The sequence below is a fragment of the Cupressus sempervirens genome, chromosome 9, assembly GCF_028749045.1.
Source record: "Cupressus sempervirens isolate cs-2001-9-10 chromosome 9, ASM2874904v1, whole genome shotgun sequence".
NCBI classification, from domain to species: Eukaryota; Viridiplantae; Streptophyta; class Pinopsida; order Cupressales; family Cupressaceae; genus Cupressus; species Cupressus sempervirens.
In genome coordinates this window covers 77196149-77400877 of record NC_143126.1, presented here as the reverse complement: position 1 = coordinate 77400877, position 204729 = coordinate 77196149, and the positions used below count along the sequence as shown (strand labels likewise).

The 204729-nt window shown below is 36.7% G+C and overlaps 1 protein-coding gene, 1 long non-coding RNA gene, 1 other non-coding gene and 2 pseudogenes across 6 annotated transcripts; 3 read left to right on the top strand and 2 right to left on the bottom strand.

Annotated features, from left to right (window-relative positions):
• Positions 1-74691: 74691 nt before the first annotated feature.
• Positions 74692-160180, bottom strand: LOC149537697 (uncharacterized). Of its 3 annotated transcripts, XM_089799057.1 has the most exons (5): positions 159960-160180; positions 159759-159848; positions 75341-75419; positions 75093-75138; positions 74692-74960 (listed from the first exon to the last, which is right to left on the bottom strand). In XM_089799057.1, the coding sequence occupies exons 1-5, from the start codon at positions 159999-160001 to the stop codon at positions 74951-74953; spliced, it is 267 nt and encodes an 88-aa protein (XP_089655183.1). In that variant the 5' UTR covers positions 160002-160180; the 3' UTR covers positions 74692-74950. The 3 variants fall into 3 exon arrangements, with proteins under 3 accessions (XP_089655183.1, XP_089655185.1, XP_089655184.1); XM_089799059.1 differs by lacking the exon at positions 75093-75138 and having other exon boundaries at positions 159960-160172; XM_089799058.1 differs by lacking the exon at positions 74692-74960 and having other exon boundaries at positions 75089-75138; positions 159960-160178.
• A 5037-nt stretch (positions 160181-165217) lies between these two features.
• On the bottom strand, positions 165218-168436 carry LOC149537696 (putative galacturonosyltransferase-like 4 pseudogene; annotated as a pseudogene).
• Positions 168437-170595: 2159 nt separating this feature from the next.
• Positions 170596-196116, top strand: LOC149537694 (putative fructokinase-6, chloroplastic; annotated as a pseudogene).
• Positions 173379-173450, top strand: TRNAI-UAU (transfer RNA isoleucine (anticodon UAU)). Its single transcript has one exon. It is a non-coding gene; the product is annotated as a tRNA-Ile (tRNA).
• A 5956-nt stretch (positions 196117-202072) lies between the features above and the next one.
• Positions 202073-203551, top strand: LOC149537693 (uncharacterized). Of its 2 annotated transcripts, none has more exons than XR_016356402.1 (2): positions 202073-202601; positions 202710-203551. It is a non-coding gene; the product is annotated as an uncharacterized LOC149537693 (long non-coding RNA). The 2 variants fall into 2 exon arrangements; XR_016356403.1 differs by having other exon boundaries at positions 202079-202616.
• Positions 203552-204729: the final 1178 nt, after the last annotated feature.

The window sequence follows — 204729 nt, the reverse complement described above, 5'->3', positions numbered from 1 at the left end:
GCATTCTTCTTTTGGGGGGGGGAGCCTCTTCTATCTCTCTTCCTTCACTCATTCTCTTATGTATGTACTGGATGTATGTCGTAATGGGGGGGTCTTGATTACTCCATCCATCGATGCATCCTCTTCTATCTCTCTTTTTGGGGGAGGGTTTTTCCCATGAGTTTTTCCCTCTTTCCCCGCTTTATGGGAGATTGCATTAACATTATGTACATGGGTACCTAACATGGCCTAGTAGTCGGGACCCATTATGCATCTTCATCCTAGTTCGTAAGCTTAAGGGCATTTCCCTAAGTTGCACTTAAGGGGGGGTGTTGGTGTAAATAAGTACTTTACTATTTACACTTACTTGAGTTTACTTAAGTTAATGCATTATTTTATTATTTTTATTTGTGAGACACTTAAGAGTTTGCACACCTTGTGATTTGTCATGTAGACAACATAGGAGTATGCAACTTTATTTGAGCACATGGTGTCTACAAAACTATTTTGCGTGTCCCACCCTTGTAGGCTTATCCTCACATCACCGCACTTACTTCCGTGCTTAATGGAAGATAATCCATATTTGGTGGACATGTGCTTGGTTGTCTGACACTTCATGGTGCTAACTTCTATGCATTCTAGAAGCTCTCTTGTAGCCTTTATAATCAGGCACTCCTAGTGTGCTCTTGCATACGTTATTGAATACATTGTTATTCTGATCATACTCTCTCCATTTTTGGTCTATAGTTGTGCTTGTATTTGAGTTCTTAGTTCTTGGGAAAATTCTGCTCTAATGTAGATTCTTACAATTACTCTTCAACATTGCCTACCATTGTAGCTCTAGTCATCAAGCCACCTACTGTAGTTGTTGGGGATATATTAGAGGACATACATCTCCTCTAAGATGACAGATTCAACGCACCTGTTATCTCACCTCCATTGGACATTTCATTAAGGGATTCTCATGCATTCTCTTTTGAGCATTAGCTAGGACCTCCAGCTTTACCTGCATTCAAGGGTTTCACTCTCCTTGTCCACTACCTTTGTTTCTTTCATTTTGGGGCCACATTGGTATGTTTATCGACACATGAAATCTGCCATTCTAGGGGGGCTATGGAGTCTTAAACCTCTATCATGGGGGGTTTCATTGTACTTATGGTCTTAAGAGAGTCTCTTGAGACGTATCATTTGTACTTTTTTCTTTGCTATATTCTTTTTGGAGTAGGGTTTTTCCCCTATGATTTTTCCTATTTCTCCATTTCATAGATATTTGGTTGTGATTGGGTACCTCATAAGACCTTGTTGCCGAGAACCAAGTTTGCTTCAAACATTGTAGTTTCCTTGCTTTTTCTTGCATTGTTTGTAGTTGGATTATTGCTCATCTTAAGGGGGTGTTAGAGTAAAAGGTCAATTTCATTTCATTTATTAAATTACCTTTACTCCCTTTTAAGATTTCCCTTTATGCACTTGCATTTCCATTTAATAATTAATTAGTAATTATTAAATGTCATTTACCTCTTAGGGTTTCTATTTTAGGTTTTACAATCTCCTTCTATAAGGATTGGTCAATTGTAAATTTTATTTATCTTTTTTTAGTCTGATAATATAATTTGCATATTCTCATAGCCAAACCCTTGTCTCTTCTTTGTCTTTTCTTCTCTATGGCGGGTTCTTGAATGCAAGTGTTCTTCGAGTTTTGTGGATTTGTATTGTTGGTATCAATGCCTGACTTGTTGTAGCTTGTTCTTATTTGGAGAAAAAAGAGGAACGAGGGTTTAACAGAATAGATTTGGCTTTTTTTAGTATAATTTGTGGAAATATAAAAAACCTCACAAATGGATTCAAAAGACATCAAAGCCTTTATTTTCGTATAAAAATTGTTGATTTTGGACAACGTTGGCTAGTGAGGAAAATCAAAATTGCATACTAGGGTCAGATGACCTCTGACATGCATATCAAGGCACACGTGCATAATTTTTTTAATAAAAAGTTTAAAATGGTGATAAACACCGCTATGGTTATCTAACTGCAACGGCTACTGCTGGCGGTTGGCTTCATCGCATGTGATCACTGTAACTGCACAATGCCTCCACCAATTCTCATCATCGCGCCACCCACCGCTTCTCCTCTGCTTGTGCACCACCACTGGGTTGCCTCTGCCTCCTTTGCCCAGTCCGTAGTCATATGGAGGGGTTGGGGGCTTAATTTTTAGCCCTTTTTTCAAATTTTTAGGGGGTTTAAAAATTTCTTTGCTATGGAGTCCCTGTTGGTTTTTTTGCTCTAACTTGAGTATACAAATGTGTTTTTTGGATCTCAAAGAAGCATTGAAAAGCTGATTTAGAGACAAACATGATGGTGTAGGTAATTTTTGAATTTTTTTCCAATTTAGTACCTATTTTTCACTCGAAGTCAGATGATGTTTTTTATCTTTCGGGGGCATAACTTGTTTGTTTTAGCTTCATTTACTGATCGGAAAGAAGAACCCGAAATATCTTCTGAAGCCCTATTTAAATTCTCTTTTATTTTCATTAGTATTTTTCAAAGGTACATGTAATTCTCAAACTAAATCTTTTTTTCTCTTCTTGCTTATGCATTGCTTCTAGTAGTTGGGGTTCGATTTTTTGCATTATGGGAGTGTTTTGTATTATTATTTTTGTTATTTACATCAGTAAACCAAAATATTTTTAAAAAATAATCCAACACCTTCTAAAACAATGACTGGGACCTCTTCTTGTCTAGAACTTTTGACCCCTCATAACTATCACACATGGAAGTCCTTGATGACATGGCTTCTCCGGTCAAAAGTTTTGTTATCATTTTTAGACGCAGTGCAACTAGTTTTACAAAGGCCTTTTGAGGTCATGCAACACAGGAACAAGATGGATGAGGCAATGGGGTTGATTACTTTACAGGTATCTGATAATCTACATTTTCATCTTGCTGGTTGCAATACACCTCTTGCTATGTGGACCAAGTTTGACAGCTTGTTTGGTATAGTGAATGAGTTTAGGGCACTTTAGATTGAAGCAAAGATTACCTCTCTTGTACCAAATTTTTTTCCTTCCATTGAGGACTTCTTGATGAAGTTCAAACAACAAAGATCTTTATTGCAGGGTTGTGGGAAAACCAAGACTGACACTAAGTGCATTTACTTGATTCTTTCTAAGCTTCATGAAAACTTTTAGATTTTTGTTTATACCTTCTATTCCACCAAGGATGCTTTAGGTACTAGATTTAACATGCCATCCTTTTAGGTTTTTTGTAACCGTTTGACTCAAGATCAAGCTAAGTTCTCTTAGTTGGATTCTCTCACAGGCTCACAGACTTATGCATTGGTAGCTCTGCCTTCTTTTGGGATAAAGGAGAAGAAACAAAAGTCACATCCTACAAAGTCTCAGATTGATTATGGCCCTCGCATCACATCAGGCCCACCTCCTCCTAGGGAGATACATGATCGAAGTGTGCTTAGGGATTAAAGGTAATTTAATTTAAATTAACCCTTTACTCTATCAGTCTCCATACAAAATAAGATTGAAGTACTTGACAATGTCATTCTCCAACCATTGGCCTATTATGGTATCAAGTTTCTAGCACATATGGGATCTTAACTCCTACTCATCCTCAAGTAGTGAAATTTCGTAAAAGTTTATCAACCAATAGAGAGTGACTAATATCCGGTCTCTATAAGATATTTCTCATCTTCTATATCATGATGACCATGAACTAGAGGATCCTACAGATGGCTTTACACTATATCAATTAGATCATCATCATCATCAAGATTTCCAATCTCTTTGGTGGTGCCTTCATGCCAATCTTCACTTAATTGATCATTTTCATCTAAAGGATCAATTATGGAAACTCCTAAGTTGTCTATGGTGACCCCATAAAAGATATTGATGGTGGTTGTGGAGGAGTGATTAATGGTGGCTACACAAGAGCTACTGATGGTCATTGTGGGATTCTCATAAATATTCTCCATCTTGAGAGAAGTTTCATGTGTGATACCAAGTGGGGAACTATCAAACACTATTATTGAATCCTTTAGTTGATCAAGTCCCTCAACTAAGAGCTCCAAAGATGAGGAAAAAAATGAAGCATCCACTAGGATCTCAAGATGTTGCATCCTTTTCTCAGTTTGATTCTCCTCCTCTATCATATTAGTGTCTCTAGGTACTCTAATATCCTTAGGAAAGGGGCTTGCAATGGACAATAGTGTGGTTGGTTGTGTCATTGGTGTGGTTGATAGTACTAGTAATGTGACAGATGATAATGGTAAGAAAGGTGCTTAACACTATCATTGTAGTTGGCAATATTGATAGTAGTTGGATTGCCTACTCAATCTCAATCTCATAAAAAATATCAAGCTTTGGCAGCTAGTCACACCTCCTATGATGACTTCATGGTCAATAAAGATGATTCAAAAATTATATCAACTCATAATCTTTTATACTATCTCTGTTGTCACTAAACTCATCCTTATGTTTTGAAATCTTTATCTACAGTTTTTTTGTGTCAGCTCTAGTACTTACATATCCAATTTTGTCTATTAGAATATTGTTGATCATAAAGGGTCAAGCTAGGGCATTGGCCAAGAGTTTTGCCACTTTTTGGTCGATACCTTTCTATGAAGGAAAGTCCAATAATAAGGAAATGGTGTCTTATGTCTACGTTTATACATTATCATATTATTTCTGACAATAAACATCTTTGTTTATACAATTTACTAATTAATGTTAGAAAATTTCAAGAATCTATAGCATCATTGTTATTATGTTTCTAGAATTTATCATTGTGGGTCGGGTTTTTTAACCATCAATATTGTGGATCATACTCCATGATCCATCAGCAAGAAGTGAGAATTCAAGGATGATAATGATGGCAAGATGCAAACCAAGACCTAATAAAATGGGAGAGAAAGGAAAGGACATTGAAGCATGCAGATGACAGACACAAACACACACAAAAGACATAGAAGGAAACAAACTAAAGAAAAAGTACATTAAAAAATGAATAAATGTAAGAAAAATGAAAGACTAAGAAAACATGAATACGTAGGTACAAAACACAAGAAAATATCATAAAAATAAAAAAATAAAGAAAATTAATAGATAATAAAAATTAATAAATAGAAATAAAATTATGAAAATTAACCTAAAAATAAAAAATGGGAAATGAAACAAAAAAGGTGATGAATGAGTAATAAAAATAATAATAAATAAAACAAAGAACAAGAGAAAACTGTCTTAAAAAATTTTAAAATTAAAATAGAGAGAAGAAATTAAAAAGATGAAAGAAACCCAAAAAATTAACAAAAATAAATAAAGTGAAAACAACCCTCCACACACACATGTGTGTGTGTGTGTGTGTCTGTGTGTGTGTGTGTGTACATTTGTACTTACATATATATCATGTATACATAAATATGCACATACATATATATAGATACATGCATATATCTATATGCATGTGTGTGTTTGTTTGGCTTGTTAATGGGAAAAGATGGGTTAACTAGCAACAACAAAAAAAATAGTAAAGAAATTGTATATATGGTTTTGTTGTTAGGGATTGTTTAGAAGTGTTCTTTCTTTGAGGGAAAGAGGATTATAGAGGGGACTAGTAATCTAGTTGAGCTGATTGTGGATCTGCATGTTATTAGACTTGGTAGAAGGTTAGGAATTTTGAGATTTCACTTGGAAGGTGGCTCTCTCATTATTAATGGTAGTGCACATGCTTGGTACCTACAAAACCCAATCTTTGCAATCCAAAAGGTATTATCCTCTTTTGAGGAGTTTTAAGTTAAGAAAATGTATAGATGTCTAGGAATGAGGTGGTTGAAGTCTTCTCAAAAGGGGTGCTAAATATTCATTGATGGAAGGGAAGTATGGCAGGAGGATTTTTTAATTTTCCCTTTAATGAGTGACATAACTCATCTCTTGTTAACTAAGAGGGTTATTAATGATTGTTGTAGGGAATGTGTTGATGTGATGGGTTTGGGTGTGGCCTTTAAAAGAGGGTAGGTCTCCTTTTTTCTTCATTATGTGAATTAAGGTGTACGTTGGTTGAGTAACCATGATGGAAATTCATTTAACTCTACTTACTACTTGACAAAAAGCTACCTTTTTGGGGTTGGTCATGGCTAACTATCTAAAGTGTATGTTCAATTGTCACAAGGTAGATTTGGTTAATGCATTATTTGAGGTTCTTGGTGATGACTTGATTGATATGAAGCATCACTACCACACAAATATGAGCATCTTGTCTCTATGTTTGGCTTGAGACTTGGAATTGGTAGAGGATGAGATATAAATTTGATGGGTGTTGGAGTCTCTAGCAGAAGGAAAATTTTACTTTTTGGTATGAAGTTTTTGATGGATTGGGTTATTTCAAGGTGTGGCTCTAATGTGAAAGAAGGCATTGCTAACTCGAGGGGGGCAAAGACTTTTGACTTGATCCCTTTCATTTGTTGCCCTTCGAGTGCAAACAACAATAAAAGAAGATTTTGAGCATTATCAAGGTGGAAATCCATGAAACTCACTCTATGACAATGTGAATACATGGAAATTCATGCCTTGGCTGTGGTGAATGCAATGGAGAACATGAGAAAAAAGAGACAGTCAAGGACCGAGAAGTGAGAACACCCCAATGCTTATCCAATAAGGATTGGTGGGAATAGGGCATGATAGTTCCTTTTGAAAGAGGTTTGGGTGTCCCACCCATTATTGGTGCCTTTGTTTTGTAACACTTTTTGGCAATTTTGTTTTCATTTCGTGTTCGTTTCACTTTTTTCGGTCATGTTTAGGTTAGGGTAAGTTTTATTTGAAATGATATGTTCTATTGAGATTATGATAGCTAAAGACCTGGTTGTGGCCTCTATTTTTTGTTGTTTTTTTTACGAGTGTGTTACTAATTAAATGGGTAATGATAGGGTTTTTATTGTTTTTGCTAGGTTTTTTTAGTTGGGGTGATTTGGTGGTTATCAAAGGGTGGGTGAAGTTTCTTTGGTAAGTGATGATTGGGTGGTCGAACAATGGTATATTGAATTTGATGTAATTTTTATAATATATTAATTTTTTATTGATAAATAGCTATTATTACCAATCATATATATATATATATATATTTAAGTGCATATACGTATAGATAGGTGTGATATATACATGATGTTTGTGTACATATATAAGTAGTTGCAATATTCACACACACAAACATACATACTTATGAATATATGTATGTTGTGTATGTCTGTTTGAATGTGTACATATATAATTGTGTGTGTGTGTGTATGTGTGTGTGTGTGTGTATAGTTATATTTATATATACATTCATGCATGTGCATGTGTATTTGTGTGTGTGTGTGTGTGTGCATGTGCATGTGTATATACATATATTTTCTTATCTTTTATATTTCTTCTCTTAGTTTTTTTTATTTTAAATATTATTTTTGTTCTTTGCTTTATTCATTATATTTGTTTATTTCTCTTTTATCACTTTTTTTTTTTTTCTTTCATGTCTCAATTTTTTTAGGTTAGTTTTTATTCTTTAGTTCCTTATTATTAGTTTTTAATATCTAGTATTTTTATTTTTATTGTATTTTGTGCATGTGTTAGTGTTTTCTTAGTCTTTTCATTTCTTAAGTTTTTCATTTTTTATTTTATTTTATCAGTAAACAGCCAAAGCCCTATATTATATTAGATGATAATAATAAATGATTACAAGTTTCTCCATTCTGATGAGCACTAATAGGAAAGAATGGAGTAAGAAAACTTCTAGTCTAGCCTAGGACCTATGTCCTTTATTATACATGAAATAAATGGGGCATACTCTAGTGAGAAAGTAGATCAAAGAATCCTTGTTATGTTTTACATAAAAGTTATGCAACAAATAATATTTTAGAAAATAATCCAAGAGCACCCAAAGAAACGCTACCTTTGGTTAAAAGGAGGAGACTTGCTAAAAAGTGGAAGAACAACAGCACAGGCTAACCACCAAACAGAGTTAAGTGTTAATCATATAAAAGGATATAAGAAAAGTCCATGTTAGAGTAATCTTTAATGGGAAGATGCTACCTAAATACTTAGTCTAATAAGTGAGATGATCCAAAATCTATAGGTTAGAGCAAAAACAAAATGAAGAGATAGTAATCCTTTCACATAAATAAGTTTTATTTTGTTTATAGTTTTTATTGAAAGTAATTGAAGTTAATGTGACAATTATATTTTATAAGGGTTTTGAGTAGCATTCTTAATAGTGATTATACTGCTAATGCAATTTTGTTATAATGTTAATAGAGATTCCATCATCGCCTTTGAAATCGTTAGATATTATAAAATGATTCTATATGACCATACCAAATTCATTCTTGTTAAATGCAGATTTAGGATTCTAAGAGTTTGAATTACCATTGATTTATTGGTAAAAGATAAGGAAAGGGCACAAAATAATCTATAGGTAATACAGATTTAAAGACCAAGAATAGGCAGAAAAGACAAAACCAACTGAGAACCAATTCTAGGCCAATTGAATTTTGAAACAAGATTTTCTAAATAAGGATAGTATATTAATATGAACAGAATATACATATGAAAGCTTTTCATTATATGACAAGTACTAAGAGGGCCCTGGACTATATATATTCTTTTGGTTACCTTAGTAAAATGTAGCAAGTCAACACCTACCATAATCCTTAACTTTATAGATTCTATAAGTTGCCTAGGGAAAATGCAGCTGAGCCAAACCTAAAAAACCTTTAACTAAAAATATTAATACCAGCCCACAACGATAAAGCGAACGTGAGAAAAACCAGAGCAAAATGAGGGATTATCTTGAGATCCTGATTATGCTTCTTGATTCTGCTTCTTGAAGACCATAATGATCTCTAAGGCTTCTTGGAAATTTTTAGCCCTAGAACCAGGTAGGAATTTGTAGGTGTTCCTTGTTCTGCTTGATTTGTTATAGTTGGGTAGGCAAAACTCAACCGCTTCTAGGTTAGAGTGGTCCACATCCGAGTGAACATATGATTCGAAAGCCTGTAGGTAATTCATGAGCCATTCTCTTGTTGGGTCCTCTTTAATACCTCTCCATCACAACAAAAATTTCACGCTAGCTTCCATCTTTGGCCATTCTCTTGCGAAGAGAATTTTGTCTTTGATTACCAAGCTAGGGCGTTTAGGGCTTTTAGTGAGTTCAAGGTTGCCTAATTGATGCTCCATGTAAGCTTCAAGCAACGAGATTTTAAGTTTTTTGTCAATGTTGAAAACTACTTCTTCCAAACCTATCAACCAGCTCAAGTCAAAAATATTATAGCTCAGTCTAATAATGTCCCATTTTTCTACTCCGGTCCTAGCTAGGCATCCAATCCATATCCCCAAGATGTCGTTAGTGCGCCATGAGTAGTCATAGTTAAAAACCCCTTCCCCCAAAACCCTACTAGTTGCAACTCTACTCATGTCATCTATAGGTCAAAATAATCGGTTCCATCTTTCAAGTTTAACAGAACCACAGAAGGTTATGGTTCTATTTTCATAGGCATGATACAAGTAGATGTTGGTAACCATATTTGGTGGAAACACAGAGCCAATTTAGTAAAAAGGGGATAAATATGAGAAAATCAAAAATTAGCCTGTATTAATATAATAGCAGAAGGGAAGGGTCTAGAACAATGGATGGTGATGCCATCTTCATGCTTTTGAATGATTATCATCCTCTTGAGATCATAATTAAAGTGATACTTTAATTCATGATATCCCTGTGAAGCAGATTTTAAGTATTCACAGATACGTGAGCCAAGATTTGTGCCAATATGGAAAATCATGACTCCAAGTGTCGAAGGGGATGACAATAGTGGATATAAACTAAGTATAATAATATTGAACTAGCTATGATTAAATGTTGATATGTTTTCTCCATCTGTATTTTTGTTTGTTAAACTATCTGCTTCAGTATTGCCTTCTCTAAATATATGAGAATATCTAACTACTTCAAATCCTTCCAATAGTTTTAATGTCACTTCTAGTCAGGAATTTAATATCTAGTTTGGAGTTTTCCCTTTCTTGAGTGCATTTAGGACTATTTGTGAGTCTCCTTTGATTATAATTTTTTTAATTCTTAGATCAATACAAATTTTTAGTCCTTCTTCTACTGCTTCTAGTTCTTCCATGTTATTTGAAGTTACTCCTAGAGGCTTTGCTGTTTTTGCTAGCCAATTCCATGTTTCTTCCCTGACTATGCACCCTATTCCTACCTTCCCAAGATTGCCTCTAGAGGCCCCCGTCGAAATTTAGTTTCTTCTAGCTTTTCGGTGGTGGTTCCCATTTGTATTCTTTTTTGGCTACACTATTGTTCCTTTTATATGTTAGGGGTGAATTAATTACATGTTTTCAGTATTTTTTGATTTCAGCATCCCACTCTGTGAATGATCCTTCTTCTTTCAATTTTTCCCTTAGGTCACTGTTTATTACCTCTACAATGTTAGCCTTGATTTTGTTGCAGAGAGATAGTGTATTAAGCTCTTTGTCTTGAAAAATTTGTCTATTTATCTCTTTCCATATCTCCCAAGCTAGGATTGTTGAAGTAATATTCCAGAGTTTTCCATAAACTTTCTTGTCTACTTTTTTTGGCCATCCTATCAAGTGATCTTGCCATTTTTTCGGTAGAGGGGTTGTCCAATTTAGCTTTGATTTGAGCCACATCCAACATTCCTTTGCAAATCTACATTGATATAGAAGATTCTCTACGGTTTCTAATTCTTCTTTATAGAGAGTACATCTTGATGGGCCTTCAAATTCCATTTTTCTAATTCTGTCCGCTATTAGAATTCTTTTTTGGGTGGCTGCCCATAGGAAGATACTTGCTTTGGGAAGCCCTGCTAGATCCCAATATAGGTTCATTGGGATGTTTAATGCTTCCCATCCTGATGAATTAATGATTTGTTTATATCATTCTTTTACTTTATAACTTATGTCTTTAGATGCTGCCCAGATAAGTCTATCCTCCTTATTATTCACTTTGATTGGATGATCTTTAAGTATATTTTCTAAGATTTCCTGATTTGCCTGATTAAGACCACAATTGACTACGGATTTCCATCCCCAGGAAGTTTCTTCATTGGTTTCGATTACTTGAATATAATCTTTACCTTTAGAGCCCTAGATAGTCTATAAGTGTATTTTGGCATTATGGGTTACTTATGAGTGTTCAAGGAGGGATACCCATTCCAAGAATCTTCCCAGAATAATGCTTTATCACCTTTTCTGATATCCCATGTCGTATATTTGGTTATGAGGTGACGATGCTTCATTAAGAAATTCCATGTTGCCGAACCTCTGGGAGGATTCCTAATTATAAATAGTGAAGTGTTGTCAGATGCATTAAGATATTTATTATATAGAATTCTGGCCCATTTCCTAGCTCTTTCTTGATACACTCTCCATACTTGTTTTGCTCCTAACACTTCATTCTGCCAGTCTAGGTTTTTAATTCCTAGTCCTCCTACTTCTTTAGGCCTACATATTTTTTCCTGTCTAATCAATGTTGACTTCTTTTTATCTTCTAGACCATTCCAAAAGAAATCTCTTAATTTCTTTTCAATTTTTTAATTTATGTTCTTAGGTAGTTGTAAACACAAGAGTTGATAAATAGGTATAGTTGATAACACAACTTTGATTTTTGTTGCTCTCCCGGCCTTAGTCAATCATTTTCCTTTCCAAGCTTCTGTCTGGTTGTCTATTTTTTCCAATGTTTGTTCCAATCCTTGACTATTTTTATTTCCTTTTTGCAAATATATTCCTAGATATTTAAATGGAAAGGTGCCCTTTTTAAATCCTAGTTTGTTGCATATATAGTCTTCTCTATCTGATGTGGTGTTTAAGAAAAAGATTTTAGATTTTTCTGCGTTGATTTTTTGACCAGAGGCTTTTGTATAATTGTTCAAAATTGTTTCAAAGTGGTCTGTCTCTTTCTTAGTACTTGCACCAGCTAAAATTGTATCATCAGCAAATTGTTGGTGTGTGGTGTTTTTCACATTTTTTGTGACCTTTAATCCTTTAATTTTATTTTTAAGTTGTGTCATTTTAATTACTCTTCCAAAGGATACTACCATGATGATGAAAAGGAAAGGGGAAATTGGATCACCTTGTCTAAGCCCCCTAGATATACTAAAGAACCCTTCTAGGGTTCCATTGATGAGGAGTGAGATTTTTGGGCTGAAAATGCATTGAAAAATGATGTTTATCCATTGTTTCATAAAATCGAAAGCTTCAAGTGTTTTACATAGAAATCTCAATCTAATTTATCATAAGTTTTTTGTATATTAATTTTAATAACATGCATGCTTCGTTATTTTTGTTTGTTGAATGAATCATTTCTTGGATGATAGAAATGCCATCTAGGATAGATCTCCTATGTACAAATCCTGTTTGTTCTTCTGATATTAATTTAAGGATTTTTTTGAGATGTTAGTTAAAGCTTTTGAAAGAACTTTGTAGATAGTGTTGCATAGTGCAATAGGTCTGAAGTCTCCTGGTTCTTCACACTTGTTTTTCTTGGTATTAGAGTTAAGAAGGTATGATTGATTTCTGCTAAAAGGGTTCCTCCATTCCTAGATGCTTCCAATGCTTGAAATTCATCAGGTCCCAACATTTTTGGAAGAGAAATGCTTGAAATTCATTAAGTCCTAGTGATTTGTCTAGGTTAATATTAAAGAGAGTCAGTTTGATTTCTTGCAATGTGAATGGTTTATTGAGGACTTTATTATCATCAGATGAAATCACCTTAGTTATAGTTTTCAGTATTTCTTCTTGTTCTATTATATTAGAAGTATCGTAATTATTAAGGATATCTTTAAAGTACTCCACAATTTTTTTTACTATTTTATCTGGATTTTCTGTTGATTTACCTTCTGTATTTTTAATTTTGGATGTATTATTACGAGCTCTATGATGTAGGGTGCTACTGTGAAAGAATTATGTGTTGTGACCTCCTTCTTCCAGTCATTTCTCTCTGGATTTTTGCTTCCAATATACCTCTTCTTTAGCTAAGATTTCTTCTTGTTTTAGTAGATATTCTTTTTCTAGTTGGTAGGTTTCATTATTCATTCCTTTTTTGATAACTTTTTTGTTTAATTTTTCAAGTTTCTCTTCTATGTCTAACTTTTCTTTAAATATGTTTTTGAATTGTGCTTTATTCCATTTTAGTATCTTTTCTTTTATGCTTTTTTAGTTTGGATACAAAGAAGAACATTTTAGATCCCTGAAATTGTTCTTCTTGCCACTAATTTTTTATATTATTCATAAAGTTTTTGTCCATAAGCCACATCTTTTCACATTTGAATGGGTTTCTACTAGGCTTAGCTTGCTCCTTGTTTTCAATTTTAACCGAAAAGTGATATGATCCTGCCATTGGTAGAATTTATGCATTGATTTCTCTGTCCAGGTTACTTAACTCTCCTTTAAAGAAAAATCAATCCAATATTTTTACTATGTAGCTAAAATATTTTCTTTTATTATTCCATGTATACACTCCATTTTTTGTCGGAATGTCTATGAGGGAATTCCTTTCTGTCCATTCTCTAAAATTGTTTGTAGCTCTACATATTGTCCTTATCCCACCATATTTTTCATCTCTATATAATATTGCATTAAAGTCTCCCCCAATAATAATGTTCTTGTTCTATAAAGTGTTGAGGAAAGTGTTGATCTTGCTCCAAAATGCTAATTTGTCTATTGTTTGTGTGGGCCCATAGACATTTATTACTATCATCTGGAGATTAGTTTTTGTGCTGGAAACTCTTCTTCCCATTTAATTTGAATAGGAGGTTATGCCTTCTATATTGACTTTCTTGTTATTCCAAATAATTCCCAATCCTCCTGAGGCTCCTTGTGATGGTTTAAATTTTGATTTCAAGTTCCTAATTTTTGTCCTAACTTTAAGCCTTCTTCTTTGCTTAATTTTTTTTCTTGAATTAATAGAATCTCTGTGTCAAAAAGTGTTAGATTACGCTTCAATAAGCATTTCTTGCTAGGGGCATTTAGACCCCTAGCATTCCATGTAGTGATTTTCATTGTTCCTTGGGAATATTCTTCCCTTTCCCGCCTTGTAGAAATTTTATAATTTTAGTTTGTTCCTTTGCCTGTCCTGCTGCCTCCCTTAATTCTTTTAATGATTTTTGTCCTCGTTTGTGTTTTAGTTTTCCACATATGGGTGTCTTTAACCTTTCCTGATTCATGGATATACCCAAATTTTTCAAATTTATTTGATCGTTTACTCTTTCTGCAATTTTTTATTCTTCTATTATTTGATTGTCCTCTGCTAAAATTTCTTTAATTAGTTGGTTATTCATTCGGTAATCTTCTACTTCTAGATCTTTCCCTTCTTCCTCTAGTATTTTTTCCTCTGTTCCATCCTCCCAATTGGGGCTTTCCACCATAGTTCCATAATATTCCCATATTAAATGTTCTTCTCTCTGATTTTCATGTTCTTCTTCTTGCATGCTTATTTTCTTACCAATCTGTTCTATTTCTGAGGATATTTTTCTTGTATCTGTCTCCCTTCTTATTTCTTCTCTATCCTAGTCAAACATATCCTTTCCATTACTTGGTGTCTTCCAGAATTTATAACTCTTCTTTTTTTCTTTTTTCTTGATGGTGACATTACTTCATTGGGTTGATTCTGTTTGCGGGATGTTAAGACTCTGTTCATTCTTCTCTGATGTTTGATCTTGTTGTTGATTCACTTCTTTCTTTGATTCTATTTCTCTATAAATCCCTATTTCTGTGTGATTAGTGCAATTCTTCCCTTCTTGTTCTACTATTATCTCTTCTTTTCTTGATTTCAATTGTGTATTGCCTTTGTTTTCTGATTCCTCCTCTGAGTCTAGCTTCAAGATCTCCTTGCCTTTATGTTATATATGATTGACTTCTACTATGATACATTGGTCTTCCAGATCATTTTGTAGTAGCAGTATCTCATGGGAGAGCATCTTTAATTTTTTAACGTTAGTCTGCATCTCTTTTATTGTGTCCTTCTCTGTTCTGTAATCTTTACAGTTTCTATATTTTTCTAAAGAATGTTGATAATTTGTGTTTGTCATCCATCCATATTTTGCCTCTTCTTCTCTTTCTGAATTATCCACTTGAGTCTCTTGGACTATCTCTATTTTCTCCATGTCTTGATTTCTTTTCTTCTCTGATGTTCTTTTTGCCCTATTTTCCTCTACTTTTTATCCTTTTTCCTACTTTCCCTTTGTATTTTCTTAAGGTTGTTCTTGATTTTAATGTTGTTAAAGTTTGTTCCTATAATTTTATTTATTTCTCCTATATATTTAGTAAAAATTAATTTGTATATTAATCTGATTGATATAATTTTCCTGTTTATGGTTTTGCTTTGTTTTGTTTTTACTAAGAATCGCATCTTGCTTGTTTTAGATTTACTAACTTCAAATCCTATTAGAGTTCCTAGAGATTGACCTATTCTTTTAATAATGTGGATATCATTTAATTCAGATGGTATCTTTGCACATTCCATCCATTTGATTACCTATTTTTGTTTATTATAGATTTCATTGAAGTTAGGCTGCCATGCTATGAAATTTATATGATGCCCTTTGTAAATTTTTTTTGATAATTATAATAGATCATTTCTAGATTCTATATCCTGACATTGTAGAAACCAATATTGATTTGCATGAGGAGTTATGTTACCTTTGCTTCACAGATTTTAGCTAGATTTCGTTCTAGATTATTTTTGAATTTTGTTGGATCGTTCCAATATGCATAAAAGCCTTTCTCAACACATTCCTGCCATTTTTCTTCACTGTATATGTTGCTAATTATTATAGTGTCGATGTTGTCTATTTCAGCTGAATTGCTTAGATTAGGGTATATTCCTTCGCTTGGTTTTCTTAATACATATTGCTTCTTCCGATGTGGAGGGATGTATGCCAATGATGATGATGTCTTAGCTCCCTTCTGAATTAGCTTTTCTGGATGGTTTTTCAGTATAGAAACATATGTTTCATGTTTTTCTATTGGAGCCCATGTTCAAGATAGGGAAGGGCCTAAGAGTATGTTGTTGGGTTCGGAGATCAGGATGGGCTGGTATATTTTCTTTTTGTGTTTACTTTGCCTTGACAAAGGCTTTTGATCTTCTCTGCTGATGTATTTGGTTTTATTAAAGAAGACCTCTTGATTCTTCAATCATTGGTCCATACCTTCGTTCCTATTATATGGTTTTGTGATATGTATTTTGCCTTCTTATCTATACTTCTTTCTATTTTTGAATGATCTTCCATCCATTTTCATTTTTGTTGTTCTGATTCTTATGAATGACTACATTTCATTTTGCATGAAGCCAGATTAGGGTTTTGAAGCCTTTTGACTTTTTTGATGATTTGCAGATATGTTGTTTATCCTGGATTGTGGCAAGTAATTCAAATTGATTTTTAACTTGGAGAGTTTTGCCCCTCGTTGTTTGATGATGATTCGCATAGTGGTTTGGGGGAGGCCTATTTTTAGACATGATCATTTTTCCTACTTTCCTAGAGAAATTTGTCATATTCATTATTTTCACAAAGCAGAGCTTACATTAATTCAATCACTGATTTTCTATTTTTTCATTTATAAATTCTTAAGTTTGTCATTTAATTTGAGTTAATTATTTTATTATTTCTTTCCTACACATATATACACATTTGTGTATATGCATATACATATACATATGCATATGTATGTATGTATGTATATAAGCATACAAAACAAGAGAGAATATATTTATTTTTTCTCTCGTAGTTTGCGTGTTTCCTTCTCTCTCCCTTTGTCTTGCTTTTTATTGGGTTTCATTTTGCATCTTGTCATCAATTGCATCCTTGAATTCTGATAATTCGATGATAGATTATGGAGTATGTTTAGAAATGTTGATAGTTAAAAAAAACTGCACACAATCATATACTAAAAATATTATAATAACTCTACACCAAGGCTTAACCTAATCATGAATTAAATCCTTAAGATAGTTATGATGAAGTGAGTTTGTATTTAATTACATCAATCATCCATTGTCATTTTATAGCATCTAGAAATATTTTCCTAAACCCCTTTGTTGCTTGTACTCCATATAATGTCTTGTTCCTATTGTATAAATTCTAACCTATAAATTCTTCAAATATATGCATCTTTATGTGGGAATTAATTTTCTTGGTTGGATAATATACCAACACTCCTATGGAAGGTATTTTGAATACCCACATAAGTTATATTGGCCAAAACTAGACTATAACCAAAATCTATTTTAATTAACTACAAACTTGTGACCTTTTATATTGTAATTATCTACCATTGCTTTGAAGGAAATATCATGGAAGGAAATTGCACTATAAAATATTCAACCAACAAAGGGAGGATCCTTTGTAAGGAGAAACAAATGAAATATAGGGACATTTTCCTCCAAGTGGGGAAACAAGGTAAATAACTACCATGTTTCTCATAATGCACATTATGCAAAGAAAAGGGACCCCAACGATGTAAGATACTCAATTTACACAATAGAAAGAAACTTAATATGAAAAAGAGATGCTAATGGATGTCTTTGATGTCAATAAAAAGTATAAGACCTATTGTTAGAGAAAGAAGATATATAGTTACCAAATCTTGGGAAAATTACTAAACTTCAATATAATAATAAAAAGAGTGTTTATTCCTATGATGAAAAAGATATATAAGTTCACCATTGATAATTCATTGAATCTTTGGAATGTGTCTTTATGGAAAATGAATTTTATGATCATGTTTAATTCTCCAAAAGATTCTTGTAGCTAAAACCAATTGATCATCAAAAGGAGGTGTCCAACAAATAGTGTAGGTAAAAGAAACTCTAGAGGAGGTTTTTGTTGTGTTGAAAAAGTATTGTCCAAGAAGGTAAAGTGGAATCTTCAGGTATAAGAATAAGACCACACCTAGAAAGTTGTATAGGAGGGTCTATAGGAACATCAATACTTTTCTCATTAATACCAAGTCCTAGTCCATTGTAACATTGTTGAGTAGTAATGTCATGTCCCACATTGTAATTGGCTTTTAATACAGAAAGTGAAAGAGAATCATCTTGAAATTTATTGAAATGTGTGTTATAAAGAGTAATAGGAAGAGAAATATTCTCATTAGGGATATTCATAACACTATTCTTATCTTATTTAAGTAGTGAAGAAGAAGAATGTTAAACAAGATCTTCTTGTTAACTCTATGTTATTCTTGGAGAGAATCATCAAGAAGGTGTCAAACATCAAGATTATCAATAATTATTTTATAAAAGGAAGATTGTTTAAGGCCATCTAAAGAATTGCATAAACTAGCTTTCCTAAGACTATCCATTAAGGTGGGTTGAGGAAAAAAATATCCAGGTCTCACTAAAATGGGATCATTAGGAGATAGAATCATAATGATGAATAGGCACCACATGATTAGGATTACGAAGATTCATATTAATTTTATCTTTAGTTTCATCAACAAAATTTTATGTTATCAAAATATTTCATGCATTTTTTAACAAATTAAATGATAAAACCACATGAAATATTGATAAAAGTCTTTAAATATATTTTATAAGGAAGAATATTTGGAAGTCTCTTAATGTCATATGCAATAATACCATGAAGGAATGCAAATAGTCACTCAACGTGATTGATAAAGAGGAGGAGAAATGTAACAACATTTGTTATTGCACACCAATCTCATTTAGTAAACTTTGTGAATGCTAATGAGATTTGACACTGACATAAGAGATTCAACACCAATGTTAAAATGGAAATGTTATAAGTTAGGTTCACCAAAATGTACAATAGGAAAAGGGAAGCAATCCATAGAGGTAGATCACTTCTCCTTTTCAAAGTTGCACATTCATAAGGAAGATGTCCCAATGGGCTAGAATAATCCCAAGCACTGAATGGGTCAATGATCCTTCATTTAATATGTAAAATTAAAATTTGAATTGATGATGAGATGAGAAATACAAATTAGGGGAGATCTAATGCACGTAGAATTGAAATAGGAGATAAGTTACTTCATATCTAAATATCGGACACATAGAATCTCAAATATACCTATGACTATTTAACATTGTCTACAAACCAATTTTTAGTCATTTTTGGGAGGTATAGAATGTTTTAAATACTACGTACCCAAGAATATAATGTTTGAAATGTTTTGTACCTAGGAAAAAAACATTTCAAATATTTTTGTACCTAGGAAAAGGATGTCTAAAATTTTATGTACCTAGGAACAGAATGTTTGAAACATTGTGTTCCTTTGGTTCTTGCCTCAAATTTCCATGCATGCTCCAACAACTCCTAACCTATGTAGAAAAGCTTTGGTAGCTCCAAAACCTATTCCTTTGCACAGAAAATGGAAAGAAGGTTGGATAAAAGAGTTTTCCTTAATTAAAACTTTATTTAAGAATTGACCTTGAAGTAAATGAAATAAAGAAAAGTTTGTTTTTATGTAGTAGAAGTTGGATTTAAGAAATGGAGTATGTCATAAGTTTGTATGTGCTTTGTACCTCAGGTCAGCACCCTCTTGATTATTCTTTTATCAAAAACACATATGCTTATTTGAATGTGATAAAAAAGGTTGATGTAGTACATTTGACTTAGCACAAATGCCCAAAAGTAAATAATAAAACACAAAACCTCATGGAATGGATGTTGTAATTCATCACAATTCTTGATTGAAGGAAACAAAAAAAGACTTGAAGAAGTAGGTGTATCTCCTTTTTCTTGGCCTCCAATGGTAAAGAAGTTAGATATATGGAAACAAACACCTGAATTTATTGAGAGGAATGCTAGATCTTGAATTATTGGACTTGGTTACTTGTTAACTCTTGAGTGTGATTTTCTTCCTTGCACTTGATAGCTTGATTGTAAAAGCTTGATCTCAAATGTTGAATGCTTGATTGTGATCATGGATTGATAATAATATATTGCCAAAATGAGAAGATATAGGGTGTCTATATACCTTTCACAATATTTCAAGGGTTAAAACTCAAGAAGTCCAACCACATGACCTAACTTCCCACTAAAATATAAACATAAAGCTTCAAGCCAAAAAGTGCAAGAACAAAACATTTCAAACATTTTATTCCTAGATACAAAACATTTTAAGCATCATGTACCTAGAAAAATAACTCAAATTTGAACTAGGTGTCGGGAAGATAGGATAGATACGAGATAATTAGTTTAACTAATTATGAAGTTAGGACATAGCACAAAGGTCACAACTAATGATATAGGGCCTAGGTGATGAAATGAGTTATGAGATTGGAGGAAAAGTAGAGGAGCACACTTAGAAATAAGAGTTAATGTTGATTTTGAATAAGATTGAAATGAGAGAGGACCTATATCTAAATTTAGGTGTCCATTAAGTTTCATGTGAGGTCTTTCTATTGAAAACACACTAAAGTGAGTGCAAAGTCATCCTTAAATTGTATACTAATTAGGTGCTTACAATTTAGGATAGTACAACTTTTGCAAGTTTTTTAAATTAAAAATAATAGTAAAGCAAGGGTGATTTCCCTTAGACAACCACACTTCATGATCATCAATAGAGATTGACAATGCACTAATAGAAACGATGTTGGCTATATATACAATAAGGTCAACAATAGATAATCAACAACACACTACAAGAACAAGTACTAACCTACATCAAGAGTGGATAGACAAGTCAGCCACAATGTGGGGAGGAGAATGAGAAACTAAAGAATGATATTTCCTACATTTTCAAACCTCCATCTAAGCCATACTATCACTAAGACCATAAAGAGTGGCAAGTGAGGAAATCTTCTTTATAAGACTTTCAACACAATGGATAGATTGTTGACAAAGCTACACATCATTGACCAAAGGTTGATGCAAAATAGGAGAAACAAAAAGAGATGGGTCTACGCAATCAGAGTGGACCATATGAGGAATGGGAGGTGGGTAGTATCCATAGGATATGAGGAGGCCAAGTCAATATCAAGATAATCATCTTAAGGGGATTCATCATCATCCTATGAAGAGTCACTAAAGGAAGAGTCTAAAATTGTAACAATCAAATGCTCATCAATAGATTCCTTTTAGCAAGTGGTAGTGCCTTTATGGTACAAGAGAAGACAATCAATAATCAGGCACCAATAGAAAAGTACAAGCAACATTGAAAGGGGAGACCCTCATAATCCAATGGTTAAGTTGATAGCCTATCCCGAACCATAAGGACCAAATATCTAGGAAGATGTGTGGAGATGTCATGTCCATCAAAATTTGTGCAAAGATAGAGAAACCAATTGAGGTTGAGGTTCTTCCACCTTCAAGAAACAACATAGTTGTCAATGGCCTAAAAACAAGGACTCTCCTAAACATATAGAGGAGGATTAGGGAAATGAACCCCCACTACATGCACACTAAGTGTTGTAGTAAGAGGGTTGGAGGAGGTTGTTCAAGATTTGATTGGAAGGAAAGGAGTCCACCAAACCCATAACTTGATCATCACCACCTTTTGTTCCTTAGGAGAAAAAAAAAATAGTAATTAAATACCCCTTAGCACAAGGGAACTCTTACAAACTTTTTTTTAATACTATCTGTGCTAATTATATTAGCATGGACAAATTCAATAGTAAGTAATTTAGAATCTTATATGATTTGTTTTCACTATTTATTTTTTAGTATCTTTATCATATTTGTATTGAGTTTGGATCTTATCCCTTAGTGATGGATTTATTTATTTCTTTCTTCTTGCTTTCTTTCTTTGTATCGAGAAAGGATATCTAGTCCTTATCTCATCTGTTAATTCTTGTTTCCTCTCTTTGTTTTGTTTTATTTTTTATTTTTTTTTAGTTTTATTGCTCATTCTTTTTTGGACATCGTTTCGTTCTCCCGTTGGGTTTCTTTTTTGCTTTGTTGTATCTTCCAGCCCCTTAGACCCTTCATTAGTCTTTTGTCGGACGTTAATATCATTATCTTATCTTATCTAATATGATCCAAAAAAATCCTGGCAAGAATGAACTATTCTTAGTGATAATTTTAAGGTAACCTTTTTAAATGTATGAAATAATTGGAGGTTTTTATAGAATATAGTAATAATAAGTGATACCTAAGTAAAAATAAATTTACTTAAGTATTTACATTTAAAAAAAAAAAAACATTTTATTGAATTATTTCTACATTTATTTTGTAAGATGCCAAATGATAATTGTTTAAAATAAAGAGCAATAAAAGACAATATCATAGATAATGTGCTTGAAATCATGAGACATTGAAAATGACAATTTCACAAAGGCAAAAAGAAAGAAATCATCAAAACCAAAATGATAGAGAAAGACATCAAACTTAGGAAAAATATCACAATGGAAGAGATTTAGTGAAAATTAGATGGTATGCAAATGAGATGATAATACATCAATCACAAATATGAAATGATGACCAACATATATTGAGAAGAAAAATGCAAAGAGTTGTGCATTTAAATCAATTGAATGGGATAGAAAGACAACAAATACAAGTTGTAAACATGAATCAATTTGAAGACAATGTCAATCTCATTAGAATAATCAAAATAAAATTAAAAAAGACTGAGATCATATCAAGACGACCATTATAGACACATTATGGATGTAATAGAAATAAACATGTTTGATAGAAGCAATATTTATTTTTGGTAAAAAGTGAGGTAGCCCTTATATAATATATCAATAATAAAACTAGTTCAAGAGGCTCCTCAGAGAAAGAACTAGCAAGAAAACTTTGATTCATCGGTCAATTACATAATGATCAGTCTTAAACCACATGTGTCAAATAATAAACATGCTATGAAACAAAAGTGTGGGAATAATGAAGCATTCCTACACAAACCCATGAAGAAACCCAATAACCATGAAACCAAAGCAGGGGCAATAATGAAAATGGAAGAAAAAGCTCAAGTACCAATATATCTTATGATTGTGTGCTCATCCAGCTCAGCTTGCATAAAAAATCTATAATTTCTGGGAAAATGGTCAAGCTGACACCTTGAGTAATGAGGAAATTTTTCATCTCATCATTCATCCATTATGTCCTTTTCCTTCCCATGTGAGCCCATATTTGAAGTTTCAATCATGTTGACACTTATCAATGTGAGTCTTTCAAAATGCATGCATGTAAATTTGGAAGGTCTTCACTAGTGATATTCATTTATGTAGAATCCAAGTTTAGCCCACTAGATCCCCAATTAGCTAATATATTTGCTATCGTGTTTCCTTCTTTATATACATCGAAGATATGGTGTGAATCAAATCAATCTATAAGTTGTCGTATCTTATTCAGGTTGTACTTTATACTCTAGTTAGAAATGTTTTTACTAATAACAACATTGATTATTATAGCAAAACCACCCTCAATGTTAAGTTTGGGAATTTTGCATTTCCTAGCTAATTCAAGCCCATAGAGGAGTAAATATGCTTCTTCCAAATTATTCAATCCTAAAGGCTAGGAAGCACATTTGGAGGTTAACACTACCTCATTGCGATCTCTGAGACAAATCCCACAACCTAACTTCCCTAGATTGCCCCAAGATGATCTGTCAGAATTTAATTTTATAAAATCTAAAGTTGGGGGCTTCCACTTAATCTAAGATTTGTCTATTTTAATAGTTAAAGTGTTTGGAAGCATGAAGGAGGGAATTTGAATAGCTTTCCATGATTTTACAATTTTGCTATCCCATTCAGAACTTTTTTTCTTACTTGCCTTGTCTTTAACAAATGCATTCACTACCTTTGATATAGATTTTCCAAGGCCTTTAATGACCACTTAAAGAGGAGAGGGCTTACTTCTAAAAATTCTCTTATCCTACTCCCACCATATGCCCCAAACCACCATTACAGGAGAACTTCACCAAGTACCCAAAAAGAAAAAAGTATAGTAAAGAGTAGGCCATGACTGAAATAGATCCCACAAGGAATTGGGCAATGACATTGATATATACAATCTCTTTATGACAAGCTACCAACGCACTCCATGAATTACAAAATATCAAGGAGAGGAATACAGGAGTAAAGCAAGGTCAACACTATAAAAGAGAATGGATTATCAATACATAATGATATAATGTAAAATATATCATATGAAACTTTGGGTGCTAAGAAAAAAACTCTTTATATTATTATGACAAATTACAAGAAAAATGAAAATGTCATGCCACTATGTATGATAATTCAAGGAACGGGTAAATCATTCTAATTTGTGGAATTTTTCCAGCTCTTTATATTGCATCACCAGCACAACGCTCTTGCCTATTATAATTAGTACAGACTACAGTTGTAGATTTTAAGATTGGTGCATTGGCAATTCATTGAACTCCAAGAAAATTTTGTTGAATTAGAAGGCACAACACTAATGAGTTTCCAAGAAGAAATTTAACATATTAAGTACATATTGATTGATGAAAATAGTTCTATTGGTCAAAATTTGTTACAAAATATTCATTCAAGACTACGTCAAACTTTTCCCTAAAAAAATTAATTTGATTTTTGGAGGAAGATCAATTATTCGGTTAGGAGGTTTGGGACAACTACCTCGCGTTAGTAACGGAACACTTCTGTACATGCAAATTTATTGTGGGAAGAGTTTAAAATATTTATTATTTATTTAAATCATCTAGTTAGTAAGGAGAACGTGAATACCAACAAAAAATATCTTAATCGCTCCCTAAAAGTAGAGATGCACATCCAACTATAGATGGTTGGAAATTGTTGATGACAAAAATAAATGTTTCATCACATTCAATAGCTAAGGAGCATTTAGCTAACAATATTCATCTGTTTATGACAAATGATAATGTACATAAACATAGCAAAATAATAAAATTACATTCATTAGGACCCATAGCCCATAGCATTGCAAGTGAAGACGGTAGTACTTATATAAGAAGAGGTCAACATGATGAATTAGATGGTGAATTATTAATTTGTTAACGATGCAAGGATGATGTTAACATGTAATTTGTGAATATAAGTAGGTGTTGTGAATGGAGTTTTAGGATACATTAAAAATATCATATACAAACCTAAAACTCTATATTCAAATCTGCCAACTTATGTTATGGTTGAATTTGATAAGTACTCTCGAAGACGGATATCTAAATTTAATTCCAATTTTGTCAATACAAGGGTGACATGCACATTAATAATCCTTATGAAATAAATGCACAAATAATTCAGCTTGGGCATTTGACAATCCAAAACTCATAAGGACTATCTCTTTCCAAGACACCATTTCATATTGGACAAAGAGAAAGGACATGATTAGCATTTGTTGCTATATTATGTGTTAATTCCTTGGTTAGACTTAAATTTCACCACCATTTTCATATGATTGTTATGAAAAGATGAAGATGGTGTAGCAACATGCAAAAACAAAAACAAGTGAAGAAATACCTAAATATTTAGAAACATAATAATTGTAGTTATTGTACACAATATTGAGGATAAATTTTCTATAATATTTTTGTGTTTAGAAGATTAAATGTCTCATTCATTATGAATTCATATTTGTACATTTAAATGAATATGAAAAACTCCATGATTTACAGAGCATAGTAATATTTTATTCAATTTTTTGAAACTCGGAGATAAATTTGTGCTTTAGATGTATTTTTTCAAAAAAATACATCTACGGTACAAAGAGAGATATCTAAGGCCATTATATTCTCAGTAACAATTTAAATTTAATCATTAATTTAAAAATATATTTATTCTAATTCAAATAGACAAATAACCCATGTATTAGCTTATTAGTCCCTGCCTTAGGAGACTAAAGTTTTCATGGCACTCAATTGAATTAAATTGTTTCTTGGAAATTACACATCTTTCTTTTATCATATGGTTTACATGAATTTCTCTATTAAAATGAAATTAGTATTTTTTATTTCTATTTTTCTATTGGCTATCCTATATTTTCTTGGTGGCATTTATCTTTTCTTTCTTGAAAATTATGCCCCAAACCTAAACTGGTGTCAAGTAGCTTTTTTTTAAACAATTCACATGGCTAGTGTGTTTATAGATAATGCATGCGGTGGCCTTTCCAAAATAGTATGTGTCTCATTTATAATTTTGAATTTTGCAAACATGCATGGAGAATTGATCTATCCATTTTTACTTCCTAGAGATGTCATACGACTGTGCATATTTCTTATGGCAGGTAACTAGTTGGTGCAAAAATCAATCCCAAATGCAATGATTCATTTCTATGAAATGAAGGAACAATCACAACTGAATACCTTGTTACTAAAGAGATTGTGTGATTTTATTTAGAAATTTCAATTTACAAGAAGGTACGTTAGGTATAGGGTTATACCAAAATTGATATTGTCGACTCCCACTTCAATTCATTATTCCCTACAAAATCAAATTTGTAAAGACTCAATTCAATTTTAAATTTGTGCATTGCTTTACATTCATTTTATATGATGAATTGTTTCTATTTGTGGTTCAAAATCCTTTATTTTAGCTTAGAATATAATAACATGAAGCATTTCTTCAGATGGCTCTATTTTAGATCAATATATGATGAAATATATCTCTTCAAATTTGGCTATTTTTTAATTTTTTGGGGCCAGATCAGTAAACCTTAATCAAAATCACACACCAAGAAATAACATGCATAATAGAACTTCTACAGTCATGCTACTTTGAAATCTAGTTGCATTAAAAATAATAATGATAAAGATAAAGGAAATTGACTCTCAGTAGTGATGAAGATGAAGTTTTGAAAAGTATAAAATTAGAAACCACTAAAATCATAACCTTTGTCGAATGACACATTATCTGTTTGGAGTAGGAGTATTAAATAGCATTTTAATCAACTATTTTCCAACATAGAAACAAGTGATAGTGAGATTTGCACTATCTTAACCAACGAATTTTGGATATTTCAAATTTAACCTCTTTGGACACTCTACAATTTGTGCATGTATTCTTTGTTTTTTCCCTCCCTCATTTTCAATACAATTATCGCTCATAGGGATTTTGAGATTTAGGTTTGTCTGTCAATCGTGGCATATGTCAAAGTTATGGCATTCTTATGGTGACTTTTTACAAGTTAAATTTCATTAACACCAAAATAAGAGAGTCGTAGAGAGGGCTATAGAAGAAGTTTGCCACAATACTGCCATGGATAGTTGTCTCAATAGTGAGACTACACAATGATGTAATCTAGATTGGGTTTGGAATACACAACTTTCATGGTTGCCTTCAATACTTACCATAGGTGATTATTTTAATCTTCTTCTTTTCTCATAGATCTAGTTATGAATTTAGCACTTGTACAGATGAAATAGGAATTCAAGGCAAAGTGTTTTGTAAGTTATATCAAAGTTTATGATCAACATGGTTAAGTCAAAGTTTATCTACTTGATTTTATCTTACGCTTATATGTGTGTTTGGTTTTGCATCATATTCTCCTAGTTTATTAATAGAATAAAGGGATCTACTTCATTGAATAATTGACCTAGATGGCTATTTCCATTATAGGCCAAGTCTTCTCAACAAACTGATTTAAGTTGTATAATTTAGTCTTTTCAACTATCTTGATTTAACTTGTATACTTTAGTCTTTTCAACTATCCTATTTAAGTTGTATGCTTTGCAAGCAGTCTTATTTTATTAATAAAAGAATTTTTTTTGCTAGTTTAATAAACGTATCTCGCATGAGAATAAATAAAACACTTGGCACTCACTCATTAGATCATTGGATATAGGTGATCCTCACAGAGGTGAGTGCTAAGTGTTCCATTTATTCTCATGAGAATCACTACTCATGAAACATGGGTCAATGAGTCAAAGAATTTGACTCAAAAACTAGATGGTAAAACTACACAGTTGAATCTTGATCGCAATATCACAATTTGACTTGTAGAAATGATCTCCTACCCATCAATTAATTTTGTGGTAGACAATATCATAAGAGTGAAGAGGGAATTACCGTTGAATCTACGACCATCCTCTCGGTGGTTTATACAGATAAGTAGAGCACATGTGGTGCTAGAGAGACAATTTTATTGAAGGGAAGCAGTGCTAGAGAGATCATTTTATTGAAGGGCCACCTTGGATCCATAGCCCTATTATGGAACAATGTAGGATGCCTTTTGCCACTTACTCTCCTACTCTAGCTAAAAAGTGTATTATTTAGATTTATACCTAAATTTATATACCCACTATGTCAATATGGTGTTTTGATCAGTGAGATAAGACATTCTCATCTGTGATATTCTCAAATGTCTTATATTTTAATGCTAACATAATGCAAAACAAAACAAAAATCATGCCCATCATTGCTTGATTAATATTAGAAAATACATTATTTAATATTGCAATGCTAAGAAAATGCAAAACAAAAATAGCCTCTACAAATCATCGCTTGATTAATATTAGAAAATGCATTATTTTATTCCACACGATACTAATCATTGCTTGATTAATACTAGAAAACACATTGTTGTATTCCACACAACCCGGATATTAACTTTATGATACATTATATGTTTTCTTTTATATTTTAATTCAACTTCTTAATTTGCAAAGATAACATATGCTTGCAGTATGAATTCACTGTTCTTGTTTATGACTTCGTTTATGCACTATATTTTATTTGTAGTTATCTACAATAAATTTTGAAGCCAACTTGAATTCATTCTATTATTTTAGACTACTTTTGAGCAAGACATTCACCTGTACAATAATACCTCCATAGAAAGTTTTCTAATTTTCTTTTCGTGCAATTCTAGTTTCAATTTTGTGCAATGGTTAACCAAGTTCAGTAAGGTTTTGTCATTTACAACTAGGAGTGTTTTGAAAGCTGAAATAGATTGTGTGACTTTCCACTTTATACTCTAATTGAGGATTTACTTTACGGTGGTGAGATTTGGACCTATCCAACACTCTGAGATCTGGACCTGAACGTTGTATGAAAAAGAATTCAGCAATCCATGACATGAGCATCTTCTTTCTATTTTTAACATGTATTAAAATAGAGAATTTTAAGCTTCAAGACACTCTTTTGATTGTATTTAAATTGAAACAAGTAAATTACAACTTCACTTTTTAGACAAGTTTGAACGATCAAAATTTTAATCAGTGTGTAGATAGAAGACTGTATCTTTGTTTTCAGTTTTATGTTAATAATATCACTATTTAATTTTGATATTCAAGGTGATTATTGTTCCATGTTGTCCTGCTCTACTCGATGGTAGAATTGATCCCCTTAATGTCTCTTTGGATGCTTTTGTGGTGGTCATAGCTTCCCCTTAACATCTCTTTGGATAGTTTTGTGGTGGTCATAGCTTCTAATGAAGTAGATCTTATTTATTTGTAACTTATACCTTAGTGCTTTTGTTCCTCCATAATCACTGATCACCTATCAATGCCTACATACCCCTCCAATTGTTCTCCTTGTCAAACTTTATGTTACACCTTACACCATGACAACATCATTGATTCTCTTTTTAATTAATTGCAACTACACCATTGTCTTCTTCCCTTAACTTCCTTCTTCCTCTACTCCCCTACTTAAGGCAGGGATTCTAACTAGGGACTCTAACTACGTGCAGCTCTTGTTAAATTATACAAATCATTCAAACAATTCACATTGACAATTTAACATTCAAATATCGTAACTAATGATAAACATTGAGTCATAACTAAATTGTTAATTTGTTATTTCAATTTTTAAAACAAATTTAAACATTTACTACATTTCAAAGTTGTGTAAGTACAAAATGGTGCAAATTCTGATATTCATTTCTAAACATTCACATATAACCATGTACATACATTTTTTACGCATTCCATTTACTCCACCTATTCTTAACAGATTTTTCTATGCATATTATATTAATTATATCTTTCATTTTAATAATAAATTTTATACTTTGTTGAGACATATCATTTGTGTCTATAAATATCGAACCCTTTAACTTGTAAATTCAAACTCAAAGTTCAGTTGAGTTGTGTTGGAGCTTGTACTTGAAAGATATCATGTATTTTGCTAATTATTCGATGAACGTCTGCAAATCGTATGCATAGGAAAGACAAAATCATCTATTTTAGGAATATTTCTATTGGAGAACTAAAATAAACCGAAAACAAATCATTTTTAGATCATGTGGAATTGTTGTCCCCAATTATTTTTACAATTATTGAAAAATCCCCCTTTTAGTGAATTGACCTAGAAAATCGCATTCCTAGTGGGCCAACAAGTTTCCTGAGACATTTTTCACGATTGCTGGTCTTAAACAGAGAAGAATTCTGATTATAGAACTCAATAGGCTGAAAAAAATTAAATTAAATGGATTTGATGTATATGGCATGCTGATTACAGTTGATTTTACATGCATAAATACAATTTGCAGTCTAAAGCACTAATTTATCTCTACAACAAAAAACAAATTTTATAACTAATAGGAGTACTAATTACAGTATAAAACACTAATTTATCTAGATTCTGAAATCCAAGTTTGCTGTTTTACAGTTGTATTTTAAAACTGTGATTTATAAATACAATAAAAAAAATTGATCAACAATATTAGATCAAAATTATTGATCTATATTGTTTTTAGATGTTAGATTTTGTTGTCATTTATTTATATTATTTTTTCTTTCAATTTTATTTGCTGATTTATCTTAAATCTGTATATATAAGAAAAATACAAAATATGATGCATATAACTATGCTGTCTTCTATTCAACTTCGATTATACCGAGTCTATTAAGGGGGTGTATCATGAAACAAAGCCATCTAACTACATAATTAGATGATGAAGTCATATGTCTTTGCTTGTTTATTTTTGTGTCTTCTCATGCCTGCTACATCAATTTCTTGTCTAAGTGCTTCCTACTCCTGTGACCCTTACTATGGGCTTTGCACATCTCCATTATGGGGGAAATTGAACACTTCTAAACAATAGATACAACCACATTTATGAAAGCGAGCCAATGTTGTGTCGATATTATTGTAGCTATGGTCCCAACATGGATAACAAAACATGGATCACAAAAATAGTTGTGATAGTATAATTATCATTGATAATATAGTTATATTGTGATATGGATATACTATATAATAAGTATATTATCATATAATTATATTATATTATTATAATAACCATGTTATATAAAATTTGAGTCTTCCTCTCTAAGATATCCAATAAAAAATAAAATTAAAATATATACAGATCAATAGGAAAAAAAGCATGGTATCAGAGCAGGTACATTATTCCTCAGTCTGTGACTCCAACTAATTCAAATCTTGTATAAGCATATGCCATTAACATCGAATTCTTTTGTCCCCTGTAAGTTCGCCTTGAAAAGAAGATCCCTTCAGAGCGATTTCTTGGTGCTTTGCATTTTGGAAAGGGCAATAGTGGGATTAGTTATGAGATCTCAAGAGTAGCAGCAGAGCCATAAGTTCGAAGTATCGTCATGTAACAAAGAGAGTGAAATTCTCATACATTGCATATCAGATCAAACTTGAAATTCATCTTGGAAATCAGATAATTCTGATCATTTAGGATCAGATATTGGAGCATTGGCAAATTATATAGAGGACAGTGATTCTTCGAACATCACATTGAATTTTCTTCATCATGATTGCAGACCATATGCACAGGACCAAACATAAGGTGGAATATTATCACAAAAGTACATATATTGTTATAGGGCTCAAGGGATCTGCATCAATTCGATGTTTAGTGTTGTTCAAACTGCACATTGTACTGAGTGTGATTTATTTTTATTTTAGTGCCACATTTGCGGTATCTTAAGAGAGGAAGAATGGCTTTCGGCAGAGCATGGTCTACATAGTTACTGTATAGGAAGCAGAGCAGGGGTGAAGAAGAAAAGCGTACACATGAGGACATAGTTGTTGCTCTTCATCTATGCAGGTGCAGTCATGCTATGATACTTGGCCGAGAGTGAGCTATTGTCATCAATTTCAAGCATATTATGAAATATCCCAAATGGATATCAACCTGATTTTTATCTCAAGATAGTTCTCAGAATATAAACTATGACGATGCATTATAAACCAACAATATAACCCAGTAGAGCCTCATAAAATACCTTAAAATATGTTATTGCATTATACAACAGCAATACAATAACTAGCATTCAAAAGTCCAATCTTAAACACAGTTTACAGTCAGATTAGGATGCTAAGAAAGGACCCTATAAGCACACGTGAGACACCTGATGTGACGTCTCCATGGACAATGGATTTGCGTCCACTGTCTAACAACACGAGGGTTCACGTCTGTTGATGTGAGTTTTGTATCAGTTACATAACATATTAGGATTTGAATATTCAATATGGGATATCAAACATGCAACTCCTCTCTTGAAAAGTTATTACTCATGAAGACATAAGCAATAGCTCCAATGTTCCTTACACCGTTGGATACTCGCTCAGTTTTATCGATGTGATTTGCTGGTAATCACGTAGGTGGCCTTACACTATTCATTCGAAGATGACTTGGACTTTGGTGGAATGATGGAGATGATGACTCGGTTTGTGAAATGTGCGGAGGCAGATAATGTTGATGGTGGTGGTGATGGAGGATGTGTCTGCCAGTGATGATGTTGATGGGAAAGCGATGGTTGTGGAAGGTGAATGGATGTGTTCTAATACTTAACTTACTCCTCTAACTTGCTTCTCTAAGCTTTGACTACCCAGCTACTTACTATTCTACTCCTACTCCGATGAATGGAAGGTTAGCAAATGGACGGGGATCGAACCTAATGAGAGCTGACCAGCGGCCTCACTTCCACAGGTGCAATGATTCAAAGGAATAATAAACTAGCTTACCACACAAAGCTTCCCAACCAACCGCTAGGATGCTAGTGGTGTAGTATTGATCCCTATCAAACATTTACCAATGCTACCATACAACTATCCATCTATTTCACTCCTACTTAGCAACTTGAAATGAAACCAACTTTAACAACTTGAAAGGAAATCTAACTAAGTGGGAGTAGAAAACATGCAATAATACCCAATGTCCTTAATCAACATGCAAATCGCAACAATGAAAAAGAGAGCAATTTTGGTATTATCTTCGCAACAATTTCTCCAACCCCCTTTACAAATGAGAGCAAATGGCCTTTTATAGGGGCCAAAAATACAATGGACAGTGGAGATCAAAACAAGATCAACGATCCAGATTGGAACCTCAAAAACCTAATTAGGGTTGCCACCCCATCGGCCAATGAGAAGATGCCACCTCATCAATGGACCAATGAAAAAAGTGCAAAAAGTGGCAACCAATGAGAAGGCACCAAAATGGTGGCCAATCAGAAATAGACACTTGTCCTATTCTAGAAGAAAGGGAAATTGCCACTTGGGCTTACATCAAATGATCTTCTAATATAAATCTTCCCTTTTCTTTCATTTTCTTAGCTAAGGCAATGAACTTAGCTAGCTTTTTATTAACTTCTTCCATAGGAGGACAAGGTGTGGGCTTCACCCTGAGTTCCATTGACTTCGCCACGCTGCTTGCTGCTTGTAGTATCTTTTCATGATCCTTCTCATATTCTTTCTCAACTCTAATAAAAGCATTGAGAGAGGAAAGGGTGCCCAAATGCTTCTTCTTGATAGCAACCTTCCCCAACTCATCCATCCTTGATCCAAAATCTGTTTCATTGACATCCTCTTCTTTGATATCCTCAAAATCAAGTGCCACTTCAACGTTGCTCATCATGGTTGAAATGGAAGTGTCGACGCTTGGGTTGTGATGTGCAACTGCCTTTTGTATATCCTTTTATTGTACCACCATTGGTATCGATTATTTGCCTCATTTTCAAGAAGAAGGGAGTTTTGGGCATCATATCCTCTTTGTCTTTCTTGGTGTTTGCCTGCTTGGGATTCTTTCTTGCACTACCATCCTCCATGCTCGTCGCCCTATTACGGGATGGTAGAGTGGTGGACCAGAAGGCAAGAAGAACAAAGAGGAGCAATCCTTAGACTAGAATGAAAGATGGATGTCAACTTAAGGACCCCTTGTAACTCTAGATGATGAAAATTCACCTTAACCAATAATCTTACAGCGACTTTTTGGAACCTAGTATATGACTTCAAGAATTTCAAATCCCTTGCAAATCAGAAATTTATCATGCAATTCACCTCCAAATAAAATTACCCAACCTAGGGCAAAAATCGCAGCCTCTTGAAAATGTAATGGGCACCCCTGGATGTCCCAAAAAACTAAACCAAATTGCTGAAAGGAATTATGTCAAACAGTTTGCATTCAACTTCTTATTTCTCCGTTTAATGTTTTAAACCCCTTATAATTCCGGAAATCAAACATTTATTGTTTGTTGTGTTTCGTGCATGGAATTGGTATCATACAACATAAACAAGAAAGCAACTACAATGATATGCAAAGTGGAAATGAACTGCTGCTAATAAAATGTTATTTTCAGAATTCATAAAATCAAATACATAGCAGATTTATCAACTCACTAATTACTTCAGCAATATTGTCATAATACTCCAGCCCATGCTTACGAACTTGCTGCTACAATACTTTGTCCTCCAATCAGTCCACTACCTTCATAATACCATTCCCTCCAAGCGGCATAAGCGTCGGACAAGTAGTGAAGAAGATATGAGCAAAATATCAAATCTGCCTGTAGCCGGAAATGCAACTAAACTGCCTGATAATGAAGCCAATAAGAAAGAATTCCAAAGGCCAAACCCCAAGGGAATGACGTCTAGAATGTTACAAGAGAGGATAGACATCCTCAAATGCCGAAAACAAAGCTGCAACTCACACACCAATTTCTTCTCATATTCAACCTGTCTAATGAAGCCACAAATGCTTCCTTTTATTCTATTCCCACGGGTCCCCTCAACTCATATGGGCAATGTGGGATAAAAGATGTGTAATATAAAACATATATTAAAATACCCCTTATGTCTCCCTTGGGTACACATCACCATAAAATATATATTAAATTAAATTAGACGTTACTTTAATAAAACTTCATGCATTAAAATGTATTAGCAATCGGACTCCGAATAATGCGAGTGATAGCTCATCGGAAAGCTCTCACCGAGGAGTATCGAGTCCAATCACCAAAATTGACCTGCACTGTGTCCTGCCGACTTACTAAAAATAGTAAGTATGCCTGAAACTAAGTAAATCAACTTCATTTTGGCCCAAACTGGAAATGACTAGGCCAAAACACTCCAAGATCCCATTAAACCCTTCGTTAGCCCTCGGGACCATGTAGAACAAGGCTAACGCGCACACACTTGGTCAACTGCTAAAATGGGGACATTACAGTCCGCCCCCCTTGAAATTGCTTGTCCTCAAGCAACCTCAGTCCAGCCTGCTGAATAACCTGCTCACTCTCCCATGTAGAATCTTCCTCCGGCAGGTCTTTCCATTTGACCAAATACTCCTTCACTATCCTGTTTCTAAGCTTCCTCTCTCTGGTATCCACAATAGCCTCAGGTACTAACACAAGCTTCCCCTCCTCATCCAAAGGGGGTAAATCTGCAGAAGGCACTACACTCTGACCAATGGCTTTCTTAAGCCTAGACACATGAAACACATTGTGCACTCGATTGCCCTCTGGAAGCTCAAGCTCATAGGCGACTTTGCCCACTTTGCGAATCACCCTGTAGGGACCATAAAATCTAGGTTTCAACTTTTCAGCTCCGCTCTTCTTGAGCGATGACTGTCTATATGGTTGTAGCCTCAAGTAAACCATATCCCCTACCTCGAAGCTACGCTCTATTCGGTGCTGATCAACATACAATTTCTGTTGATTCTGGGCCTGTTGTATATTCTCTTTGAGCACTTTCAGGATGTCCTGACTATCCTGCAATAAGTTTTTGGCTTTGGGCACTTTACTGTCCCCCAAAACTAAATCCATGAAGCTAGGTGCTTCATAACCATAGAGTTCCATGAAAGGAGTCATCTTGATGGACATATGATAAGTGGTGTTATAACAATACTCTCCCATATGCAACCATCTGATCCAAGCCTTTTGTTGTGTAGTTACATAGTTCCTCAAATATCCTTCTGCCCATTTATTCACAATCTCTGTTTGCCCATCTGTTTGCGGATGATAACTAGTGCTAGGTGTAAGATCTGTACCACACAACCTAAACAACTCTTGCCAAAAAACACTCATAAACTTACTATCCCGGTCGCTGACAATGAATCTGGGCAGCCCATGTAACCTGAATATCTCTTTAAAGAAAAGATCTGCCACCTGTGCTGCTGTGTAAGTGGACGGAATAGCAAAGAAGTGAGCAAACTTCGTCAAGCGGTCCACCACCACATAGATGCAATCCCTTCCCTGCACTCGTGGTAAACCAGTGATGAAGTCCATCGAAATACTTTCCCATTTCCTATCAGGAATGGGCAAGGGCTGTAATAAACCTGCAGGAAATGTGTGTTCTCCCTTATTCTGTTGACAAACCATACACTCCCTGACATACCTCTGAACATCATCCTTGAGCCCTTTCCATGAAAACCGCTCTCGGATCTGCCTGTAGGTCTTGAAGACCCCCGGATGTCCTGCTGTGGGTGCATCATGAAATGCCTTCAATATCGCCTCTCTCAAATGTGATGACGGAATCAAATAAACCCTGTCTTGAACTCTGATCAATCCATCTATCACCTCATAGCGATCATCCTGTATGGTACCTGAAATCAATCCAGAAGCCCAAGCATCTCCGACATACTCTGCTATAATCCGATCTCTCCAATCTCCTGAAATCTCTGCCAGAGCACATAAGTGAGGTCTCCGAGATAAGGCATCAGCCACCACATTTTTCTTACCTTTGACAAACTCTATGTCAAAGTCATAAGCCTGCAATTTAGTCACCCATTTTTGTTGCCGGTCATTAAGATCACGCTGGCTCATGAAGTATTTAATACTGTTGTGATCAGTCTTGATCACAAAACGTCCACCTACCAAATATGATCGAAATTTGGCCAATGCATGCATTATGGCCAACATCTCCCGGTCATAGACAGAATAACTTTTCTCAACTCCTCGGAGCTTCCTACTCTCGAATGCAATGGGATGCTTCTCCTGCATCAATACTGCTCCAATCCCATCACCTAATGCATCACAATGAAGCTCAAAAGGCTTTGTGAAATCCGGTAGAGCTAGAACTGGACATGAAGACATTACCTGCTTGAAATGCTCAAAACACCTCTGTGCTGCCCCTGTCCACACGAAGGCTCCTTTCCTGGTAAGATCTGTCAAGGGTGTAGCAATCTGTGAGAATCCCTTAACAAACCTTCTATAAAAACCACATAAACCAAAGAATCCCTTAAGCTATGTAAGGTTTGTGGGAGTAGGCCACTCTACAATAGCTCTAATCTTTTCGGGATCAACCCGAACGCCATCTGCACTAATGATATGCCCCAGGTAAAGGAGCTCAGTCATGCCAAACTCACATTTAGATTCCTTGGCATACAATGACTCTCTCTCCAGAATAGATAACACCTCCTCCAGATGATGTAAGTGCTCCTCCCAGGTCTTACTGAAGACCAAGATGTCATCAAAGAAGATCAAGACAAATCTCCTCAGTTGCTTCCTGAATACCTGGTTCATACAACTTTGAAATGTAGCAGGTGCATTGGTTAGACCAAATGGCATAACCATGAACTCAAAGTGGCCATAGTGACATCGGAAGGCTGTTTTCTCAATGTCCTTTGCTCTCATCCTGATCTGATGGTATCCGGATCGCAAATCAATTTTGGTGAAGAAGCATGCCCCATGCAACTCATCAATCAGCTCATCAATCCTAGGAATGGGATACCTGTTTTTAATTGTTTTCTTATTCAGTGCCCTGTAATCGATGCACATGCGCATTGTCCCATCCTTCTTCTTTACCAATACTACTGCTGAAGCAAAAGGGCTCTTACTGGGCCTGATATGCCCCATCTCCAACAAATCCTTAATCGCCTTCTCTATCTCATCCTTGTGTTTCTTAGGATGACGATAGGGAGTAATCATAACTGGTTTGGCTCCCTCCTCGAGCTCAATAACATGTTCCATCCCTCTGTCAGGAGGAACCCCATGAGGAATATCGCTAAATACTTTAGCGTGTCTATCAAGTATCTTCTGGACATCTAGTGGATGACTCTTTTCTTGTGGCTCTGGTGAAGTTGGCATAATGTGGCACTCTGCTGCCCACTCTATGTCATCATGACGAAAAAGTCTCTGCATTCTCCTCAAGGACACTATTCTGCAACCTCCATCTGAAAGCCCTCTAAGTACCACAGTTCTCCCCTCATGCTGGAATCTCATCTCCAATTTCGCTAGATTGAGTGTGAACTCAACTAGTGAAGCCATCCATGTCATGCCGAGGATGACATCATAATCTCCCATGTCCACAACATAGAACTCATCTTCCAACTCGTAGCCATCTCCAAACCTGATGCGAAGATTAGATATCTTCCGAGTGCATAATAGCTTATCACCGTTAGCCACCATGACTCTAAACCCATCATGCTCCTCTGTCTGTAACCCTCTCCTGGCTACCAACTGTGCATCTATGAAGTTATGTGTAGCCCCAGTGTCAATAAGAGATATCACTTTCTGCCCCTGGATAGTACCCCTGACCTTAAATGTGATTGCCTTTTGGGCCCCTGTCAAGCATGCCAACGATCTATCATCCTTAGGAATGTTGCTCTCCTCTATAGTGTTACCCTCATCTGAATCGGAGTGCTGATCCTCCCCTTCTGACTCTGACTCTTCTGCTGAAAAATACTCCATTTGATTTGCCTTAGCCTTGAGAGAACATTTATAAGATAAGTCCCAAGGCTCTCTACAATGGAAGCACAGCTTCTTCTTTCGAAGTTCATTCAAGGTTTCATTGTCTAGTCCTTTTGATCCTTCTTTGGGTTTGCTATACTCTTTCTGAAATGATTTTTTGTCTTTGTCCTTACGGTAGGAAGAATCCGTTGAATGGTTTTTTCCTTTGTATACCGAAGGGGCTAAATCTCGTGCCTTTTTAGTTGCTTCAGCTAACGTGAGTGGATCATGTCCCTTCACCCAACCTCGTAATGGATCAGCAAGACCATCACAAAATAACACCACCAATCTCCTAGGAGAGATATCAGTAACAAGTACAGACAAGCGCTGAAACTCGGCAATGTAAGCATCCACAGAACCTGACTGTTTTAACTGTGCTAGCTCCTTGAAATGTAACTCGGGATCCTTAGTGTCAAATCTCCCAATCAATGTTTCGGTGAATTCCTCATAAGATGTAATCTGATTATGCCCCAAAGTCACCATGCCATGATGCCACCATTCATGTGCAACGCCATCCAAGTGCATAGCCGCATACTTGATAGCCTCCTCCTCAGGCATAGGATTAAGCTGCAAGTATGTATCTACCTTCTGCACCCAAGCTCGTGCAGTCATCTTCCCTGAAGCATCATAATAAGGTAAAGAAAGTTTTCCAACTTTCTTCCTCAGCTCAAAGTTTTGATTCCTCCCTCCTGCTTTAGGCATGTGTCTCATCCTCAAGTCCATATAATCTCTAAGAGAAATATCCGCCTGAAACTCTGGTCCACTAGCCTCCCAGTCCCTCCTAAACTGATCCTGTAACTCGATAATCTGCGGTTCGTTTACTAGATGAACCGGATCTCTGGGTGGAAAAGTGGGTAGAAGAGGTCTCGAGCTCACAGTCCGTGCTGGGCGTGCAACGTGTCTAAAGTTATCAGCCTCATTCCCATTGTTGCCGTGTCCATTATTACCATTAATGTTATTCTCAGGACCATTGTTGTTGCCTTGGCCTTCATGGTTATTGTTTCCCCCGTTGTTATTGTTTCCCTCGTTGTTATTGTTTCTATTGTTGGCATCACCTGGATTAATATTGACACCCATCTGTCTAGCCATGAGCTGCAACATCATGTCCATTCGCCTATTCTGCTCCTGCTGCATACGCTGCCCCTGCTCTAATGTATCCAGTAACTGTCGGAACAGTACCTCCCCTTGATCTGGACCAGCATTTCTGCCTCCGCCTAATCCTGTATTCCTGTCATCTCGATCACCCATATTATTGTCCTGATCACAGAATATCTCCTCTGTGTCTGTATGGTTGAATTCAATGTCCCCCTGCACGGATGTACTAGACTGTTTGCTTTGCAAGTCTGAAATCCTATTTTGTCTTGCTCTGGTATCGCGGAAATTATAAGACCCCTGTCGCATGCTCAAACATAAATGCTTAGCCTGTGTTTTTTTTACTTACTTTTTCCCTCTATCCGGCTGTTCCAAATTCCCTATAAGACCTCCACAGGATGGCAGGACTTATAGCTCTGATACCACTGTAATGGGCACCCCTGGATGTCCCAAAAAACTAAACCAAATTGCTGAAAGGAATTATGTCAAACAGTTTGCATTCAACTTCTTATTTCTCCGTTTAATGTTTTAAACCCCTTATAATTCCGGAAATCAAACATTTATTGTTTGTTGTGTTTCATGCATGGAATTGGTATCATACAACATAAACAAGAAAGCAACTACAATGATATGCAAAGTGGAAATGAACTGCCGCTAATAAAATGTTATTTTCAGAATTCATAAAATCAAATACATAGCAGATTTATCAACTCACTAATTACTTCAGCAATATTGTCATAATACTCCAGCCCATGCTTACGAACTTGCTGCTACAATACTTTGTCCTCCAATCAGTCCACTACCTTCATAATACCATTCCCTCCAGGCGGCATAAGCGTCGGACAAGTAGTGAAGAAGATATGAGCAAAATATCAAATCTGCCTGTAGCCGAAAATGCAACTAAACTGCCTGATAATGAAGCCAATAAGAAAGAATTCCAAAGGCCAAACCCCAAGGGAATGACGTCTAGAATGTTACAAGAGAGGATAGACGTCCTCAAATGCCGAAAACAAAGCTGCAACTCACACACCAATTTCTTCTCATATTCAACCTGTCTAATGAAGCCACAAATGCTTCCTTTTATTCTATTCCCACGAGTCCCCTCAACTCATATGGGCAATGTGGGATAAAAGATGTGTAATATAAAACATATATTAAAATACCCCTTATGTCTCCCTTGGGTACACATCACCATAAAATATATATTAAAGTAACACTTTAATATTTTACAATTAAATTAGACGTTACTTTAATAAAATTTCAGGCATTAAAATGTATTAGCAATCGGACTCCGAATAATGCGAGTGATAGCTCATCGAAAAGCTCTCACCGAGGAGTATCGAGTCCAATCACCAAAATTGACCTGCACTGTGTCCTGCCGACTTACTAAAAATAGTAAGTATGCCTGAAACTAAGTAAATCAACTTCGTTTTGGCCCAAACTGGAAATGACTAGGCCAAAACACTCCAAGATCCCATTAAACCCTTCGTTAGCCCTCGGGACCATGTAGAACAAGGCTAACGCGCACACACTTGGTCAACTGCTAAAATGGGGACATTATAGAAAAAATCAGAATTTTATCTTCCACAAATTTCACCAAGCAAGAAGAGTGCAGATTTGCTCTTGCAAAATCACCAACACCTTGAGAAGGAGAAGTGAGAAGTGAGGAAGAAATGGGAAAGAGGCCTCCTCTTATACCCAACTTTCTTCTTGGACCCTGGGAAAAAGAAAAACAAATAATTAATGCAAAATTATGGCCCACAATTAAATACTTAACCAAAATTAATTTTGCCATGATGAAAATTAACTTTCTAAATTGCCAATTAGTTCTAAATTGCAAAAAGAAATTAAATAATGCCTTGAGGGTGTTAAATATTTCCATTTAATGGGGGATTTAGTAATTAATACGTCATTAAATTTGGATTTTGGCTAACCAAAAGCCATTTTTTCAATATTAAATTACCAATTTCATTTAAGGCAAAAAATTTTCAAGGCAATTTTAATCTATTAAAGCCATTTTTTTTGCAATTTTTACCCAAATCGATTTTGCCAAGCAATTTTAGCTTTTTAACACAAATAAAATTATTTCTCTAGAGCCTAAAATCGATTTTGCAATTTTATTTCACCATCACAAAAATTAATCCTTTTCACCAAAAATAATCAAGATTTTCCAAAAGACCAGATTTAACAAAATTTTCATTTTTTGAAAATTACACAAATTTATACAATTATATCCAAATTTTCAAAAGAAAATTTCTAAGTGCAAAATTTACAATTTTATCCTACCAAGTGTTGCTCTTTTAAAATTTGTTCAGCCTAAGGATGAAATTGGTGGCTCTGGAAAATCAAATTGAAACCAGGTGAAAATAAATCTAACCCTCTCCCACATTTTTCCTGAAGGTGCCAAGGCGTGAAATCTTCAAATTTGAAACCTCTGGACCGAAAATTGCTAAGGCAATCGAAAAAAAAGGGGGTCTCCAAAAATTTTGGGGTGATGGTGTGAAAACCTCACAACATCGTCCTCACACTAGGTGAAAGCTGAAGCTTTCCAAATAACTCTCTAGAGAGAAACTGGGATCTAAATCATAAACCAATCATTAACCTGAATGAATGAGTCTCTCTCCTTTTAATCCTCACAGCTGACTCTTCGACTCCCTATCTTTTCGTCTTATCCCTCCTTGTCACTTTTAGCCCACTTTATAATATTAAAATTGACCTTTTATGATTTTATTTCACTCTCATAGTTAATTTTAATATTATATGAATGTTTTTAAATTTTCTAATGTCCCAAAAAGGGGACATTAAAAATCTTCCCTCCTCGAGATTGTTTGTCCTCAAACAATCAGTACCAGGATCCCATATGAATTTGCAGGTAGCTCGATAGCCCAATCTGAAACAAATCCTACCACGCTGCGAAGCAAAGTTTCAAAATGGAACCCTTCCTCAACTAGATCCCTGGATCCCATGTTAATCTATGAAGTATCATTGCATCTGTAGGTCGTACAACTCGTATCATCATTGCATCCAGTCTCAAATTGTGTAGAACTACAACAAAATCCTCAAAATGTCATAGATACATATGGTCAACACTTGGATCCCAAACCATCCCGTGTGCATGTTCAACCTGAACAACCTGACATGTGCTACCATCATATACAAGAAGATCCCCAATCCGATTGAGAATCTTACTCCAATTGAGATCACAAGCACCATTGTGGTCAAATAATTGTGGGAACTCAATTGTGTGCCAACCAACTCACGAACCATGGGAATGTTCCTCCTGGATACAAACAAAAGGGTCATCCATCTTCCCAACTATCTGTACTACATTGCTGCTTTGTGTCCATAGTGGGTGGAGTACTTTAGCTGCTCAATTGCCACAACGCTACTCCTCTCACTATATGCACTCTAACTATATTGCTCGCCACATCTCTATCCCAGGCTTATTTGTAATCAGCATTATGTCTCTCTGTCAAGGCAGCAACCTCTCGGTTGCAACAATTATCAATCTAGAACTCCTAACCGAAATCAATGAGTGTGCCATCATCAGACTCGAATAGTGGATTCTCCATTATCCAATCAGCATCCATCTCAAAAAGTGAGTTACTATGTTCTAACCAATCAAAATTATGTTGGTTGAAGGTATTATCATCATAAGAACAATTATCCTCAAGTGTTGCTACACATTTAGCTGATCCAAAAGATGATTCATCAATCCTATAGTCATCAACCAACGGACATGATGTCATAATGCATAGAGACTCCTTTGAATTCCCACGTAGCTGACCCATAGTTGTGCCTTTTTCAGCCTTGTGGTCCTGCATAATACCATCAGCTTCATCCCCGTTAAGCTGCCCATATGACTTAGTTTTGTCTTTCTTTCAATCCCCCATAATAGGCTGAAACAAATTTTCTTCCCTTTCTTCTACAATCTCGCACCTTGCTGAGAATGTTTTCAATTTCTGCTCACATTGTTTGATGATACTGCCAACCAAGCTACAAGCATCAAAAGAAGTGACGTGTTTGTTTTAGTTCAGCCAATACGGTAGAAAAGAAATTTTTTGAGTCATCATCACTCTCTTCAATGATCAAGGACATAATGAACTGCATAAAGGATAAAACATTTCTCGTGGTCCCCTTTAATAGCAATCATAATGTGATGGAACATATCATGAATGAAGTCTTCAAAATCGAGTTCCAACATAATCACACAAGCACGAAGCTTTGCTACTGTTTTTTAGAATATTGACTGCCTTACCAAAGGATGGATTATGGATATCACACAATCTTTGAAAGCTTTCTACAATCAATTGGAATACCCCTTTCATCACTTCCTTGTTGTATGGATCATAGGGTGTGGTTATTCTCATAACCTGAACAGTACATTTGGCGACTGTAAGTCTTACCTTCCTATCCAGATGTCTCAACAATGTTGGCTTAGCCAAAGGAATGACAGCAAGAAGGATGTTCACTTGTTTACTCTTTGAATCTAGTTGTTCCATTGTGGATAAATAATTCTCTATTGCTTCCAACTTGTGAAGTAACCCATGTTTTGATTAAGGCAAATATGCAAGCTCTCTTTTTATATTGTAGAGCTTTTCTTCAAGGTTTTGATCCTTGTCCTTGAAAATAAATTTGGGTAGCTACCAAAACATGTTTGCAAAATTCAGATGCAACTCAAACAACTTCTATTGCTGAAAATGTCCACCTAGCTAATATTTCATTCAGACAGGCATAATCTTCAACGAGATAGTCTTCAAATCAAACTCCACTATCAAGCGATATCCAATTCTATCTGGATGCTACCCACCAATGACTTCCTTTTGAATATTGAACACTTAACTCATCCTTACGTGCAATTTATCTTTGGACGACCATCTAAGATTGACCCAACTCATGTGTTTAACCTATAGGAGTTTTGTGCCAAGATAAGTACTCACGTTGAATGTGATAAAACCCCACAAAGAGGGCTTATCTACCGCAACTCTTATGAATTGAAGACTTCACTTAGATATGTTAATCCTGAAACATTGAGATGACTATTAAATTTATAACACTGCTCAACACCAACGAATTTAATGACTAGACAAGCAGTAGATTCCCTTCTGAGCCCAAACAAATTCTTGCATTGTTTACTTTATCATGTTCTGCTAGATAGATGTTTGTACTCACGACAATCATCAAAACTTCGCTTGAAAATTGTCGCTGAATAATTTCTTCAGTAGTCTTCTAACTTCTACAAAATCCCAAAACTTAAACATCCATCTCTAAAGCCAATTTGGAGTTGTGATATCACAATTACTCCACATTAATTCTAATGCCCAATACTTGCTTCATTCCACTTTTTGTGTCAATAACGCCTTTATTCATTGTCCCTGATATGATCCTCCAATACCCTTGTCCCTTGTCAATTCCCCAAATATATTCGAATCGGGTTTCTAGCATATCAAAATTGCCACACTGTTGGATATATCAAATGGAGAGTACCACAACCTAGACAAAGATAAGCCAACTCAAATCAAGCTCTGGAAAGATAAGAGAATATCATTTGTGACAATCGAATCTACCCCACAGACCAATACTAGTAGTAGCCACATCTCTGCAGAACTAGTTTTATTTTTCTTTGTAGTAACATTGAATCGCACAACACTAACAACTATTTTGGGAGTGCGACAGTTGTTTATACTGACGTTATACCAGCTCTTCAAAACTCCTACTACAAAAAACTGGACTTGCCAACTCACATGGTCTCGTCTGGATTCTTCATGACACCTGTATGAAAATCTGTGCTAAAAACACGTAAGGTAGACCAGTATAAAAATAATAATAGTTTATTTTTGCTCTGCTAAACTAGTTATGATTTGCTATGTGTTTTAACTTTCAAACTTCTGTTATTAATTGTCATCGTTCTCGGTATTGTCTCTCTTCTCTATTGTCCACTCCTCCCAACTGTGTTATTCTAGCCTTGGCATGTATACCTGTTCAAGTTCACCCAACTGTAACTCAAACTTCCTACTGTGCCTTCACTCTCCTTTGTTTTTCTCGAACCACATTGCCAATACACACTAGCTTGATTTTACAAGATAGTAATTTTATAATATTGTTTCCCAGGCATGCCACAACCTTCTCCAATATAGTCTTCGATAAATATTTGATGCTAACTACTCCAAATGCCAATTGTAGTTGAAGCGACATAATTGCACATCATCCCACGCGTTACCACCAAGCTTAAATATTTTTGGTCAAGCGTATATCTCCAACACCTTTGAGTACATATGCTATGAGATTTTGAGGGGATGTTGTTACTCCCAAAAATATTTCTTCCAACACTCGAATATTATTGTCACTATACAATAATGCTTCTCCTAGGCCCGAGGAATCATGTAATGTTTCAGCATTGAATATCCAGACACCTTAAGATTTGCACCCACAATAACAAACATTAGCTATTACAAACACAATCTACCTTCCAAAACATTTTTCGCTGCTTTACAAAAAGGTAGACTAAATGACATTGGTTCTAAAATTGATCACTCAACCGTTATTTCCTCCTCCTATTGCCACGTTTTCCTGTAGGAATGAACACTATAAGCTGAACAATTACTCCTATTGGACAACCACCATTCGCTTAAGGTGTGTCTATTCCTAGCATCAACTAACAAATCACTATGTGATGATTACGGCATCAAAGAAAGCATTTCAGCTGAAGGATGCATGCATGCCAGACTCGATTGCACCCTCCATAAGCTTTTAACAACCTTAATTATGAGTAACGCTTAGCCGTTACTAACAAGTGTTTACTAGTTCCTTCCGGTAACACTAGACTTCTCGAAAACACAAAATTTCTTGTTCATGACATACAGAAGGAAGAGTCGCTCGTAACAGCTCACTTTTGTAGTCAGAATAAAGTAACTATTATGTTTAGTACTTGTTTAAGCTAGTTGGGCTAGGTAGTTCGGAGGTGAGGGAATGCATTGGTTGGTTTCCAACCAACTGACCCTTCTATAAGTACTTGGAATATGTCAATGTATGCATGTTGATTTTGGGTATTAATAAAAGAAACCATTTCCTCGCCTACTGGTATTGTGGTGTTAATGGTACATTCTATGTTTTACTTTATATGTATCTCAATTGTGTTATTCTGTATGATTAGCATATCTTTGTATCTGTGAACTTGAGTTATATTTCCACTCTACATTTTTGGCATCGTTGCCTAAGTCCAAACCTAGAAGTTGGCAGGATGGAGTAATGGGAAGGGCCTTTGTACCACTCATCCAAGTAATAAATAGTGACAGGAAGATGAGGAAATAACCAAGGAAGATCAATTGACATGTGATCCAGTGACGGCATGGGAAGTTGCGGTCGATCAGTAAGTACAAAGGGAAGCCCATGAGAGAACGGTCCCTTAAGGTACGATACATGACGAACTTCTAGTGCCACCAGCAGTGTACGATCTCCTGGGAGAGATTCCTTGGCTGTTAGCAAGCAATTTGTTACAAGTAAAAGAGAAAGACAATAAAATTGATTCATGCCCCTAATTCCAAACATATATCCCAGGCGGGTACAAGGAGAAGAAACTGAGGAAGAAGTCGCCTTGAGGACACTATGTCTCCAGCAGCAGCAGGAGAGATGTTGTAACTTGAGGGAAGGACAAGGGGATTCCACGAGAATCCAAGAAGGGTTGATCGAGCATACAATCGAAGGTATAGAAAATTTGGTCATCTCGGAGACACTAGCAAGGAAGTTGGGATACAGAAATCCAAAGACACGTGGAGGGAGAGATCTTCGACAGGAGCAAAGTCAAGAAGAAGAGGATACTTTTAGTAGTTCCTCCTTGACAGCGAACTTCCAAACGGGAAGAGGTGTTCCATCGAGAGGAAGTGTTTCATCGAGAGGAAGTGTTCCATCAGGAGGAAGAGTTCCATCAGGAGGAGGTATTCCATCAAGAGGCAGAGTTCCACCAAGAGGAAGAGTTCCATTAGGAGGTGTTCTATTGGGAAGTGTTCCATCGGGAGGAAGAGTTCCATTAGGAGGAAGTGTTCCATCGGGAGGGAGTGTTCCATCGGGAGGCAGAGTTCCATCGGGAGGAAGTGTTCCATCGGGAGGACAAGTTCCATTGGGAGGAAGAGTGTCATCGGGAAGAAGTGACTCACATAATGGCAACAGACAAACAAAAATTATTGAGATTCACAAGGGATGGTTCAAAGGACCCCGCTCCCCATTGTAAAACATGTATAACAATATGGCAAGCGAATGGAGAAAATGACACTGCAGAATGGCTAAAAGCTTTCTTGGCCACACTAAGGGGTATTGTCATTGATTGGTATACCGATTTAGAGCCAGCAAAGAAAAACACATGGGATAATATCCACACAGCCTTCGAGGAAGAATTTAGATTCATGAGGGATGATGATGAAATAGTAACGGAGATTTATAACACATGGCATGGGAAGAGTGAATTCGTCAAAGGCTACAGTAGAAGAATGAAAGAGTTGATAGGGAAACTAGACAACAAGCCGGCAGATGGACTAAAGAAATGATGGTTCATTGAAGGATTAACATTGTCCCTCAAAAAAAATGTGAAGATAGTCCCACCATCGACCTTTGGGGATGCATGTACCCGTGCCATGGACATAGAAAGCAAGAGTAAAACTTCCAAGGCAAGAAGGCATGAAGCGCGAGTGAAAGTTCCGAGGAGAGCGAAGAAGCACCAAAAACAATTCAAGCCTTGACAAAAGACTTGAGGCGATTGATGAAGGAACTACCAAGGGGTAAAGAAGAAAAGAAAGAAAGGAGAGAACTTTGGTGTATGGAGTGTGAAAAAGGTCATACAAAAGGAGCATGCCCGAAGAAAGCATTTTGTGAGAGTTGTCAGGTACTAGGGCACACAATTAAAAATTGCCCCTACAATTTAAAAACAAGGAGCGCTCAAGTATTCTTGACCCAAGGAGGGCAATCCACACCCCCCTCCACTCCGCCGAAGAACACAAATACAAAAGCCTCACCAAGAGGGTACAAAAATAATACAAGAGAAAGTAATAATAATAGCAACAACAGCAACAATAACAATACACCACGGTGTCCACTCGAGTATGATTCCAAGGGGAGGAGAATGATCCAATGTAGGAGATGCAATGAACGGGGACATTTTGCATGAGACTGTCAAAGTGACAGTGGACAAAATGGAGAAATACTCTGTAAATGGTGTGGGCCAGGCAATCATGAGGATGCAAATTGCCCAAGACGGAAGGGGGTAAATATGCTAGACATTGAAGATCAAGAAGATGAAATTCTTGCAGTCACCAGGATGCAAACCAAAAAATTAGCCTATCCAGATGCCACTACGGAGATCGGAAGATTTCAGGAAGCAAAGAAAGACATTCAAGATAGCACAGGAGAGGAAGGCAAGACAAAGCCGGAAAAGCTTACTTCTAGTAGGGGTGTAAAAAATATTGTGCGGCAAGTATTGGAAACTACTATCACAGTAAAAATAGGTGATTTATTAGAAACATTACCCCAATTGCAGGTAGCACTAACTCAGGGGGCAAACCTGAAAGGGATAACTTTAAAGAAAGAGAAGGAAGGAGAAGTATAGACAAAAGACAATACCCTATTCACTATAGGAATGGGGAGAACGCTATGTTTACCGTACTAGTAAAGAAATCAACACATACAGACAATGGAAAAGAATAGCAGAATTATATTCGCATATGCCAGACATACATTATGCTTAATAAGATAAGATCAATGATAGAAGATAGAAGATGATTTACAATGATCCCAGACGGGAAATAAATACTATCCGTCGAACCTTCCTGGAGGAGTCCGTCGGTCACAAACATTATGTCCGCTACAAACTATTTACCCGTCGGCTACAAAATACAAAACACCAACGACAATCCTTCCGTCGGCTACAGAAACACTGACGAGACCATCCAGTCGGCTGACACACTAGTGGTAGTAGAGATGGAGATATTAGGGTGCAAGCTTTCAAATACCATTGTTGATGGAGGTTCCAACGTAAATGTTTTATCAGAAGAAGCATGGAAGGAAATAGGGAAACCTACACTTTGGCCATCAACATTTCAACTAGTGAGAGCCGACCAACATGGAATCAAGAGTATAGGAATACTGATGGGACAAAAAGTCATAGTTGGTATGCAACAATTTTTTCTAGATTTTGTGGTTATCACTTTAGAGAAGAAAGGGTACGATGCTTTTGTATATGAGCAATGTTAGTATGCTAATAGAAATCAAATTTAAATAAAGCTTCTACAAACTAAACAAAATTCATAAACTTCAAGATAGACTAAGATGAGCTCTCAATTGAGAATATGAATCATTAATGGACTCTCTCAATAAGAAGCTCTCTTGTTGAGTAGCTTTATCTAAATGGATAGGATGTATGCTCAATATGCTTCCAAAGGCTTCAATGGATGATTGTGGATTTTTGGTGTGGATAGATGGCTTTAGTATGGATTTGGCTCTCAAAATAGCATTATAACTTTACTTCATGGATTGTGTTATTTTGCAAAGGGGAAGGATCCAATTTATAGGCAAGAGGCTTGAGGGATTGAGGGCTAAGATGCAAGGATGGGAAAAAGCTCATGGAGGGCTCAGATTAAATGAGAAGAGAGCACATGGATTGTGCTTTCTTATAGCCAATCAAGGAGTGACACATGTCACATGGTGAGAGGATGGAGGAAAAGGGAAGGATGAGTCAACAAAGGAGGCTCAAGGGATAAAATTTTCATATAGACCCTCATAATGACTTGTAAGAGCAAAAAAAGGGCTTGTAAGAGTCATTTATGACCTAGTGGACTTCATAAAGTTTTATGGTTGAGATATTTTGAGGGTGATGAGAGCAATTTCGACTTGGACTTGATTAGGAAGGTTTTAAGCTTGTTTAGGCTTGTGCAAATGATTAGAGGATGGATTAGGATGGTTTAGGATTAGCTTAGGGATAGGCAAGTGGATGGCATTTAATGAGGGTGGGTGAAGGAGGAGATATTTGTTAACTTTGGCTTGGGTTAGTAAGTTTTAACCCATGTTTAGGGAACGTGACAAGGTTAGGAGGGGATTAGGATTAGGTTTAAAGACATCTTCTAAAAGAGTCTAGACTTTGGATGAGGATAAAGACTTTCTAGAATACTCTAGAATTTCCTAGGATGAGGATGAAGACTTTCTAGAAGAGTCTAGAACTTCTTAGGATGAGGATAAATTAGATTTTTAAGAAATAAATAAAGTTTTATTTATTTTAAGAGTTTGGGTTGAGGAGATATTTATTAAAACTTTTTTAATAAACATGAGGATTAATATTTAATCTTAATTAAATATTTTGAGTTGAGATTAGGGGTAGGAAATGATGAGATTAGCCTTTAATCAAAATTAAAGAAGGATTAGAAGATTTTGGAAGAGGTTATTGGTCATAAGGAAATTGGCCAAGTTTTGGGCAAAAAAAAAAAAAAAAATTTATTTTAGGATTTTTGGTCAATTTATTAATTAAATAATTAATAAATAAGGAAATAATGTTTAAATAAGATTTAAACATTTTTGGGAGGGATTCCTTAATTAAATATTTTTAATTAAGATAAAGGGATTTAATGACATAAAAATTAATTAATTAATTAATTAAATAATTAATTAATAAATGATGATGTCATCAGATATTTTTCAAAAAATAAAAATACTTTATTTTTTAAAAGATTTTTAGGTGTCTACATTTTGCCCCTCTTTGATGTAATGCCGCAAGTGGCATGGCATCAAAGATAAGAAAATAAGATGCCCAAGGCTAGAGCAGAAGAGGAGAGAATGGACTGTGAGATGCCCCCTCAAGAAGGCAGCGGGGAGAGAAAGCGAGGCTTGGTGGCTTCTTGAAAAATACAAGAATCTGGGATGAGCAAGGAGACTCAGATTGGTTTAAGAGAAGAGGTTTAGTTAGTTCAAACTCTTACTATGGGAGAATGATAAAGGGAGAATCAGAGGCACAAGAGGAAGCAAGCTTAAAATCTCAGGGATTGCAGAGGATGAAGGAGCGGAGCGCTATAAAAAAGAATCCAAGATAGGGAGATGGATGAGGGGATTATAAAGCTGATGCAACAGGATTTCAAAGAGTTAGATTGGCGGAAGATGGGTTTCGGAGATCCCTAGGACTAGGATTGTGGATCTCGAAAGATGAGGCTTGGTGGGTTGATTTGGATTGGTGGATCCCTAAAACTAGGATTGTGGATCCCTAAAGCTAAGAGTGATGAGTGATTCAAAGAGATACTGATGCATCAGCTGGGGTAGGAGAGACGGATGCTGGATATGGATGGGGGATAATGGAGATGAAGGAAAACCATTGAAGCTTTTTGAGCGGGGGGATACTTCAAAGAGAAGTACCAACATGTAGTTGAGCACTAGATTTTCTATAGGACTATTGGTTAATTGCCAAGGTTACCAAGAACATCAAGGCCTTTTCACCAACCATCCAAAGGACTGACAAACTAACTCAAAACAAACACACAAGGATTGCCCCAGCATCACACATGAATCCTAGAGGAAGTAGCGTGGAAACGACACTGGAGAACCCACAAGCAAAAAAGAAAAACAAACGAAAGACCTGATCAAGACTTTACGCTCTAATTGCCCCATTTGCAGCATACCATGATATGGAAGATCGTGAAAACCTTGAGGAGGGAACAAGGAGATTTCTTGGAAAAGATACTTCAAGACCAAAAAGGGAAGATCCCAAATCAAAAGAAAGTGAAAATCCAAAAGAGAGTCGTTTGCCAACGAGATGGGTAGGACAAGGTACTAACGGACCAAGATCAGACATGAGGAAAGCTATATCCTGCAAGGACCTATCGGAGAGCACCGAAGCTGGTGGATTTGGATGAGTGATGCGTCTGGCAAGCTGAAGTAAGAAAGATAACACTTTGGTGACAGGAAATCTAGCTAAAGGATGCGTTGGAATAGCTAACCAAGATGTGTGATGGGTGCAAAATGCTGATCAAAGACGAACTGACACGAACGCTGGATAGATACAATGGTACTAAGCTAAAGAGGATGTACAAGCTGATGGACCAAGATATGTTACAAATGTACAAGTTTGTTCATGTTTTGGTTTTTTTGAGATGGAAATTTTTGTGAAGGATGGGATGTCTATAATAGGTGATAGGTGGATAGGTAGATGGTTTGCAAAAAGCTTAAGTGAAAATGGGGTTTTGTGTGTGCACGTGATAGTATACAAGCTAGGATACAGGATTATTTATAGGCTGGAATATGGTACAAACTTTGGACAAGATTCGGATAGACAAGGTATGGTACAAGATTTACAAGGTATAATACAAGCTTTGGTACAAGATTTACAAGTTGTACAGGAGGTATTTACAAGTTTCATCAGATTTTGGATATTTGGTTGGAACACTAAGGGAACAAGCAAGTGTGTCTTATGGGATGGTGGGTGAATGGATGAGGGATAGGATAGTGATAGATAATGGATTAGTCTTTAGTACACAAGGTGCCTGAATTGCCAGGTTTTCACCAAGGTACCTATCCAAGGCGCTTGAATTGCCAAGTTTTCACCATTGGACGCTTATTTCTCTTTACTATTTTTTTTTTGTATTTTTCAAAAGCTAGGTATACCAAGGATATTCAAGCATAGAACTTCTTGAGATGAATGATGTTAGTAGGATCATTCAAGAGTTCTCCTTCTAGTGTAGATAGTTGATAGGCTCCGGAGCCAAAGGAAGCAATGACAACATAAGGACCAAGCCATGTAGGTTCAAACTTGCCTTTCTTTTCTCGATCTGCTTGGACTTTCATTTTTTCTTTAAGGACCATGTCACCTGGCTGAAAGTATCGTGGAAGAACCTTCTTGTTGAAATTCCTTTTGAGACGAGTTTGATAGACTGTGAGATGATCATAGGCTTGTTGTCACTTCTCGTCTAAGAGATCTAGCTGGGTGAACCGAGCTACTCTATATTCTTCATCTGATATTTGCCCTTGCAAAGATATGCGCAAGGAGGGAAGTTCAACCTCTATAGGTACTACCACTTCGGCACCATAGACTAGGGAGTATGGAGTTGGGCCTGTGGATGTACGGAAGGAAGTTCGATAGGCCCATCGGGCTGGATTTATTTGTAGGTGCCAATCACGGCCGGAATCATTAACAACTTTCTTTAGGATTTTGAGGAGGGTTTTGTTAGTTGCCTCTGCCTGGCCGTTACCTTGTGGGAAATATGGGCTAGAAAAGCGGTGATGGATGCGGAGGGAAGTGCATAATTCTTCCATGTTGAGATTTTCAAAGTTACCTCCGTGGTCGGTGAAGATGGTGGATGGGATGCCAAAGCGGCAAACAATGTGGTACAAGATGAACTTGGAGACCTGAACTCCTGTAGCTGAGACTAGGGGGACTGCTTCCACCCATTTAGTGAAATAGTCTGTAGCTGTTATTATCCATTTATGTCCATCAGATGAGAGGGGTGTGATAGTTCCAACTAGATCAAGGCCCCAACAAGCGAAAGGCCAAGGTGGTGCAATAGGCTGTAGATCCTGTGCTGGAGCGTGTACGAGATTTGCATGCTGCTGACATGGGAGACACTTTCTGACAAAGTCATAGGAATCTTCTTCAATGGTAGGCCAATAGTAGCCTGCTCTAAGGATTTGTCGTGCTAGGACAATACCACTCGTGTGGGCACCGCAAAGTCCAGAGTGTACTTCCTTTAACACCATCGCGGCCTCATTTTGGTCTAAACATCGAGAGAGAGTATCGTGATAACCCTAACGATATAGGGTATTGGCTATAACATAGCGGGATGATTTTCGAATGAGGTTCTGGCGTTGGGTACGTGTGAGGTGAGGGGATATGATACCATCGTTAAGGTAACCGTGAATCTCATGGTACCAAGGGGATTGGGGACCAACCAAGATACAAACACGGTTTGAATCCTCATTCGCATAGGCGGGTGTGAGGAGCTGCTCCACTAAAAACTCATACTGTGTAGCTGCTTGGGGAATTTCCAAGAGCGAGCCTATAGTAGCCATAGCATCTGCTCCTTTATTCTGTATTCGAGGCACTTGTGTAAACTGGAGCTTTGTAAAATGTTGGGTTAGCTGATCAACTAGCTCTTTGTAGGGTAATAGCTTTTCATCTTTGGTTTGATATTCATTTAGGGCTTGCTTGATGATGAGCTGAGAATCGCCAAAGATTTGTAGCTCAACAATGTTCCATTCTGCAGCTATCTTTAATCCTTCTATGAGGGCCTCATATTCAGCTATATTGTTGGTGCTAGGGAATTGTAGCTTGAAGGCTTTTGGAATGTAATCTCCTTGAGGTGTGACCAACAATATTCCTGCCCCTGATCCATGAGATGTGTATGAGCCATCAAAATAAAGTTTCCATGGGGGTTGTTCTTCAATTAGACATATATGCTCATCTGAAAATTATGTGATTAATGGATAAGCATCTATTAGAGGTGCATCAGCTAGGTGATCTGCTATAGCATGCCCTTTGATTGCCTTTCTATCCACATACTGGATGTCAAATTCACTAAGGAGCATAACCCATTTGGCCAAACGGCCTGTAAGTGATGTTCTAGAGAGCATATACTTGAGAGGGTCAATCTTGGAGACTAGTTGGATGGTATGACTTAGCATGTAATGGCGAAGCTTTTCAGTTGAGAAAACAACTGCCAAACAAGCTTTTTCCATAGGAGTGTAATTGAGTTCATAACCAACTAGGGTTCTACTGATGTAGTAGATGGCTCTTTCTCTGTTGTAGTCATCAAGCTGTGTTAGAAGTGCCCCTAGAGCAGTAGGTGTTGCTGATATGTACAAAATCAAGGGACGACCAGGAACTGGTGGAACCAAGATAGGGGGATTGATGAGATACTGCTTGAGATGGTCGAAGCTACGCTGACATAAAGGATCCCACTTGAAGTTCTCATCCTTCTTCAATAAATGTGAAAATGGTGTACACTTATCTGCAAGCTGGGAGATGAAGCGCCGAACAGATTGGAGCTTTCCTTGAAGAGAGCGAAGCTGTCGCAGTGTCTGGGGAGGAGGCATGTCTAAGATAGCCTTGACCTTCTTGGGGTCGATCTCTATACCTCGTTTAGAAACTATGAAGCCTAGAAGCTTGCCAGATGTGACTCCAAAGACACATTTCTTTGGATTCAGCATGAGATGATATTTGGCTAACCTATCAAAGACTTTCTCCAGGTCAGCAAGATGATCCATGAAGGTATGAGACTTGACCAAGATATCATCCACATAATCCTCCAAAATGCTATGGATGAGATCATGAAAAATGGCTGTCATAGCTCTTTGATAGGTAGCCCCAGCATTCTTTAGGCCAAAAGGCATCATGTTGTAGCAAAAGGTTCCCCAAGGGGTAGTGAATGTTGTCTTATGTTGATCCTCTTCTGCAATCTTGATTTGATTATACCTAGAAAATCCATCCATGAGGGACAAAATTTCATGTCCAGCTGTAAGATCTACAATCATATCTATGTTGGGCAAGGGAAAATCATCTTTTGGACAAGCTTTGTTAAGATCTATAAAATCAGTGCAGATTCTGATGTCACCGGAAGGTTTAGTGACAGGGACCATGTTGGAGATCCACTCTGAGTAGTCGATAGGTCGGATAACCTTAGCAGCTAACATTCTTTCTAATTCAGCTTTGACCAATAATGCCACCTTGGGGTGCATTTTTCTAAGCTTTTGTCTAACGGGCTTGATCTTTGGATCAACTGCAAGATGATGAACTACAAGCTTTGGATCAAGTCCTGGCATGTCCTGATATGACCATGCAAATTGACCAATGTTCTCTCTTAAGACCTCAAAGAGGAGGTCAGCTTGGTCTTGTGATAGGGATGTAGCAATGTGAACAAGTCTGGGGATCTCTGAAGAACCAATGTTGACTTCTCGAGTATCCTCAATTAGAATAGATGACACCTCTAGTCGATTATCTTGAGGAGGCAATGCTAAATCCTCATGTTCTTCTTGTGGCTCTGGATTTTCTTGCTGAGGGGTTCTCTTCGTTGCCTTAGCTAGTCTCAGATTCATCTTAGTTCTAGTTTTGGGTGTATCGGAACTAGGCTGGGGATTTTCTCCAAAATACCCCTTGGGATCTAGCTTGTAGATATAGGTAGAATTTGGCTTTGTTTTCTTGTGAGGAGTTTCAGCTCCCATAAATCTTAGAAGTGCCTCCTCTGATGTGAACTCATCGATGTGTATGACACTTGGTTGGTCCCAATCTATGAGTTGTGGATGGGCGAGTGGTAGGTCAATGAGGTGGATGGATAGTTCTTGGAGAACAGAGTCTCCGAGGGAGATTTGGTCTAGGATATCGTCGTAGGCTCTCTTTTCAACTTCCTCAGGAATGCCTTCGATTTCGACAAGGTTGCGGTGAATGTTCGAAAAAGCGTGACCGTTCTCATTGGTGCCCCCAGTTGTGGGTATGCCAAAGCCAAGACCTGACTTCGATTCCCACTTGTGTGCGTCGATGGGGCACTGCATGCCTCTTTCTTCTGGTCCTAGACCACCACCTTGATAGTTCCATTTGTCAGTGATGAGCTTATGTTCTTGGGGATACTTTTGGCTGAAGTGATCAAGGTGTGCTTGATTTCTTTGAGGTGCATCCTTATGTAACCATTTGTTGATATCTGGAGTGAGCTCCTCATGAAGAGGGATTTTCGAAGATACAAAGGTTGTTGGGCCAAACTGTTTGTATCGAGGAGGTGGAATCTCCTTAGCTTTGTGATATGTCGGTCGTCCATGGGCATGTGGATCAAGTGGGAGTGCCCCGACAGCAAATGCATCTGACAGACTATACTAACCACAACCTTTGTTATTGATCTTCACGGTAGACAGGGTAGAGGCGAGGATGGTTTCTAGGTCATTATAAGTGTGGGATGAGCTGGCGATGGATGTGCCGATATCAATTCCAGGGCAATGGTTTGTATATGAAGCTTCAATCGCATTGCAGTAAGCAAAGGGTTCTGGATCGGCATGGATGGTTACCTCAGTGCCTTGATGCGGAAATTTGACGCACTGATGGTAAGTGGATGGAATGGCTTTCATGGCATGAATCCATGGGCGACTGAGGAGGATGTTAAATGGTAGGTTTAGATCAACAACATGGCAGAGTGTCTCTTGGATGACTAGCCCAACCTTGATTGGTAGCAAAATAGTTCCTTCTGTGGTTCTTTCCAAGTTGTCATAAGCTTTGATGGTGATAACCTCACTGATGATATCTGCCTCAGTATACCCAGCTTGTTTTATGAATTTTAGGGTGCAAATATTTAAGGCTGATCCATTATCTATCATTACTCTTTTCACAGCAAAGTTGGATACCATGATGGCTATGTGAAGCGGAAGGGTGTGATCTGGCTCGACCACGGGTATGTCGGTGGGTTTGAACGATAGGGCACATGAGGATGAGAGGTGTCCAACAAGATTACGAAAATCAGTAGCATTGATATCAGAAGGGACACAGGATTCTATGAGAGCACTGTCAAGGATGTTCTTGTACAATGGACTAGTGCGAAGAAGGTCTAAAATGGAGATTTGGGCTGGCATGTTCCCAAGGTGTTCTAAGATATTGTACTGGCTTTTTGATGGAGCTGATGGTGTTGGTGTAATAGGTGGGCCTGCGACGTTAAATCGCGCTCTCCGAGTGGTGACTGCACACTCATTGTTTGGTCCTTGGATATTGATAACATTGACGGAAGGCTCTTTCTCGGATATACAACCTATAAGGCTACCATAGTCTATATAGGATGAAGTGTGGTCATTGTTCTTCCCATGCTGTTGGTTTGGCTGACGGTTGTTGGTGTTGTTGTTGTTGGTTTGGATAGGTGCTTTTCCAAGATTTTGGTTGTGGTGTGGACGAAAAGCATTTTGATAGATCTGTAAGCCTTCATTGGGAGAGGTTTCGGCACCAACAGTGATTTCCTTCCGATCAATGAGGTCCTGCACATAGTCTTTCAGTTTCATGCATCTGAGGGTAGTGTGACCTTTTACCCTATGAAATTTGCAGTACTCATTATCTTTGTACCATGCAGCTTTGGATTGGCTTGGGTCAATTTGCTGGGTAGGAGGAAATTTGATGAGGTTTTCCTTGACTAATTTTTCAAAAATGACATCCAATGGCTCACCAAGGGGTGTATAGTTTCTAGGTGTAGGTTGGAATCTAGGCTTTTGTCCTGCAGCTACATTGATGGCATTAGCTTGATTGCTAGACCCTTGGAAGCTGGGTCTTGGATTGTGGTTTTGATAGCTTTGGTTATTCTGTTGTTGGTAGTTGATAGCTTCTTGATTGTTTGGTTGATATGGTGGGTTGGACTGGTTGTGAGAAGGACCAACAATATTCACATGTCTGGTGTCAGTGACGCCATCTGTTGCAACGTGCTTGTTTTTGTTCCAAAACCTAGACTTGTCATTGGAATGTGATTGATTTTGGTTGGCTTCCTTGTAAATCTTGACCACACCATCTTTAATGAGTCCTTGCTCAAGGATCATTCCTTTCTCTTTGATATCTTTGTAGGTCTGCAAACAATTCATGGTCATGTGGTGAGCCAAGCTAGGATGAGCATTATCAATAAACATTTTCACCACATGGCGTTCTGGCAAGGTGCAGGATATGCGGGTGGTAAGGGTTTGCCATCTTTGCAGGTATTCGGCAAGGCTTTCTCCACCTTTTTGCTTGGTGTGGACGAGATCAACTATTGATAGCTCTGTTTCAACAAGATGGGCATATTGGGCTACAAATGCCTCAGATAATTCAGCAAAGTTTTTAATTGTGCCATAGGGGATTCTATAAAACCATTCAAGAGCTGGTCCAACCAAGCTTTTGGGAAAAAGGCGCAAAAGGAAGACATCATTGTATGCTACGTCCTGGCAGTGCATGTAAAATTCTTTGATATGTGTGACAGGGTCTCCTTTTCCTCTGAATTTGTCAAATTTGGGTACCTCAAAGTGTTTGGGAAATGGTGTCATGGTAATGGCTCTGTCAAATGGGTAAGGACACACATTCTCAAACTTGAATGTCTTCGGATCATTCTCTTCTTGGATGGCTTTCAGAGCTATCTTCATTTGCTCCCATTCTGAATTGATAGGTGATGGCTGGGGTGCCCCCAATGTAGGAGTGCCTTGAGGTAGGTATGTGCTGGATGGGGCCACTGAATATGGATGGCTATGAGGGATTTGCTGATAGGGATTGTACATTGTTTGGGCAGCTGCATGGTGGATGACAGGTTGCTGAGGGGGAGGTGGCGCATATTGCTGCATGTGCTGCGAGACTTGCTGTTGATATGGGATTTGAAGTTGGGATTGAGGAACATAAGCTGGCTGTGGGATAAATGGATTTCTTTGTGGAGGTAAGGTATAAGATGGTTGAGAGGCTTGGGGAAAGGATCGGGGGGCTTGTGGGGTTTGACCAATATATGTGGGTTGTGCCCCCATTTGGGATGGTATCTGCAAATAATTGGTGGTTGGCTGGGGTGGTGGATTACCTCCTAGAAGTGGCATTGAAAAGTAGTTGGTAATTGGAGGTAATGGATTAGTTGGTGGTGGAGGTGGTGGGAATTGAAAGCTTGGGAATGGAACTGATGGGGTTTGATAGCTTTGTGGTTGGATTTGGAAGCTTGGTAGAGTGGTGGCAGGGGTTGGGGTCACTTGGGAGCTTGGTAGAAAATTGGTAGTAGCTTGTCGGATTTGATAGCTTTGTGGAGTGAGGGTAGTAGCTTGTAGATTTGTGGCTAATGGTATTGAGCTCCCAAGACCTAATGGAAATGATGGGATTGTGCTTTGGGCTGCAGTGAACAAGCTGGGGGTGATGAAAGGTTGATTACTTGGCCCCATGGGTGGCATCCCTGTTGTATATTGCTGAGGTTAGCCAAAGATGCTAGCACTGATTTGGGAGATGGGTGGATTTGGAAGGCTGGGTTGGGGAGCAGCAGCAGCAATAGTGAAAGGGGTGAACGGTGAGTTGTTTTGGGTAAAAGGGGTTTGGAGCGGAGAGGTATGAACCAAGGATGGAGTGGTGGTGGCTGGGTTGGCTTGCGGCATGGAGATTTCAACTTGGGTGGATGATGGTATGTTTGGGTCTGTTGGATCATATGGATTGGCTGGAGGCTCTTCTTTTGGCATATATTGAGGATAATTTGGATCATAAGAGCCTATGGGTGGTGGTAGCTGCCCAAACAATGGGTGAGATGGATCTGATAATGGAGGGGGTCTTCCAAAGTCAAAGGTTCCTACATTTTCCCTTCGAAAATTAGCCATGATTGTCTCTTTGTTCTTGTCTATAATGGCATTTACCAATACTGCATTTCCTGGTTGGTTCATGAAAGCTTCAATGTCAGTACATGATGGCATAGCTTTCTCTGCGCTGAAGGATGGCTGAGTGCTCAAGGGGGGTGAGGCTGTTCGATCCAAATGATAGGGCTCCATTGTTTCTTTCTTCTTGGCTAAGCGAGTGATGGGTGGCATGAAAAATGCTCCTAGGGATGAGATGCAATAATGTTGATGGATGCAAAAGGGGGAAAGCTTCTCTATGCAAATGATTTCCTAGGTTAAGGCGAACCTATATGACAAAACCTAAGGAGGATTGGGTTGGAGATTCTAACTTCAAAGATATGTTGCCAAAGCACGAAAGGTCTGCTTTCCTATGTGCAAGCTTGGTGGTGATTGTGTCAACTTAAGGATAGACTGATGATCCTTTAGGAAGAACACGAGATTGACCACTTGTGAATCCCAACCTTTAGCTCAAGGTGATGAGGGATAACAAGTGACAAAGCTGGATTACCCTAGACAAAGCTCTGTCAAAGGGATAACCTTGGTGAGATTGATGGATTTGGAAGATTTTAGGAGTGGCAAACTTTTGGCAAAAGTGACAACAATTTTGAAGGCTTGGATGTGAGATTTTGATTGCTGGCTAGATGGTTTGATTCTAAATGAGATGGATGAGCTAATAATTCTTAAGGGGATAACCTAAGATGGCTGGATTTTCTACAAAGATGACTCTAAAGTGAAGCTTATCCAAGAAGATGTGGAGAAACAAGGGTGTCTAATCATAGAAATCATGCCTAGTTGGTAAGGTATAAGCAGGATTAACTCCTGGATGTTGGCTAAATTTGATGTTGCGCTCTAACCAGGCCTCTTGAAGTGCTTCGTCGGTAGCTTTGTCCTCTGCTTTGTGGAGTTTGGCAATTCGTGGGCTTGGTGTTATTTCTTTTCTCTTGGCTGAAAGTTCTTGGTATGCTAGAGATGGTTTGAGTTTAACTTTGTGGAACTTCTGTTTGGGTTTGGGTTGCTCTGACATCAATTCCTGAATCTGCTTGGCTTTGAGAGATCTTGGTTGTTTTGCTTCAACTCGTTCAACTTCTGGAATAGGCAGTGACTACGCTAAGTATGCCCTAAGCTAGGATTGACCAAGTTTGGCAAACATTCATTCAACAAATAAAAGATCAAGCAATAGATAGAAACAACCAGATAGAAGTTTTTGATTCTCAGAAAGTGATACTTGCGCCAAAGAGAGTGTATGTTCTACAAATGTTTCGATCAGTCACCTCAAACACATTAACATCCTAGATGGTTGTCTACAAGGCTGACAGTTGGTTTAGCTAAGGAGTCCTCAATATACCCAAGGTACGTGAGGCCCAAATCCGTAGATGAGACCAAAAAGATGTCACACAGCCGAGAGGAGCGGTAACCCACTTCTCCTCTTTCACTTCTCAAGGGTATAAAGTTCCTTGAGGCTTAGCCCGAGTGACAAAATCTTGATCCCAAGAGAGGTGTCTTTCGATTCACCTCCTGATTCTTATACTCCGCCAGAACGGTGGAGTTGAGGTCGTCCAAGGGGTGATGAAATCCCCAAGTAGGCCTCCTAAAAAGAAACAAGGTTTTGGATCCTAATCTTATGCACCCAAGATGGCCTCGAAAGACGACAAGGGGAGAGAAGACTTGGATGACCTTGGGCTAAAAAACACGCTTCTTCTTTTACCAACTGACTCTTATGTGTGCTAATCTAGACTTTGCAAGCACTCATGTTTAAGAGACAATGTTCAATTCCAACTTGAAGCGCCAACAAAAGTAAATCGATCGAAGAATGCAAACAATAAGAAGAGTTAGGGTCAACAAAAGCAAACTCGCGCGCCCAGAGGCCCTCCACGTCAAGTATCGATTAATTTTTTTTAAGCCATTCAAGATTGAGTGTGAGTTTGTTTTAAGCCCAAAATAAAAGTGTGTGAGATTCGATTTCAAGCGCGCGCCCGGAGGCTCTCCACGTCAGTTGTTCAATTTTAGTGCCCAAACTTGAAGTGTGATTGATTTAATCTAGAGTTTTGATCATTTAAGAATTTTGATAAAGTTAAAGCAAACATTCAAAGACCAAGTGAGTGAGTTAGATTGTAGAACATTTAACACCTTTTTCAAGTAGACCCATCCCCATAAATGGCGCTGAGATTGCAACCAATGGTTAATATTTGATGGGTGATTAGAAAAGAGGTGAGTCCAAGGAACTACTCAAATTGATTTTTGCAAATTTGTATTTTAACTTAACAAGGTTTCTTAAATGTCCAAAAATCAAACTTTACCTAGATTGCATGTGGAAAAGATATTTGTTTTGTTCAATTTTTAGAAGCTCCAAATGAAGTGTTTGATATTGCAATGGTTAATTGATCCTTAGAATTCAAGATTGGATTTGTTGTTTTAATCATGCATTCAAGGAAAATTTGATTTTAATCCATGGCATTCAAAAGTGATTTTAGCAACATGCTTTCAAAGACAAGTGGTTAAACATCCAAGTGTTTTCTTTTGAGCATTCAAGATTGAGATTTTGTGTGTTGTTTTAAGAACTTTGAAGTGTTTTGTTTTAACCTTAGATCATTCAAGATTGTTTTGGACTCAAAAGTGAAAATGACTCTTTGGACTTTGGTTTTCATTCAAGATTTTGTGTTCTAGTTTGCATATTTTAAGCCCAAAAATGATATTCCTAGATTGTTTTGATGCATGAAAAACCTAAGAAACATTCAAGATTTTGCAATAAGACATTTGTTTGGAACAAATAACAAAGCTTTTAGGACAATTTTGGCAACCATTTAGGACTCTTAGTTTTTATGAGATTTTTAAAAGTACTTTAACATATTTGCAAATGAGGTTCATTTTATCCTTGATTGATGCTTTGAGTTTGATTTAGATTTTAGTGTGCACTTAGTGTTGATTTTGAACCTTTTGAAATGGAAACTTGAAGTTCTTTTTAAATTCCCAAAAATGAAGTGTTCCTAACTTTGCATGAATGCATCTAAAACCTTGATGTTGCAAGGATGCAAATGATTAGATTGGTTTAGTTTCACTTGTTAAAAGATTTTTTCTTTTTTGCAAATTTTTAATTTTTTAATGGATTTAAGTATGATTTGAGGGTTCATTTTAAGCACTAAAAAGAAGTGTGTATGATTTTGCTTCCTTAAAAAAAAAATGGCCAAGATCTCCCACAAGAAGAAGAAGAAGAAGTAGATGGAATAAGAAGAATATAGACAAGAAGAGGAAGAAGAATTCCAAGTGCTTTGTCCACCTATAAGCTTGAAAAATCTGCAAATACTATGAGATAGACTATGAGTTCCTTTGTCTTCTTCATGCTCATGTAGACCTACAAAACCAATTTATACAATCCTACCAATCACAAAAACAAGCAAAATTAGCCAAAATCAGCAAATGACATACAAAACTTGACTAAAAAAGCTAATGAAGATGACCCATGCGGGGTCCCACCGGGCGTGCCAAAATGTATATGAGCAATGTTAGCATGCTAATAGAAACCAAATTTAAATAAAGCTTCTACAAACTAAACAAAATTCATAAACTTCAAGATAGACTAAGATGAGCTCTCAATTGAGAATATGAGTCATTAATGGACTCTCTCAATAAGAAGCTCTCTTGTTGAGTAGCTTTATCTAAATGGATATGATGTATGCTCAATATGCTTCCAAAGGCTTCAATGGATGATTGTGGATTTTTGGTGTGGATAGATGGCTTTAGTATGGATTTGGCTCTCAAAATAGCATTATAACTTTACTTCATGGATTGTGTTATTTTGCAAAAGGGAAGGATCCAATTTATAGGCAAGAGGCTTGAGGGATTGAGGGCTAAGATGCAAGGATGGGAAAAAGCTCATGGAGGGCTCAGATTGCATGAGAAGAGAGCACATGGATTGTGCTTCCTTATAGCCAATCAAGGAGTGACACATGTCACATGGTGAGAGGATGGAGGAAAGGGGAAGGATGAGTCAACAAAGGAGGCTCAAGGGATAAAATCTTCATAAAGACTCTCATAATGACTTGTAAGAGCAAAACAAGGGCTTGTAAGAGTCATTTATGACCTAGTGGACTTCATAAAGTTTTATGGTTGAGATATTTTGAGGGTGATGAGAGCAATTTCGACTTGGACTTGATTAGGAAGGTTTTAAGCTTGTTTAGGCTTGTGCAAATGATTAGAGGATGGATTAGGAAAGTTTAGGATTAGCTTAGGGATAGGCAAGTGGATGGCATTTAATGAGGGTGGGTGAAGGAGGAGATATTTGTTAACTTTGGCTTGGGTTAGTAAGTTTTAACCCATGTTTAGGGAATGTGACAAGGTTAGGAGGTGATTAGGATTAGGTTTAAAGACATCTTCTAGAAGAGTCTAGACTTTGGATGAGGATAAAGACTTTCTAGAATAGTTTAGAACTTCTTAGGATGAGGATAAATTAGATTTTTAGGAAATAAATAAAGTTTTATTTATTTCAAGGGTTTGGGTTGAGGAGATATTTATTAAAACTTTTTTAATAAACATGAGGATTAATATTTAATCTTAATTAAATATTTTGAGTTGGGATTAGGGGTAGGAAATGATGGGATTAGCCTTTAATCAAAATTAAAGAAGGATTAGAAGATTTTGGAAGAGGTTATTGGTCATAAGGAAATTGACCAAGTTTTGGGCAAAAAATAAATTTTTTATTTATTTTAGGATTTTTGGTCAATTTATTAATTAAATAATTAATAAATAAGGAAATAATGTTTAAATAAGATTTAAACATTTTTGGGAGGGATTCCTTAATTAAATATTTTTAATTAAGATAAAGGGATTTAATGGCATAAAAATTAATTAATTAATTAATTAAATAATTAATTAATAAATGATGATGTCATCAGGTATTTTTTCAAAAAATAAAAATACTTTATTTTTTAAAGGATTTTTAGGTGTCTACAGCTTTATTAAGCAAGGGATGGTTGGTCACAGCAAAAGCTACCCATAATTGGAAATGGAACACGTTATCTATTGAGACTGAAGGAAGAAAGTACATCATAGATCTTAGGAACCAATCAATAAGTCAGGACTTGGCATCAGACTCCGAAGGAGAGAACTATGAAGGGATGGAACCAGATAAGGAAGGGGTGCTCAGACTAGGGGAATGCTCAAACGATGACACAAGTTCCCTTAATGGATTATTCCACTGGAAAATGCGAGACTATGAAGTTTTCCACGAAGAATGTAATATGTTGCAAATACAAGAATCTCAGTCAGAAGGAAGGTACCTAGAGGAGTACACAAAGTATAAGAAGAATGGGGCAATAACGTTATCTACTCTAGACAATAAACCAGTAAAAGGCCTCGTCAGTGAGTCGAAATTAAAAACATACAAAGAAAGGAAAGAATGGGTCCCTAGTTATTTCATAAGTACAGAAGGAGAAATTAACAGAGAGGAAATAAATCTCCACCCTAAGTCTTATAAAGCTATATCAACACATATTGGAATCATAGCCATACGGAGGGAGACCAACAACCATACAAGGGGAATAAGTACAGACGGAGCCAACCGGAGGAGTATACTAAAGGCTGTACGAGGAGCTATACGAGTGGTCATACCAATAGGTAGCACCAATCGTACATCTTGATGAAGAGGGAACAGTCGTACGAACATCCGTACAGTAGGAGGAAAGCGTGGGAACTTTTCAGAAGGGTACCGTACGGAAGAAAAAGACAATACAGATGAAGGTACTGAAGACACCCATACAGAAGGCATCCGTACGGTAGCAACTAGTACTGCAGACACCCATATAGTAGGCATTCGTATGGCAGACACTAGTACGTCAAGCATCCGTACGATAGAGGCTAGTACATGGGATTTCCGTATGGAAGGCAGTAGAGGAAGTACGCCAGGTATCTATAACAAAGGAAAAAGGAGTACGGAAGGACATTTTCAAACGGGCATTATCAGTACATGAGGCGTTCGTACAACAGGCAATAGAGGGAGTACGGGAGGCATTCGTACCAGAGACCAGGGAAGAGATACCTAAGCCATCATCCGTACGAAAGAAAGAAGTATCCGTATAGGAGGAGGCATCCGTATAGGAGGAAATGACATCTGTATAGAAGGAGGCAGAAATGACATCGGAAGGAGGTGGCAAAAAGGACATCCGTACAGGGAAGGTCATCCGTACGAGAGGTAAGGCGGGAAGTGTTTGTATGGCAGGTAGCAGTACGGCAAGCAACAATATGAAAGGCAGCAATACATGAAGCATCCGTACAAGTGGCACATGAAGCCTCTGTACGAGTGGCACAACAGGAAGTACGTACGACTTCCGTACAAGAGGCAAAGGAGGATAGGTCAATACAAGAAGGAGAAGCATTCGTACGCATACTACAGCAAAAACCGTCTGTACAGAAGGCATTGAAAAGAACAACTGTACTTATCAATTCCAAGACAGGAGGAAGCTCAGGGCCGTACGATGGCTTTCTAGATACATGCCTGGTCCATACCACATTACCACAAATAGAAGTTTGTTACAAGCAGTCACATCATAGGAACCATTGGTACAAGTGGCATATACAAATAGTTAAAGAAATTTTGGAATCGACTCACCAACACATAATGGTGAAATTAAGCATAGGAAACCCAAGCAGAGGAAACATTATTGATTCCAAAAAGAAGAAACTTGGGGTATTGCAAGCAAAGGAGATAAGGAAGATGACAAAAAGCAAAGGGAAAATGGCATAGGAAAATAAAAAGCATCACTAAAGCGTGGGGGCTAGAAAGGCAGAATCTTCAATATCAATGTGAAGCCGAGAAAGTTGCAATGCAAGCCTAGAAAACAAAGAAAGCTGAATTGGAAAGAAAGATCGTCACATCGGAAGCCAAGAAGATGGATGCTTTCACGGTACTACAAGGTGTTCTGGCAAAACAAAAGATAGTTGAAAGGGATTTGCAACGGCTATGGGGAGCTCTGAGCACAGGGATGTACTCCCATTCTTCTTCTTGAAGTCAAAAGTTCTTTTTGTTGTTTTCTTGTTCCGTCTTTTTTTGGGGGGATAGATGTAGTTGGAATAAAGTAACTATTATGTTTAGTACTTGTTTAAGCTAGTCGGGCTAAGTAGTTAAGGTGAGGGAATGCGTCGCCGACCCTTCTATAAGTACTTGGAATATTGTCAATGTATGCATGTTGATTATGGGTATTAATAAAAGAAACCATTTCCTCACCTACTAGTATTGTGGTGTTAATGGTACATTCTATGTTTTACTTTATATGTATCTGAATTGTGTTATTCTATATGATTAGCATATCTCTGTATCTGTGAACTTGAGTGATATTTCCACTCTAGAACTTTGTAACGACTCTAAGATTCTATTAACAATTTCTCATAATCACGGGAAAATGTCTAAATATATCCTTTAACAATTTGCATGAAAATTATACATTCCCCAATCACAATACCAACAGTCGCCCCTGCTTCATTTGTTGTGAAGGCGGAGAAGATTTTAAAAGATTACTCCACAAGAATTTCACTAGAATGTTCTGAAGACAGCTAATTCAAGAATTCCCACACAACTCTAAAATGTTATCACATCTAAGGAGAGCTTCAAACTATCTATGTTGCACGATATATATGTCCCCTTACAATGAAGTTCTATCAATGATTCACTAAGCAGCCAAAATTCATGTCCCCTGACGAGCAGAAATTTGATACAAAACTTAGTTTTGCTTCCTGAAATTCAAAAAAATGACTTGGGCCAGAAAAAATATTCGAAGGAAATTCGTAAAGCTTTTATCGAGTGACCCTTTTTAGTTTTCCGACATAAAAAACGTAACTCCTTCGATATGGTATTATAAGACACTTTATATTATCGGCCTCAGGCAACCAAATAAACAACAAACCATTATCCTCTATTAAATCAATTTTTTTGTCCCCTAGCTCCCAAAATTATCCAGCTTTGGCAAAGACTGTATATGGAAATATTTAACGCTGTTCTTGTGCCTTTTGAGCATCACAAATTTTAATATGAATTAATTATAACCAAATCCCCAATGCTAAGCCTTAACAAGAGTTCGACCTGTAGCAGAAAAGCTATATTAATTGTGTACGTCACTTTATCTTTGGCTAATATTTTACTGCAACCTTACAAATAATAGTGAGTGCCAACTATAAAGATTGGCTCCACAGAAGTTTTACTCCTAAATTTCACAGAATTAATATTTTAGCCAGGCAATTATTTACGATACTTATCCAAAATACCCCTCTGCTTAATTTACCACACAACAAAACTCGTGTTTTTCATTGCTCAGAAATACTTAAAGATCCAAGCCGTATTAAATTGTCGTTCTCTACAAATTTATCCTCTGATTCCACAATTGAACTTCTTTGTTGCTCATAAAAACCTCACAGGATGGCAGGAAAGCTTGCTCTGATACCACTGAAATATCCCAAATGGATATTGACCCGAATTTTATCTCAAGATAGTTCTCAGAATATAAACATATGAAGAGGCATTATAAAACAACAATATAACCTAGTAGATCCTCATAAAATACCTTAAAATATGTTATTGCACTATACAACAACAATACAATAACTAGCATTCAAAAGTCCAATCTTAAACACAGTTTACAGATAGATTGGGATGCTAAGAAAGGAACATGTAAGCACACGCAAGACACCTGATGTGACGTCTCCACAGACAATGGGTTTGCGTCCACTGGCTACCAGCACAAGGGTTCACGTCCTCACGCTGGGTGAAAGCTGAAGCTTTCCGAATAACTCTCTCTAGAGAGAAACTAAAATCTGAATCATAAACAAAACATAATCTAAATGAATGAGTCTCTCCTTTTAATCCTCACAACTGTGACTCTTCGACTCCCTTCCTGTCTTTTCGTCTTATCCCTCTTTGTCACTTTTAGCCCACTTTATAATATTAAATTGACCTTTTATAATTTTAATTCACGCTCTCATAGTCAATTTTAATATTATATGAATGTCTTAAAATTTCCTAATGTCCCAAAAAGGGTATATTACATATTGAGGCAGTTATTACTGTGCAGGAGGTTCTTCTGCTTAATTCTAGAGATCGTGTTGTGGCTTCTTTAGTTGCTGATCTCCAATGCCAGTTATGTGATGCATCTAATACCCCGTGCAGCCAGAGAGAGGAGGGGATTCACTGAATTACACAATAATGGGAATTTATCAAACTATATCTGATCCACCAAACTATAATCCAATCCATAGAATACAGTCCTCTGGTCTTTGTGATCCATCTATAAAACCCAGCAGTAGGATCACGGCAATGAAAGAACAGATTTTATACATAATAGGAGTACTAATTACAGGGAATAAAAAGAACCAGAGGGGATTATCACAAATGTTGTATCGTGGATGGCTGGAATAGAATCTATCACCAGGGACGTATAATACAGAGATTCAAAAAGAATATGGAAGCCTGAAATAGACATGGACAAGGGACCACAGAGATAACATTTACATACTATTACATAAGCCAATGGATCACCTCTTAGTTAAGAGATGTTTGTAGCTCAGCCATCTCACATTGTGCAACATTCCATACACCAAGCAGCTGGCAATATGCAACTCATGAATAATGTATCTCTAGTGGAGAATCATCCAGCATGTAGAAGAAACAAGGAGGGCCAGTGTGTTTTACCCAATGGTCTGGTTTGGAAACTCTAAATATTTTTTTTGTGGTGGATGAATCGAAGTTATGGAACATTTTGGTGGCAGCAAGCTGGCCAAGATCTCAATGCCAAAAGTTCTAAATTAATTATAATTAAAAAAAAAAAGAAAATTAAAAATAAAATAAAACACTGTACTCATGGTAGGGCAGCTATGAGCTGGAGTTGCTACAAAGGCTCCTTTCTAGGCTACTAGTGTTTGGAGACGGTATTACATGGACATTATAATGTTCCCCAAAGTATTATGCCCTGGTTCAGATTCTTTCACAGAGACTTGTTTAGTATACTGCTGGGAACTATGTTGGAATGAAAGAAGACGATAATCTTGGGATATTCATTTGCCTAAGAGTTCTTTGGTTACTGTTGACATAAAGCTTGCTGTTACAAATTAGCACCGTGTATACACATTCAAAACAATTGATTTCCTTAAACATATGATGCTCCTATGCAGACCAATAACAGAGTAAGAGCTCATAAACATGCCACAAAGTTATTTGAAATAAGATTCACAACTAGAATCTCTCAGTCAGACAGTGTAACAGATGTAAATAAAAGGCTATATATATATACACTCACACCCCCACACACATATTTATATATTAGAGCATCATCTAAAAGACAATGGACCGTTGTTTTCAAGAATTGAAGATGGAAGGATCTACCAGCACGCATTTGGTGATCCAAGTCTTGATTTTCGAAAATATGGAGAAGCATATCATTGTGCCTGTGTTGCAGCCCAAACTGGCCAAGCTTTGCTACACACACTTTACATGCAAGCACTGAAACATAACACTCAGTTCTTTGTGAAATTCTTTGTACTGGATCTTATCATGGATGATGACGGTATCAATCTAAGTGTGCATTCTTTAACATGGAAGATGCCACAAATACAAACTTAGGCACAGAGGATTTCAAGCTAAGAACAGAAATTGTACTAGTGATGGAAACCTCCAGCAAATTACTGATGGGGGATTTACAGCTCAAAAATTTCAGCTGTTGATGTTGTTTATAAAGTCACTGCTCTTCCTGAGTCTTGGACAAATTCTCTTGGGCCGAGAAATTCCGGATTACTTACTTAGCACTCTCTTTGAATCATTTGGATGAGTTACAAAAAAAAGGGGATGCAGCTTGCCTTATGTGCACAGTGTGCTTCTTAGCGGCAGGGTCGTTTGGCAATAACAAGAAATAGCTTCATCAAGAGGCTCGATCTTATGACAGTAGGTCCAAGTTGAATAAACCATATGTGGATCATACCAGATGAAATCTTCCATAATTGGGATCATATGAGCAGGATATACTTCCATAACAGAGGGAGTCGTGGGAGGGGTTTCTCTAGTGATCAGTAGTCAGAAGACTATCATTCATAAGATTGAGTTTCTCTAGTGATCAGCAGTAAGAAGACTATCATTCAAGAGAAGAGCTTAATGCATTATGTATGAAAGATATGCAGGCTGAAGAATGTAGACATGGCTTGCTGCCATGAGGCTGAATTGGTGGCACATATCTATCAGTTTCTTTGAATTAACATTCAGGGTGAGTCTAACATTTCATCACAGGCAACCTTGGATGAGGAGGTCAGAAGGTTGATATCAGATTCAGAGGGAATCTGACATTTCATCAAAAGTAACCTTGGACAAGGAGGTCATAAGGTTGAAACCATAGTTCAAAATCTCAACCTCTGCCAAAAAAAAAAGACCTCAGCAAATAGTGGAGATAAATCAGTAATTTCTCAGAAAAATATCAGAAATTTTTTTAATGAGTCAAATTTAATTAGAAATGCATTTTGTTGCATAATTCAATAAGGAGATGCATCTAATGAGTCAGTAAATGAGTAAACAAACCAAACAAGCTGATCTGGATATGCATAAATGCAATATGTAACAAAATCGCATCCTCATGTGGATAGCCGATGTCTGGCAATGATAGTCAGAGGCTCTAAACTACAAAGCAAACTAGAAATAGCAATTTGTCTTTGTAAAAAGATAAGCAAATACAAATTCAAAGCACAATATGAAACTAGTCTACATCTTCCTCTTCCCCTTCCCAGTAGGTCTAGTAAAAACTATGGGAGTGGGAGGGGATCTAGCCCTAGCAGTCCACTATAGTTGTGGTTGTTGTTGTGGCTGTGGCTATGACTTGATATCTATCCCTGATGTAGTTGGTGTTGGTGCAGGCAATGACTCATCATTTGTATCCTCACTCTCAGTTCCCTCCTCTTGAATGTCATCCAATCCCAGTGCAAAACCACCCTCCTTCAAATCCAGATTTTCTTGAAAAATCTCTTCTAATCCACTTGCAATCGATCTACAAGGCTGCCAATGACTATTTCTCTCCACACCCTTTTCCTCTCCTCCAAAGGATGCAAATTGTAAAATGGTCCACGAAATGGTAACTCGCTGAGCATCCCAATTTTACTCGTGCCGCCCGTGAGATTCTTTTCAAGTTATTGGGAGAAGTATGCAACTTCTCGGCATCAACTTGTTGCAAGAAAACTATTGTTTTCCAAAACTTCTCGCGAGAAGTAGAGTTCTCTGCCACTTCTCGGCAATATTTTATTAATCTTTGGTTGAAAGAATGTGAAACCATATCATCATGAAGATCTTCTTAAAGAGGTCTTCTTTGTGAGGGAGTTCGAGGTGCAATCCCTTGTTAATGAATTCTTCATGAGGGAGAAGTTTGAGGTGCAATCCCTTGTAATGGATTTCTCTTTCAAAGAGACTTGAGGCATAAACCCTTATTGCCACCCTCTAATGTGGTTCATGGTGGACGTTAAGTGTGTGATGCCATGACACCACCATGTGAGAGAATCTGTGGTGATTTTCTTGTAGCTGTGTGTTCACACTTTGGATGATCCATGGTGAATATCATTGTAAGGTGATGATCTCTTAATGATAAACATTTGTGCATCTTATCATCATTGTAAGATGACGATCTCGCAATGCTGGTTGATATCTCGTGAAGTGATATTTATGGATAGTCATAATGGTGGATATCATGTGAGGTGATATCTATGGATAGCCAAAATGGTGGATATCATGTGAGGTGATATCTATTGACAAACCATTTTGGTGGATATTACGTGTGGATATGTCTATAACCCATAATGGCAGATATCAAGTGAGGTGATATTTATGGAAAGCCATAATGGGAGATATCACGTGAGGTGATATCCTTCCACATATGCATGTAGCCATTGTGATCAATCATCAATCATCATTATAAGGTGATGCGACTTGAAAATGATAGAAAGGATTCCTCCCTAGCTAAGAGGGAGTGTTGATATTTTTGTAGCTATCGTTGGATTCCTTTAGATCGACATAGATAACATAAATGGTTGTGATAATATAATTATTGTTATATGATTATTACAGTACTATAATTATATTATATGATAATATATTTATTATTGAGATAATATAATTGATACTTGATAGTATAATAATTATATTCTATATTATTTTATATTATATACTAATATTACTTTATTATATTATATAGTAATATAATTATACTATACATATTGAAGGAAGTGTGGTGACTCTTAGAGAAGGGGCAGTGCCAATAAATATTTAGGAAGAAATAATTCTTCCTCTCTAAGATATCCAATAGAAATTTAAATAAAAAATATACAAATCGGCATACAAAAAAGTTGGCCGATCGTTGTTTGGAAGTAACATATACTCAAAGGAAACTTCAACTTGTAGCAGAACGCATAACAGTTGATTGTTAAATGATGCATATTATCCTTCTGTGTTTTAAAACTTGCAACTAGACAAATAGGACAAATAAGCATTGGCTCAGAACAGCGTACATAAGAAATAAGGCCTTGTTCAGAGCTTCAGATTTCATTAAATACTGGTTATACCCTCTCAATCACATACATTTTGCAAATGATAATAGCAGTGTTCAGTACAGAAAAACATTCTCACAGCTGACTCCCAATGCATGTTTAGATAGTTTGAATAAATTGATAATATATATTGTGAATACAAAACTGCAAAATCCATGGTAAATGTACCAAATAGACAAGTTGAATCTCTGGATTACAATACAGGATGGCTAGGCTAAACTTTATTTCCCCCTGCAAAATAAGAAACAAACAGCTGATCTTAGTAACATGATACACCTCTCTTGATTTGACTAAACATGCTAGGGTGGGAATTCTACCACCAAACTTATACAAGATACAAAGAACAATTCTGGCAATACTTACGTGCTCATCATTAGTGTGATATTGTCTCCTTTCAAAAGAATACGTCCTAAAAGGCAAATTAAAACTATTAGTTCTTTGGCACCCTATCCACTAATCACAGAATCCGGTACAAGTTAATTGTCAAATATGCTTTTTAAGGTATGAGTCCACAAAATGGAAGCCTGGAGTTGATGACAACTGCAAGTAGTACAGTTAACAAAGCAACGCAGTAAAAAAATAACATATTTTCCAGGGAAATTTATACAAACCTAACATTTTACGTGTCTTTTTCTTAATAGAAACCTCTTCAGCATCGTCCAGTACAAGGTTCATATACTCATCAAATCCCTACCAGAAAGATAAAATAAAATGTCATAGAATGGCAATAAAGTTACTCTTAATTAATGCATTTATTTACTCTTAAAAGTGGCTTGCTCTGTAAGTATCTACTCTTAGCTTTTCTAACATTTACCAAGCCACCCTATACTAGTTAGGTTTTGCTCAACCATCTTTATACACATTAACTAGATTATTGTCTAAGTTTTCTACCACTTACAAAACTAAAGTTACCCCCTCCTAGTCAAAACAGCTACCAAATACGATTAGTTCCTCCCTTGTATTGAGAAGAGGACCTCCTTCAGTTATACACTGGCCATGTGAGCACACCAGCTAACCATAAAACCTGATATGCTCAAATCTAACTCGTCAGAATAAACGCACAGAATTTGATCTATTCTCAGATCATTTTCACCAGTTGCAACGCCTGGTCTGACATGTAAACCAGAAGAGTAATACAAGTATTCACAGAAGAAAAATATCATCAATCATACAGTGCCAAAAAAAATTAAAGCAACAATATGAAAATGAATAAGACTGTAACATAAAATATTAAAATGGAACAAAAGGCATGATTAGCTAGGAAATCCAAAATACAACTACCTAGCACAACAATTAAATTTTAGGAACTTAAGATATAAGGTTTCCCAGGAAATAAGAAATCCCCCTTGGAACCAAGACAGCATTGGTATTAATTACTCTATTCTTGTTGGAAGTAAATAATACCTGTAAATAAAATAAAAGGTAATCACTGATCAGAGAACTATTTTATAAAAACTACACAACATCTGACTTAACATCAAAACAATTACAAACTTGGTTAACAAAACGGCAGAAATTAAAATTCTTGACATAAGTTTCAAGTACTATTGAAAATATCATTATCATCAGCTTATTGAGGGCAAAAAATCGGAGATTAATTGGCAACTTATCCGCAAAAAAAAAAGCAACTGGAGAACTTGCCTAAATTTAATTAGAAATGCATTTATTTTGTATAATTCATTAAGGAAATGCATCTAATGAGTCAGTAAATAAGTAAATGAAACAAACAAGCTTACTAGATGTAGTTAAATGCAAATAGGGTACAAAATGGCATCATCATATGGAATGTTGGTGGCTGGTAGTCTGAACTATAAAGCAAAATAAAAATAGCAAATTGTCTTTGTAAAACTATAAGTAAATACAAGTACAACATCCTAATAGTCTACAGCTTCCTCTTCCCCTTCCCAGCAGCTCTAGTAAAAACTACTAGAGGGGGGACTAGTCCTAGAAGTTCATTGTGGTTGTGCCTCCTCCCTCTACGCAATTGTGACTTGACCTCCATCTTGGACTTGGATGTAGATGGCGTTGGCACTGGCAAAGACTCACTCCTCCTCATCCTCCAAAATGTCATCCTATCCCACTGCAAATCCACCCCCAACATAGCCTGCCTCTCCATATTGTAGATCTCATCCTCTGTAAACAATGGAGACTACTCATGTGATGTCCAATGGCAGTAAGGGTCCATGTCATCCAAATCAAGTGGACCAAATGCTGTTTGTTCTACCTTCCTTGTGTGCAACTAAATATTATATCACACAAAGACGTGGTCATTAAGGTAATTCAGCATTAACTAAAAATTGCTCTAGATCCTTGCAAATCACCTTTTAAGACCTTGAAAGTTTTGTTTTGCCCAAAACATCAAGATACAACTCACACAATGCATAATGGGCTTTTGTTTTGCCATCAACACCCTATTATTCAATTGCAGGTGATACTTTAAGTGCTTATCACTGATAAATTAGCAATAAGTTGCCAAATTCGCGATGATAATATGCTGTAATTTATTGACCTCTGGAATTTATCGTGATAAGTGCAACTATGGTTCCAGCCTCCATCTGTCAGTTTGAGCAAATCAGAAAGTTTCACCAGTTGCAACACCTGGTCTGACATGTCAACCAGAAGACCAATACAAGTGTTCACAGAAGAAAAATATCATCAATCATGCAGTGCCAAAAAAAATTAAAGTAACAATATGAAAATAAATACTGTAACATAAAATATTAAAATGGAATAGGAAATCCAAAATACAACTACCTAGCACAACAATTAAATTTTAGGGACTTCAGATATAAGGTTTCCCCGGAAATAAGAAATCCCCCTTGGAACTAAGACAGCATTGGTATTAATTACTCTATTCTTGTTGTAAGTAAATAATACCTGTAAATATAATAAAAGGTAATCACTGATCAGAGAACTATTTTATAAAAACTACACAAATCTGACTTAACATCAAAACAGTTACTAACTTGGTTAACAAAACAGCAGAAATTAAAATTCTTGACATAAGTTTCAAGTACTATTGAAAATATCATTATCGCCAGCTTATTGAGGGCAAAAAATCAGAAGATTAATTGGCAACTTATCCACAAAAAAAAATAGCAACTGAAGAACTTGCCTAAATTTAATTAGAAATGCATTTATTTTGCATAATTCATTAAGGAAATGCATCTAATGAGTCAGTAAATAAGTAAACAAAACAAACAAGCTTACTAGATGTAGTTAAATGCAAATAGGGTACAAAATGGCATCATCATATGGAATGTTGGTGGCTGGTGGTCTGAACTATAAAGCAAGCTAAAAATAGCAAATTGTTGTTGTTGGTAAAATGTATAGTGTGGTCGATGGGTAGAATAGTATCCAAATGGGCGTGTGACGCTTGAGTCACCCCTTCGGAAAGATATATGTACATGTCTGAGATAGACTTTAGAATCATCATTGTGATCATTGTAGTCACTGTATTTGATTATAATCATGAAGTGCATATATGAATAAAGTATCTGTTCTACGTTGAATCATGTTATACTTCTTACCCTGTACAGTAAATAATTGGCGTCGTTGCCAAACATACCTGGAACGAAAGAATGTGATGAAGACTAAAGCCAAATTTTCTTAACAAGGATAGGAATAAGGTAAAAGACAAAGATGAAATATGTACAACACAAGAAGTTTTAATTTTAGCATAGCAGGCAGAGCGCAGGCAAAGGCTTCAACAGATTGCCGAGGGGCACCGAAGGAGTGAAGAGGCATAGACGGAGGGAGTGCACTCACCTAGTAGACTGAGGAGTGTCGAGGAATTTCTGGAGGAGACTCGACAGCGATTAAATTTGGTGGAAGAAACAAAGGAGGAGTTCCTTAACCTGTATATGCTGAGGGGAGAGTGTCCGAACGGAAGGGAAGCAACTCGCACGGCTCGTAGTGTTGAGGGAGCACGAGCGTGGAGTGATCTCTTCGTTCCTGATACACCGGACAAACAGATACAGGCGGAGAGTAGAACAACCTCACTTGAAGAAGACCTTTCACTAGGCAACGCGGTTGTCGGAAACAAGGCTGCTATCCAGAGCAGCGCGGGGGTACAGAACAGTGTGGGTGCTTTGAACAGCACAGGTGCTCTGAACAGCATGGGTGCTCAAAACAGCGCGGGTGCTCAACAAGTACCTCAAAATCAAAGGAAAGTAACGATGGCAGGTCCTAAAGAAAAGTTACCCAAGTTTCATGGTGATGGTACAACAGACCCTATCCGACATTGTAAAACGTGTGAAACCATATGGATGGCAAATGGCATGACGGATGAAGACGATTGGGTCAGACAGTCCCCAGCAACCCTGCGAGGTGTGGTGATAGATTGGTTTTCCGATACCGGTCCTCAGAAACTCAATACATGGGAGAATGTTAAAAAAGAATTTATAGCAGAATTCAGATTGCTTCAAGACGACAATGAAATAGTGGCCGAGATATATAGTACTAAACAAAGAAAGAATGAAACAATCCAGGCCCATGCCAGACAACTGAAAGAACTGGTTGGAAAGATGGAAAGTCAACCAGCGGATGGGTTGAAAAAACAGTGATTTGTGGAGGGGCTATGGTCGGCCCTGAAAAAGATGAAGATTGTACCACCATCGTCGTACATCGACGTGTATACTCGTGCAATGGATTTAGAAAGTGAACAAAAGACTAGTAAGAAGAAAAAGCATAACTCCTCTGATTCAGATGATTCATCCTCGGAAAATAGCAGTAGTGATGAGGAATCGAACAAGAAGTTGAAAGCATTGCAGAAAGACATGCTTCGAATGATGAAAGAATTCAACAATTTGAAAAAGAATCCGGACACGGTAAAGGGAGAACTGTGGTGCACAGATTGCAAAGAGGATGGCCATACGAAGGGCTCATGCCCGAAGAAATAGTTTTGTGACATTGGCCAGGTGGCGGGACATTCCCTGAAAGAGTGCCTATTTAACATGAAAGCAAAAGGACACCAAAAGGTTTTACTAACGCAGGAAGTGCCCAACAACAGCAATAACACGAGCAATGATGCAACTTCAGGTGGATATCGCAATAATAATAGACGCAAAAGGGGTGGAAACAATAATAATAATGGACGCCGGAGTAGAATACAGTACGATGCGAGTGGACGGCCGATGATACAGTGTTGGGCATGCAATCTTTGGGGTCACTTCGCGAGGGACTGTACTACGAAGGAGACAGCACAACTACTATGCAAATGGTGTGGTCCAGGGGACCATGAAGATTCAAAATGTCCAAAGCAAGACGCAAATCAATTAAGCATTGAAACGTGTGATGAGAAGGTACTGGCGATCTCACGGGAACAAGCGAAGAGAGTGACATATCTGAAAGCGGAAGAAGAGAAGGAGAGGTTACAAAAAGCACGAACAGAGATAGAAAAGCAGATGAAAGCAAAGAAGTTACAAGTAAAGGGCAATGCTGAAACTTCGAAAAGAAACTTGGCGGAACAAAACATGGTGAAACAAATAATGCAAACAGAAGTCCCGATTAAACTAAATGACCTTCTTCTCACGATGCCCCAATTGCGTTTAGCTATTATAAATATGACGTCGTCCCCAAGAGTGATGGAGGAAGCAAAGGATAGTAAGGAAACAACGGCGGTAGCAACAGAACCAATGCTACTGGCACTTACAACAGGAAGACACCCGGTAGTAGTGGAGATGGGCATTTTGGGTATTGTGCTGACGGATACAATTGTAGACGGAGGATCGGGGGTGAACGTACTGCCAGACGATATTTGGAAAAAACTTGGACAACCAATACTATGGCCACCTACTTTCTAGTTACAGCAGATCAGCATGGAATAAAGTCATTGGGAACTTTGATGGCACAGCCGATAACAATTGGGACACAACCATTTTAACTGGATTTTGTGGTCATCCCATTGAAGAGAAGAGGGTACGACGCCATCCTGGGACGAGGGTGGCTGGTGCAAGCAAAGGTAAAACATGATTGGACACAGAACACCCTGTCCATGGAGAAAGGAGGCAGGAGATTCATAATCAATTTGCATACACAAATGGTAGGGGAAGAAGCAACGTCATCGGACTCAGAAGGCGAAGGCGAGAATGATGACGAAGGAAAAAAGAGGATGGAACCAGATGAAGAAGGGGTGTTGAGATTGGAAGGAGGATCAACTGATGATGACCTAGATTCGGTGAATGGATTGCTACACTGGCAGATGGAGGATTACGAGCTCTTTCCGAGCTATAATATGTTAAGGGTTGACGAAGGTGAAAAAGAAGAGGAAAATGAATGTTCGAAGGAATATAGATAAGAGAAAGAAGGAAAGGAGGTTATGGCTGAAGCTGAAGAGAGGAACATATCGTACGAACCCAGCAAAAGGAAAGATTCCATCATGCGGTACACGATGAACGGACCGTGCAGAAAGAAAAGGTTACACCGCACCACGGATTTAATAGAAAGGTACTGGCAGCAAGGAAAACACATCGTACGAACTATAAAAACTGTAGTTGTACAAAGTGAAGGTTCTAGAATCAATAATACAGTGATTAACGACAAGGAAAGCTTAAGGGAAAGATTGTATAACTTGAACAAACTTGATGAGCGACAGCTGCAAGCACAATGGGCCATCGAAGTGACACAAAACAGGCAAAAGGCATGGCACAATAAGCACTTAAAATTAAACAAATTTCAATCGGGCCAGTTAGTATTGAAATATAACGGACGGAATGAAATCAGGCCTGGAAAGTTCAAAGTTAAATGGGTCGGACCGTACAAGATACGGGAAGTTGGCTATAACGGGGCAATTAAGTTATGGATACTAGACAGAAAAGAAATACCAAATGCAATAAATGGATCGAAGTTAAAAATATACCATGAAAGGAATTGTCCCCCGCCGACAAACAGCTGAGGAAAGAAAAGAAACGTTTGTAAATAATGTATATATGTTTAATAAGTAATAAAATATTGAAGTACTGCCAAGTAATAATCTGTAATTTTAAAAGTAATAAAGTAGTAAAATATGAAGGAACAGGGTCTGCCATACGGCCTTCAGGTCATAATATGTGAACAACATTCAAAATAAGTATTGAAAGGGGAGGTTAAAACACCGTACGGAAACCTTGGAGGTATATTAAGGCACTGTACAAAGGCAAAGCCATCCTTATGTTATCGTACGGAACAAAAACAAGGAAGCAAACATAAGTCTAGGTACGGATGAAGGTGAAACGACTGAGCTATGCAATGAAGGTGAAGAGATGTTGTACAGTGAAACTATAAGTGAAAGGTAGGATGAGCAATAAGGTTTAAAGCCTATATGGGTGGTAAGGGTATCATAAATTAAGCACCATACGGCCGTACGGGAACAGAGGAGAAACTGGTCACATTGTCAAATCAGAATCTAGGACCGTATGATAAGAGCATAAGGGACTTGGTCACCGTACGGTGAAAGTAAATTGGTAATTCAGAAGTCTGGGCACTGTACGGGATTGAGAGATGTAAAACTGAGCCGTACGAAATTTGAGACTGCACGAAAATTAGCAGGGAGGAGGGTCGTACGACAGGAGAGTGCCTAGAATTGGCCATATAGTGTACGGAAGGAGAGTACCTATAATTAGCTGTACGGTATCTGACCATAGAGTATGTAAAAACTATAAAATTTGAGAGCCGTATGGATGCCGTACGTTGAGACAAGAAGAGAGGATAGAAAAGTCGTAAGGGTGTAAAGAGTTAAAATCATTTCATAGTAGCAAAGGAAATCGTATAGCACATCTAGGAAAGAATAGAAGGAAGATACAGTGCAGAAGAAAAACAATCCGTACGGCCAATCAAAGAGGAAGCCAAGCCGTACCATTACAAGGAGTCATACTCTTCAGGAAGCAGGAGGTTTTCTGAAGAAAAAAAATACGACAGATTGAAACAATTCAAAATGAGTAACGCATAATGCCAAAGGGAAGGGAAAGACAGAAACAAGTAGAAACCGCAAGCAGTTGCCAGAAAGAGTGTGGGATTGGAAGAAAATCGCAAAAATGGTGTGTTTCATAGGCTTTTGTGTGGGTTTGAGAGTGCTAATTTGGTCTTGGTGGCAGGGAGTGCACCTTGAGGACAATGCCCCCTAGACCCCCAGTTGGTGCAGTTATCAGTTGTGGAAGTGTGACCAGTTGATGAGACCTGGAGCTGCTGTAGGCATAGAGTATCTGTGTACCAGAGGTAGAGAGAGCACCAGAGCAAGCTTTTCAAGAGGGGTGAAACGTTTTGAAGCACTTGGAGTAGGTATTGGACGTGAAGCTGTCTTGGTGGATGCATAGAGAGCTCGGGAGGAGTTGATCATCCAGTTGAAGGCAGTACAATGACACTTGGCTCAGGGTACCCAGGAGTTGGAAGCAGAGAAAGTGGCACGGGTGGCTGCTATGAAGGTCAGCTAAGGAAACAGTATTGTGTTAGCAAAGGCTGTAGATGCAACACATTTTGGAGACTAGTTTGGTGCAGGCACGGGACAAATGTTAATGTACTCTGTATTGTTAATCTGTCTCGGATATTTTGTAATTGTCGTCTCGAGTTCTTTTGGGGGGGATGATGTTGTCGGTAAAATGTATAGTGTAGCCGACAGGTAGAATAGTATCCAAATGGGTGCGTGACGCTTGAGTCACCCCTTTGGAAAGGTATATGTACATGTCCGAGATGGACTTTGGAATCATCATTGTGATCATTGTAGTCATTGTATTCGATTGTAATCATTAAGTGCATATATGAATAAAGTATATGTTTTGCGTTGAATCGTGTTATACATGTGTTAAGCTTCATACCCTGTACAGTAAACAATTGTCTTTGTAAAACTATAAGTAAATACAAGTACAACATCCTAATAGTCTACAGCTTCCTCTTCCCCTTCCCAGCAGCTCTAGTAAAAACTACTAGAGGGGAGACTAGTCCTAGAAGTTCATTGTGGTTGTGCCTCCTCCCTCTACACAATTGTGACTTGACCTCCATCTTGGATGTAGATTGTGTTGGCACACGCAAAGACTCACTCCGCCTCATCCTCCAAAATGTCATCCTATCCCACTGCAAATCCACCCCCAACATAGCCTGCCTCTCCATATTGTAGATCTCATCATCTGTAAACAATGGAGACTACTCATGTGATGTCCAATGGTAGTAAGGGTCCATGTCATCCAAATCAAGTGGACCAAATGCTGTTTGTTCTACCTTCCTTGTGTGCAACTAAATATTATATCACACAAAGACGTGGTCATTAAGGTAATTCAGCACTAACTAAAGATTGCCCTAGATCCTTGCAAATCACCTTTTAAGACCTTGAAAGTCTTGTTTTGCCCAATCATCAAGATACAACTCGCACAATGCATAATGGGCTTTTGTTTTGCCATCAACACCCTATTATTCAATTGCAGGTGATACTTTAAGTGCTTATCGTTGATAAATTAGCAATGAGTTGCCAAATTCGCAATGATAATGTGTTGTAATTTATTGACCTCTGGAATTTATCGTGATAAGTGCAACTATGGTTGCAAACTCCATCTTCAGTTTGAGAAAATCAGAAAGTTGGAGTAAGGATAGCACAATGCATAATGGGCTTTTGTTTTGCCATCAACACCCTATTATCCAATTGCAGGTGATACTTTAAGTGATTATCACTAATAAATCAGCAATAAGTTGCCAAATTCTCAACAATAATGTGTTGGAGTTTATTGATGTCTGGAATTTATTGTGATAAGTGCAACAATAGTTTCAACCTCCATCTGTCAGTTTGAGCAAATCAGAAAGTTGAAGGATAACTAGCCAGTTTAATGATAGTAGCCTAATTCACGCAATTAAGCAAACTATAGATATCATAATGGACTCAACATCCCTGACAAACATTTTGTAGACCACTACTAGCTCTTTAACAAATCAAAACACCCTAACAAAAACTAATCCATAGCTTATTCTTTTTCTAAATTTAACCAACAAAACAGACAAAAGCTCCTCTAACTAACACTTATAAACCCCTTTCTTCCAAATAATCCCCGCCAATTCTAGGAATTGTCTTCTTAAGAAGCCAACGGACACTATTGGTCAATTCTTGAAGGTTGTTAAGTGAACTTTTTTCATGGGGCACTCTATGAATGCTTGCTTCTTGGTAGACGTGGATCTCTCTATGCCTCTTCATGGAGATGTGGCTTTGATGGTTGTTTACCATACGAGTAAAGAAATCAACACATCCAGACAATGGAACAGAATAGCAGAATTATATTCGCATATGCCAGACATACATTATGCTTGATAGATCATGATAATCCTTTACAATGATCCCAGACGGGATATAAATACTATCCGCCGAACCATCCCAAAGCAGTCCGTTGGCCACAAACATTATATCCGCTACAAACTATTTACCCATCGGCTACAAAATACAAAACACCGACGACAATCATTCCGTCGGCTACAGAAACACCGCTGGGACCATCCAGCCGGCTGACACCATCCCCCCAAAAAGAAAAGTCGTCTCCTGACGACTAACAAAATATCTGAGACAATTTAACAAACAAAATACATTAACGAACTAATGACAACAAGATAAATCTGCTTCTGACACATCACTGTTGTAGACACCTAAAAACCTTTAGAAAATAAAGTTTTTTTATTTTTTGAAAAAGTCCTGATGACATATCATTTATTAATTAATTAATTATTTAATTAATTTATTTATTTTTATGCCATTAAATCCCTTTATCTTAATTAAAAATATTTAATTAAGGAATCCCTCCCAAAAATGTTTAAATCTTATTTAAACATTATTTCCTTATTTATTAATTATTTAATTAATAAATTGACCAAAAAACCTAAAATAAATAAAAAATTTATTTTTTGCCCAAAACTTGGCCAATTTCCTTAAGACCACTAACCTCTTCCAAAATCTTCTAATCCTTCTTTAATTTTGATTAAAGGCTAATCCCATCATTTCCTACCCCTAATCCCAACTCAAAATATTTAATTAAGATTAAATATTAATTCTCATGTTTATTAAAAAAATTTTAATAAATATCTCCTCAACCCAAACCCTTGAAATAAATAAAACTTTATTTATTTCCTAAAAATCTAATTTATCCTCATCCTACGAAGTTCTAGACTCTTCTAGAAAGTCTTCATCCTCATCCTAGGAAATTCTAGACTATTCTAGAAAGTCTTTATCCTCATCCAAAGTCTAGACTCTTCTAGAAGATGTCTTTAAACCTAATCCTAATCTCCTCCTAACCTTGTCACATTCCCTAAAAATGGGTTAAGACTTACTAACCCAAGCCAAAGTTAACAAATATCTCCTCCTTCACCCACCCTCATTAAATGCCATCCACTTGCCTATCCCTAAGCTAATCCTAAACCATCCTAATCCATCCTCTAATCATTTGCACAAGCCTAAACAAGCTTAAAACCTTCCTAATCAAGTCCAAGTCGAAATTGCTCTCATCACCCTCAAAATATCTCAACCATAAAACTTTATGAAGTCCACTAGGTCATAAATGACTCTTACAAGCCCTTTTATTGCTCTTACAAGTCATTATGAGGGTCTTTATGAAGATTTTATCCCTTGAGCCTCCTTTGTTGACTCATCCTTCCCCTTTCCTCCATCCTCTCACCATGTGACATGTGTCACTCCTTGATTGGCTATAAGGAAGCACAATCCATGTGCCCTCTTCTCATGCAATCTGAGCCCTCCATGAGCTTTTTCCCATCCTTGCATCTTAGCCCTCAATCCCTCAAGCCTCTTGCCTATAAATTGGATCCTTCCCCTTTGCAAAATAACACAATCCATGAAGTAAAGTCATAATGCCATTTTACATCAAAACCATACACTCACACCCAAATTCCAACTCCATTTGAAGCACTTTTTGAAGCATAAAGCTTGAGCATACATCCTATCTATTTAGACAAAGCTACTCAACAAGAGAGCTTCTCATTGAGAGAGCCCATTAATGGCTCATATTCTCAACTGAGAGCTCATCTTAGTCTATCTTGAAGTTTATGAATTTTGTTTAGTTTGTAGAAACTTTATTTAAATTTGGTTTCTATTAGCATACTAACATTGCTCATATACATTTTGGCACGCCCGGTGGGACCCCGCATGGGTCATCTTCATTAGCTTTTTTAGTCAAGTTTTGTATGTCATTTGCTGATTTTGGCTAATTTTACTTGTTTTTGTGATTGGTAGGATTGTATAAATTCGTTTTGTAGGTCCACATGAGCATGAAGAAGACAAAGGAACTCATAATCTATCTCATAGTGTTTGCAGATTTTTCAAGCTTATAGGTGGACAAAGAACTTGAAATTCTTCTTCCTCTTCTTGTCTATATTCTTCTTATTCCATCTACTTCTTCTTCTTCTTCTTGTGGGAGATCTTGGCCACTTTTTTTTAAGGAAGCAAAATCATACACACTTCTTTTTAGTGCTTAAAATGAACCCCCAAATCATACTTAAATCCATTGAAAAATTAACAATTTGCAAAAAAGAAAAAATCTTTTAACAAGTGAAACTAAACCAATCTAATCATTTGCATCCTTGCAACATCAAGGTTTTAGATGCATTCATGCAAAATTAAGAACACTTCATTTTTGGGAATTTAAAAAGAACTTCAAGTTTCCATTTCAAAAGGTTCAAAATCAACACTAAGCGCACACTAAAGTTCTTTTAAAAAATCTCATGAAAACTAAGAGTCCTAAATGGTTGCCAAAAATTGTCCTAAAAGCTTTGTTATTTGTTCCAAACAAATGTCTTATTGCAAAATCTTGACTGTTTCTTAGGTTTTTCATGCATCAAAACAATCTAGGAATATCATTTTTGGGCTTAAAATATGCAAACTAGAACACAAAATCTTGAATGAAAACCAAAGTCCAAAAAGTTATTTTCACTTTTGAGTCCAAAACAATCTTGAATGATCTAAGGTTAAAACAAAGCACTTCAAAGTTCTTAAAACAACACACAAAATCTCAATCTTGAATGCTCAAAAGAAAACACTTGAATGTTTAACCACTTGTCTTTGAATGCATGTTGCTAAAATCACTCTTGAATGCCATGGATTAAAATCAAATTTTCTTTGAATGCATGATTAAAACAACAAATCCAATCTTGAATTTTAAGGATCAATTAACCATTGCAATATCAAACACTTCATTTGGAGCTTTTAAAAATTGAACAAAACAAATCTCTTTTCCACATGCAATCTAGGTAAAGTTTGATTTTTGGACATTTAAGAAACCTTGTTAAGTTAAAATACAAATTTGCAAAAATCAATTTGAGTAGTTCCTTGGACTCACCTCTTTTCTAATCACCCATCAAATATTAACCATTGGTTGCAATCTCAGCGCCATTTATGGGGATGGGTCAACTTGAAAAAGGTGTTAAATGTTCCACAATCTAACTCACTCACTTGGTCTTTGAATGTCTGCTTTAACTTTATCAAAATTCTTAAATGATCAAAACTCTAGATTAAATCGATCACACTTCAAGTTTGGGCACTAAAATTGAACAACTGACGTGGAGAGCCTCCGGGCGCGCGCTTGAAATCGAATCTCACACACTTTTGTTTTGGGCTTAAAACAAACTCACACTCAATCTTGAATGCCTTAAAGAAAATTAATCGATACTTGACGTAGAGGGCCTCTGGGCGCACGAGTTTGCTTTTGTTGACCCTAACTCTTCTTATTGTTTGCATTCTTCGATCGATTTACTTTTGTTGGCGCTTCAAGTTGGAATTGAACATTGTCTCTTAAACATGAGTGCTTGCAAAGTCTAAATTAGCACACATAAGAGTCAGTTGGTAAAAGAAGAAGCGTGTTTTTTAGCCCAAGGTCATCCAAGTCTTCTCTCCCCTTGTTGTCTTTCGAGGCCATCTTGGGTGCATAAGATTAGGATCCAAAACCTTGTTTCTTTTTAGGAGGCCTGCTTGGGGATTTCATCACCCCTTGGACGACCTCAACTCCAGCGTTATGGCGGAGTATAAGAATCGGGAGGTGAATCGAAAGACACCTCTCTTGGGATCAAGATTTTGTCACTCGGGCTAAGCCTCAAGGAACTTTATACCCTTGAAAAGTGAAAGAGGAGAAGTGGGTTACCGCTCCTCTCGGCTGTGTGACATCTTTTTGGTCTCATCTACGGATTTGGGCCTCACGTACCTTGGGGAAATCGAGGACTCCTTAGCTAAACCAACTATCAGCCTTGTAGACAACCATCTAGGATGTTAATGTGTCTGAGGTGACTGATCGAAACATTTGTAGAACATACACACTCCTTGGCGCAAGTATCACTTTCTGAGAATCAAAAACTTCTATCTAGTTGTTTCTATCTATTGCTTGATCTTTTATTTGTTGAATGAATGTTTGTCAAACTTGGTCAATCCTAGCTTAGGGCATACTTAGCGTAGTCACTGCCTATTCCAGAAGTTGAACGAGTTGAAGCAAAACAACCAAGATCTCTCAAAGCAAGCAGATTCAGAAATTGATGTCAGAGCAACCCAAACCCAAACAGAAGTTCCACAAAGTTAAACTCAAAACATCTCTAGCATACCAAGAACTTTCAGCCAAGAGAAAAGAAATAACACCAAGCCCACAAATTGCCAAACTCCACAAAGCAGAGGACAAAGCTACCGACGAAGCACTTCAAGAGGCTTGGTTAGAGCGCAACATCAAATTTAGCCAACATCTAGGAGTTAATCCTGCTTATGCCTTACCAACTAGGCATGATTTCTATGATTAGACACCCTTGTTTCTCCACATCTTCTTGGATAAGCTTCACTTTAGAGTCATCTTTGTAGAAAAGCCAGCCATCTTGGGTTATCCCCTTAAGCATTATTAGCTCATCCATCTCATTTAGAATCAAACCATCTAGCCAGCAATCAAAACCTCACATCCAAGCCTTCAAAATTGTTGTCACTTTTGCCAAAAGTTTGCCACTCCTAAAATCTTCCAAATCCATCAATCTCACCAAGGTTATCCCTTTGACAGAGCTTTGTCTAGGGTAATCCAGCTTTGTCACTTGTTATCCCTCATCACCTTGAGCTAAAGGTTGGGATCCACAAGTGGTCAATCTCGTGTTCTTCCTAAAGGATCATCAGTCTATCTTTAAGTTGACACAATCACCACCAAGCTTGCACATAGGAAAGTAGACCTTTCGTGCTTTGGCAACATATCTTTGAAGTTAGAATCTCCAACCCAATCCTCCTTAGGTTTTGTCATATCGCTTTGCCTTAACCTAGGAAATCATTTGCATAGAGAAGCTTTCCCCCTTTTGCATCCATCAGCATTATTGCATCTCATCCCTAGGAGCATTTTTCATGCCACCCGTCACTCGCTTAGCCAAGAAGAAAGAAACAATGGAGCCCTATCATTTGGATCGAACAGCCTCACCTCTCTTGAGCACTCAGCCATCCTTCAGCCCAGAGAAAGCTATGCCATCATGTACTGACATTGAAGCTTTCATGAACCAACCAGGAAATGCAGTATTGGTAAATGCCATTATAGACAAGAACAAAGAGACAATCATGGCTAATTTTCGAAGGGAAAATGTAGGAACCTTTGACTTTGGAAGACCCCCTCCATTATCAGATCCATCTCACCCATTGTTTGGGCAGCTACCACCACCCATAGGCTCTTATGATCCAAATTATCCTCAATATATGCCAAAAGAAGAGCCTCCAGCCAATCCATATGATCCAACAGACCCAAACATACCATCATCCACCCAAGTTGAAATCTCCATGCCGCAAGCCAACCCAGCCACCACCACTCCATCCTTGGTTCATACCTCTCCGCTCCAAACCCCCTTTACCCAAAACAGCTCACCGTTCACCCCTTTCACTATTGTTGCTGCTGCTCCCTAACCCAGCCTTCCAAATCCACCCATCTCCCAAATCAGTGCTAGCATCTTTGGCCAACCTCAGCAATATACAACAGGGATGCCACCCATGGGGCCAAGTAATCAACCTTTCATCACCCCCAGCTTGTTCACTGCAGCCCAAAGCACAATCCCATCATTTCCATTAGGTCTTGGGAGCTCAATACCATTAGCCACAAATCTACAAGCTACTACCAATTTTCTACCAAGCTCCCAAGTGACCCCAACCCCTGCCACCACTCTACCAAGCTTCCAAATCCAACCACAAAGCTATCAAACCCCATCAGTTCCATTCCCAAGCTTTCAATTCCCACCACCTCCACCACCAACTAATCCATTACCTCCAATTAGCAACTACTTTTCAATGCCACTTCTAGGAGGTAATCCACCACCCCAGCCAACCACCAATTATTTGCAGATACCATCCCAAATGGGGGCACAACCCACATATATTGGTCAAACCCCACAAGCCCCCCGATCCTTTCCCCAAGCCTCACAACCATCTTATACCTTACCTCCACAAAGCAATCCATTTATCCCACAGCCAGCTTATGTTCCTCAATCCCAACCTCAAATCCCATATCAACAGCAAGCCTCGCAGCACATGCAGCAATATGCGCCACCTCCCCCTCAGCAACCTGTCATCCACCATGCAGCTGCCCAAACAATGTACAATCCCTATCAGCAAATCCCTCATAGCCATCCATATTCAGTGGCCCCATCTAGCACATACCTACTTCAAGGCACTCCTACATCGGGGGCACCCCAGCCATCACCTATCAATTTAGAATGGGAGCAAATGAAGATAGCTCTGAAAGCCATCCAAGAAGGGAATGATCCGAAGACATTCAAGTTTGAGAATGTGTGTCCTTACCCATTTGACAGAGCCATTACCATGACACCATTTCCCAAACACTTTGAGGTACCCAAATTTGACAAATTCAGAGGAAAAGGAGACCCTGTCACACATATCAAAGAATTTTACATGCACTACCAGGACGTAGCATACAATGATGTCTTCCTCTTGCGCCTTTTTCCCAAAAGCTTGGCTAGACCAGCTCTTGAATGGTTTTATAGAATCCCCTATGGCACAATTAAAAACTTTGCTAAATTATCTGAGGCATTTGTAGCCCAATATGCCCATCTTGTTGAAACAGAGCTATCAATAGTTGATCTTGTCCACACCAAGCAAAAAGGTGGAGAAAGCCTTGCCGAATACCTGCAAAGATGGCAAACCCTTACCACCCGCATATCCTGCACTTTGCCAGAACGCCATGTGGTGAAAATGTTTATTGATAATGCCCATCCTAGCTTGGCTCACCACATGACCATGAACTGTTTGCAGACCTACAAAGATATCAAAGAGAAAGGAATGATCCTTGAGCGAGGACTCATTAAAGATGGTGTGGTCAAGATTTACAAGGAAGCCAACCAAAATCAATCACATTCCAATGACAAGTCTAGGTATTCGAACAAAAACAAGCACGTTGCAACAGATGGCGTCACTAACACCAGACATGTGAATATTGTTGGTCCTTCTCACAACCAGTCCAACCCACCATATCAACCAAACAATCAACAAGCTATCAACTACCAACAACAGAATAACCAAAGCTATCAAAACCACAATCCAAGACCCAACTTCCAAGGGTCTAGCAATCAAGCTCATGCCATCAATGTAGCTGCAGGACAAAAGCCTAGATTCCAACCTACACCTAGAAACTATACACCCCTTGGTGAGCCATTGGATGTCATTTTTGAAAAATTAGTCAAGGAAAACCTCATCAAATTTCCTCCTACCCAGCAAATTGACCCAAGCCAATCCAAAGCTGCATGGTACAAAGATAATGAGTACTGCAAATTTCATAGGGTAAAAGGTCACACTACCCTCAGATGCATGAAACTGAAAGACTATGTGCAGGACCTCATTGATCAGAAGGAAATCACTGTTGGTGCCCAAACCTCTCCCAATGCAGGCTTACAGATCTATCAAAATGCTTTTCCTCCACACCACAACCAAAATTCTGGAAAAGCACCTATCCAAACCAACAACAACAACACCAACAACCGTCAGCCAAACCAACAACATGGGAAGAACAATGACCACACTTCATCCTATATAGACTATGGTAGCCTTATAGGTTGTATATCTGAGAAAGAGGCTTCCGTCAATGTTATCAATATCCAAGGACCAAACAATGAGTGTGCAGTCACCACTCGAAGAGCTCGATTTAACATCGCAGGCCCACCTGTTACACCAACACCATCAGCTCCATCAAAAAGCCAGTACAATATCTTGGAACACCTTGGGAACATGCCAGCCCAAATCTCCATTTTAGACCTTCTTCGCACGAGTCCTGTGTACAAGAACATCCTTGACAGTGCTCTCATAGAATCCCGTGTCCCTTCTGATATCAATGCTATTGATTTTCGTAATCTTGTTGGACACCTCTCATCCTCATGTGCCCTATCGTTCAAACCCACCGACATACCCGTGGTCGAGCCAGATCACACCCTTCCGCTTCGCATAGCCATCATGGTATCCAACTTTGCTGTGAAAAGAGTAATGATAGATAATGGATCAGCCTTGAATATTTGCACCCTAAAATTCATAAAACAAGCTGGGTATACTGAGGCAGATATCATCAGTGAGGTTATCACCACCAAAGCTTATGACAACTTGGAAAGAACCACAGAAGGAACTATTTTGCTGCCAATCAAAGTTGGGTCAGTCATCCAAGAGACACTTTGCCATGTTATTGATCTAAACCTACCATTTAACATCCTCCTCGGTCGCCCATGGATTCATTCCATGAAAGCCGTTTCATCCACTTACCATCAGTGCATCAAATTTCTGCATCAAGGCACTGAGGTAACCATCCATGCCGATCCAGAACCCTTTGCTTACTGCAATGCGGTTGAAGCTTCATATACAAACCATTGCCCTGGAATTGATATCGGCACATCCATCGCCAGCTCATCCCACACTTATAATGACCCAAAAACCATCCTCGCCTCTACCCTGTCTACCGTGAAGATCAATAACAAAGGTTGTGGAGAGTATAGTCTGTCAGATGCATTTGTTGTCGGGGCACTCCCACTTGATCCACATGCCCATGGACGACCGACATATCACAAAGCTAAGGAGATTCCACCTCCTCGATACAAACAGTTTGGCCCAACAACATTTGTATCCTCGAAAATCCCTCTTCATGAGGAGCTCACTCCAGATATCAACAAATGGTTACATAAGGATGCACCTCAAAGAAATCAAGCACGCCTTGATCACTTCAGTCAAAAGTATCCCCAAGAACATAAGCTCATCACTGACAAATGGAACTATCAAGGTGGTGGTCTAGGACCAGAAGAAAGAGGCATGCAGTGCCCCATCGATGCACACAAGTGGGAATCGAAGTCAGGTCTTGGCTTTGGCATACCCACAACTGGGGGCACCAATGAGAACGGTCACGCTTTTCTGAACATTCACCCCAACCTTGTCGAAATCGAAGACATTCCTGAGGAAGTTGAAAAGAGAGCCTACGACGATATCCTAGACCAAATCTCCCTCGGAGACTCTGTTCTCCAAGAACTATCCATCCACCTCATTGACCTACCACTCGCCCATCCACAACTCATAAATTGGGACCAACCAAGTGTCATACACATCGATGAGTTCACATCAGAGGAGGCACTTCTAAGATTCATGGGAGCTGAAACTCCTCACAAGAAAACAAAGCCAGATTCTGCCTATATCTACAAGCTAGATCCCAAGGGGTATTTTGGAGAAAATCCCCAACCTAGTTCCGATACACCCAAAACTGGAACTAAGGTGAATCTGAGACTAGCTAAGGCAATGAAGAGAACCCCTCAGCAAGAAAATCCAGGGCCACAAGAAGAACATGAGGATTTAGCATTGCCTCCTCAAGATAATCGACCAGAGGTGTCTTCTATTCTAATTGAGGATACTCGAGAAGTCAACATTGGTTCTTCAGAGATCCCCAGACTTGTTCACATTGTTGCATCCCTATCACAAGACCAAGCTGACCTCCTCTTTGAGGTCTTAAGAGAGAACATTGGCCGATTTGCATGGTCATATCAGGACATGCCAGGACTTGATCCAAAGCTTGTAGTTCATCATCTTGCAGTTGATCCAAAGATCAAGCCCGTCAGACAAAAGCTTAGAAAAATGCACCCCAAGGTGGCATTATTGGTCAAAGCTGAATTAGGAAGAATATTAGCTGCTAAGGTTATCCGACCTATCGATTACTCAGAGTGGATCTCCAACATGGTCCCTGTCACTAAACCTTCCGGTGACATCAGAATCTGCACTGATTTTAGAGATCTTAACAAAGCTTGTCCAAAAGATGATTTTCCCTTGCCCAACATAGATATGATTGTAGATCTTACAACTGGACATGAAATTTTTTCCCTCATGGATGGATTTTCTGGGTATAATCAAATCAAGATTGCAGAAGAGGATCAACATAAGACAGCATTCACTACCCCTTGGGGAACCTTTTGCTACAACATGATGCCTTTTGGCCTAAAGAATGCTGGGGCTACCTATCAAAGAGCTATGACAGCCATTTTTCATGATCTCATCCATAGCATTTTGGAGGATTATGTGGATGATATCTTGGTCAAGTCTCATACCTTCATGGATCATCTTGCTGACCTAGAGAAAGTTTTTGATAGGTTAGCCAAATATCATCTCATGCTGAATCCCAAGAAATGTGTCTTTGGGGTCACATCTGGCAAGCTTCTAGGCTTCATAGTTTCTAAACGAGGTATAGAGATCGACCCCAAGAAGGTCAAGGCTATCTTAGACATGCCTCCTCCCCAGACACTGCGACAGCTTCGCTCTCTTCAAGGAAAGCTCCAATCTGTTCGGCGCTTCATCTCCCAGCTTGCAGATAAGTGTACACCATTTTCATATTTACTGAAGAAGGATGAGAACTTCAAGTGGGATCCTTTATGTCAGCGCAGCTTCGACCATCTCAAGCAGTATCTCATCAATCCCCCTATCTTGGTTCCACCAGTTCCTGGTCGTCCCCTAATTTTGTACATATCAGCAACACCTACTGCTCTAGGGGCACTTATAGCACAGCTTGATGACTACAACAGAGAAAGAGCCATCTACTACATTAGTAGAACCCTAGTTGGTTATGAACTCAATTACACTCCTATGGAAAAAGCTTGTTTGGCAGTTGTTTTCTCAACTCAAAAGCTTCGCCATTACATGCTAAGTCATACCATCCAACTAGTCTCCAAGATTGACCCTCTCAAGTATATGCTCTCTAGAACAGCACTTACAGGCCGTTTGGCCAAATGGGTTATGCTCCTTAGTGAATTTCACATCCAGTATGTGGATAGAAAGGCAATCAAAGGGCAAGCTATAGCAGATCACCTAGCTGATGCACCTCTAATAGATGCTTATCCGTTGATCACAGAATTTCCAGATGAGCATATCTGTCTAATTGAAGAACAACCCCCATGGAAACTTTATTTTGATGGCTCATACACATCTCATGGATCAGGGGCAGGAATATTATTGGTCACACCTCAAGGAGATTACATTCCAAAAGCCTTCAAGCTACAATTCCCTAGCACCAACAATATAGCTGAATATGAGGCCCTCATAGCAGGATTAAAGATAGCTGCAGAATGGAACATTGTTGATCTACAAATCTATGGTGATTCTCAGCTCATCATCAAGTAAGCCCTAAATGAATATCAAACCAAAGATGAAAAGCTATTACCCTACAAAGAGCTAGTTGATCAGCTAACCCAACATTTTACAAAGCTTCAGTTTACACAAGTGCCTCGAATACAGAACAAAGCAGCAGATGTTATGGCTACTATAGGCTCGCTCTTGGAAATTCCCCAATTAGCTACACAGTATGAGTTTTTAGTGGAGCAGCTCCTCACACCCGCCTATGCGAATGAGGATTCAAACCGTGTTTGTATCTTGGTTGGTCCCCAATCCCCTTGGTACCATGAGATTCACGCTTACCTTAACGATGGTATCATATCCCCCCACTTCACACATACCCAATGCCATAACCTCATCCGAAAATCATCCCGCTATGTTATCATAGCCAATACCCTATATCGTTGGGGTTATCACGATACTCTCTCTCGATATTTAGACCAAAATGAGGCCACGATGGTGTTAAAGGAAGTACACTCTGGACTTTGCGGTGCCCACACGAGTGGTATTGTCCTAGCGCGACAAATCCTTAGAGCAGGCTACTATTGGCCTACCATTGAAGAAGATTCCTGTGACTTTGTCAGAAAGTGTCTCCCATGTCAGCAGCATGCAAATCTTGTGCACGCTCCAGCACAGGATCTACAACCTATTGCACCACCTTGGGCTTTCGCTTGTTGGGGCCTTGATCTAGTTGGAACTATCACACCCCTCTCATCTGATGGACATAAATGGATAATAACAGCTACAGACTATTTCACTAAATGGGTGGAAGCAGTCCCCCTAGTCTCAGCTACAGGAGTTCAGGTCTCCAAGTTCATCTTGTACCACATTGTTTGCTGCTTCGGCATCCCATCTACCATCTTCACCGACCATGGAGGTAACTTTGAAAATCTCAACATGGAAGAATTATGCACTTCCCTCCGCATCCATCACCGCTTTTCTAGCCCATATTTCCCACAAGGTAACGGCCAGGCAGAGGCAACTAACAAAACCCTCCTCAAAATCCGAAAGAAAGCTGTCAATGATTCCGGCCGTGATTGGCACCTACAAATAAATCCAGCCCTATGGGCCTATCAAACTTCCTTCTGTACATCCACAGGCACAACTCCATACTCCCTAGTCTATGGTGCCGAAGTGGTACTACCTATAGAGGTTGAACTTCCCTCCTTGCGCATATCTTTGCAAGGGCAAATATCAGATGAAGAATATAGAGTAGCTCGGCTCACCCAGCTAGATCTCTTAGACGAGAAGCGACAACAAGCCTATGATCATCTCACAGTCTATCAAACTCGTCTCAAAAGGAATTTCAACAAGAAGGTGCTTCCACGACACTTTCAGCCAGGTGACATGGTCCTTAAAGAAAACATGAAAGTCCAAGCAGATCGAGAAAAGAAAGGCAAGTTTGAACCTACATAGCTTGGTCCTTATGTTGTCACTGCTTCCTTTGGCTCCGGAGCCTATCAGCTATCTACACCGGAAGTAGAACTCTTGAATGATCCTACTAACATCATTCATCTCAAGAAGTTCTATGCTTGAAGATCCTTGGTATACCTAGCTTTTGAAAAATACAAAAAAAAATAGTAAAGAGAAATAAGCGTCCAATGGTGAAAACTTGGCAATTCAAGCGCCTTGGATAGGTACTTTGGTGAAAACCTGGTAATTCAGGCACCTTGTGTACTAAAGACTAATCCATTATCTATCACTATCCTATCCCTCATCCATTCACCCACCATCCCATAAGACACACTTGCTTGTTCCCTTGGTGTTCCAACCAAATATCCAAAATCTGATGAAACTTGTAAATACCTCCTGTACAGCTTGTAAATCTTGTACCAAAGCTTGTATTATACCTTGTAAATCTTGTACCATACCTTGTCTATCCGAATCTTGTCCAAGGTTTGTACCATATTCCAGCCTATAAATAATCTTGTATCCTAGCTTGTATACTATCACGTGCACACACAAAACTCCATTTTCACTTAAGCTTTTCGCAAACCATCTACCTATCCACCTATCACCTATTATAGACATCCCATCCTTCACAAACATTTCCATCTCACAAAAACCAAAACATGAACAAACTTGTACATTTGTAACATATCTTGGTCCATCAGCTTGTACATCCTCTTTAGCTTAGTACCATTGCATCTATCCAGCGTTCGTATCAGTTCATCCTTGATCAGCATCTTGCACCCATCACGCATCTTGGTTAGCTATTCCAACGCATCCTTTAGCTAGATTTCCTGTCACCAAAGTGTTATCTTTCTTACTTCAGCTTGCCAAACGCATCACTCATCCAAATCCACCAGCTTCGGTGCTCTCCGATAGGTCCTTGCAGGATATAGCTTTTCTCATGTCTGATCTTGGTCCGTTAGTACCTTGTCCTACCCATCTCGTTGGCAAACGGCTCTCTTTTGGATTTTCACTTTCTTTTGATTTGGGATCTTCCCTTTTGGGTCTTGAAGTATCTTTTCCAAGCAATCTCCTTGTTCCCTCCTCAAGGTTGCCACGATCTTCCATATCATGGTATGCTGCGAATGGGGCAATTAGAGCGTAAGGTCTTGATCAATTCTTTCGTTTGTTTTTCTTTTCTGCTTGTGGGTTCTCCAGTGTCGTTTCCACGCTGCTTCCTCTAAGATTCATGTGTGATGCTGGGGCAATCCTTGTGTGTTTGTTTTGAGTTAGTTTGTCAGTCCTTTGGACGGTTGGTGAAAAGGCCTTGATGTTCTTGGTAACCTTGGCAATTAACCAATAGTCCTATAGCAAATCTAGTGCTCAACTACATGGTGGTACTTCTCTTTGAAGTATCCCCCCGCTCAAAAAGCTTCAATGATTTTCCTTCATCTCCATTATCCCCCATCCATATCCAGCATCCGTCTCTCCTACCCCAGCTTATGCATCAATATCTTTTTGAATCACTCATCACTCTTAGCTTTAGGGATCCACAATCCTAGTCTTAGGGATCCACCAATCCAAATCAATCCACCAAGCCTCATCTTTCGAGATCCACAATCCTAGTCCTAGGGATCTCCGAAACCCATCTTCCACCAATCTGACTCTTTGAAATCCTGTTGCATCAGCTTTATAATCCCCTCATCCATCTCCCTATCCTGGATTCCTTTTTATAGCGCTCCGCTCCTTCATCCTGCACCTTCCCTAAAGTCTTAAGCTTGCTTCCTCTTGTGCATCTGATTCTCCTTTATCATTCTCCCATAGTGAGAGTTTGAGCTAATTCAGCCCCTTCTCTTTGCCAATCTGAGTCTCCTTGCTCATCCCAGATTCTTGTACTTTTCAAGAAGCCATCGAGCCTCGCTTTCTCTCCCCGCTGCCTTCTTGAGGGGGGCATCTCACAGCCCATTCTCTCCTCTTCTGCTCTAGCCTTGGGCATCTTATTTTCTTATCTTTGATGCCATGCCACTTGCGGCATCACATCAAAGAGGGGCAAAATGTAGACACCTAAAAACCTTTAGAAAATAATATTTTTTTTATTTTCTGAAAAAGTCCTGATGACATCATCATTTATTAATTAATTAATTATTTAATTTATTTATTTATTTTTATGCCCTTAAATCCCTTTATCTTAATTAAAAATATTTAATTAAGGAATCCCTCCCAAAAAATGTTTAAATCTTATTTAAACATTATTTCCTTATTTATTAATTATTTAATTAATAAATTGACCAAAAAACCTAAAATAAATAAATAAATTATTTTTTGCCCAAAACTTGGCCAATTTCCTTAAGACCACTAACCTCTTCCAAAATCTTCTAATCCTTCTTTGATTTTGATTAAAGGCTAATCCCATCATTTCCTACCCCTAATCCCAACTCAAAATATTTAATTAAGATTAAATATTAATCCTCATGTTTATTAAAAAAGTTTTAATAAATATCTCCTCAACCCAAACCCTTGAAATAAATAAAACTTTATTTATTTTCTAAAAATCTAATTTATCCTCATCCTACGAAGTTCTAGACTCTTCTAGAAAGTCTTCATCCTCATCCTAGGAAATTCTAGACTATTCTAGAAAGTCTTTATCCTCATCCAAAGTCTAGACTCTTCTAGAAGATGTCTTTAAACCTAATCCTAATCTCCTCCTAACCTTGTCACATTCCCTAAAAATGGGTTAAGACTTACTAACCCAAGCCAAAGTTAACAAATATCTCCTCCTTCACCCACCCTCATTAAATGCCATCCACTTGCCTATCCCTAAGCTAATCCTAAACCATCCTAATCCATCCTCTAATCATTTGCACAAGCCTAAACAAGCTTAAAACCTTCCTAATCAAGTCCAAGTTGAAATTGCTCTCATCACCCTCAAAATATCTCAACCATAAAACTTTATGAAGTCCACTAGGTCATAAATGACTCTTACAAGCCCTTTTATTGCTCTTACAAGTCATTATGAGGGTCTTTATGAAGATTTTATCCCTTGAGCCTCCTTTGTTGACTCATCCTTCCCCTTTCCTCCATCCTCTCACCATGTGACATGTGTCACTCCTTGATTGGCTATAAGGAAGCACAATCCATGTGCTCTCTTCTCATGCAATCTGAGCCCTCCATGAGCTTTTTCCCATCCTTGCATCTTAGCCCTCAATCCCTCAAGCCTCTTGCCTATAAATTGGATCCTTCCCCTTTGCAAAATAACACAATCCATGAAGTAAAGTCATAAAGCCATTTTACATCAAAACCATACACTCACACCCAAATTCCAACTCCATTTGAAGCACTTTTTGAAGCATACAGTTTGAGCATACATCCTATCTATTTAGACAAAGCTACTCAACAAGAGAGCTTCTCATTGAGAGAGCCCATTAATGGCTCATATTCTCAACTGAGAGCTCATCTTAGTCTATCTTGAAGTTTATGAATTTTGTTTAGTTTGGAGAAGCTTTATTTAAATTTGGTTTCTATTTGCATACTAACATTGCTCATATACAACTGTCACCTTCGTCCCGTGCTTGTAGCCTCTGCTAACACAACACTACCTCATTAATGAAGCTGACCTTGATAGCCACCCGTGCTACGTTCTCTATTTTCAATTCCTCGGTACCCTGAGCCAAGTGTCGCTGCACTGCCTCCAACTGGATGATCAGCTCCTCCCGAGCTCTCTACGCATCCACCAAGACAGCCTCCCGGCCAACACCTACTCCCAGTGCCTCTGGTACACAGACAGTCCATGCCTGCAGCAACTTCAACTCTTCTCAACTGTTCAGACTCCCACGACTGATATCCGCAACGACTAGGGGTCCAAGGGGCAACGCCCCCAGCGGGGTCGAGAGGTAGCGCCCCCGCAGGGTCTTGGGGCAGTAGGGCGCTGCCCCTCGCTGCCAAGACCAAATTAGCACTTCACAAACCACACAGAAATGCACGGAGCACACCATCTTTGTCATTTTCTGCAGATTCTACACTCTTTTTGGCAACCACAAATGCGTCCCCTTTCCTTTGGCATTATCTGTAACTCATTCTGAACAATTTAATTCTGTCGTCGTCTTTTTTTTTTTTTTTTTTTTTTTTGTAGAAAACCCTCAAACCCATCTGCTACACAAACTCAACAATCTCTCCTCACTCCAACAATCTTTGGCTGAAACAACTCCTCCGGCAATGAGAAGCTCAATAATTCTTCCAGCAATGAAAATAATCAAACAATCTATTCCTTCCGAAATTGCTTGTTGCAAATCGCATTAAATCCAGCTGCTCCAGAAACCGCCGAGCTAACGCGCCTGGAAAAAAAATGCAAAGCCGTGGGGCAGTCTATGGGAAAATGCGAAAAAGACTTCACTGAGAGATGTGGACAAACTCCGCCGACGCCCGATGAAGAACTCCGTGGGAAAAGGCACACCCCGCGGACAAGAAAGGTCTCCGCGGGAAGATAATAGACAGATCACAGACAATCGCCAGCGCAATAATGGAAGCTCTGCGGAAAAAATATCACTGCCAAACAATATTTACAAACTCCCGCGGTAGGACAAACTCCCGAGATTTAAGACCCGCGGGTATATATAAAAACAACAAAAAAAATGCCTGCGAATGAAATTATTTAAGGTGGAGATCTGGCAAGATAACCCCACGGACCAAACAAGCCCGCGGAAAGAGGACCTCCGGATAGGTGCCCACGGAGCACCTCCCGAGGAAGAGGTCCACGAAACACCTCCCACAGACAGGTGCCCGCGGAGCACCTCCCGCGAACAGGTGCTCGCAAAGCACCTCTTGCAAACAGATGCCCGCAGACCACCTCCGGGAGTTTTTTTTTTTTTCCCCCTTTTTTTTTCTTTTTTTTTCTTTTTTCTTTTTTTTCTTTTTGTTTTTTCTTTTCTTTTCCTCCAATTTTTTTTTTTTTTTTTTTTTACAAAAATAAAATAAAATAGAAAGACAGCACCTTAATTTTGCCTCTAGGCGTCACCATTCTACAACAACGACAGAGTCAACTGGCCATTCTGTGACAGCAACGGAGTCTTCTTAGCACCATATATTTACAATTTAAATCCGTTGACTATCGGAGGCACCTCTTGCTCGTCCAATGTCTCGAATTTTATCACCCGATTGTCGCCGACCTCCCGGGTCTGATATGGTCGAACCCATCTTGCCTTAAACCTTTCCTGTTTGATTTCATCCCGACCGTCGTACTTGAGTACCAACTGCCCCGGTGGAAACTTGTTGAGTTTGAGATGTTTGTCATGTCAGGCCTTATGTCTATTCTATGTCACCTTCGTTGCCCACTGTGCCTGCGGTCGTCGCACATCTAACTTATTTCCTTGCTGTCGGCACCCTTCCACCAATTTTATGGTGCGATGCATTCTTTTCTTCTTGTGCGGTCCGTTCACCGTGTACCGGACGATGGAATTTTTCTTTTTTCTAGGTTTGTATTGTATGTCCTTCCCTTCTTCAGCCGTAACCTCCTTTGCGTCATCTGCTTCTCTGCATTCCTTCGGACACTCATTTTCCTCCTTTTTCTCACCTTCATCGACCCTTAGCATATTACAACTTGGAAAGAGTTCGTAGTCTTCTATTTGCCAATGGTAAAGGCCATTCACTGAGTCTAGGTCGTCCTCATTCGATCCTCTGTCTAGTCTCAATATTCCTTTTTCGTCCGGTTCCATTCTCCTCTTTCCTTCGTCATCATTTCTTTCGTCATCACTGTCGCCTTCACCTTCTGAGTCTGACGAAGCTGCCTCCTCACCTACCGTTTCTGTGTGCAGGTCAATTATGAATCTTTTGCCTCCATGCTCTATTGATAGGGTATTTCGTTTCCAATCATGTTTTACTTTTGCTTGCACCAACCAATCCCGTCCCAGAATAGCATCATATCCTTTTCTTTTCAATGGAATGACTACGAAATCCAATAAAAATGGTTGCGTACCAATGGTTACCGGTTGCGCTTTCAAGATTCCCAACGGTTTGATTCCATGTTGGTCTGCCGTGAGCAACTGAAATGCAGGTGGCCACAATGTCGGCTTTCCCAACTTCTTCCAAGTATCCTCCGGCAACACATTCACGCCGGACCCTCCATCGACAATTGTGTCTGTCAGAACATTTCCCAAAATCCCCATCTCGACGACCGTCGGATGCCGTTCGGATGTGAGTGCCAGCAGCATTGGGTCTGTTGTCATCACTTCCCTACTATCCCTTCCTATGTCCTTCGTTGCTTTCGGAAATGGTGCATGATTCAGAATGGCCGTTCGTAACTGGGGCATTGTGAGGTCACTTATCTTGACCAGTATCTCCGTTTGTAAGATTTGTCATACAATGTTTTGTTCTGCGAAGTTCCTCGCCAAGGTGCCGGTGATGTCCTTCAACTGAGATGTCCCCGTCGACGATGCCTTTGCAATTTTTGCCTGCGCTTCCCCCAATTTTCTCTTTTCCTCTGCTTGCCTCCGTGTAATTGCCAGAACCTCCTCTACATCCGTGCTGACAGTGATCAAGTTTACTCCAAACTTTGGACACTTGGAATCTTCGTGATCGCCGGGTCCGCACCATCTGCATAATAATTTTGGTGTGTTTGCCGCTGTACAATCCCACGCAAAATGACCCCACAACTTACATGCTCGGCATTGAACAATCGGTCGTCTGTTTGCATCATACTGGGTTCGACTTCAGTTGGTATTGGTATTGTTATTATTGTTATTGTTCTGTCCATGCCGATTATTCCTGTATCCTTCAGATGTAGCATCGACAGTATTCGTGTTTCCGCTACTACCCGACGGGGAAGCCTCCTGCGTGAGGAGCACTTGCGGAGATCCTCTTGTCTTCATGTTAAAGGGACACTTTTTTGTCGAATGGCCCATGATCTGACAAATGTCACAAAATTGGTTCTTTGGACACGATCCTTTAGTATGACCGTCGGTCTTACACTCCGTGCACCACAATTCACTGCCTTTTGGCTCCTTCTGCATGTTTTTAAACTCCATCATGCGAACCATATCCTTATGTAGGGCACGAACCTTCTTGCTGCTGCCTTCGTCGTCGCTGCTATCATCTCCGGCAAGCTCGTCATCAGAATCAGAGGAGCTAGTTTTCTTCTTCTTTGTCTTTTGCTCACTTTCAAGGTCCAGTGCTCTTTTATACGCGTCCACATATGATGACGGTGGTACAATTTTCATTTTTCTCTACAATTTCGAGCATAGGCCGTCCACGAACCATCTTTTCTGCAATCTGTCCTCCGACTTGCTTTCCATTTTGTTTATTAAGTCTTTTAATCTCCTGGCGTAGACACAGACAGTTTCGTGCTTCCCCTGTTTGGTATTGAAAATCTCTGCTACGATTTCATTATCATCCCGCAAGAGTTTAAATTCCGCCAGGAACTCTTTTTTAATGTTATCCCAACTATTTAGCTTTTGTGGATCCGTATCCGAAAACCAATCAATTGCCACACCCCGTAGGGTTGCCGGAAATTGCCTGACCCATTCGTTGGCATCTGTGATTCCATTTGCCCGCCAGATCGTCTCACATGTCTTACAATGTCAAATGGGGTCGACTATACCATCGCCCTCAAACTTTGGTAGCTTTTCTTTGGGTCCTGCCATGACAACTGAATTTGGTAGAGAGGCGTTACTGGGTCCTGCAACACTGGCGCTGTTTACTCCAACACCGGAGGTCTGCACTCCAATACCGAAGGTCTACACTCCCACACCGGCGGTCTGCACTCCCACACCGGCAGTCTGAACTCCCACACCGGAGGTGTCGACAACTGCAAACCTTGGTGAAGAAGAAGGATCTTCTAAAGTTGTTTCCCGCGGAAGTCTATCCCGGACGAAGAGGTCACTCCACACTCATGCTCCCTCGGCACTACGAGCTGTGCGAGTTGATGCTCTTCCATCTGAATTTTCTTCCCTCGGCGAACACAAATTCAAGAACTCCTCCCGTGCTTCTTCCACCAATTCCACCTGTTGCCAAGTCTCCTCCAACAATTCTTCGGCGCTACGGTTTCCGTCGGCAATCTTCTGAAATCTCCGTCGGTGTTCGGCTTGCTATGTCAGAATTAAATTCTCTTGCGCAGTACGGATTCCATCTTTTCCCTTGACCTTATTCCAATCCTTGTTAAGCTGATTTGGCATTAATCTTCATTGCTCCCACCTTCTAGATTCATAAGGCAACGGCGCCAAATGTTTACCGTACGGGTAAAGAAATCAACGCATCCAGACAATGGAACAGAATAGCAGAATTATATTCGCATATGCCAGACATACATTATGCTTGATAGATCATGATAATCCTTTACAATGATCCCAGACGGGATATAAATACTATCCGCCGAACCTTCCTGAAGGAGTCCATCGGCCACAAACATTATATCCGCTACAAACTATTTACCCATCGGCTACAAAATACAAAACACCGACGACAATCATTCCATCGGCTACAGAAACACCACCGGGACCATCCAGTCGACTGACAATGGTTGGGGATCAGCCATGATCTAAACCTTTGGATTATGGAGGCATCCCTTTCTGTTGTCACCATTGCTTTTCTACTAGTCATTTGGCTTAGGATATCTCTTGTGGTCATTGGAAGGAACTTGTTGTTGGTGGAAAAATGCTTTTGATAATCATTTGACTGTTGAGGATCTTGTCTCTTCAATGGATGTCTTCTCTCAATATTTTGAGGAGTGCTTAACTAGGGTGATCTTGTCTCTTAAATTGTAAGATAATAAGTTTGTTGAATTTAGAATTTGAAGTCCAAAATATGGTGAACCTTATGACAGGTTCTAAAAACTAGAATGACAAAATATGGTGAACCTTATGACTTAGGTTCTAAAAACTAGAATGACAAAATATGGTGAACCTTATAACTTAGGTTATAAAAACTAGAATGACATTGTCCAGGGACGTATATAATGTTTCTTGCTAAAAGATGTGCACATTTTGAAATGTTATTTATTCTGAGGTATTTACTTATAGAACTAAGAAAGCTTTACAAATCATTTTAAGTATTTTTACGTTTGAAGTTTTAGTTGGATGTATATTACATCTCAGTAGTTTTAATTTTGTCAAGTTGCTTTTGATATCACTATTGTGGTCCCTTTTGTGGCTCCTCCCTTCGAGAGCTCTCTTCATGTCTCTCCGTTGATTCTTCCTTTTTCAATGGTTGTTGATCACCTCTAACCCTCTCCTTCTATTGTCCCATTTTGATTGCTCATCTCCCCAAGGGTTTACCCTCTTCCCCCTCCTTGTGGGAGTTTGAAGGATTGTATAGCTTGGACTTTTGTTCGCAAACCAAGGAACGGCTCTGGTATCCCTTCTCCTCTTCTTCTTTCTATTGTGAAAAAGAAGTTCTTATCTTAGCTCTATAATAGCTTTGTTTCTTTTTCTCAACATTCCAAAGATACTTTGTTGGTTTTTAGTTGGAGTGTTTGTTCTATTTCAGTTGTCTCATACATAGAAGCAATAATCTACACAAAATAAGGATTGCACCCAATTAATCGAGAATCATGGAGCTAATTTTTCCCCCAAAAATATCTTAAATTGTTAGTACTTGTTAATAGATCATTGACCCACTTTTTTCAATGATTTTTTAAGTTTAAATCACGTTAAATCCCTAAAACAAAACAAACAAACAAAAAGGGGAAAAAAATCATTGCAAAAAAGCACAAAACCCTAGAAAGACTTACAAAACTACCAAATCGCTGAAAAATGTGACCAATTATAGGAAAAGATCATAGTCAGTACAAAATTTTTGGGAAAATAGTTTGCTATTTTGTTCATTAGTTTTCTTCCCAATCTTTGGAAAACCCTAATAAAGGGAAGCAAGAGGACCAATGGCAATCATCAATCAAAATTGAAAGGGCCTCAATCATCCTAAATTGTAGGAAGCATGTGAGATGGTGTCAAAGCAACTGTTGAATCTTCTCTAAATCATGACTTCGAAATGACCCAAAGCTCTCTGCATGGCCTGCCACATGGATTCTAATGTAAACATGTATATACTTAATATTATAAACTAATTTTAAAATTATCTCTTATGCACTATTACAGATGGCACTTTGACAGGGAAGGAGCAAACTTATATAGCTTATTATTAGTACTATAAAGCAATTTTAAAAAATTTAATTATTCTTGACTAATATATATATAAATAGCAGCAAAACTCAAGGACATGTCTTGGCCTCCATATCCCTAGAGTTTGGGAATAGGATGTCCCTGAAGTGTGGGGATGAGGAGGGTGGATCCCCTACTACCACTAATTGTTGTTGCAGCATTCAAGAATGGAAGGGACGACATGACATCCCCAGGCCATCCAAAATCCCTCAACCATCTCAAGGACATTCGCATGTTCCTTGATGCCAAACAACCCATAAAGTGACTTCAAAAAAAAAATATTGATTGTTTTTAGGGTTCCAATCGAACCCTAATTTATGGTGGGTCCCATCTATGCCCCTAAATCAAACTTTTTGACATCATATGTTAGTTAAACACTGTGAAATATAGAAATGAGACTCAAACTTAGTAGGGACGAGACAAGGTGGCCCAACTCGGACTTGGGACTCAGCAAAACTCAAGAAAAACTCAACAAGACCCAAGAAAATGAAAAACCCAAGAAATTAAGAGATTTTTAAGAATTTAAAACTTGTTTCATGCACCCTTTACCAAATAAACCTTAAAGACACAATAACATCATCAATAGAAGCCAATTTAATCACATACACAAGTATACATTAGTCAAATAAGCATAAACACAAATTGTGGCTTCAGGAATCAGCAAACTTACATAAATACTCTCCAACGTACACAAAATTGATGGAATATGAAATATAGGGCATCAAATGTTCCAAGCACATTGATATCTCAATGCCAAGTCGAGGTTTAGGGTAGCACCCCTTGTGAGGGTTTGAGGATGACAGAGGTAGATAGGTCTAGAATTCAAGGGAGGTAGAGAGTGGATAGAGGAAGAAGGATAGGGGGGGAGAGAGAGAGAGAGAGAGAGAGAGAGAGAGAGAGAGAGAGAGAGAGAGAGAGAGAGATCTAGAGTTAAGGCATTTAAAGTGGGTCAAAAGAGAGAGGTAAAGAATATTGATAGGAGCTTACTGATTACTGAAATTCAATTGAGTATAGAAAGTTATAAGATTTAAAACCTAGAATTTGCATATTAACTCCTAGAAATTTGATAACACTGCAAAACATCTTGACAATGTATACATGAAATATAACTGAGGAAAAATACATAGAAATGTGGCTTATACTTAAATGCTATATTTCATGTATTTATTCTACTAAATTGAATTTGACTGACTGTCTTGAAGACTCTTTGGGTAGTTAAATGTTACATTTCATGTATATTCTAAAATAAAAAACAATTAAACATTGAAATTTTGAGACTTAATATTGTTGGGTGGACATTTTGCAACCAACAGTTTGGGTAAAATTCAGTCACAAAATAGGTAGACCAGCCACAGCATGTGAGACAAAGTCTCTCCTACCTTAAAGGGAAGGCTCCCCCTTCTCACCATTCTTTGGATCAACTCAAGGTAAGCAAAAAGTTGAGAGATTTTGAAAGGGTATTACTAATATTATTTCCTCTTAACTTTCAGAAAAGAATCCACTTACCCATGGAGCGAGTAATGGGCAATATGAAACCTCTAACTACACTTCTATCTAAAATTGTAAACGGTGATACTGATAAACCAACACTAACTCAAATGCTAGCTGAAAGCGTACTAGTTTGGCTCTAAGTCCTATTTTAACCTATTCTATAAGAATAACCTCTACCATTGGGGCACAAAGACTTCCACAAGTAGGGAATTCTAACTATTTTCGTGAATTTGAGATGGTAATTCAAGCTACAGACAAAGCTCCTAGTCTATATATCACCACAACTGCTCCCCAGTCAAAGCTTCAGCTTCGATTGCTTCTTAATTAACTATGCTCCATTATTGCACACACAATAATAACATAAATCAAAGACAATAGGCACAAATTACAATCAAAGGTTCTAATTTTCTCTATCACAATTGCTTTCAATCAAAGCTTTGAATCCAATTGCTTCTTTTATTCACTTTTCTACCAAATTTGTACTACACAATCAAAGTTATGCCCGCACAAGTTTGGCAGAGCTTTCTTGCATACAACAAAGGATGATTTTTAGAATGAGGGGGCACTCCTTTATATAGGCAAACGAATTGAGAACAAGATGGAGGAAAAAGTAGGAGCAACTCAACCAACTTTGATTTTTTCAAACTAAACAAGAGAAATTATTAGATTACATGTCATACGGAAATGTAAATCGAATTACATGTAATTACACAATTTCATGCAATACATCCTCTCCAATCTACAAACATGAAAGAAGAAGAAGAAAGTTAAAACTGTTGATTTTGAATGAATCAATCTTGTAAATTGCCAACAAAGGCCTTGTATTTGATGATACAATCCTGGATGATAACAGGATCAGGAATTCCTATATTTCGTGCCACTACATTCACCTTGATAATTATGGTGTTGTGCCTTTTGATAGCCTCTAACTCTCTTTGATGAATTGTCCGTTGTCATTTGAAATCTTGATGTGATCAAGCTTTTTCTCGTTCAAGTTGTCATGAATTCTCCTTTGTAGATTGGCATGTTTTAAAGTCTCTAACACTTTGAAAACCTTCTCAATGGTGTCTAATTGTAAACTCGGAACAACTTTCCATTAGCACCTTTAACTCTCTCTTTTTTGAAGCAAAGTGCTTGGCGCGTTCTCACACGAACTCAAGTTCCTATGTAGCCATTGGGAAAATGGAAACCAAATGAATTACTGCTTCTTGAGGATCAAAGCATATTTTCTTGACAAGATGCCTCTGTTCTTTGAAAAAGTTCTGACATATATTGAAGAGTGCGCCACAACATGAAGATAAAAGTATCTTCCAATGAGATTAGATCCATGAAAACTTTTGGATTTGAGTTACAATGACGAATCCATGACAGATGAGTGTTCAAAGTATGGATTAGACACTTATGGAATGGAAATGAAATGTAAAGCATATGTATTTGGGCGAAAAGGGTCAAAATCGGACTCTCCAGGGTGGATTGCATGTAGGCAAAGATGGGCTTTTATGGGTATGACCAAGAACGCAAGTTGGGATACATATGGATGTGTACAAATGGCAACTTTGGTGTTTAAAAGTGTGACCTTTTACCAAAATTGGGTTCTCCAGATGTAGTTACATGTAAAGTGATCTACATGTAATCATGACGATGTAATCATGTAATTAGGTTTGAAGGATGAGATTACATGTAAGTGGGTTTGGAAAATAAGTTTACATGTAAATGCATATGGAGGATGGAATTACATATAAATGTGGATGGAGGATGAGATGCAATGTGCTATGGCATGTAATGATGGATGTGGAATGAAATGATGCACTTGCATGAAAAGGTGAAAAGTGGAGTTAAGTGAAAAGCACTTAAGTTATTAGGAAAGAATTTGCAACTTCTTCCCAAAAAAACAAAAACGAGAAAACAAACAATAAAAACAAGCACAAAAAAAAACACATGCCTTTGGTCTTAGACTCAAACATGTCAACAAGCAAATTGTTTTCAAGTAGAAATTTGAATTTGGAGTTTGGGGAAAATCCAAATGTGTGAGAATGAGAGTTTTCATCATATTTAAAGGCAAAATGCACTTTTCATGACATATCTATGAACAAGTGTGCAATATCAAGCTAAAATATGCAACAAAATAGCAAGCATGAATTAATAAGCAAGTTTGAAAATGTCCACTTACTTGGAGATCGAAAAGCCAAAATAGCAAGATTTATAGACTTGAAGATCAATTCTCCCTCAAATTTGGATTCTCAAACTATTTGACTTCCTCCACACTTGCAAATAATGGACATCCAATGGTCGAATTTGGCATGAGAATGCCCAAAACACGGTTAAAGATCACCAATTCATGAAACATTTTTAGCAAAATGTCCAAGTAGAACCCGTTTTTGAAAAAAAAATGTGGACTCAATCTACCCTTTTTGCATTGGATGACAAAAACGTGACTCTAATGATAAGATCGTATACCCAAAGGCAAAAACGACCTATATTAGAGCCAAAATATGATCTCCAAACTCCAAATCTAGGCATTTTTGGACAAAACGTGGCTCCAAAAGATCATGAAATGAACTATTTTTTGCAAGAGATTAATTGTTTAGGGCATGAGAATGTTAGAGTAATAAGATATTGCCTTATTAATTAAATAATTTTGATTTAATTATTAAGTCACTTATTATCTCTAGTTAACTTAAGCTAAACTTTAGGCATATAATAATTAATTATTTTATTAATTATTATCATGCAACCTAGGTTTTACCTTGTTAGGGTTTTGATCTCCTTTATAAGGACGATCTCTCTTTGTAATTTATTCATTCACTTTTGATAATAACAATTTCTCTTTTTGTTCATCAAGGATGTCTCATCTGTGGATTTGGGAATTCCAGCCTCCATAGCTTTTGTTTCTCTCTTTCTGTGACAGGTGTTTGCATGCAGGTGATTCCTGGGAGCTGTGGGGTTGATCTTTCATCAACTTCAACATGGTACCAGAGCTCCAGATCTTCATGCCCCAATTATGTTTATGAGAAGTTTGGCTTGGTTTTCAGATCTGTGTTATTTCTTTCAAAGGGTTTCATTTTTCAAAAAAAATTTGTAGTGAATCTAGGGGTTACCCCTTTTCGATGCACTTTGAGCCCAAACGAACATCATCGTTGAGCTCAGAGCACCCAAAAACTCCTATTTGCATATAAAATTTGTCCAATTTGGACACAGTTGGAATTTGAGACTAACAAATATTGCTCCTAGATTTGGCACGTTTCCCGAGGAAATGAGTTCTGTTTTTCCTTTTGTGCATTTTTCGATACTGTGATTTTCTAACCTTTGTACAAAAATCGAGATTTTTGGTGTGGACATCGAGATTTTTTTTGCACGTTTCTTGAGACGGTGATTTTTTGAATTTTGACACGTAATATGAGATTTTTAGGCACGCTTCCTGAGGCGGTGATTTTGTGTTTTGACACAAAAATTGAGCTTTTTGGCACGTAATAGAGACATTTTTGCTACGAAACGGTCATGCTTCCCAAGGCAATTTATGGTACTGGTAAGCATTCTATTGTGAGGTTTTCACACCATCGCCCCAAAGTTTTTGGGGACCCCCTTTTTCGATCATATTTTGGAGAAGGATTGAAATTTCTGAAATTTGATCTGAATTTGAAGGGGCCCAATTATTGGTAGAAGGCAGATTTTAAGGTAAGATTCTCATTCATTTTTAAAGGTGAAAATTGATTTTAAAAGCAGATTTTATTCCTTGTTTTTGCTTGGTTCGTTTCCCTTATCTTCTTCTTGCACTATTTATCCACCAATTCATCATTTCCATTGATAGGCTTAAGTTGGGAGATATAAGTGTAGATTTCATGATAGGACACTTAGAGAGGCAGAAATAAGCTAAACCACCCTAGGATTGAAGTTGGGAGATATAAGTATAGTCCATTCTAAGGTAACAAAGAGGCAGAAATAAGTGGTATCCCACTCTTAGAATTGAAGTTTGGAGATTGATAAGTGTAGAGATAAGATTTGGAGAAGCAAAAATAAGCTAGATTCTATCAATAGAAAGAAGGTTGGAGATTGATAAGTGTAGTCCATATTAGAACGAAGGGGCAGAAATGAGTGTTTAGGATGGTGGATGTTAGTGGAAGCAAGAACTCAAAGGGAACAAATACCAAAAAAGACAAGGAAGACATGATGCCTAAGACCACCTTCTTCTCGAAAGTGAGGCGAATAGGTGACACCAATATCGGCACAGTGAACATAGTACAGTTGAAGAATAGATTGAAGGAAGGACAATCCCCCATGGCGAAGAAGATCTACAAGAGCGAAATTGTACACACAGCGGCTTTCCCTCCTACCTTGCCTTGTCCGGAATTGGTAATGGAGTGTGCATCCCGATTTGATATTGTGACCAAGTCCATCATTTCTGATGAAGGGAAGAGAATGTTGGCTAACATCAACAAACAAGTGGTCGAAAAAATATTTAATATTCCTCAGCATAAAGGCATGACAATGGTAATGATGGATCAAGCAGCCAAGTTCTTTCAAGATAATCAAGAGGCCTACTTCATTCATCTAAAGCAAAATTGGTTACATGAAGGCAAGAAGGGAGTACCAAGTCATCAAAGCTCACTAAGTCAAATTTCAAATTAGAGTATGGTGACTTTATTGTGCTTCTCAGCCGAATCATGGGCGTGGCTCAAGGTATGCAATTTGAGAACTGGATGTACTATTTTATTAATGAAACTCAAAATGGAAAGAGAAGATTTGATTGGGCTAGAATTATAAGTGAAAATTTAGAGTTGCAACTTAGAACAGTGCAAAATCAAAAGCCACTCTACACGGGATCCTATATTTTCTATCTAATTGCGAGACTATATGAAAATTCTGGACTTAAGGCATTAGGAGTGATTGGCAATGGGTCGGGGCAATGTTTGGTGCATGAGTGCTATCCACAGCTTCATTTGCACAACACCAAAGATTATAAGATGTTTTATGATGCCTTTGCCATGAAAATGGTAAGGATATTGCAAGGGACACCTGCTACGAGGCTCTCATCGGAAGCGAAAGAAAAAGTTTAAAAGTATGGGAATTGGTTCATCCAATTTCTGCAATTGACATATATTAGAGTAGCAGGGAGTACAGTTTGTCCCAAGAGACTTCCAAGGTACCCACCTGACAGGATAATTTTGATGGAGTTGGCTAGAAAACTTGAGCATTATGACAAAATGATGAAACTTAAAGGTTGGACAGGGATTACCTTCTCATTTGGAATAGGCAATAATACTTGCCCCAATCCTATCACATTTGTAGCTGCGGAGGAGTTAAAGTGGTATCATCTAGGATGGTATAGAGCAAGACAAGGATTCGATCCTAATGGTCTTATCAAGGCATCTCACAAAAACACATTCAAATATATTCCTACTATGGAAGATTTTTGGGCCAATGTACAGGATGACTTTCATGTGAGGAAGCTAGCTTTCTCAAGATTGTCAGTGGGCATGATGAGGGCAATCAGATGGAGAGACCTTGATATTCCCGATCAACTGGAAGATTACAAAAATGTGCTAAGAGAATATTATGATACAATTAATGGAACAAAGTTGGGTCTAGTGGATTGGAATGATCATCAAGATCCTTCCTTAGAGGCAGTTACAATGACAGTTGAACTACACACCGAGTCATGGTACAATGAGAAGTTAAGGCAATTACAAAGTCAAAAGGTATGCCTTACTTCTGAGAAGATGAAACCGAAGGAAGAAGGTCTAGCAGAGTCAGTCAGACAAAAAGGTGGGGGCAATAGCAGGCAACAAAGAACAGCTGAGAGCAAGAAGAGAAATTTGAAGGTTGAGAAAAGTAAAGAACATCAGGGACCTCCAACAAAGAGACAAAATGCAACGCCTTCAAGGGAAAGCATAATTGAGGCTAGGATCCAAGAGGTTAATACAAGTGGACAAAGGGTCTCAGTAAAGGTGAGCTCTGATTCAGAGTCAAGTGGTTACAGTGACAGTACCGAATACTCTCCTCTCTCAAAGAACCAACATGGAGATGATATGATAGTCACTAGTGAAGAAGAGGATAGGCCAATTGATATTGAGGAAGTAAGCCAGGCACCTGAGGCTGCTGGTGATGCTTTCCTAGTCGAACCAAATCCAAATTTGGGGAGATGCACTGCACCACTATGGTTAAGGCAAATGCTAATGCCAAGAGGCGAGGTGGTGATTGTCCAAATAGTTGAAGTTATTCAAGGGTTAGTGGAAAAGGAAGATAGTGAGAAACACAAACAAATTGCAAAAGCGGTGGCAAAGGTAATTAGAAGCGATGATGAGGGTCACCAAAAAGTTTAGATTGCTATACCAAAGGTTAGCAAGGCAGTGGATGAGATTGTAGCCTAGGAGAAAGAGGTAGTAGAGCATAACTTAAGAAGAATCACGGATGACATAGAATATGAGAAGGATCATGAGAAGACACTGCAAGCAACGAACAACATGATGAATTCAGCTGAGCTCAAGATGAAGCACATGCCTTGCCCTCCCATGAAGGAAGTCAACGACAGGCTAGCCAAGTTCATTGCCTTAGCTAAAAAGATGAAAGAAAAGAGTAGAATTATATTACAGAATTATTTGATGTAAGCCCAGGTGGCAAATTCTCTTTCTTCTTGGGTAGGATAGGTGTCTGATTCTGATTGGCTACCATTTTGGTGCCTCTCATTGGTTGCCACTTTTCCTTTTTTTCATTGGTCCATTGATGAGGTGGCATCTCCTCATTGGCCGATGGGGTGGCAACCCTAATTAGGGTTTCTGGGATTCGATCTAGATCATTGATTTTGCTTCTTAATCTCTTCCGTTAGTTGTAGTTTTGGCCCCTATATAAGGCCATTTGCTCTCATTTGTGAGGGGTTTGAAGAAAATTGTTGTTTAAGATGACACCAAAATTGCTTCTCTTATCATTGTTGTGACTTGCATGGTGATTAGGGACACTTGGTGTTATTGCATGGTTTCTACTTCCAATATTCCATTGAAGTTGTTAAAGTAGATTTTATTTCAAGAAAGTTGTTAAGCAAGAGTAAGAATAGATGGATAATTGTATAGTGATATTAGTGGATGTTTGATATGGATCCATAAACTAGGCCACTAGCATCCTAGCGGCTTGATAGAAAGCCTTGCGTGGTAATCTAATATTTTTTCCCTTGAATCATTACATCTATGGAGGTAGAGTCGTTGGTAAGCTTTCATCAGATTTGATCCCCGTCCATTTGCTAATCTTTCCATTCATGGGAGTAGAAGTAAAGCAACAAGTAGTTGAAGTTCATTCAAGAAGAATCATCAAAGGTATAAGTCATTTGAACACGCACCCTCCATCATCACCATCAACATCATTTGGCGCTAGTATACATTGCAAAGCTAGATTTCATCATCATCACAGTGAAAGTTCAACATCCAAAAAAGAACAATGTAAGGCTGCCTATGTGATTAACCAACAAATCACATTAATATAACTGAGTTAGTATCCACAGGTGTAAGGAACCTTGGAGTTTTTCTCATGTTCTTCATGAGTATTTACTTTTCAAGAGAGAGTTGAGTGTTTGATATTCCTTATCAAGTATTCAATTCTTATATGTTATGTAGTGGTACAAAACTGACATCAACACATTCTTTTCAAGACATTTGGCACAGATCTCGAGGCAATTTTTTCTTTTTGCACCGCTTTTTTGACCTGCATGTATTTTTTGGCCATAACTTGCTCATCCAAACTCCGTTTTTCGATCCGAAATAAGCGTCGGAAAGCTAATTCTAAGTCCATCGTGATGGTGCAGTTTATTTGGGATTTTGATGTTGTTTGATGGCCTGTTTTGGCTGTTAAAGTCAGAAGTTCTATTTTGCACTCCGAAAGACATATTTTGAGACATTCTATTTTCCAAATTTTGCTCCAAGCACATCCCATTCAGTTTTTTGTTTTTTTGCATTATGATAGATATCTTGGTTGTTTCAAGTCTAGGAATTGATTTTGTTGTTTCAAATGATTTTCATGGGTTATATTATCTATTGTATCAGCCTTATGTCTTTTTTGATCTTTGTTGACGTCTTTTTGTAGTATTTTTGCAAACGCACTAAAATAAAGTGCCACTCTATTGCACTCTGGGATCTTGCACATCTTTGTGTTTTGTTGTACTCGCACTACATTATAAAGTGCCTTGGGGAGTTTCATGTTGGCCATATTCGCCATCTTTCTTTGTCAAGTGAGTGTTCCTTCCACGACATTAACCTTATGATGTGTCGATGACACGTACCATTATAGGTGTTTGTACTTCTTTTGCGCTCTCAATGTTCTTGGTTCTTCTTTCTACAGGAGATATTGCATTTAGTTTCAGTGTTCATGTCTTGCCTCTCAGCGTTATTGGGGGGGGGATTATGTTGGTTCTATTGCTTTCTTGGTTTGATGGAGTGAGTTATGTATTCAATATTTGATCCTATGTACTAGGTGATTGCAGTGGCTAGATACCTATGCATTTCGGTGAGATGAATCATTTATCATATAGACATTCTTTCATTCCTATTTTTGGAGGCCATTAAGATACCTTCCATCTTCGATTGATCAGCTCTTCAAACTTAGTCTTCTCTACCTGGTCATGTTCTATATAGTGGAGGTTCTTTAGATCAACAGTTTGACAATGTTTGCAGCTTCATGCTTTAGTTGTGTTCTTCATGATCATCTTTTGTTCTTATCTTCTGGAACATTCTTTCCATCTTTTTTTGGAGTAGGGTTTTTCCCCTGTGGTTTTCTCTATTTCTCCTCTTTACAGAGATTTTGTTGTGCTTGGGTACCTCATTAGGCCTTGTTGTCGGGACCCAATTTGCTTTCAGCAGTAGTTTCTAGGTTTTTAGCTACTCCCTAAGTTTATCTTAAAGGGGGCGTTAGAGTAATAAGATATTGCCTTATTAATTAAATTATTTTGATTTAATTATTAAGTCACTTATTATATCTAATTTACTTAAGCTAAACTTTAGGCATATATAATTAATTATTTTATTAATTATTATCATGCAACCTAGGTTTTACCCTATTAGGGTTTTGATCTCCTTTATAAGAACGATCTCTCTTTGTAATTTATTCATTCATTTTTTATAATAGCAATTTCTCTTTTTGCTCATCAAAAATGTCTCATCTGTGGATCTGGGAATTCCAACCTCCATAGCTTTTGTTTCTCTCTTTTTGTGACAGGTGTTTGCATGCAGGTGATTCTTGGGAGCTATGGGGTTGATCTTTCATCAACTTCAATAGAGAATGCATGAAAATGCAAAAACGCCTCTAGATAGAGAGATTCCAAGCCATAAAATGGACAAATTTGGGCAAAATCATCAAAAACGTGTTCTTCAAGGGCACAAACATGAACGTTTTTTGGCCTTGGAGGAAAAATGTGGTTTCTAAATGCAAATGCACATGATGTTTGTCCAAACACACTCTCTAGAGGAGATTACATGTTTTAAATATCATGTCTTATTGCTCTTTCATGCAAAACATATTCTCTAGAGGTGCTTGCATGTTTTAAAATATGCATTTGGTTTAAAATGCACTCCTGGAGTGCTATTACACATTTTAAAAGCACAAATATTTCTTGCTCATGTAAAACACACTCCAGGAGTGCAATGACACATTTTAAAAATATGTCATATCACCTCAAGGTGCAAAATGCACTCTTGGAAGAGCATTGCATATTTTAAAAACTTGATAAGTCTTTTAGTGTCAAACGCACTCTAGGAGGGTGATTGCACATTTTTAAAAGATTCAATTATGCAAGTCTCACTCTAGAAGGTCCATTGCATATTTTAAGTTACATGCATTTACATGCCTTTAGTTCAAAAATATGGTCTCTAGAGGCATTTGCATATATACATGCAAATGGGTTGAAAGACATGTTTTGCACAACTTAAGTGATCAATTAAGCATGAGGTTAATTGATTTTTGAGGAAATATCACTTAATTGGGCCAAAAATAACATTCGCATAATAAAATTAACATTTTATGACCAAACATCATTTCAAAAAGAAATATTTGTTACAAGATTTAAGAATTGGCAGATTAATGGATTTCTAGATGATTGATTGATTAACAGAGGAACTAATGTGTTCCTTATAAAGAATTACAAAGACGTTTCTAAAAGAAACAACGTAGACAGAAGACAAAATTAGAAACAAAACTGAAGACAGGATAGGAAACATTCCTATCTGGATTGAAGACAAAAGAGACAAAATAGGAAACATTCTTATCTAGACTAAAAGACGGACTAAAGACAAGTAGTTGATCATTATAGAAAGTATAGGATATTATCTTAATACCCTCCCTTAATGGTCAACGTACGGATGTTGGAACATTCTGTGATAACTGAGACCCTCCCTAGATCTACAGAATGCTGAAACCAAGAAGTTTTGCCAAAAGAGTGCTATGACTCAAAACAGATTACAAAACTTCGTTTTTGTGGAAAAAACGGTAAAACCCAAAATCTCACGCAACCTTGTGTATTACAGACAACATGAAATGATTTTTGAGGAGAAAATCAACAAACCCAGAAAAAGAGAAACAGATTCAAAAGGCAAAAAATGTAGCTTCGCCTTCATCAGGAAGCTCGACAACTTGTGCTGTTGGTTGGGAAGCATTTTGCCTTGCTTGGGCAGCCAACTGTTTCCGGCACTCGAACTTCATATGGCCAAACTTGTGACAGTAATTACACTGTACATTTTGCTTTGTAGAGCCATCCAAGGATTGAGCAGAAGCTTGATGCTGGGAAGGCTGAGAAGACTGATGGTTGCCAATGTTCTGTTGAAAGGATTTTGCAGCAAATGCTTGTTCTGAGGAGGCTGTAGAACTACTGCTGCCAAATTGTTGTTTCCAATGATCCTGTTGCAGAAGTTTGGTGCATAATTCTGGAAACTTCAGACCAACATTAGTTGACATAATGTTGAGTGTTTCTATGAAGTGCTCATAGGATGATGGTAGACTTTTCAAAGTGATGACTACCAATCCTCTTCCTCCATTTTCTGACCAATAGCTTCAAGCTGATCGCGAATGTCCTTAATCTTTGTCAAATGCTCTTATAAGGACATATGTTCATCCATCATAATGGAGAACAACTGATTCTTCAGAAAGAATGCCCGACTTTTGTACGATGTTTCATGCAGCTCCTTCAGATATTTCCAGATTTCTGCAGCTAACTTGCCGGAAGGAATCTGCGGTAGCTGATCATCGATAACAGAGAGCTTAAGAAGAATAACAGCCTCTCGATTGCGATCATCAAACTTGTCCTGTCCTGCTTGGTCGGAGGTTGGACAAGTCTTTGTGCCTAGAACAAGCTCATCCAAACGACGATATTCGAAGATGGTTAACATGCACTACTTCCAATGATTATAATTGTGGCCATTGAATCATAGACTGCCCTCCAACATCAGATTAGTCAAAGATGCCATTTGCACGAAGTTCGAGGCACTATTGAGGCTGACCCAAAAAAAATGACAAGTGCCCAGAAGAGTAGACAGAAAACCCAAAAGGAATTTGCAGTCACAATGTAAATCCGCCGGCCCGAAAATTGAGGCACAGAAAACGAGGTACCCAGAAAATTCTGACGAAGACCCAGATGAGGTCTCGAAAAACCCACCAAGAATATGAAAACAAAAAAAAAATTTGAGGTCAAAAAACTAGGGTTTTGAGCAGAATAACAATCGGTGGCCAGGGAGGTCGAATAAGCAGAGAAAATGGCAATTTCTTGGAAATAAATGGTCGTTTTTGTTACAGAGTTCTATTAAAGGCAGAGGCTGCACTAAAGATTGGAGTTTTAACTCCACAAATGGTCGAGATTGCCGGTTGTTGGTTGTAAAAAAAAAATGTTTGCACAAAAAATGCCAAAAATGACCTCCAAAAATTGCGAGTTTACAGATGGATATGGCGCGATTTGCAGATGCAGGCAAACACAAAAGGAAATACGCAACTTCTCGTCTTGATTTGCAAAGAAAAAAGGATATCAGGCGCGGGTGGAAATACTAGTCACGAGCTAAAAACCAAACACGGGCGGAAATGAAGACCAGGCGCAGGCACGAACAGAATGCCAAGTGTGGGCAGGAATGAAGACAAGTCACGATAATAATAGGATCGTGATTAGAACCCTAGACGCAGGCGTGAGCAGATAAAAACAACTTTTGTTTTTGCATGGACGCGATTTGCAAATTCATAAACCCTAGCCAAAACTCAGATGTGCACAGATAAATTTCTCAAAGAAGAAGAAATCCTGGACGGGCTATAGAGAAATCCTTAGAAATAATTTCAAAAAATTTAGCAGATAATTTCGAAAGAAATTATAAATTTTTCAAAAAATTCCTTATAATGGCTCTGATACCATGTTACAAGATTTAAGAATTGGTAGATTAACGGATTTTCGGATGATTGATTAATTAACAAAGGAACAAATGTGTTCCTTATAAAGAATTACAAAGACGTCGTTTCTTTAAAGAAACAACGTAGACTGAAGATGGAATTAGAAACAAAACTGAAGACAGGATAGGAAACATTCCTATCTAGACTGAAGAAAAAAGAGACAGAATAGGAAACATTCCTATCTAGACTAAAAGACGGACTAAAGACAAGTAGTTGATCATTATAGAAAGTATAAGATATTATCTTAATAATATTTAACTTATATGTTATAAATAAAACATAAAGTTACTTCAAAAATAAATCAAACTATAAAGTTACCGTAGTCACTTAAGTGAAAAATTAAAAAACAACACAACTTAAAAATATAACATAAAGTGCTCTATAGTTACTTTAAGTGATAAATTTGAATGATAAAGTAACTTAAAAACATAATATAAAGTTATTTAAGTTATATTTTTCAAAAAGTTAATGTCAACATTAAATTATAACATGGTTTTTTAAATCATGCAATTGCACCTAGAGAGTCCACTTTTTGGGCACTAAAATGATCATATCTTTTGATTGCTAACTCTAATTAAGCCCTAAGATAGATCGAATCGAAGGGAAAACCGAAAGCAATGATTTGAGCAAAGCCAAAAGACCAAAAGCTAACAAACACAGACTTAAAAATGAGAAAAAGTACGTTTAAGGCTTCAAAAATTAAGCAAAAGCTCGACAAACAGAAAAACTAAAAAGACTTGATGAAAGCCTTCAGTAAAAGAATTTATTATATCAATTGAAGTCGATTGATTGATCAATGTTATCCAATTAAATAATGACTTAACTTTAGAGAAAAACGAAACTAAATTGAAAAAGTTTCATACTGTTACATACATTTTGTGGTGACAAAATGCAGGACAACAAATATGAAAAAAATCAGCTTGGCCAAATTTGTGCATCTAGATTTGCTCGAACTCGAACTCAACAAGTATTCGCCTAGACTTAGCCAAGCCCAAGTTTGACCTTCCCAAACTTGCCAAGGTCACGCAACTCAAGACTCACCACGTCTTAGCAAGTATCGTCAAGTCTCATAACTATGTTGTGCAATCTCTATTTTTGGGCTTTATGAGTGTTGTTTTTGGCATCTTAAAAAATCAAAGAATTGATGTGCACCATGGAGTTCTATGTGAGACTTCACAGGGGGCACTACTCCTCAATCCTGTTGGGCGTGTTGCCCCTTGACCCTATAGAGGGCGTTGCTCTCATATCCCCCTTCGATTTTTGAAGTACAATACAAGGTTGAGTTTGTACCATATAAGTCATTGTCCACACTCTTCTCATTAGTCTTCCCGAATATTCCTTGATGTATGCTTGTCATCTCAAAGATGCTACTAATTTAAATTATATCATGATATTTTGATATAATAGAATTATTATATAGGAATCGTCGATTCGACAATTTTATTTAGCATTCTATTGATATTCAATGTCCATTGTCTAATGTTCAAGTCTTTAGTAATTGCAATTTTGCTATTTTACTTGTTAAACATCTTTTCAAAAACTAGCATTTGGAGTACCATATGTATACTTTAATTTGTCAATTTTTCCCCCAACGATTTTTGTTGCTATATCATTACTCGTGAGGTCCCTCTTTTCCACCTTTATGGCTGTTATGTTTAAGGGTTCAAGCCCTCTCCCAATTTACTTAATCAAATCAAAAGATCCTCGAACCAAAATTTCAATTCACTAAATTTCATTCACTCCTAGGTTTATTCAAGCATGCATGTTGTGTTGTAGTCTAGTGGTAAGGCAGGGCACGTATTACAATGAAACAATTGAATTTGAAACCAAGTAGACACACACGCAACAAAGTTTAATAGTCTTCAAAGGAGATAAGCAAAGATCACAACTTTTTTTTTGTGATATGTTCCCAATTAGGGAAGCTATCCAATTTGAATGGGCAAAAACTTTCAATGACAAGCAAGTCAAGTATGTTATCAATGCAAATGCCACCATCCAAGTTGAAAGGACAAAGTCATCCTTGAAATTAACGTAGAAGCCACCTCCCAAAAGAGGTGAAGTCATCCAAGTTAAGAAAAATACGAAGATGACCCTACTATTAATGAAGAAGCCATTTCCAAAAAAAGGTGAAGTTTGTCTCATAGGAAGGAACCAAAGTTAATGGGATTAGCAGTCCAACAAGAGGAATCGAAGTTTGCATATAAACTGATGATTAAAGAAAAAAAATTGTCCAAATAAAGAGGAGATCTGACCTCTAAGAATTCATGGTCAATGAGATCACAGGATAGTTGTCTTTAAAGACAAAGTTATCCCTACCAAGTTTGTAGTCATATGAAGATCCTAGATTGGAAATAGTTCGTTTGCATGAAAAAGATTGCATATATTATGAAAGTTGTAGAATTTAGCCTACCTCGCTGATATGCAGTCACAAGAGGAAGTGAGATGTAATGATCCCTTTAGGACCTTACTTGTTTTTGTTCTAGAATTCCCCTCTTAAGGTTTTCAATTGTAATGTTTCAAGAGATCTTTGTAACAAGAAATTCAATCACTTTCTCGATCACTAAGGGTATTCCTAAGAAGGTAGAATTACTATGTGAAGGTTGCGTGAAACAGACTACAAGGGGCATCACTCAAGGCCTAACCCTAGTATTGGGATAATTCGTCATGTGCCCGAAATTACTCTGCCTCTCCCTTCCACAAACTCCCTATCTCAAGACACCTGAGTAAGAGGAAGACATGGACCCCATGATTTAGAAAATACAATAATATATTCATAATCCTATTTTTAGTATTTATTATTTATTATTATTTAATGTATCAAATTAGGAATCTAATATAATCATATATATATTCTCTAAACATAAAGTATATATCCAATATGTATTTTGTTTGATTCATAAAAATATTCTAATTTTATTTATACATACATACATACATGCATGCATACATACATACATACATACATACATATATAAAAGATGCATTTATATACATATTAATATACTCTCCTCATTACATTATTTGTCTTACAAATATCCATGGCACCATGCCCTCAATCTTAAATATTATTGACTGTAAATATTAATACAAAAAAATTTTAGATAGAAGATAAATAGTATATAGAATTGCTAATCCTAATAAGATATTAATTACATAAAATTAAAAACAAATAATCCATACCTTTTTGGGGGATTAATATTCCTTATAGATTTACCAATAGCTTCTTCCATGTGGGTTGCTTTTTATTTCAATGCTTGTTTTTTTGTTGTTGCCCTTTAATCTGCATTCTCTCCTTAAAAAGGATGCATGTTTGATTCTTTTATAATATCTGTATTCCCTTACGGTGCAGTCATTCCAATAACAATTTATGAACGCAGGTACTTCCTTTTTTATCTTTGTTCAATACCTCTCATTATTTTTCAGTCCCTCCTTATCTGTTTTTTCATCTTGATTCTTCTTTTTCCTCTTTTTCCTCATGCCTATGTTTGAAAGGAATCAACCTTAATATGTCTTTGAACAGTTGCATCTATTTTTAATGTCCCTTTCCTTAAACGTACCTTTAGGAAATAAGAGCGTAGTTAATAATGTTTTGAAGTATATGTTAAACTATGTGTTTATCACCCAAAGCAATTAATCGTTCATAAGGTATACGTGGGTGAAACTTTGATACTCTTTTTATTTATTTATTAATAATCATAATATAATTATTTATAATATTAAATATGTTTACTAATAACATAATTATTCATTATTAATATTGGCTATTTATATTGTTATGACATAACATTATTTATTTATATAATTTATCTAATGAATGATCATTGCTATTTGCTAATATATAAAATAAATTCAAGAAATGATCGAGACTTTAGTTATATATTTAAAGAAATGTATAATGTGGAATAATTCTTAAATGTGTTAAAAATACATTTGGTATTATAAATGTGTCAATCATTGACCATAACATGAGACCCAAGTCTTAAAAAAAGGCTTGACAAAGTTACAAATCAAGCATTTCTAGCTCAAATAGAGATCACCATATAATGCATCATAGTAGGAGAGCATCCCATTAAAATTGGAGGAAGAAACATTAGTTTTGTTGCACGCATTAGTGGTTGAAATCAAGGGGAGATTGTTAGAAATTAATTAATCTGCTTTACATGAGTAACCACAAGGAAAGTAATTACTTAGCCTTAGTTAAAACTAGGTGTCTAAAAATTGAATTTGCATGAGTTTGTGAGTGTTGCATGATAAGTTTCATAAATTTCCAGAATTGTAAACTGCTTGTATAGCCTCTATTATCGAGGCTTTTGTAATGCAGTATTATCTCTGATCATTTTTATCAGCTGATCAGTGATCACGCGATCAAGAATTTTTTGCAATCAGACTGAATGAATTAAAATTCATTATTCAAACAAATAGAAGATTCATATGTATTAACAGTTACTGCTTTGCAGCATTCCATCTCAGCTTACTCTAATTTCTTCAGCCCCCACAATGCATGGTTGCCACATTAATGTGTCTTGGAAAATGTGGCAGTGAAGATAGGTTTAAATGAGGTAGCAGCCTTCCTGGCTATTGCAACACAAATTGTGAAGTGTAAGTTACCAATCCTTTCAAATGTGGAGACCTCTAGCCAAGCTCATGTGTGAGAAATTGACACAATATGATAAGACTATGAAAGATCTGATTGGCAGAATTCAAGAAAAAACACTCAAGTTCAATGGTTAAATGGCTTACTCAAGCCTAAACATTTCAGATGTTAAATTCTCTACAATCGGTCCCAATCCATGTTCCAACCCGTATCCTCATTTACGATTTCAAAGATCAAAAGGAGCTTATTTGGAGTGGAACAAAAGATTCTTAATAAATATCATTGTTTGCATGGAAAAATCACCAGACAGTGGAAAGGAACAGAACTTAAGAAGCAAAAGTTTCCAAATCTACACAAGATGAATTTTTCAACCATCTAACAATAGGTTCCTTTGATGAACATGCACACATGCAGATATTCATGTGTGTGTATATAAGTGTGTGTATGCGGACTCATACACCTATTTTATTTTATCTATTTGACACAAAATAATCTATAGTCGTCAAAACCATTCCAGGAGGAACAAAGCTCTCCTTACAAGACAAAATCTTCCCGTCATAATCATTAAACCATAACTCATCAAAGGGATAAAAGCATTTGAAAGTCCAAAAAGAACTGAGGAAGAAAAAGTTTCCAAATCGTTCCTTTGATGAAAACACACATGCAGATATCCATGTGTGTCTATAGGTGTATGTATGCAAGCTCCCACACCTATTTGATTTTATCTATCATACATATTTTGACAGAACCATGTATGTCATGGGGTCAAACTCTCCCAATAAATACAAGACGATAAAAGCTTCTCCAGATATATTAACTAGGTAAACTTTAAAAACATAACTCATCTAAGGGGTAAAAGCATTTCAGAGTCAAAATAGAGTGGCAACACAAATTTAGCCCAGCACCTCCCTCCAGCTGGAAGGACATTCTATTCAAGTCTTGTAAAGGGTGGACAAATTGCATTTTTTTGCTAATTTAACATCTGCTAACAAATATGATAATATCTTATCACACAACACCATTGCATCTTATCACACAATGCTATTAAATACCCCACACCAATGACTCTGTGCTGTGAGAGTAAAAGAGGAAAAGAGAATGAGATTTACATGCTTTACAAAATACATCTTTTGGTTTTTCATCTGCCAGTGTAGTGACCAATAGACTCATTTCCTCTTATTTTCCCTTGATTTACACGGGCAAATTATACTCATTTTGCTTAGAACAACCTTGCCAGATATTTCAGAGGATCGATTCATTTTTTCAGTGGGGATAATATTTTAAGTATCCACAAGATATGCTGGGATTGTGATGCTTCAACTTGACTGAATGTTCCAATTTTTCAAAGGCCAGGACCTGTTGACCAATTCCCAAGGGTGGATAACTGCCTAAATTTATAAAGCTATTGTGTGAACTTCTAGATCTTGTACAAAAAAATGAGATATAGATTCAATTCTCCTTCTGGTAAGAGCGCATTATTGAAAATTTAGAAGATAGCACTATGCCATAGTTATCAGGAGGCACCATCCAAAAGTTCTTAGGAAACTTGAATTTGAAAAAAGGGGCATGTCATACATCACCTGGTGAGCAGTGGACAATATTAACATGCACTATAGCCACACCCTTTAATCATAAACTCACACACCATTTTACAACAGTTCTCTTGTATCCTATGTTGTTAAGACATTGTAGATCCAGTCAAATATTCAGGTAATAAATTGTATGACAATAATTCTATCACCTCATATCAGAATCAAAACTCTATCTGCACTTACAGATACTGAGTATATCTATCGTCTCTTAATCATGATCAAACATGCCATTGGTGAGCCTCTTTGTGATCAGTCAAATGATCTATAACACTATAGCAGATCGGTGATTTGCATAGAGCTATATTAGGTAATGTATAAACTAAACAAACTAAAGAATACATTAACTAAGTTCTTAGATATAAGGTCATGTCATGAGCGAACATGAGACATGTCCACTCATGACATGCCTTTTGTAATCATGCCTCTTTGAGGTAATATTAATATCAAATCGATCAAACCAAGAGAGAATATCAAAACAATCAAACCACAAAAGAATATCAAAATCAATTAATATTTTGCCTTGTTGGGGATTGAATACCAGTAGTTCAAATACAGACCTGTGAATCTATATTTCAGTATTTTTAATATTGATTAAGCATTATGTCTTCATCATGTGTCTCCTGGTAACCATGCTCTGTAGCTAGCGAAATAAAATAAAATAAATGAGAGGAAAGTAGAAAAACCATTGGATTCTATTTTGTATGTAATTTCCAAATAATTATTATGATAATAGATAGGCTTCTATTATTACTTAATATTTGTACTCTATTGTAAATATTGAAATGTTTCTAATATTAGTTATTCTTATGTGTTAGCTTTCTTTTAGCTAGAATAGAATGTTTCTATTCTTTATGATCGTTTCCTAAAGAAACATCATTCAATTCTTTGTATTTATTGACCTCTCGATCTCTATTAATAACAAGCAAGTATTTTACCAATTACTTCGCAATATGGTATCAGAGCCGATTCTTTAAATTTTTTCGAAAAATATTATAATTTCTTGTTCGAAATTATCAAAGCAATATTTTTCAAAATTATTTTCTGTGATATCTGCTTCTTATGACCATTTTTTTGCAGTCGTCGTCTGTTTTTTTCCATGTTCCCCGAGGACACCTCCCTGGCCAAAATACCCTTGTTTCCGAGACGGGGACATCCCGAGGACAGGGGGATGTGTAGGGGACGTCCCCTAGCCGTCCCCAAAAAATGCAAATTACCAGGGAACGTCCCTGAAACTCGAGGACAACTGGTTGTCCCTGGTACAGAAAGGGGACGCCTAAACGTCCTCCGACCATACCGTGTACAGTCGGCCGTCCCCAAATGTTTTTTTCTTTTTAAAAAAAAAAATTATGCAAAAAATTAAAAAGTGAAGACTAAAAAATAATTTTAAGGCTCCTAACTAGGTCGCCCAGGTGGGCCCCACCCCTCCAAATGTCTTGAGAGGTTTAAAGACGTCATATTTTAGTTGTTTTGTCATTTGTTTGGTTTTCATTTTGTGTTGCAGCTAGCTAGAATTTTCATTTTGCAAGAAGAGGCAAAATAGGAGTAGCACTCTGCTTCATTTTTCTATGTTTTGTTTTTTTATATTGAACGTGAACATGATTGTGATACATTGATACTTATTACTTTATGGCAGCCCTCTAGCCTTTGGGTGTATAGCTTTGGGCATATTTTGATTTTGATTTTTAGATCTATCATGCTTATCATTATGATATTGTTCACTGATATTGATATGCATTTTGACAATTGAGTATTGAAATCAGATATTATTTCCTAGATGGCATTCAAATGTTGTATGTTATGGTTCTATAATGTTTAAATGACATGTTTTGTGTTTAGTTTCATATGAATGACGTGTATATTTGCAAATTTCAATGTATATTTTAAAATTTCCCTCTATATATATATAGTCGTCCCCATAAAAAAAATTGTTGTCCCGAAACCCCGTACCGAAAACTCGGAGGAACATGGATTTTTTTTGCACATTTCCGCCATCTTTTGCGGTTCTTTTAGCAATAGGGCTGTTTTTGTTTAAAACCCAAATTTTTGTACCGAATTAAAAAACAATTAAGAGATACTTGGTGAGTTTTTCAAGATCTCAACTGGGTTGTCAGATTTTTGGGGTGCCTCAATATTTGAGCTAGCAGATCCAAAAATCGACAACATTTTCTTTCTGGGTTTTTGAGCTCTCTTCTGTGTACCTCTTCAAATTTTTTGACTCTTCATTTTTTTTCCCTCGAAGTACATGTCTTCAGAGATTTTCATGTTTTTTCATTGAAAAACGTGCTATGGCATCTTTGACTAATATTCTACTCGAGAGCAATTCAAAATTCAATGGTCGGAATTATGGCAGTTGGAAGTAGCGAATAATGGCAATTTTTGAATATCAGAATACTAATCAGATTGTTCTGGGTGTTACACAACATCCGACTACCCCTGGCACTGATCAGGTTACATGGGATCTGAATAATCGGGAGGCAGTGATGCCTCTCAAATTATCCATAGTTGATCAACTCTCTCATATTCCATCTGGCAAGATAGTTGTCGAGATATGGGCACATCTCAAGAATCTTCATGAGACTTCTGACAAAAGCAGAGCTTTCTTTTTAAAGAACATTTTTTTTCTATTATCATGGATGAGCAAATATCACTCCAATCTCACCTAATTGGCTTCAAGAAATCCGTGATCAATCGCTTGCCATTGGTCACAAGATGGAGGAAAAGGACATTGTGGTCATCACTCTCAGGAGTTTATCCAAGTCCTATGAGCATTTTATCGAGACTCTCAACATCACTTCTTCTGGTGTTAATCTGAAATTCACAGATCTCTACACACTCCTGCTTCAGCAAGATTGGTGAAAACAATAGTTCAGTAACAGTTCCAGCTCCACCTCCTCATAGCAAGCCTTTGCTGCTAAATCCTTTTAGAAGGATAAAGGCAAGTCTCTGCAGTCTTCTCAACATAAATCCTCTACTCCAAATTCAGAAGGCTCCCGAAAGAAAAACATTCAATGCAAATATTGCCACAAGTTTGGTCACATGAAGGTTGAATGTTGAAAATGCTTAGCAGCCGAATCTAAGAAATGAAGTTTGCAACCGACAATGAACAATGCAAAGCACATTGAGCAGACGAAATCTGCCTTTTACAACTTCATGGCTAAAAGACATGCAGATCATGTGAAGTCGTCTCCCTGGTACATTGATTCAAGGGCCTCTCATCACTTCACCCACCTCAAAGACTGGTTTACTAACTACCAACCTTACTCAGATTCTATTATTTTTGGTGGCAAAGAAGAGTACACTATTGTTAGCAAAGGCAACATTCAAATTCAATCTCTTGGGAGGAATCTCATTTTCCTTGATGTGTACTACGTTCCAGGGATGGAACTAACTCTACTCTTAGTCAGTCAATTGTTGCAACATTCTCCAATATTAGATGTCACCTTCAATTCACATCAATGTACCATCACTAATAGAGCGACTCAGTCTATTGTTGCAGTGGGTCTTGAAGATCATGGTCTTTTCTGACTAACTAATTCTGGTGATTCACGGGACTTAGTTATGGTTGCTCAATGGTCTTTTGTTAGCACACTTTGGCATCAGCCGTATGGGCACTTAAATGTGCATTATCTCTCTCAACTTGCTCAGGAAGAGTTTGTCCTCGGTTTGCTAGAGATTCAAATTCAGTAGCTTGGAGTTTGTGATGCATGCTAGGCTGGGAAGCAACATCGAACAACTTTCACCAATAGCAGTTCATGGCAAGCTACTCAGGTACTTCAACTTGTTCATGCCAATATTTGTGGCCGTATGGCCACTCCTATTCTTGGGTCCAAGTATTTTCTGTTATTCGTTGATGATTTCAGTAGAAAAATGTGAGCATATTTTCTTTTTAAAAAAATTAGATGCATTTCTTGTCTTTCAAACGTTTAAACCTTTAGTTGAAAAAGAGTCTGGTAAATCTATTATTACTTTTAGGTCAGACAAAGGGGGGAATTTTGTTTTAATAAATTTGTTGGATGGATATTTTGCAACCGACAGTTTTGGGTAAAATTCAGTTGCAAAATAGGATGACCAGTCACAGCGTGTGAGACAGAGTCTCTCCTACCTTAAAGGAAGGCTCCCCCTTCTCACCATTCCTTCAATCAACTCAAGGTAAGCAATAAGTCGAGAGATCTCGTAAACAGGGTGTTACTAATATCCTTTCTTCTTAACTTTCAAGAAATGATCCACTTACTCATAGAACAAATAATGGGCAAGGTAAATCTCTCACTATACTTCTATCAAGAGCTGGAAACAGTGATACCGATAAATCTTCACTAACTCAAAGGCTAGCTAAAAACGTACCAGTTTGGCTCTAAGTCTAGTCGTACTTCTATATGGTAAAAGTTTTACAATTAGGGCACAAAGAATCCTAAAAGTATGAACAATCTAACTATTTTGCAAATTAAGACGAAAATACAAGCTATAGAAAAAGCTTCTAGCTACGGATTTTCACAATTGTTCTTGGTCAAAGCTTGGGCTTCAATTGTTTCTTAACTCTTTTCAATTCAATTCACTAGAACAATTACCAATAACACAAGATGATATGAATCAAAGACAACTTGGATGAATCATAGACAAAGCTTACAATTCATACAAATAACAATCTCACTTAATCAAAGTTAAGTCTCAAATGCTTCTTTGTATTTACTTTCTCTCAAAATAGTGCTTACACAAACAAAGTTATGTTGGCACAATTTCTCCAGAGTTTTCTTCCATAAAGATAATGATCATTTTTCAATGAGGGGGCACTCCTTTATATAGGCAAAGAAGTTGAGAAAAAGGTGGGAAAAAGTGAAAGCCACTCAACCAACTTTGACCAAGTCTAACTACAGAAACTAAAGGGTTACATGCAACTTGCATTACATCTTTTGCATACATGCAATTCGCATTACATGCAATTACACTTTTTCATGTAATGCATTCTAAACAACTATGAAATAGAAACTATACAACAATCTTAGAGATTGCTTCTTAAGGCTTTGAATTTCACAGTGATGTCACGCACTGTGAAAAGATCAACAATCTCCATAGTCTTTGACATGGCTTCAATTCACACTGCATTTTCATATGCTGATTGCACAACTTTGGAATTTGTTGTTGTATTATCTAACAAGTGTTTTGTCAAGGATTTGTACAAAACAAACTTGTTCATTGTGTGCGAACCAAAATCTTCGGAATCTACATCAGCATTGATCCTAATTGTATATTCTAAATTCACTCTCTACTGCCAAAAGATGACCAAGATTATCAGTAACACTGCATCCCAATTGCTCCACGGCATCCCAATTGCTCCAAATCACAAGTAAGGCTTGTTTCAACTGTTTGACAATCTTCAAGAGAGACCAATGAGTCCTTGAAATCTAAAGAACATTTCACATGACGGAAGAACGTCACAAGAGACCATAGCATTCAGATCAAATTTTATCATTTCATCCCAATTCTCAAGGATTTCCTTCAAGTTATCTGCTTCTTGAGTCAAAGAAGAAATTAAGCTTAGTTCCATTTTGTTCATCTCTTTGACACACCTTAGAACTGCAAGTGTCTCTGTGATAGCTCAAACTCCTTCAGCAATGATTTCTTGTATTCAAGACTTAGCAGCTTCAATCAACCTTCTCTCTTTAGATGATTGTGATGTAATAATAACATTATGAGAAGATTGCTTTTGGATGACCTCATTCAAACTAGATATCTCCTGTTTCAACTAATTCTTCTTTTCCCAAAGCTCATGATTGCTTTTGGATACATTTGTCAATGCATCTTGAGCATCTTGTAAACAACTCAAACGAAATTGTTTTCCAACTTCAACCTTAGTAAACTTGTAGTCAGAACGGGTAAGCTCTTCAACACGTTTATCTACTAAGGGCTCAACAATCTCAACATATTTGGTTTTGTCGGAATCAACCAAAATTCTAGAAACAATCTTATCTTTCAAAGATTTAGATTTAGTTTTCTTCAAAGGAAGATTGTCAAGAGGAACAACCACCTTCCTTCGCTTTATTGTTATTCTACTCAACCATGCAGGCAGGCTGAAACTTTCATCTGTAGAAGAAGGCACAGTGAAGACCATTGGCATTGATCTAGATTGTATATCTGTAGTGACTGAGCATGATTCAGTCTGTACTACTAAAGGCATAGGAACATGTTGAGAAGACTCCGTCATAAAGAGTTCAAATCTTATCAAAGATGTATCAAGTTGGGAAACTTGACCACTAGTAAGAGTCAGAAAATCTTCAAACATGTTTGCTAAGTGTTCATATTGTTCATGTGCAAGAACACGAGGAGCAACTGATGAAATAGAAAGAGCCATGGTGTTAACCTCTGAGACTGGAATGGAATGAGTGAAAACAGTAGAAAATGAATCTACATCATCATCAATCTCATGCAAAAATGGCTCTTCATGTAGAGAAGACGTGTAGGCTCATGTAGGATTTGGAGGAGATGTGATCATAATTTCTCCTTCTCCATCTGAATCTTCTTTCTCAGATTCTATTTCCAATTCTTCTACTGATTCTGCCGCTAATTCTTGAATTGGTTCAAGAACTTGAGATGATTTAGTTCATTTTCTACCCTTTAGTTTGAATTTGAGGTTATTCTTGGCATTTGAAGATAAGACACCATCTTTCCCTGTAATTTCCAATTGTGATTTCCTACCAAGAGAACCAAAACTTCCACAATCCAAACCCTTTGCTTAAGGCCTTTACTTTTCAACCATTTGTTAGTGTTTACTAGGATAGATTGAAACCTGTCCATGATAGATGTACCTTCTTTTTGTTGCCATTGAATAGGGAAAGGCACTTCTTATCAAAACCAACTTGATGGAATTCTAGAGCAAGAATGTCACCATCACCTTCAACTTGGAAATCTGGAGGGATTTCCAACATATTAAGATCGATTATTTGTGTTGATGCGAGTTTTGTATCACTTACATAACATATTAGTAATTGGATATCCAATACGAAGTATCAAACGTACAATTCCTCTCTTGAAAAGTTATCGCTCATGAGATGTGAGAATAACTCCAATGTTCCTTACTCTTGTAGATACTCGCTCAGTTTTATCGATGTGATTCACTGGTAATCATGTAGGCGGCATTCACTGGTAATCATGTAGGCGGCCTTACACAAATTGTTGAGGATGATTTGGACTTTGGTGGGATGATGGAGATGATGGTTCGGTGTGAATGCTAGATGATGTAGATGGGAAAGTGATGGTGGTGGAGGGTGAACGGTTCTTACAGCTGGTGTTTCTCTAACTCTCTTCTTCTAAATTCTAAATCCTAAACTTCTTGCTATCCTACTCCTACTCCTATGGATGGAAGACTAGCAAATGGACTGGGATCGAACCTAAAGAAAGCTAACCAACGGTCTCACTTCCACAAGTGCAATGATTCAAAGGAAAAATAAACTAGTTTGCCATGTAGGGCTTCCCAACAAGCCGCTAGTATGCTAGTAGTCTAGTATTGATCCCTATCAAACATCTACTACTGCTACCATACAACTATCCATCTACTTTACTCCTACTAAGCAACTTGAAATGAAATTTGCTTCAACAACTTGAAAAGAAATCTACTCACTTTTTGGAAGTAGAAACCATGCAATAATACCAAATGCCCTTAATCACCATGCAAGTCACAACAATGAGAAAAGAATAGCGAATTTTGCTATTTTCTTGTGCAACAATTTCCTCTGACCCTTACAAATGAAAGCAAATGGCCTTTTATAGATGCCAAAATTACAACCGACGGTAGAAATCAAAAGCGAAACCGATGATCCGGATTGAATCCTAGAAACCCTAATTAGGGTTGCCACCCCATCGGCCAATGAAAAGATGCCACCTCGTCAATGGATCAATGAAAAAAGTGTAAAAGTGGCAACCAATGAGAAGGCACCAAAATGGCGGCCAATCAAAAACAAACACTTGTCCTATTTTAGAAGAAAGAGAAATTGCCACTTGGGCTTACATTAAATGATCTTCTAATATGACTCTTCTCTTTTTTTTTGTTCTTTTAGCTAAGGCGATGAACTTAGCTAGCCTTTCGTTGACTTCCTCTATAGGAGAACAAGGTGTGTGCTTTATCTTGAGTTCAGCTGATTTCACCATGCTACTTACTGCTTGTATTGTCTTCTCATGATCTTTCTCATATTCCTTTGCAAATCCAATGAAAGAATTGAGGGAGGAAAGGGTGTTCAAATGTCTCTTCTTGATAGTAACCTTTCCTAGCTCATCCAATCTCGATCCAAGCTTTGCTTCATTGATGTCCTCTTCTCTGATATCTTCAAAATCAAGTGTTACTCTGATGTCGCTCATCATGGTTGTAATGGAAGTATCGACCCCTAGGCTGTGATGTGCAACCGCCTTCTATATATCTTCTTTGCCAAAGGGGATTGTCCTTCCTTTAGTCCGTTCTTTACCCATATCATATCTACTGTACCAATATTGGTGTCCGTTATTCACTTCATTTTCGAGAAGAAAGGTGTTTTGGGCATCATATTCTCTTTGTCTTTCTTAGTGTTTGTCCCCTTAGGATTCTTGCTTCTACTAACATCTTCCATCTCGTCGCCCTGTTACGGGATGGTAAAGTGGTGGACAATAGACAAGTAGAACCAAGGGAGGCAATCGTTAGACTAGAACGAAAGAAGGAAGTCAGCTTAAGGAGCCCTTTCAACTATAAATGATTAAAAGTCACCTCTACCAATAGCCGGATCTCACTTTTGGAATTTAGGATCAGGCCTTGAGAATTTCAAGCCCTCTTGCAAATCAGAAATTTAAACATTTGAAGCTATCCACCATTTGTCCAGAAAAAATTAGGCTTTCCTCATGTATCTCCTCTCCAACCAAAATCGCCTAAGTCTGATATAAAAAGTACAGTCCCAAATGGAGAAAATCAGACCTTCATCATAAATTGCCTATGGCACAAAAATCAGATCTGCCTTCAAAAAAATGGCAAGAATGTAAAATTTTGCCCTCAAGCTAATTCATCCAAGCAAGAAGATGCCCTCTCTTAACAAAATATCGTCATAAGTGGGAGAAATCAATCTACTCTAGCAGAAATTACCAAACAATGGAGGAGGGATCTGCTCTCTCAAAATCTTCTAACAATGAAAATTCTACCCCAAGAGAAAAATCGCCAAGGAGAAAATCTGCCTTGCAAAATCGCCAAAACAAAGAGAAGATCTGCTCTTGCACAATCGCTCACACCATGGAGAAGAAAAAATGAAAGTGAGGAGAAAATGGGAGAGAGGCCTCCTCTTATACCCAACTTTCCAATTTCCTCCTAGTTGGCTGACTTGAACCGTGGGAGCAAGAAAAACAATAATTAATAAAAAGTTATGGCCCAAAATTAAATACCTCACTAAAAATTAATTTTGCCAAAATGAAAATTGTTTTTTTTTAAATGCCAATTAGTTCCAAATTGCAAAAAGAAATTAAATAATGCCTGGGGGTGTTAAATATTTCCATTTAATGAGGATTTAGTAATTAATACATCATTAAAATTGGATTTTGGCTAACCAAAAGCCATTTTTCAATATTAAATTACCAATTTCATTAAAGGCAAAAAAATTTCAAGGCAATTTTAATCTATTAAAGACAATTTTTGCAATTTTTTATCCAAATCGATTTCGCTATGCCATTTTTAAAAAAATTTGACAAAAGTAAAATTACTTCTAGAGTCTAAAATCGATTTTGCAATTTGGCCTCATTTCTACAAAATTATTTTTTTTTTCACTAAAGAAAAATTTAAGATTTTCCAAGCTCAAGTCTAACAAAATTTCCCTTTTGAAAATTATTCGAATTTACACATTTATATCCGGATTTTCAAAAGAAAACATCTAAGTACAAATTTACAATTTTATCCTACCAAATTTTGTCTCTTGAAATTTTGCCCGCCCTAAGGATGAAATTGATCGTTCTGGAAAATCAAGTTGGAACCAGGTGAAAATAAGCTAAGCCTCTCCCACTGGCCTGAGGGTGTCCAAGGCTCAAAATTCTTTAAAAATCAAAATTGTTGGTCAATCTGAAAATTTACCAAGGCGATTAAGAAAAAGGGAGTCCCCAAAAATTTGGGGCGATGATGTGAGAACCTCACAACAATCTGTTGCAAGGTTAACCTGCAATAATTCATCTTCATAATGTCAAGTTCTATTCTCATGTCAATCCAAATATCTTCAATGCGATGAACATGAGTGTAGGCCCTTTTTATCTGAGAATTCATCTCTCGATAATCAAAATCAAATCTAACCTTGAACTTCTTCAATGTAACCAACTGCAACTTTGCTTTCATATTCTTTGCTTTAGGCATAGAAACAATTGAATAGTTGCCAATAGATAAAGGCCTAGCTGAGGTAATGCCAAATCCGGGTCTATGTGAAGCATGTTGATCACTCTGCACGTCCATAAGTTATCTTGCTAACTCCATTAGAATGATTCGCTCTGTAGCATACCTAGGTAGGGTATATGGCTCTCCTTTGAAATATCCAACTCTCAAGTATGTGAAAGTGAAAAATTGGAAAAAAATGCCGCCATATTGGTTTACCTTTTCCCGTGCTACATCAAATACTCTTTTGATAAATAACTGTTTGTTGAACAAACACCTATAATGTCCAAAGAAGGCATCTTGGACTCTTCTGTAATGGAATTTACTATTAGCCAAAGTGATTTGGTCATAGTATTCCCAAATAGGCACTTGGAGACGATCTCCTTTGGTAGAAAGATCCGAAAATGATCTCATGGCAGCAGCAATGTAAACTAGATAAGAATTCATGTAAAAAAGTACTAATGTTCCTACATTGCATATCTGTTGGTAGAGCGCAGTACTGATAAGCTCTCCCCAAAAGATGTGTTCTTTGTTCTCTATAATTTGAAACATAAATTTATACATCCATGGCTCAAAATCGGAAGAATCTTTAAAACCATAGATCCTGCTAAGAAGGATGATGAGATCCTTGTATTCTTGTTTAAAATTTGACCGATGAAGAGTCTTTGGCCACCTCAAAAAATTGCTTCTTTTGTTGTCTAATCAATAAAGGTTAACATACCTCTTATAATTGCTCTTTTGCTCATTCCAACAAGCCAATGACGATTCTTTGCTCAAATCAGCACATTCTGATTTGTGAGGAACTTTGAAGATTTGTTTAATAAATTCAGGGTCAAGGCTAATGATAACCTTTGCATCAACATCATTGATAGTCCTTGTCTTAGGAGTAAACCATCATGCACATCCATAAACAAAGTCAAGTTCTATAGCCACCATGGGAAACGTAGAAACCAAATGGATGTTGCTTTTTCTAATACATTCCATTTCATGAGTAGTTGGAGCTTCAATCCTTTGTAGAAAATCAGCCACGTCTACATGACCAAAACACGTTGTCCAAGACGGATGTAACTGAAGAATCAGATGCATGAGCCAATTCCTTATCATATTGATATTTCATTTTGCCCTTGGATTTGGATAGCGAGGACATATCTTGTGCTTGTGCTACAACACAAAAATCCCAAAACATAAATACATCATCAGAAGGAATCTCCATGCAAGTGAAGTCCGGAGTAGCAATGAAGTTTTGAAAAAGGAGTGACTTTCAAAGAGAAGGCATCTGCATATGCAATGGAATGGAAAGTGAAATGAAATGAACGGATAGTGGAATGAAATAATATGAAAGTGCGACAATGGAAAATGGAATGAAATGAAATGGAATAAAAATGTGCGAAGATGAAATGCATGAGAATGCGTGCAAAGTGAAAGTTGCTGATTTCAAAAGTGACTTAATGTTTTCAAAGCTTTATTGTATGAAACATGCGTATATGTAAATGCAACATATAACGAAAGGTGGAAGGTGAAATGAGATGCAAGTGCAATTGAAAGATACACTTTACGTGTATATGCGGATGAAGGATAACATGTAAAACATGTAACGAGGTGAAAACGTGCTTATTCATGTAAGCGCGAATGCATATGAGAAGATGGAAATGAAAAATGGAGGTAAGATAATGAGTTATATAGTCACTTTTGGAGGAAAGAATAAGTCAAAAGTACACGGAAAGCGAAAATGACATCTTTTTGTCTTTTCAAAATATGACTTTTGATCAATATCGGATCTTTTGGATGCAATTACACGTAAGACATTTCGTGTAATTGTCATGTGAATGGAAGCGAAAAGTGAGATGGATGAAAATGGAAACGAAAAATGGGATTACATGCATGTGCGGATGGCGAATGAGATGTAAAACATGTAATCGCATTTGTCGGATGAGATGTGAGATGTAATGACATGGAAATGGAATGTGAAAAATGATAATGCTTTCGCATGTACGAAGGAAAAATAAGTTTTTGGGAAAAAACTTGCAACTTCTCCAAATGGAAAAAAACTAACAAACAAGCACACAAAACCAAAACAAAAGAAAAAACATACCTTTGAAAACAAATCAAAACATGCCAAGATGCAATGCACTCCAAAGTTTAAATTTGAATTTGGGACTTGAGAAAAAACCAAAAATATCAAAATGAAAGAAAAATTCATATTTAAAGGAAAAATGCACATTCTAAGGCAAAGATTTTTACAAATAGCAACCATTCAACGATTTCATCCATAAAATCAGCAAATATAAGCATGAATTAAAATGCAAGAAGGAAGAAGTCCACTTACATGAAGAATAAGTGCCAAAAATGAAGGAAAAAGATGCTCTTTGTTTGAAATCTTCTTCAAAAATGATGAGAACTTTTCCAATCTTGTAAATTCGAATGATGAAGGGCAGCAAACAAGGAGATTAATTTGCAAGATGCCAAAACATGCCCTAAATCCTCTCCCTTTTCCAACATTTTAAAAATTTCAAGTTCTTGAAACGTTTTTTGCAAAAACGAGTTTCTTCAAGATTTTCAAGCAAATCGATTTGGTGTTTAAACACCAAAATAATAATCACAATGCAATGTAATCAGCTAATAAGGCTAAAACCACTTGATTCCAAGCAAAAATGTTTTCAAAATTTGAAGATTTATGGATTTTTTTGCAAAAACATGCCCTAGCTTGGGAGATTTAAAAACATTTTTTGGCTCATTAAACTGATTTTTTATGGAGGCAAAATGATCACCAATCCAAAATGCCTTGAATGCAAGAGATTTCATTCAAATCCATGGAGAAAATCTTGAGTTATAGCCAAAATCGGATTATTTGGGAGCAAGAACGCATTTTCAAAATAGGACATTTTTCATGACCATTACATATTTTAAAACATGTATTCATGCAAAATCGGACCTTTTGGAGTCTATTGCATGTTTTAAAATATGTTTTTATGCAAAATCTCACTTTTTGAAGTGCATTGCATGTTTTAAAATGTGTTGATAGGCAAAATCGAACCTTTTGTGGCCACTTACATGTTTTAAAAGATGTCTCACCTTTTTGATGCATATGCACAAAAACTCTACTTTTCGTGTCATTGCATCAAAAAGGTCCACTTTCACAAGCTTTTGATGTAATGGTATGAAAAATATCCTCAAAGTGAGTTTTTATATGCAATAACATGAAAAGTTTCCACTTTTCATAGATTTTTACATACATTTGCACATAAAAAGTCCACTTTGAGGCTTTTAAATTATGTATTTCACTTAAATTTATAAAAATGTTATCAATATGGGTCAAAATAACATTTATGCATCATATTATTCAATATAATACATAAACATTATGTTAAAGTGACATTTAGATAAGTATTTGATTTTAAAATCAAAAATTTAACATGTAACTATATAGTTCTATAGTCACTTTAAGTGAAAAATTAAAAAGTAACTCAACTTAAAATTATAACATAAAGTGCACTATAGTCACTTTAAGTTATAAATTTAAAATAAAAGCAACTTCAAAACATAACAAAAAGTGAGTAAAATGTTATATTTTTGAAAAAGTGAATGTCAAAATGAAAATATAACATCATTTTTTTATTCGTGCTGTTGCACCTAAAATGTCCGCTTTTGAGGCACTAAAATGACCATATCTCTTGACTGACAACTCCGACTGACCTCTAGGTGAGACCGAATCGAAGGGGAAAACAAAAGGCATGACATGAGCAAATCCAAAGGACTAAAAACAAGTAAACGCAAATTCAAAAACAAAGAACAGACTATGAAAGCTTCAAAAATCAAACAAAGGCTCGACAAAAAGAAAATCGAAAAAAACTTGACGAAGGCCTTCAGTAAAACAATTCGATATTCGAATTGAAATGGATCAATCGATCAACATTAAGCAATTGAAAATCAAATTCAAGCTTAGAGAAACGCGAAACTAGCTTGAAAAAGTTTCGTGCTGTTACCAACATTTTGTGGTGACAAAATGCAGGACAACAGAATTCTCTAGCATCTTGGATACTCATAGCATCAAACACCAATTAACAACACCCCACACAAAACAACAGAATAGTGATGTTGAACGCCGGAACAAAAGAATCCCCAAAATGGCTCGCTCAATGCTCAAACACAGACATGTTCCGACGAAGTTCTGGGCAGAATCAGTTAACACTATTGTTTATCTTTTGAACCAGTCGCCCACAGTGGCGGTCAAAGGTAAGACTCCCGAAGAGGCCTACTCAAATCACAAGCCTAGAATCAGTCACCTAAAAGTTTTTGGCTCCCTTGCTTTTGTTTGGATTCCTCATGCGTCATGCACCAAGTTAGATGCCAAGAGTCAGAAACTCATGCTTCTTAGATAAGTAGTCTTCACAAAGCCTATCGCTTGATCGACACTAAAACATCTTGTCTCCTATACAATCATGATGCAGTCTTTGATGAGCAACGAGGACCATTCATGCATGTTTCTTTTATTTCTGATCCAACAGACTAGCCTATAAAGGCTCATGATTTGGGAGTTAGGCTTCCATTAGCTCCACCTGATGGGAGGCTTCCTGCAGCTCCATTTATACCAGTGATCCCTGTATAGACACCTCCAGCTTCTCCTGCAGGATCACCCAGATTTGTAGATGCTTCACCTGAGTTTGATCCAGATTCTTCAGATGAGGAACCTGATCATAGAGTCTCTCCTGACACTAATGTTGGTCATTCTCCTCTCCGGCCTAAGTAGTGAGCTAAGACACACTTGTTGATCTTCGTGATGATGGGTTCATTGACAGAAGAGCTCCTCGAAAAAAGAGCAAACCTACAAAATCTATTAACTTTTCTCTTGTGGCCAACATTCACAATGTGTTTGAACCTCAAACATATTCCGATGCTAAAAAAATTCCAAAGTGGGAACAAGCTATGACATCTGAACACCAGAGCCCACTGAAAAATAACACTTCGGTCTTTTTTTATTTTCCATCGGGGAAAAAACCCATTGGTTGCAAATGGGTTTACAAAATCAAATACAAATCTGATATTACTTTGAATAAGTACAAAGCTTGTTTAGTTGCAAAGGGCTTTTCTTAGTGTCGGGGTATTGATTATGAGGAGACCTTTGCCCCTACTACAAAGATGAGCACAATCATATTAGTCCTAGCCATGGCATCACAGTTTGGCTGGAAGGTCCATCAGATGGACGTCAAGAATGCTTTCCTGAATGGTGATCTCCACAAAGAGGTCTAGATGATGCAACCTCCTGATTTCGAAGTTGTTAGTAAAGAGCATTAGGTTCTCAGATTAGTGAAAGCTCTCTATGGCTTGAAGCAGGCCCCTAGGGCATAGTACATAAAAATTGATAAAAACCTCAGTCATCAAGGCTTCCAGAGGAGTTCTTCAAACTCAAATTTGTACATTAAGACTACTGACAGTGACATCATCCTTCTAGTTATTTATGTGGATGATTTGATCATCACTGGCACTTTGGCATCTTTGATTCAAGGTACTAAGCAAAGTTTATGCCAATCTTTTGATATGCCTGACCTTGGGCTCATGTACTATTGCCTAGGTGTTAAAGTTTGGCAACAATCTTCTAATATATTCATCTCTCAGTCCAAATATGTCAGGACTTTGTCAGCCAAATTTTGTATGCAAGATTGCAAGCCTACATCTACACCCATGGAGAAAGGTCTCAAGTTATCAGCCAAGTCCGATTCTCCATTTGTTGATGATACTACGTACAAGAAACTAGTAGGCAGCCTCATCTACCTCTCTACTACTAGGTCTGATATCAACTTCACAGTAAGCTACATCTCACATTTTATGACAGCTCCTAAGGATGATCAATGGATGGCAGTAGAGTGTGTTTTTTGTTATATGAAGGGCACTATAGATTTTAGACTTCTTCACTCTCGAAGTTCTAATCCTAGACTTAATGGGTTCACAAATTCAGATTGGGTAGGCTCTGTTGACGATAAAATGTCAACTTTTGCATGTGTTCAATTTGGGATCTGGTGCCGTCACATGGACCACTAAGAAGCAACAAGCAGTTTCTCTTTGCTCCAAATAGGCTGAATACAGAGGGACAGTCAAGGCAGGTTGTGAAGTTGTTTGGCTTCATCGAATGCTTGGGGATATGTAAATGTCACTAGCAAGACCAACCACTTTGTTTGTTGATAACTGTAATATTTCAGTCCCGTACTCAAATAGGAACACGCGCAAAAAGGAGGGCGAACTGAAGGTCTTTTGGAATCGTACAGTGTCAAAGCAAGTACAGTGAGCAAAGCAATATGGCTGTATGGATCAAACAACTCTAGGGCCGTATAGTGGGTAGGAAGGATGTTGTACGAGCCACAAGTAAGAGTTCGTACTATGGAAGCAGACCGTACAGTGTCTTTTTCAATCTATACGGTGAGGATATTAGGCCGTACATTATCTCTTGCTAGACTGTATGGTGATAGTTTGGGGACCATACGAGATGAGTTGTGGTGTCCATACAGTGCCTAAGATTGATGTTTGGTGCCAATCTTGAGATCATTTGATGGTGCGGATGTACAGACAGAATAATGTAGTGGAAAATGCAAACAATAAAACCACGAACAAGCAAAAATGGAGAAGTAAACACCGAGATAATCGATTAATATTTGCTAGAAGATGGTGCTCCAATTTGCCAGATCCGAGCGAAGTATTACATGCAACAACGGAATAGGGTGAGGGTTGAATCCCACTGAAACTACACGAACCAAATAGGGAAAATCTTTCACTTCCAAAATGGCGAACAATCCAAAACTCCAACAGAAATTTGCAGTACATAGAAATAATCCAAAAAGCATACCTAATGACTACCTACAAGCCGTGCTTGAATACCCATTGGAAAAACTTTCCAAGGGTCTACAAAGATAGCCGACGGCGATACAAACTACAGAAACAAAACAAAAATGAGTCTGAGATATATTAAATCAATCAGCCCATTAACAATAGTTTGATTAATGATTTATTTTATAACGGGAACATTATAGTCCTCCCGTCCCAAATTTAGCTTGTCCTCAAGCAAATGCAATGCCCGATACTTGAAAATGTGCTCGCCCTCCCACGTCATGTCGTCTAATGGCAAGTGTTTCCAACACATCAAATATTCCTTCACCATGCAGTTTTGCAGGGTGTTCTCACATACTTCAATGATCTCAACTGGTTCCAATATGAATTTTCCTTCTTCATTGAGCGGCGGAAGGTTTGTGGCTACCATGACATTCTGCCCCACAACCTTCTTCAGGCATGAAACATGAAAGACATTATGAATATGGTTTCCCTTCGGAAGTTCCAACTCGTAAGAGACTTCACCAATGCGACGAGCTACGCAATAGCGGCCATAAAATTGCGGCTTCAATTTTTCTTTTCCCTTTTCCTTCAATGAGGATTGTCGATATGGTTGGAGCCTGAGATAAACCAAGTCTCGTACTTTGAAACTCCTCTCCATTTGGAGTCTTTCAACGTACATCTTTTGTTGATTCTATGCCCATTGTAACTTTTCCTTTAGGTATCGTAGGATGTTGTATCCCTCCTGAAGCCAGTCCCTCGCCCTTGGTGTGCTACTATCTCCCAGCATTGTGTCGATGAAGGAGAGGGGTTCGTACCTGTACAGAGTTTTGAATGTTGTCATTTTGATGGACATGTGATACGTGGTTTGGTAACAATATTCTCCTAGGTGTATCCACTTGACCCACACCCGTCGTTGTGCCGAAACATAGTTTCAAAGGTAACCTTTGAACCACTTGTTCACAATCTCCATTTGTCCGTCTGTCTAAGGGTGGTAACTAGTGCTTGGTGACAATTATGTTCCTACCAATCGACACAGTTTTGTCTAGAAGATACTGATGAATCGCCCATCCCAATTAGTGACAATGTTTCGGGGTAACCCGTGCAAATGAAAGACTTCTCTAAAAAATAGATCGGCAACTTGTGCGGCCTAAAAATCTGAGAAAATGGTAAAGAAATATGCATACTTTATCAATCTGTCAACCACCACGAAAATACAATCATTTCCGTTTGCCTTGGAAAGCCTCGTTATGAAATCCATCGAGATACTTTCCCACTTATGTTCTGGAATTAGCAAAGGCTGCAATAACCAGAGGAGTAGAATATGTTCGGATTTGTTCTGCTAGCAGATTGCACACTCTCTTACATACTGTAATATCTCTCCTTTAAGTCATTTCCATGAAAACCTCTCCCAAGGAATTCTGTAAGTTTTGAGGAAGCCTTAGTGTCTTGCCAAGGGTGAGTCGTATACCTCCTTCAAGATTTTCTGCTTCAATTTGGATTCTGACACTAAAAATATCCAACTCTTTGTTACAAGATTCAAGAATTGGCAAATTAACAGATTTTCAGATGATTGATTGATTAACAGAGGAAAAATTGTGTTCCTTATAAAGAATTACAAGGACGTTTCTTTCGTAGATTGAAGACGAAATTATAAACAAAATTGAAGACGGGATAGGAAACATTCCTATCTAAGACTAAAAGACGGACTACAGACAAGTAGTTGACCATTATAGAAAGTATTTAACTAAGGAGATAATATCTTAATACCCTCCCTTAATGGTCAACATATGGATATCAGAACATTCTGGGATAACTAAGACCCTCCTTGGATTTACAAAATGTTGAAACCAAGAAGCTTTGCCAGAAGAGTGCTATGACTCAAAACAAATTGCAATTACAAAACTTCGTTTTTGTGGAAAAAACGGTAAAACCCAGAATCTCACGCAAACTTGCGTATTATAGACAACATAAAATGATTTTTAAAGAGAAAATCAACAAACCCATCACACCTGTGAGTGAAATGTCAGGAGGCACCAAAATCTATGTACCAAGCAAAAGATTTCACATGATCTATAGGTATGCTAGCCATAAAGGCATAGTAGATAGATTCTTTCTGCTTTGAGTGTTGAGCAGCATTGGCTTGCTTGTTAATTGAGTCTGACTTCTAATGCTGTTGATACAGATGCTTATAATATTTGAATATCTCAAATGGCACAAACTTTGAGGTAAGAAAATGAAAGACCCATAAAAATCGAAGTACCCAGAAGAGAGCTCAAAACACCCAAAAATAATATGCTATCAGAATCCAAATCTACTGGCTCAAAAATCGAGGCACAAAAATCTGACGACAACCCATTTGAAATCTTGAAAAACCCACCAAGAATATGTATTCAAAATAGTTTTCCGATTGATTTTGAGGGATCAAAAACCTAGCCGATTGCTTCAGAAACCCTAGGCGGCCATTGGAGGTCGAATCTGCAAAAAAAATGGCAAATTTGTGCTAAATGAACACCCGAAACAAATAGATTTTGCTAGCAAAGAGAGTCATTAGTGTTGGATTTACAAAAAACGACCCTTCAGCAGTGATCATGGCAGACGAAATACCCATTTTTTCCAAGCATTTTTCAGCTCCAAGAAATCCATCGCCTTGCTTCAGACGTTTAACCAGTAGCAGGTGTTTGTTTGGAAGATTTTTTGGCTCCAAAAAAAAAGGCCTGATACCAATAGAGCTAAGAAAAACGACTAGTTCACCAGTAGTTATAAAACGCAATTTGCAAAAAATGGGAGACGTTTTTCTTAATACGCAATTTGCAGAAAACGGGAGATGTTTTTCGATACACGATTTGCAGACCCTTGATTTGAACAAATGATACAAAAAACAGAAACCCTAGATGGGTTTTTGTGAAAGATCATAAATTATTCCAAAAAATCTTAACAAATAATTTCAATAAAAATTATAAATTTTCGAAAAAATTTGAAGCATTGGCTCTGATACCATGTTACAAGATTCAAGAATTGGTAGGTTAACAGATTTCTGGAGGATTGATTGATTAAAAGAGGAACAAATGTGTTCTTTATAAAGGATTACAAGGACGTTGTTTCTTTTTAGAAACAACGTAGACTGAAGAAAAAATTAGAAACAAAACTAAAAACAGAATAGGAAACAGTCCTACCTGGACTGAAAGACGGACTACAGACAAGTAGTTGACCATTACAAAAAGTATTTAACTAAGGAGATAATATCTTAATACTCTTATAGTAAATGATGTCATCCAACACTTTGTACCGATCATCCTAGGTGTTGCCATCCATTAGCTCACAAGCAAAGGTGTTTTTGGAATATTCTACCAACAAATGTGCCCTCCAGTCAGCTGAAATCTGGTTTAGTGAGCAGATGGCGAGTTTCCTGGACAAGGCATCTGCAACCACATTGTCTTTCCTTTCACAAATTCAATGTCAAAATCAAAAGCCTAAACCTTGCTTACCCATTTTTGTTGTCTCTCGTTCAAATCTCGTTGCTCCAAAAAATATCTCAAACTATTGTGATCCATACGAACGACAAACTTGGCACCCACCAAATACTGTCGAAAATTGGTTAGTGCATGAACGATAGCCAACATCTCTTTGTCGTAGATAGAATATAAGTGTTTTGTTTGCGTAAGCTTCCTACTCTCATAAGCTATGGGATGTCTATCTTGCATCAGTACCGCACCAATGCCTTCTTCGGACACGTTGCACTCCAAAATGAACAGTCGAGTGAAATCAGGTAATGCAAATACAGGACAAGTGCTCATTACCTCTTTCAGCTTATCAAAAGTGAGTTGTGCCTTTTCATTCCACTGGAAAGACTCCTTCCTTGTTAGATCCGTTAAGGGTGTGCTGAGCTGAGAGAATCCTTTAACGAACCTCTGATAATAACTACACAATTCAAAAAACTCACAAATTTGTGAGTGATTTTGGGGGAGGCCAATCAAGGATAGCCTCAATCTTCTCCTAATGAACTTGAACCCCATATTTGTTGACAACATGCCCTAGGTACAATATTTCTGTCATACCGAATTCACACTTGGATTGCTTCGCGAACAAAGACTGCTCCTTCATGATCCTTAGGACTTCATCCAGCTCCCATGTCCTACTATAAATAAGATCATCAAAAAATACCAATAAGTACTTATGTAATTGTTTGTTGAAGATGTGATTCATGCATGATTGGAATGTAGAGGGTGCATTTGTCAATCCAAATGGTATGACCAAAAACTCATACCACCAGTAGTGATAACGAAAAGCCATCTTTTCCACATCTTCCTCCCTCATGCGGATCTAATGGTATCCGAACAGAGAGTTATTTTTGAAAAATAGACCACGCCATGCAATTCATCCAGCAACTCATCTATCTTTGGAATGGGATATCTATCTATTCTTTATCATTTTTTTGTTCAACGCACGGTAGTCCACACACATGCACATCGTCCTGTCCTTTTTAACCAATACCATTAATGACGCAAAAGGGCTAGAACTGGGACAAATCTATCCTTTCTCTAGCAGTTCCTAAATCGTATTTTCGTTCTCATCTTTGAAATTCTTGGGATCGCAGTACGGTGTGGTTATGACTGACTTGGCTCCTACTTCCAATTCGATAATATGTTCAAACTGTTTACCGTACTGGGTAAATGGATACTTATCACATGTAGTATAGCAAGAGATAACACAGAACAAATACTTTATTCATATACGCAACATGCACTCCAATGCTTATAATATGATTATGCTCATTATAATAATGACCCAAAGTCCCTTCCGAACGGTGTACATATACTTTCTCGAAAGGGTAACTCAACCGTCACGCGCCTGTTCGGATACTCTTCTACCCATCAACTACAATATAGAATTTACCAACAACATCATCCCCCCCAAAAAATAAAGTCGTCTCCTAACAACAAAACAACAAAACTCAAAATAACAACTGATTACATCAATTTTATTTTATTTTTGCTACTAAGAAAAGGAATGTATCCCTAGAGTAGTAGCCATTTGTGCCCTAAGCTCATTCAGCTCTACTCGTAGCTTGTACACCTGTGTTGTCTGTACTTTCAGATCTGACTCAGTCTCCATCTAAAGCTCCAAGGTTGATTGCATCATTTCAGCAATCTCTCCAAGCTCTCTCTCATTTTCCTCTGCTATCCGCTCCTTCTCTGCTGCTAATTGTTCCTTTTCCGTTACCACCTTTTGTAGCTGACTCTGTCTGGCCAACAAGGTTGCCCTCTCCGCAGCTAACCTGGTAGCTGACTCCTCCCGAGCCCTCTCTGTTGTTATCCGATCCACCTGGCTCCTCCGAAGGATGTAATATGCATCCTTGTGTATCTCCGCTATCTCCTGAGTCAAAGCCTCTAATTGGTCTTCCATACCCGACTCTCTCGCAGTGGCCCAATCCTGGCGCATCTGTGCAGTCTCTATACTCGGCCATCCGCACTCCTCAAAACTAAATGATAGATCTTTTTTCATCACATCATTGGCACATTCCTCCCATGCCTTTACCAAACTGGTCTCCAAAAACATGTTGCATCTGTAGCCTCTACTAACACAATATTGTCTCCTTAGTCAATTTGACATTGATAGCCATCCATGTCGCATTCTTTGCTTCTGCTTTCAATTCCTGAGTTCGCTAAGCCAAGTGTTGCTCTACTGCCTCCAACTAGATGGTCAACTCCTCCCGAGCTCTCTATGCATCCACCAAGATAGCCTTACGTCCAACACTTGCTCTGAGTGCCTCAAAGCGTAGCACCCCTCTCAAAAAGCTTGCTCCAGTGCTCTCTCCACCTCTAACAGACAAACACTCCATGCTTGCAGCAACTCTAAGTCTCATCAACTAGTCACACTTCCCACGACTGATAACTAAATTGACTAGGAGTCTAGGGGCAATGCTTCCAACAGGGTCGAGGGGCAACACCCCCACCACCAAAACCAAATTAGCACCCTCAAATCCACATAGAAGTCCATGGAACACACCATTTTTGTGATTTTCTTCTGATCTCACTCTCTTTCTACCAACTGCTTATGTTTTCATCATTACTTGTTTGTCTTTCCCTTTGGCACCATACATTGTTCATTATGAACTATTTTGATTTGTCGTCATTTTTTGTTCTTTTTTTTTTAGAACCTCCACGAGTATCTCCTACTCAATCGTATGGTATGCACTTATTGCTCCTTCTATTGTTTTCTAATCGTACGGTATACAACACTTCTTTGCTTCTGATACGTACGGTGATTTGAGCAATACTTTGAACAAGTACAATGGCAATCACTTCAAAATATTTGGTATCTCCTCCTTGAGTCGTACGATAGACCCTTCTTTCTACCCGTATGACTTGCTTGTCTCTCCCCTGAATCACCGTATGGTAGACCTTTCTCCTATGTTGTAGTGGTCATACGGTATATTATGCTTAATCTAAATTGCTATCCTATACGTCATACGGTGCTTTCTGTCCTCTATCTGCAATGCTTGATCCGTACTCCCTAGTCGTACGGTATTTATTTCATTCCTTTCAGGTCGTATGGTCTCTATCCTCTACCTAGAGGTGATCTCATCCGTATGGTGTTTTCCCTCTACTTAGCCCCCCATACGGTGATTTTCTCTGTTCATGTTTGCTCTGCCTTCTTTGTACGGACCATACAATGGTCCTATGTACTTCCCTTCCACGTCTTTCCCAAGCCGTACGGTCTCCATCCTCTGCCTGCAGATGATCTCCTCGTCCGTACGATAGCTTTTCCTCCACTTATGCGACATTGCTTCTCTTGTCTATATGGTCGTACAGTGCTTACTTCTTCCCAGTTTCGATGTTGTATCCGTACAGTACTCCTTTATATGTGTTACGTACGGTGTTTTTCTAATATTGCCACTATGCATTGCATTCTTAAGGTTGTACGGTGCTATATAATCTCTCCTTTACTTTTTCATTTTCTTTTTGACTTCTTATTTATACATATTTATTATAATCACTTATCTTACATATATACATTACTAAGTACTATTTTTATTCTCTCTGAGTTGTCCGCGGAGGCACGTTGTCTCTTTCATGATAGATTTTCAACTTCAACGCGTTCATTGCATTAGCTACTTCCTTCCCGTCCATAATTTGATTGCCCCATTATCGCCAACTTTGCGGATCTTGTATGGTCCTACCCACTTCACTTTGAACTTTCTTGATCTGATCTCGTTCCGCCCATTATACTCCAAAACTAACTGTCCTAGTTGAAATTTATTCAATTTAAAATGCTTGTCATGTCGTGCCTTACGCGTGTTCTGTGTAACCTTTGTGGCCTCTTGTGCCTACAGTCGTCGCTCAACAAGTTTATTTAAATTATATAATCTCTCCTTCAAACTTTCCATATCTCCCAATTTGTTCTTGATCGCGATCCTTAAACTTGGTACCATGAATTTCGTTGGCTGCCACTCCTTGCCATCAATAACTGTATTCTTGATTTTAGAACCTTCACTCCGTACTGCTAAAGTTTTTATTAAGCTCTTCCTCTTTGTTTCTTGTGTAGACCATACAATGTGTTTTCTTTGCCACCGGTACCTTTCTACTAAATTCATGGTGCGGTGTAACCTTTTCTTTCTGTGCAGTTCGTTTATCGTGTACCATATGGTGGAATCTTTCTTTTTTCTCGATTCATACGATATGTTCTTCCTCTTATACTGACCATACGATATGTTCTTTCCTTCAGCTTCAATCATAACCGCCCTTCCTTCTTTCACCTCACTGTATTCCTTCGGACATTCATTTTCCTCTCCTTTATAACCTTCATCGACCCCTAACATATTACAGCTTAGAAAGAGCTCATAGTCCTCCATCTGCCAATGGAGTAGGCCGTTCACTGAGTCCAAGTTGTCATCGTTAGACTCTCCTTCTAGTCTCAATACTCCCTCTTCATCAGGTTCCATTTTCTTCTTCCTTTCGTCGTCCCCTTACCTTCGCCCTCATAATTCGACGATGCTGCTTCCTCACCTATCATCTACGTGTATAAGTTGATTATGAATCTTCGGCCTCCACATTCCATGGATAGGGTATTTCATTTCCAATCATGTTTCACTTTTGCTTGCACCACCCAGCCCCATCTAAGGATAGTGTTATACCCTTTTCTTTTTAATGGAATGACCACAAAATGTAATAAAAATGGTTGCGTTCCGATGGTTACCGACTGCACCATCAGAGTTCCCAACAACTTGATTCCGTGTTGATCTGCAATGAGTAACTGAAATATAGGTGGCCACAATGTAGGTTGTCCCAACTTTCTCCATATATCCTCTGGTAACACGTTTACGCCTAACCCTCCGTCCACGATTGTATCTATAAGTACGGTTCCCAGGATACCCATCTCTACTACTGTCATATGTCTTCTTGTCGTGAATGCCAATAGCATTGGGTCTATTGCAGTTGTTCTACTACCATTCATTCTTGTTTCCTCTGTTGCTTTTGGAAGTGGTGTCATGTTCAATATCGCCGTCCATAACTGAGGCATTGTAAGGTCATTTAATTTTATAGGAACTTCTATTTGCATTACCTGCCTTATCATATTTTGTTCTGCCAGGTTTTTCTTTGAGGTATCGGCAGTGTCTTTTGCTTGCAACTTTCCTGTTTCCATCTGTTTTTCCAACTCCGCTCGTGCTTGCTGCAACCTCTTCTTTTCTTCCTCTGCATCAAAGTATTTTGTCTTCTTTGTTTGCTCATGTGTAATGGCTAGTGTTTCCTCATCGCATGTTTTGATGCTTAACAAATTCACCCCCTGCTTCGAGCATTTCGAATCTTCATGGTCTCTTGGACCACACCATTTGCATAACAGTTGTCGCATCTCCTTCGTGGTACAATCTCTGGCAAAGTGCCCCCAGAGGTTGCATGCACGGCATTGTATCATCAGTCGTCCACTCGAGTCATACCGTATCTGAATTCAACCTCCATTGTTATTATTGTTATTATTATTACCGCCCCTTCCACACCAGTTATCCTCCTGAGGTTGTACCATTGTTTGTGTTTGTTCCGGTGGACACTTCCTATGTCAGTAACACTTGCTGATGTCCCTTCGTCTTCATATTGAACGGGTATTCCTTTGTGGAATGTCCCGCAATCTAGCAGATATCACAAAATTGTTTTTTCGAGCAGGAGCCCTCTGTGTGGCCCTCCTCCTTATAGTTCGTACACCAAAATTCTCATTTCACCAAGTCAGTATTCTTCTTCAGATTTTTTAATTCTTTCATCATCCGTAGCATATCCTTCTGCAACGCTCAAACTTTCTTACTTGATTCTTCGTCACTGCTGCTACTTTTGGAAGATGAATCATCTGAGTCCGATGATTTGTGCTTCTTCTTGCTTGCTTTTTTCTCACTCTCCAAATCCATTGTTTGATTATACGCATCTATGTACAATGTTGGAGGTACAATCTTCATTTTCTTTTTTTAGTGCCGCCCGTAGCCCTTCAACAAACCATCATTTATTTAATCCGTCAGCCAGTGGACTCTCCATCTTCTCCACCAACTCTTTCAGCCTTCTTGCATATACGTAGATTGTTTCATTCTTTTCCTACTTTATACTATATATTTCTACTACAAATTCATTATCATCCCTTAGCAATCGAAACTTTGCTATGAACTCCTTCCTAATGTTTGCCCATGTAGTTAATTTCTGAGGATCGGCATCCATAAACAAATCAATTGCTACACCCCGCAGGGTCATTGGAAACTGTCGGATCCAATCATCCTCGTTTGTTACACCATTTGCCATCCATATTGTTTCACATGTCTTGCAATGTCTGGTCGGATCTGCCATCCCGTCCCCATTAAACTTCGGCAATTTCTCCTATGGTCCTGCCATTGTTACTTTCTTCTAATTCTGTGGTACCTGCTGTGTACCCGTGTTGTTCTGAGCACCCGCGTTGTTCTGTACAACCGTGTTGCTTCAGACAACCGTCCAACCTCCAACAACTGCATCACCTAGTGAGAAAAGATCTTCCTCAAGCGAAGTTGTTCGATTCTCTATCTGTATCCGTTCGTCGGGTGTATCATGAACAAAAAGTTCACTCCACACTCGTGCTCCTTTGGCACTTCGAGCCGTGCGAGTTACTTCCCTTCCATTCATATTCTGTACCCTCGATGTATACAAGTTAAGGAACTCCTCCCATGTCTCTTCCACCAAATTCAATCGTTGTTGAGTCTCTTCTAGCAATTCCTCAGCACTCCTTGGTCTACTAGGTGAATGCACTCTCTCCATCTATGCTCCACCCCCTCGGTGTCTGTCAGTAATCTGCTGAAGCTTTTGTCTGTGCTCCACCTATTATGCTAAAATTAAAACTTCTTGTGTTGTGTGTATCTCATCCTTATCTTTTATCTTATTCATATCCTTGTTAAGCAGATTTAGCATTAATCTTCATAACACTTCCTTCGTTCTAGGTTCGACTGGCAACTATGCCAAATGTTTACCGACAGGGTAAAAGGATACTTATCGCATGTAGTATAGCAAGATATAACACAGAACGGATACTTTACTCATATACGCAATATGCACTCCAATGCTTATAATAAGATTATGCTCATTACAATGATGACCCAAGCTCCCTTCCGAACAGTGTACATATATTTTCCCGAACGGGTGACTCAACCGTCACACACCCGTTCGGATACTATTCTACCCATCGGCTACAATATAGAATTTATCGACAACACAAACCCTCAATGCGGTGGTATGCCGAGAAGAATGTCCATAAAAACTTTATCATGGTCGCTCAAAATCTTCTGGAGATCATCATCCTGGAGAGGTGTTTGTTGCCCTTTTATAGGTTCTACCAAGACAAAATAATGTGCAGCACAAACAATGTCATCACATGGAAAAATTGCCTCCATTCGATGTGCAAAAACTTCGTTCGAACCCTCATTTGCCATTCTGTGGAGAACAACCTTCTTTCCCTCGACAACCAAAGTGAAATCCATCCGTTTGAAGCTTTGAGTGTATTCATCAAGTGTGTCCATCCACTGTATGCCCAAAATAACTTTCATGCCATTAAGGTCCACTATGAAGAAATCCTCGATCACCATGGGATTTGCCATTGTGATACTTAGTTGAGGAACAAGGTGTGTGCAAGGCAAAAGAGTCCCTCTAGCAACCTTGACGTGAAATCCTGCGTGTCTCCATAAGTAGATCTCTTCCCTTCACCAGAGATGAGTTTATGAAGTTTAGAGTGGCTCCGCTATCGAGCATCACCATAACCCTTTTTCCTTGAAGGGTTCCCTATAAACGAAATACAGTGCACCTTGGGCTACCGGCTAAACCGATAGTTCCTTTGCACCATACCAATGCTACAATTCTTTCCATACAGTTCAAATTAACCATGTTGGTGTTGTCATGATGTTGGTTGTCTTTGGGGGGTATATCTTCCTATTCGTCCTCATCATTGAACACGACCTCAATGTAGTGGATCTTCCCTTTTTCGAGGCATTTGTGGCCAAGTTCCCATGGTCCCTTGCAATTGAAATATAGTTTCTTTCTTTGGAGCTCCTGTATGGTAGCTTCGTCCAACGACAGCTTCTTGGGCAGAGGTTTCTTATCTCTGTCCCTTAGAAACACCAGCAGTTTGGAATGTGAGTAACTTCGCAAGGATGATGTCGATGACGATGTCATACTTTGTGCCTTCTTAATGGCATTGAACCCCTTTATCCAACCTTTCAGTGGTTATGTCAGTCCGTCCATGAAGAGCACTATCTGTCTTCTTTCAAAAATGTTCATGACCAAAGCAGAGAATTTCTGAAATTTCACAATGTACTGATCAATCAATCCAGTTTGTCTCAACTGTGCCAAATCTTTGAAATTGAGTTCCGGATCTTTATCATCAAATCACTCTATCAATCTCTCAATGAATTCCGCATAAGTATTTGTTTGGTCATGGCCCAATCTGATAGTGTTGTGATGTCACCATTCATGCGCTACTCCCTCCAAGTGTAATGTCGGAAATTTAATTGCTGCTTCTTCTGGCATGGGATTAAGCTGGAAGTATCGGCCTTCATTACCTATGCTTGCACAGATATGGAACCTGATCCGTCAAATGGAGACAAATTTACTTTAACTCAACTTCCTTCTAAGATCATCATTAAATATCCTTTGTTTCTGCCTCCTGAGTATCTCATTCTCAGATCTGCGTAATCTTTGTAGGATATATCTTCCTCCAAATTTGCATTCTTCCAATCTTCCCTCAACTATTCTTGCATTTCTTCAAAGGTCGGTCGTTTCCCTCTTTGTAGTGCCTCCATCTGTAGAGGAAAAGACGGCATAGAAGGTCGAGAGCATGTTGGATGAAGGTTTGCTTTACCCAACACCAAGTCTGCGCTGTGACCATTTTGTTCACCAAATATTTTATTGTCTGCCAACTTCTTGAGAGTTTCTTCCATGAGTCGTTGAGTATCATTGATCTGTGCCTAATTCTTCGCAAACTCCCCCAGTAGTGCCACGAGTTTGACAACTGTGGGTTTTGGTTCGGCAACCATTCTATCGACAAAATGCGTTCTTCTCTTCTAGCTATAAACTCTCATTCACTGTCCACGGGCTGGCAAGATGAAAGCTCTGATACCACTGTAATATTTCAGTCCCGTACTCAAATACGAACACGTGTGAAAAGGAGGGCGAACTGAAGGTCTTTTGGAATTGTAAGATGTCAAAGCAAGGTCGTATGGTGAGCAAAGGAATATGGTTGTACGGATCAGACAATTCTAGGGTCGTACTATGGGTAGGAAGGATGTTGTATGGGCCACAAGTAGGAGTCTGTACTGTGGAAGCAGACCGTACAGTGTCTTTTCCAGTCCGTATAGTGAGGAGATCAGGTTATACGGTATCTCTTGCTAGACCGTACAATGATAGTTTGGGGGTCGTACGGTATGAGTTGTGGTGTTTGTACAGTGCCTAGGATGCCCAGCAGGACGTACGATATGTGAGTCGTACAGTGATGTTTGGTGCCAATCTTGAGATCGTTCAATGGTGCAGATGTACAAACAGAATAATGTAGTGGAAAATGCAAACAATACAACCATGAATAGGTAAAAATGGAGAGGTAAACATAGAAATAATCAATTAATATTTGTCAAAAGATGGTGCTCTGATTTGCCAGATCTGAGCGAAGTATTACATGCAACAATGGAATAGGGTGAGGGTTGAATCCCACCGAAACCGCACGAGCCAAATAGGGAAGATCTTTCTCTTCTGAAATGGCAAACAATCCAAAACTCTAACAGGAATTTGCAGTACATAGAAATAATCCAAAAAACATACCTAATGACTACCTACAAGCCGTGCTTAAATACCCGTCAAGAAAAACTTTTCACTGGTGTATAAAAATAGCCAACAGCAACACAAACTACGGAAACAAAACAAAAATGGGTCCGAGATATATTAAATCAATCAGTCCATTAACAATAGTTTGATTAATGATTTATTTTATAACGGGAACATTACAATAATGAAGGTTTTATCAAATTTACATGGAATCTAGTCTTTCACAAATGAATCAAGCATGTGAATGTTCATTGTCACTATATACGACAACTGGTTAAAGACAGGACAATAGACTTACAGTATGTTTCTACCCCGAATCAAACTGCAGACATTCTCACCAAGCCTCTCAGTCCTGATAAGTTTGTTAAATTCAGAGGACAGTTTGGTGTTGTGAATAGATTAACCGTTAAAGGAGGGTATTAAGATAATAGATAAGCTTCTATTATTAGTGAATAGTTATTTATTTGTTATCTATTGTAAATATTAGAATGTTGCTAATAGTAGTTAGTTTGTAATTATGTGTTAACTTTGTTTAGCTTTCTTTTAGTTAACATATTTCCTAAGGAAACATCATTCAATTCTTTTGTATTTATTGACCTCTCAGTCTATATTAATAACAAGCAAGTATTTTACCAATTACTTCATAATAATAATTTCCTAGAGCTTCAAAATAAAATTCTTAAAACAGAGCATGAAAAGAAATATATAATAGCTTCATAAATCCTCCCAACATGTCACCAGATTGCAACTTTCATACGGTATTTTACTGTTGACCTTTGTCTACAAACATTGCTGATTAAATTTGGAAAACAGCTGAATGTTCCATGTGCCACTGTAACTAGTTCTCAGAACCTACATAAATCCTAAATCGTGTTTCGAAAACCTTAAAAAAAAAAAAAAACCCATTCAAAAATGAATAACAACCAACAGAAAAGCCAGGTTCAGCAAGGCCGACCTGGCACTATCACCTAATTTGCGGACATGTGACCATATGGAGATCTATCCGCCTAAACCCTAAACCCTATCCAACGAGTAGTCCCAAGGCGATGACAAAGCGCAGGTTCAAATCTCACCGTTGCAATAGAGTGTCACAAAGCTTCAACCGCGCATAAGTTGACAGATAGCCTTCATTGATAACTCTTGACAAAATTGTTGCGAGATTGTTATGTAACTATCAAGTTAACTCCAATAAGAATGCGTTGCATAATTTAGAAAATCTTAAGAATGTGACTTAAACAAATGCCGCACCTGTGCTAAATGCTGCTAGTAACCTTTACGTAACCTTTACATAATATTTGTAAACCGTAAAATCCATGGGCTTTTATTTACTGAGAACAACAAAACAAGAAAAAAGCGAGCTGTGCTTACAATAATGCGGCCCTCGATTCTCAAATCCTTCTGCTCGAATAGCCAAATTTGAATGCGTGCTTTGCTTTGAAGGAACCGAAATATCAAGTTCTGTGCAGTTAAAGCAACACCAGTACAGTCAAGTATAAGAAAAGCGACTAATTGCAACTACTAACAGAAGCCTAAAAGACTAAAATAATCGAGAAGAAGAACTGAGATTACGATGGGTTGGGTCATAATCCTCTGCACTCTGGTGGTTGCCATGGCTGCTTTGCTTTCTTGTTCACCTGTTCTTCTCCTTGTTTCAGGTAATCTTAGCCCGCCTCTGCACAAACTCGAAAAATCCAATAGCAAACTTTAATTGCGCTTAATGCGTACCTATTTGAACCGTGGCAAGCTTATTTTAACCATCAACGGCTGACACCATTCGAATAGGATACAAGACGATTGAAAGTATTCTAAACCGTCGATTTCCAATTTTATTTCTTTGGTTACAGATGTCAACCGGGTCCTCCCTCTCTTCATCGGGCATTTTTCTGTTTCCACTCACCACGGTGGACAGTTCTGTCAATAGTTGGAAATGGACACTACAACTACAAATCGCATGTTAGTATGCAGTGAGTATCTCTCAGAGGTATGTAAGGTATACTATGAAATATTTTGGTTTTTATTTGCTTATATTTGTACAATCTTTCATATTAGACCTATGTTCAATAGTAGAAGGGGTTCTAGATATTATCTCTCTAGACCTCTTCTATCTCTTTATTTATTGTTCTCTCATTCCATATTTAGACACATCTCTCTTTCTAATCATCCATCTCTCCATTACCCCTTCTTATACTATTAAATCTCTACATCTCTATCTCTCCCTCACCCATTTCCACCCTCCTTTCTTTTTATATATTATTTTTTATCTCTATCCATCTCTCATTCTTTCCTTGTGTCTCCTCTTTATATATTTATCTCTAGTATCATTATCCACCATTTTTTATTTTCTCCCTCTACTCCACCTCTGTGTCCATCTTCCTCTCTTTCCCTATATATCTACCTCTTTCTATTGTTATGTCTTCATCTACATTTCTCCCTATTTTTTTCAAGTATAACATGACCTTGTTGGAAAACAATTCAAATAAGAAATCATAAAATTGTGTCCATATTATTGTTTATAAATTATTTATAGTTATGTGAATCAAATAATAATAAATCTTTCATTTATTTACTTTTATTTTAAATGTTAAGTATTTCATGTGTTATTTAAAATATCATTTGATAAAATAATATAATCTTCCACATTTCCTAATTTTAGGTGCTACTTAAAATATATTTGAATATCTCATTATACAAAATGAATACATATTAATGTAATATAATCATTTAATTATTTTAATTAAGGGATATATTTCTAGTTATTTGTCAACTTGAACTATTAAATTTAGCTTTTATTATATTAAGACCCCTTTGATCCCTTGACAATTGTGTCCCTTCATTAACCTAAGAGCACCTAACTAGTTTAAGACAAAATCTTAAGCACTATTCAGTTGTCTTTCTCTATCACCCCCTTTTATACATTTAAATCTCAACATCTCCACATAAATTCCACCATAGATGAATGAATGTAAATTGAAAATATTTACCATATAGATGTTTAGAACAATCACCTATTTTATCTACAAGGAAAGGATTTCAACTAAAAACTTGTTGGAAAATTAATTAAGGGTTTCTTATAAATAGTAATTCCCTTTGTTTCAATTTGGAATAATATAGGAGGATTATGGACTTGAAGAAAAATAATAATATGTAGAAGGTGGTATAAATCACATGTGAGACCAAACAAAAGATCATGGGAGAACCCTCCAATTATTACAAATTATTTTATTATCTCGTATTTATTTTAGAATTCTAATATATTTATATAAAATATGTATAATTATACTATAGATATATATTTCATACTATCTAATGTTGTGCGTGCCTTTCAAACGCAATTCATTAAAGAAAGAAAGAGATTCTTGTATATAGATTTATTGTATATAAGTACATGAATACTTAAATTAACTTCATAATATATAAAAAGATATGATAATTTTCATTTAGAGCTCCCTCAAGATTTACAAATCAAGTTTGAATAACATCAATATTTATGAATCTTGTTTAAATAGTGAAAAAACTATAAGTCCACTTTAGGATTGCATGTAGTTTTCTAGATTTTAAAACACTTCTCAACAACTTACAACCACATCTTGTATTTAATTGGATTATGAAGGAAGTGTATGCAAGATTGGTTGAGTTAAAGTGTGTTTCACATGTCTCTTCCATTTACAAATTTTCTCTTAACCCTTAAATATTTGTAACAAAAAAAATTCAAGTGGTAGTGTTGGAGCATGTCTCGAGTAATTCTAATTTGGGAAGCCCCTAGAGTAGTTATGTTAGGTGTATGAGTGTAGTGAGAAGTGGCTTATCTTTTGTTATGGTCAAACAATATATATCATTTTACTAAAGTGCATGGATGAAGAGTTGAAAGCATTTATTATGTGTTTCCAACTAATTTTTGTGATTACAGTTATTGATGTTACTTAGATAACAACCAAATAGAGTGAAGCAAAGCCTAACTGGCATTTCTTGAAAAATGTGATTGTATTGAAATCTATTGGAATCGTGTTCTCCATGAAAAGAGACAAAAAATCAGCAAAAAATATCTAATGGCTTCATTGTTTTTTATATTAAAAAGTAGCAAGAGGGTGTTGACTCGTGGTACAATCAATGACACTAGATATAGTTAACAATACGTTAACAATACCTAGAGCCCAACATCAAGAAAATCCAGCATCTAATGCCTACCTCTGTCAAAAAAAAAGGTTTGAATGCAACTCAACTACTGACCATGGCAGCATTATCAAAGAGCACCATGGGACTAGCCCCCGTGAAGGTAGTTGTCTTTAACCAAAAATAATAGCAAAGGACTCGGGCGAGCCCTTTAAAACTACCAGCAAAAACTCAGACATGGGAAGAAAAGAAACAAAAGGGGCGAGACATAATCAATCCCAGAAGATGCAGTATCCAAACTCAAACTTCAAAAAGTATGTCTCTCTTTCTCCATCAAACCCAAAGGTCAAAAAACATCTAGGATGCTTGCAACTAAAACCCAAAACATCCATCCTTCTAGAGGGGTCCTTGTAAGCAAGAAACTTCCTCCTACTCAGAATACATAACAGAAGGCTTCACACCAACATTATACTAGCCTACCTAAAAGAGAAAGGGCTAGGCCTGAAGATCAGTGGTTGAAACAACATCATCAATAGTTTACACAAACCCACAAAGATTAAGGAACTCCTCCCCAACACAAAAACCACCTCAATAGGGGTAGCAGAGAGAAGGGCCAAAGATAAATAGCTTCTAGTCAAGATCCCCTTAGACACCAAGAGAGCCAAAGGCAGAGAAGGCTACCAACACCCACAACACACCTCAAAAGACTAGCATTAAGCCTCCTTAAAAAGTTGAGCCTCCTCCTCAATAGGAACTTCCACCTCCATAGGAAGTCGCCTGGATGAAACAATGGGGAACAATGCCATCAATTGCCATTGGTCCAACAAAGGTGATCTCTTCTCAGCAGAGATCATAGCCACCTTGTTGACATGAAAAAATTTGCTCAAATCAACATCCCTAATAACCAAAAGGGGACAAGAGGAACCCCATATCCACTCAATAGGAAGAACACCATTCAAACCATAGTTAGAGCATGTCGAAGCACCCTTCCGAAAAATCAAATATCTCATCCCTCCCTTTCACCAGTAAAATAACAATGGCATAAGGATGGAAATAGAGAAATTTGACAAATAAATGACTACATGACTAAAGCATTTAGTCACAAGACTAAAATTTTTAGTATCGTGACTGAAAATGATCAAATTCTACTATTTTTTGTAATTTTAAAGTATAAATGACCAAAATAAATGACTAATTTGGTCATCAAAAAAATTACAAGTAAGTAATTGATTTAAAAAAAACTAAAATTACTAAATAAATGACTAAATAAATGAAATTTTTGCCTATATTCTTTTCAACTACTATTGCAATGAGTTTTGTTAACTTGTTATTAAAATAAAATATATCAACCAATTATAACTAAGTTTTGTTTATATATGTTTTAAATTTAAATTTCTTTGTAAAGTATATATGCACATTTTTAAAGTTAATTATCAAAAATAATTATCTTCTTATTCATTGGCTAAAAAACTTATGGTTTTAAAAAATAATGAAGTGAGTTTTATAAATTATTTTGTTTGGATAAGATGACATAAACGTATATTTATTGAAGTTCCTATTTTTCATTCAAAATAGATGAGACAGATATTAATTGCAAAAATAATGTGATTATTATATTATAATTACATCATACAAACTTTATACTAGATAATTATTTTATAAATGTTATGTTATAAATAACTACTCTAGTTCAAATGATATTTTATGTAGATTAGATAATACATAGAACCTAAATATTATTAAATTGTCTTTTCTAAAATTGTATGTTATCATCCTTAATTAAATTATATATTATTTTAATATTATAACTATAATAGATAAATAATGGCTACTAGAGTGACACTTGCTTCTTTTACATTTGATCACAATTCAAAGGTTGTGATATTGCAATTGACCCATATTTGTTGGTTCACAAGAACCAGTCTCTCATGAGAATGAAAACACTTAATGTGTTGCATTTAGGTGATTCTCATAGTGAAGCATTAAGACTTCTGAAGTTGACACCCATGTCACCCATCCCAAAACTTCTCTGATTAGAGTGGACTTTACTATTAACATTAAACATAATTTATATTTTTTACTTAATTTTATTTTATGAGCTTTATTTATTTATTCATTCAAAAATTCTATTATTTAGAAATTAAGTTAAAAATTTTAAATATATAATTAATTATGTTTTAACTTTTTATTTAGATATAATTTATAATTAATTAATTTTTTAAATAAAATTATTATTTATTAATTTTAGATGTTTATTTATTTTATTTTATATATTTAATTTATTATATTTTAATTTAAAATTGAGATTTGATTTATTTTTTCAAAATATTTACATGTTTTAACATGAATTTTATTTGTAATAAAAAAAATTAAAAAGATAATGATGTTTTCTACACATTAATAAGACCCCTAACTTTTAGTAGAAGTCCTTATTATTATTAAGACATCATGTTTTCTATGATATTTTAACATTACACTACCAATTATAAATATGTGTGAATTATTATGCAAGAACATTTGTATTTCAAAATATAAAACTTAATTCGAAGTCACTAGTCATATGGAGAGGAGAGGGTGTTCAATCGGGTAGGATCTTTTGGAATCCAAGCAAAGTTAGGATTTTACCATTTTGCTCTAATGCAACAGACTCGCCGGCCTCTAATGCAATGATCGGCATCTACCCATCACATTATCTCTTCCCCTGCGCTCCACACCTTTCACCTTTCCCCCAAATACCAAAAAAAAATGGAGGCAAAGATTCTTTTCTCTTTCTAGATTCTCATCTACTACTTCACCATTACCCTATAATTATTTCGATGTCATTTTAGAATATCAATAACCATTAACCGTGTATTGAAATCACACAACCTCCTCCACACTATTTTTTTCACCAAATAGCCATCGAATTAGAAGGCCTCTATCAAATAGCTCGTCAGATTCGCATGGCGATACTTAAGGGCTATGATTGGATTCTCCCTGAGCTCAATTCGCCATAGCTTTTCAATATCATCAATTGAAATAAGATAAGAACACAGATTAATTACCATCTCCACATAAGATGGCGGATCATCTTCTAGATAAATTTGAGTATAATTCAAAAGCTTCTCTAAAGCTTCCCTGGTAGAACTCGAAATGGGGCCATTAACAGGGTTTTCATCAAAAACTTAAACCTTAAAGTTTAGGAAAGGAAAATCTAATTGTAGAACCTTGTGAAATTGCAGGTCCTGGTGAGATAGCAAAAAATGGAAAAATAACTTTTATGGAAGAGGCGTATTTTAGAACAGACAAAATGACGGTCGTGTATACTCACAAATAGTCCTCGTCTAAAGTCATGGCTATGTACTCATACCCTGCTGCATAGGAGGAGTCATTCCAAATAGGATACCCATTCTGAATTTGGTTCTTTTTATGAGGTATGGATATTCTATGAAGAACACAGACACGTTACTATAGTATAATGTATATCAAAGGAAGATTAGCTACATCGGTCATTGCATAAAAGACCATTGAATTTTTTTGAGGAAATAATCACATACTTATTGAACCAATTTAATTGATTATTGCATCATTGTATATGGGCTATTTTCATTGTTAAATTGATTGCTATCCATTTATGTATGCAAATGGTAATGGCTTTAAAACAAGCACAATGAGATTGGGAGTAGATGCAATTGCTTTTACTTGGACAACTCGTGGCAGGTGATTTTTATTCTCTTTTGAAGAAAAGAACAATCCAAGTCACATCACAGGTTTTCTTCAGATTTTTCTTAATAATATTACATTTTCTTTTTATTTTTCTTCTCTCCAATCATGAATGTCCTTTGAAATTATATATCATGACAATATCATTCTTGTTAAGGTTGTGTACAACACCAATCCCTGCCTTTGGCAGTCTACTATTGAGGACACAGCTAGGTGAGGTTAGCATATTCATTATACTCAAGCTAACAACAAATCTTGTCAACGCTGGCACAACTTGTGAACATAATGTGTATTATTTTTGCCACATTGAGTATAGTATGAGTACATAAACATAGCACCAGAAAAGTTAAACATCATGATCAAACTAAAGCACTTACATTATAGAATGAGTGCGTAAGATAGCAATAGCATGAGTACGTAAACATAGCAGCAACATGAGCAACATGAGTACATAAACATAGCAACATCAAAGTTAAATGCTATGATCAAACTAAAGTAGTTACATTATAACATGAGGACTTAATATAGCAATAACAAAATTGAACATCCATAGACATTGACTTTGAAATATTCCTAACATCATTGTCAAACTAAAGAATTTATATTATAGCATGAGGACTTAATATAGCAACAAAAAAATTTAACATCCATAGACATATACTTTGAAATATGTGCAGACATGGACTTTGAAATATGTGCAATATTGTTGGAAATGTTGTCCATGACTGTTGATGTTCATTATGTAAGAGAAAAAATTAGTTAGATATATACAGTAACTTGTTTTCAATGTCTTTATTATAGCAACATATAAAGCTAAGACCATTGAAGAGTATATGCTGATCTTGGCATTTGTTAGTTTGAAGTCAGTTGCAGATCTCCTCAAAATTGTTTCTCTTTTCATAGTCTCTACAATTATAGATGAAATATAGAACAAATGAGTATATTAGAGAGTGAAGATTGAAGTGTACAGTGGATAGATTGTTTGGTATAGAAAAGAAAAGGCTCTTGAGCTTACACTTTCTGGAGCCTTTTCAACTGAAATTATATTGCCATCTAATGCAAGTGAAAATGTATGATGTATCTTGAAATGTTGCACGAGGTAGATGATAATTGGCATGTTCAATTTGTAATCTCAAATGGCATCCTTGTTAATTCTGGTATATGTTATTCTAGTAGCTTGCTAGTAGCTTGCCATGAATAGTACAATTGACGGTTTCATCTACACTATCTATTACACATTGCAAGAAAGGTTCATGTGCAAATGTGGTTACTATTGTACATTGAAAGCATTGGAAAGAGTTGGCAGCAGATGGTTGAGAGGTTGTTGTTGGTTGGTAGTTGATAGTGCAATGCAGTGTGGTTTATAGTATAGGCCATAAGTGAACAAATGACAAAATTATAAAAGTGATAGGTCACTTATACCCAAGTACTGAATAAAAATTTGAATGAGTTTTAGAATCTTTTCTTGTAATCATTCTTTGATGAAGCATCAAATTTGTAGATTAGTTACAAACACTTAGACAACAAAGTGTAAGAGAATAAAATTTTGAATGAGTTTTAGAATATGAAAAGTTACAATTAAGGGAAAATGAAAAAAACATGAAAGCTATAGATCACTTGCAGAAGGTAACACAACAAAGTGCAAGAGAATAAAATTTTGACTGAGTTTTTGAAAATGAAAAGCTAAAATGAAGGAAATATTTAAGTTTAATATCTATCTCAAGCTGTTGAAGATGTCTCTGTAAAAGCAAAGATTCCCAAATGGGGAAACTCAAGAACTAGAAGGACATTTTCATTTTTGGTCAAATCAAAGATGAAATGTAGTAGGGAATAGTTAGTGGAAAAGGTTTTGAAATGGATTTTTATACACATTCCCTGCAGGGAACAACGAGTTTCTATACTTTCTGCAAATGGAAAGGTTCTTCCATACATAAAAAAGTGCTTAAAAGAGTAGAAGTTTGAATGTATTATGGAGAATTATGCTTAAATTGGAGGAGGTGAAAAAATACATGCTAAATGAAGCTCATAATGGACAAGAGTGTCATTGTGATGGAATGGATTCTAATGGTTTTGAAATTCTAGATCACAATGACATGAAAGCCATGCTGATATGAAATCCCCGCTTCCTTGTAAAGCACTAGGTTTCAGACAACATGGTAATCAATCGATATCAACTCTCTGCAATCTGACATTGACGGTAGTGAAACCCGCAATGAACATTTGCCCAGCGACATCATCTAAATTGAGGAGTACTCCACAAAAGCTGGTACAAACAATCAACAATATACAATGGGAAAGAAATATAACATTCAAGTACCAATTAATTTATGCAATCCTCCCTAGGAGATAGTAAATGTGTCTTATTTATTCAGACTTAGAACTGGTTAAGAACGGTAGGCAACAATATTGTATTTTATACCATTATTTATAGTTGATTCTATGTTTAATTTTACTTGGATATTATTTGGAAGGATCTAATGATTTAGAAATTAGGCTCTTCTTTGTTTCTGGTACTAATTATAGTTTTTAAAGCACTTACTCTTCACTTTAGGGAAATGCTCAAGATTTTCTTTTAGAGTTCAAGCAACCAAGTGGGTTCCACTTCTGACTTTGATCATCCAAGGGCATCTGACATGTAATTTTAGAGTTCATGCATCCAAGGGCTTTGGCTCTTTTCCTTTGGACTAAGAGCATCAAAAGGCCTTCACTTTGGGTGCATGTGTGTTTAGCACCTTTACCTTTTACAATCAAGCACCCAAATTTGGGCATTCACTCTCTTTAGTCTCAATTTTTTGAGCAACCAATACTTTCATCTTAAAAGTAACCAATTTTTTGAGCAACTAGTTGAACAATATTGGTAACTAGAAGTGTTAAAACAAGGCTTTTCTGAATATACAAACACACGAGCCAATGAAAGATGAGAAATACTTATTAGTTAAATTGCTTAATGTCTACTATCTAATGCATCTAATACACTCTTTTTGTTATTGAATGTGTTTTAGAATTTTTAGAAAAGTTTATCATGATAGTAAAAATTCTACTCTCATTGAGGTCAAAGATTGAAACAATGATTGACTCTTAAGGGATTCTTTAAAACTTTCCTACTGCTGGACAAGCTGTGTTCATCAAGTGTTTACATCTGAAAAGTACACTGACCATAATCCATGCCAAATGCCTCATGCATATGGCATTAATCTATTGCAGAGTATTCTTGTTGGAAGACCTTTTTCATATTAAAATTTTGAAAAACTGTAAAGGATGTATAGTAGTGTGAATTGGGTATAAGGTTGAAATCCGAATTTTGTTTTTTATTGGCTTATATATTTACTAGGACATGGGTTAAGATGTGCATCTAAATGAACCTCTTATTTCCTGACCCCTAATCTCATAGCTGATTAATCATAGGGAATCTTGGAAAAAGGCAAAAAGAATCAAAGTGTTTTGGGAAGAGAAAGTGACATTGATGTGGTAATATGGTTTTATGGATTCCCCTTCCCCCCTTTTCATTTTTCTATTGTAGTTGAAGTCAGCACACTCGTTATTTATATCAGCACATCCAAGTGAGATAACATGCATAGAATGATAAAAAACCTCAAGTATTACATTCGCTTGCACATATATCTAATTGTATTGTATGATATTACTATACATACTAAAGACATTAGAATTGGATACCAGAGTAATCATAATATGAAAAAGGTAGCATCACCCCATATTTTTTACTAGTTCTTATCTACAGTAGGTTAATAATGTTGAGTAAAATGAGCATATTAAAGATTTAAACAACACCAAACATCAATTAGAAAAATTTTTAAAAATCAAGAAAATATACACAATATAATGAACTGCATGGTTCATCTTTAATGGAAAAACCATTAAAGCTTCATTATGTGGTTTGATGGATATACTGGCTATGACTAGACACTAACTGATTTGATCAATATGCTGATTTTTTATTTTGTGGATTTTTCTTTTATTGTGCCTTACAATACATTTGTTAGGCTATTTTGGACTTAACACTTTATTAGACATGAGTAATGGAAAAACATATCCAATAGCATAATGTCTGCTCTTTATCCCTGCTTCAGTAGGTATTGATGGATATTCTATACATGCATATTTGGATTTGTGGGTACAACATACAAATATTTACTCTAAAGTTGTCAAATATATACTGCACTCTAGAAAATTACTGCATCACAAGTGATTAGCACTGCAATATATTATAAAATTGACTTTAGGTGGGTGACAATTCATTTCATAATGATGATTTGTTATTCTATATTGCATCCTACATTACTAATTCAGAAAATGTTGTATTTGTACAGTTGTAAAAGCCTTGGTAGAAGATAGTAATGGAAAATTATCTGACCTTGTAGTTTGCTTTGGGGAAATGTTGATTGATTTTGTCCCAACCATTTATGGGATGTCGTTAGCAGAAGCACCTTCATTCAAAAAGGCCGTTGGAGGAGCTCCTGCCAATGTTGTAGTTGGCATGTCAAGACTTGGGGGCTCATCCACATTTGTTGGAAAGGTAGAAGATGATGATAGTCTGAGCTATAACAAACCAATTCACAATGGGATGTTTGGCCAATTGAATCCCTGACTGAAATGTACTCTGCACTTGTAATTTTGTCTCACATAAATTTTTACATTTTAAATTTTAATGTATTGAGATAAAAGAGTGTATCATATTTATAACAGTTAATTTAAATTAATGTGTCATTGGTCAACCTTTTAGCTGGTTAACTTACAGGCATTTCTTTTTTTCATTGATAATCTGTGTCCAGGTGGGTGAAGATGAACTTGGATATATGCTTGCTAATATTATGAAAGAAAATAAGGTGAGCCACAGAGGCATTCATTTTGATCCTGGCGCTCAAATTGCTTTGGCGTCTGTAACATTAAGAGCTGACAGTGAATGAGAATTCATGTTTTTCTGAAATCCTAGTGCAAATATGCTATTAGATGCATTAGAACTTGATGTGGACCTTATCAAACAGGCAATGTTAAAAATCATTGATTGGAATTAGAAATTTTCATAAAATATTTTTTAACATGCCTCAACTTTTCATCAAGTTATTGATGAATCATTGATGATCTATATCTGCCTTTGTTCTGTCATCCAATTCTGTCTAATTTTTGATGTTGTCAATTAATGATAATAGATTAATTTCTGATTACATGCAAAGATTTTCCATTACGGATCAATCACTTTGATTGCAAAACCCTGTAGGTCTGCAAATTTGGTAGCAATCAAAATGGCTAGAGATTCTGGTAGCTTATTGTCCTATGATCCTAATATGAGGCTGCCATTATGGTCTTCACTAGAGGTGGCTAGGGAAGGTATTATGAGTATATGGGATGAAGCAGATATAATAAAGGTACATCACTAGGATTTTTTCTTGATATCCATGTAAATTAAGGACAAACCAAATCCACATCATTTCCTCCACAAACTAATGTAGTTGTTCAAACTAATAAAGAGATTAGCTAGAACATACCAAAGAAATCAACAAACACACCTCTTGATATTACAATCTAGATGTCACTCAGGGCTAATTTTTTTTCTTTTTGTTTATGCAGTTGATCATTTTATGTTAAGTGGGTTATCTTGAATGAGATATAGATATGGAAATATAGTCAGGCATTCTCTGAAAACACTGATTTTTTTTCCAAAATAGTCAAATTTTGGATCTAATAGATATGTTTATTTTTTGTGGATGCAAATGACTATTGGGAAGTGCCCAATTGTGATAGCAATGTAAGCTACTTATCACATATATATATATATATATATATATATATATATATATATATATATATATATATATATATATATATATATATATATATATATATATATATCCCTTTGAAGCAATGTGACTAAGTGCATGTAGCTTTATCTTATTTGATGTTCGTTATTATTTTATTTATAATGATATGCTATTTTTTTTATTAATTAGATTTATTATTATGTCTGTAATATTAAAATATTGACTTGGGATAAGATTATAATCATAATTTAATATTTTATTTTAATTCCATTCATCATCTTAAAATAGACGATTCATAATATTATGTTATATGTTACTTCTTAATCATATTTGTAATAATAAATTATATTATGTAATATTATTAGCAATACTTTTTTTGTTTATTATAACAATTTGAATAATAATATTTCATAGTGTATTATTATTTATTTGATTAACATTATTATTATGATTATGATTATATTTAATTTAATTTTTTTTTTAACTTTATATTTAGGCTCTAATATTATTCAAATCTAGCTGCGAAAAGGGGACATTAGATTATGGTCAAAGATATGAAGTTTATGGTTATGATCAACCATCTCAGGATCCATCAATGTATGGTTTTGGGGCTTATCCTAGAATTGGGGTTATCAACAGGTTAGGTATAGTCATTACGTACCAAACTTTACTAGTTCATTATTTCCTTTTGTTATAGGTTTTTATAAGCAATTTATCATAAATATATCATTTACTTCTTTGTTTAATTTATGAATTGGCACCACTTTTTCTATTACTAGGAATAACTTAATTATAGATCATTGATAAGAAAAAACTTTCTTTTCATGTGCCTTGTTTTTATCAAATTCCTATTTTTACGTTGTTTGTAGACTAAGGTTCAATAAATGTCAACATCAGGTGTAATGAACACTTGAGCATAAGGAAGAGGAAATATTTGATCCTTTGCCACCTCCATATGTTAAAAAGTGAGTATTTCAATTGATTGTGTTTCACAGTTTTTAATAGATGTGATTTTTAAATAGGGTTTGATGTTTTTATTTAATACAAAGGTCTATTTTCTTGACATAAATTGCATGGTCATTTGTATCTTTTTCTTGAGAATGTAACACAAGAAACAATACTTGTGTGTGGCCAAAGTGATCCAAATTATATTTTATGAGAGTCTATCGCTACAATAATTTGGAGAAGTTTAATTGACATGAAATATAATTTTAAAAATGCTTGAACAAAAGAATTTAAAATTGTTGAATTATTATTGATAAAGATTTAGATTATTATTTTTCATAATAAATAAAAGTTGTGTTCTTTGAGAAGAGTATATCATGTTACAGTGACCATGATCATGTTAGATCTAATGTTGGGAGGACAAATTTGTCAATTTTTTTGCATTATTCTTTAAAGGGTACTAGCTCAATGGAAGAGCACCTACTTTATAAGTAGGGGGATGGTGGTTCAATTCCACCGTACCCTAATATGACAAAACTAATGATTAAATAAACTATCAAATATATTACCAAATATATGACCATATATACTACCAAATATACTACCAAATAGGCTACCAAATAAACTTCCAAATATACTACGATATATAAACCCAAAAAGCTACTAGAAAGATACCACCGAATCAACTACCAAATATATTACCAAACATACTACCATATATACTACCCGAAAAACTACCAAATATACTGCCAAAAAAATTACCAAAATTACCAAATAAACTACCTTATAAACTACCAAATAACAACAATAAATGACTAAATCAATGACCTAATAAATGATTAAAATAGTTTGGTCATAAATTTGGTTGGGAGATAAATGTTTGGAAATAAACTACCATTGGTCATGTGATCAAAATTAGTCACATATCTACAATTTTTAGTAGTTTATTTAGTAATATATTGTTGTTGATGTACTAGTACTAAGCCTCCTTAAAAAATTGAGCCTCAAAAGACTAGCACTAAACCTCCTTAAAAAGTTGAGCCTCCTCCTCAATAGGAACTTCCACCTCCATAGGAAGTCGCCTAGATGAAACAATGGGGAACAATGCCATCAACTACCATTGGTCCAACAAAGGTGATCTCTCCTCATCAGAGATCATAGCCACCTTGTTGACATGAAAAAAATTGCTCAAATCAACATCCCTAATAACCAAAAGGGGACAAGAGGAACCCCATATCCACTCAATAGGAAGAACACCATCCAAACCATAGTTAGAGCATGTCGAAGCAACCTTCCGAAAAATCAAATATCTCATCCCTCCCTTTCACCAGTAAAATAAAAATGACATAAGGATGGAAATAGAGAAAAGAGATAGCAATAACAACACAAAAGGAGTTGCCTCTCACTTGAACAACAAAGGAGTACCCAAAAGAATTGAGAGTCAAAAACAACACCATAAAGGAATCCCCTCTCAAAATCTCAAACCCTAGAAGAGAATCCAAGAGGGATCTATCAAAGACAACCCCTCTCTGCCCTAGGAGCACACCAAAAATGCCAAAAAGAGGGCACCCAGCCTAAAACTAGGCTAGACATACACCCTGTTGCCAAGAGAAACCATTACAAAATGATTGCCTGCACAAACCCCATGGCCCAAAAACCTAATGGAAATTAGCCTTCGATATCCTCTAAGATGAGCACCCAACATCCTCACAAAAAATCAATCACCGCCAAGTTAAAGAAGTTCAAAGTAGGGAGAAGGAAAGGAGGAACATAGTTGGATGAGTGTTACCCCCTTAGCATCAGGCTCATCTCCCTCATCTTCCTCGCCACCATCATTAAGGTCATTCACGCAAGAAACCCTAGCATCATTTCTTCATTTTTGAAAGCACTTTGTCTCTTATCTTCCATGTACTTTTGTGTATGCCCTCTAATTGTAGTATTTTTGCAGCAAAATGTATTTCTTCAAATATATGTTGGGATTACAAGAGGACAGTAACCCACTATAAATTCTATTGTTCGAAAAACTTGGGGAAAGTTTGTATTCTACATGCCAACATATCAAATTTTTTTTCCCATGAGAATATAATTACAATTGATTGGATGGAAATTGCATAAAGTAAATAATGATGGAGCAGCAAATAAATTAGCAAACATGGAATTATTGCATCCGATGACAGGACATCCTTGTAATTAATATACTAGGAAAGTTGAACAAATCAAATAGGGTATGCGATGAACCCAAGTCAATCACAAAAAGGAGCAAATGGTGTGGACAAGAAAAATAGGTGACAAGGACACATCCTATGGTCATCTATTGATTTAAGCAACTATCGAGTGTTAATGTGAAAAAATAGGTCATGATTTAACAAAATAACTTTGGTATAATAGGAGAAACAATCTAATATTCATATAAAAAATTTTCATGTTTATTTTTAAAAATAAGTATGTTGATACTCATTTCTTACAAAACAAAAAGAGTCAAAAGTAATTATTTACATACCTAATAATCGTTCACCATGGCACTAATAAATAAACACTATAAGTAAAATCCTATGACATCCTCAAGCAACTGGTCTAATTGCAATTTGTACCTATGTAGACAACTAATAGTGTAGGGCTCCTAATAGAGCAAACAAATAATGCAAAATTAAAATACAAATTTGAATTCATGAAGTTATCATATGAATTACAAAATTAATGTAAAGCAATTGCAAGGACACACATGAAATGACACATTCTTTCCCAATTCTAATTTGAATTTAAAATATATCAACCATAAAATAATGAATGAAATCATATAAGATGCTATTTCATTCATCTTTTTCATCGAAAATTCCTTGTTTGTGCACTAATTATTCTTTGTTGATTGTATTCAGTTTATTATTATCTACAGAATCAAAAGCTCCTTTGGGAGATTATACTCTTGTTCAGATTAGTACCTTAAGCTATCATTTATTTTGTGTTTTTTTCTATATTTTTCTACTTATTTTATGCTCATATCTATTTTTTATTTATTTGTTACTAATTTATGTGTTCTCGTATAACACTTTTCAATTGCTAATTTCATGTGTTCGAACATCAAGCAAGTTTTCATCAATATGCATTAATTAGACACATTCAAATTATATTGTTTGGAGTAACTAAGTCATTCATAGTATACATTTCTTTGACACATTCAAATATTAGGTTCTCATATTACATTGTTTTCAGTTATTTCATGCATTAAAAAATCAAGCTAAGTTTAGCGTATGCATTACTTATGTTAGTTTAGTGTTTTCATGTTTTCAGTTAGATATATGCATTCAAAGTTTACTTCTATCAGTTACTAAGGTGTTCATAGTTTGCATTGTTCTAACTATTATAATACCAATTTCAATTATTAATGTGTTCATAGTTTGCATTATTCTAACTATTGTAATAATTTTCTCATGTTACATTTTTTCATGTAAGTTATATCATGTTTTAATCAATAAAACTATTCCATGTTCTCATTATATGTATAACTTTCATGTCTACAAGTTCTATTATTTTTAGTTAGTAAGGCATTCACAATATGTTTAGTTAGATGCATTGAAGCTTAATATTCTCATATTTCAATGTTCCCACTTACTTGTCTTGTGCCTTTCATAATTCAAGGTACTTCTCACTACTTGTGTTACTTGCATGCCTTCAAATTAGATTGTTTTTATGATGGTAAGTTGTATAATTTATTCATTAATAAAACATATTTACGTAGACATTAAATATGGTCCCTCTCTCTATGTCAACATTCACATTAGTATTGCATTTTAATATAAACATCTGGATCATTTCTTTAATTGAGGGCTCATATAATATCACCTCATGGAGGACCCTTTGAAATCAACCAAAACTCCATAAGTAATCATGGTTACATGTTCCTTGCTCACTGTCTACTGGGTGATTTCCCAAACTCAATCCATTACCTACCCACCATGAGCCCTAAAATTTTCTACATTTCACCTTCTTTCTATCATTTTCTTGAGACTTCATCTCCCTTGAACACTTCACATTGACCTTATTTCTTTACATGTGATGAGGGTTTGAATCCATCACTCACATTTGTTAAGCTTACATTAACTATGTACATTCTTAATTTGTCATTCAATTTTTTGTTACATAATCTATGCATTTGCTAAGCTTACATTGATTATATGCATTCTTAAGTTGATATTGAATTGTTTGTCACATTGTTTGTACTCATTTGATAGACCTATAATGATTGTATGTGTATCATCTTTAAAAAGTAAGCACTTTCTTTGTGAGACATTTTCATCCCTCCTTAGTGTGCTTTGGTATATTAGGACCTCCTATTTCATTTAATTACTAAAATTACGGTCCTTTTTCTTCTTCTAATCTAACCTTTTATCTACTTCAAACATACTTGAATTGTGATGCTTGAATTCATTGGCTACATGCTCTAGGTTGTCCCCATCCTCTTTGATGCATTTTGTAATATCTTTAGGATAATGGCATAACCTTGTGCATGCACTATATATCTTTGTTCCTTCAACAATACAACCTTTGATATATTTAATTCACTCATCAATGAGTTGCAAATTATTAACAATATTTACACATACCTTCTACTATTGTAAATACCTAAATTCTTGATGGAAGATTTAACAGTTATATGTTTATTAAGCTATCTAAATAAAGTTAAAAAATGGATAAACATCATTGGCTCAAGTTGGTTTTTGAGAAGAAACTATTCTATATAAATAAGATACAGATGAATCAAAACAGGGAATTGTTGTATAAATGAGACATTGACTTGCAAAAGTGTCTCAATACTAATGAACAAATAAAAATACTTGTGTAGAAAAAATCAAGGGTATCACGTGGACAAAAAAAAATATCATTATGTGAAAAATTCCAATCCCACTTGGGATCATGACGACAAAGATTACTCAAGAGGGTCAATTAAGGGTAAGGCTAGATTATTAGTGGTGATAATAAGAATTAGGTCTCATCATCTAAGTTATGTGGGTGGTTCTCAAACTAATATGAGGAGAAAGAAAATGTTTTTTCTGCAACAAAGGAGATTTTGAAACCAAATGATATTTCATTTCCAAGTGTTTTTATTACCAAGATATTCATGGTGACTATGATAACAACTTTAAGGAGGGTTACATGAAGATGACCTAGGATTTGATATTAGGTCCCTTAGACTATTGATCTTATGGTCATCAGTAAAATTTCTTCATTCATTCATTCATGTAATATAAGAAATGAGGATATAGAGAGAGGGGTGGGATGATCCTTTTTCTTCCACCACATCAAAAGGAAGAAGACCCACCACACTTAAGAAGGCTCAAAATTGAACAAGTATAATGATCCCTCATTTAATAGAAAATGAAAATGAAATAATTAAGGAAGAGATGCAAGATTTAGAACAAGATAGGAAAAACATTGACATTTTATATGCGTAGACTGGTAGGAATTTAAAAAACCAATTCTAACCATTTTCAATTGCAAATTGTAGTTGGAGTATTCTACTTTCCAACTTTGGTCTCAAAATTGATGTCATTTATTCCCACACATAAAAAAGAGAAATTATTGGGTAGAAAGGGGTTTGCCTTAGTCAAAACCCAATTTGGAGTCAACCTTGAAATTGAAATGAAAAATACTTGAATTGAAAATGCATTGGTTCAAAGAAAAGGATAAATGTGAAACATAATATGTCTTATACCTTAATAATGCAATGCTTATTGAATATCATCACAAGTGTTTATGCAATAGCCCAACTTTAGAAAAAAAAAGCCTAAAAGAAGATCATGAAAGAAATGCCTTACAAAATGATTGATGTAGCTTTCCACAATATGTGATATGAAGAAGGAGAATGACGTCAATACTTAAATGATTATAAATGGATAGTTGTGTTATGATCTTCTTCCTTGACTACGATCTCAGTTACTTAGGATTCAATAAGGAAATAATCATGCTACAATGAAGAGGGTTACCTTATAATGCCTTGGATGCTTGGGATATCAAATAATTTGAACTTGCACTTGAGGTTAGGATTATGTATCATGTTGTTCCCTAAATGAGGAGAGCTAGGTTGCTCGTATATCCCTTACAAACATTTTAGAGCTCAAAACTCACAAGAAGTGGATAGGAATTTGAATTTAATACTCAAGCACTAAGACCACCTCTAGGTTCAAATTTTGGGGCAAATATGAAGGACATAGTTAACTACACTAACTTAGTCCTAGGAAATAGTCAACTAGGCTAACATAGTGCCACCTAAAAACCTCAAAATTTGGACGAAGGGTCCTAATCAAAGAGGGGATGCTTGAATGGAAAGTTGAATCAAGGTTAGAGCATTGGAAATCAATGTGACATCTTATACATGCTAAAATGGGGCCAAGTTAAATGAGAAACTACATAGTCATGCAATTGTATAATAGTACAATTCATGTTTAAATTTATTATATATATCTTTCATATCTATCGTTATCCTTAACAAACACTCACTTTCTCTCTTTCTCTCTCCATATTGCAAACATAACATGGGCTTCTTAGTAGTGGAGTTTAGATATTTTAAAAATATAAATTAGATCTCTTAATTGTGTTTAGAACTCTTAAGTAGACACATAGTTAATTTCAAGCTATCATTTCAACTTATTACAACCCTTGTTTCATAGATAACACTATTTTTCAAACACAACACCAATTGACCTCATGCACTACACAAACATCTCCTAAAAACAAACCTTTTTTTATTTCAAATCAACCTTCCACACCTCTTTAGTGTGCCCATTGCACACCAAGGTGCAAATGCTAGTATTGATGATTTTGGGTTAGAAACTTATTAAAATAGAGAGTTGTTTTTATTGCAAGGATTAATAGTAGAAAAAAAGCCAACTAATTGCCAAATTTGGAAAACAATATGCATTATGTTAATATGAAAACAAACTAGCACTTGTATGAAAGGGTTGCATGGACCATATCAATGAAAGACTATTTATTGTTAGAAATCAAACCTTTATGTGCAATGGTTCAAAAAACTTAGAAGGTCAATTAGGGGGGAAAATAATACATATCTTGCAGACATTCATGGAGTACATGAGGTAAATTGCTTAACTATTTATCAAATATTTTTTGTTTGTGCAATGAAGGTAGCAATGGAAAAGTGATATAAGGGATATGTATAGAGATAGATTGTTCTAAAGTGCCCAAAGGCACTTTAGATGTCTCGGGACAATAAATAATTATAATGTAAAAGCACAAACTTGTGTCACTCTTTTGTAAAGGAAAAGGCTAACAAAAGTGTAACTCTTGAACTTCAATGACATAAAATTGGTATTATTATTTAGAATTTGAAAATGAAATAAACTAATGAAATGTGTAGAAATGGAAGAAGTTTAAGATTATAATTTTTAATAATTATTTGGAATAAGAATTGATTTTTTCTCCAAATTCTTTTAGATAATTTTTTGGTTGTTGAAAAAAGGTGAAAATTAGGGGTCTAGTTCCCACCACAAAACTATATGGAAATAAACTTATTTCCCTTTGATCTCAGACTATGTTATAGATAACATATATATCTAGAACAATCAAGAATAAAAATTGGCTTTAGACCTATATTTTCTCTTTTATAATGATTCAAGTTTCAACTCACTTGAAATTGATAGTTTTCATCTCCCACCACATTTTTCAAAACAAATATATTCTAACCAAAAGAAAAATTATACACTCTGGAAGAGGACTCTCTCCTATAGAACATTATATAAATTTTAATTTTTTTGATATGATTTAATACTTTTGTCTTTCTCAAAATCGACATCTTTTTGAGTGTTAAAATGTGTGCTTGCAGAATTTTTAAATTACAATATACTATATATAATTAAAACACTATAAACTCTATATGAGAATATTCTTGACTTTGAGCTCTATAAAATAGTGTTTATATGTTATTAAAAATATCATAAAAAAATAGTAAGGGTTATTGAAATATCAATTTTCTAAAAATAATTTTATTTCTTTAGTAATTTGATATAAACTAGTATAAAATATGCATTTAATAGACATTTCCAATTGGAAAAGTTTGAAACCATATATAACTTACACTAGTACATTATAGGTCAATTTTTGACCTTTTATTTTGACCAAGCCCTTAATGAGCTTGTTGAATACATTTTTTTTTTGTTTTTATGCCCAAGTTGGTCAAAATTTTGACCAAATCGGGTTCATAATAAATAAATAAAATTAGGTTCATAATTTCTTATCACAAAGTTTGTTTAGTAATGGTCTGTGTGCACATGGGAGCCATTTTAGGTTAGTGCACATACTGCCCTGAGTCCTATTTCTACACTAAATGTTGCTAAAAAGGTAAATCTAGCTAATGAATTGACGAAGGTAGTGTGTTAGAAGAGAAGGTCGAGTTATGTCTTCTTGAAGATGATTAACCTAATACTTCAACTCATGAGGATGATAATTCAACCATTCAACTATGCATCTCACTATCACACTATTGATCTAGCCCATTCACGACATTGGGGCTCTCATGTCAAGCATTGTCAAACCTGGTGCTCATTCATCCCTCTGTTTTGTCTAGTATATCCTCTACTGCTTCAAATTAGGGCAACTTAAGCCCCTACAACATTCTTGGGCCATAGGAGTTATCATAGACATATTATGGCATGAATTTTGATTACAATAGTGAGAGCAAAAAGAGGGGTAAAAATTTATTAAGACAGAAAGGAATACAACAACGAGAGCTCAACAAGGAGCTCGATCCTAAGCAACAAGATCATCAAATTCTTGCACCATCTCAAAGGACAGTTGCCCCCTATCCCTAATATTCCAACCCGGATCATGACTAGAAGCCCATTTGGCTAAACAATCAACAGTTCTATTCCATTCACGAGGAATATACATGAACCTAATGAACTGAAAAGAGGAAGAGAAGAAAAGAATCTGCTTAACAAAAGTGGCCAGCTGCCAACTAACATCCTCAAGCTCTTGCGAAGAAAGCATGTTCACCACCACCTGGGAATCAGACTCACAAATAATCTTACTCCATCCCCGCAAGCAACACTGTTCCATAGCATATAAAATAGCCTGAGCTTCCATGAGATTGTTAGTATAATCACCCTTATGAACTGAGAAGAAAAAATTAACATCCCTAGAACTACAACGAGCCACTCCACCAATACCAGCCGGACCAGGATTCCCACGGGAAGAACCATCAGTGTTAATTTTCAGAACTCCACAGGGAGGAGGAGTCCAGTGCCCATCCCGGTTAACCTGACCCTTCCTCTGATGGTGAAGCTGCCTGGACATAGAAGGAAACCTATGAGCTGCAACCCCATCCTGGAGATGAAAATTGAGGCGATTACAGATAGCAAGATCAACCGGATCCATACCCCCATCAAGCTCACACTTCACAAGAATAGTTTCCTGAAGAGAATGTGATATTTTCCACCAAAGATGCAAAACACCAAGCCGAACATCTTGGAATATGCGACGATTCCTCTCCAACCAGATATGCCAAAGCATGAAAGATGGGCCAGCAATCCAAGCAGCATGGAGAGAAGAAGACTTGGAGGGAGCACTACCCAAGCAGGCCCAGAACTCAGGCAAAGAGGAAGCATGCCGACAAGAGCAACCCCAAGCGCTCCACCAAAGGTGCCATATCTGAGTAGAATAGGAGTAATGGAAGAACAGATGGGAGACAAACTCCTCTCCATTACCACACAAAACACAATAAGAGGGGCCCTGAAATCCACGTTTACAAAGATTATCCCAGGTAAGACAACGGTTGTGAGCCACTAGTCACATGAAAAAATTGCACTTGGACCAAGAAACTTTATTCCAAACTTGCTTCCACCAAGGGACCTCAGCATCCCCAAATAATTGTCTAGTTATCTCCTGATACCCAGCAGAGACATGATATTTACCAGACAAGGTACCGCCCCAAGCCAAAACATCTGGACCAAGCAAAGAAGAACACTCTCTAGAGGCCAGAATTTGAGAAAGCTCCTGACGATCCATGTCTGTACCTCCAGGAGGCCAATCAGAGGAATGCTTCCATCTGTAACCAACAACAAGTCCCAATTGATAAGGGGTCTTGTAATGAGCCACTTTATCCCATCCAGCGGCAAGAAAAGAGTCACAAAGAGGCTGAAGATGAGGGTATATGGATAAAATGGAAGGGAATCCATCCCAAGCATCAAACCAAAACAAAGCTTGAGAACCTCCTTTACATATCCAGAACAGACCCCTCTTCACCAACATCGCACCTGTCTTCAAAGTATGCCAAACCATTGAGCCACGACCTTCAAGAGGAAGTGCAGAAATAGAGCAAGGATCAGCACCATGAAAATATTTATGAGTGATAATACGAGCCCAAAGTTGATGTTGTCCAGAGCACCATCGCCAATAAAGTTTAGCAGCCAAAGCTTGACTACTCAATAGAGCAGATCGAAGACCAAGACCACCCTCCTTTTTAGCCCTACAAACAGTTGCCCAATTAACCAAGCTCCATTTAGTACTACACAAATTACCACTCCAAAGGAATTGTCGAGAAAGAGCATCAAACTCCTTGAGAAAGTAAATAGGTGCAGCATGAACCATGCTTCTATAAGTAGGAAGAGCTTGGATAACAGCTTGAAGAAGAGTAACCCGGGCAGCAGTAGAAAGCCATCTATGAGTCCAATGATTTACCTTATCCTAAAGCTTGGTAATCAAATTTTGCCAGAAGAGACGCGGCTGCCTGGAGACAGCAATAGGAATGCCAAGATAAGTCAAAGGAAGTGAACCTATCTGAAACCGTAGGATACCAACAATCCTGTGCTGAATAGAATCAGGAGTGTTAAAAAAGTAAATGAAAGATTTGTGCTCATTAACTTTCTGGCCTGAAGCTGCCAAATAAACATCCAAAGCATGTCGAAAGGCTTTAGCTTCCTTGATCCTAGCAAGATCGGCAAGAGCAGAGTCATCAACAAATTGAAGATGGGAAAGAGAAGGTAAGCCATTACCCCACCGCCATCCTTGAATAGAATTCTGGGACACCTGATGCTTAATGAATCTGCCCAAGCCTTCAGCCATGATGATGAATAGATATGGGGAGAGAGGGTCACCCTGGCGGAGGCCTCTAGAAGCACCAAATAGTTGTGAAGGTTGACCATTAATAAGAACAAAAAAAGAGGCAAAAGTAACACAACTCATAATCCAACTCACCCAGTTAGAGCTAAATCCAAAAGAAAGAAGAATACTCCTTAGGAAGCTCCATTTAACTCTATCATAGGCCTTAGCCATATCCAGCTTAACAAACATGGCTCTCTCCCTTGAAGTAGCCATAGAGTGAATAGCCTCAGTAGCAATAACCACCCCATCCAAAATTTGTCTACCAGCAACAAAACCACCTTGTTCTTCTGAGATAATAATGGGAAGCCACCTTTTCAGTCTCTCAGCAATCAGCTTAGTAATAACTTTGTAAACCACATTACATAAGGCAATTGGTCTAAAAAACTCCAATTGATTAGCACCCTCTCTCTTAGGAATAAGAGTCAAGAATGTAGAGTTCAAAGCTTGAAGGATCTGCTTGCTAGCATAGGATTCTTTAACCACCTCCAACAAATCATGATTAATGATGTCCCAAAATTCCTGAAAGAATTCAACTGGAAAGCCATCAGGACCAGGAGCTTTCCCCTTAGGCATGCCAAAGACCACCTCCTCCAGCTCTTCCAAAGAAATAGGACGCATGAGATAATCATTCATTTCTTGAGTGATAAGGGAAGGAATACAAGACAAAATAATATTTTCTTCATTATCAGCAGGAGGAGAGTCCTCAAAGAAGAGGGTAGAGAAGTACGAAATAGCCTCCTGGAACAAAGCTGGCAAGGAATTCAGTTGGATACCTTGAGAATTAACCAAAGAAGAGATAGTGCTCTGATTTCGGTGAGATTGCACTGTTTTATGGAAAAAGGCAGTGTTTCAATCACCTTCCTGGAGCCAATCAACTCGAGCCTTTTGCTTCCAAAAAATTTCCTCTCAAAGTTCCCATTCTTCTAGAGCTCTAGAAGCAAGGGATTCAGCTTGGCCAAGATCCTCTGAGAAACCTCGATCTCTAATCTCCCTTGTGATGACATCAAGATTTTCTTGAGCAAGCCTCTTCATAAAGTGAAGATTCCCAAAGCATTCCCCATTCCATATCTTGAGCTGCCTTTTAACATATTGAAGCCTTTTAGAAAATGAGAACATTGCAGTACCATATGCAGGAGCACCATCTTTCCACCAACAAAAAACAAAATCACAAAGAGAGGAGTCACGAAGCCACATCAACTAGAACTTAAAAGGAGGATTCTTCGGAACATAAGCCCCTATAGTGGAAAATTTGATTGGCCAATGATCTGAACCCCTCCAATCAAGGATTTTTGAAGAGATAGTAAGGGTGCCACTAAGCCAGAAGCAAGAAACAAGAAATCTATCCAGGCGTTCTGAGATAGCAGCAACACCAGTCCTGCGATTATTTCAGGTATAGAGGCCATTAGAAGGCTTAACATCAGAGAGATGCAAAAGAGATATGTGTTGCCAAAGAAGAGCAGAAGAAGGCCCCAATCTAGCCAAACCACCATGCTTCTCTTCCAGACTTAAAACTGAATTGAAGTCCCCTGCTAACACCCAAGGATGATAAGGATGACAATTTCTAACATATTGAATATGTTCCCAAAGTTCCTCCTTTCCCACAAGATCAATAGGTGCATACACATTAGTAACCATGATTACCTCTCCTGAGTCTAGAGCAGAAGCTACCATAGAGAGAGCTGAACGAGAAGACATCCAGCCAAGAGGAGAAATTTTTTGAGGATCCCAAAATATAGCTAAACCACCAGCACTGCCTGTTGCCCCAACACACTGGCATTGGCCACGCGACCAAATACTAGAGGCATGTTGGACCATAGACTCCACAAAGAGCTTAGTCTCTTGGATACAAAAAACATCAGGACTATGATCAACCACCAAGTTATGAATAGCCTTTTGTCTAGGGATGCTATTCAACCCCCTTACATTCCATGAAAGAATAATCATCATTGGGTAGAATTGGGAAAATGAGAATCCAAAGGTTTCACTGAACCAGACTCAATCAATATATCTCCTGTGAGTTTAATCTTCTCTTGGTCTGTTTTGCGCCCACTCCTTAGAGGGGGAGTAGAAGAAGCCCGCTTAAAGGGTCGAGGCAGCAACCCCAAGGGGAGAGGAGATCCCTTGCCCTTACCTGATGGTAGCACATCCTTAACCAAGTCAGCCAAAACAACAGCATCATCTTCCAACACTGTAGGAGTCACCAGAGCCACTGTCACAGGAGCTACAGGAACCTCACAGTTCTGATATACTACAACTTGAGATGCCCCACAAGCATCATTAGGAACAGATCTCTCATCTGGGCAAACTGGATCAGAAGAGATAGGAGGAGGAATACGCTCCTCTAGAACCATACTATCCAGCACCTCAAAGCGGTTAAAACATGAGTCAGATAACCTTTCTTTCAAAGGCCTCTTTTGACCACGTCCCTTAGCTCGAGGGCGAACAGGGGTAAATCCATCCTTATCCTGCATTTGAGCCTTACCCTTACCTGTAGCATCTTGTGGATTCATCCCCTTGGTAGTATTAACCATTTGAGATTGTCCTTTCCTTGTAGTATCTGCCAAACCACCAGCATTGCCAGCTGTAGAACGATCCACTCCTTTGAAACTTGAGTTACAGGGGCACTGCCGCAGTAAATGACCATACTCATGACAAATCCGGCGATGGAAAGGGAGGGATTCATAATCTAATTGCTGCACCCAAGAAGAATCCCCCAGACAAATTTCCAAAGAATCTGGTAATGGGTTATTCAAATTAATTTCAACACAAATTCTAGCATAAGAAATAACCTTTTTATCGAGGGATTGATGTGCGATCGCAGCTGGCTTCCCCAACAAAGCAACAATTTGTCGAAGGATGTCTTCACGCCAAAATTCTAAGGGAAGACGAGGCAAGCGAACCCAAACTGGCACTGTTGAAGGGAGATCCTCAGCAGAATTAAAACCTGAATGCCAAGGTTTGACAAATAACCCCACATGGTTGTAGAAATAAGGGCCTCCTTCAAAAACACGATCAGACATGCAAGAGAATACAACAAAAAAATAACTATTCCCTGCCAACATAATCTCCATATCGCCTTCCACCTGCCAAGAACGGCGGATCCATGCCTCAAGAGCGGATAGGGAAATCCGGATTCCAAGAAATTTGCATATCAAAGCATGCTTGGTCCAATAATCAATGTCCTCCATTACAACTGTTGGAGGAATAACCAGAACAGGGCGATCATGGCTACGCGGAAAACACCCATTAACTTTTTTCAGCTTGGAGCTCTCCCCTGAATAAAATGATTCAGATCGCATTGCATGCATAGTTGGAGAAGAACCATCTGTTCTCACCAACGGAGAAGAAATCCCAGGCCCTGCCATGCAAACAATAAAACCCCAATCCAAAATTGACTGCAGAAGATCTCCAAAAACACCGATGCAAATTATGTCCAGTAGCTAGCAATCCAAACAAAACAAAAAAATAGTAAAGATCAAACACCAAGAACGGGCTAGGGGAAAACCCTATTACAATAGTGAGAGATCACAACTGTCTACATAGTTTTTCCTCATAGTCGTACCGCATATGTGAAGTTCCTCATGATGGAAAATTCATGATAATATGACTAGCATCAATGAATCCATAGTAGTTTGGGTGACTACTCTATTGGAATCAATGTTTGAACCCAATGATGCATTCTAGGCCAATGAGGAAGACATTTGTATTGAATGTTCATTTGCCAAGAGTGACATTTTATCAAACAATTCAAGTACCCCCTTCACTCAAGTCACTCTCATGTAAAATATTAGAATGTTACTATACACATCAATGGTATCTCTAAGTTGGCTCGGTCAAGTCTTTGACTATGAACAATAAATCCTTGATCGGGTCTTGATAGTTGTAGGTCTTCTCCCTTGGACAGAATTCAATCTCGATAAAAACCTTCCATTAGCGTCTTGACAAAGTAGCTTGAGAGATGTTATGTGGAGCACCATAGAGTAGGGGAAAGGAAATTAATGATTCATAGTTATGAATGGATACATTGAAAATAATGGACCTCTGCAAACAATTAAAGAGAAATTTCCAAAGTTCTCAAAATAAAATCAGTAAAATTTGTAACAACCTACCATTCTCTCATAGAAAGGAAGACTGTTCAATCTCCACTAATTTGGCATGAACTAATTATTTATTGACTTTTCAACATGCATATATTGTATGATGTCAATCAATGTATGGTGTACAGGGAAAGTATTTATCATATTTTTGTAAAACTCTTGTATCTGATTGACTGCATGCATATTTTTTAATATTAAATGACAATGTTGTTTTGTACTATGTAGTTATTACTTTCACTCTCATTTATCCACTCTTAAAATAAAATAAAATGATAGTGTACATTTTTTGTTTTGGTTGTATTGTAGTTTTTGTTTTTACTCTTATTCATCCACTCTTTTTTAGTGTATCATGCATTATATCCAATCACATGTGACATGCAGAAAGGTAGTTATCTTATTTTGTAAACCTTTTGTATCTGATTGACTCCATATCTTTAAATATTCAATAATAACCCCATACATTAGATATGATCACATGTGATCCACATCATTTGTAGACATAATATGAAGTTCTTACTCTATATTAGCTTAGGCAAGTAGCCTATAAGAAATATTTATCTGATTTTGTAAAACTTTTGTATGTGATTGGATCCATATTTTGAGAGATGTTGTCTAGAGCAACATAGAGTAGGGGAAAGGAAATTAATAAAACAAAGGGATCTTATCCAACACTAAGTGAAACAGTAGGACATGATTGATTCATAAAATGGTTAGTCTTAAATATTATATACTAGGAAAAAATTAAGCTTAAAAAATAAGTCAACTTTGACTATTTAATACTTCTAATCTAGAAATCAAATCTTAATATGTGATATTTAAGCATCTCGATAAAAACCTTCCATTAGTGCCAACTCCCTTTTGAATTGATTTCTAAAATATGTTAGCCCATGTATGGTTATACAATTTTTTTCTTGCAAATAAGATAATACCTTGTAAATTCATATGGAAAATATAAGTTGCTTGATCAAGTAATGAAGAGAATCAAACTAGCTAAGAATAAACAAAGTAAAATTGCCTCACTATATAGAGGTATTAGCAAAAAATTGTACAATGAATATAATTACTAGTAGTTTCGACCAAATTTACACCCTACAAGTCAGACAAGTGGAATGCTGGAGCAACCATGGTTGAATACAACAAGAATGGAAAATATGGCTTGGATGAAAAGGCATCTCAACTTCCTTATCATAACTTCCTTACGAAGATCAATTACTTGGTCTTTTAAAAAAAATGATTAGACACCTCTACACATTACTCACCCTATGACATGACTTGACAATGCTCTTCCATAAATGCAAAACTAACTAATTCTATTGTGTTTTTATTTGTCAACATATCAGGAATAGAATTTGATAATGAATTCACTTAACTTTATAATGTGATGCACAAATTCATCATGGGTTTAGACTTCATCCCATCAATGAAGAGCATAAAATATGTATTTTCTTTCTTGTCTCCTTCCATTTATTGTGCTATTGTATATTTTTTTACTGAATTCTCTAGAGCTTCATTTGTATCTCTTTTCTTTTCATTCTTATCATCTACAATAATCAAATCTTCAACTTTTATAAAATAATCTGCAATCACTCATAGTGAAGGTTCTATATATTGAAGAGAACGAAGTTTGTCCCATTTCTGCACAAAAATAGAGATGACAAAGATTTCACTTTTAAGATGTTTACTTGCATATACACACTATGTGAAACAAAGTATGAAGAGTTTGTATATGATAGGGGAGAGACATCAACACCTCTATCATGATATTCATATTTTCCTCTCATTCCCAACATATAATTATCTATGTGATCAATCAAACCTACCACCCATCCAAATGATTCGCTTTATTGTTAATGAAAATGATATTCCACACCAATCTATGATAGTTCAAGAGGCACTTCCACTCTCGAGGCAATTTTCTAATATTTTTTGTCATTTCCTGAAAAAAAAAATCAAATACATATTGCTCCTCTTGACTATATGTCATGAAGAACAACAACCTCAAATGAATTGTATCGTCCAAACACTAGTCACCTAAATCAACACATTGCATAATTACCCACAACATAAATTTTAACTGAATTAAAGGATAGCACTAATATTATATAATTTGCACTAGAAATTCAATCTATAATCTAGTTTTGCTTACTATAATCACCTTTAGCTAAATTTTCTTCTTGGGCAGCTATGTTCCAGAATTTTCTATCATACCTCCTACAAGCTTTGCTACTACTTTCCATAATGATTTAATGCCACTATTTTGTCGTGGTGAGCCACTAGCATCTACCAATACAAATGTAAAGTTAGTTGTTAGAAGTATATAGAATTGAGATTGATTTTTTCATGTTTGAAATATTTCTTATAGCATTAGTTATTAGCATTTGGATGATTAGTTATAAATTCAATTTATAATCTAGTTTTGCTTATTATCACCTTCAGCTACATCATCTTCCTCAGGAGCTTCTTTTATAGGAATGATGCAATGCATAACTCCTACAACATTTACTACTATTTTCTATAAGGTCTAAATGGCACTAGTTTGTTGTGAGCTGCTAGCATCTACATATACAATGGAAAGCTAGATATTAGTAATAAGCAATTTATTTAAGTTCAAAACATTGCTTATTTCTTGAATAACATATTTATCTAAAATTTAATATTAAAGTTCAAATGTGGATTAAATTTTTGATGCACTATCAACTCAAACTTATACTCGTCCTTCTTCAATATTCCTAATTCACTTCTTGGTTTCTACTTCCCTCTAAGGCACTACGAGTCTCAATATGCTGACCCAAGACTTAAGGTACCTATACTGGTTTAAAATAAGGATTTTACACTTTTTTCAATCACCCAACCTTCCATCTAAAGGTTGACTACCTACATATCAGATTTGTGGCCTTTAGCCTACTCATAGACTAAGTCTCTCCTAGTGACTTCTCTCCAAACAAGGATGAGAGTGTGGTTTCAAGGCTTCTTAGAATGGACTTCTCTATTAGAATTGCCTCCATTGGGTGCATAAAATTGATCTATTGGTTTGGTGACCTCCTATAGACCAAGAATGAATCGTTCCATTTAGAAAATCTGACTCACAATCTTCCCTTTTGATTACCTGATCAAACAATGCATTCTAAGGCTAACTACATAGTCATATTTAGCCTAGGGCATCAAGTTTGAAGTGGCTAATGGGATTTTCCTATCCTGAGCCTTTGAAGTCTCAAAATGCATCCTACCTACTTGCATTTAATTGAAGGGCATCAATTTCCAATGGGGAAATTGCAAGTTATGACCATTTCTTGGCTTCAAACCCTTCAAATGAGGGTTTCAGACTAGCAGTCAGAAAATTTTCTATAACTACCTCAAAACTCAATAAAATTCAACCAAATCAATTGAAAATGAAAGGTAACACATACATCCAACTTCACATGTGCATCATTTATCCATACAGAGCCGTACAAAACAAATTTGCTCCAGAAAATAGGTTTTTCCCTTAATAAAATATTGATTCTTCCATACAACTTGATGATTAGTTTCATCCAATTGATTCAAACCAAATTTTGATGGTTATGAATGTTGGGAGGCCAAACAGACATTTTTGACAACTTTTCCAGATTTGCATTTTTGCATGTTTGTAATTTCTTGTCAAATATGACAATTTTTTGCATTTTTAATTGTAATGGACACCAACTAATCCCAAACATTTAGGAATGGTAGGAAATGCATTTCTAAGGTGAAACAAACATGGTTTCCATTATTGAATAACAAAACACTCCAAAACCAAGAATTAGGTGTTTTAGTGATGAAGTTCAGAAACTAATGAAATAAAAAATATTTAAGAATTTTCATCTTCAAGAAGAATTAAGAATGAAGTGACACAAAGGAGGATATTAACAAAGAGCATTGTAAGCAGACAACTTTTCATTGATTATAATATGTGTGAATTTGAGGGAGATGACCAATTTTTTCTTTCAAAACCATGTGCAGATATAAACATTAAGTACATGTCCAATATTTTTGTATATATGCACATTAATTAGACCAAATTTTTCTTTCAAAACCATATGTGCATATATAAACATTAAGTATAACATGTCCAATATTTTTTTGGATATCCACATTAATTACACCAAATTTTTTGTTCAAAACCATATGTGTAGATAGAAACATTAAGTACATGTCCAATAATTTTGCAGATATACTTTCCTGTGAAGAAAGACCACGCCTAGCAATATGAACCCAGAACAAAATAATGAGAAAATTGCTAGATTGTGGTCTCAATTCTAAAGAAAATTTGATAAATGTAATTGTCCTTGCAAAAAGTGTAAGGGCTTAAAGATTCAAAGAATTCTAATCACACCAGCCTAGAGTCATTGTAGGCAACATGGTCATGTTGAAGGGGGCCATGATTTTTGTTGATTGGTAAATGTGGATTTCCAACTGGAGGAACAGGGAGGTGTGAATATCCAAGCTGAGGATAACGCTCCCATGGAAGAAGATGATAATGTGCTAGAGGACATGATTGAAGAAGATGGTATTGGTGCAGTTGATGAAGATGATCACAATGATGGTACTAGCGCATTTGATAATGATGATGATGTTCTTGATATACCTATACTTGAGAAGGCATACAAGCCCCTATACCAAGGCTCCCAAACAACTCTTCTCTCTGCTATAGTGTTGTTGGTGAACTTGAAGGTTATGAATGGTTTATCCAATGTAGCAATGTCATGTATGCTAAGGTATGTCATTTTTGTCATCTTCAATATTAGCATACCATTACTATTCATTATATTAACAATTCATATTTATTGTTGTAGGTTGATAGATGAGTTTTTATTACCACCATCAAACATTTTGCCTCGTTTGTATCGAAAATTATCTACAATTATAAATCAATTTGTAATGAAGTATCGAACAATACATGCATGTCCTAATGATCACATTCTATATCATAAACAACATAAAATTGCAACATAATGCCCTAATTGTCATATTAGTAGGTATCAGTTAGATCAAATAACAAAAAAGGTGCCTCACAAGGTTCTTTGGTACATTCCCATTATTCCACGTCTTGAATGATTATTCAGGTGCACCAACTTGACACAATTTATGGATTAACATGCACACAATAGAAGTCAAGATTATGTTTATTAAAATGCCTACATATGGTTTTGCATTTAAAGACATAGAAAAAACATGGCCACACTTTAAAGAAGAACCTCATAATCTCAAGCTTTCATTGGCAGCGGATGGTGTCAATCCATTTTGAGATATGAGATCTATTTACTCAGTGTGGCCTATTTTTGTTATTAACAATAACATTCCTCCTTGGATGTCCATAAAGAGGGAGCACATAATGTTGTCAATGATTGTATTTTTTCATTTAATAGTTATCTAAATTAATTTATAAACAATGGTTCAAAATGTTCATAATAATTATGTAATATTTGTATTCATTTAATTACTAGGGAAGTACCAAGTTAAAGATATGAATGTGTATATTGAGCCCCTTATTGATGAGTTGTTGAAGTTATAGAATGGGGTCACTATGTATCGCCACTGGAGGATAATGTTAAGCAGAAAGATTAGCCTCCCCAATGTCAATCTCTTCCTCTCCTCTATCCCTACCTTTTTGGTTGTTTGTTGTACTATTTTTGCTTCATCTTAATCTACTAAAAAGCATAGTCCAAAACTCTCCACTTTTATCAGGCTCTCTACAACAAATTGTTAATTTTTGCTATTAAGACAATTGGTTATAAGCTTTCGTAATTGTAATAATTTGTTATCATCAAAAGTAACAGTGTAATTCTCATTTTCATCCTCACTCTAACTCATATTGGAGTGTTTCATTAGGAAATCAACTATAGGTTCAGGCATATCACTGATCTGTATTGTGTTTTCTATTTTCCTCCATGGATATTGGTTGTTTTTTTGGTTCCAATTTCTATTTATGTTCTAAAGGGTCATAACATAGCTCAATATCACTCTTCAAAGAACTCCCCAAATACAAAACATTCATTTCATGTATTTTAATATTGTTTATTTTGGTCATCTATTTCCATTGGTGAAACTTTATTTTCAACAATAGTAACAACTCTTTTCTCATTAAATACTATTTTTTCTTTTAGTTTTTTATATGTGAAATTGAAATTGAAAATTTCAAAATTATCATTTCTATCATAATTTGATTGAATGAAACTTCTTTCCATGAATTTTGTCTGTCATACACCATGATCTATCATTAGAATAAAGAAAGTATAATAGTAGACAAAGAGAAGATCATAAAGTATGATTCATAACATTGGTAGAAATAATTTACACAATCAAACCCTAAAATATTTTTCATCATTACTTTCAATTGAAACATGTCCACTTAAGCTCTAGTTAACATAATTGGCATGATTTTAATATAGGTGTGAGAAAGCTACAAAGCCTTTGCAGAGCACATCTGCATACAATCCTCTATTACCATTTTAGATGTCAATACTAAAACAAGTTGTGAACAACACAAGTTTTCCTCTTGTTTTGTTTGATATAATAGGAATTTCCCAGCTATGCAAGGATGCACATCCCTCTAAATATGGTGGTGGTAGTCACAATGGAGACTGCAACCATTGGTGTAGATGATATTTGGAATGGACTTTTCTATTCCTATGTAAATTAGGGAAGGTATTAAAGATAGACTTAATTTCATGCAAAAGATAAGGTCTATGAGTTAGAGTGGTGATCAATAGTGTAGATGCATCATATTTAGCATATTTATATTCTTTTAATAAAAAATAAGTTGAAAGATATCAAATGTCAATTTTGGGTAATTATCATTGTACTAAAAACTTTAAAGTCACAAGTATTGGTGTAATGTTGTCAAAAAAATTGGACATTAAGTCAATAAGTCAATATGGTCTCCTCACCCATTACAAAATGTCAAAAGGACAATATGGTTGTAGGAGAGGTGGAGGCTTTTATTACCACACAATAATAGTGAGAACGAGAAAGTTGAAACAATACAAACAACCAAGAGTTAGGGACCTTATTTACCACACTATAGAGAACTGAACCTTGAGGTTAGTGATTGCCTCCAATTCATCCATTATTAGCATCACCATCTTTGATAAATAAGTGGTATCCACTATATCCATATTTAATAAAACTTTAGTTGAACTCTATAGGCAACAATCTAACAAAATTGAATCTGAAGTTGTATTGTGAGTTGGATTCAAATTTGGAAGATTGTTTGGTTATATTGGTAGTTGATTGGGTCCTTAATGCATCCATTTAATACTCAACCAGATATACATTTTTTGATGAGGTATTTAGGTAAATGGTCAAGGTAGATACAATGGGTTATTGCAATTGAAAGGCATAATACATTTTGGAATGAGATATTTGAATTTTGTTACTGCTCCTTATACGACTTGTTACGTATTTTATTTTTGCTTTCATGTAAGCTATATTCTATTGAATATAATGTTATCTAAGTTCATATTTTCCATCTTGCAGGCCACTCTTGTAGATTAATTTTTGGTTGACCTTGACGACTTGTCCGACAATGATATGCCACTTAGTGTAAGTCTAGTTCAACTTTTATAAGTTTTGTTTTAGATAAACTAGTAAATACTAAATGCTTGCTTATTTTCTGGACATTGACATAAGGCAATGATTGATTTTTATTTTTTTCCATGTAAGCTTGAAATAATAGTAGTGCTTGATATGAAGTTTCAAATGTTCTTAGTTAAGTCGTGTAGTGGCAGGACCATGAAAATGATGATGCAAGGGAGGAGGCAGAAGATGTTGATGATGAGATGGAAACATTGAAACATACTCTATGTGCACTTCCCCACTAGGCATGGTGGCCATGATGGCCATTCCACTGGAGGTTATGGTCCAAGTGCAGGCACTACTGGAGGTTATGGTCCAAGTGTTGTACATTCTGGCCCAACTGGAGGTTATAGTCCAAGTACTAGTCACTCAACCCCAGCTGGAGGATAGTCCAAGTTCTGGACATTCTACTCGAGGTTATGGTTCTCAATACAGTAGCTATCGATATTAGATGGACAAGCAAGTACATTGACTATTTATGCTTTTGTTTGTAGGGAATCCAAAACATTGACAAGGTTCTAGATGTTGAATACAATTGAAATGGCTTGGGCTCTTGTTTAGACTAATTTGCACATTACCCAAGTTGATGTCAATGAAACAAGACTACTGAAATTCTTGAAATTTTACAATATCTTTAGGAATCGTGTGGTGTATCCACAAGTAGGAAGTACTCTTGAATGGTATGATTACTTTGCTTTCATACATGCCATTACAAAGTAATATATTATTGGCACGTTTACGATATTGAAGATTTTTCAGTGTTTACATGTTCTTAACATTTAACTTCATTATTTGTTCAAAGTTTGTACCATGTCATCTTTGTTTCATAGTAAGTTTTTATATTTGCATATTTCTCCAATTCATGTTCCTGTAAAAGAATTGATTACCCTCTTTCAAAGTGGTGATAAAATGGGTAGTTGCTTTTGAAATTTGCAGTCTTGGCAGTCTTGGTGTCTTCACTATTCCAAATTTTCTTTATGTCATATTTGATATTGAGGAAAGTGCAATGGCTTGTACAAATCAATAGTAGATGTCCAAAGCCTAACTTGTGGTGTCTATGTTGTCTTCTTGAACTAGTTTAAATTTGTCCACTTATGAACATTTAAAATTATTATCATTGATCTTATTTTTTCAAATGGAAATTATGAACTCAAGAGAAGCATTAACTTCAGAGTTTCAACTTATGGATTGCATTTTGTCTACATGTGAGCATAAATAATAGCTTGAATTCTTATAGCAATGAGGAATATTTTTAATCAAATTCTATTTGGGGTCTTTACACTGTGAAAGCCATATTGGGTTTTATTCAGTGTGAGCTTGGTGTTAAGTTGTCTTAAATACAATGGTGATGTGTGATCTAAACCTTATAGTGTTGAAAATGAATCAATTAGCAATCATGCTACACTCAAAATAACTTTTCCTGGAAGCCATTTGTAATTATACAAATGCATGGGCCAACTTAATCTTGGTACCTTAATCATTAATCATTTAGTGGAGGCCTTGTGTTGCTAAGAGCTTCGATCATTTTATGAATATGATATTAAGCATGGTGAGTACCCTCTATTTTGTGTGTGGATTCAATCATTTTTGTCATCAAAGATGTTAGTTTCTTAGAGTAGTGAGGAATTTTATTCAGTGTGAGCTTGTTGAAAATTTGTCTAGAACAAAATGGTGACTTGTTGTTTAAAACATATGATATAAAAAATGAATCAATTAGCACTTTTGCTAACACTGAAAACAATTTTTCCTGGAAGCTATCTGTAATTTTACGAATGCATTGGCCTAGCTTGATCTTGGTGCTTTAATCATTTAGTGGAGGCCTTGTGTCATAGGAGCTTCAATCATTTTATGAATGTGATACCAAGCGTGGTGGGTACCCTCTATTTTGTGTACGGATTCAATCATGTTTGTTCTGGTTTACCTTTGACATATTCTACTCTTTTAATGTCCAATCTTAATGCTAAATATGTATCAATGGTATTCATAGAAAGTGTAGATAAAATTGTATATGTTTTTTCACATTAATGTTTCAGTTCAAACTATGTTATCTTCTTGATGATGAATCCCAAAATGATATGAAATATTAATATATGCATGGCACAAACCACTAAGTTCTTGGAACAAGGACCTAAAGGAAAACTAGTTCCTTGTTCCTTTTGTCTTGATTTTTACGAACATATGTGGGTGTGAGGGAGCTAAGCATTAATAGGATAAGGTTAACTCACATGCCTACTCATGGTATAGGTGGGAAAACATGCTACAACCCCAACATATGTTTTCTCCCTCTTCATGGTCTAGATGTAGGGAATGAGACAACCTGATAGATGGGAACCTTATCCATATGTAGCCACTTGTATTGCCATTGTGGTCATTAGAATTTAACACACCAATAGAATTTGGCACCATCCTTACTCAAACAACCACAAATACATATGTCCTTTATCATCCACTAACCTACCATAACCTTATAGATGCATGACTCATAGATGTCAGCTATCAAGGGTTTATCTATCATAATTTGTTCCCTATGTATGAGAATATATAGGATGTAATAGATGTTTACTAATTTAATGGCCAACTCCCAACATCTCCCAATTAGGAAATGGAATGATGTCATACTAGAATCTCATCTCTCTATAAGTGCAATCAATATAGGTCTATGAAATCTCATCTAAAGGTGGTGGTAGACCCACAAAAGACTTGAAGACAAATATCCAAACTAATCATTGATTAGGTTGTTTTCGATGATTACTTTAGATATTAATCTTTAGGTAAATTTTTTTAAAAACAAAACATGTTGGTCAACAGTTTGACCAATGCATTGACCAGGATATTGCCATGGGTTTGGCATCTTGGTCGATCGAGGGTCAACAATGGTCAAAATTTCAACCAAACTTGGTCAAACTTTTGACCAACACATCGACCAAGATGTCATCGCAGGTTTGGTTCTCATGAACAAGGGAGGCCATTTTCAACCAAATTGTGCGTCAAAATTTTGATGCTCACAAGACTTGGTCAAAGCTTTGACGAGGAAAATAGCGACAAAATAATTTCTAGATCATTCAACCAACATGAGTAAAAAATTAGACCAATTTTCGTCAAAAAATGAGGTCAATTATACTAGTGTTAGCTAGAACGAATTTATCTAGGTCATATGTTTGAACAAAATTAAATTTTGAGATAGAAATATTGAAATTCAGTCATTTTGATAAGTCAGCCTGAAAGGTGACATAGCTTTGTACTTTTACCCTATCACCATTGTTTGAAATGCATTCATAATAGATCATGAGTTCCACTACCAATGATAAAGCTCACTATTCTAGTTATCAGTCACACATTAATTTGTAAGATGCCTCAAAGAATATATTATGACTATGTCTAGAAATGTGTCTTTGGAATATTTCTCTAATTTATCTTGATCTGGTGGATACTAGCAAATGAGGATTGATGACTAGTCCCCTTAGATTTTTTGATTTTTTAAAGAGCTTAATTTATGATCCTATTATATGAAGGTATTTTGAGATGATGTCTCTCTATATACAACTCTACACATATAGTTGAAACTTTTGATGTTAACAAATTAACTTCAAAATGTTAAAATTAAATTTTAGAACATGAGGACATAGTCTTTGCCCACAATCTTGTTCACACACTTAAAAAAATTATTTGCAATCTACCTTAAATTAACTAAAGTGACAAAACTTGGATAAAATAAGATTTCTAAAAAAGTGCTATAATATAATATTAGATTGATCTTTTAAACCACTCATTATTTCCAAATAACCAAATTATATAGTAGACAATCAAATATAACAAAATAACTTTTCTATTAGTATAGACAACTTAATTTTTAAAAATATATAAAATAAATTAATTCAATATTTTTATAAGGGTTATTTTCTCTCTATATTGTATGGTCAATGGAAATGGACCCATGTTGTAAAGAGAGACCCACAAGTGCATCCATTTTGTCATGGTGTAGATATACAATGTACCAAATTACTTTATCATCTTGCCAAAACTTCAAAAAAGGGAACCAGATACATGCTAGAAATCACAAGATCTAGATGAAGAGTTCCCTAAGAGATATTTTCCACCACAAGTAAAATTGTGATAATCCTATTAGGATTTAATTGGGTAGTTTTTGAGTCAAACTCATTGACTCACATTCCATGACTATACTGGTTCACAAGAATCCATCTCTCATGCAAATGATAGAACACTCAACACTCATTGCATCTAGGTGATGCTCATAAAGGTGGGGCATTCGACCTTCTTGGGATATCACCCATCTCAATTCAACCCCAACTCAAATAGGCTTACCTATGGAGTTTCGTCCAAGGTTAAGCCTACTTAGCTTGTTATTTTATATGCTAGATGTTGGAGGAAACTCCATGAACAAGTGCACTTGAGTTGGAGTACTACTAGGATGGATGACCTATTAGGAAGATCAAATGATTCACCTTAGAATGAAAATTGCCTAAATGCAATGAGTGCTAAGTGTTCCATTCACTTTTATGAATGGTGGGTTCTTGTGAACTACTACTTGTGAACACATGGATCAATAATATTTTTTTACTCAAAAGTTATATAGTTAAATCTAGATAGAAATATAATAATTATTTTCTAGAAGGTTCCCCTACAATTGACATTTATTTATTTTCCCTCATGATTCAATTTATTATCGTTTGAGCACATCATAGAGCTACAAATTTAGACATCACATCAAGAATACTTCTCATGAAAAAAACTAAGGACACATTTGGTTGTTGAAATTATACAAGAATTGTTCTAATAAATTTAATCCGTTGTTTGGGTGCACAAAATTATAATTGTAATTCAAAAAAAATAGAATTTGGTACCCCCATTTACCCTCAAATCTAGGATTTGGTCTTCCATCTAAATAGGTGGAATTGCTCCAATTCCCATTCTAATTCAAATTTGTCAAAAATGAGGATTACATATGAATTGAAATGAAAACAATTTGAGGTTTGATTTACATAATTTGCTGCCAATGTCTAATGTTGCAATGGCTCTAAGGTGTCTCTATTTTGGTTCTTTTGTAGGCTGAGATTCAGTTCTTCTTTACCCAGTTAAATAAAAATAGAGATTTTGTATGATTTATCTTTAAAATCTTTGGAGAAATTTCTTTCTCTTTGGTCTTTTACACCTTTAGATTAAGCATATGCTATTAAGTGTTATGCTTTTTTGTTGAACCAAGGTTATTTTTCAAAAAATTCATGACGAAGTTACTTCATTACGATTTCTTTGCTCAGTCTTGGGAGATGCCTGGTAAAAACTTCATGACACTCAATCTTCAATATCCGATATGATTAAGAAGAATTTAAATAATTAAAGACTATTTGGATGAGGGCCCGTTTGGTTGCTAGAATAGGAATAGGTTTTCTATTTTCCATTTGGTGTGTCAATTGGAATAGGAAATATGAATACATATTCCCATTTTGCCCCTAAAATGTGCGTATGTCCATTCAAAAAAAAAGTTGTTATTGGAATAGTCATTCCTATTCCCAATATGCATTCATATTCTCAATTCCTATGCCTAGCCCTTTTTTAGATGTTAAGAAATAATTAATGATTTGTTTCGAAAAAGTGCTATTTCATCGAAAAATAAATATCAACTGCTAGAAAATCTGATTGTTTCTTATTTTTTAATCAAGATTTATTTGTTTCTTATTTTTTCATTAAGATTTATTGATCCTGTGGATGACATCGTTCAATTCTCATTTACAATGATTTTGTCATTTATAAATCGTAATGATTTATGTTTCAACTCTGTACGCAAAGGAAAATTAAGTAATGAACTCTTTTTGCATGTCACAAAAGGTACACTCTTGCATTAAAGCAAATATTTTATCCTTAAATTACATTGAAAAAATTACACATTTTCTATGGATTCATCTATTCTGATATAAAATATTTGTGAACCAAATAAAATTGAAATAACAAATAACAAATATCAAAAAAATTTAAGTTTGAACCAAACGAGGCCAAACTAAAATTTGAAAACCCTAATCTAAATTTCAAATTGTAAAACTCATAAATCAAGTATTTAAAAACCAAATGAGCCGAGTGTAGTCGATCGTAGGATTTGGCTAAATAGCAAAGCGTCAGCATGACGTGATGTTCGAACTAAAATCACATGTCTCTAGAGTGCGCACCACTACACGGTTTCAATCGTTAACAAAAATCGGAAATCTTGTGCTACAAGCAACTCAATAATTTTCAAATCCTAATTATTATTATCAAAATTCGGAAATTCTACGTGGAAATTTTATGGTACACGCAACTAGAAAATGTCGGATCACGAAGTATTTCTATGCGAGCAGGAGCTATCATTTCCTGCAGTCACCTGTTTGCTCTTGCATCTCTACTCAACTTTCCTGCAATTCAGAAGGGAGTGCAGAAGGGCACGCAAAATGCATGGAGTCCCACCAAAATCCATGCGCTTGGAATGGAAATTCTTGTGATACATTCATCATCGCCATCGCTTTTAATCCCACGGATATCTTGATTTACGGCAATTTATTTGACTTCTGCTACATTGCCTGTCCAATCTTAGGGTTTTGACTCTCCGATGTAATGGAAGAGAGAGGGTTTGAAGAGACCCTGAAAGCATTGGCTTGGAGAGTGACACCGTGAGATCTGGCAGATAAATTGCCCCAAATCAACGCACCTGTGAGATCAACAGTGTCAACGGCGTTATATCACAGGAAATTCCTTTCCAACCGCATGATAGCGGTTATGTAGAACAAGAAAACGAGCTGACCGGGAGGAAATTATAAGACAACTGGAAATTAGGGTTTAATTTGCAAATTTTGACGCATCCAGAGAGTACTTGATGGTTTGAGCATTGAGTATTTATTTTTACGGTCTCCCAGTTCCTTTCTCTCCTTCAAATGCTATTGATTTAGTTCTTTTGGACAAGTTTTCATAATTTTTATTTTTATTTTTTGTTTTTGCAGGATATGGTAAAGGTGAACCAGAGGAGCGATGTATACAGCTGTGGGGCGGATGAAAGTAACGAATCAGGCGACGCAATACATTTTTTTGCTCAGATCCATTAGGTTATCAGGTGAAGCAGCACCTTTCGAAAACTGTCGGCATCGCTCTTATCTGTGATTACATTCGGCAGCAATAACTAAGAGCCATAAACCCCCGTTAATGCTTATTCAGATTGGGGGTTCCTCTTTCCCGTGGCCTCAAATTTTTTCATCCAAATGGATGTTTTGAGGTTTGATGTCAAAGTGAAGACTACATTTAGGCAATCTTTAAATGCCGAGGCTTCAGACAATTCCATAAGCATTTTGCTGATTGCTGCTTCCAATTGAGAACAGAGGAGCCCCTGGGCGAGTAAAAGATACAGGTTTTTTATAGTAGAGCATAATTCCACATGAAGACTGATAAATCTATGGAAGACATGCTGTTTATCAATTTAATGCCAGGCCGAGAGCATCTGCACGAGAGTCAGTATGTTATCTGAGCTTTTCATGGATCAGGTAGGATTCAAATCTGCAACTCTCTATTTGTTGATGGAGTATTCTACCATTGAACTGCTGAATTTTTTGTGCCCGGCCTCTATCTTCGATTTGGTTGTTGCCTATTTTGGACAACCCTTTAAAGTTGTATACACTCTGTAGATCTCTGGGACCAGGCCTAGAATTTGATGGCAGTTTTCACACTCTTGAACCGTATATGACAGTCTAAATTTTGTTTAGACTGTATAAGTTGACATGTCATATTCTTTTAAAACCGTCAATATGACACTTTAAGTTATTAATAAAACATAAAAATTTATTATAAATAATATACTAATTTACTTTATAATATAAATATATGCTATTTGTTTGTTTATACATTTTAAAGTGATAGATTTGAATATTCTATTTTAATATGAATCTAGAAACTTACTAATTACTAATTATTATATTATTATATATTTATATTAACTTGGAATCTTTCTAAAATAAAATATAGAAATATAAAATTTGTCTATGTAATTTGAGATTTTGACATATAGTTATTTTTTAATTTTATTTTTTTCCTAAAGAAATAAAAAGTTTCTATATATTTATTATATAATATTATAATTTTTTGAACTAAGAATTTTGATATTGATTATTCAGAAATGAAAAAAATGACAATGAATTTTTTTCATAGAACGTAAAATAAAAGACATCAAAATGATCAAACTGTCATAGAAAAATCATATGACAGGTGGGGGTGATCGTTGAATTCTAGACTTATAGCTTGAACGGATTCGACTACTATGTTAACTTTTTTTTTGTTGGACTAGTTGAAGCCAAAATTCAAATTAAGAACCTTCCATTTTCTGTTGGAGTATTGTAAACTAGATCATTGACCCCTTGTGACCATTTTTTTTCAAATCTGTTTATTTGAATGACATAATGATTGCTATTCGAGAGAAGATTGTTAAGCATCATAAAGTCTCAGGTATTTTCTACAGAGGCATATAGGAAACAACAACACATATCCTTCTTTCCTCTGAGGTCTCAAGTATGTTGCTCTCATCCTTTGTAAGTCTACAATGTTGTCTCCCATTGGGCCATCATGGTTTGTTGTCCAGATAATCTTAGCAACATTTAAAGTTAAAAAGAGATGGTATCAATTGCCGCTATGGAGAGTTAGCATCTATTTAGGATGAAGCTTAAAAAGGCCAAGCAGTAGCTCTGTTCAGGTCTACAAGCAGCTAGGAAAACATGTGCAAGAAGTTTGTGATGTCAGAATTAGAACCAAGAACGATAGCTCCACTATCATTGTTTGTTGATTTCACAGACAAATTTGAGCTTATTCGTCTGCACAAATTATGGATGGTTGCTCTGAATCGATCACTTACTAAATATTTTTCAAATTTGCCTTCTAATCAAATATATGTCAAATTTACCGATCAAAAAATATATGTCAAATTTACCAATCAAAAAATATATGTCGAATTTAATTAGAAAAAAAATGACTAATTTAATT

Bases quoted from the DNA above. Each gene is read 5' to 3' on its own strand.
- LOC149537697 (XM_089799057.1), bottom strand. From the start codon at position 160,001: ATGGCAACCACCAGAGTGCAGAGGATTATGACCCAACCCATC. The intron at 75,420-159,758 runs GTAAGCACAGCT...TCTTTCTGGTAG, and splicing joins GAATCGAGGGCCGCATTATT to GGATTTGATGAGTATATGAA. The intron at 75,139-75,340 runs GTTTGTATAAAT...TTTGCCTTTTAG, and splicing joins AAAGACACGTAAAATGTTAG to GACGTATTCTTTTGAAAGGA.